We start from the raw sequence: 288,358 nt of genomic DNA, 5'->3' as shown, positions 1-288,358 counted from the left end.
CAAGAAAAAAAATGGAAATATATATTCAAACAAACAACTCATACAAGAATATTAATTGTAGCTTTGTCCATAATAGCTCAAATTGGAAACAACCAAAGTCCCCCTACTGTAGGATGGATAAACATATTGTTTGATATCCATACAATGGAGTACTCCTAAATAATGAAAAGGGACAAATTACTGATCCACACAATATAGAAGAATCTCAAAAACATTATGCTAAGTAAGAGAAGCCAGACAAAAAAGTGTTCCTACTGTATTTAAAATCCACCTTCATGAAATTAGTAGCTGACAAAACTAATTGTTAGAAATTGCAATCAGAATGGTCCCTGGAAATGGGTATGAAAGAACTTTGGAGAGTGTAATGTCTATGCCCCATGTGCTGACCGGGGTGTTGGTTGTAGAGGTGTATATACATTTGGCATATCATTGAACTGCTCATTTAAGTCCTGTGCCTTTCACTGTTTGTAATTAATACCTCAAGTAACACACACACACACACACACACACACACACACACACACACACACACAATGGGGGAGGAATCTCACTCATAAGACAAGGGAAGAAGACCAAACTCAGATGAAAGAAGACCATCCCTCGAAAGCCCACTCTGGGAGTAACATCAAATTCATTAGGAGATAGTTTTCTTTCTCAGTGGAACAGTGTATCTGCCTTAAAACCTGGCATCTTGTTATTTTATTTTGTTCCTTGAGTTCTTCCCTAGTAACAAATCCTATTGTTTCTGAAAAGTTTGGGGAGCACTGATTGCCATGGGTGAATAAGTTTACTCTGGAAATCCCCCAGCCAATTCTCTATTTCAGTGAGTCTGTAAAGAGCAGAGAATGTGTCCCAGTGTATTCCAGTTATGGATTTACTTCAGGGCATCTTTAGTATTCTCAGAGTAATGATATTAGGTTAATGCTAAAACCTGATATAAATCAGATTTTAATTTTCACCACATGAATATTTCACAGGCTACTGGGTAAGATCTCTATTAAGAAATTAATGTAGCTTTATTACTCTCCTCCTGGGCAGTTCCTTTACCTTCAGGCAACAAGAGATGCACCTGAGAAACATAAATGCTCAGTTCCTGCAAGCATTAGACAGGTATGAGCTAAGAATGGTGACCTTGTTAGGGAATAAAATGAGTAGGTCCTCTTTGAAGAAATGCTGCATACTGAACTCAGAGTCCAAAAAAGATGTTTCATAAAACAAATTAAGGGAACACAGCATCATGCCAATCATTAAAAAGACAAAGACATTTTCCCATAGAAACTAGGAGTAAGAAATATTCTAGCAAATTCAGAAATTTAAAAGAACATCCATCCCTGAACATGATTTCTGATTCACTGATAGGTGCCCATAAATATTATTTTACTTTCCTTTGCAAATTATCTTAAACATTGATATCTTTTTTGATATCTTGATAGCTCTTGTTTGAGAAAACATATGAACTGTAATTGCACTAAACCATAAATAGTGACAGACATTAAAAAATAATTGTTTTAACTAAGAAGCAATGATGTTCGGTGTTGGCTAAAAGGGGGAGTTCAGATAATAACTTTCAAAACAGTTCAGTTTTTTTAGAAATATGCATATATGGTTGTGTGAAAGAGAAAAAATATCAGTGGCTCCAGTCAGGTATTAATGAGAAGCTAGGTCCAACATAATTCAAAGCAATGATCAGCCAAGAAAATTAAAGACTGTCGGACACATCCTTCACAAACAGATACCAATCACTGGATGAGATCTCTGCTCCCTGTAGCTGGAAAACATGGGTCAAAAAGAGTCAGGTACTGGTTAATCTGACACAGAAGACTACCCACAAATACTTTACATTTTGCTCTGGTATGTATAATGTAATTTTATGCAGCTTAATTTCTATTTTGTAATGAATAGTATATTCTCATGGTTCAAAGCTTAACAACAAAAAATAGTGAATGGAGAAGAATCTCCTGCTTCATCTGTGCTCAGCTGCAGTGCTTTTTCTCCCCAGAGGCAACCCATGTTATGTATTATGCATCTACCCAGCACTAGTATGTGCACACAGTGTGCACATACATGTTTATATGTGGATATGCAAATATATACAAATGCTCCTTGACTTACAATGGAGTTATGTCCCGGTAAACCCATCATAAGTTGAAAATATCCTAAGTCAAAAATGCACTTAATACACCTAACCTAATGATAATCATAGCTTGGCCTAGCCTACCTTAAACATGCTCAGAACACTTCCATTAGCCTGTAGTTGGGCCAAGTTGCCTAACACAAAGCCTATTTCACAATACAATGTTGACTGTCTCTTGCAATTAATTGAATATTGTACGGAAAGTGAAAAGCAGAATGATTGTATGGATACTCAAAGTACAATTTCTACTGAACACATATATTGTTTTCACACCACCCAAAAGTCAACACTAAGTTGAACCATTGTAAATTGGGGACTGTCTGTCCATGCTCTTCCACCTCTCACTTATTTTTCACATAAGCGGTAGCCTACTTTACCAACTATTCTGGACTTTGCTTTTTTCACTTAATATACCCCTTAGATTGTTTGTAATCATAAGTGAAGCAGTTCCTCATTATTTTTAGAAGTCAAATAGAATTCCATTAATAGTATGTGCCATATCCATTAATTAATGTTTCAATAGATCCTTTTCTATTAAACACTACAATGCAATGTATAATCTTGACAACTCACTTCACAGTTGTAATTTTTTATTTGTATATAGTCAGTGTTATTGATTATGGCTTCTAATTCTTTGTTCACACTTTCTCTGTTACAAAATAATTTTTCAAAAATTCCCCAACAAGCCATTCTATTAGTTTTTTTTTTAATTATTACACTTTATTTGTAGAGCAGTTTTAGGTTCACAATAAAATAGGGTGGAAAGTTCAAACTTCTCATATGCCCTATTCCCCAACACACACATAGCTCCCCTATGATTGACATCTCCCACTAGAGCACTATATTTTTTACACTTGATAAACCTACTTTGACAAATGATTGCCATCCAAAGTCCATTGTTCACCTTAGGATTCACTCTTGGTGTTGTACATTCTATGGATTTGAATAAGTGTATAACGACATGTATCTACCATTAGAGTATTATACACAATAGTTCTACTGTCTTAAAAATTTTCTGTGCCTTACCTATTCATACCTACTGGCTCCTTACTGCCTTGGGAACCACTGATCTTTCAACTGTATCCATAGTTTTGCCTTTTCTAGAATGTTGCATAATTGGAATCATACAATGTGTAGCCTTTTCAGACTGACTTCTTTCACTTAGTAATATGCATTTAAGATTCCTCCATGTCTTTTCATGGCTTGACAGCTTATTTCTTTTTAGTACTTAATAACATTCCATTATCTGGATGTATTACAATGTATTCACTCACCTACTGAAAAACATAATGTTTGCTTCCAATTTGGGGCATTTAAGAATTAAGCTGCCATTAAACATCCATGCATAAGTTTTGCATCAACATAATTTCTTAACTCAGGTAGGTAAATACCAAAAAGTATGACAGCTGGATCATATGGTAAGAGTATATTTAGTTTTGTAAGAAACCACTAAACTGTCTTCCAAAGGGCTGTACAATTTTGCATTCCCACCAGCAATAAATGAGAGTTCCTGTTGCTCCATATCCTCACCAGCATTTAATATTATTAATAGTTTGAGTTTCAGCCATTTTAACTGATATCTCATTGTATTATTTTGCAATTCCCTTCTTTGGTGAGGTGTCTATTAATGTTTTTTCTCATTTTAAAATTTGGTTTTCTTATTGTTGAAAATTAAGAGTTCTTTTTACATTTTGGGTAACAGTCCTTTATCACACATGCCTTTTGCATTTTTTTCTTCCATTCTATGGCTTGTCTTCTCATTCCCTTAATAGTGTCTTTCACAGGATAGAAATTTTTAATTTTAACGAAGTCCAACTTATCAATTATTTCTTTCATGGCTCATGCTTTTGGTGTTGTGTCTAAAAAGTCATCACCAAACGTAAAGTCATCCAGATCTTTTCCTGTGTTATCCATTAATAAATGTTTCAATAGATCCTTTGCTAATAAACACTACAATGCAATGTATAATCTTGACAACTCACTTTATAGTTGTAATTTTTTATTTATGTATCATCAGTGTTATTGTTTTGCATTTTACATTTAGGTCTGTGATACATTCGAGGATTTCTTTTTTTTGTAAAAGGTATAAGATCTATGTTTAGAATCCTCTTTTTTTTTTGCATGTGGATGTCCAATTATTCTCTGACCATTTGTTGAAAACCGTATCCTTTTCCCATTGAGTTATCTTGTTCTTTTGTCAAATATCAGTTGTCTATATTTATGTGGGTCCATTTCTGAACTTTCTATTCTTTTCCATTGTTCTGTTTGTCTACTCTTTCACCAATGCCACACTGTCTTGACTGTTAAAGTTTATGTGAAGATGGATAGTGTTAGTCCTCTATTTGGTTTTTCTTCTTTAATATTGTATTTGATATTCTAGGTCTATTGTCTCTCCAGTAAAACTTGACAATAAGTTTGTTGATATTCACAAAGTAAATGCTGAGATTTTGATTAGGATTGCATTGAATCTACAGATAAAATTGGTAAGAAGTGACATCTTGACAGTGTTGAGCCTCCCTATCTATGAACATGGAGTACCTCTCCATTTATTTAGTTCTTTGATTCCTTTCATCAGAGCTTTGTAGTTTTTCTTATAAAGATCAGTGCACGTTTTGTTAGATTTATACCTGAATATTTCAGATTTTGAGCTAATGTAAGTGGTATTAAAGTGTTCATTTCAAATTCCAATTGTAATTGCTCAAGTATGGGAAAACAATTGGCTTTGTATATAAATCTTGTATCCTGCAAGCTAGCTACAATCACATATTAGTTTCACGAGATTTTTTGTCACTTGTATAGGATTTCATACATAGACGATCATGTCATCTGCAAACAAAAATGGTTTTATTTCTTGCTTCTTCCAATCTGTATACCTTTTATTTACCAAATACCTTTTTTTTTTTTTTTTTTTTTTTTTGGTCTTAGTGTATTAGCAAAGACTTCCAGTATTATGCTGCATAGGAGTGATTAGAGGGGACATCTTTGTCATTCCTGATTTTAGCAGGAAAGCTTCTAGTTTGTCAAGAATAATGCTAGCTGTGGGATCTATTTTGTTTTATTTTGCTAATGTTCTTTATTAAGTTTAAGAAGTTCCTCACTATCCCTAGTTTGCTGAGAATTTTTATCATAAATGGGTGTCGGATTTTGTCAAGTACTTTCTCTACATCTATTGATATGATCATGTGATTTCTCTTCTTTAGCTTGTGGATGTAATGGATTGCACTAATTGATTTTTAAATATTGATCCAGACTTATATACCTGGAATAAATCCAACTTGATTATGTTATGTAGTTCTTTTTATACATTGTTGGGTTCGATTTTCTAACATTTTGTTGAGAATTATTTCATCTATTTCATGAGAGATATTGGTCTATAGTTTACTTTTTCTTGTAATGGCATTATCTGGTTTTGATATTTGGATAATGCTAGTCTCACAGGATGAATTAGAAAGTATTCTCTCTGTTTCTACCTTCTGAGAAAGATTGTAGAGAATCAGTTTTATTTTTTCCCTAACTATTTTGCAAAATCCACCAGTAAACTCATCCAAGTCTGGTACTTTATGTCTTGAAAATTATTAATTATTGATTTAATTTCTTGAATTGATATAGATCTACTTAGATAATGTATTTCTTTTTTTATGGGTTTTGGAAGTGTCTTAGTGGCACTTAGGTGCCAGCAGGTTTGGTGTCTGGGAAGGGCTGTTCTCTACTTCCAAGATGATGCCTTGCACACTGTATATTCCAGACTGAAGGAACACTGTGTTATTTTTATTTTATTTTTTATTTTTATTTTTTGAGACTAAGTCTTGCTCTGTCACCCAGGCTGGAGTGCAGTGGCGCAATCCTGGCTCACTGCAAGCTCCGCCTCCCGGGTTCTCGCCATTCTCCTGACTCAGCCTCCCAAGTAGCTGGGACTACAGAAACCTGCCACCACTCCCGGCTAATTTTTTGTATTTTTAGTAGAGACGGGGTTTCACCGTGTTAGCCAGGATGGTCTCGATCTCCTGACCACACTGTGTTCTTACATGATAGAAGGCAGAAGGACAAAAAGAGACAAACTTCCTCCTCCAAGCCTTTCTATAAGGGCACCTAATCCCATTCACAAGAGGTGACCTCTCATGGCCTAATCATTTCTTAAGAGCCCACCTCCTAATACTATCACGTTGACAGCACCTGAATTTTGGAGGAGACATATTGAAACAATAGCAGGAAGATTATGCCTTTCAAGGAATTGGCCAAATAGGATGGAACTGGTCCATCAAATAGGTCATCAAAGTTATGGGTATAGTTTATAATATTCCTTTAATATCCTTTAATGTCCATGGGATCAGTAGTGATAACCCCTCTTTCATTTGTGATATGAGTTGTTTGTATCTGCTCTCTTTGTTAATTGGTTAGCCTGGCTCGAGGTTTATCAATTTTATTGATCTTTTCAAAGAATAGGTTTTTGGTTTCATTAATTTTTTACTTGATTTCCTGTTTTTAATTTTTAAAATTTCATCGATTTCTGCTTTTATTTTCTGCTTTTCTTCATCTTACTTTGGATTTAACTTGCTCTGCTTTTTCTAATTTTCTAAGGTAAAAGCACTGATTATTTTTAAAACTTTTTCTCCCTTTCCCTTATATGGATTAAATGCCATGAATTTCCCTTGAAACATTGCTTTTGCTGCTTCCCACAAGTTTTTTGTTTGTTTGTTTTTGTTTTGTTTTCTGACAAAGTCCTTTCACCCTGGCTGGAGTGCAGTGGCAGGATCTTGGTTCACTATAATCTCCGCCTCCCAGTTTCAAGAGATTCTCCTGCCTCAGCCTTCTGAGTAACTGGGATCGCAGGCACGCCCCACCATGCCTGGTTAATTTTTGTATTTTTAGTAGAGACAGGGTTTTGCCATGTTAGCCAGGTTGGTCTCCAACTCCTGACCTCAGGTGATCTGCCCAACTCGGTCTTCCAAAGTGCTGGGATTACAGGTGTGAGCCACCGCACCTGGCACACAAATTTTAATTAAGTTGTATTTTCATTTACATTTAATTAAAAAACATTAAAAATTTCTCTTCAGATTTTTTTCTTGGACCCACATGTTATTTAAAACTGTGTTGTTTAATTTCTAAGTATTTTAGGATTTTCAATCTATTTTCTGTTATTAAATTCTACTTTTATTTCATTGTAGTGTGAGAGCAATACATTTTATGATTTCTATTATTTATATTTGTTATGATGTATTAATATTTTATAGCCCAGAATCTGGTTTATCCTGGTGAATGTTCTATGTGAGCTTGAGAAGAATTATATTCTGCTGTTGTTAGATAAGGCATTCTATAAAAGTTTACTGGACTGGGTGCAATGGTTTATACCTATAATCCCAGCACTTTGGGAGGCCGAAGTGGGCACATCGCTTGAGGACAGGAGTTCGAGACCAGCCTGGCCAACATGGCGAAACCCTGTCTCTACTAAAAATACAAAAATTAGCCGCCAGGCGTGATGGCATACACCTGTAATCCCAGCTACTCAGGAGGCTGAGGCACAAGAATCACTTGAACCTGGGAGGCAGAGGTTGTAGTGAGCCAAGATTGCGCCACTGCACTCAGCCTGGGTGACAAAGAGTGAGACTCTGTCTCAGAAAAAAGTTTATTATATCCTGCTGACTAATGGTGCTGTTCACTATATCCTTACTGATTTTCTGCTTGCTGGATCTGTTAGTTACTGATAGGGGGATGTTGAATTCTTCACCTTTAATAGTGGATTTGTCTAATTCTCCTTGCAACTTTATCATTTTTTTGTTCATGTATTTTGACACTCTGTTGTTAGGGACATACACTTTAAGAATTGCTATATCTTCCTAGAAATTTTTATTTAAAACCCTTTTATCCTTGGTAACTTTCCTTGTTCTGAAACCTACTTTGTCTGAAATTAATGTATCTATTCTAGCTTTCTTTTGATTACTGTTAGTGTTGTATATCTTTCTCCATCTCATTACTCTTCTTCTACATGTGTCTTTATTTTTAAAGTGGATGTCCTGTAGATCAGTGGGCCCTAACTTTTTTGGCACCAGGGACCAGTTTTGTGGAACACAATTTTTCCATGGACTTGGGGTGGGGGATAGTTTTGGGCTGAAACTGTTCCACCTCAGAAAATCAGGCATTAGAATCTCACAAGGAGTATGCAGTCTAAATCTCTTGCACATGCAGTTCACAATAGGGTTCTCACTCCTATGAGAATCTGATGCCTCCATTGATCTGACAGGAGGTGGAGCTCAGGCAGTAATGCTTGTTTGCCTGCCCCTTACCTCCTGCTGTACAGCCCAGTTTCTGACAGGCCATAGCCAGGGGGTTGGGGACCCCTGTTGTATGTGATATGGTTCAGTCCTGTTTTTTATCCACTCAGTCTCTGTTTTTTAATTGGTGTATTTAGATCATTGACATTGAATTATTGATATAGTTGGATTTACATTTACCATATTTGTTATTGTTTTCTATTTGTTGCCTTTGTTCTTTGTTTCTATTTTCACCTTCCACTGTTTTTCTGCCTTCTGTAGTTTTGTTTATTTTGTATGATTCCATTTTCTCTCCTTTCTTTGCATATAAATTACACTTTTTACTTATTTTAGTGGTTGTTGTAGAGCCTACAATATACATGTACAACTACTTTATGTCCACTTTTAGATAACACTATACTGCTTCATGGGTAATGTGAGTACCTTTTAAGAGCATATTCCCAACCCTTCTGTCTTAGCTCATATATCATTGCTGTTATTCATTTTACTTATCCACAAGCTAAAATCAGCAAACACATTGTTGCTCTTATTTTGAACAAACTTATCTGTTAGATCCATTAAGAATAAGAAAAATGCACTTTGGGAAGCCAAGGTGGGTGGATCACGAGATCAGGAGATCGAGACCATCCTGGCTAACACGGTGAAACCCCATCTCTACTAAAAATACAAAAAAAAAATTAGCTGGGCGTGGTGGCGGAAGCCTGTAGTCCCAGCTACTCTGGAAGCTGAAGCAGGAGAATGGCGTGAACCCGGGAGGCAGAGCTTGCAGTGAGCAGAGATTGTGCCACTGCACTCCAGCCTGGGAGAGAGAGTGAGACTCCGCCTCAAAAAAAAAAAAATAATAATAATAAAATAAAATAAAAAATAAAAAAAAATTAAAGATCTTAGTTTTACCTTTATTTATGCATTCTCTAGCATGCTTCCCTTTACATAGATCTAAGTTCCTGAACTATATCACTTTCCTTCTCTCTGAATAACTTTAACATTTCTCGCAAGGTAGGTCTACTGCTGACAAATTCTCTTGATTCTTTATTGTCTGAGAAAGTCTATTTCTCCTTCACTTTTGGAGGATAATTTCACAGAATTCTGGGTTGATGGGTTTTATTCTTCCAACACTTTAAATATTTCACTCCACTTTCTTCTTGCTTTACTGGGGTCTGAGAAGTTGGATTTAATTCCTATTACTCCTCTATAGAAAAGATGGTTTACTCTGCCCCTGGCTCCTTTCAAGATCTTTTCTTTGTGTTTATTTTCTGCAGTTTGGATATAATATGCCTATGAGTAGATATTTTGTCATTTTTCATTCTTGATATTCTCCAAGCTTCTGGAATCCGTGGTTTCGTGTCTGTGTTAAGTTTGGAAAATTCTTATTCTTTATTGCTTCAATAATTCTTCTGTTCCTTTCTCTCTTCTCCTTCTGGTGTTCCCATTATCCATATGTTACATCTTTTGTAGCTGTCCCACAGTTTCTGGATATTCTGCTCCATTTTCTAAGTCTCTTCTCTTTGCTTTTCAGCTGTGAAGTTTCTGTTGACATATCCTGAAGCTCAGAGATTCTTTCTTCAGCCATGTCTAGACTACTAATGAGACCATCAAAGGCAATCTTCGTTTCTTTACAGTGCTTTTGATCTCTAGTATTTCTTTTGAATTCTTTCTTAGCATTTTCATCTCTGTTTACATTACCCATCTATTCTTACATTCTCCTTACTTTCTCCATTAAAGCTATCATAATTTATATCACAGTTCTTTTAACCTTTTTTCCATTTGCCTCAAGAATACTTGCTGTTGGCTCTTGTGACTGCAATGTTTACCCTGAGATGACTTTGCCATGAAATATTATTATTTTCTCATTGCTCTAGTATGTAAACTTTGGAAATAAAATACATCATTCCATTTATAGCATTGTTTTTAGTAGTGGCATTTCCATTTACAAAATATGGTAATTCTCAATTGCTGAAAATGTCAAATCTTAGAAAACAGCAATCCTACTTGTGATGTTAACATCATTCTCAAATAGTTGTTGGCTGAAGATTCATTTGATGAATCCGATTTTTCTGAAATAGATGATTCTGATGATTCAGATGATTCTGATGTTAATTCTGTTTAGAAATAATTCCATGAAATTTTTTATATTTTATTTTCACAGTGCAAATCAGTCAGATTTGCTTCAGCTTCAAAGAGTGTGTTTATGTAAAAATTAAGTGAGTGTTGGTAGCGAGCTGTCTTTTTTTTTTCTCTAAATGGGAAAAGGGTTAAGTTCTAGGTCTGATATTTAACCTCTCTACCACATCTGAGTCTGGTTCTGATGCTTGCCTTGTCTCTTCATACTCTGTGTGTGTGCGTGTGTGTGATTTGGGGGTTTGTTTATTTATTTTTAACTTTTAGTATGATTTCTAATATTTCACTGAAAGTCAGACATAATGTACTCGGGGAAAACAATTGTGATAAATAGGCTTTTCGTGATGTAGTACTAAGGTATGTGGAGCAATGGGAAGCATTCTATAATCCCATGATTAGTCTCAGTCTTTTAGAGAGCCTGTGCCCTGGATGGTGACTTTCACAGGTGCTGCTCAGCACCTCCTCTCCCCACTCCCTTTTCCTCTAGTCAGAAAAGCTGGAAGAGGCTTGGTTAGGTGTTTCTCTTTTTCACATGCAGTTTAGAACAGGCTGGAGTGGACCATGACCTTTCCCCAGGGCTGCTTAGCTTCTGGTAAAATACAAGTCAGTTAGGTTCTGGTGAAACAGTCCTCTTGGAGGGTAGGCTTTTTAAAAGGAGAGAAGGATGCCCTGGGAGTATTTCAAAATCGTTACCTTTCCACCTTTCTCTGCTGGAGATATGGGGGGATTTTTCCTATGATCTTCACCCTGAGTACATCCTGGGGTTTTGGGAGACAAAACTTAGGAAAATGTGCCTCCCCACACACAATGTTCAGCCTTTAGGGTTTTTGTTTTTGTTTTTTATTTTTCTTTGTGAGTTAGTTCACACCCAGTCTCCAGCAATTAGTCAATACGTACTTTTACCTGATGCTGGTTTCACTGTAGGTTTCACTCCAGGTAAACGGATTCTCTGTGTCTGTCTGTGTCTCCAGTTTTCAGGGTGGTGGTTTATCCTATGATTTAAATTCTCTGGTGGATCTAAAAAGAGTTGTTAATTTTCAGTTTTTCAACTTTTCTTAAATTGTGAGAATGAATGGAAGTTGTGACTTGTAAGCTCCTTATACTTTCTACTGACTCTTCTAGTGTTTTTAACACTTTTTTTAAAAATTGAAATCTTTTATCCATCTGGAATTTCAGTATAAACTGTGATGTATAAATATAGATTTTTTTTTCCAACTGGCCTCCTATTTGTCCTAAAGCATTTATTGAATGATCCACTTTTGCACTTACAAAATGACAGTTCTGTGATCTAGCAAATTTTCACAAGTCCACAGAGCTATATCTAGACATTTTATTCTATGGCATAGATCTATGTATTCACGCACCAGTACTATGTCATTTTAATTATTGTAGCTTCATAATATGTTTAAACATCTGGCAAGGTTAGTCTTGGTCATCATTTTTATTCTTCACATATTTTCTGCCTATTCTGTCTTATTTATTTTTTCCATAAGAACTTTGCCTAGTTAGAAAAAAGTTTCAGTGATATTTTTATTGGATTCCAAATAATGTTAGAGTTTAATTACTGAGGGAATTAATGTCTTTGTAATATTGAGTTTTCTGGTTGAGTATATAGGCAGTCTTTCCAGTTGTTCAGGTCTTTAAAAAATTATCTTTGGAAGAATTTTACAATTGTACAGTTTTTCTCATAGATTTTCCATACTTTTTGTGCAATTATTGATTTTCTTTATATTTTAATGGACTTTTTTCTTCAATTTAGCTCCTCCAAATAATTCTTGCTTTTTATAAATAAAGTTATAGAATTCTGTATATTGATTGTGTATGAAGTCACAATATTGAATTATCTTATTGTTTGTAATATTTTTTCAGAAGATACCCTCATTTTAAGGTATATAATGAATTAATAAGTAAAATATTTGTATATTATGTATAACTAATTATAATATTTTCACTTTTCCAATTTTTACACTTTGAATTTCTTACTAGTACTTCTCATTGTATTAGTGGGCACTTCAAAACAAATCTAAATAATGATGATGAAAGTGGACATCCTGACCTTATGATTTAATTTATGATAAGTACTTCTAAATAAGAAAGAAGCACTTCCGGTTCCAAGATGGCCAAATAGGAAAAACTCCAGTCTACAGCTCCCAGCATGAATGATTCAGAAGATGGGTGATTTCTGCATTTCCAACTGAGCTTTGAAGAGAGCAATGGTTCTCCCCACATGGAGTTTGAGATCTGAGAATGGACAGACTGCCTCCTCAAGTGGGTCCCTGACCCCCGAGTAGCCTAAATGAGAGACTCCTCCCAGCAGAGGCCTGCTGACACCTCATACAGCTGGCTGCCCCTCTGAGACGAAGCTTCCAGAGGAAGGATCAGGCAGCAACATTTACTGTTCTGCAATATTTGCTGTTCTGCAGCCTCTGCTGGTGATACCAAGGCAAACAGGGTCTGGAGTGGACTTCCAGCAAATTCCAATGGACCTGCAGCAGACGGTCCTGACTGTTAGAAGAAAAACTAACAAACAGAAAGGAATAGCATCAACATCAACAAAAAAGGACATCCACACCAAAACCCCATCTGTAGGTCACCATCATCAAAGACCAAAGGTAGATAAAACCACAAAGATGGGGAGAAACCAGAACAGAAAAGCTGAAAATTCTAAAAACCAGAGCACCTCTGCTCCTCCAGAGGATTGCAGCTCCTCACCAGCAACGGAACAAAGCTGGATGGAGAATGACTTTGATGAGCTGACAGAAGTAGGCTTCAGAAGATTGGTAATAACAAACTTCTCCGAGCTAAAGGAGGATGTTCGAACCCATCACAAGGAAGCTAAAAACCTTGAAAAAAGATTAGAAGAATGGCTAACTAGAATAAACAGCATAGACAAGATGTTAAATGACCTGATGAAACTAAAAACCATGGCAAGAGAACTACATGACACATGCACAAGCTTCAATAGCTGATTCAATCAAGTGGAAAAAAGAGTATCAGTGATTGAAGATCAAATGAATGAAATGAAGTGAGAAGAGAGATTTAGAGAAAAAAGAGTAAAAAGAAACAAACAAAGCCTCCAAGAAATATGGGACTATGTGAAAAGACCAAATCCACATCTGATTGGTGTACCTGAAAGTGACAGGGAGAATGTAACCAAGCTGGAAAACACACTTCAGGATATTATCCAGGAGAACTTCCCCAACCTAGCAAGGCAGGCTAACATTCAAATTCAGGAAATACAGAGAACACCATAAAGATACTCCTTGAGAAGAGCAACCCCAAGACACATAATGATCAGATTCACCAAGGTTGAAATGAAGGAAAAAATGTTAAGGGCAGCCAGAGAGAAAGGTCAGGCTACCCACAAAGGGAAGCCCATCAGACTAACAGTGAAGCTCTTGGCAGAAACTCTATAAGCCAGAAAAGAGTGGGGGCCAGTATTCAACATTCTTAAAGAAAAGAATTTTCAACCCAGAATTTCATATCCAGCCAAACTAAGCTTCATAAGTGAAGGAGAAATAAAATCCTTTACAGACAAGCAAGTGCTGAGAGATTTTGTCACCACCAGGCCCACCTTACAAGAGCTCCTGAAGGAAGCACTAAACATGGAAAGAAACAACCAGTACCAGTCACTGCAAAAACATGCCAAATTGTGAAGCCCATCAATGGTAGGAAGAAACTGCATCAACTAATGAGGAAAATAACCAACTGACATCATAATGACGGGATCAAATTCACACATAACAATATTAACCTTAAATGTAAATGGGCTAAATGTAAATGGGCTAAAGACACAGACTGGCAAATTGGATAAAGAGTCAAGACCCATCAGTGTGCTGTATTCAGGAGATCCATCTCATGTGCAGAGACACACACAGGCTCAAAATAAAGGGATGGAGGAAGATCTACCAAGCAAATAGAAAACAAAAACAAAGCAGGGGTTGCAATTCCTAGCCTCTGATAAAACAGACTTTAAACCAACAAAGATCAAAATTGATCCCTTTACCATTATAATGGCCTTCTTTGTCTCAATTAAACAAGAAGAGTTAACTATCCTAAATATATATGCACCTGATACAAATTCATAAAGCAAGTACTTAGAGATGTACAAAGAGACTTAGATCCCCACACAATAATAATGGGAGACTTTAACACCCCACTATCAACATTAGACAGATCAACGAGACAGAAAGTTAACAAAGATATCCAGGACTTGAACTCAGCTCTGCATCAAGTAGACCTAATAGACATCTACAGAACTCTCCACCGCAAATCAACAGAATACACATTCTTCTCAGCACCACATCACACTTATTCCAAAATTGACCACATAGTTAGAAGTAAAGCACTCCTCAGCAAATGTAAGAGAAATCATAACAAACTGTCTCTCAGAACACAGTACAATCAAACTAGAACTCAGTATTAAGAAACTCGCTCAAAACTGCACAACTACATGGAAACTGAACAACCTGCTCCTGAATGACTACTGGATAAACAATGAAATGAGGCAGAAACAAAGATGTTCTTTGAAACCAGTGAGAACAAAGATACAACATACCAGAATTTCTGGGACACATTGAAAGCAGCGTGTAGAGGGAAATTTATAGCACTAAATGCCCACGAGAGAAAGCAGGAAAGATCTAAAATCGACACCCTAACATCACAATTAAAAGAACTAGAGAAGCAAGAGCAAACACATTCTAAAGCTAGCAGAAGGCAGGAAATAACTAAGATCAAAGCAGAAATGAAGGAGATAGAGACACAAAAAAATCCTTCAAAAAATCAATGAATTCAGGAGCTGGTTTTTTGAAAAGATCAACAAAATAGACTGCTAGCAGACTAATAAAGAAGAAAAGAGAGAAGAATCAAATAGACGCAATAAAAAATGATAAAGGGGATATCATCACCGATCCCACAGAAATACAAACCACCATCAGAGAATACTATAAACACCTCTATGCAAATAAACTAGAAAATCTAGAAGAAATGGATAAATTCCTGGACACATACACCCTCCCAAGACTAAACCAGGAAGAAGTTGAATCCCTGAATAGACCAATAACAGGTTCTGAAATTGAGGCAATAATTAACAGCCTACCAACCAAAAAAAGTCCAAGACCAGACGAATTCACAACAAATTCTACCAGAGGTACAAAGAGGAGGTGGTACCATTCCTTCTGAAACTATTCCAATCAATAGAAAAAGAGGGAATCCTCCCTAACTCATTTTATGAGGTCAGCATCATTCTGATACCAAAGCCTGGCAGAGACACAACAAAAAGAAGATAATTTTAGATCAATATCCCTAATGAACATCGATGTGAAAATCCTCAATAAAATACTGGCAAACCGAATCCAGCAGCACATCCAACACGATCAAGTTGGCTTCATCCCTGGGATGCAAGGCTGGTTCAACATACGAAAATCAATCAACATAAGCCATCATATAAACAGAACCAAAGACAAAAACCACATGATTATCTCAATAGATGCAGAAAAGGCCTTTGACAAAATTCAACAGCCCTCCATGCTAAAAACTCTCAATAAACTAGATATTGATGTGACATATCTCAAAATAATAAGAGCTACTTATGACAAACCCACAGCCAATATCGTACTGAATGGGCAAAACTGGAAGCATTCCTTTTGAAAACTGGCACAAGACAGCAATGCCCTCTCTCACCACTCCTATTCAACATAGTGTTGGAAGTTCTGGCCAGGGCAATCAAGCAGGAGAAAGAAATAAAGGGTATTCAATTAGGGAAAGAGGAAGTCAAATTGTCCCTGTTTGCCGATGACGTGATTGTATATTTAGAAAACCCCATCATCTCAGCCCAAAATCTCCTTAAGCTGATAAGCGACTTCAGCAAAGTCTCAGGATACAAAATAAGTGTGCAAAAATCACAAGCATTCCTATACACCAATAACAGACAACCAAAGAGCCAAATCTTGAGTGAACTCCCATTCACAATTACTTCAGAGGAATAAAATACCTAGGAATCTAACTTACAAGTGATATGAATGACCTCTTCAAGGAGAACTACAAACCACTGCTCAATGAAATAAAAGAGGACACAAACAAATGGAAGAACATTCCATGCTCATGGATAGGAAGAATCAATACTGTGAAAATGGCCATACTGCCCAAGGTAATTTATAGATTCAATGCCATTCCCATCAAGCTACCAATGACTTTCTTCACTGAATTGGAAAAAACTGCTTTAAAGTTCATATGGAACCAAAAAAGAGCCCGCATTGCCAAGATAATCCTAAGCAAAATGAACAAAGCTGGAGGCATCATGCTACCTGACTTCAAACTATACTACAAGGCTACAGTAACCAAAACAGCATGGTACTGGCACCAAAACAGAGATATAGACCAATGAAACAGAACAGAGCCCTCAGAAATAATACCACGTTATCTATAACCATCTGATATTTGGCAAACCTGACAAAAACAAGAAATCAGGAAAGGATTCACTACTTAATAAATGATACTGAGAAAACTAGCTAGCCATATGTAGAAAGCTGAAACTGGATCCCTTCCTTACACCTTGTACAAAAATTAATTCAAGATGGATTAAAGACTTAAATGACAGACCTAACACCATAAAAACCCTAGAAGGAAACCTAGGCAATACCATTCAGGACATAGGCATGGGCAAGGACTTCATGACTAAAACACCAAAAGCAATAGCAACAAAAGCCAAAATAGACAAATGGGATCTAAGTAAACTAAAGAGCTTCTGCACAGCAAAAGAAACTACCATCAGAGTGAAAAGGCAACCTACAGAATGGGAGAAAATTTTTTCAATGTACCCATCTGACAAAGGGCTAATATCCAGAATCTACAAAGAACTTAAACACATTTACAAGAAAAAATCAAACAACCCCATCAAAAAGTGGGTGAAGGATATGTACAGACACTTCTCAAAAGGAGACATTTATGCAGCCAACACACACATGAAAAAATGTTCATCATCACTGGCCATCAGAGAAATGCAAATCAAAATCACAGTGAGATATCATCTCACACCAGTTAGAATGCTGATCATTAAAAAGTCAGGAAACAACAGGTGCTGGAGAGGATGTGGAGAAATAGGAACACTTTTACACTGTTGGTGGGACTGTAAACTAGTTCAACCATTGTAGAAGACAGTGTGGTGATTCCTCAAGGATCTAGAACTAGAAATACCATTTGACCCAGCAATCCCATTACTGGATACATACCCAAAGGATTATAAATCATGCTACTATAAAGACACATGCACACGTATGTTTATTGCAGCACTATTCACAATAGCAAAGATTTGGAACCAACTCCAATGTCTATCAATGAAAAACTGGATTAAGAAAATGTGGCACATATATACCATGGAACACTATGCAGCCATAAAAAAGGATGAGTTCATGTTCTTTGCAGGGACATGGATAAGCTGGAAACCATCATTCTGAGCAAACTATCACAAGACAGAAAACCAGACACCACATGTTCTCACTCACAGGTTGGAATTGAACAGTGGCAACACTTGGACACAGGGTGGGGAACATCACACATGGGCCTGTCATGGGGTGGGGGGTTGGGGAGGCATAGCATTAGGAGAAATGCCTAATGTAAATGATGAGTTAATGGGTGTAGCACACCAACATGGCACATGTATACATATGTAACAAACCTGCACATTGTGCACATGTACCCTAGAACTTAAAGTATAACAAAATATTTTAAAAATAAATAAAATATTAAAAAAGTACTCTACACACACAAAAAATAAGAAATTGTTGTCTTGACATTGAAATAGGTGTATTTTATTTTACTAATGTAGCATATATAGAGTCACATTTTTAAGTGGTTTTTATCATGAATGGATTTTGAATTTTAATGAATGTCTTAGCATCCATGAAAATAAGCACATGCTTTTTCAACTTAGCTTTATTGGCATCATGACATTATTAATAATTTCCAAGCATTAAGTCACTTATATTTCCAGAAGAAAACATATTGGTCATCGTGAATTACTATTTTAATTTGTGGCAAATTTATATTTAGTAATATTTTATTCATGAATTTTGAATCAATATTTATAACTGGCATTTATTTGTTATTTTCTTTTGTGCCATCTTTGTTTAATTACTATGGTCATTTCATAAAATGATTTGGAGGCTTCCCTTCTCTTTCTAAGTTCTAGAAGAGAACTATTTAATAGTGTTGGGATTGTTATTCTATAAAGATTTGATAGAATTCTTTTGTGAAAACATAAAACCTAGTGATTTCTGGAGATTCAACTGGTAACTTTTTCTGTTTCTTTTCTGGAAATTAGTCTCTTTATATTTATCAAGACAGTTTCAGTTACTTATATATTCCTAAGAAATTATCTATTTTATCTAGGTTTTCAAACACAAGTGCAGAGAAGACATAAGCTTCTAGACAAACAAAGTAACTGCCACTGAACCTATCTCTCCCCACACATACGCACAAATGCAAGGACACATGAAACAACAACAACAAACTAACAAAATATATGAAATCACTGTTTTCCAGACACTGGACATCAGGTAACCAATGACAGTGATTCCTAAGAGACAAGAAGCAAAGTGAGCTGAACAATTACCCAAGCTTGCAGCCTCAATAGAGTTTTCATGCTGGGGTACAGGGAAGAACAACCTATGTGGAGCTCAATGAACTCCTAAGTCGAAGAGGTGGAGCTAGGAGTCTTGGGTGGTTAGAGTTCACAGAACAGAGTACTGGAGAGGATAAATGCATAGAGAGAGAAACTTGGAGTTCCATAGAGGGTTTCCCTCCAGTGTTCAGCTGAGTACTAGTCAGTATATATATGTGAAGAAACTACCTGAGGCTGGGGGAAAAACCACCAGAGAGGATAAAGGGAGCAGTGCTAGAAGCACATGCACGTCCAGGAAAAGTGCCTGTTCCTATCAGCTAGACTAGAACGTCGTACTTTTATGAAGAATAAAAGAGACAGAAAAGAATTTTTTTTAATGAACAGATCATCAGTGAACTGTAGGCAATTTTAAGCAGCCTAATAAATGGAATCCTTGAAAGAAAGAGAACAGAAGAAAAAAAATTAATAATAAGATAGCAAAAATTTACAAAATATGAAAAAAACTATAAATCTACAGATTCAAGAATCTCATTGAACCGTAATTACAAAAAAAAACCATGAAACACTAAGACATATTATTATCAAATTGCTCAAAACCAGTGATAAAGAAAAAATATTAAAAATCCACCAGAGGAAGAAAAGAAACATTAGGCACAGAAGAACTAAGATAAGAATGACAGCAGAGTTCTTGCCAGAAATAATGCCAGCAACAAGTCAATATAGCAACATCTTAAAAGAACCGAAAAAGAAAAACTATTAACCTAATATGTATGTTTCATTAAAGTATCTTTTAAAAACTAAGGCAAAGTGAAGACATTGCAGACATATAAAAACTGAAAGAATTAACCCACAGAAGACCTGCAAGAAATGCTCAATAGAGGTTGTCCTTCAAGCAGATATAACATGATACCACAGGAAAATATGGATCTATACAAATCAATGAAAAGTACCAGAATCGGTAACTGTATGGGTAAAGATACAAGGTTTTGTTCTTATTATTTAAATATATTTAAAAGATAATTGACTGTTTAAACAAATAATAACAATGTTCTGTGGTGCCTTTAGTGTATGTAAAAGCAAAATGTATGACAATAATAGAACAAAGTTGGGGAGAAGAAAAATACAAAAGTACTATTTTTAGGTTCTCATATGATATGGAAGTGGTATAATAGCACCTAAAAGATGTATATAAAAATTATAGCAACCACTAGAATAACAAAATAAAACAAAAGCCAACAAGGGAGATAAAATGAACATTTACCAAATAATTATGGTTAAGGAATTATAATAGTCAAAATTAATATATTAATTCAAAAGATGGTTTAAAAAATAAGAGAAAAGGAAAAAAAGAACAAAGGGGGCAAACAGAAAACAAATACCAAGACAATCATGTTCATATCAGCAACCATATTAATAATCACATTAAATGTAAATGGTCTAAATACTTCAAATAAAAAGGCAGAGATTGTCTAATTGGTTGCAAAAGCAAGGCCCAACTATATGCTGGCCATAGAAAATACATAATTAGAAAATACATGTTAACACTAATCAAATAAAGCTGGAGCTACTATATTAATATCAGACAAATTAGATTTTAAACAAAGGAAATAAGCAGAAATAAAGAGATTTCATGATAAAAAGATTAAATTAACAAGAGGAAATAACAATTCGAAATATCAACAAAAAACAAAATAATTGAAGCAAAAACTGATATAACTGCAAGGAAAAATATATAATTGTATAGCTATAGACAGAGAATTTAGTAACCCTCTCTCAATAATTGATAAAACAGGTGAACAAAAACTCAGTAAGGAATAGGTATTTAAACACCATTAACTAATTTGACTTAGTTGATATTTACAGAACACTCCACCCAATAATAATATAGTGTACATTATTTTCAAGTGTACACATAATATTTACCAAGATAGCTCAAATTTGGTGCCATTAAACCAGCCTCAAAAAGTGTACAATATTCCAAGTCATGCAAACTTTGTGTTCTACTCACAATGAAATTACATTAAAAATTGGTAACAGAAAAATCTCTAGAAAATCCCTCAAACATGGAAACTAAACAACACATTTCAAAATAAGTCATTAGTCAAAGAAGAAATTAGAAGGGAAATTAGACACTGTTTTAAAGTGGATGAAAATGAAAACATAACAATTAAAAATTTATTAGATTATCACTAAAGCATTTGGGAGGAATTTGGAGCACAAAACATTGATATTAGAAAATGAACTTCTCAAATGTAAGACCTCAGCTTCCACCTTAACAGTGGAAAAAAAAAAAAAGATCAAGTTAAACACTAAGTAGAAGAATGGAAGTAAAAAAGGTCAGAGTGGAAGTTAATAAAATAGCAGAAAGACAGAAAAAAATCAATAAAACCAAAAGATGTTTCTTTAAGATCAATAAAATTGATAGACATTTAGCAAGATTGATCAGAAAGTAAATCATAAACCACCAAAATCAGAAAAGCAAAGTGACATCAGAATCAAAAGATAATGGTAGGAAAATAAGATAATGTTATGAATGGTTCTATGTTAATTAATTTGACAACACAGATGAAATGTACAAAGCCTTTGAAAAATCACAAACTACCAATGCTTACTGAAGAAGAAATTGATGATCTGAATAACTCTAAAGAAATTGAATTTGTAATTAAAAATGTTCTCACACACACAATCTCCATTCCCAGGTAGCTTCACTAGTATATTCTACCAAACATTTAAGAGAGAATGAATTCTGATTCTACAAAAAATCTTCCAGAAAATTAAAAAGGAGGATATCCTTTCCAACACTTTCTGAGGCCAGCATTACTCAGACCCCAAATCCTGACAAATTTATTAGACAAAAAAGTGGAGACTAATATCTCTCATGAACATAAATGCAAAAAATTCTAAACAAAATTTTCACACTCTAGCTGACAATATATCAAAAGCAGAAGATATTGTGACCAAGTGGCGTTTATCACAAGCATGTAAGGTTGGCTTAACATTCGGAATTTAACCACTATAATTCATCCTATTAAGAAACTAAAAGAGAAGAAAAAATTCTATCATCTCCTTAATAGACACAAACATATATTTGATAATATTCAACATATACTTGACATAAAAGCTCTTATCAAACACAAACCAGAAGGGCCTCTACCAAAAACCCACAGATTACATCATACTCAGTGGTAAATGATAAAATGCTTTCCTCTTGAAGATTAGAAATAACACATTTCTATTCAACCTGCAGGAGGTTCTCACCAGTACAATCAGGCAAAAGAAGGAAATTAAAGGCATTCATATTGGAAAGGAAAAAGTAGAACCTTTCATTTGCATATGACGTGATCATCTTAGTAGAAATGCAATGGAATCTACAAAGAAAGCTAATAGAACTAACAGGTGAGGTTAGCAAGTTTCCAATATATAGGATTAATATACAGAAATCAATTGTATGTCTATGTACTCACAACAAACTATTAGAAATTGAAAATTAAATAACATTTACTTTAGCATAAAAATGAGATACCTAGGAATTGGTCTGCTTCAAAGGAAGTAAAACACCTGTGTACTGAAAACCGTAAAATGGTATTGATAACAAGTAAAGATCTAAATGGAAGAAAAAATATACTATGTTCATAAGTTGGAAGACTCAATATTGTTAAGATGTCAGTTCTCCACAAATTGATCTATAGGATCAATGCAATCTAAATAGAAATTCCAGTAGGCTTTTAAAAAAATTTTATAACTGAATCTAGAATTTACAAAATTCATAAGAAATTCAAAGTGCCTACAATAGTCAAAACAACTTAAAAAAATTAAAATAAGTTTGGAAAATGAATATTACCTTATTACTGGACCTGTAAAAAGCCTACAGTAATCAAGATAGTGTCATTGTGGTGAAAATATAGGCAAAAAAATAATGGAGTGTAGTAGAAAGTCCAGAAATAAAGCCACAATACATGAACAACTAATTTTCGACCAAGTTTCAAAGGCAACCTGATGGAGAAATAATAGCCTTTTCATTAAATGATACTGCAACAATTGTGCATCCATAGGTAAAATGACGACTCCATGCTGTGTGATTCAAACTATAGGATCTTCTGGAAAAGGTGAAACTAGGGAGACAGTAAAAAGGCAGTTGTTGCTAGGCACTGGGGGAAGGGAGGGAGGGGTAAGTAGATGGAGCACAGAGGATTTTTAGGACAGTGAAACTACTCTGTGTGATACTGTAATGGTAGATTCATGTCATTGTACATTTGTCCAAACCCATGGACTATGCAGCGCCAAGAGTGAACCCTAATGTCCACTATGGCCTTGGGTGAATAGTGATGTTTGCATGTTCATCACCTCTAACAGAAGGAGCACTCTGGAGTGGGATGTGGATAGTGGGGGAGGCTGTGCATATGGTGGGGGGAGAGAGTATATGAGAACTCTTTGTGCCTTCCTCTCAATTTTGCTGTGAACCTAAAACTGCTCTAAAAAGTAAAGCCTATTAATAAAAAGAAATTAAAAAGATGCTTAGAAATAAAAAGTACCCCTATACCTGTTACGCCTGCTCTCCAGCTTCCTCTGGTGGAAACAGAGAGGCGGCTTGGTCTGGTGAGGGGTCTGTAGCCTCTGTAGAAACTAACAGCTGCATCTGAGATATTTGCCTCCTCAACTGCTGCCCTCCTCGCACTGTGGAGTGAGTGAGGAGAGGCTGCTCCTTTTCCTGTGGGCATCCAGCTCTGTGAGGGTTCTCAGGCCTTTTTGTTTTTTTCTTCAGCAGGATTTCTACACTTGATGTTTATTTTACAACAGTGTCTTGTTTTTCAGGTTGCCGTGAACAGAAGCAAAATAGTAGGTATAAAAAATGTTTTTAGATCTTCAGAAGAAAGCCACCCTATAAACCCAAGGCATTATTACCAGCAATAAAATGATTCAGGGCATTCATCTCCTATTTGTCCACTTTCCTAAGCAAAAAAAAAAAAAAAAAAAAAAATCCTTTTCTTTCTTTTGCTGACTTCTCTACACCTCTTTCCTCCCACCTCCTCTAGAAAAATAAATATCTGGTTTCAATTATTTATGGGACATAGAGTTATTTTTGTTCCCATGGGGTCTCAGAGATTTCTCACATTTTAAACAATGTTGTAGCTTCCCAGGTAGGAATAAAGGAGGTCTGGGACCTGTTGCCTCACTTTCTCCTTTTCTCAAGATTCAAGACACCACATAGTACTCTGACTTCTGTAATTACTCTATTGGGCTCTCAATCCAATCGGAATGCTTTCCAAGGAAAGAGAACTAGATTTTTCTAATCTAATCTTAGCTATTTTAAAACAACTTTTAACCAGTCTGGCTATGGAATAATTCCTAGTATTTCAGGGTTTATTATGGGAGATAAATCACTGTAGCCTTGGAAACTGTGGTCATGGAGTTGGGGGAGTTGGGGGTCTGGGACTGACACTGTTTTTGGCTGCTACATGTGTGGGAGCTTAGAGATTCCACCTGGCCATCTGCCCAGGGGACACATTCTGGGCTCACCTGGTCTAGGTGGGCTCTGAATTCCACAGAGCTTAGGTCTCAGGCAAATGCCCCTGGACTCAGCACCCTTGGACACTGGCAGAGACCCTGGGCTCTTTTCATTGCAGAAGGGCAGCTGAACTAGCTTTTATCAAAGGAGGATATTTTTGATAGTGTTAAACAGTTTGTTGTAGTATTTACTTCCAAGTTGAGACACCAACAGAGCTGGGAGGCATGAGACATGTTTTCTGGGCAGACCGGTTTCCTCATTAAATTGGGGATAATCATACTTTCTTTTTTGAACTTCACTGGTGAACCTGGCAAATGTTAGAGGTGGGTGGACACTGAGGCCATCTGTGCAATATGATTTCTCTGCAAGGAGTAGGTCAGCTGGCAGAGAATAAGGTAGTCTCCATCACTCCAGACTGTTTTTTTCAGGTTAGGCTGTGTAAACAAATGTGAACCTGAGGGGTCCTTTGGGGTGGATCTGGAGTATCTAATAGGCCTAGATTTAAAATAGTAGCCATTTCCTGATTAGAGGTACTCTGAAGTCTCCCAAAACCCTCACTGCAGTTCAGCTTTGGGACTTTCATGACTCATCTGAACCAACCAATCAGAACTTACCTGCAATCCAAAAATCAAACTCAGCTGCAATCCACCAATCAGAACGAAGCAAGTTTCAATCCTTCACTTGCATAAACAGATCCGATTGGGAACCTGGGTGGGAACTCTTTTTTGCTATGAAAACCAAACCCTTCCCTTGTTCTCTGGAAGGCAGATTTGTTTTACTCTGAAGGCCTACATCTCCCCAGTTTGCAGGGGATAATCTACTTCCTGCTCTTTTGCTTACCCAAGATAGCTTATACTTTAGTATATAAGATCTCTTCTGAGACACACAACAATCTTTTGGGATTGATAAGGCAGATATTGTAATTTCCTATGTAGGGGGGTGGGGAGGTATCACCTTGCAGGTGGTAAAGCTTCTCCCAGGTGCACAGGCTGGTGGATAATGGAAGGAGGGAAGAGCTCTCCCTTTTCCTAAGGCTCTTTGGAAGAGGTTCTCCACATTCTTCTGCGAGCAAAACTTAGTCTCAAGGCTATAGTGATCTCCATTTATCTAAAATAAAATGACATAATAGATTAATACATATTCCTTATAGAAAAGTAACAAAATGTAGATACAAAAACAACATCATATCTCCACATAAGCTTTGCTGTAGGAGTATGTATAATAGTGTACATGTTATTGCTTTTTTGCATATGTATAACTGATTGTAATACAAAAAGCTGTAGCTGACCTTAGCGTTCAATGATTTTCACTAGTTGCGGGGTGCCCAAGGGAGAGAACACGGTCATGGGTTCTTAGTTTCTGTTTCTGATTGGGCCAGTAAAGCCCCTTCCTCATCCCTCTTTTCCACTTATCATTACAGACAGAAACTAAAAACCATGGCTTCAGACTGCTAAAAGCCTAAAACAAAACAGAACAGAACAATGACAAAATAAAGCGAATTGGACAAGCTTGCCTTAAAGAAAGCCTTAAAATCATTGAGGATCTGGAGAAAAAGCCTTGGACATTCAAACTGACTCCACTGGTCAATTAAAATTCAAAGTAATGCCAAATTTTAAACTCAATCTCAAGGTATTTCAACAAGGAAAATCTTGGCACAATGGAGACCCCAAGGGCACCCAAGTCTTTGCCCCAGGAGCCTGGAACCTGATGTATTGAGTAGGAGGCTGAGGGTGGAGGCATACAGTAGCCAGCACTTAACTGTGTGTTTTCTTGTTCTTTCCCCTCTGTGTAGGCACAGAAATCAGGGATCAAAGGTTGCCCAGGGAATGAGTGGCAGAGGCACACTTCCAGCCCAAGCCTGCTGCCACCAGGCCCATGACAGAGCAAGGAGCAAAGCTGCGGAGGCAGGGGAGGCCACAGAGCTTGAGACCCACCACTCCGGAAGGTGAGCTGCAGGTGCCTCTACACAGACAAACCCAGAACCATCTTCTCACATGAACACTGCTAAAAAGAGGCAGTCAGTTTCCAGACCCGCCCACAAACTTTTTTTCTCACATCAGATGTGGGAATGGTAGTACAGCTCTCTAGTGACCATCGGTGTGGCCAGCCTAGGAAAGTAGCCACAGGGACAACTATGTCTTCAATGAGATGTGACTCAAGCTCCAAACAACAAACTTGGAAACAAGCCTTTGAAATCCAGTACATTGGGAGGCTGGGACTGGCACACACACAATGTTAGATTGGTTATGGGTTACTTACCCCTCTCTCCTTCACTGAATGATGCTCACCCTGCTCTGTGTTGACTCCAACAGGGTACAAAGATGGAAGTGAAGATATGAGTAGGGGTAGCCTCCTGTCCCCAGTGGCCAACCCGCTCAGGATCCATGCCTTTGAGTGATCCCCTCTCTTTGAATCTGGGCTGGGCTTGGGATCTGCTTTCAATGGAAGGTGGCAGAAATAATGTAATGCTACTTCCAGAATAAACCCTAGGAAGGCCTGGCAGCCCAAGCCATGTGCTCTTGGGGTCCCTGAACCATGCTGTAAGAGCACGGCTCCCTGATGGAGACACCTGCAGAGACAATGAGGAGAAGCTTCATCTACAGGGAGAAGCCAGGGCTGCACAGAGAGAGGGAGAGACCCACCCAAAATCCAGTGGTTCAGTCAAATCTTAGGTCTCCAAAATAATTTCCTTTGACTCCATGTCTCACATCCAGGTCATGTTGATGCAAGAGGTGGGTTCCCACGGTCTTAGGAAGCTCTGCCCCTGTGACTTTGCAGGGTATATCCCTTCCTCCTGGCTGCTTTCATGTGATGGTGTTGAATGTCTGCAGCTTTTCCAGTTGCACGGTGCAAGCTGTCAGTGGATCTACCATTCTGGGGTCTGAAGGATGGTGGTTGTCTTCTCAAAGCTCCACTAGGCAGTGCCCCAGTAGGAACTCTGTGTGGGGGCTCTGACCCTACATTTCCCTTCTGCACTGCCCTAGCAGAGGTTCTCCATGAGAGCCCCACCCCTGCAGCAAACTTCTGCCAGGGTATCCAGGCGTTTCCATACATCCTCTGAAATCTGGGTGGAGGTTCCCAAACCTCAGTTCTTGACTTCCATGCACTCACGGGCTCAATACCATGTGGAAGCTGCCAAGACTTGGGGCTTGCACCCTCTGAAGCAATGGCCTGAGTTATACCTTGGGCCCTTTTAGCCATGGCTGGAGTGGCTGAGATGCAGGGCACCAAGTCCCTAGGCTGCACAGAGCAAGGGCACCCTGAGCCCAGCCCATGAAATCACTTTTTCCTTCTAGTCCTCTAGGCCTGTGATAGGAGGGGCTGCTCTGAAGCCCTCTGACATGGCCTGGAAACATTTTCCCCATCGTCTTGGGAATTAACATTCAGCCTCTCATTATTTACCCAAATTTCTGCAGCCAGCTTAAAGTTCTCCTCAGAAAATGGGATTTTCTTTTCTATCACATTGTCAGGTTGCAATTTTTCCAAACTTTTATGCTCTGCTTCCCTTATAAAACTGAATGCCTTTAACAACACCCAACTCACCTCTTGAATGCTTTGCTGCTGAGAAATTTCTTCTGCCAGATTCCCTAAATCATCTTTCTCAAGTTCAAAGTTCTGCAAATCTCTAGGGCAAGGGCAAAATGCCTCCAGTCTCTTTGCTAAAATATAACAAGAGTCACCTTTACTCCAGTTCCCAACAAGTTCATTATCTCCATCTGAGACCACCTCAGCCTGGATTTCATTGTCCGCATCATTATCAGCATTTTGGTCAAAACCATTCAACAAGTCTCTAGGAAGTTCCAAACTTTCCCACATTTTCCTGTCTTCTTCTGAGCCCTCCAAATTGTTCCAACCTCTGCCCGTTACCCAGTTCCAAAGTTGCTTCCACATTTTTGGGTATCTTTTCAGCAGTGCCCCACTCTACTGGTACCAATTTACTGTATTAGTCCATTTTCATGCTGCTGATAAAGACATACCTGAGACTGGGCAATTTACAAAGGAAAGAGATTTAATGGACCCACAGTTCCATGTGGCTGGGGAGGCCTCACAATCATGGTGGAAGGCAAGGAGGAGCAAGTCATGTCTTACAGGGATGGCAGCAAGCAAAGAGAGAGAGCTTGTGCAGGGAAATACTCCCTTATAAAACCATCAAATCTCGTGAAACTTACTCACCATCACAAGAACAGTACAGGAAAGACTCACCCCCATGATTCATGGGGTCCCTACTGGGTCCCTCCCACAACATATGGGAATTGTGGAAGCTAAAATTCAAGATGAGATTTGGGCTGGGACACAGCCAAAGCATATCAGTGGCGTGTGGTGGTGCCAAATCATTAAATCCAAATGGTGTTAATATCCCCCTTATATAGAGGAAAAGACTGACACTCAGGAGCTTCATAGATGGCACCCACTGCCAAGTTCTGCAATATTTTATGAATGTGTTTGTACAGAGCAGGCCATCTCCAGAGTACATCTAGTCTTTCAGAAATGGTTGCTTGCATTATTTTTATTTCTAAGCCTTATTTCTTGCATTTTTTTTTTTTATCTCACCAACTGTGCTCTCCTTGTTCTCATGCTGTTAAGAAACCTGTGCAGTCCCGGGCATTCAAAGCTTAACAGATTTCCAGGATTCTATTTGGATCTCTGGGAAATTCTGGGGCCATCCTGGCATAAAGGTGGTGTGTTTTGAAAAGTCCAGACATTTTCATCAGAGTTGTTCTACCAGTTATAAAACCCATGGCAGGTGTGATCATGTGCACCAGTGACTAAGAAACCCGAGTTGGGAAAGGATAAGGGTCTGCCAAAGTCTTATGTGGAGGACAAAGGGCCAATAAGTGTTCTTACCACACTTAAGGTTGTGACTCATGAACAGACCACCCTGACAGGAAGGCATTGCTGAGAAGAGGGCCACTCCTCTCCTAACTGGCAAAGAGAAATCCCATCTTAGAATAGTCCCAAATGCTCCAGTACAGTTAAGAAATTGGTGAGGCTGAACTTCACACCCTTAGTTTCACCTCCTCATGCATTGCTGGAGGCCCCACATCCTGGTATTCCGGTTTCCAAAGAACCAGCCCTGCTTTCCAGCATCTCATTACCTCCACCTGGTGGGGCGTGTCAGTGTACAAGTCCACCTTGATTTCAAGTCCACCTTCTAATGATGAAGTTAAATGTTCTTCCCTGCATTGAAGAAATTTCCAGTGTCTTAGATGGAGGGCTTAGGGAGCAGATGCTCATTTTTGGCATGTGGTGGAAGTGATACCTTGTAGGCAGACTATACACACATAAGCTTGGCCCTTTCAGCCACTGGAAGGTAAGTCCAAACATTCAAGAGGGAAAGGTGGATGGTTGTGTTTGGCAGAAGGAGGGACACAGTGCAATAATTCTGCAAGTGTCACAGGGAGCCAGTCTCTGGGATGGCAGAGATAGGTTAGCTATCACTTTAGTGGGAAGAGAAGCATGTCTTTTCAAAGCTTCAAATGTGCCACATGTTTAAAAAGCATCAATTAACCTTCTACAAACACACACACACAAGCGCACACACACACACACATGAAATGTTTAGAATTTTCGTCATCAGAAAAAGAGGAATGTTATTGGGAAGGTATACATTCCCAGCAAATTCTTAGCAGACGTGCTGGAGCCAGCTTCCCAACTGTAAGGTCTACTCCACTGCAAAGTTTCTTTGTATGAATCAGAAAATGATGATGCAGAGGAGGAGGGTGATAATGTAAGGATCAAATTTTGATAATAGATTTTAATAGGAAAGAAATAGCCTCAAGACTCTAGAGATTCTGTGGAATTCAGTTGCTTTATTAGAGCAAAGAGTTCTCCTTTAGGTGGCATAATAGGAGACTGGTTGCTTAGGAACTTAGTCCCTCACATGGTCTAAAGACAGTGCATGTGAAATACTCCAGCATCTTGTTAAAATGCAGAGTCTCATGCAGTCAGTCTGGAGTGGGACCTAAGATTCTGCACGTCTAAAAGGCTCCTGGGCGATCCCTGTGCTGAGGGTCTGCAGACTGTTTTTTCAGCAGCAAAGTTAACACTGAACCCTCAAAGCAACCATAGACCGATGGCCTCAGATCATCCAGGCCCACCGATGTACTAAGCACAGTGGGCATTGTAACAGCATCTGCCACCTGTTTGAGGGGCCAGCTAGGGATTCGTGGGCATGGGGAGGGCCTAGGAGTGTAAACATTTACAAATATCCAGAAAGTGATACACACACAAGTGAAAGGAAGAAGAGTGTGGATGCAGGTTAGGACTTCAGCCTACGAATTCTGAAAGGACACAATTCAACCCATCAAACCCAAAAGATGGGGCTTGGGGACAGCCTGGAGCTATTGAATGTTGCAAGCTATAAAAAATTCTCGAAAGGATCTGCCCTGTGTGCGCCTGGAGGCTCTGCGGGCACCATTTGCACAATCGAACTCCTTCCTTCTCCACTGCTGCAGCAAAACTAATGAACCACAAGAGCTGACTGGCTGGAGGCAGTAAACAACCTCCAGGCAAACACAATGCCTGAGCCTTGACATTTGAGGTTTAGCTGCAATGTTGTAGGCCAGAAAGTTCACAAGCGACAGCCCTGAAGATGCACAGCATGTGAGACCGCAATAACCACGGCCTCGTTTCCATCTGCAGAGACGTGAGGGTTCGTTGGCCCCACCTGCTTTGAGGTTCTTCTCTTCTCTCTCACACCTATTTGACCATCTCTTAAATAGGAACATTTTAAAACCAAATTAAAAATTCCATTTTCTGATACATTGTCTCATTTGAATCCAATTTACTAAACATGTAATATGCTTTTTCCAATCTTATACTAAAATAATAAAGTGGGACTCTATGAGAATGCATTTCTTTCTTCAGCTCAAAGAAAGAACTGAAAACTAACATTTTATTTCAAGGAAACATGGTTAAATATGGATCATTTTATTATTTTTATGTACACATGATACCTCAAAGTCAGATGCCTCAAATCTCAATGTTCAGATAATCTAAATGAAGATGTCTAAAAAGAGCTCCTTTCTATTTTTAGCTGTGCCAAAAGGATTTTCTTGTCTCTCAGATATTCTCGTTTTCTTTGGTTATTCCCCTCTTTTCTTCTTCTTTCTCCTGTGTGGTTTTGCTTTATGTTGCTAACGTTCTCCGATTTTCAGATTTTTTTTGAGGTTTCTTACTTTTGCCTTTTCTCTCTATTCTTATGTTCAATTTTCACTTTGTTCCAGCAAAACACCCACTAAAATTCAGAGCAGGATGGGTTTTCTCTCTCTCTCTCTCTTTCTTTTCTTTTTTTTTTTTTTTTTTTTTTTTTTTTTTTTTTTTTTTTGGTCTCCTAGTGTGCTCTGCCTCGTTGGATTATAAATGTTTATACACCTGTCTACATGTGGTCCATGCAGTGACAGAATTTTAGGGCATTAGGAAGTATGGGATCTCTGGTCTGAAGGTGGTTTTAAGATACAGTCGTGCACATGGCATCACCCACTGCTGACCAGAGTCACTAATCCCAGGGACCACAGCAGCCTGAGTTCTGAACCCTTGCCTTGTCTGTACTGTAGCTTTCAGGCTCGTTGGTGCCACTCCAGCTTCATAGCACACAGGATGAGAGAGAGCACTTCATCTGCAAGACTCTGGATGATGAAGCCATTTTTCCTCCAGGTGTTTCCAGGCGTGTGTTTAAGTGTGTTCCTCATCTGCTCACACAGAGCTTGAAGCAGGCATGCTTCTTTCCTCTTCTCCTTCAGGTACTTCACCACTTTCTGTTTTTCTCTCCTCAGCTGTCTGCAGAGAACAGACTTCTTCACCCTCAGGAATCTCCTTGCAGCCCTACATCTCTGCGGCTGGACGTCCCTTGATCACGGACCAAGGCCAGGCTGTGCTCCACATGTCTTTCCCTTCCTGCTGTTTTCTGGGCCCGAGGAGTTGACTGTGGGTGTCCTGGCTTATCCATGGTGCAGCGGGGGCTGCAGCGGCTCTGGTGCTGTGGCTTCACTGTGCCTGTGGGTGGCCGACAAAGCCATCATCTTGAGTGCACAGTGTCACCAACGCATGTGGCAATCAGACAGGACATGACATGGCTATATTGAAGGCGAGCCTCTGGCACTGTGGCTTCATTGTGCCTGTGGGTGGCCAATGAAGCCATCGTCTGAGTGCACAGTGTCACCAGTAGATGTGGCAATCAGACAGGAAATGACATGGCTATACCGAGGGTCAGCCGTGTCTATGCTGCCTTCGGACAATTGGATCAACCCTTGCCAGGGTCCAGACTCAGTCTCTGAAAAGGTCCCCCTTCCTCAATGCTCCTGAGGTTGAAGCACCTACCTGGAGCTCACTGGGCCACTCACATGGGTTTCCGTGGCTGTGCTACACGGGAAGCCAAGTCATAGTCACAAGCCACTTGACTGATTGTGAAAAAAAATGGCTTTCAACAAGACCAGGAATAAGCACAGCACATGTTCTCTGTTTAGACAGCCAAGAGTGGTTAATCCACTTGCCCAGGACAGGCCAGCTGGAGCTGCAGAGGGATGAAACCAGAGCCTGTGCTCCAGGCAGGCACACACATGATCTCTGGGGTAGGGATGGGGGTGACTTGGGGCTGGGAGCCACACACACAGCCTCTAGGGGGTCACACCCATGACCTCCAAGGAGCTTTCCATGCTGGTCTTGCCCAAATCCCTAAGAGTTATTCCCAGGGTATCGTATACTGATAACCTGCGAACACATTTTAAAAGCTGATGGTCGTTACTTAGCGGGGTGTCTGGATCTGTTTTGATCAGAAACAAGAATTAGAAAGGACGAATCTGGAATTCAGAGAAAGTGCTGCAGAACAGTGGTCTCCAGAGTTTTTTGGCAGCAGGTACTGCTTTCACGGAAGACATTTTTCCCACAGCTGGTGGGAGTAGTGGGGATGATTTCAGGGTGGAACTGTTCCACCTCGGATCATCGGGCAATAGTTAGATTCTCATAAGGAGCACACAACCTGTATCCCTCTCATGCACAGTTCACAGTAGGGTTCATGCTCCTGTGAGAATCTTTTGCTGCTGCTGATCTGACAGGAGCCAAAGCTCAGGTGGTAATGCTTGCTTGCCCAATGCTCACCTCTTGCTGTGTGGCCTGGTTCCTAACAGGCCCCAGACAATGCTGGTCTGTAGTTGGGGGCTGGGGACTCCTGCTGTAGAATGAGCTGCTGCAACCAGCTCCACGGCTGAGTAGCTGCCGTCACCAGCCTGCAGGGCCAGGCTGCCTCACAGGCCCTTCACTCCATTATTGGGCGAGTGAAAAGGAACCGTTCAGGCTATCTCCTGGGGGAAAGGTCATAACGTGTGGTGCAGGAGCTTGTGTCTCTGATAGGCTGCACATTCCTTCCATGACTGATGGTCACCATGGGGAATGCTCCACGGGATTTTTAAGGGTGAAAGCCCGGAAGTATTTTAGTTTATGAAGAATGTTCATACATGTCATTTCATTCATGGGTGAACTCAAACTCCAAGGACACAGAGGCAGTAAACACCAGGTGGACTCCACATCAGGGCCCAATGAGGGTCCCAAGCCCAGTGCTCTCACGAACCCCCAAGAGCAGGCCTCCTCCCCTGGGCTCTGGTAGATGGCACTGGTAGCATACTCCCCACCCCTTCCTTGCCGGGGGCACCCACAGCCTGCCTTCATGCAGCAGAGAGAACCTCATTCAGGTCTTCAACTAGCCAGCTTTTATTTTTATTTCAGATTTAAGCCAATTCTTGTTAAACCAATAGCATATTGGTCAATAGAATTATTTGAAATCCTTAAGATACATAACTTTAAGTAGCCTTTGGAATAATGCACTTTAGAAACCTTTTCAATGGCATGTGGCTGGGACAGCAAGGGCATTACTCTCACTGGAGCATCCTTTCAGGGAGATGATTCGGCAGTTCAGAGCCATTCGGGCAAGCGATTCATTCTCAGCAGACCACAAACATCCCCTAGCCCTTCCTCCATCTGTGTCCCGAGCCTAACAAGCCTGTTCTTCTCCTGGGAAACATTAATCTGACTAACGGCCTCAATCACCATCTCATACCCTTCCTGGGAAGACTGGATCAATATTAACAAATCCCCAGTCTTCCAGAACCTCCCTCTGACTGACCAACACTCATGTCCCGACATATGGACTACTTCCTCACGTACCCCCCAACTCTGTTTCTCCTGCCCCCAGTAGATCAGTTCTTGCCTTGGCTGGAGGCAAGTGGACTGTGCAGGGCACCAGGAGGCGCTGACTCCTCTACAGAAACTCCCCGGCAGCACCAACCCGCCTGCTGCCCAGATGCCCCTCACACCCTGCAGGGCCACGCTGCCAAAGGCCATGGCCTCCTGGTGACAGCAGTACTCCTGAAAACATCGTAAATCAACCCCACAGCCTTTCCCAGCATCTTCCCTGGGCAGAAGAGGAAAGAGCCCTGCTGTGAACAGTGTGGTCATGGGCCAGGTGTCCAGGAACAAGAGAAATTACTCCCATGCTTGCATTCCACAGAGGGCAGTTTCACTGGCCCTGGGTCTGCTTTCTGTCATGCAGGTGGCACTGGGTTTCAGAGTTTCTGAAGGGCGTTTTCTTTTGTTCTTACCCCTACCAAACACAATCTATGCAGGGTCAAATTCATAGCATCTGTGGATCCCTCCAGTTGAGGATTGCCTAAGCTCATTCTCAAAACAAACAAACAAACAAAATAAAAACCCATCAAGCAGGCCAAGACTATGAAAACCATTGCTTCAGAGTGTGTCTGCCTCGGTCCCGTCTCCTGGGGGACAGGGGTATGTAGAGAGCATGGCCACTGGGCCTGGACAGGAGCTGCGGGGTGGGTCTGCAAGCTGTGTGTCAGCAGTTGAGGTGAGGAAGGGTACAGAATGAAGACTGAGTCCCCTGAAACTCACACCATCATTTCAGGTCTTCATACACACCAAACAACCCATGTGATAACTTTTCCAAATTAACTGCAAGGAGTCTTTAAGAGGTTGTGGGGGAACTTTTTACAGGAGCATATATGGGGAATGCTTTGAGGGCATCTTATTTTCCCCATGACTATCAGAATTTTAAACACACAGGTCTCTCAGCAGGCTGCCTCTGCTCTAAAACGCTGAAAATTCTATAAATTCTCAAGGAGCTGTTATGAAGAGATTGTGCCATAGCTCTTTAAAAGTAGTGTACCTTATTCTGAAGGGCTTAAAATGTTGAGAGGGAGAGCTTAATGAGGAAAGAAAGAGGAATGAGAGAAAAAGAGAAATTGGCTCCTTTAAGAAGTTTCTGGCAGAAAATCAACTTTAAAAACAAGTTGCTCAACTCAAGAAAAAAATTCTCTGCAGAATGAACAACTGTAAGCGGGGAGAGAGAGAGAGGCGGGGGCTAGGCAGAATTCCGGATGGCTCCTGGGGTCTCCCATTGGTGTGCTTCCCCATGTGATTGCCTCCTCCTGAGTGTGGGAAGAACCTGTGACCCTCCTAATGGGATCTGGCGAGGTGATGGGCTGTCCCTTACGAGATGAGGTTGCAGTATGTCTATATACTGTATAAGGTTTTGTCTTGCTGCGTACACAGGGAGACACTGTGGCAGCCCTTGACGAAGCAAATACCATCTTGTAACCCAGGACAGGGCCATGTGGTGTGGCTGGGAAACGCAGAAGGCCTTGGGCTTCAATCCTACTATCATAAGGAGCCACATTCTGCCAGCAGCCAGCGAGCTTGGAAGGGAACCCCAAGTTTCAGATAAGGACATGGCCTGATGGATCGCAACCTTATAAGTCCCTTGGTAGAGGACTCAGGTGAGCCATGCCCAGACTTCTGACTCCTGGAAACCATGAGATAATAGATGGGTAGTTGTGTGTGTGGATGTGTTTAAAAAATAACTATATTTTACACACATACAATTCACCCATTAAAAGTATACAATCCAACATATTATACTGTAATGTATTCACAGGATTATGAAATCATCAACACTATCTAATTTTAGAACACTTTCACTTCTCTTAAAAGAAACCCAGTCCTCATTAGCTGACTCCGTGTTTCGCTTTCTCTCCTGCCCAGCCCTAAGTAACCACAAACCTAGTTTTTGTCACCATAGACTTGTCTATTTTCTACATTTTATGTCAATGGAATCATATAATATGAGGCCTTTCGTGACTACATATTTTCACTTACCATATTGTTTTCAAGGTTCATCCATATTGTAGCACATATTATGGCTTCATTCCTTTTTTATGGATGAATAATATTACATACGTGAACTGTGTTTAGTATAACGCATTTTATTTATTAATTTATAAGTTGGTGAACATTTGTTTATCTCCTTTGGAGAAATATTTGTTCAAATAATTTGCTCATTTTTAAATTGGGTCATTTATCTTTTTAATATTGAGTTGTAAGAACTCTTTATATATTCTAAAAACAAGTTCTTTGTTAGATACATGATTTGCAAATACTTTCACCCATTCTTTTCACTTTCTTGATGCATCTTTGGCAGCACAAAAAGTTTTTAGCTTTGATAAAGTTTAATGTATCTGCTTTTATTTCTTTTGTAACCTATGCTTTTGGTTTCATTGTTAACTATTATTGACAGTTAACTATTGTTAATAGTTAAGAAACTATTGCCTCACCCAACATCATGAAGATTTACTGCTATACTTCTAATAGTTTTATAGACTTAGCATTTACATTTAGATAGATGATCCATTTTCAGTTTGCTTTTGTGTATTGTGTGAGGTAGGAGACCAACTTCATTTTTTTTGCTGTTGATATTCATTTTTCCTAGTACCATTTTCTGAAAAGACAATGGTTTCTCCCATTGAATTGTCTTTGTACCCTTGTAAAAGTAAGTTGACTGTAAATGTAAAGATTTATTTTTTAACTCTCAGTTATATTCCATTGATATATATGTTTATCCTTACACCTGTGCCATACAGTCTTGATTACTGCAGCTTTGTAGTAAGTTTTGAAATTAGGGTGTAAGTTCTTCAACTTAGTTTTTTGCTATCAAGATTGTTTAGGCTATTCTGGGTTCCTTGCATTTCTGTACAACTTATAAGATCAGCTTGTCAATTTCTGCCAAAAAAGTCAACTGGGATTTTGACATAGATTGCATTGAATTTGTAGATGATTTGGAGGAGTATGACAATCTTGCCAATATTAACTCTCATAAACCATGAACATGGAGTAGCTTCCCATGTATTTAGATCTACTGTAATTACTTTCAACAATATTTTATAGTTCCAATATAAAAGTTTGGCACTTTTTATTGAATTTATTCCTATGTCTCTTATTCTTTTGATGCTATTGAAAATTAAGTTGTTTCCTTTAATTTCTTTTTCAAAATATTCATTGCTAATGTATAGAGATATAATGGACTTTGTACATTGATCTTGTATTCTGAGACCTTGCCGAACTTATTTATTAGCTCTCATGGTGGATTTTTATAGTGGATTCCTTAGGACATTTTTTATATACAATGTCATGCCATCTGTGGATGTAGTTTTGCCTCTTCTCCAAACTGACTGCTTTTCATTCTATTTTCTTACCTAATTGCCCTAGCTAGAGCTTCCAGTACAAGGTTGAAGAGAAGTGATAATAACATTTTTGTCTTGTTCCTGATGTTAGGGGAAAAGCATTCAGTGCTCACTATGAAGTATAATATTAGCTGTGGCTTTTTCATTGATGGCCTTTATCAGGTTGGGGAAGTTCCCTTCTTTTTCTTGTTTGTTGGGTGGTTTTATTATGAAAAGGTTTTGGATTTTGTCAAGTGATTTTTTTCTTGCATCTATTGATGTGGTCACATTTTTTTTTATTCCATTACTATATTGCATTACACAAATCGATTTTGAATAGTTAGCCCAACTTTGGATTCTTGGAAGAAATCCCACGTGGTCATGGTATAATACTGTTTAATGTTGCCCAATTCAGTTTGCTTGTGTTTCGTTAAGAAGTTCTACATCTGTATTCATAACGGATACTGCTCTGCAGAATTTTTCTTTGTGTGTCTTTTTATGGTTTTAGTATTTGGATAATGCTGGCCTTTAATTGGCTGTTTAATATGTCTGTCATTTTACTTTTGTTTTCTGGTGTCCTGCTTTTTTGTTTCTCTTCCTTTGCTTTCTTTGCACGTAGCGAACATTTTATAGTGTAACGTTTTAATTTCTTTGATTTTTTTAACTGTTTTTAAAAGTTGTTTTATTAGTTGTTGTTCTGGAGCTTACAATATACATACTAATGTATTATAATATATTTCAGATTAATTCTAAAGTAAATTAATCTGAAATATATTATAAATTATATTTATAATTATAATTTATTAATATAATATTAATTTAATGTTATAATTAAATTAATGCTAAACTTAATTATAGTGGGATTTGTATATTGCCTTTCTTTTTTTATACAAGCATTGTTATATATATCATGTCTGTAGATGTTACAAACCCAATAATATATTGCTATAATTTTTACTTTATAAAATTTTATATCTTTTAAAGAAGTTTGGAGAAAAAAGATTAGTAAATATAGTATTTTAAAAGTTTATTCAACCACCTCATTTTTGTTGTCATTGTCAAATATATTTTATTTCAGGTGTTATAGGCCCCAAAATACACATAGATAGATGAATGATTTTATACAATTGCTTCTCAAATCAGTCAGGAGAAAGAAGGAGAAGATATATGACATTTTACTGTCTTTTAAGTTACCCATATAGTTACCTCTACTGGCACACTTTTTTCATGTGGATTTAAATTACTATCTGGTGCCTTTCAGCCTAAAGAACTTCCTTTAGTATTTCTTATGAGGTTGGTCTTCAACCAATACATTTTCTCAGTTTTTTTTTTTTTTTTTTTTAAATCTGGGCATCTCCTCCTCTCCTAATGAATAGTTTTTGCTGGATATGAGATTCTGGTATGGTAGTTGTTTATCTTTTCTTTCAGCATATCCCACAACTTTTGGACCACCATTATTTCTGCTGAGAAGTCAGATATTAATTTTGTACATCATGATTCATTTTTCTTTTGCTGCTTGAAAGATTTTCTCTTTCCCTTTGTCTTTCAATATATTTACTAAGATGTGTGTGTCTCAGTGTTGATAACTTTGTGTTTATCATACTTGGAGTTTGTTGAGCTTCCTGGATATATGAGAAAATGTTTTTCATCAAATTTGCCATCAAAGTTTTCAGCCATATTTTTCTTTCAAATAGTTTTTTCTACTCCTTTCTCACTCTCCTCTCCTTCTGGTACTCCCTTTATTTGTGTATTTGTATGCTTAGTGGTGCCCTACCTTTTTTATGATTCTGTTCATTTTACTGGGTCTTAGAGCCACCTGCCTCTTACTAATTGCTCCCTACCCACAAACATGTAAACTGTTTTCCCAAACACCCTCAGGCATGGATTCTCTACTTTCTGTTCCAAGTAAAGCCAATCCTCTCCAGCAAGCCTGCAGAGCTACCTTGTGGCTTACCTATACCTCTGGACAAAACCCCTGCATCTCTGCACTGCAACCAAAGGGCTGGGTCCTGCTTCTCCAAGAGTGAACTTTCCACTTTATAAGTGGGCACTGATGGGGCTGGGGGTACCTCCTGATCTTCACTGCCTGACCCTCCCAGCATGACTCTTCTATCCTATAAGTAAGCTGGGACAGGGAGTGATTGGGACACCTGCACAATCGACCTTCACGTCTGGAGCAGAGTTTCTATCGTATGAGTGGGGGTTGGGTAGAGGAAGCAAGTCATAGCCCCTTCAGCTGTGCTGGTCTGAAATAGAGCTTCCGTAACGCAGGGCTGGGGGGATAAGAAATGCTACAGCCTGCCCATCCAAGGATGGAACTGTAACCCCAGACGAAGATCTAGGGGACGGGATACCCCTGACTTCTCGGCTGCATACACCCTGGGTAGAGGTTAACAGAGAAGGCCATAGCGCAAATGCAACAGATTCTCACTGTTCTTACGAGGGATTAGTAGATTTTCTGAAATAAATGTTCTCCATTTGCTGTATGGCCTTAGAACAATTTCCAGAGACTATAAATGATCTTTTAAAATAATATCACCAGGTAAATTGTTTTATTGGAGAGAGGGTTTGTGGAGCTCCCTACTCCATCATTCCAGAAGTCTCACTGTCTGTATTTCTTCACAAAGCTCTTCGATGTGTGGTAATTTGTTTCATGGTAATAGGAAACTAAACAAGTGTAATTTGTGTTCTGGTTGCTATACTATTGATGCGTTGATTGAGAAGCGATCACCCTCTGCAGAGACGTGCTGTAGGAGAAACACCTGTCCAGAAGAGTCTCCCATGTGTGCCCAGAAGCAGGTGGCTGAGGGTGTGCCTCTCTGGAGACCCCCACCTTTTCTGAGTGAGCACACGGGGCCCTGCTCAAAGCACAGGAGCGGCGTGAACCCAGAGTGCTGTAAAGGCCCTCGCTGCTCCCACCTGGCACCCAGGAGTGTTGAGGAACACCCAGCTCCTAAAAAACGGGTACTTGTCACACGACAGGAAAAGTTAGGCATGCAGACACTTTGAAAGGTGAGGGGAACGGAATTCACTTGGCGAAAAGGAAAAATAACTCTCAGCAAAGCAAGAGAGAGTCCTGCTAGCACGTTTTCCACTTCACAGATCGAATCCCAGGTCACCACATAGGAACAGCCAGGTACCTCCCAGCTGCAAACCGCGCGAATTCCCCGTGGCTCCACCTACTTCCCCCAGTGCTCGCGTTGGGCTTCGGTCTGCTGTGAGCATGCTCAGACAAGCCCTGGGCAGGGTCCCTCATCTGCACAAAAGCATCCATGCAAACACTTGTGGGGCTGGCGGGAGATTCTCAGGGGACCCCTTTTTATCTTCCTGGACATTTCGCTGTCTCAACACTACACCGCACCTCCGGCATGTTTTATGGAAATATAGCTACAGAGATGGTTATATATAGATAGATATTTTTAACTGGAATGCTAATAAAAACTGTCATTTATTGTTTTTAAAATATTGAGCTCTATTCAGTGGATATAGAACTGTTTACATTTTCTTTTTTCTTCCTTTCTTTCTTTCCTTCCTCCTTTCTTCCTTCCTTTCCACTTTTCTTTTTTTCTTTTCTTTTCTTTTGAGAGACAGGGTCTTGCTATGTTGCTCAGGCTACCTCAAACTGCTGGGCTCAAGTGATCCTCCCACCTCAGCCTCCCAACTATAGGCGTGAAGTACCACAGCTGGCTAAAGCTGTCTTGTACAGAGTGCCTATTTTATGTCCTGTCATGTACAGTGCTAGGTGCTTTGGAACAAGCATTTCATTTATCTCTGGAAACAACCCTATGAGGAAGGTATATACCGGGTTGAATTAGTGTCCCCAAAATTCATGTCTGTGCAGACCTGTGACTCTGACCTTACTTGGAAATGGGGTCTTTGCAGAAGAAATCAAGTTAAGTTCATGCTGGATCAGGGAATGGGTCCTAACCTGATGACTGGGGTGCTTATAAGAGGGAAATTTGGACACAGGCACATAGAGGACAGGGTTGTGTGAAGATGGAGGCAGAGATTGGGGTGATGATTCACCTTGAAAAACCAGGCATACCAAGGCTTGCTAACAAACACCAGAAGCCAGCAAAAAGGCAAGACAGGATTCTCCCCTAGAGCTGTAAAGCAGGACGAGCAGCAGACAAAACCCCTCAGACACCGAGTTAAAGAAGGAAGGGCTTTATTCGGCCAGGAGCTTTGACAAGACTCACATCTCAGAAACCGAGCTCCCTGAGTGAGCAATTCCTGTCCCTTTTAAGGGCTCACGACTCTAAGGGGGTCTGTGTGAAAGGATCGTGATCAATTGAGCAAGCAGGGAGTAAGGCTGGGGGCTGCATGCACCTGTAATCAGAACGAAACAGAACAGGACAGGGATTTTCGCAATGCTTGTCCAAACAATGTCTGGAATCTATAGATAACATAACCGGTTCGATCAGGGGTCAGTCTTTTACTACCAGGCCCAGGGCACGGCTTTATGAAGGAGGAATGTCCTTCGTATGTCCAGGACTGACTGCCTGTGGATTTCATTTTTGCCTTTTAGTTTTTACTTCTTCTTTCTTTGGAGGCAGAAATTGGGTGTAAGACAATGCGAGGGGTGGCCTCCTCCCTTAGAGCCTTCAAGCTTGTGGACTCTAGAACTGTAAAAAAATGAACTTTGGTTCTTTTAAGCCACCAGTTTGTGCTGCTTTCTTGCAGCAGCTCTAGAAAACTAATACATGGTATATTTATCCCCTTTTGATACATCAAGACAATTAGGATCAGAAAAATTAAGAAAACTACCAAAGGCCACAGAGTTCCTCACTGAAGAAACACAATTCAAACACAGCAAGGTGGTTCCCAGGGACCCCTGGAACCACAGGCCATACTACCTCCCAGTTTTTGGAAAATTCCACAGGAAATTTTTTTTTTTTAATATTTCAGCATTTATTTTGAGTAGTTGAACAATAGATTACTTTTATTTTCTTCATCGTAATTTTTGTTGTTCTTAGTTTTTTACAGTGAACACAAAATCTTAGGGTTATACGGTTTATAACCCAAAGAAAATAGCTGTTATTAAAGAACTATGGCTCCAACAAAGGTGGGACCATGGTCCCAGGTACGGGCAGCCACTACACCTGTCCCTTCCATCAGCTCCCTCAGGACAGTTGGGTTGAGCCTAAATCCAAAAAGCAGTAGTGGCTTTCCCTCCTGTGAAAGAACCTCACAGTGCAGCAGAGTCCGGTAACCAAACCACTAGTTGTTCAATCACCCAAGACAGTTTGGAACGGGCCTGGGTGGAATTTCCAAAAGAGTGGAGACCATCCTTCAAGACCCAGATTCTCGAGGAGCATTCTTTTATCAGGGATTGTCCTGCTTCATCTCACACCATCCTGTGACCCAACACCACTGATGTTGTCTGATTCAAAAAGACAGGGAGCACAGGTACAATTATTTCCACCAAAATTGATAAACATTTCTGTTTACCAGATGAGGGCTTTGGAAATGCCACCCAGATGAGAACTTGGACACAGGTCTGTTGGTCTCTTTCCTCCTAATTCCACTGGAGTAACCACTGGAGGCAATAGCAGGCTTAGCCTCTTCTTTTCTGGCCTTTGCTTTCCTAAAATCTGAGTGTATTAAAGAGGTTATCCTAAAAGCCTTTTTTGGCAACAAGAGGAAAGAGAGAGATTTCTCAGACGCTAAGCAATTAGGTGGAGATAGGGAGAGGGGTGGTTGGGAGTAGAAACAAAGAACCCAGAGGAGGAGTGAGACCAGATAAGGAATAGAGGGTGAACCCAAGCACTGGGGCTCTCAGCCTTGGCTAAAATTCCTGTATCCCTCTCGGGTCATGGGAGCAGAGAACTTCCAGGTCCACTGAGCCACTGCCAGCTAAGACAGTGAGGAAGCCTGCAGCCTCCATGATGAATCTCAGTCTAGCAGCCCTTCCTATCACTTGGATGACCCCCGGGGTGTAATCTGGGAGAGCAAGAGATTGCAAGACTGCCTGAGATCCAATTCTCCACCATCCTGAAAGCATAAAGATTTAGTCATATTTCAGGAAAAATAAAGAAATAGATATGTCTTGCTTAATGGAGGTTGGGGTCTGAAGTGTGCATCTACTACTTATCAACACACTTATGAGTTTTTCTTGTGATTTAGACTTTTCTTGACTTTAGGAAACCAGGTCTGAAACAAAAGAATTTGTGAGAAAAATCATTTGTATGAATATATGTGTGTGTGTATATATATAGCAAATGCTATATATATATATATATATATATATATATCTCACTTCTAAATCTGACTACAATTAAATAGACTGATGATGGAATGAAGTTGAAAACTTTGGTATGAATTCATGCTTATTTTACTATAGATAGGGATAGACAGTTACTGAAAAAAATGTCAGTGTGTGGACATTCAAGGGTGACTGCACACCCACATGAATATATTCACTGGCTCTGTCTGCCAAGAGGATCTGGAAGCACAACATCCCAGGACAACAAGTGCATCCAGCACCCAGATCTTATTATCTAAAAACCATTTTCCAATAAAAGGAAACACAATTCCCCAAAGAACTGGCTGATTCTAGGACAGTGGCAGAGAAACTACAAAATGAGCCTGGAAAATCTTGCAGTGCTGGCAATTATGAAAGTGCTCACCAAAAAAAGGAACAAAAAATAACAAGTTGGAGGCATTTTGAAAGAGTATAAGGGCCAACCTGAAAAAAAAATCCCAATAGCCAAAATCAGAACAAATTAAACAACACAATAAATAAGGAGAGTGTTTTCTTGTGACCCAGAGAGTTAAATAAATATCTGTGAGTACATACTGGTATAAATGATTGAAAAATAAATAAATAAGGAAATAGACAAATCTTCCTTAATAATTTCTAAATAATTAATGTAGAAAGAATGAATGAATAGAAAATCACCATTCGAACAACACAGTGGTAATTGCTGCAGGCAAAATCCACTGATGGATGCTAAAATTAGTGAGTAAAACTTGTAAAAGAAGCAGGTTATTGGCATGGCCTCAAAGTATCTGCCCCAAAATAATTATTAATTATCATGGTGGTTTTAATATGGATCCACAAATGCTTTGATCCACTTCCAGAAGTGAATCTTACTCCCCCTCCCCTGAGTAGGAGCTGGACTTGGTGACTCTCATCTCATCAATCGTGTAATGAAAGAGAAAAATAGCAGCTTCACGGAGGAGGAATCTGGCAGGCACTTCCTCAACCACGTGGTCCAGGTTTCCATCAACAAGGACATCCTCTGGCATCATGCACCCACGGATGAAAGGTAGTGAGGATGCTTGCCTCTGTCTCGTTCTCCCGCAAATCCATAATCCCAGTATAACCAGGAGAAAACATAAGACAGACTCAAATGAAGGGACACTCTTCCAAATATCTGACCCGTGTTCTTCAAAACCATCAAAGTCACGATAAGAAAAGGTTGAAAATTGTCACAGATTGGAGGGGAGTGAGAAGTCATGAAGACTAAGTGCAGGGTGGAAGCCTGGATTGGATTATTGGGCAGAAGGAGGACATTCATAGAAAAAACAGGTCATAGCTAGACAGTCTGTAGTTTAGTTAATAGCGTGGTGCAAAAGCTACTTTCTTGTTTTGTTTTGTTTTATTTTGAGACGGGCTGTCTCTCTGTCGCCCAGGCTGGAGTGCAGTGGCACCATCTCAGGTCACTGTAGCCTCTGTCTACCAGGTTCAAGTGATCCTCCTACCTCAGGCCCCTGAGTAGCTGGGACTACAGGTGCCCACCACCACATCTGACTAATTTTTTATGTTTTGGTGGAGACTGGGTTTTGCCATGTTGCCCAGGCTTGTCTCAAACTCCTGGGCTCAAGTGATCCACCTGCCTCAGCCTCTGAAGGTGCTGAGATTATAAAAGTGAGCCACCACTCCAAGCCACTACTGCTATTTTCTTTTGTTTATTTTATTTTATTTTATTTTATTTTTTTGAGACGGAGGCTCGCTTTGTCACCTAGGCTGGAGTGCAGTGGTATAATCTCAGTTTACTGCAACCTCTGCCTCCTGAGTTCAAGCAATTCTCTTGCCTCAGCCTCCAGAGTAGCTGGGATTACAGGTGCACGCCACCATGCCCAACTAATTCTTTTACTTTTAGGAGAGGCAGGGTTTCACCATGTTGGCCAGGCTGGTCTTGAACTCCTGACTCAAGTGATCCTTCCGCCGTGGCCTCCCAAAGTGTTGGGATTACAGGCGTGAGCCACTGCACCTGTCCACTAATGCTATTTTCTTAGTTTTGACAAATATACTGTGGTTATGCAAGATTTTAACGTTAGTGAACATGATAAATCACTGTACTATCTTTACAACTCATCCATAAATCTAAAATTATCTCAAAATTTAAAAAAATGAATTAGAAGAAGGTGGACCTTCAAATGCTGGAGAATGAGAGGCCAGGGAGGAATAGCCATGAAAAGGCCTGGTAATATATGAAATACTGAAAAAATGTAGGTTCCTCTCCTTTCACAGCCTAAGGCCTCTCCTTTGCTGAGGAAACAGGATGAGAACCCAATTCAATCCAACGTGGTAGCCATTTGGAGGTATTTTTTTTTCCCTAGGAAGGGTTGTGACTATAATTGGAGAGTCATTTTAAGTACGATAAAGAGTTAGAGGTGAAGTTTCAAGTGTCAGAGACCAGCTAGAGCAGGGGCCACCTTGCCAAAGTGAAAGGCTCATGCCCTGTGTGGTGACTATGGGTGTGGCTCCACCATTGGATTTAGCAATTCCACCTCCAGGTAGGAATGTCTTCCATGGGGAAAAAAGAATCACATATACGTGCAAATATTTACATAGGCAGACATCCACTGCTGTGTTGTTTATAATAGTCAAAAATGGAAATCAAGTGATCACCTAAAAATAAAGAGTTAAGTAAATCATAGCTCATCTGCAAAAGACATGCTATGCAGTCATTTCAGAAAGATGTTGAAGTGTGATGTAATATTATTCAGCCTTAAAAAGGCAGGAAATTCTGACATATGTTACAGCATGGGTGAAACCTGAGGACATTAAGCTAAGTGAAATAAGCCAGTCACAAAAAGGCAAATATTGGATGAGTCCACTCATTTCAGACACCTAGACCAGTTCAATCCATAGAGATAAAAAGTAGAATGGTGGTTGCCAGGGGCAGAGCAAGATGGGGAATGGGGAGTTACTTAATGGGTGTAGTTTCAGATTTGAAAGATAAAAAGAGTTCTGGAGATAGATGTTGGTGATAGCTGTATCATATGAATGTGTAACATTTAAAGCAACTGAGCAGTACACTTAAAAATGATTGATGATAAATTTTATGTGTGTTTCACCACAATAAAAAAAAAAGATGTTCAAGAACACAACATCACATGGAAACATGTAATAATATGTTGTTAAGTGGAAAAAGCAAGCTGCAAAAATTACTTAAAATATGCCATTTTGTAAAAACACACACACACACACCCCCTACAGAGAAAAATGTTGGAAAAGGGAAGATGCTAACAAATTCACAAATCTGGGTAGTGGAAACAAAGTGATTGCTATTGCCTTCTTTTTGTTCATCCATATTTTCAAATCTTCCAAGAACTTCCCATTCTTGAAGATGACAGCAAATGTTGTGTTTGCAAGAGTGACACGGAAGGCTCCCTAAGCTATTCTGAGCCTCAGGTTTGAGGGCTTGGATGGAGGAGGCCACCAAGCCCGGGGCCTCCAGGAGTTCTCTTCTTCCTCCCTGACTTCACCTCCTACAGATATTTCTGGAGCTTTTCCCTCCCACTTCCTTAACTTTTTAAAAGAATTTAATTTTTTTCACTTTTTTTCCATAGGTTATTGGGGTACAGGTGGTATTTGGTTACATGAATAAGTTCTCTAGTGGTTATTTGTGAGATTTTGGTGTGCTCATTACCTGAGCAGTATACACTGCACCCTATTTGTTGTCTAGCCCTATTTGTTGTCTAGCCCACCTTTGTTGTCTTTTATCCCTCACCTCTCTCCCACCTTTCCCCTCAAGTCTTCAAAGTCCATTCTTACGCCTTCGCCTCCTCATAGCTTAGCTCCCACATACCAGTGAGAACATATGACCTTTGGTTTTCCATTCCTGAATACCTCACTTAGAATAATAGTCTCCAATCTCATCCAGGTAACTGCAAATGCTGTTAATTCATTCCTTTTTTGGCTGAGTATTATTCTATTGTATATATGTACCACAGTTTCTTTCCTTCTTTCTTTCTTTCTTTTTTTTCAGTTGCAAGATTTCACAGAGTGAAAACAGAGCTCCCATAAAATGGCAGGGGACCCAAAGGGGGTTGCTGTTGCCAGCTCGAATGCCTGGGTATATATCCAGATCATTGTCCCTCCTCCTGTGCTCTCAGGTGATAGATGATTGGCTATTTCTTTACCTCTTGTTTTTCCTAATTAACATTTTAGTGAGCTCTCTTTACTACCTGATTGGTTGGGTGTGAGCTAAGTTGCAAGCCCCATGTTTAAAGGTGGATGTGGTCACCTTCCCAGCTAGGCTTAGGGATTCTTAGTCAGCCTAGGAAATCCAGCTAGTCCTGTCTCTCAGCAGCCCCCCTCAACAGGAAAACCCAAGTGATGTTGGGGAGGTTGGCTGATGACCGCTCTAACTGCTTCCTGCTGAATTGGGGCATAGTAGGGGTTGTGCAGTTGAGATTTCCTCAGGTGGGGTGCCTTCAATGTCATTAATATCAGAGAATGGACTAGTAGGACAGTCCAGGGGTCCGTGGTAGATCTTAGTCATGGACTGCACCTGGGGCTCCATTTGAAGAACCATTTGTAGTTTTACAGCTTCGATTCTGGAAGAGACAAACTTACAAGGAGGTTAAAGATACAGGGATTGAAATGTATGGCCTGCAGTGCAGGGGATTATTTCTTTGGCACACTTCACAGGCCTTGACTATCTGCTTGATAGTCTTGAAAAGGCCTGGTCCAGTAAACAATAATTTGGCCATCCGATGGGTGTTATCAATGCCTAAGTGAAAGGTTTGGTGAAGGGTTTTAAGTAATTTCTATTGGTTAGCTGCAGGCAAAAGTATTTTTCCTTCTTCGGTGGCTAGCCATCCTGAGGGGAGGAAACCATGTCCTTGTAAGGTTCCCCATTCTATTTTTCCTGCTGAGTACTGGGGCTTGGTTTCCCAGAGGGGATTACCCCATACTATGGGGTCTTCTATAAGCATTTCTAATGAAGGCTTTTTTGGCTTCAACATCCGCTTGGCAGTTCCCTTCTATTCTTCTTTCGTTTCCTTTCTGATGACCCTGGTAGTGTAAGACTGCCACCTCTTTAGGTTTCCGTACAGCCAATAATAATCTACTGATGGCTTCCTGATGTTTGATAGGTGTTCCCTCAGAAGTTAGGGATTCCCTTTCTGTCCATATTGCTGCGTGGGCATGGAGGACTAGGTAAACATACTTAGAGTCTGTATATATATTTACCCTTTTTCCTTCTCCTAAGTCTAGTGTATAATGGCACCTGCTTTTGCTAGAATGTCTCTTTCTAACAAGGGAGTGGGGTTTTCAGGCATAATTAGAAAAGCATGTGAAAAGAGTCAAGTTCCCCAGTCACAACCTAGTGGCTGGGAGAAGTATCCAGTGACTGGCAGTCCTCGGACCCCTCGGATAATGACAGCTCTGGAGGTCAGTTGTCTGAGACAAGAGAGTAAGACTGAGAAGGCCGCACCAGCGTCCAGGAGACAGTAAATCTCCTGGCCCTCAATGGTCAAGCATACCCCTGGCTCTGTGAAGGTGATGGAATGGGCTGGCGCTTGCCCCGGGCACCCTCAGTCCTGCTGCTGGATGGTCTGGTTAGTGGCTTCTGACTCAAAGGACCTTCATTCCCTGGGGCAGTAGGCCTTCTAGTGATTCCCTTGACATAAGGTGCATGGACGAGGGGATGGCTTATTTCTATTTGGACTATCTTTTTTAAAGTGTCCTTGTAGGCCGCACTGGAAGCAAGCCCTATTAGGCATTAAATTTGCCCAGCTTTTCATGTTCCAGAGCCTCCAAAGTCTGCTTGCCTGAGAGCCATGACTTAAGCAGTGGCCTTTTACTTATCTCGTTTGTCCCGTTCCACCTGTTCCTCCTGATCTCTATTATAAAAAAAAAACGAGGTTGCCAAGTTCAGTAGGGTTTCTAAGTTTTGCTCCGGGCCTAAGGCAGATTTTTGAAAAAAATTTTTTAATGTCTGCAGCTGACTGAGTGATAAACTTATCCTTTAAGATTAGTTGGCCTTCAGTAGAGTCAGGTGACAGGGAGGTGTGCTTCCCCAGTGCCTCCCTTAGTCTCTCCAGAAAGGCAGTAGGATTTTCTTCCTTTCCCTGTGTTATAGTGGACACCATTGAATAATTCATAGTCTTCTTCCTAGTTTTCCTTAGTCCTTCTAGCACGCAAGTTAGTAAATGTCTGCGGCACCAATCTCCATGTTCTGATTCTGCGTCCCAATGAGGGTCTACACTGGGAACTGCCTGCTGACCTGTGAGAATTGTCCTCTTTCCTCTGTTGTCATCCCATCATTGACCTGACTGAGATACCAGAAATCGCCAAACTCTCGGGCTGCAGTTATGGCGGCACTTCTCTCATTTGGGGTTAGTGTCCGATCTACCAGTAACATTGTATCTCTCCATGTCAGATGAAAAGATTGTCTTAACCCTTGTAAAACATCAATGTAGACATCAGGGTTATCTGAGAATTTACCTAGGTCTAATTTAATTTGCTTGGTGCAAATAGCTCCCACGTTTGAACAGAGCAATTATTAGGCAATTCTCCTTACTTTGCTTCTGCAAGAGTCTCCCTATAAATTACTGAATACCCATTGTGGTTTTTTTCTTAATCACCTGGGAGGAGCCATCGATCCTCCTGTACTGAAAGGAGTTCCTCCTAGGTCTGGTTGGACCTTTGTATGGTAATTAAGATTTAAATCCCCTGTTAGGATATCTGCTGGGTTAAGGGTGTTTTCAGAGGTTAATGTTAAATCAACTTTTTCTAACAGAATAGCCCCATACTTTAAGATTTGAGTTAGTAAGCTACCTTTTTGCTTTTTTGACTTAGGATAGTTGCGAACACGTGGGTGTGCTCACAATGAGGTTTTCTCTAAAGGTTATTTTTCTACTTTTAGCAAAGCAGTTGCCACTACCGATTGAATGCATTTGCACAATCCGCGGGTTACTGGGTTAAGGATTTTTGATAGGAAATCCTTATCTGACAACCTTTGATAGGTTGTCAGTGGTCTCAGTCCTTTCAGGCTACGCCGTTGTTTACACTGACAACAAGTTGGTATTGAAGTGTTATAGGGTCACAGAGAAGACCTTCAATTATCAATTATAGGTTTTAAATTTACCCTGGCTTTTAAAGGAATAGGTCACACTGTTTTTTCTTTATTACTTCTATCTTTCTCTTTCTTTCTTTCTCTCTCTCTCCTTTCTGTCTCTCTCTCTCTCTTCTGTCTCTCTCTCTCCCTTTTCTCTCCTTTCTCTCTCTCTCTTCCTTTTCTCTCTTTCTTTTTCTCCTTTACAAACTTTGGGGCCCTGGCAAGGGTGGTGGGAGGGGAATGGGTCCCACATAACTGCCCATGTCGAGAGCTGTATGCCTAAATTGGGAAGAACACCAGGGACAAGGCTCCCTGGATTCATAACCTAGGTGCCTAAGGACACAGGGTAGAGCTTCCTTAGATCCCTTTGGAGATACGACCTTCTCTAATACTTGGCAGAGGGAGTGAAAGTCTGAAGCACTAGTATCTAGGAGGCAGGGATGGGAGGAAGTAGATTCAGAGGTAAGGAGAATTCTGGGGCTACCCTTTTAAGAAGGTCATGGTTGGGACCCAGAAGGTATGGGTGAGAAGGAGAGGTAGGGGCGCACCCATGGGCCACTGTTGAGTAGAGACTTCTGGCTACACCAAGATCTCAACCGGCTAATGCCGGGAGTCCGGGATGACAGCTTTCTGCCTCTAGTCGGCCCTCAGCTTCCCCAGGAAAATTGAAAGTGGAAGCTGGTTCCAGGCAGACCAACTTTCCCAACCCATAAGGGTTGGGGGTTGTTAGAAACCCCTTACCCAGACAGCCTCACACCTGAGTCTTAAGTCTGGCAGCCACACTAATCATTTCTAACCAGCTGACAGGTGCCCAGTATTTTCCTCCAGTTCTAAGAAAGGATAGGACAGAATAGCAAGTGAAAGTGGTCCAATATTACTCACTGCTTTGGAGGTCCCTTCGTGGTCACCAAAATGTTACTGGGAGGGGGGGTCTTTGTTCTTAGAGCTCCCAAGATGGTAGTGGACTGCTTCCAAGATGGCGGCAAGCCTCTTGTTCTCTGACCTGGGGTTCTTGGCCTCACAGATTCCAAGGAATGGAATCTTGAGACATGCGGTGAGTGTTATAGCACTATTCAGCTCAATTAGGACAAACCCAGGCACTTAGCCATGCAGGAACAATGGCAAGCCTTTAGTCTGATCAGGACTTGCAATGGGCTCCTCACTGGATCAGGAGCACAGCGGACACTCTGCCGGATCTGGAGGGGTGGCCGGATCTGGAGGGGTGGAAGTCAGTGGAGGGTCTACGAAGGCGGCAAACAGCAGTGGTGGATGGTGAGCGAAAGCTCAGCTCAAGCTGTAACAAACACAGACCAGAAGAGTGTGCAGTTGCAAGATTTAATAGAGTGAAAACAGAGCTCCCATAAAATGGGAGGGGATCCAAAGGGGGTTGCCCTATATATACCACAGTTTCTTTATCCACGTGTTCATTGATGGGCTTTGGGTTGGTTCCACAATTTTGTTATTGTGAATTGTGCTGCTATAAACACGCATGTGCAAATATCTTTTTCATATAATGACTTATTTCCCTCTGGGTAGACACCCAGTGGTGGGATTGCTGGATCAAATGGTAGTTGTGCTTTTAGTTCTTTAAGAAATCTCCACACTGTTTTCTATAGTGGCTGCACTAGTTGCCATTCCCATCAGCAGTGTAGAAGTGTTCCCTGATCACCACATTCATGCTAACATCTACTGTTTTTTGATTTTTTGACTATGGCCATTCTTGCAGGAATAAGGTGGTATTGCATTGTGGTTTTGATTTGCATTTCCCTGATCATTAACGATGAGCATTTTTTCATATGTTTGTTGGCCATTTGTATATCTTCCTTTGAGAATTGTCTATCCATGTCCTTAGCCCTCTTTTTGATGGAATTGTTCGTTTTTTCTTATTGATTTGTTTGAGTTCATTGCAGATTCTGGATATTAGTCCTTTGTCAGATGTATAGATTGTGAAGATTTTCTCCAATTCTGTGGGTTGTCTGTTCATTCTGCTGACTGTTCCTTTTACCGTGCAAACGCTCTTTAGTTTAATTAGGTCCTAGCTATTGATCTTCGTTTTTATTGCATTAGCTTTTGGGTTCTTGGTCATGAAATCCTTGCCTAAGTCAGTGTCTAGAAGGGTTTCTCCAATGTTATCTTCCAGAATTTGTATAGTTTCAGGTCTCCACTTCCTTCACTTTTTAACTTACCTTATGAGAATTAATCATTGTACCTCATTGAGCTTCCTTGGCCTCAGGACTTTCATTCAGAAGAAGGGTCATAGTGTGGGATTTAATCCTCAATTATCCCCACTGCCTAAAACTGTATCCCCAGAAGAAAGAGCCCTCAGTACACAAACAAGATATTTGAACTTCTGTTGACATTATTTCCCATCTCATCTTTTTTTATTCCTGTTTTTTGTAATGATTTGATCATGTACATAATATATGTCAGTCATGTAGTCTAGACATTATAAAAAGATAAATAAATGGTATACAGTGAGAAGGTGTACTCAAAATATTGTTCTGATGGGATGCTGGATCAGAATCCACTAGGGACCACTGGCCAACTGGAAGCTACCCCTGCCGCACAAATAAATACTGGAGCCCTCTCCAGTTTGGAGCTCACTGCATATCTCATCCTCTATTCTCTAATCAGCTATAATTATTGATCTATCCATATGTTCCCATTTTTCCCATCTAAGGACTATTGCTGATGGTGGTTCTTCTTACTAGAATTTCTTTTCCCACATTTCTTCCCTTCTTAGACCACAAGTTTCTGGAGAGTGATGTCAGCACCTGCTCCATCATGACTGCCTTCAAGATTTTGCAGAGTAAAGGGGAAGTGGTTTATAAGATGAGTGATTGAATTATTGAACAAATTAGATGTTAGTTATTCCCATAAGCAATTAAACCCACCTGATAACTATTGCAGTCAAGGCAGGAAAATTAAGCATGCAAATCACAAAAATATAGCAAGATAGGAAATATTGGGATGATGGTGAAATGCTTATAGTGTTTTGTTTGAGTCACTGAGAGAAATAAACCAACATATCCTTTGGCTACTACGTGTATATTGTGTCGATCAGTCAAAATCAGCTTTCACTATGAACTGCTCTGAGACTGACATGGATGAGAGCCTCTGCCCTGCCAATACTTGGTCCTGGGGTGGAAGGGGGCTGCTGTGCCTGAACACAGAGGAAGCTGGCACCTGCTCCCCCACAGTGTGGAGTCATGTTGGATCCATCGGAGAGCTTACTGGGGACACAAAGGCACTGAGCATTGGGACAAAAATCTGTCATTAGATTTGATCCTTTATTCTGATATGGGAATCTTTATTTTCTACCAAAACATACTAAACTAAAACAAAATTATGTTTGATGACAGATTGTAGACACAAATAGAAGCCCACCAGACCAAACAAAAATAGTTGATAAATAATAAAATGTTCCCCAAAAAGAACTCTTTGTGTAAACTTTCGATCGTTTGGAGGAGAATAAAACAGGTCAGGGGTCATGCAAAGTTTTACCCATCATAGTCTTCAGGGAGGTTGTGCTTTTTAAAGAAAATGGGGGTGGGGTGTTGACTTAGAGGAAACTTGAAATTGTATGAAACCCTTATTCAAATAGGGGTTGATTGTTCCTTGCAAGTCCAACATAGGTTTCCTGAGAAAATGCTGGATAAACCACATTGATCTCAGCAAATATTTCCTGTTCCTTTCCTTGTGAGAGCCTCCTGGGCAGCTGCTTGCAGTATTCCTTGAAGGACAGGCCCACCCCATGCCCAGGGGCTCCTTGACCCACACTGGAAAGCAGGGAAGCCTGCACCACCAGGCACTCCCAACACACACAGGGGACAGGGACACACGGAGCATTTTCCAAGTAAGTCAGGCCCACTTCATGGTCCGGCTTATCTCTACATTGCCTGGGAATCCTGACTTTGCAGGGGTGACCTAAAGAATGAAAACCAACCAACTGAAAGACAAATTCCCTGGGATTCACTGCCTGGACAGGAAGAGCATAGGTGAGACAAACACCATCCTAATGCCAGCAATCACCTTCCACTCCAGCGGGATGGCTAGTGAGTCTTCTTTTTTTTTTCAGAATATAACATTGTGTTCATTTAACACTCATGACTTGTGTAGAAAAATTAATACTTTTGCCTCTTTTGATTTTTAATTATTTTTTATTTATTCTATTTAGTATTTATGGCCATATGACAATATAATTATACACATTTATCATTATTAAATATTGCAGGTATATGAAAATGAAAAACAGATAATAAAATAAGCATCCTATCTGCCTGGAACACCACCTCCCCAGCAGAATCTCTCTCTGTGCTCCACAGAGGTCACTTGTGAACACATTGTCTGGTCCCTCATTCCCAACCATTTTTTTCATGCTGCATTTCCCATGAAATTTGCTAGAAGGTTCTGCGTGTTTGCTTTGTATGTCTTTAATGCTTTATAAATTGTGTCATAACACATGCATTCTTCAGCAACTTGCTTTTATCGTTGAGCATTTTGTTTGAGAGACTTATCTACATTATTAGAAGTAAATCTAAGACCTTGTGTTTTTACTCCTTTGAAACTATACTACCATGTATTTATTCAATCTCCTGTTGATGGACATTTGGCTTGTTTCTAACTTTCTGCATTTAAAAATTGCTGCTACGAATCTCTTTGTGTGTGTCTCCTGCTTAGTCATAGACTTTCTCTAGGAAACAGACCTGACAGGAGAGTTGCTGAGACAAAGGGTTCACGTGTTAGGTAAGTTTTTTCAAGTTTGTTTATAACAAAAGATTCCCTGGTTGTATCACAGATGAGAAGGCAAAGATGCATTCACAGCTCCCAAACTCACCTGCCCCTGCAGGAATTTTGGCACATGTTCTCAGGAGGAGATGTGAAAACGCATCATATGAAGATTCAATGACTGTTGGGCTCAGAGATTTGGGGACTTTAACAAATGGTAAAAGTCTTACTTGGTTTCAAACAAAATGAGCACCTAATTTAGGCATGGGTCAGCAGAAGTAAGTGAAGGAGGTAGGAGATGGTGGGGATGGCAGGGGAATAGTTTCTCCTGGTCCTGAAATCATTATGAGTAGACATTATGTCCCGTGGGGCCAGAATCCAAACAGGACAAGATGAGAAAAGGTGGCTGTGGGGCTGTTGCCATAAGATATGTGCTCAAGTGTGCCCGTGCGTGTGCCTGGATGTGTGTGTGTGCATGCATGTGCACATGTGTATGTGTCTCTGTATGAGTATGTGTGCATGTGTGCAGACATGTGCATGTGTATATATGCACATACATGTCCATGGGTATGTGTGCATGTGTGTGCCTGGGTATATGTGCATGTGTGCAGACATGTGCATGGGTGTATGTGTGTCTTTGTGTGCATGAGTATGTGTGCAGGTGTGAAGACTTGTACATGTGGGTATGTGTGTTTGTGCATGTGTTTGCGTGTGTGTATGTGTCCATGTGCATGTGCATGCATGTGTGTGCATGCATATACACGTGTGTCTCTGTGTGCAAGTGTCTGTGTCTGTGCCCATGGTGTGGGGGAGGGGCAGAGTGTCACTTACTGCATCTCTTCCTATCAAAATTTACCTTCTATTTGGCTGAATAGATTCTTCTATCTACTTTTTCAACATTAAAAAATTTTTAAATTTTTGTAATATTTTGGGGTGGAGGGGACAGGATCTCACTCTGTCACCCAAATGCAGTGGCACAATAATGGCCCACTGCATCATCAAACTCCTACGCTCAAGCAGTTCTGCCCCCTCAGCCTCCCAAGTGGCTGGGATGACAGGCGCGTGCCACCACACCCTGCTACTTTTAAAAATTTTTGGTAGAGATGGGTTCTTACTATGTTGCCTATGCCTTACCTTGCCTCAAGTGGTCCTCCCGCCTCAGCCTCCCAAAGTGCTGGGATTACAGACGTGAGCCACCACACATAACATCTTTCAACATTTTTAAGTTACTTTTTAAGTTACTTCTTAAGTTACTTCTTCTCCTTTGTAATGGGAGAGAGGTGTTAGTTGATTTCCTCTGACTTTGGCTAATGCCTGCCAGTCTCAATTCATCAGAAGATTCGAATGCTCTCAAAGCCATTCCTACAGAGCCAGCCTCCTCTCTCAGGCTGTGATACTGTCTCTTATGGGTGAAGGCTTGGGTGCGGGAAAATTGAATTAGATGAAGAATATTAGCATATCCATAAAATGAAGTTTGACAGAGAACAATTCTTGAGTTTCTGGAAAGGAAAACAAGAGAAGTTGTAATGGGGTGCTGACACAGTGTTGATGCTGTTCTGAGTGTGTGTGTTCTGCAGTGGAGCTGCGTGCAGAACGCTGAGGGTCCTGACGGCCTGACAGCTGGGAGACATCCCTTCTGGAAACGTGCCAACTCCTCAACCAAGATAGAGCATCACTTCCTAAGGGGCTTTTTTTTTGCAGTCCTCCCCTTGTTGGCCGGTTGTTGTTCAGCATCTGGAATCTGACCCTGGAGACACAGGCACATTTTATTTTGAGACTCAGTTAATCACCAAGGCCCACACCCGCCTGATAGGGAAAGTGCAAAGGTGGGAGAGACTGTTCCCAGAATAGAAGCGTTTGCTGCTAGTCCTTCCAGAAACGTTGCCAAGTACAGAGCCGAATGCAGACTGGATTTCTTCAGTGGCTTCACCTACACTCCACAAATCGCTTGTCACTTCTTTTCCCAGTGCTCATATAAATACACCATGTATTTTATAATGTGTGTATGAATTCCCCAAGAGAAATCTAGTTCAAACTTCATATTCCAAACGTGCCTGGCCAACATTTTGGCACTCTGTGCACTCGAGTGTGCCCATGGTAAAATGCCTACTATTAAGGGATTACTTTGCCTCCTTTCGATTTTATAGATATGCAAACTTGAGTGTGAAGTGGCATATCCAAATTAGTGCCAGCTCATTAGGCCCATAAAAGCTGGGAATCAATCTCATTACTGTGCTTGCCCAGTTCTGAAGAAGCTTCCAGCCACCAACCTGGTGGCTCAACTGGCAACTGAGAATCTTCATGCGTCATCCACACCCAGTGGGGCTGTTTCCACACTCCGGCCTCCACCACAAGGCCCTGCAGTCACACCTTCATCACACTCCAGCAAAACACCCAAATGAAGAGGGTCACAGATCTCTTTGAAACTTTGGTGAAAGCAACCGAGAGCAAAGGCATTTGCTCACAGAAGCATCTGGCAGACTTGCCCTAGAATGGCCAGTGGCATCTTCTCAGCCAAGCTTAGCAGCTGGAGCTGCCCCTTCCTCCCCAGCCAGAGCCGCTCCATGACCTGACTCTGCTCAACAGATGTGCCCTGTTCCCAGAGAGGCTCAGGTTTTCCAGCAAAGTCCTCAGGGCTCCCTGCAGCCCCTGCTTAGGGCTGGGCTGATCCCCTCCTCCACTCACTACTTCATGCACAGCTATAATCCACTGGGCCATGAGAGCTTGTTCACACGTCTTCATTGTTTATGTCTTTCACAATAGCACAGTTGTGAAACAGTCCTATATAAACACATCGCAGACAAAGGCAAACGAGACAAAAACAGTTTCAAAAACTTTCACTTAAATGTGCTCACTGCCATAAGTTTAAAATTATTGAAAACATCATGAATTTAAAGCCCAGGAAAACGAAGACTCTTCTATTACTTTGCCTGCAAGAAGGACACACCAGTGAGATCGTCCAGTGTGAGTCAGACTGTTTAAGGAGTAGCTCTTTGATCACTTCCATTTTTATCCCCATTGTTTTTAAGAATGGAGAGAAAAGGATTGTGGTAAAAATACGTCACTGTCCACTAGAGGTCAAAATACTGCATTTAAACTCTTCACGGCAGGGATGGATTACGTAGAATACTTTTTGTAAGGTAAACACCATGGCAGAAAATTAATGAGTCATACTAGCTAGGAATGGCAAACATGGCTTGATTCGCTGCAGATAGTGAGAATTTCATTCCTTATGCATTAAGGGTTAGTTTCTTAGAGAGGAGGCTCAAACAGAAACCAGTAAACGTCCTTGGGTTGTGAGTTACAGACCTGGCCTCTGGGTGATGAGCTCTGGGCAGATGCAGAATGGCTTTTGACCTGCTTTGTGTTACATAGAAAAATATGTGTTTGGAGGATGGTCAAATCAAGACCTCAGTTTAGTGATTTCACTTCACGGGCACTCTTGGGTGGCCATTGCCACATGCTGTGATCCACACATTTTGTGTGTGTGCATGTGTGTGTATATGTGCATGTGCACATGTGATTGTGAATGCATGTACTTATGTGTGTGTACACGTGCATGTCCTTGAGCAGATACATGCATCCAACGCAGTTTAACAATGTCTGCCACCTAACACTTCTCCAGATAGCTGCACAGCTGTGTTGCTCTCATGGTGTCACTGATGTGATGGTTAAGTTTATGTGGTGGCTTGACTAGACTATGGTGCCCACATATTTGGTGAAACACCTGCTGTATTTTTAAGAGTTGATTAACATTTCAATCAGTAGACTTTGAGTGAAGCAGGTTCCCTTCTGTAACATGGGTGGATCTCATGCAGTCAGGTGAAGGCTTAGGTGAAAAACTGACCTCTCCCGAGGAGGAGGGAATTCTGCCTCCAGACTGCCTTTGCCTTTGGACTCCAGCTGCAGCATCAAGTCTTCCGCTCTTCCTTGGTCTCCAACCTGCTGGCCTGCCCTGCAGATTTTGGTCTTGTCAGGCTTCACGATCGCATGAGCCAGTTCCTTAAAATAAATCAGTATCTCTGTCTGCACACACACACACACACACACACACACACACACACACACACGCATCCTATTGGTTCTGCTCCTCTAGAGGACCCTGAGTAATACTCAGCACCTTTCTAGGCGTGGAAGTCAAGCAATGTTTTGCCGGCAGTGATGTCTGGCCAACTTCATGGTCATCGTGAAGACCATCATGGGAAGGTCATCCCCTTGCTCCCTGGTCTGTGCTATGTACGATGCATGGGGCTTGCTCTCTGGGGTCTGCTAGTGAGAGAAGGAGGCCAAGGGAGCTGAGATGAGGCATTCATCACCCAGCCTTGGAGAAGGAGGTCAGAGAAAGTTTCTGGCAGCAGACAAGACAACTTGGAAAAAGACAGACAGATAGGATGCCTTCTGGTTTCCCTGGAAAATGGGCATCAAAATGATGGTGGAACAAGCCCACCAATTCTGGTGTTGGCGAACATGAGCTGAATTTTCCCTCAGCTGGTCTGTAATGGTGCAAAATGTATTATTCTTTACTGAAATGGTTCCCATACAGCCGAATCCCCTGGAGGACTTTAAAAAATGCCCTACCCCAGAGGCCCTGACTCAGCAGATCTAGGGTGGGATCCAAGAATTTGCAACTCGTAGCTGATGCTGTCCCTGCTGATCCTGGGACCACACTTTGAGAGCCATTGTCCTATCAGGATAGATTTTTAAGGACCCATGATCCTCATAGATTGGGGGTTGGGTGAACTACCACAGGCCATTGGAAGACCAGAGCATCAGCTTGATAGTACCCAGAACCCAAAACAGGGGCACCCAAGAAAAGATCGGGTTGTTAGTGCCAGCCTTTAATAGAAAAGAGCAGGAAGACCCAAGCAAGCTCCTTCTCATTTCCCACTGTCTTTACCACCACACCAGGATGGAGTGGGCATGGAGTGCAAAAGAATCCCTCAGCTCTCCCACCAGGGTGAGGTTGAACAATTAAGCATCCACTCCTTTGTCCCCACAAAAAAACGTAAGAAGCTCTTGCTTCTCAGGGCACTGTGCATACACCACCTGGGAATATTAATGTAAAACACAAATAAAAAGCTACTCCTAAGACCACCAAATGCAAAGTTTGGGAGCCAGAGCCTGAGAACCTGCATTTAACAGCACCCCATCCACATCAAGCAGACTGAAGTTGCGACCCAGTCCTATTCAGCCTCCTCTTTGCGGGTCTGGTGCCCACAGTTCCCCGCCACTCTGCACCAGGCTGCTGCACACGTCCCTTCAATGCACCAGCCACTCTGCTCAGGGCAGCTCTCACCTTACCCGGACTTTCTAAGGGATGCCCTGTAAGCCCACAGTCCTGAGTCAGTGGGATCAGTGGGCATTGGGAGACAGGGACCTGCCGGCAGAGGACAGAGGTGCCCTGGACAGTGTGGTGGGGGCCACACAAGAGCAGCCCTTGAGGGTAGATACACCACCCAATTCCATACTCATAACTAACCATGTTCATCTGGTGAGTCGGGAACAGTGGGACCAAATTGTGTCGCTCAGTGTTCAGCTTCACCACAACATTAGGGACCCACAGTCTGTCATCTGCTAGGCATCAGAGGGAATGAGGGATGTGAGCCCTGCCTCGCGATGTCCCATTCTGACGTCGTGGGATTTCTGGCCTCTGTCGGAACAGGAAACAGGCTTGTGTTGCATTAAGGATGCTGCCTTTGTGGCATGGACTCCTTAGGAAGCAAGGAGAGCAATTTCCCCAGAGGGGGGAAGTTCCAGGTCTGGCCCTCCTTTCTGCCAGGCACAGGGATTGGCCTTTGTGCTTAAGGAAAATGGACACTGGGCCTTGTGCTTGGAGCATCTACTAAACTCATCTGAGAACTAAACTCTGCCCAGAAAGTTGAACGATGGACCTTCTGTGTTAGAGAGTTTGAAAGTGAAAGTGGTCATAGAGTTGAATTTTTGAGACAAGATTCTGGCTCCCTGGAAGACAGGAATTAAAGCCTGGGTGGTGCACAACCCTCAGGGGCCTTGCCAGGGAAGCTGGGTCCCAGGGCTGTCATCTGAGGAGTTGAGCTCTGAGTGGGGAGGGAGAGTTCCCCTGGTCCATCTCCACCAGGGCAGAGAGCTGGCTGCATGGGAGACTCCAGCTCCTGCAGGTACCAGCCATGGAGAGCCAGATCCAGTGGTCCCTAGGAAGCAGCCACAACAGCGGCAACCTGGCTGAGTTGAGAGGGCTTTTCCCGATGAACAAAAGCCTGGTAGACACATCTTCAGGACTGCAAAAGAGATGCTCTTGAGGTAAAAGCATCCTCCATAGGAAGGGACCATAGCCCCTCAAAGTTAGTGATGACGGCTTCCTGCCAAGTTTGGCCAGTAGTGCCTCAAGCCAACTCTAATTAAATCCAAGCAAAGAAAGAAATGTGGCATTACTTTCAGGCTGTCAGGTAGCACACCACGTATTCTGGTGATTCAGCTTCCTCAACCACACACAGGAAGACAAGGCTCTCAAAAGAAATGTGGCATTACTTTCAGGCTGTCAGGTAGCACGCCACATATTCTGGTGATTCAGCTTCCTCAACCACACACAGGAAGACAAGGCTCTCAGAAGAAGTCCAAAGGAGAGAATGCTGCAAGGCAGGTGGGCTCGTGATCTGGAGCTGCTGTAACAAATGACCACAGATCAGGGGTCTAAAACAACAGGACTCTATTCTCATGGCTCAGGAAGCCAAAAGTCCAAAATCAAGGAGTCAGCAATGTTGGTTCCTCCTGGAGGCTCAGAGTGGAATCTGTTCCATGCCTCTCTCCTCCACCCCTGGTGCTGCCAGCAACCCTTGGCTTGGAGGCACCTCGCTCCCATCAGTCCCCGCATTGTCACATGCCTTCTTTCTCTATGTATCTCCTCTTCTCATAAGGACACTGGTCATATGGGATCAGGGTTCACCCTACTCAACTCTAATTAAGCCCGAGAAAAGAAGGAAATATGCCATTACCTCACACGAGCACCCCACACTTCAGGGATGTTTGGGAAGGATGATGTACTTTGAAACTCCTCCAGAAGCTCTACATCAGTACAACTGGAGGTGACTTTTGCCCCCTGGGGTCACATGGAAACCTCTGGAGACGTTTTTGTTTGTCACAACTGGGAGGAGATGCCTCTACTGGCAACTAAAGGGTCCAGGCCAGGGATGCTGCTCAACCTCCTGCCACACCCAGGACAGCCCCACAGGAGAGAATTCTCCAGCCCAAAATGTCAATAGTGCCACGGATAGAGAACTCCACTCTAGATGATTGTTTAAATCTGGGTGTTTTCTTAATTCAATTAAAAAGATTTCCCAAACATGCTGCCGTTCCCCCGTCTCCATGTTTATAGAAGCTCTAGCACACCACAAGCGACACTTCCCTGTTCTAGGCTCTGAAGGCTTGTGTCTTAGCTTGGGATTTTCCAAACACAGACACTGAGACAAAGTTTTGTTGCAGTGGTTTATTTGGAAGATGATTCTAGGAAGCACTTCCAGGGGAGAGAGGAAGTGAACCAGGGAAGGGAGGAGAACCAGGGAAGGGTGTGTTGATGAGGTGCTGTGGACATGTGGAGGTCCTGCTGAGGACCCCGGTAGGTCACCTTCAGTACTAGCCTCTCAAGGAGCAAGGGAGATGGTTGTCACTGTCAGTTCCTCTTTGATAAAAGCTCATCCTGGGCATTGACTCCCCAGCCCTTCTGGGGCCCAGAGATGCCCTGAGGTTAGAGGCTGGGCCCATTCAGGGGCTATTTGGAGGAGGCCACTGGAGAGGCCAAAGGGGTAAAGGCCGGGAGCGGTCGACAGCAGCCACAGCTGACCTACCCGACAAATGTGAGCTGGAAGCCCCCTGAGCACACCTCTACGCCACAGCATCACATCACACTGCAATGATCACTGTTCTCTCTAAACTCCTTAAAAGCAGTGTTTTTGTCATTAAGCTTTGTGTTCCCAGACCCTGACACCTGCTAAGCCTCAAAAAATACCTATAACTGAGAAACGTATCAGTTACTCCGTTTTCACTGCCCCTTGTGGTTTGCCAACATCATGAGAAATGTATCCATGCAAGAGTCAATTAGCCAGTGCACTCAAAAATAGTATTTGAAAATGCCCTCTGTGCTCAGCATTGATCCAGACAGATAGGAAGACAAAAAGGAAAAGAGCTTGATCCCTGCCCAAGAGCCTGGGGGTCGACTGCGAAGACTCAACCCCACAGCTGCCAGCCTGAGAAAGCAGCCAGCCCTGGCCAGAGCAGCAAGTGTTCTCTAGCTCAGTGTCCCCAACTTTTTTGGCACCAGGGACCAATTTTGTGGAAGACAGTTTTTCCACAGAGGGTGCATGGGGTGAGGGGGATTTGCTTTCTGGATGAAACTGCTCCCCCTCAGGTCATCAGGCATTAGATTCTCAGAGGAAGCTCACAACCTAGATCCCTCGCATGCGCAGTTCATAATAGGGTTCATCATCCTGTGAGAATCTAATGCTGCTGCTGAGGTGAAGGAGGTGAAGCTCTGGCGGTAATGCTCCCTCACCCACTGCTCACCTCCTGCTATACAGCCCAGTTCCTAACAGGCCATGGATCAGTACCAGTTTGTGGCCCAGGGGTTGGGGAACCCTGCTGTAGCTGAACTCTGCTGCTCTTTGCACAGAAGTCACTAGCAGGAAATAAAAATCACAAGAATTCTAAAGATCTTGAGCCATCACTCCATCTACCTCTGTCTTCTCCCACAGCTGTAACATTTTATTGTGTTTTCAAACATACAGAAAAGCCAAAATAATTCTACAGTGAGCACCAACAGACTCGACCCCAAGATCCTATCATCCAGATTTTACTCTGGTCACCTTCCCACGGGTGTCTCTGCACACGCACCTGCCATCCACCCAGCTACCCCTCCCTCTGTCTTTAGGTTCAACCACAGATGTCAAAGGCAGTGAATACAGGCAAAGAGACTTGAAAAAAACTGACCTTTTTTGAGAAAACTTCCCTGCAGATCACATGATATGGATGTATAAAGTTATAAATTGCTTAAAACGTTTTCCAGAGCCAACCACAGCCAAGCCATCCTCGTGTCTACCCTCAAAGCCCTTGAAGGTTTGTCCTACCAATGAGAACATTGTAGGCAGCATGGTTCTAGCAGAACCTTGCTTCCTGGCTTTCAGGCTTGTAGAGGTTGGTGGGGAAATGAGGTGCCCCCTGGCTGTGGACTCCTGGCAAAGCCTGCTGTCCCACACATCAGGAGACAGTGCCACAAAAGCTGCACTGAAAACTCACAGTGTGGACTTTAGCTTCTGGGAATTTACTTGCTTGCTATTTTGGAAGTTCAACTTTTCATTTCTATAGGTATTATTAAACATGTTTCACTATTTTGAACACAAGATGAATAAGGCTGTATAAAAATCATGTGCATTTTTGAGCACTTCTTTACTTAGTTTGTGAATTAGCAATTGTTTAGCTAATCAAAGGTGTGAGAGTGAAATGCCTGAAATGCAGTAAAAGATTAAAAAGGAAGGAAATAGTGGAGGACAAATACACAAGACCAACATAACATGTTCACGTGACAAAATTAGATCAACAAATAAATAAAAAGGAAAAGAAATCCATTTAAAACCAGAAAAACATGTATCAAAAGCAAAACAAAACAAAACAAAAATGTAAATCAGCAACAAACTGTCAGTCATGCTAAAGAGCAGAACAAGAGAAATGCATATTAAACTATCAGCGCTGCAAACATAGGAAGGTACCAGGAGAAGAGTAAAGACATTTTATCACTCATCCTTGCAGTCAGCTAGGTGAGACCTCCTCTTCCAGTTTAACAAACAGTAATTCCTATTTGTTTCCATTGTGACAACACAAAACAAAGGCCCTGGGAGGGCTTACTATGAGCGTTGTTGCCAGGGAAAAGTGAGAATCCAAAATCACAGCCCCAAACCTCTCACCTTTTGCACCATCCATGAGGCATCGTGACTGTCTGACACTGTGAGCCCTGCAGGGTGGCCCACCCGCTGCTGGTGTCTGCGGGGAGTCCTGTCCATTGTTGCTCCACTGATCTGCCACCTGGCACATGATCAGAACAAACTTGTCTCCTGAGAGACCAGTCTATTACAATGCTCAAGAAATACACATTAGGCCACATGTGGGGGTCACGACTGTAATCCCAGCACTTTGGGAGGCTGAGGTGGGCAGATCACCTGAGGTCAGGAGTTCGAGACCAGCCTGACCAAAATGATGAAACCCCACCTCTACTAAAATTACAAAAATGAGCCACGTGTGGTGGCGGGCACCTGTAATCCCAGCTACTTGGGAGGCTGAGGCATGAGAACCCCTTGAACCCAGGAGATGGAGGTTGCAGTGAGCTGAGATCACGCCACTGCACTCCAGCCTGGGTGACAAAGCGAGACTCTGTCTAAACAGACAAAGAAAAAAGAAATACATATTAGTCAGTGTTTTCAGCTGTGCCCAAACCAGCAAGCTTATCTTCCACTCCTGAAAACAGTGAAGAGATATGCACTAGGGTCAAAACTCCATCTCACACCCCTGGCCACCTTGGGAAGAGCCCTGCTTTCCCTCACTCTTCCTGGGCCAGGGTTGCTGTCAAGTGCTGTAATCACTTCTGCAGAATCTGACAGTTTTGTAGGTAGCCAGAATGCAAGCTGCTAAAGAGCTAATTTTCAGGCTTTCATGAAGTTCATCCCTGAAACAAAGATTTTCTAATTTCACCAGTTTTACTAACTTGTGCTAATTTACACAGTTTACTATGATTAGAGTCATTTCCTGGCACTTTCTATGCTAGACTATATAAACAGTTAAATAGGATGGCAGCTCTACTTCCTTCTTAAAGTTTATATTATGTCAGAATATTGACCACAGCAAGTAGATCACTTAACATGAATGATTAAATAACTTAGGGATGACACTGAAGATGACTTTTTAAATGAGTGGGAAAGCAAGTGAGGCAGGGTTACTGGAAAAAAAGATGGGAGTTTCAAAACTATCTGTTTCTCTCTTGCGACATGAAGGGGGCCTAACTCCAAATCAATTCTAAGGTATTTTGGTTTTTCTTCTTATTTAAAAATCTCCAAAAGGTGGACATTTCACTACATCACTCTTTTGCTGAACGAATAACTCAGATATGTCTGGAATGCAGGTGAGGCTGAATCAGGGAGAGGCCTTGGCCAGGCGCAGCTGGATGGCAGACAGTAGCCACTCAACTCTTCTTCCCCATGTCAAGGGACACTTTGGGGGCAGCTGTGGCTTGGGATGAGCCCTAGGGAGGGCTGGCAGCCAGGGAGCTGCTCCCATGAGAGAGGCCATGGTAGGCCCTAGGAACATCCTGAGGATTCCCTAAATGGAATACTTCCCAACGTAAATCCCTCCAATGGCATCCTGCCACATGCAGGATTAAAACCTACTCTGCTTATTGGGCTAACAATGACAAAATAATGGCTCCTCGAAGATGTCCACATCCTAACTCCCAGAAGCCATGAAGATGCTATCTTACATAGCAAAGGTTGCAGATGGAATTAAGGTCACTCATCAGCTGACTTTGAAAAAGGACGATCATCCTGGATTATCCATGTGGGACCTCATCCCAGATTATCCATGTGGGCCCTGGGTCCTCACAGAGTCATTGAAAGGGAAGGGAGAACAGAAGAGATGGCAGCCTGAGAAAGGATTGGGCTGACACGGACATCACTGGTTTGGAGTTGGAGGATGGAGGAAGAGGCCATAAGCCCCAGAATGCAGGAGTCCTCCAGAAACTGGGGAAAGCAAGGAAACAAATGCTGCCCTACAGCCTCCAGAAACGAATCAGCCCTGCAGACACCTTGGTCTTAGTCCAGTGAAGTCTGTGTCAGACGTTTGATCTACAGAACTGTAAGGTAATACATTTATATTGTTTTAGTCACTAAGTTTGTGGTCATTTGTTACAGCCACCCTAGGAAGCCAATACAAAGCATGTAGGATCTGATCCTGACCTTGGCTTGAGCCCTTCTCACCCTGGCTTCACATGCTCTAGGCAGACTGATTTTCTCACTCTTCCCCAATATGCCAGGCTGGTTGCTACCTCAGGACCTTTGCACTGGCTGTTCTTTCTCCCTGAACCATTTGGTCATCCCTCATCTTTGCATGGCTCAACCTCCTAGCCAATGCATTAATCATAGGTGAGCACATTCTCAGACATGTCTTCTTTGATCTCCCAGCTAAGGTGCCACCCAGACACTGTCCTCATGCCATGATGATCTGTTCCTCACAGCATTCACAAGCTGGCAGGGTAAGTAGAATGAACGCAGCACCAGCTCAAGGCTCAGTACCTCTCAAGTGCTTTCATCAGCCTCCCTCACCTGGATGTGCTCTTGTTAATTCCATTTTTTATATGGTTGCCATTTTGTCTGTTCCTCCCTGATAGCCTGTAAACCACCTCACCGGCCTTACGTAGGGACTGGTGGAATGGTTTAGATGAGATGAATTTTACTTTCCATACTTTACATAACCATTAATAAATGGTTATGGAATAAATGGATCTTCCTGCTGGAATCAAGTGAAAAGGCAGAATATACTGAGGGTGACTTCTAGCTCTACAGGCGCATGATTCCATGTCATGAGCAGTAATATACTTTAATCTCCCTTTGCTTGTGAAAAAATACCTACCTCGCTTGGGAATCAATGGCTTAAAACAATGTCTCTGCTGAGGCAGGCTGTTGTCCTGCAGGAGTGAGGCAAGGTGTGGAAGAGGGAGGTGGGGAGGGGAGGACCTGGTCTCAGAGCTCCAGTTCTGACTTGATATGACTTGGGGAAAAGGCACCTGCCCAGGCACACCACCCCACATGTCACACAGACGTGCGCATGCACAGATATAAACACTGTCGCTCCTGGTTACTTTTATTTCTATCTGCCATCCTTGTTGCCATAGTCACTATTTTCCTCTTTGTACTTTTCCTTTTTCCTCTGGTGATTTGAAACTCAAACCTAAGCCTAGTTTCATCGGCTCCCTAACACCTGAGCCTGGTAAAGACCAGAGCCCCTCAGCTCCCAACTACACTGTAACATTCCAAGTATTCAGCATGGCTGCAAAATGGGCTGAGATAGAACCTCCAGGACAGCGTCCAGGACAATGGATCCCTGGAGGTCCCTGGTGGTCCCCACAGACCTCACTTTCTCAGAAGCAGAAGAGGGGCAGTTAAAATCTCAAAGGTATAGTTTTAGAAACACAATTGTTTTACCTCCCAGAGATGGTTAATCTTGTAACAACCATATTTGAGATTGCTGCCTTGTAATTAGTGCTATAAAACTCATTTAGCAATATTAATTCTTCCAATTCATTAAGACAGATATCTTCCCATTTATGTGTGTCTTCTTCAATTTCTTTCATCAACGTTTTATAGTTTTTAGTTACAGATCTTTCACCTCCTTGGTTAAATTCATTCCAAAGTATTTTTTTGTTGCTATTGTAAATGGGATTGTTTTCTTGATTTCTTTTTTGAGTAACTTGTTGTTAGCATATAAGAAATGCTACTGATATTTGAAGGTTGATTTTTTTATCCTGCAACTTATTAATTCACAGCTTTTAAGTGGCAACCTTATGGTTTTCTATATGTAAGATCATGTCATCTGTAAACAAAGACAATTTTACTTCTTTATGTTTCTAGTTTGGATGCCTTTTTCCTTGCCTAATTGCTCTGGCTAGGACTACCAGTACTATATTGAATAGAAGTGGTAAGAATGAGCATCCTTGTCTTGTTCCTGATCTTACAAGAGATTCAGTGCAATCCCTATCAAAATTCCAGTAACATTTTTTTCACAGAAATAAAAAAAAAATCATAAAACCTATATGGAACTATAAAACACTTCAAATAGCCAAGGCAATCTGGCGCAAAAAGAATGAAGCTGTAGGCATCATACTACCTGGTTTTAAAATACACTGTAAAGCTGCTGAAGGAGTAAAGAATATGCCACCCCAAAATATGCTGCTCTGGCCTGTTGACCATGAAGAATCAAAGGCACTTTTTAACACAGCAGGTACAAGAAAATCATTCTGACCTTCATTCTGTTTCTGAAAGGCAGGAGACAGAATTTCTGTAGAAAAATGTCCTCCCTATACCACAAGGAAAGTAAAATTCTTCTCATCTAGGACAGGAAGTTGAAGCTGAGGAATTCTGTACAAACAAATCTTGTTAAACTAACCCTTATCTTCCTAGTCACTTCTCTACCCAATTGACTCAGTTTACCACACCTTTGTCTAATTCAGTATATAAGTGTTTGACTCTAACTGCTTCTTTCAGTCTTCATTTCCTTATGAAGTTTCCTCATATACTTGTATGCTTTTCTCCTGTTAATCTGTCTTGTGTCAATTTAATTCTTAGACCTAGCCAAAAATAAAATCCTAAATGGGAAAAAGTAAAGTTTTGTCTCCTCTACACTCTCATAATCAAAGCAGCATGGTACCGACCTAAAGACAGACACACAGACCAATGAAACAGAATACAGAGCCCAGAGATAAACCCACACATTGATAGTTGATTGTATTCAACAAAGGTGCCAAGAACACACAGTGGGAAGGAATAGTCTCTTCTATAAATGGTGTTGGGACAACTGGATATTCACATGCAGAGAGATGAAATTGGACCCTTATCTCACAACATGTGCAAAATCAACTGAAAATGGATTAAAGACTGATATGGCTTGGCTCTGTGTTTCCCCACCTAAATATCATCTCAAATTGTAATCCCTATGTGTTGAGGGAGAGACTCTGTGGGAGGTGATTGGATCATGGGGGCTGTTTCCCCCATGCTGTTCTGATGATAGTGAGGGAGTTCTCACAAGAACTGATGGTTTTAAAGTGTGCCTTTTGCTCACTCTCTCTCCCTTTCCTGCCATCATGTAAGATGTGCCTTGCTTCCCCTTCGCCTTTTGCCACGACTGTAAGTTTCCTGAGGCCTCCTCAGCCATGGGGAACTGTGAGTCAATTAAACCTCTTTTCTTCATAAATTACTCAGTCTCTGATAGTATCTTTATAGCAGTGTGAGAACAGACTAATACAGAGATTTAAACACAAGACCTGAAACCATAAAACTACTAGAAGAAACTACAGGGAAAAAGCTTCTTTACATCTGGGTGGCAATGAGTTTTTGGATATGACTCCAAAAGCACAAAGAGGTATCACCTCACACCTATTAGAATGGCTGTGATCAACCAGACAAGATAGATACCTCACACCAATTAGATGGCTACGATGAAGCAGACAAGGTCAAGATAACAAGTGATCCTTGGGATGTGGAGAATAGTAAGCCCTCGAATACTCTCAATGGGAATGTAAATCAGTGCAACCAGTATGGAAAATAGTCTGGAAGTTCCTCAAAAAATTAAAGCTAGAACTGCCATACGATTCAGCAATTCCAATTCTGAGTGTATATTCAAAGGACATGAAATCAGCACCTCAAAGACATATCTGTTCTTTCATCTTCATTGCAGCTTCATTCACAACAGGCAAGATAAGGAATCAGCTGAAGTGTCCACCGCGAGATGAATGGATAAAGAAATGTGGCACCTACGTAAGATGAAATACTATTTTGTCCCAAAAAAGAAAAACATCTTGTCCTTTTTTACATTAATGAACCTGGAGGGCATTAGGTTAAGTAAAATAAGTCAGGCACAGAAAGGCGAATACTGCATGATTTCACTGACATGTGGAATCTAAAAAAGTTAAACTTATAGAAGTAGAGAGTACAGCGGAGGTACTAGGGTCTGGGGAGTAAGGAAAATGGGGAGATATTGGTCAAAGGGTACAAAGTTTTAGTTAGGAAGAATAAATTGTGAAGATTTATCATTCAGCATGGTGGCTATAGTTCATATTAATGTAGTGTATACTTGAAAATTGCTAAGACATTAAATCTTAAATATTCTCACCACAAAAATGCGATAAGCAGATGAGGTGATGGATATAGTCATTAGCTTGATTTGATCATTTCACAGTGTATAAACACACCAAAACACCATGTTGTACACCATAAATATATACAATTTTTTTTTTTTGCCTGTTATTTCTTAATAAAGCTAGGGGCAAAATACATTTTAAAGTTACCACCAATCCTGGATGTTAGAACTTCTCTGCTGAGCTCAGTCACGCCTGACTGGTGAATACTGTCCCCTTCAGTCCCAGAGATGGGGAGGCCCCAGCTTCAACTCAGGCAAATGAGAGGTCCAGCTTCCCCACCAGACTCTCCAAAGCATTTGGCACTGATGTCTTCTTTTTGGCGGGGGCAGAGTTTTTGCTCTGTTGCCCAGGCTGGAGCACGGTGGCGCGATCTCAGCTCAATGCAACTTTCACCTCCTGGGTTCAAGTGATTCTCCCGCCTCAGCCTCCTGAGTAGCTGGGATTACAGGTACCCGCCGCCACGCCTGACTAATTTTTGTATTTTTAGTAGAGACAAGGTTTCACCATGTTGGCCAGGCTGGTCTCGAACTGTTGACCTCAGGTGATACACCTGCCTCAGCCTCCCAAAGTGCTAGGATTACAGGTGTGAGCCACCACACCCAGCCAGCACTGATGTCTTTAGTCAAAAGCAGAATCAACCTAAAATTAAAATAAAAACCCAAAAAAAGTACAAGGAAAGAAGCCCAAGGCCCTGTAATAATAATGAGAAATGTTCTACAAAATCAAGTTGGATTATACATATGAGTTTCTGGAATACAGGAGGAAATTGGAGAGGACTTTCATAAATATGAGTGATATACTGTACCCCTGGCAGAGATCTTTCAGCTGGCAAGATCGAATTAGACCAAAACTCGTTCCCCTTCAGCAGTAGGGGGTAGGGAGCAGAAAGTCTCAGGACATCTTGTGAGGGGCCCCTCCCACGGATTAAATGTAATGGGATAAACATACAAAGTCACCCCGTACTACCTGCAAAGAGCCTCCCATCTCGGCCCGGCTGACTCCGTGTCTCTCTCGGGTAATACACACAAATCCTGCAAGGTGACTTGTGCCATCACTCTCTGCTGTCTGAATTCTGTCAGGTGTGCTGCCTGCAAGGGCAGACTTTCAGGCCTTCCCTGGCATCCTGTCCCAGCTTTCGGCTTAGAGAGCTGGCAGGAGCCTCTGTGTCCTTAGAGGACCTATATTGCTAATCACTGTGAAGTGTTGAGTGACTTTAGGAAGGCTTCTTTTCTTTTGTATTCCCCTCCCCCGTCCCCTTCCCTTTTTCTTCTTCCCCCTCCTCCTCCCCCTCCCCCTCCCCCTCCCCCTCCCCCTCCCCCTCCCCCTCCCCCTCCTTCTTCTTCTTCTTCTTCTTCTTCTTCTTCTTCTTCTTCTTCTTCTTCTTCTTCTTCTTCTTCTTCTTCTTCAAGACAGAGTCTTACTCTGTTGCCCAGGTTGGAGGCTGGAGTGCAGTGGTGTGATCTTGACTCACTGCAACCTCTGCCTCTCGGGTTCAAGTGATTCTCCTGCCTCAGCCTCCTGAGTAGCTGGGACTACAGGTGCACTCCACCAGGCCTGGCTAATTTTTGTTTTTGTTTTTGTTTTTTTTTTAACTAAAGACGGGGTTTCACCATGTTGGCCAGGCTGGTCTCAAACTCCTGACCTCAGGTGATCTGCCCACTTCGGCCTCCCAAAGCACTGGGATTATAGACGTGAGCCACTGTGCCTAGCCTGTTTTCTCTTACTCTCTTTCCTTTCTTTCTTTTCTCTCTTTTCTCTTTCTTTCCTTCTGCTTTAAGGTCTCACTATTTGCTCAGGCTGGTCTTGAATTCCTGAGATTAAGGAACCCTCCTGCCTCAGCTTCCCAAGTAGGTGGGATTACAGGCGCACATCACCACACCCAGCCAGGAAGCTTTCTTCATTGTTCCGGATTTTTACCTTGAGGAACGCTCTTCACAGTCTACCTTCTGCAAAGGGCTTTAGGAGAGAATGCTACTCAGAAATCCTTCCAGTGCAGAATACATCTCAGAGAGAGCAGGCACTAAAGGGAGGAGAGAGAACCTCATAAACAAATTCACAGATTAACCTGAATGTCAACCTTTCGTTTAACCCTATGCCAAAGCCAAACATCGCTGCTTCAAGAGTCATCATTGAAAAGTGTCCAAAATGAGGCCCACCCTGGTTTCCGGATGGAATTTATTCCCATGGTGTTTGCTTCTCCTGATTGCATTGTCCTCATCTATCATTTCAAAGTACCTTCAAATTTAATTTTTTTTTAAAGGGACGTGTATTCATAGTGTCAGGAGACAGTCCGAGCATTCCTTTGTTATAATTTGTAACGTTAATATGGCATTGTACCAGCCAGCTGGGCAGAGACCTGTCCTCTCTGAGGTCCCAGCTCTGGGTCCTGGGGCAGGACACTGGCCTTGCCCATTGCCCCACGCTTTCATGTCTGGCCATCTTTCCAGAGAGGAACCCCCTCCTGGAAGTATGCCCAACTAGTCACCATAGCTGGCCACATCCTGCCCTGATCAAGGCCATTCTAGCAAGTCTTTGACCTCAGTTCCTGGTATCCCATCCAGTGTGGGAGCTGAACTGCCTTCCCTCTGCCCCAAGGTGGGTTTTGTTTGGGGCCAGGATTCTACCTGCACCTTCCTGGGAGCCATCTACAGTGCTGTTATCAGCTCTCACACAGTCAGGCTACCCTGTGGCAGATTCCCCACCTCTCAACTGGCCAAAATGCTTCACCGTCACCTTGGATCTCATGGTTCATGGTTATGTCCTTCCTGTAACTCACCTCAGAGTTTGTGTTTCACCCTGATTAGGACAGCTGAGTCCTGGTGCATCACATTCCTGCCAATGCATGTGGTTCCTCTAGGGCCAGCCCCTGCTCTGGGCACTCAGTCCCAAATCCTGCAGCAAGCTGACCTCTGCCCATGCCATTGTCCTCTGCTACTGCTGCACCCCAGGGTGTGGTCTGGCCATGTTTTATCTTTGTTCTTCCTGGGTCACATGCCCTCAAGGCTGCTCAGAGTCCTGTACTAGGGGGCTTCCTCCAGGGCTTCTGGCCACCAGCTGTCATTTCCAGCCATCCCCAGGATCCTGCTCAGTGAAATCTTCTTTGGATGTTTGTGTTAAAGATGTAGCTGTAAACACAAATTGTCAGGTTGGGCCAGGTGGCTCATGCCTGTAATCCCAGCACTTTGGGAGGCCAATACAGGCAGATCACCTGAGGTCAGGAGTTTGAGACCAGCCTGTCCAACATGGTGAAACCCCGACTCTACTAAAAATATAAAAATTAGCCAGGCACGGTGGCAGTTTCCTGTAGTCCCAGCTACTAGGGAGGCTGAGGGAGAAGAATCACTTGAACCCGGGAGGTGGTGGTTGCAGTGAGCAGAGATCAGGCCACTGCACTCCAGCCTGGGTGACAGAGTGAGACCCTGTATCAAAAAACAAACAAAAGAGCAAATTGTCCTCTGCAGTCACAGGAGCGCCGAGGGGCCCCTGTTGCCACCACTTTCAGGTAAGAAGCAGAACCCCAGGATGCAGTGGGCTGTTGTGTGGTCTCCCTGATGTCCTGGAATGTCCCGGCCAATGTGACGGTTTTTCTATCCAGTGCATCCTCCCTGACCAGCCAGCTCTTCCCTCCCCAACTCTTGCCCCGCAGGGACTCTGAAAGCTTGTTCCATTTACAGTTTACATTCACTATATTTCATAGAGTAAAAGGTGCTTCTCAAACATAAGTTTATGTTGTTTGCCTTCAGCTCCCCCTGTATTCTCTCAGCATGTCTTTGGCGTGGAGAAGCAGGAAACTAAACATGGGAAGTGTTTTGACTTCCAAAAGAGCCCACAGTGAAGGCTCTGTTTATTTGCTTTGAAAATGATAATCATCAGTCCACACGCCTACAAAGAATCATGGGCAGGAAAAAAATAATAGTTATAAATACAGCTGGATTTTAATAAAATAAGCAAAACAATTCCCACAATCTTTACTCAGCAAGCAAAATTTTTAGGACTGAAATAGACAGATGTATGCACCTATGTATGAAGCTTATGGGCCTAAGTAAATTGGTATATATATTGATTTGAGAGGACTATGTTGAATTCACAAGCATGCACTCATGCATACCTGTGTCATATGTGTGTGTTGAATGCATGTATATATGCTGTTGTCTATTCAGTTTGGGATGTCCATTGGACATGTAGAGTCTGGAGTTCAGGGAGGATTGAGGCTGGGGGTCTCCAGGTAGCATTTGGCAGGACATAGGTGGGGTTTAAAGCCGAGGGATGAAAGTGGAGGACAGAAAAGTGGAGGCTGAGCAGGGGCTGCACGGGTTGAGTAGCCAGATGAGGGAGGGATCCAGCCAAGGAGTCTGGGAGGAGGTGCAGTAAGGCAGGGCAGGTAAGGGAGGGCCACTCCATACATGAAGAGTATTTCCAGAAGCAGGACATGGCCACCTGTGTTAAACCCTCTGACAGGTCAGACAGTCTGGTAGGATGGTGGGAACCAAAGCCTGACCCCAGCGGGTCCCAGGGAGAATGGAGGAGAAGCAGCAGGGGTTTTGGCAGCATCTACTGTCCACAGACAGACGGAGGGCCATCCCCCGCATGCTGAACACTGACAGGATCCAGCCAGGAGAAAGGAGCCGGCGACCATGCCTCAGAGCAGGGGACGTACAGCAGCCAGGCCACTGACCAAGAGTGACAGATGGCTCAGGAGCCCACGGTGAGCCTGGCCAAGGAAGCTTTGGGAGTTTCTCCACTTCAGCAGGGAGGAAGGCGCCATCTGGGACACAGCCAGTGGTTGGTGGACAAGATGTGGGAGCCTGTAACTGGTCCCTTTTGTTATCCCCTATTCTCCCAGTGAAAAAGGAGCCAGGTTCTCAGCTGCAAGTGATGAGAAGGGCGAGGGCAGAGGACATTCGAGTATGAAGGAGAGGCGAAGTGACTGCGTCTGCGCAGGATGAACAAATCGACCAGGGAAGGTCGTCACCTCTCAGGGCTGTGCTGACTCGGGAGTGTAACGTGAGACTAGTTAGCAAGAATTCCGCAGTTCCTCCACCTGCATTGGGCTGCTTGGAGGCAGGAATGAAGTAAGCACAGAGTTTGATTAAACCAAGCTCAAATATTTGCCAAGGACCCCACAGGTGACAGGAGAAGGGAGGGTGAAAGTTGTAGCAGGGACAGGAAATGGGGGTTTATAATAATGCACGAAGGACTCTTACCTGGGGGGATGGCAGGTGAGGATGTGCGGGGAGGTGGATGGCAGCATGTGGGTGGGATGAATGAATTGAAAGACGACACTGCCCGGGCCTGCACCCAGAGGTGCTGGCTAATGGATGCGGAATGGCCCGAGTGTGGTATATGCAGGAGGGTTTCAAGATGCAGTTCTGTTGAGAGTTGGAGAGGCCACGCAGGAGAGTGAGGGTAGAGTGGAAGGTTCTGGATCCACAGGGTCCAGACATGAATGTCAGGCAAGGACCATGATTCACAACTATGCAGGTAGATGGAGATGCAGGCTCAGGTGAGCTAAATCCGGTGGGTGAGCCTGGAGCAGATGCTCAGCCCTGCTTGCCTGGGGAAAAAATTAACAGATGTCCATGCAACCCGCCCTCCCCCACACCCTCAGGCACACTGGTTCCACTGGTCTGGGCTGTGCCCTGGACCTGGGAGTGAATAGCTCCCCAGGTGTTTCTGCACACAGGCTGAGAACAGCTCCAGCTCAGAGCTTGTTCTACCTCAGTGTTCCCAGGAAACTCCTGTGGGGTCTCCTTAAAATGCAGATTCTGGTGCAGGAGGTCCAGGTGGGCGGGGCTGGGGACTCTGCCTTTCTTAGGAGCTCCCAGTGCTCTCTGCTGTGGGTACTTTGAGGAGCAAGGCCTTAGAAAGAGTGTTGTTTTTTGTTTTTTAATTTCAAGCTCTCATTTATTCGTGTCCCTCTCAATCTTTTTTAAAAAAATGGAAAAGAAAAAAAATAAAGCTGCTCCCAAAATGTCTTATAGCATTCTTTTTGTTGTTGTTTGTTTGTTTGTTTTGAGACAGTCTCGCTTTGTCACCCAGGCTGGAATGCAATGGCGTGATCTCAGCTCTCTGCAACTTCTGCCTCCCAGGTTCAATTAATTCTCCTGCCTCAGCCTCCCTCGTAGCTGGGATTACAGGCACCCGCCATCCCGCCCAGCTAATTTTTGTATTTTTTGTAGAGACAGGGTTTCACCATGTTGGCCAGGCTGGTCTTGAACTCCTGACCTCAAGCGATTTGCCCACCTCAGCCTCCCACAGTGCTGGGATTACAGGTGTGAGCCACCACGCTCTGCCTTTTACCATTATTTAAAAAAGGAAAGTGTTTCTTTTAACTTTACACCCACCCCCATCCCAATTTCAAAACACATCATTTAATTGTCTTGTTCACCGACATTTCCATGGTGAGATTTTATATTTTGCTCCCATAACTTCTGGTTATCACAAAACCCAAACTCCTTTATTGAAGGAGTTTGGTCCAGCTGATGTTGGTATATCCCTTCCAGAATTCTTCATCCTCATCTTTGCTTCTGGAAGCATTTCCCCCGGTTCACTCCCTGACCCGAGTGTGATGGCCATGGCTGATGCCTTCTTTGTCCTCTGACTACCTACAGCAAATCCAGTGTGGAGATCTTTGTAGACTCCGTGGGGAGGTCTGCAGCTCCTTCAGCTGACCTTTCTCAGGGCTGCGACTGGAGCTTTCCCTCCATTACTAGAAGAAACGGTCTTCGTTTTCACAGGTTTTTCTGCTTCCTCTTCCGGTCCTCTGGCGGCTCCAGCTCGCTGCGACTTCTCGGGCTTCTCCGCTCTCGCCCTCCCCTCCGCCATTTTCCCCACCGTGGCCTCCCCTTCTGTGTTCTTGACAAAGCTTGTTTCTGCCTGACTGCCTATGCCGGCGCACACAAATAGACCTCCAAGTATGCTTGCCGTTGATGGATAATATAATGTTTATAGAAAGCAAGCTAACAATCTACAGTTTCTAAAACATACCCCAGAGTAAGCGCGGTGTTGTCCACCCACCACAGTCTGCCTCTGTCCCCGGCGCAGGGCTCCGGGCGCCCAGAGGGTGGCGTTTCTTGCAGCCTCAGCGGTCGGCCCAGGCCAGGCCTCCCCGCCTCTGCCTTCCTTCCCTGTGAAGGCCGCGGAGGAAGCACCTCCTCACGGTGGGCACCCCGGGGCCCCAGGGAGAGGCTGCCTGGTCACACCAGAGTGAAGTAACTGACCAAACTCAGCAGGGAAGGGCAACAGGAAACCCAGAACCAACCTGTGCCTGCCATTCCCGGCTCCGCGGCTCTCACACAGCTCCTCCGCCTCGGAGCCCCTGAGGTCAGCTTCTGGGGCATTAGTTTGCTTTGGGAGAAGCTATGGTGGGGACCAGGCTTCCGTGTCGAGGTTGCTAAGAGCCAGAGGTAGCAGCAACAGCTTTTCCCCGGAGCGTCTCTCTGGATGTCGCTGGTGGTTTTAGGGCTGCTTAATTCCTGGCTAGGTAGAGACCAGGCTGGGTCTCTGTTCCACTTAATTATATTAGGTGGGAGCCACCTAATATAATTTACTAAGACCCATCCAGCTTTTTCTTTTTTTTTAAGTGGGTTTTGTTGTCTGCAACCAAGAACTCTGACCAATGTTTCATCCTTCAGGTTCTGAGACATCACTACACTGGGGAGATACCAGCACATACCTTAGTGCCAGGGCCCAACGGCATGAAGCATTTGCACCCAGCATTGCACATGCAGCATTTACACCCTGCCTCATACACGTAGCATTCACACTCTGCATTATGCATGCATCGCCTACTCCCAGGGTATGATACACCCTGCAGCATGCATGTTTTGCTCACATCCTGTATCACACACACAGCATATATACTCTGTGTCATACACGTATCATTTTCACGCTGCACTGCACATGCAGCATTTGCACACTTTATTGTACATGTTAATTAGGCTGTCTGCCTCCCACATGTTTTTGACAACAGAACCTGCTCTTTTCATGGCTGTACCCCCCTAGAGCTCAGGCTTATGCCTGCCACATGTTTGATGCTTAGTGGGGCCACCTGCCTTTTTTGCCAGCCAAGCATCCTTTCTTTACATTTCCCTTGCCCTATGTGGAGCCCAATATGTTTGGTTTGACTGGGGTGTAACTAAAAATAACCTATTAACTGCATTGTCCTACAGGTTTCCAGGCCCACCCCACTGCTTCAGACCCCAAGTCTGTGTTAGGTCTAAGGATCTAGATCAGTAACTTGGACACAGGTGATCCCAGGACCACACTACGAACCAGGCAGATCCTGGTCTTCAACCTTGATCACAAACCTAATTACCTGGGGATCAAAACCACAAAGCCTGAAATTCGTGTTCAGTTGGGCTGGTGTGGTGAAAGTGCTGCTTTAAGTTCCTCTGGATTTAAATGTGCACCATGCTTGTGAACCACTGTGCAGCCTCCAGAGGTCTCACTGCTCCCCGCAGCCCCTCCTCAGCCCCCTGCCCCAGGGTAGTCTCCAAAACCAGCAGTCAGCCTCCAGCCTCTCTTCTCAGCCTCCTCAGACACCTATAGGTCCTGTTTGGCCTTTTCTTGGGCCATGGGCGCTTGGAAAATGAGGACGCTGCAACGGCATCAATGCAGGGACACTGATCCAATATATTCAGAAGTGGAGGTGATTGGGCTTATCCAACAAGTTCCCTGAGCCTGTCTAGGAACCTTAACCACCAGCTGTAAAGAAAATGTCCACTTGGGATCTTCCCGCTTGCTCCTTCTAGGTGCCACTCCTCAGGGTGAGCAGAGTCTCATCCAGCCACCTCAGGAAGCTAAGGTCCCCAGCTCCCTGATTCCATGGGGTCTGGCGCTCCAGCCTCATCATTGCAGCCTTGCTTGTCTAATGCCCCCGGGCCAGGACATCCACCAGCTGTGAAGCCTGCAAAAAGGCCGGGATACCTCCAGGAGCCAGGCGGGGATCCTCAGCATCTCTCCCTTCCCACTGCCGGCCCCTGCAACGCAGACACACACTCACACGTTCACGTGCCACACACACAGTCACACACACCACACAAACACAGACTACACAACACACACTCACATACATCACACACAAACACATGCACAAAACACACAACACACAAACTACACAATGCACACCAAAGCCCCCACACACACTACACAACACAGAACCCACACTTACATACACCACACACAAACACACGCACACAACACACAACACACACTTTCAAACTACATAATGCACACCACACACACCACACACACAAACACACACAGACTACACAGCACACACACAACAAACACATGCAGACTACACAACACACAAAACACACATCACACATATGCAGACTACACAACACACAACACATACATGCACCACAAACACATGCACAAACCACACCCCACAACCACTCAACAACCTACACAACACACACACCACACACAAACACAGATGATGCAACACATGCCACACACAAATACACACAGTCTACACAACATATACACATAAACCACATGCAAACACATGCACACAACACACCATACACAACTCATCAACACATGCAGATTACACAACACACACACCATACAAACACATGCAAACTACACAAAACACACAAAATACACACTACACATACACAGACTACACAACACACAACACATACATATACCACACACAAACACATGCACACACCACACCTCACAACCACCCAACAACCTACACAACACTACAATGCACAATGCACACCACACACAAACACACACAGATGACACAACACACACCACACACACAGACAACACAACACACACCACATATACAGACTACACAACACACCCATACATTACACACAAACACATGCACACAACACACCACATACAATGCACAAACACGTACAGATTACACAACACACAACACACACCACACAAACATTTGCAGACTACACAACACACACTACACAATACACATATCACACACAAACACATGCAGACTACACAGCACACAACACACAAAACACAAATATGTGCAGTCTGTACCACAGACACACCACACAAACACATGCACACAATACAATACACACACCATATACACTACATACCACATACACCACACAGCACACAAGCACATGCACACAACACAATACAAACACGATATACACTACATACCAAATACACACACCACACACCACACAAGCACATGCACACAACACCACACACAACACACTCATGCACCAGACAATACTACACTATACATACACACCACACACACTATATCCCACACGCATACCACATACACACACTACAGAAGCACACACTACACAACAAAAACCACACGCACACCACACACACCATAGAAACACACACACACTACACTACACACAGAACACACACTACACAACACATACTTATATTCATATGCGCACCACACACACAGGCACACACACTACACACCGCACACACATATCACACACACTACACACTGCACAAGACATACACACATTTTACACACATTCTTACATGCCCACACACTCACTTACACATGCACAAACATGCACATATAAATACAGAGAGAGACACACACGTGTATGCACTCTCACACACACACAGAGATGGCAATGCTCAGAGAGCTGGAGCATTCCAGGCTGGCTCCATTTCCCAGCGCCCCTGAGCTAGGGGCTGGGGGCTGTGCCACACGCGTGCACGCGCCTGTGTGTGTGTGTGTGTCCTGCAAGCGGGAGGGCGAGCCCCTCCTCTGTCAGGAGGCCTTTGCCCCACCCTGCAGGCTTGCAGTCTTGCTGCTCCTCCTTGAGAGCAGCTGTCCTACTTGTCACCACTTCTGTCTTCTGTTCTTCGCTCGCTCCTAGATTACAGGCTTTTTGAGGACAGATATTTGGTCCCATTCGTCACTGTGCTCCCAGTGCCAGTTCTGGGCCTGGCATGGCAACATTAGTTAATGGATTAAATACATAAATCAATGAATAATAGATGGGAGGTACAGAGAGAGGGAGGGAAAGCAGAAAGTACTTAGATGCCCAAACCCTGTGTTCTAGTTTCTTTCTACGGGGCACTGGAATTTACTCTCTATATGACAGAGTGTGTGGCAGAAAGAACACTGATGAATGTAGCAAGTTGATGTTGAACAGTTCATTAAAAGTAACAGGAATATAAATAGATGTTGCTTGAATAATGAGTGGATCTAATCTCCCACTTTGTGGGCGCTCACAGCATGGCTACTGTCCTGAAAATTGAGGTGAGCATAAGATAATATCAGCAGCAATGTTTTAAAATTCTAGGTTAACACAGAAAACACCTTGCTTTCTTGACATCTGAATCAAATAAGATTGATAGTGGGAGAAAAAACCAGCATTTTCATCTTAAATTTTCTTCCAACATAGTAGAAAATGGATTGAAAATACCAGTGGCTCACGCCTGTAATCCCAGTGCTTTGGGAGGCTGAGGCGGGCGGGTGGATCACCTGAGGTCAGGAGTTCAAGACCAGCCTGACCAACATGGTGAAACCCTGTCTCTACTAAAAATACAAAAATTAGCTGGGTGTGGTGGTGGGCACCCGTAATCCCAGCTACTTGGGAGGCTGAGGCAGGAGAATCACTTGAACCCGGGAGGCAGAGGTTGCAGTGAGCCGAGATCACACCACTGCACTCCAACCTGGGCAACAGAATGAGACTCCATCTCAAAAAAAAAGAAAAGAAAAGAGAAAATACTAGTAACCAAAGTGGCAATTGGCATAAAACATTCCAGATACATTGTGAGATCCCCAAGGCATCAGAAACAACTGATCAGCAAGGAGTCTGATGGAGATAAACAGGGCAACCACTTCAAATCAGCCTGTCCTGCCTACAGAAAACTGCCTTGTAACATTCTGAGACCCTTGCTGCACACACATACACACACACAAACACACACACACACACAAACACACACACACACAGTCTCTTTCTCCACCCTTTTCTCAGGGTCCTCTTGAGCTTCAGGACCACGGAGTTGCTGAGCCTACATTTCTACTGTCTCGAGGTTTTGGAATCTGTCCAAAGTGGCTGTCTATTCTCCAGGGCCCTGGTCCCTCCTGCCTGCTTATATTAAGCAACCAACTGTCAACCATTTTAATTTGGTGAATAAAAATCTCTTGACCCTGGAAGACTGTAAATTAGATGAAACCTGGTTCTTTCTCTGCACTGTGGCTCTGCTGGGCACATCTGGCCACCTCCGCAGCTCCAGTCCCAACCAGGAGGGTCATCAAGCTGATACTCATCAAGCTGAGACCAGGTAAGCAGGCAGGTCTGGATGCAGGACTCCCCAGGAGATCTTCTGGGGCTCCTGAATGCCAGGTCCTGGCGTGGAGGTGGTTGTGGCATGCCAGGGTGAGACTGAAAATAACTAAATTAAAAAAAAGATAAATCCTCCCCTCCCCTAGAAAGGTCAGGAAATGTCATCATGCCAAAGCAGGCAGCGGTGAATAAAAACTATGTTTCTACCACGTGGGAGGACAGAAACGACCCTCTGCACCATGCCTTGAAACTGGCTTGAATGAAGGAAAAATCTCACAGATGTGTTACTCAAGTGTAACAGAGATCCAAGCCCTCTGGAGAGTGGGGAGCAAGGTCTGAAGGCAGATGCAGAATCCAATTTGGGGTGAGGGAAGGAGAATTAGGGGAGATTTACCTCTTCAATGGCCAGGAGGTAATATGGAGCAAATCAGACATATCACGGAAGGCTTCCTGCAGGAAGGGCCACTTGCCTGGAACATGTGTGGGGTTTCATGTGGTAAGCAAAGAAGCAAACACTTAAGGAGGGAGGACAGCAAAAGCCCTGTGGCAGGAGGCAGCACGACGAGAATGAGCTCTCTGAAGGTGGGGGGGAGACAGCTGAGAGAGTACCGGTGTGACAAGGCAGAGATGGCTGGAGCCAGGATACACAGGGCACGTAGGCCGTGGAAGAGTGTGGACTTCACCCCAGGAGCTGGGGAGCTATAGAGGGGCACTTTGAGAAGACCCCTTTGGCTACAGTGTGAGGCATGAATTGGGAGGAGTGAAGTTGTGAATGATGCATGATTATTACGGAAATTAAAAAGAAAATTAAACACGAGAAGGCCCTAGGTGCAGCCCTGAGTAAAACCAGCCGCATCTGCAAAGTAGAGCAAAGGAGTAGCAGACATGAGAATCAAGAGATGATCTAGGGAAAAACGACTGCCCCAAAGCAGGATCCATACTGGCAGAGTTGGCTGGGCGGTCACAGTGGAGGAGAAGGGCAGTGGGCGTAGGCACCGAGGGCCTAGGCAGCGTTAGCAGGAGGTGCTGTGCTTGCAGTAACGGATTCTAAGCTAAATGGGAGAGAGCTGAAGAGAGAGAGAGGAAATAGTACTTTTCTAGGAAGGAGAGGAAAGAGGTAAGATGGTAGCTGTGGCAGGAGGAAGTTGTCTAATGAAGGGTTGTGCTGTTGTTATTATTGTTTAAAATGAGATTATTTTAAAACCCAATGCATTTTGCACCTGAATATATTGCATTCACCACACTTACCTTCTCACACTCCTGAAACTCCACTCTAGTGGCAATACATTTACCAGATTTGAAGGCCAAAGGGACGAAGAAAGCTGGAGCAGCGACATTAGGGAGAAAGCTCAGCAAGCGTTTGGGAGAGGAGAAGTGGATGAAGGGATGGAAACTGGCTTAGTAAAGTGGAAGAGGCTGTGACTCGGACTTGCTGAGGAGGATGCTGCCAATGAGCTTGCTAGATTGTCCTCCAGAACCAAGAAAGGAACAACACGGGCCCTGGGTATAAGAAACCTGACTCAGGAGCACAGGAAAGCAAATCCCTGGGTGCCTGAGCTGGAAGCTCAGGATGAAGCTGTGCAGAAGGCTCATTCATGGTCATCTCCCCTTCTCCTCCTCCTCCTCCTTTTACTGCCACTGGGAAGCCTGAAGGGTTCACACCAGGAGAATTCTCTCCCATCAGCTCCCTGTTGAGCCCATTCCCATTTGGTCTACAATGCTGATGTTTGCAAACCACATCAAATACTGCTGTCTCCTGGGAACCGGTAAATATTGTGGTTGGTTAGGATGGAAGCACTGGGATGAGAGGAGGCTTGTTGGAAGAGGGTGTCGAGGGACCAAAAGAGGAAAGATGACTGTGTGTTTTCAGTAGGGAAAGGACAGAGGAAGAAAGGCTGTTTCCCTAGAGAATGTGTTACATTGAGCCATGTGAAATGACCACCTGCACCGCCATTTTTAACGATTAAAATGGAATTTTATACAGTCGCCTAATAAGAATTGTACTTAAGAAACATTAAAGCTCTTCTTTATAAATGCCCTCAGTCTTTCATAAACCCAGCAAACAAGCTCATCAACACCATCCCAGCCTCCCTTCCCCCTGACTCTCTTGTCTCTCGCTGTCCCAAACAATAAGGGAAGAAACAAAATGACCAGGGTCCTTCAACCCAAGGAGTCTAAGACAGCTTCTGATCTTTGCTTTAGGACTGCAATCTCTAATTAGGAAAGCCCCCAGATGTAAGATCCTAGTTGTGGCCTTAGGATCTTGCAAAACCAGATAAAAGCAGAGGTAAATGATAAACCCAAAAGCCGCCTGCCTGTCTGAAGCCCCAAAGGTAATTCAGAATCCTTTATAATCACCTGAAAATAGATGCCACTGTGTTAGCAAGAATCATCTGTAATTCATAAAGAATAGAGTTAATTCCATTCAATAAAAGTTGTGGGGACTGTAGGATGTACCAGGGCTTCATTGACTGTAATGGGTACATAGGCATTTAAGGATAAATAAAAGGGAAAAAAGGAAGGAAAAAATGTTGGAGCATTATGATTTTAAGTTTAGATGCTCAGACTAACCAAGAGGAGATAAGTGGATAAATTCTGGGAAAATAAAGACTCCAGCTGGGAGCCATGCGGTCATCTAAAAGTCAGAGTTAAGGGCAATGAGCCACTTGAGAAATGGCAAGAAGTGCTGGTGCCGGCTCAGTTCCACGAAGCAGGAAACGGCCAAGGCAGCCACCAGCACTGAGCATGTCTCTCTGCACGCAGACAGCCTGCAGCCCCCAGCCTTCCTCCAGCTTCCCCAGTCACCACCATGGGATCCTGGGATTTGTGGCTCAAGGTTTTGGAGTTCTGTGTGCTCTATTGCATTGTCTGGAAAGAGAATAGCTTAGAAAAAAGCCAATCGTCATTGAGACCGTAGGCTCCAGGAACAGCAACGTGATTCCAAACAAGTCCACGGTATTTCTATGTGCAGTTTCCTGCCACCCACTTGCCTAATGCGGGGATAACTTGGTTCCTTCTCATTGAGGGTCTACTCTCCATGGTCTTTAGAACACATTTACCCTTTAAACTGCCTAGTGGAACAGAGGGGCATCTCTTGTTAAATTTTTCACACGCACAGACGAAAAGTGGGTTTTCTGATTTTTGATTATTTAAATTTCTAATTCTTTATTGAGAAAGAACTGTAGAATCACAGGAATTTGCAAGTATAAGTAAAGATAGTACAGAGAGTTCCATGTACCCTTCACCCAGTTCCTCCAATGGTTACATCTTACATAACTTAATATCAATACCAGGAAATTGACATCGTACAGCATGTTGTGTGTATGTGTGTGTGATGTGTGTAGTTCTGTGCCATTCATCACATGTGTAGATTCATGTCACCATTACTGCAATCAAGTTACAGAACGATTTCATGGCCCCAGAGATCTCCCTAGTCTCCTTTATGTTTACACCCATTTCTTTCTCACCACCAGCCCCTCAGTCCTGGCCCCTGGCAACCACTAATGTTTCCCATCTCCATGTATATTATGTAAGTGACATTGTTCCCGGACCAAACTGAGCGGGAGGCTGCTATTTCTTGTGGCGCAATAGCAAGATGCAGATGAACTGGGGAGTAAGAGAATTCTTATTTCTGTAACCAGTAATAGGGAGAAGACCTGGAAATTATCACCAGACAAACTCAAAATTACGAAGTTGTTCCGAGTTTATATACCTTCTAAGCTATATATCTATGTGTAAGTGTGCATTCATCTAAAGGCGTAAGTGATTAACTTATTTTAATCTGTAAATTAGGTCTGAGTCTTGAAGACCTTCCTCTGGAGCCTCAGTAAATTTACTTAATCTAAATGGGTCCAGGTGCTGAGGTGATTACCCTTATTTTGTCTCCTGCTGAATCACGGGGTTCCTTCAGACCCCCAATAAACTTGTTTGTGGAGGCCTGGGGAGTTTCTTCAGACCCACAATAAAACTTGTTTAATCTTAAATGGGCCCTGTTAAGAATTCCTTCATTATTCTGTCATGCTTTAAGGCCCAGGAAAGGCCTAGGCCAAACTCCTAATGCGCTTTTGTTACATCCCAGCCTTTGTATAAGGGCACTGGTTTCTAATATTTAACTTAACCACTCAGTCAGAACCGAACCAGTTGTTAGTGAGACCTGGCCTGCCACAAAAATCATACAGATTTTGGGGTTTTTCACTCAGCATAATAATCTGGAGATTCAATCAAGCTGTTGCATGTATCAACAGTGGATTCTTTTTGTCGCTGAGTAAAACTCCTTGGTAGATGTGCCACCATCCATTTAGTGATTCACCTAGCGAGCGTATTTTGGCTGTTTCCAGGTTTTGGCTATTACAAGTAAAGCTGCTGTGGTCAATCATGTGCAGGTTTTCTGTGGACATTCCATGGAATTCCACAGGGATGAATTTATTTTTCATTCTACTGGGATGCATGCCCAGGAGTGCAATTGCTGAATTGTTTGGTATTGTATGTTTAATTTTTTAATAAACTGCCCAATTCTTTTCCACAGTGACTGTACCATGTAACATTCCTGCTAGAGTGATCCAGTTTCTCCACATCCTTACAAAAACATTTGGCATTGGCACTACCTTTTGTTCTAGCTGTTCTCATAGATCTGTAGTGAAATTTCATCATGACCTTATTTGCATTTCCCTAATGGCTGGCATGTGCCATTATCCATGTGTCCTCTTCGTATCTTTAGCCCGTACTCTATTTGAATTGTTTGATTTTCTTACTGTCAAGTTTTAATATAATCTTTACAAATTCTAGTTATGAGCCCTTTTGTCAGATCTGCAGTTTGCAAATGTTTTCTTCCAGTCTATAGCTTGTCTTTTCATCTTTTCACCCTCTTCATAGTGTCTTTTGCAGAGCGAGGCTTCATTTTAATGAGGTCCTCTTTATTGATGTTTTTCTTTTATAGATCACGCCTTGCTATTATTTTAAATTATTTTTCAACAAGCCCTAGGTTCCAAAGATATTCTCTATGTTATCTTGTAAAAGTTTTATTTAAATGTAAAGGGGTATTTCATTTAAATATAAAAACTTCATTTAAATGTAAAGGGGGTATAAACCCCTTACATTTAAATCTATGATCCATTTTGAGTTAGCTTTTGTAATAAGTGTAAGGTTTAGATCAAGGTACATTTTTTTGCTTATGGATATCCAATTGACCCAGCACCATTTGTTGACAAGACTATCATTCTTTCACTGGACTGCTTTTGCACCTTTGTCAAAAATCTGTTGACCACACCTGTGTGGGGCTATTTCTGGGCTCTCTACTCTGTTCTGATGATCAATGTGTCTCTCTCTCTACCAGTATCACAGAGTCTTGAGCAATGTACCTATATATTAAGTATTGGAGTCTGATAAACTGATAGGTCTCATTATGTTTTTTATCTTCAGAATTGTTTTAGCCATTCTAGTTCCTTTGCTTTCCTATGTAGATTTTAGAATAATCTTATTTATGTTCACAAAAAATCTTACTGAAATTGTGATAGTAACTGTGATAAGCCTGTTTACCAATTTGGAAGAATTGACACCTTTATTATGTTGAGTATTCCAATCCATGAACATGGTATGTCTGTCTTTATTTTTATTTTTGATTTTTCTTTTCAGCTTTGTCTTTTTCAGCATACAAATCCTATAAGTGTTTTGTTGGATTTACACCTGAGAATTTTATTTTGTGTTACTGATTGTATGAGATATTGTATTTTTAATTTCAGTTTCTGTATGTTCATTGTGAGTATATAAAAATATTACTGGGTTGGTCTTGTATCTTGCAACTTTCTTAGTTCTAGGAGGTTTTTGTTCGTGTGCTTGTTTGTTTTGTCTTATTTTATTTTGTTTTGTTTTTGCAAATGCCTTGAGATTTTTTCATGCAGACTATCATATCATCTGCAATAGGGACCCTTTGTATCTTTCTTTTAGATCTACATGCCTTCATTTTCTTTTATTTTCTTATTGTGCTGGCTAGAACTTCCAGTCCTAGGTTGAATAGAAGTAGAGAGAGGGGACATCTTGTTTTTTCCCAGATCGCAAAGGAATGCATTCAGTCTTTCACCATTAACTGTGATGATAGCTGTGGCTTTTTGCAGATGCTGTTTATCACATTGAGGAAGGTCCTTTCTATTTCTAATTTCCTGAGAGTTTTATCATAAACGGGCCTTGAATTTTGTCAATTTTTTTGTATAAATTGATATCATCACATAATTTTTCTCATTAAGCCTTTTAGTATTGTAGACTACAGGGCTTGATTTTTAAAATTTTAATCCAGCCTTTTATCTTTGGAATAAACCCAAGTTGATCACAGTACATAATTATTTTTGTATATTGCTGAATTATATTTGCTGTATTTTCTTAAGAATTTTTGTGTCTATATTTATGAGGAATATTGGTCTGTATCATATTTTGGTACTGTCTGTGTTTGGTTTTGGAGTAATATCCTACTTACCTCAAAAAATCAGTTGGGAAGCATCTCTACTTCTTCTGTTTTCTGGAAGAGATTGTGTAGAATTGTTGTTACATTTTTTATATGTTTGGTAGCCTTTTGTAGTGACACAATTTGGGCCTTGAGGATTTTTTTGAGAGTTTATAAATTCTGTTTTCTTAATAGTTAATAGGGTTATTCAAATTGCTTATTTTATATTGTGAGAACTGCGGTAGCTGTGCTTTTCAATGAATTGGTTCATTTCACCTATATCATAAAATGTATCTGTGTTGAATTGTTTACTGTATTCCTTTAGTATCCTTGTGAGGTCTCTGGGGTATGTAGTGATAGCCTCTTCACTCTTTATGTTGGTAATCTCTGCCTTCTCTCTCTCTCTCTTTTTCTTTTTGTCAGTCTTGCTAGAGTGTGCCAATTTATTGATCTTTTCAAAGATGTACCTTTTGTTTCATTGATTTTTTCTGTTTTAATTTAATTTCTGCTTTTATCTTTATTGTGTCCTTCCCTGCTTGCTTGACATTCATTTTGCTCTCCTTTTTCTAGTTTCTTGAAGTGAGAGCTTAGATTACTGAGACATTTTCTCTCTTAAACCTCAGCTTTAGTTTTTTTTTTTAATTAAGAAGTAAGGGTTTACATGGTTTCAATTCAACTAATATGGAATAAAAAACTTTTCACACATGTGTATATTGTGTAAAGTTTTAGAATCCTACTATTCTTTTAAGTGCCCCAATATTTAGCATTGTACTGTTTGCTGGAGTGTACCATTTTCAGATGAGGACAAACCCGGAGGTTAAGTAGTTTCTTTATTACCCAAGAGTTATGGTGAAAGCAAGACAAGAAGCAAGCCCTCTCCCCTCTCCCCACCCCCACACTGTTCTCCCTACAGCAGCACCCAGCCTGTAATGGCTGTCCTCAAGGTCTGCAGCTGGGGTTGTCCAAAAGGGATCTGGGTGGGCTCCATCCAGTCTCACCCAAACCAACCCATGATATTCCAGATTTGAGAGTAGATGTGGGGAGTGGCAAGACTGAAGGTCTGTGATGGCATCTGTCCTCCCCACTCTGTACTTGGGCTCCAGCCAGAACCCCTGGCTGTCCACAGGCACCCTGGATGGTGGTCCCCCACAAAAAAAGTCAGCCCAGTGTCTTTCAGGAGTTGCAGCCTCCAAAGGGCTAAAATACATCAACAAACTTCAACTGGACAAGGCATCCCAGCCGTCTTTACAGTATCCGGGGTCAAACCAGAGCTTGGCCACTTACCAGCTGTGTGACTCTTGGCAAATGTATAAAGTTTCTCTGTATCTTGGTTTTCTCATCTGAACAATGGCATGATATTGATATTGGTCTCACAGGGCTGCTATGAGGAGTAAGTGAGTCTGTGTGTAGAGCTTGCTGAACGGTGCCCAGCATGGCATAAGCACTAGGTCAGCAGTGCTGGCTGGCATTTGCCCTTATTGCCCCATCAAAACTCCTGTCCTCTCTGCTTAAAATCCACTGCCTTTGATGTCAGAAGAGTAAGGAAATTGGCAATTACCCTTTATATTCATTTCCACCCTCTCTCTCCATTCCCACCATAAAGTAAACCTTTTGGTAGCCAAGAAGAAGAAAAGTTGTTCAACAACATTGTCGACACTTGTTCAAAAAGCCAGAGGCAGGGGAGGAATATGCCGAACCAGTCTATGCAGAATGCAAACAGGTTTGTGCATAACCACCGCTTGCCATTGAATGAATGATTCAAACACAACTGGGCACTTCTGTTGACTTACAATTTACAGTGTGTATAAACAGTGTGTAAGCGAAGAACACTCCTCCAGCAAGCCAGCCCCCACCACACCCCCCCGGTGTGGTGTCCACAAACACAAGAAAGGTTTTTGGACTAATTTGACTCAGAGCATCAAGGCTGCTAAAAGTGGCACTGCCTGTTTGTGGAATTCAGATGCAGACTTCACTATGAGCCTCCAGTAAGCCTCCGTCAAAACAGTAGAGAGGGAATCAAGAGTGCCTCCCCCAACAGTGTGTCTTCCAACCTTTCTCCTGGCTCTCAGAATGTTCAGGCTCTTAACAAAAACACATGTGCAGGAACACATTAGACCCTCGTCACCTCTGCCAGCGGAGTTCTTATTTTCCTGTCTGCTCCCACTGCATCTGAAAACCCTACATCCTGCGCAATGTAAGTCCGATTCCTCATGCCAGAATAGTTTGTTAATTTTTCTCCAGATCCTAAAGTGATGCTTCAGGTAACAAACTCTGAGTCTGACCTACGTTCTCCGAGAATGCACTGTAGATAACAATGCTCAAGTCATATGATGGGGCATCTCTGTGCAAATGTCTCCTGCCAGCTGTTTGCTGCAATAGTTTGGATATTTGCTCCTGTGCCTTTCATGTTGTGGTTGAACAGCATGTTTCCCATCACTGGCAAGAGGTTGGAAACAGAATGGAGAGAGGAGACAGGGTGTGGTTCTGTAAGAATCAATGGCTCTCCTACTTACGGGCTGTGTAGACTTGAATGAGCCTCTGTTTGCTCATTGCTGCAAATGACAGCAACCTCTCTGCTTCACAAAGCGGCGCGTGATGCAACCCTAGCATGGCCTCCAACAGGCTCAGAGGGCCTTCCTTCTCTGCCCCACCATTTCCATATGGCCTTTCTACAACTATTTCTATGTTTAAAAGAGCTAAACCTATCTGTTTTCCCATTTATTATAAGTCTTTCATTTTGCACATTTTTCATCTGCACATTGAGTCCTCACAATTCAGATGGATAGAGTGAAGGCTTTTCAGACCCTCAACTGATTAGGCGAGGCCCACCCACACTCAACGGGGCCACCTGCTTTCATCACATGGATATGCTGAAGACAGATTGTTAAAATAGTCTTTGTTTTTAATTTAAACTTGTTGCATAATATTGGTTCTTTTGAGTGATTTTCATCTCACTTTCAGGTCGTTTGAGAGTTTCATCTTATTATATAATGGTTGAAAAAGGAAAGGAGGTCATCACTTGCCCAAGATGGTGGTGAATTCCCATTCTGTTACCAGCCAAGGGAAGGGATTGGGGGGAAATATTTCACCCAGAAAAGTGCTGTGGTTGTTTGAGTTTGCCTTTTTGTTATCAAGGGTACTAATATATTTTTCATCAACAATGACTTAAGGCCCCTAGAAGTTCATGAACCTGGCGTGGGTGTGTGCTTCCCACTCAGATGTGCTGTGTAACTTGCACCTGAGGGTAGCACAAACTCTCCCTGGGCAAGATGTAACCCGGGAAAGGAAGGAGAAGGCAGAGCTCAGAGCAAGCAGAAAGCCAAGCAGGAGACCAAAAGAGGCCTCAGGGACCATGTTTCCGTCTTCCACAGAGGAACAGACACATTCCCTCCCTCTCCAGCAAACACACACATGCAAACATGCTGACACACACATGCACACACAGAGACATGCACACACATATAGACCATACACCCCACACACACACATACCACACACACACGACTAGTTATGTTTCTGAATATTACAAATGTCATCACAAAATATGAAATGTACAAAGAACAATTCCCAGTGCCTCACGCTTGTAATCTCAGAACTTGGGGAGGCCAAGGCAGCTAGATCACCTGAGGTCAGGAGTTCAAAACCAGCCTGACCAACATGGTGAAACCCTGTCTCTACCAAAATAATCCAAAAATTAGCTGGGCATGGTGGCGGGCACCTGTAATCCCAGCTACTCAGGAGGCTGAGGCAGGAGAATCACTTGAACCCGGGAGGTGGAGGTTGCAGTGAGCCGAGATCGCACCATTGCACCCCAGCCTGGGCGACAGAGCGAGACTCCATCTCAAAAAAAAAAAAAAAAAAAAGGAACAATTCCTGAAGCTTCTGATGATTCCTGCTGGCTGACCATGAGGTTGGAGATGGGGACACATTAAGGGTTTAATGATGGGGACACAGTGATGTAACCACCGTGGAGCCACAGTTGAAGTGCTGAGACTCGGCATTGGTAGACATCTCTGTCACCAAATGAACACGCCTCCCTAAAGAGCTCTGGCAGTAAGTCAAAGGCTTCATTTGGGTCAAGACAGGGTTATTGCAAAAAAAAAAAAAAAAAAAAAAGCCAAGTTTCATTCTACAAATCCACATTGGGGTCAATATTTTAAAGCAATTTTCCCCAAGTTCTGCGTAGAGCAAGGCGACAGAGAAGAAATGGCTCTGAGATATCTGGCGAGGCACAGATGGACTGACCACAAGCCGCTTGTCCCCAGTGTAGCCCCGCGCTCCCTTCTACCACAGATATGGCTCCCTTCTGGCCATATCTGTGAGGTTCTGCCCTTTGCCTGGGGCCACTGCATCAGTCAGGGCTTTCCAGAGAAACGGAATCCACCGGAGGTATACCTATAGCATACACAAAGGCTTTGTTATAAGGAATTGGCCCACGCAGTTATGGAGGCTGACACATCCAATGTCTACAGATCCAAGTTTCCAGTTCCAGTTCTAAGAGGATTCTCCTAATGAAAGACTTCTAACAAGGGAGAGTGTTGGCTTTTTGTCTTCAATAACAGGCTACTCAGGCCCTCAACTAATTGGGTGAGGCCCACCCACAGTAGGCAGGGCCATCTGCTTTCCTCAGTCTACTGACTCACATGTCAATCTCATCCAGAAACCCCCTCACAGACACATTCGGAATAATGTCGGACCACATATCTGGGCACCCCATGCCCCAGTCAAGTTGACACATGTAATTAACCATCATAACTATCTATTAGACCCCACCTTGCAGGGGGCACTCCTCCTCTGGAAACCTTCAGGACTCGAGGGGTCAAGCTCATGTGTGCAAACTGTGACCAACACACATTTTCCTGAAAAGAGGGCTCAGACAAACAAAAAAATAGCATGCGTGCACATTGACTCAGATATGGACTGTCTGTTGCAGCCTTTGTGCTAAACAGAGCTAAGAGTAGAGAGAGTGCAGACTAACTCAGACCCAGAAACTTGGGGAGGCACCCTGGGATCCTGGAAGCAGAGGCTGGGAGGGCAGAAGGGAGGGAGAAAGGAGGTGCATTTATTCAGCTCTTCTGAGACAATTCTGCTCTCCTGCAAGGCACTGGTTGTGCTGGAGGAAGCGCTCACTTTGAGTTCAAATCTTAAAACTGCATGTCCTTTGACCATACTGTACCTGCTCACCAGGCTGTGGACACTAATTTTTTGGGAAAGTGAATGTATTTCATTTTTTTAATTAAAAAGCATGTAAGGTTATATTACATAATTATGATATGTAATACCTTTATTCAAATCATATTTAAGTTTGCAGCCACATGATTTTCAAAAGTATACAGATATAACTTATAGTATCTTTTAATTTTATTCCCATAAGCCTAGATTTGATTTAAAGTCTGAGCGCAAAGGTAGAGAAATTTTTTAGTTGTTTAGTACCTGCCATTTTATTTTTCTCCAACTTTTTTCTCACCAACCTTTTGTCATATCAGCTTATGTGCACGTACTGTGCTGAACAATTTAAATTTTAGACATGAAGACATTTTACTCTTTAATACTTCAACAGCACCTCCTAAAATTAAAGCCATTCTCCTAAACATTATACTATTATCACACTTAAAAACATTAACAATAATTCTATAATATCATTCAATATCCCCTCCAATTTGTAATTTCCTGCAAAATGTGTGTGTGTGTGTGTGTGTGTGTGTGTGTGTGTGTGTGCGTCAATCCACATTTGTACTTATTGTTATACTTCTTCTTTTCAGCTGCTCTTATACCAGAAGAATCCCTCACCCTTTTTCTTGACATTGATTGTTTTGGAAGAGATCAGGCCACTGACTGCAGAACGCCCACACTCTGGCAGTCCGGTTGTTTCCCATGGTGCCATTTAACTCATTGCTCAAGCTCTTCCATTTCCTGTAAACTTGCAGTAAAGTCTAGAGGCTTTGCAATTGATTCAATTGAAGCATCTTTGGCAAGCACACAGCAACAGTGATGTTGTGTGTTTCTTTTGCATCACATAATGCCAGGTTGAGCCAGTATTAGTGACAGTGAGTTTGATCTTCCTTTAAGATATAGCCAGATGTCTCCATAAAAAAATGGAAAATGGAAAACCTTTTTTTTTTTTTTCCCAATTAGCACCAGTTCACCTGCACACTTTCACCTAAGGGTTTGACACCCACTAGTGCACACTGCCTGACTTAATTATTTCATTAAGGGTTACAGAATGGGGATTTCCTCATTCTCCCATTTCTACGTTTATCAGCTGGCATTCTTCTGTTAAATTGCTTTCACTTGTGAACCAGGATGCAGAGGGGGAGACTTATTCAACAGAACCGTAGGGAGGGCTGTTTCTCTCGAGAGGAGTGGTGAGAGAAGATGGTTTCTACGGGGGCATGGAGGACTCCTTGTCAGAGTCTAGTGTCTGAGCTTTAAGGCCCAGGAAGAGGACAGCAGATGGAGGTGGGGCAGTGGGTGAGTGAGAGGCCCGTGTGTGGGGAGACCCATTGAGGACAGGGATCTTTAGGGAAATGGAGCCTCACTGAAAGAGGAATTTCAGTGATGCCATGGGTCAGATCCCGGGTCTCTCTTAGGGAAACCCGCCATAAGCACATCACTCCTCAGGGCTTCTGGGCTCCAATTCCGGAGATTAGTTTTGGAGGCCTCACCACACCTCAAGGTTGCTCTATTATATCAGGGTAACTGACTTGCTCTAGGAATGGAGACTTGGGTGCCGGTTAAAACAACCCTCAGCCAGTACCCTAGCAGTAACGTTTTCATCATGGGAAGCAACTAATTGAACAGATGTGTTCATGAACCTATTGACCGTTTTGGTAAGTGTAGACACAGTGGCCACAGTAGGCTGCATTGTTATCCCGGCTGGGACCAACGCCAAAGGACCATGTTCCCTTCTTTTCTTGACTTGATGCTGTAGGAGTCCAACAAAGGGAAGCACATTCAGGCCCACATGAAACTTGGGACAGAAGTGGCTTCTCAGAGCCGTACACCAGACACTCCGAACAAGTTGGAAGGCTGCAGTGCCAGGAGACTCCAGAGTAACACAGGCATAGGCGAAACGCTGGGAAGTCCCCCAGCTCCTGAGGGCCAGAGCCTCTAGGGCCGGCAGCCTCAGCAGGCAGAGTCACTCGCCTGCTTCAGCTCAGTTGCTGAGGGCTTGCGTTTCTCTGCAGGGAACAGGAGTGCCCCCGACTTCCACTCTTAGTGCCCTTCACCGCTCAAACTGCACCCCAAATAAGCATATGCACCCTGCTCCAAGGGAAGGATGCGCTGGGCTCAGCCTCTGGAGGCAAGAGGGCAAAAGACAGAAAGTAACCAGCGGCCTTTGCACAAAGAATCCTCAACTCTCTGCAGCGGCCCCTGCGGCCCCAATCCTGCCGGCCCAGGAATGTGCAGTCGGACCACAGGCCTCTCCTTCCTTTTTCGTCTTTTTCCTCCCGCTTCTCTCCTCTCTCCTTTTCCTCTTCCTCCTTTTTCTTTACTTTTTTCCTTTCTCCCCAAGCTTCTAAGGTTGTTTCTGTATTCGCTCAATCATGGCCTTTGCCATTGATTGAAAATGTGGCAGTTCCTTCTCTGGGAATTCTTCTCTTTGAAGCCTTCATATGGATGTATTATTATTATTATTATTATTATTATTATTATTGCCACACAAAAGGGGCAAATCCGTGTGAGGAGGGGGTCGCGTGGGGGCTGAGATCCGCCGGCTGCCGGTCTAGGAGGGGCGCTGCTCTGTGCCGGAGTGGGCGCTGGTGCACCAGCGGGGCTAGGGGAGAGTGCCGCCCCCGCCTGGAGCCCAGGTCTCTGCGTGCCTGGGGGTAGAGCGCGGAGAGGGACCAGGCAGGCGCCGGAGGGGACCAGTGCGGAGAAGGAGGAAGCCCAAACAAAAACGCTGTCCGGCGCCAGCCGCCCACCTACAAGCCCAAGCCGGTGGTTGGCCAGTTACAAAAGGAAATGGTCAGGATCGGGACCAACGATAATGATAGTACTAATTCTATCAAGAATCGGCCCAAACAAACTCTCGCTGTCAGCGCAGCAGGCGCCCGCCCAAGCCCAGACCTCCGACCCGGTTCCGAGCCTGTTCCCGCCGGGTCGCTGGGCGCCCAGGGTCGGCACCTGGGGCTCGCCCGATGAGGGCAGGGTCTAGAGGCCGGCCTGGGGACAGGGGCCGAAGGGCGAGCAGGAGCCTAGGGGATTGGCGGGGTCGGGGAGAAGGGGTCCAGGCTAGGGGCGGGCTGGGCGCCCGCAGACCAGGCGGCTTGAGCCGGAGGTGGGGAGCTGGAGGAGTGCCGGGTTCGGGGGCGGGGGGCGGGGACGAGGGGCGGGAGTTGGGGGCGGCGAGGGGAGGGGCGGAGCGTGGGTCCCGCCCCGGCGGGCAGCTGGAAAAGTTTGGTGTCTGACTAGCTCGGGCAGAGGCCGAGAAAGCCGGTTCCGGGGACAGGGAACAAGGACTCAGGGACCCGAAGGCGGCGGCAGGACGCGACCGAGCAGGACCCCAGGCCCGGGAACGACGTCGCGAGCCCCGAGACTGCCGGGCTTCCCAGCCCAGCTGGCATTGGAGCGCAGGAGCGGGCGCCCCGGCACCGCCGCTCGCCACCCGCCAGGATGCCGGTGGCCTCAGCGCCCTCAGCCGACCGAGGTGAGCGGCGGGCCCGGGCGGACGCAGAACCCGGGTGGGGGGCTGGGGGCCTAAGGACCCACCTTTCCGACAAAATCCCCACCGATCCCAGGCGCGACGGGAACCTGGGCGCGCCGCGGCGGCCCGAGCGCTCCACATCAGCACCCCTCCCCCAGAGCCGCTGCAGGGACGCGGAGGAGGCCTTTCCACCGCACCCGGAGCGTTTACAACGGGCTGGAAGCTGAATACCTGGATGGAAGTGGAGAGGCTGTTTGTGGAGAAGTTCCATCAGTCGTTTTCCTTGGACAATTAAAAACTTAGGCGCCCGCAGTGCCAGGGCCTGGGGACGCTGGACGTGGGAGAGGGTTGTGGTCGTTAGCCTGCGAAAATCATTCTTTTAAACAATATTCGCCGGAAAATTAGTTTTTTCCTAACATTTCTCAAACAAAGCAATTAGGTCCGTCAGAATCGGTGCTGGAAGACGAAGTCCCCACAATGCAACAATGAGGTTCCCACGGAAAATCAGTACATTGTGTTCATAACTGAGATAACAGCTAGAGAAGGGGCTTTGGGCTTTTTGAGTCTCCCAATAGTCAGTCTTTCTCTCTCTCTCTCTCTCTCTCTCTCTCTCTCTCTCTCTCTCTCTCTCTCTGACTTTCTGGCTTTGGACACTCCCAATGGCACATTTCTTTGTGGTGTTTTTATATTTAGATAGAAGAAAAGAACTTCTTGTTGGATTTTTTAAGGGAACACACCTCATTTTGACCCTTAAAATAAGGAAAGGGGCGCTACAAAAACAGCTCTTCAGAAGGTTATTTTTAAATGGAGGCCCGCCCTGTACATGGTACCCACTCCTACCTGGACCTCTGAGATCTCCAGAATTAGGTGTCATTCTAAAATCTGGACATTAGAAGTCACAGACTTTGTATATGACCACATACTCATCATTTATCTTTTCAATATTGTTTATTCATAGACGACAATTTTGCAGGCATGGTTAAGAAAAATATAATTCCTAGAAAGTATAAGGGAAGGATTATGTTCTGCAGAATATGACTAACAAGGATAGCTGGCCATGCCCAGGGCTGGTGTTGGTTGAGGAGATGGCGATGGTGCGGGGCGTGTGTGTGCGCGCGCGCTTGAGGACTTGTAGAAGTGTTCATATCTGTAAAGTATTATTTCATGGATGCAGACCTCAATGCTAGGTTGAATAACTTTGTTGCCATAGAAGAAGAACCACACATCAGGCTTTTTTCATTAGCAAACCAGTAAATACTCACTTTGGGCCTCTGAAGTCACACCCATCTCCTGATACCTGAGATACAAACTGAAGCTAGCTCTTAAGAGCCTCCCTCTAAGATTTAGAGAGAATGATTTCTCAACCAGTTCTCATCTTTGAAAATGCCGTTTTCCTCTTTATCATTGTGATTTTTATTCAAATGCATGAGTCTCTGATTTTCTACCATATGCAAAGGGTAGAGACTCCAGGTTCCTGTAGAAGAAACTTTACATAGTGGCCTAAGGATCTTATTTCTCAGAATTCAGGGATTGGTTTTCCTCTTTCTGGAACTAATGACACTAACTTGATTTCATGGTATCTCTTTCATCTTCCTCAATACTTGTACTGTCTGTATATTTTTATTATATACTGTGGATATATTTTTATTACCAAAACAAGAATTTGAGCATGCCACAGTTTTGAAAAATCTGAGGTTGCCCTGTTCTAGAACCCTTTAACTGCCAGGATTTTGTACGGTTTCCCCAGTGTTACCAGGGCCAGGCCGCCAGCCTTGTGCAGTCCATTTACCTCAGCTGGAACAGGGTGCTGTGGGTTCTATGAGCTGTTCCGTTCCTTCATATTTGGCTTCCTAATTCCTTTCTTATCAGTTTCAGAGCCATTTCCTATGATTCCTCTGCCATATGTTTTCTGCCAAATTAATTGCCTTAAGATTTTCCTTAAGCTTTTGGAGATAATATAATGTTTGAGAAAAAAGAAAAAGAATAGACTGAGTGGAATCGTATCTAGTTTCAGTTAATAACACGTTTCAGTTGATGTTACTGTTATAGCTACTGGGCATAAAGTCTCCTTCCCTTTTTTGAATCCTATTTTTGAGGAATTGAAGCTGTGTCTCTAACAGACGATAGGCCAGTTGGGTCAAATCAGTGATGAGATTGTCCAGTGCAAATTGGTGCGCAGTGAGTGGTTCTTCACTGCGCCACAGGCTGGGCTGGGGTCAGCTCCCACAGTGAGGCGAGGACCCGCTCCTCAAGCAATGGGTGGTGCTCTTTGGCCTGCAGATGCCGCTCCATTTTCCTGGCTTCAAAATTTTCCAGATATTTCAGTGCCCCTAGAAGGACATTCTAACATTCTGCTGGCATGGAAGCACAAGGCAGTTTGTCTCTAAAACTTGCCAGAGAATCTCTTGTCACCACCTAGGCAAAGAACCAGTGGCAAGGTGGCAGCCTCCCAAAGAGCTCATCCCTAATGTGACATCCTGGAATCAGATGGCACGGACACCAGCCCAGCCCAGCCTCTTCTAAGCTCTGTGACTAAGGACAAGTGAGCCCCCCGCCTCCCACAGCGTTGGTATTCTCTTGTGTACATTCAGAAGGCAGATGCTGCTGTGGGGCCATGTGTGCTATGTCCATGGTGCAAGGTGGCACACATGCCGAGTTACCAGGTGAGACTGCCCCTTTGGGAAGGGATAGGAAGGATCTCAGGTTGACTTCGTGGGCAGGATGGCTCTTATTTGAATGTACCTTCAGCCCTCTCACAGAGCCTATTTCCACATCCCTGTGGATTCATCCCTGTGGAAATCTTGAGAGTCATTTATCCTATGCCGTCATGAAGAAGCAGCAGAAGGGAGAAGGTTTAAAAACACTCATGGACAGGCAAAGGGGTCAGCCACCTCCTGGATCAGATGCACTTGCCTTCCCACACACAAGTCTGGAAGCTTAGGACAGTGTTCACGGAGGCAGAAGCTCAGGGTCGGGGCCTGAGTTTCCTGGGGCACCGCCTCCATATCTGGGGTTCTCTGGACTATGCCCAGATAGCTCATAATGTGCCAGCCTTGTTTGTGATGGAGAAGGACTTGGGGAAAAGCCACCAGGAAGCGGTAAGTCTAACCAGGGAAGTGCACTGACTTGCACGCTTTGAAGAAGAGAAGGGAGAAAAGACACGAAGCCCTCACCTGATTTGTCTGTAAGAGTTGTTATTTCTCAGGGGAGCTGCATTCATGGGCCAAGCGTGTGCAGCTGGGTGTGTGAAGCATGCATTTTGCAATGGACTATCTCCAAAAGCAGAGTGAGGTCACCCAAGAAATCCAGAGCAAGGGAAAATACTCATTAGCAAAGAAATTTTGCTGGAGCTGTGAAACGGCCAACTCATTTCCTTTTTAAGTTATTTTAAATGAAATTTTTAAAAAAATCTTGCTTTCCAAGAAATTTTGTTTATTGGCATATGTTTGGTGTTTTAATTCAGTTTGGAGGATGAGCTAGTTAATTTCCCTGGGAGTACATGTCTATTAAAAATACAGCATCCTGCATCTGACCGAGAGAAATATCTTACTGTCTTATTGTGCTTTTCTTTTATGCAGAGAGAGAAAGGGGGGTGTTGGGAAGGAGATCAGACTGTGGAAATATTTTCTTTATTTTTTCTCTTTTTCTTCCTTTTATAGTTTGCTTATTTTTCAACTTGACATGGGTAGAGAAAGCGAATCGCTAGTATAGAAAGCACATCTGGAATCCATCCGGCCTCCTCTCTCTGGCTCACCCTCCCCCTAGCGATGCTTCTCCTTGAAAATGGGGGGAAGGTAGGCACCTCTGACCTTGGTAGGGTCTAATTTGGGGTCATTCACTGCAGACTCATCTTCTGAAGGCGTCTTATTCCTTCTCTACAAAAAAAAAAAAAGTGTTGGTATTAAAATGCTTTGAGGTAGGCTGGATGATCCCAGCTTAGTGAGGATGACATGAAAACTCTTAGCTAATGAGCTGTTTATTGAGTAGAACTGAGGGAAGCTGAGATGTGAGCAGTGTCTCTCAGTAAACATGGAAAGACTGAAGATGCAGACAATCAAATACTTAAGTATCTTGAAGAGCTGGGTGGTGGGCAGGGTCTGTCCAGTCGGTCAGGGAGATGTGTTAGTGCAGCACTTGGAAAAGAGTGGAACGTCTAGGCAAGGATGTGCCATGGAGGTGGGCAGTGGGAGCAGCCCAGCGTCAGTGTCTGTATCGGTTAGAGACCACCGCTAATGAGGAGGAGCGTCTCTGCTCTGCAGCTGTCTGTACTCCTGTGTCTTCCGTAACGTGCCCAGCTTTCTGAATATATACAAAACTAGTCTGCAAAGAGCCACATGTCTCAGCATCTGGCTTTATTTCTAAGTGTTCAGGTGGAATTTAAGCCGTCATCAAATTTACAACGTCACTGCCAGCTCTGGACACTTGCTTTTGGAATACAGCAAAGAGTGAACACTAATACTGCATCAGTCTTGCCCTCTGTTGGGGGCCACCCCTCCTCCCCACACCAGTTTTGCAAGATGAGCTGGCTGGGGTCTGGGAAGCCCAGTGCCTCCAAGTCATGGTTAAAGCCCATCCCAGACACCAACACACCGCTCACAAATCAACATCGGCCCTGCAGAAACATGGACATGTGTTCGCCAAGAGAACATCCTCAATCAATCCCAGCAGTGCCACCTGATGATAATCAACACATGGGCCACGGAAGAAATTACCCCATGTCCATAAACAGGAATGAATAGAGGGTAGTGTATCTGCCCACACCATGAGAGCAAGAAGGAATATTCAGCATGCAGGTGCATCTATGTGCAGGACTCGTACAAGCATCATGGGGAGAGGAAAGCAATGGACACAATTGTATCCTGCAGGGTCATTCATGTGAAGGTCAGAAGCAGGCTAAACTCACCTAGGGGAGAGTCCTAGCCCAGGTAGTGGTGATGCTTGGGGACAGGTGGTGACTAGGAGGGGCACAAGGAAGGCTGCAGGGTCCAGCCCATCCTCTTGCTGGCCTGGGTACTGGTCTCACTGATCTCTGTGTGGTGGGGCAGGCAGCGTCGCAGGCCTGCCGGTGCCCGCAGTGCCCAGCCCTCCTGCAGTCCCTGGCAGTGTTAGTACCAATCCTCCAGAGTGGCTGTCTCCCCTCTTGCCCTGAGTAGGGCTCGCTGACTCCAGGAGCCTCAGGCCTGGGTGGGCTTCGAGCTTTCTTCCAGCAAACTTGAGGTCTGTGGCTGGTACCCCTCAGGAGCGGAGGGGAACTCTTGTCCATGAGATGCTTTTAACCGTGCACAATAATGTGTAGATACATCCAAAATCAATCTGGCCTTTAGCCCAGCACTTAACTCTTGGGATGAGGCCCGCTTTGTAAATGTTGATAATCCAGAGAAAATGAGCTTTTAGATTCTAAAGACGCCAGATATCTTCCACTTAGGCAAAATGCGGAGAATCATATTTAACAAAAGATGTTCTGGACAAATATGCTTCTTGAGGGATGAATATTTAATTATAAGGGAAATGATAAATCGAACACTAATGGGAAAATATGTTTGCCCTCAAGATTCATAGTTTTGATGGGTCTCTGGCAAATCTTATACTATGTTTATTGGAGTTATTTTATTGCTGGTTATTGTCTTTAATTGTTTGCTTGTTTTCTGCTCTGCTCAATTTTGTATGAGCCTGTGGAGCGGTGGGTCTGCTCAGCCTCTTCTCTCCACTCCTGGGAGCAAGTCCAGATCTGGCTGTTGGATGCATGGCAGAAGCAAAGGTGTGGAGAAGGTTCAGAGGAGACAGGACAAGTAAAAATGGCAGGGTCAGGTTGTCATGGGGGATGCATGGCAAAAGCAAAGGTGTGGAGAAGGTTCAGAGGAGACAGGACAAGTATAAAATGGTAGGGTCAGGTTGTCATGGGGGAAACTGAGGCACAGGAGGCAAGCTGAGGTAGTACAAGAACAGTCTGAATTATAACAATATGCCAGTGTTACCTAAAAGGATGAGGAACATGGAGCTGTGCTTGAATCCCTACCTGAGCTGGGGACAAGGGGCCTCAGGCATCACTGATTGGAACCAAGGTTTGTCTGCAGCTTGTCAGTTTCTGTCTCAGAAGCCCCACATACTGGAGTGGGTATCCCGGTGATGCTGTGGGATAAACCAGGACACTGTGGTGTCATGGACAGCTGTCTGTCTGCCAGGTGAAGGCCCCTCTCGTTGCAGTGTGAGCCGGGCAGGTCATCTGTTTGGCAGCATGGTGACGGCTCTGGCCCCAGCTGCTATGGGAGGGAGGATGCTGGCACAGGGCACTGCCCACAGACTGCCTTTGCTCCATGCCTTTTCCATGAGCATGAGTGACTGTTCATGTGGGAAACGGCAGAGCCCTCGTGGCCCCCCTCAGCACTGTGCAATGGTACTGGAGGTGGCAGGAGACAGCCTGAGGGCCCAGGTTTTCCTCATACCCGGCTTCATGCCAGGGTGCATGCCGGGCACAGCACATGTGTCCCCGAGAGGCCCCTGATCAGGGTGGAAACCCAGCAAAGTGAAAATCAGAAATAGTGATTCTCCAGTCCCTGCTCACAGACAAAGAAAGAAAGAAATCATAAACAATACTAGGCCCGGCGCGGTGGCTCACACCTGTAATCCCAGCACTTTGGGAGGCCAAGGCAGGCAGATCACTAGAGGTCAGGAGTTCAAGACCAGCCTGGCCAACATGGTGAATCGCTTGAACCTGGGAGGCGGAGGGTGTGGTGAGGTGGAGGGTTTGGTGAGCCGGGATCGCGCCACTGCACTCCAGCCTGGGTGACAGAATGAGACTCCATCCCCAAAACAAAACAAAACAAACAAACAACAAACAAACAAAAACTAAAGGGACAGTATCTTTTTAGCACCTGTCATTGTACAGGACGCTGGGGAGGGTACTGTGGACTTACCCTGGGTGGAAGGTCCCTGTGTGAATGGAGAAGCTCGATGCTCAGAAAATGCTGCTGCCTGTGGTATTGTCCCATTTAAAGAGGCAGTTTGCAGTGCTTTTTCAAAAGTGGCATGCAGCATCAGAGAAAAGTCACCAGGGCTGGGATGATTCCAGAAAATGTTACAGAGCAAGTAGAATTTGACTTGAGGTTTGAAGGATGGGCAATATTTAAATAAAAATCAGACAGGGTAGAGAGGGAGGGGCTGGGGGGAAGGCTGCCCACTGGACTGTCCTGTTCACCTCCAGGAGAACCTGCAGGTGAGACATGGTCTCTTCTCAGGTGAATGGGGAGCCAAGTAGCGCTGGCGTGGATGAGCCAGGCTTGGGGCTCAGGGAGGCAGGCCCAGGGCCCTGCACTGCCTGTCATGGCTCATGAGTGATGGGAGAGATCTGGGCAGGCAACCCCCTCTCGTCCTGCATCATCAGCCTGGACTTGGAACTTGGCTGCTTTTTCTTTCTGCAGTGAGCAGAGGGCCTTGACCAACAATAAGCCTTTCTGCCAGCACTTGGCATTCCAGCTGACCTCGACCCAAGGCCTCTGTGACTTCAGGAGGCGGCAGCTGGGAAGGGTCGGGCAGTTCCAGAGCACAGACGTCAGCTCGGACATCCCACCCCCCACCAGCCCTCTACCCCTGTGGTCTCCAGAACAACCAACACCTCCAAGCTCCAGGACACTGGAAAAAATCTTTGCAAAGAAGCAAGGGGCCATCTCAGAAAATCCAGGCCCCCCAAACTGATGTAGAGAGAGGACTTTGACAGCATCCGCCACTCCGGAAGGTCACGAGGATACAGACACCATTTGGAGCCACCTCTGCTTCTCAGCCCCAACCAGGCAAGCCCCAGATCTTCAAGGGACTGATCTGTACCTGGGAATAAACTCATGGGTGGATGAGATTCAGTCTATCACACCCTAAAATGCAGAGCCCATAGTATTGGTGAGTGGTTCATGTGTCTCTGAAGCAAATTTAGGGCTGTGGTTCAAACGTTGTAAAAGTTACAGAAAAAAATTCACTGGATACACACAGTGGGCTCTTTTAAATTAGCCTCATTTGAACTTAATTTGATATTTAAATACTCAAATAATAGATGATGGCCGGGCGCGGTGGCTCACGCTTTAATCCCAGCACTTCGGGAGGCTGAGGCAGGCTGATCCCTTGAGGCCAGGAGTTTGAGACCAGCCTGGCCAACATGGTGAAACCCCGTCTCTACTAAAAATACAAAAATTAGCCAGGCATGGTGGCGGGTGCCTGTAATCCCAGCTACTTAGGAGACTGAGGCAGCAGAATCACTTGAACCCGGAAGGGGGAGGTTGCAGTGAGCCGAGATTGCACCATTGCACTCCAGCCTGGGCGACAGAGCAAGACTCCGTCTCAAAAAAAAATTTTTTTTAATAAAAATAAAAAATAAAATAAAATAAATGAATCCACTGAAAGCGGTTTCTACCTTGATAGTTGGGTATGTGGCGTCATCGACATCACAGAAGGCTGACTGATATTACCTGTTACCAGTGTGGTTGAGTGCAAATGTTTGAGGTCTGGTGGGAGAAGAGTTTGGTATTCAGAACTCATCGAGGCCTTTGCTTACCACTTTCTCTCTCTTGCAGTGCTCCCAAATGTGCCGCTTCTGTCGCTTCACATGCTCCCACGTAGTTCTATCTGATATTCAGGGCTCTGAATTTCAAGGCAGACTCAGTGAGTGTGATTGTCACTGCTTTCCTGTCCTTCCTTTATCCTCTGTAGACTTAGGTCCCGTTTTTGCAGGTTGATATTCCTTCTTCGCTGGGCCCTGGACCCACTGCTCACCAGTGTGGTGTCTGCATGGGCACTGCCCAGACTTGTACTGTTGGTCCCTCGATGACCACATGGTCAGGCCTCAGGGCTCTCTGCCAGGCCAACCTACAGCCCATTCAGACCTGATTTCTGGGCCTGGATCCAGGGGACACCATCTGGGAAGGGAGGGAGCTTCCCACGATACCACTGTGAAACTCACCAGGGAGGTCTTGGAAATTGAGCAGGCATCATTCAGATTCCATCCTGCTTTTAGGTCCTGAGAAAATCCTGCTTTTCCCTGGGTAACTGGGATAATGGGTCACCAGCTCCCGTGCCCTAGATGAGGACTAGTTAGCATTTTCTAGTGCCTGGAGATTTCCAGATGGAAACTGTATTTGGGTCTGTGTATCTTTGTTACAGGATTCAATAATTCATGCACTGAATTTCCCTTCCCGGCAACTCCAGACACCAAATCGCTTCCCATGGTCTCCCCCAATCACTTAGGAACTTAGCCTGTGTCTAAAGACCCTCTGTGCAGCCTGATGTGGCCAGCCATCCCCATACTTCCACATTTTTCATGCCTTTCTCCAACAGCGTTGCCGTGGCCCCTTAGGCGGCGATCGTTTTATCAAGGGTCGCTCCCTCTTTTTATCTGTTGGCAGGAGCCCGTTTTCAACGCCCTCGCTGGAGTCTGGCCTGCACGCTTTGCTGAAAGAAGCCAGAGCCTCAGCCCTGCTTCCCTCTGAAATGAATGTTCCTCGAGCGCCCTCTGGTGGATTTTGGAGCTAACCGTCTGTGAATGCCGAGTGATGGCAACTGCCCTCCCGCCGCGTCTCCAGCCTGCGCGGGGGAATGAGACCCTGCGGGAGCATTACCAGTACGTGGGGAAGCTGGCGGGCAGGCTGAAGGAGGCCTCCGAGGCCGGCACGCTCACCACCGTGCTCTTCTTGGTCATCTGCAGCTTCATCGTCTTAGAGAACCTGATGGTTTTGATTGCCATCTGGAAAAACAATAAATTTCACAACCGCATGTACTTTTTCATTGGCAACCTGGCTCTCTGCGACCTGCTGGCCGGCATCGCCTACAAGGTCAACATTCTGATGTCCGGCAAGAAGACGTTCAGCCTGTCTCCCACGGTCTGGTTCCTCAGAGAGGGCAGTATGTTCGTGGCCCTCGGGGCGTCCACCTGCAGCTTACTGGCCATCGCCATCGAGCGGCACTTGACGATGATCAAAATGAGGCCTTACGACGCCAACAAGAAGCACCGCGTCTTCCTCTTGATCGGGATGTGCTGGCTCATTGCCTTCACGCTGGGCGCCCTGCCCATTCTGGGCTGGAACTGCCTGCACAATCTCCCGGACTGCTCTACCATCCTGCCCCTCTACTCCAAGAAGTACATCGCCTTCTGCATCAGCATCTTCACGGCCATTCTGGTGACCATCGTGATCCTCTACGCACGCATCTACTTCCTGGTGAAGTCCAGCAGCCGTAAGGTGGCCAACCACAACAACTCAGAGCGGTCCATGGCACTGCTGCGGACCGTGGTGATTGTGGTGAGCGTGTTCATTGCCTGCTGGTCTCCACTCTTCATCCTCTTCCTCATCGATGTGGCCTGCAGGGTGCAGGCGTGCCCCGTCCTCTTCAAGGCTCAGTGGTTCATCGTGCTGGCTGTGCTCAACTCGGCCATGAACCCGGTCATCTACACGCTGGCCAGCAAGGAGATGCGGAGGGCCTTCTTCCGTCTGGTCTGCAACTGCCTGGTCAGGGGACGGGGGGCCCGCGCCTCCCCCATCCAGCCTGCGCTCGACCCAAGCAGAAGTAAATCAAGTAGCAGCAACAACAGCACCCACTCTCCGAAGGTCAAGGAAGACCTGCCCCACACAGCCCCCTCATCCTGCATCATGGACAAGAACGCAGCGCTTCAGAATGGGATCTTCTGCAAGTGATCGTCTCTGTGCGCCCTGCTCTGCGGCTGTGTTATTTATTGCATGCATCGCTTCCACAGGGGCCCCTCCAGAGCTGTGCCTCGGGAGAGCTACCGTACTTTGACCAACAGCCTGCCCAGTGTGGACGTCTTTTACAGAGGGGGCCCGAGGAATCACCACCCCATTTCAGTGTAGACAACGTGCCTTGTCCGCTTTGGGCTCCAGAGCCTTTCAGATGTACTAAGCTGCTGACATCATCCACAGCCTTCTGCTGAATCCCAGACACCCTCCCTGTTGTTCACAGAGAGGGAAGGTCGTGGGCCACATAATGCTATGTGACTCTCCATGTGCCTCTGAACGGTGTTTTGATGATTTACACTACATTTCCTATGCATAGAATGGATGCTTGTATATTCGTACATCTCTGTGTTACACAGAATTTGTGTTGCAGGTGTTTGCCATGTGGTACATACATAGAATCTCCATACAACACACAGGTAACAGGTTATACAAGTGGGTTCGGACTGAACCCCCAGTACGAGGACATGGTTGTGAACTAGGTGGACATGCCATCCCTGGTCTCCTTAGACTGACATGAAGTCTCATGTTCACCAAGTTTTTGAAGTTCAAATTCTCCAAAAAGGGCTTGTCCAAGGCTGGCCCCAGATGTGAGGGTCTGACCCACGCCGGCCCTGTGTCCTTTCAGTCATTTGTCCCTGCGTAATTTTAATCATATCCCAAAGTCAAATGATGTGATGGTTTTCAGGTTTCTGCAAATCACAGAAAAGCCAGTCGAGATCACGCAGGAGCTTGTGCCCCCAGGCGGGCCAAAGAGCGAGCCTATGAGGGAGCAGCAGAAGCGGGCGGCTGACCTGGCTCACCTTCCCATGCCACTGGGGCGGGGTCTGCTTCAGGAAACAGAAGGTGTCTAGGAAATGAGCAGAGATTCACAAGACAGCACTTTGATTCTATGTTGAGTTTGTTTCTATATTAGAAAAGCACCAAGTCAGTAATCCCCCGTGGCGTCACAGCTGAGTAGCTGTGACCACCAGCAGTTTCACAGCTTCCTGAAAGCTGGGACTAGCCGTGACTATCAGTAAGAGAAGTTTAATTGTCAGGTTAGAAAATGTGATCTGGCAGTTGGTGCACTCTTCAAAGTGATCTATTGTAATAATACCTACACGATACTGTAATTTTACTTTTCAACATAAGTTGAACCTGTAGCAGTCTGTTTACCTTGTAAAGGGATTTCTTAGAAGACATTTTTGTACATGCTCTTCCCCAAGGATTGTACATGTTATACAAATAGATGGAAAGAAAAGTGAACACGTTTGTAGAACTATCATAAGCACACAGTTGCCGTGTTGAGTTCTCTTTAAAAACAAGGACAAAACCAACCAGCCTTCAAAGGAAGCTCACATCAGAGTTCCCTAAAGTATTTTAGGTTCAGTGAGCATTTGCCTGAATAAAACCTAAGAGCGGTCTTAACACATTAATAACTTTTTCTAAGAGAAATTGATTCCTGTTTTGTCATCTGATGCAAGTTGCTCTTATAAAGAGACATTTTTGTGGGTTCAGGGTAACTCATCTCCATGGGCTGACCAAAGACTTTTCTAATTTTTGTTACTGATGAGATGAAACCTATTTGTAAGGAAATCTTCCCCAGGAGCATTTCTGTTGCCTTCTTGACATCAATGAAGAGTAGCGTATTCTCTTATGAAATAGCATGAGAAAACCCAGGGCATTTCTAGGACAGTAAAACATTGAAGTACTGGATTAAGAAAATGACAGGCCAGGCGCGGTGGCTCACGCTTGTAATCCCAACATATTGGGAGGACGAGGTGGGCGGATCACCTGAGGTCAGAAGTTCAAGACCAGCCTGGCCAACATGGTGAAATCCCATTTCTACTAAAAACACCAAAATTAGCCGGACGCAGTAGTGCATGCCTGTAGTCCCAGCTACTTGGGAGGCCGAGGCTGGAGAATTGCTCAAATCCAGGAGACAGAGATTGCAGTGAGCTGAGATTGCGCCACCGCACTCCAGCCTGGGCGACAGAGGAAGACTCTGTCTCAAAAAATAATAATAATAATGAATAAAATAAAACAACAACAAAATGCATCGGAGAGCCAAAACATTCAGTATTGCATTTTCACATAGGTGATGAAATGACTTTGGAACTTTATCTGTGTTACAGTTATGAATTGCTTTGGGAGCCTTGGAGCTCTCTCTAGCTATTGTTCATAACGCTTTGCTCCATAACCCTGATGTCCCCAGTATCTAAGTATCTCAGCCTTCATCCATTAACTCTACTAGGGAGCCCACAGCCACCATTCCCACTAGGAGGTATCAATGTTTGTGGTACGACATAAGGCTCCCTTGAAATAACAAGACTTTTGAGCCATCTGAATTAAAAATACATCAAAAAAGTAGTTGTGCTCATTTGCTAAATGCAAAACATAATCACCTTTGATACCAATGTGCTCCAATAAGTCTAACTAGCTAGCCAGCTGGAGATAATTTAGCAGCTGAATGTTTCAAAGCCCTAACCTTGAAGTTTGGGAACAGGTGGTCTTCTGTGCTGCAGAGAAACTATGCATTAGATCTCTTTTCAATTAGAAACCTTTACTATTTCCAATGTATGTTAAAAAAAAAAAATAAAATAAAACCAAAAGGCTTCGTGTAAACCCACTCTTGGGAGGCCGTGGGATGGGACTGTTTTGTTGTTTTCACCGGGCGCCCTCCCCACTGCAGGGGTGCTTGCTGTTGCAGGCTTGCTACCCACCTGTGTTTCTCAGCATTTCAGGAATTAAACCACATGCAGAACCCCAAAGAATCGTTCCCCTTTCTTCTTCTTCTCCACTACCATAGGTGGTGTTTTAATGAAACTTCGGTGCATTGGGTGCTATTTACACCAGTTTGGTAGGTCATACTATTTTGAGAATGGTCTTTTGGTAGGGAGAAATTTGTAAGACCCATGGCAGCTCAAAGACATGGGACCTCTCGTCCTGCCCCATTTGCTCTTGTTTATGCAGCAGGAGAGAATAAGTCAGAGCCAACCCTTGCACACTAGCTTTCTCCCATACAAACGGTCCATTTTAGCCTCTCTGACCTGCGTGCTATGTAAAGAGGAGGCCAGTGCTCGGCATAGCTGTTCTGGTAGCGATGCTTGTTACAACTCATGATGAAATGCCCCAACGCAAGTGAGGACGCAGCTGCCCACCCTGGAGCTAGAAGGCAAGGTGAGTCCTCTAGGAGTACATCTGCCAGGATACATCTTCATTCCACAGCCTTGGTGGATGGGACAAGGCTTTGTTGTAACTGTTTTTTTAAAAGTCTCCCAGGGAACCACGGACAATACCTCCTTCCTAGAGAAAAGTTTCAAGCTCCCCTCCTCTCTTTAGTGAGGCAATACAGAATCCATCATCCAAATGAAAGATACTTTTCACAATAGCCTTTATTGCCTGCAGACTTACATGTATAGTCCTTTAAACAATTAACTGTTTAGAAAACGGTTGCTTTTCTCAACCCTTGAGCCAGTTATTCCACGCTGGTAAGACCCTTTCACAGAAATGTAACAAGGTGCATTTTATAGAAAACATCTAATTAAATCACCAATTTCATGCTTTTAAATTGTATCTACAAGTGCAAAACTGCAACACCCAAATGTTTTTAGTATCTAAGTCAGATATCCAAAGGTTAGCTACATAATCAGAAATGCGCACACCACTGTTCTGATAATAAAGGCACATTTTCCAATAACCAATTATAACAAGAAGTGCAGCATTACCTAAATTGGGTGTGTCATCTTCCCCTCGTGGGTCACAGGATGACACTTGGGGATGCGATGCCGTGCCTGCACTTGGCGATCCCAGGAGCACAGAGATGCACCAGACAGATCATGAAGGGGCTCATGCGTGGAAACCACACCATTTCCTGACAGAGTGAAGGAATCGCTGTGGATTCATCGAAAGGGAGGAGGGAATTTAAGCTAATTCTCTTCACCTGCTGTGTTGTCAAATCTCCAAAACACTGACCAGATAACTTAGGTTTTATCCTTTGTCATAGGACAAAGATTAGAGAACTTGAAATTCGTTTGGTATTTCCACTCCTCAGGGACTGTCCAAAAAGCCAGTTCTGTTCCAGTATGAAGTAGAAAGTGGTGAATTGGCAATACGCCAAGACATAGACCGTTACAGTAATTCTTTTTGTTTCACAAAAAGTTAATGGAAACAAAACAACTTTCAAATAATATTCATTTGTCAATATGTATAATTTGCTATCCAAATGCTTTTTAAAAAGTTATTATCTTATTATTACACATTAAATTTACATGGAGTTGTCTCCTAATCCTGGGATTTTAACACCAAATGTTTAATTCTGAATACAAAGAAACATTCACATACTTAATTTTACAATATTCTGGAACAACTTATATTCAAAAGTCAAATGAACAGAGAACATTCCACTTGCAACCAACACATAGTTGTTAACAAAATTAACCCCATTAATATTTAAAGATGGATTTATCCATTAATGCCTGTTTTAATTGCCACTTGAGTTTGGTGGTTAGAAACTTTGGTTATGGTAAAAATGACCACGAGTGGGAATTCATCACCTCAAAGCTCGGGACCATAGCTCCCCGTGCGCGCGTCTTTCCGTCTGCAGTATTTCAAGGTGAGACAATAAAAGAGTCACCTAAAATTGTATGAGATTTTATTCCTGGTGCTTTTTCAGTGAGAACCGTTTTTCCAGCCCTAGGGAAAGAACCTGTGTGTTTTTAGCCGGAGGGATTCATCAATTCAGAACATCTGTGACAGCCAGGAGGCGGAAAGAAGGGAGGCTGGGATCACCTCCCGCCCCTTCTAGCATCCCTACTGAGAGTGGCAACTCTAGCTGTCCCTCCCCATCCTGAGCCTTCCGCGCTCTCCTCCACGCCACTAACACTCAGTATCTGACACCTGCAATGCGAAGCCTCCAGAGTCCCCAGACTGATCTGGGCACTCCGCTCTCGTTGGTTCTAGTTTACTTGGACACACGGGTACCTTAAGGCTTGTCACACTCCACACCTTTGTGTGTGTGTGTCTATTTCTTTCTAGGTTATAAACTCAGGCAGAGACCTCATACATTCACTTCTCTATCCCACGATTCCAGTACAGCGTTGGCCACATATTAACTAATGTGCAAATGAGCCCAAGAAGCTGGCCAGAAATCCCAAGAGACTGTGCCAAGTACATGCAGCTGCACCTGGGAATACACCAAAGCATGACATCACGAGCACAGCCTCCTCCACCACACCTTCCCTTTCTCCTCCTTCCCCGCTGGCCTCAGACAGCTATGCATGGCTGCATGAACAAAGGTCTAAAGCTAGGCTTGTTTTAGCCTCCTCTTCCCTTCTTCTCATCTTTATTCTGCCTCCACCTTCGTCTTTCCATGTCTTCCCCTGCTGGCTTCTCTTTCGTTTCCCACAGTGGGTTCCCCCAACCCCTGTGGTCCTCATGTCCTGTTCTTGTTCCCTTTGTGCTGGATCCCACATTCTACAGCATCCAGGACCATCCTCCATGGCTGATGCCACAGCCTGCCAATTCCCAAATTCTTCATGTTTGTTTGACTTCCTAGCTAGTTGTAAAACCAAAGCCCAGGGAGGAGTCCCAAGGTGCACAGCACAGAGTCAGTCTGCATGTGTACAGAGATGCAGATCCATTTTTAATCAATGTAAGTATATGCATGTACGTATATACATATGCAACTCACATTCACAAGTCCTGGTATAAAGTTGCAATTTTTCTGGCTGCTATAAAATGTGCCAGTTTTAAAACTGTGCATTTGTTGCTTGCAAACTTATAAATATGTATAAACCCCATTATAAATAAATTGTGGCTGGCAGATGGCATTTAAGCTGCCAGCAATGGTTGCATGGAGTTATAAATGCTTATTAATTCTCCACTTTTAAATTCACAGCACGGACCCTGGGATCTGTGACATGAAGTGGTGTGAAAACATAATTATAAATTAGAGGGGGGAAAGCCATCAATAAGAGACAGGTAAGGGCTGGAAACTCTCACTAGTGAGTGATTCTCAAAGTCAAGACTTCAGAGCAGCTGCACCAACATCGCTTCGAGAATTTTTGAAATGCAAATTCTCGGGCCCCACTCCAGACCTAGGGAGTCAGGAGCTTGGCGGGGCCAGGGGGTGGGAGGGCCTGCCATCTTTGTCTGAACCAGCTCGCAGGGTGGTTCTGATGCCTGCCTTCCATCCGAGTCTGCTTGTCATGAGCGCCTGTCTCTCGGCCCAAGGACTTCCCCGGCTTGGGAGGCACGTACAGGTGTGTGCAGGGCCAGTCAGAAACTGTTTCCAGAAACAGCCTTCCATAAGTGATAGACTTGGTGAATAAATACCCCAGCCGTCTCCCCGCTCTGCTGGGTTAACTCTGGGGTGTCAGCTCTGTCTCTCAGGGTTCCCCAGTGGGATTCGGCTCCAGTTGTGCACATGATGGTAACTTACTTGATAATGCATGTCTTCCTCGTCAGCTTCCTTCTCGCCCTACTCCTGGGATCTTCACTCAAATAAACTACATACCCTCAAGTCCTCTCTCAGGGTTTCCCTCTGGAGAAACCCCAACTAAGACAGAGGAAACAGAAACACTGCCTCTCCCGTCTGAATGACTCAGGCTTTTACGCATTTCGAGATGGAGCACAGATGTAGAACCCAGGAGGGAAGCACTGCATGCCATTTCCATGGGGCGGGGGGTGAGCTTTACGCACAGGTCCAGGACTGTGAGTCCTGTGCTCTTTCCTAAATTGATCCCCAGGCCCTTGCATGGCTCCAGTTTCCTCTTCTGAAAAGCGGGGCCCCCAGCTGGGCTGTCTTGCCGAGCTCCCTGCCCTGTGATCCTGTGTGGAGCTGACAGTTCTAGGTTGACACTATGTCCAGGAGTGGGTTTGTCCACTTCATCTGTCTTAGAGCCAACTTTGAAAGTTCCACGGGAGAACCTGAGTATTACTCTAAACCCACTGCAAGGTCTGTCTGGGTCCTGCAATGACCTCTGCGATCTTTCCACAATCCTCCTACTCACTCCCTATACTACTGTCACCGTCCACAGAAAGGGATTTGTGGACAGCACGCAAAGTTGGGCCAGCAAGAGGGAACTGATGGGCACGTTGGGAATGCAGAATTTTAGAAAATCATTGCGCTTTACATGTTTCATGTATTTGTCAATGCCCAGCACTCCCTCAAGCTGGGAACATGTATAGCCCTGCGGTGTAGAGCATACCAAGGCTCAGAGAAATCCAGCAACCCGCCTGAGTCCATGCCGTTTTGGGTGTACCAGGGTGGAGGTATCTACTCGTGGCCAGCACTGCCCCTGCCCCAGGAACGCCCACGGTCCAAGACTTCCGCCCAGCTCAGCCCAACAGAAAAGAAATGTGTGACTGCCCTTCAGGTGGCAGCCAGTTTGGAGGAAATGAGGACCCAGACGTCCATCTTAAAGCATTGCTTATAGAAAGAAGCTACCCAAGTTTTGGATGCTACTGAAAAGGAAAGCTTTATTTCGGGAGCTGGGGCCACTTTCAGAATCCTAGCACCAGGCATGGAGGCTGGGCTGGACACACATGTCCACTGTGCCCCCAGCACATGGGCTCTTTAGGATCCACCCTTCCCTGAGCCTGTCCTTCCTTTTAGGTTAGGCCTTTACCTATACACACGGCTTCTCATTTCCTTTCTTCATTAGAAATTTCCCACGACCTCCTCCTCCTCCAGGAGGCCCTAAAGAAGGCCATATATGGCCCAATCAGGCCTTTGTCCATTATCCCAACATTAGAGATGGCCTGACAAAATAGCCGCTCGCTCGTCAAGGCTGAGCGGACGCCCAGTCTTTGGGCGCTTCTGATATAAAAAGCAGCAACAGTGGTGTCTTAAGCACAGGATTTAAGATTGAGTCATTTGACTGCGGTGTTTTTCACCTCCCCACCTGATTCTCCAGTGAGCTACTCAGTGGCAGCCTTGGAGGTCAAGAATCAAAGCTGAGTTAAACCACAATGAGCACCCCCATGGGAGGCCCAGCCGGCCTCCGCACGACAGAGATGTCATTTGAAGCACAGCTGATTCATTCGTGGGGTTAAGGGAGGTGGGTAGGGGTCTCTAGGGCCACTCAGTAAGGGCAGAGGGGCCGTTTTAGGACTGCTGGCCCCCACCTTGTACTCCCAGAAGACATAGAGTCTGGGGTTAAGTGTTGGGGGTGCCCATTGGAGGGGCAGCAGGGCCCAGGTGCACTCTGCAGGGCCACAGTGGCCCAGCACAGCAGCAGCAACTGTGCCCTAGAAGCCCGAGGCCCTGGAACGCAAGGTATAGTGCCGTTCCCACTGCGTTCACTGTTCAGCTTCCCTGCCCTGCCCAGGCAGAGATGTGGCCTGAGAAAGTGTGGGGAAGAGGGGCCCAGGCAAGACAGGGGGGAGGCTCCACTGCTTTTGCCTTGGAATCCTGAGCTCAAAGCACAGGCTGGCACACAGCAGGGCTCAGGAAATGCTGAGTGAGCAGGGCTCTGCAGCCAGATGATAACATGGCCTCCAGCAAGGTGTGGCACCGGCCCCAGCCTCAGTTTCCCCATGTGTCAGTGAGGCTCACAGGAATGGTCCAGCACACGGTGCTGGAGGGAAGAGTTGGGATAACTAACGTGCGCTCTAATCCGCTTTACAAATGGAAGGGAACAAAGATTAGAAAATCGCTGCCATCTGCTATGTCTGAAGCCTGCTCACTTCACTGGCACTATTCTAGTGTAACCAATATTCTAATCTGAGATTTAAAATGTATATTTTGAATTAATATTAAAAAGAAAAAATTTGACTCCAATACTTTGAATTTTTAAATTGATTCTCATGCAAAAAAAGTATTATATATATTTTCTATCACCATCGAACTAGACACTGACTTCACAGCAGGAGCTACTAAAGCTGCAGATTACCATTCAAGTCCCCCCAAGAGAAAAATAAAGTAAATCAAATGTTACAGCATTCATAGCTCCTAATTTGCATTTCCTACTTTGCTATTGTCCCTGAATGTTATAATAGCATTTTGACCTTTCACAAATGGGGAATGCACGAATGTTGAAAGAAGGTTATTTCGCACATTTTTCTATGTGGTGCACATGCACATACAGGTGGGTCAGAGCTGTGTGTGTCTCTCCAGGGCTCCCAGCCTCCCAGAGGACAGATGTGCAGGGCAGCTCTCAGAGCATCCAAGTTAATACTGTCTCGGGGCAGAAGCCTGATGCAGCTGCTGCCAGCATCCCCATGCAGCCCTCTGCTTCTAGATCACTAAGCAGAGTATCCACATCATGCCTGAAGCCAAAACCATTTCAGGAAACAGTAGCTCAGTCTACATTAGTGCCAGACTCTCCAGAGTGTCAATCCACTGCAGAACATTCTAGAACACTGACTTCACTGTCATCTCAAATTCATTGGACCCTCAAAGGCAAAACCCCCCTAGAAAGCCATGTATGAAGGCTGGGGCCTGCCCTGACTCATCCTCACTGGTTAGCTCTAACCTATCCTTCCATCTGGCCACACGCACACCCCAAGGCAGAAATGGGGCTCACGCCATTGGCATTAGAACTTAGCAGTATTATTATCTGCCAGAGGTTTCAGACTCCTTGTAACTCTCCTTACAGGATCAGATTTATCACTATCCAACTCTAAACATGGTTAGGGTGTCTTTCTGTTCTGCTGACCTGTACCCTACAGGGTGCTGTACCCTGTTGGGGTCTCACCAGAACGAGAGCCAAGCTGCCAACGAGCAAATGGATCCATCTATTCTTTAAAGGGTATCTGTGAAAATCACAGGGCAGTCTCAGCCCAGATAGTATTTGAAAGCCCTAAACATTGCCAGTTTTCTAACACCAAATGACTCCTCAGGAAATGACAGTATTTTACCTGGAAGAAAGGGAGTCGAGACAAAGAGTGGGGGTGGGCACATGCTCTTCCCTGCAGCGACTGGGAAACCTTGTTGGGACAGCAGGCCTTTCCCCCATCCCTCATGCCAGAGGCAGAACCTCAAATGGATTCCAGTGACTCCTGGGTTTCTGGCACATGCAGCCCCAGAAGCCTCAATGCCTGAGTCTCCGGGACTGAGCTCTGGGATGGGTGCCTGCTCTTGCTGTCACACGGGCTTCTCCCCTATTGTATAAGGTGGGAGGGGGACTTTACTAGCAACTACCACAAGCAGCCTATAGTCAACCACTGACTAGAGGGAGATACAAACCAGGAACTTGCCCCGGCCACCCTTTTACAAATACCCATTTTAGCATTAGATGCACAAGAACAGGGAAGCACTCGTCAACCAAGATCTTGGTTGGTGAAGCTTATTTTGTGCCATTTTGGCGTGAAATGAATTCCCAAGTACTCCTTGCACAACTGGGGTCAAGGGTGGCGGGGTCCAGTGCTCAGCAGGACCCGGAGGAGCTGGAGTGCCACCTGTTCTTTAGTGAAGCTGCAGTGAGTCGTCTGGTGCTGGACACCCCAGGCACGTGGAGTGCAGTGCAGGGAGCACAGGAGGTATCCTAGGGAGGCCAAGGGAGGATGTCTGCTCCCACCAGCAAGCACAGTCATGCCTCAAAACAAGTATCTCATAGCTTTCAGTGCAGGGCTAGGCATGCTCTGAGCAGCACGCCTTGCAATTCCATCACAATTCTGTTCTTCTATTCCCCTCCAATTGTGCTTATTAGGTAAAACTGCAGGCTACACCTTCCTAGTGGCATTTCCCGGTGGAATGGGTCAGTTGAATTAAATTTTTGCCTGGACAACTACAGTCAAACTTACTTTTTTTTCATTAAAAACATACAGCACAGAACATTAGTCTTACATCTTTCTTAGTCTTAAAAAATATAAATATAGAGGGATACTTTGTACAGGATGTATAGGTATGTACACCTTTAATATGCATATGAGAAATTCAGAACCAAGTTTATGAAACTTGACCTTAAAGGAAGCCTTCCTTTTGAAGCTTTTGAAGAAGGCTCTGAGCCATAGGCAGCTGTCCCAGTTCCTGCAGCCCCGATTCCAGTCCACTCCAGGTCCTCCTGACCTGGTGCACAGTGCTGGGAGCAGCGCTGGCTGGGTCACTGCTTCCTCTCCACTGGCTGCTGGAGGCACAGCTCACTCCCCGCAGAGACGATGGGCAGGCTGCTCTCTAGGTGGTGGTTGATGAGGTGGCTGATACTGTCAAAGACTCTGTCCTTCGTCCGGATCTATGAATGAAGCAAAGGAACGGTTAAGCATATCCCACAGGCAGTAAAAAGAGAACATGCTTTGCTCAGAATCAGCCAGACCATCTGAACTGGCCCAGAAGGAAAGGAGGAGGGGACAAGGGGCTTCCTCCACTTTAGAGATGCCATCTGCAAAGACCCTGGTCACTAGCAATGGCCAATCCATTTCATTGGTTGGGCTCACCTCCAAACTACCTGAGGACCTTTCAGTAACCATAAGCTCAGGCCCCTGGGACTGAGCTCTGGAATGTCTCAGCCCACTGTCCTATAGGCATGGCCTCCCCATCCTTCACCAACCAGGGCCACCTCACCTGTCTCTCCTGCTCCCTCCCTGGGAGGGAACCCTGCACTGGGCTCTGCAGTCTCCCATGACCCTCCCACCTCTAGGCCTTTGCATGGCCATCTCCCGGCCCAGAATGAGTCTCTTCCATCTGAGCCTGGCCCCACCTCAATGCCAGCACCTCCGGGCAGCCTTCCTTCCTCCCCAGGCATCCTGGGCACCCACCAGGGGCAAGCTCCACAGTTCCCCAGAGGAGCTCCTGTTGCCCCTGCAGTCCCCCACTGGAGAGTGAGCCAGGCTGGGTCAGAGGTACAGGCTCCATGTTCCTGGGCTTTCAATTCTACAGCCTGCCCATCAACTTTTAATGCCATGTTAGGGGAGAGGAAGTTGAACACTCTGCCCTGCTTGCTGGCCTGCACCGTGGTCCCTGGGGTCCATCAGCTGCCTCCACTCTGAGCCGGCACATTCACAGATATGGCTCACACTTGAAAAAGGTGGGGTGGGGCCTGTCAGGAGCTGTCTTTCGAGGAGTTCTGGACACAATGCCCTGGGACTTGCATGTTTGAGAAGTGGGAGATGGAGGCAGAAAGCAGCCACCTGGCTATGTCCATTCACCCTCACAGGCCACCCTCGCGGTTACGCTCAAGGGTCAGTTGAATTCCCTGCTTCGCTCTCCAGCCTTAGTAGGGGTCTCCTCTCCATCAGTGTGTGCAGATGAATTTCCAGGAGCCCATCCTTTCATGGGACACCCAGCTCTCCTCATCCTCCTGCAGGGACTCCCAAGGCTATGTTCATTCTCTGGTTTTCCCCAATATTATCTTTTCCCCAAATTCTCATTGTCACTCCTGCTTCCACCAATGTGGCCACTCTTGCCTCTCCCCCTCCATCAACCTACCAAAGAAACATCAGCCTCTGGACTTTTAACCACCATCCCAAATCTATACTTCAGGTGTGCATATTGGAAGTCCCCACCCAAGGTGCTCTGAGAAGCTTATACCATCTGCTCATGGCTCTACCAACTAGCAGCTGAAGGAACAGAAGAACTTTGAAATTAGAGTGTTTTCCTCCTGCAGGAACCCTCGCCACCCATCTCTGTAAGCACCAGAGGGAGATCTCTCCGGACCAGAGGGTCTCCTGATTTTTGAGCACTAAGCCTCACTAAGGATGTAACCTGTTGGGCAAGTTCAGAAAGGAAGCTTTTGGCAAGACTTCCCAGCATCTTTCTACTGAAGTTGTTTAATTCTCTTGGGGCTCCTCAGCATTCCTGCCCCACAAAGACCCCCTGAGTGACTCAAGCAGCATACTTATTTGGAAGCCGGGGGCACCCAGGAACTCGGCTTGAGACCAGTACTGGGGTGTTGCCTTAACATTGAGTCCTTACTCTCATTCCTTAATGACTGACACGTAAGTTCTGAGCAAACTGGAATGGGTGAAGCATGGTTTAGGGCAGGGAAGTGTCTGAGACAATAGTCTCAACCTGGTCTCACCTCCAAACCTCCTGAGGACCTTTTAGTAACCACAGTCCAGGCCCCAGGCCAGTTCCATAAGGAGCTCAGGGTGTGGCCTGGGCACCAAGTGTCTTAGGCTCCTCCAGTGATTCCAACATGCTGTCAAAGCTGAGAATCACCAGTTAGCATATTTCAGTATATAGGCTGGCCAACATAAACACATATATATGTATTTACTGACTAAGGAAATAGAGAGGCCAGTTCACTTCTTTGCCATAAATACTGAAGTCTGGCTCCTGCCCAAAGAACTTACAGCCAACAGAACTCTCTGTGTGGACCCACCTGTTATGCACTAGAAATGCTGATGGCTGATTAAAACCACTGGGCAGCCAAGACAAACTTAGACTCCAGACACACCTGCAAGGATTCTGCCACAGTGAAGACACATGGAATGTTAACCCCAGACAACTGGTTGAGGCTGTGCATAGTAAAGAGGAAATAAAAATCAAGATGAAAGCCTTCATTCTAGTCAGGCTACAGAAGAGACTAAAATATACATATACTAGAAATTTAGAAAAGTCTAAAATTAATCATCTAAGCTTCCACCTTAGGAAGCTAAAAAAGGAAGAACAAATTAATCTAAAGTAAGCAGGAGGAAAGAAATAATAGATAAAAATTAGGGCAGAAATCAATAAATTGAAAACAGCAAATCAGTAGAAAAAATAAATGAAACCAAAAGCTGGTTCTTTGAAAATATCAATACAATTGATAAACCTTTAGCCGGGCTAAGAAAAAAAGATGATAAAGCCCAAATTATCAATATAAGAAAGAAAAGAGGGGACCCCACAAGAGATCCCATGAACATTAAAAAGACAGTAAAGGAATACAGGAATAACAGAATTCAACCTTGTGGCCAGTTTATCAGGTTCTTATTTGCATTTGATTTACAATATTCCCAACATATGATAGGTTTATTGGGATGTAAGCTCATCCTAGGTTGGGGGGCATCTGTATTATGGATGACTCTATGCTCATAAATTTGATAATCTAAATTTAAAAATTCCTTGAAAGGTACAACCTGCCAAAACTCACACAAGAAGAAATAAACAACTGGAATAGGCATATATATATTAAAGAAATTGAATCAATAATTAATAACCTTCCAAAACAAAAAACACAAGGCCTAGATGGGTTCACTGGTGAATTCTATCAAGCATTTAAGGAATAATTTATTTCAATTCCCTACAATCTTTCTCAGAAGATAGAGTCAGAGAACATACTTCCTCATTCTATGAAGTCAGCATTACCTTAATACCAAATCCAAAGACATTAAAAGAACTCTAACAGAACAGAGCCCTCAGAAATAATACCACACATCTACAGCCATCTGATCTTTGACAAATCTGACAAAAACAAGAAATGGGGAAAGGATTCCCTATTTAATAAATGGTGCTGGGAAAATTGGCTAGTCATAAGTAGAAAGCTGAAACTGGATCCTTTCCTTACTCCTTATACAAAAATTAATGCAAGATAGATTAGAGACTTAAATGTTAGACCTAAAACCATAAAAACCCTAGAAGAAAACCTAGGTAATACCATTCAGGACATAGGCATGGGCAAGGACTTCATGACTAAAACACCAAAAGCAATGGCAACAAAAGCCAAAATTGACAAATGGGATCTAATTAAACTAAAGAACTTCTGCACAGCAAAAGAAACTACCATCAGAGTGAACAGGCAACCTACAGAATGGGAGAAAAATTTTTGCAATCTACCCATCTGACAAAGGGCTAATATCCAGAACCTACAAAGAACTCAATCAAATTTACCAGAAAACAACAAACAACCCCATCAAAAAGTGGGCAAAGGATATGAACAGACATTTCTCAAAAGAAGACATTCATACAGCCAACAGACACATGAAAAAATGCTCATCATCACTGGCCATCAGAGAAATGCAAATCAAAACTACAATGAGATACCATCTCACACCAGTTAGAATGGCAATCATTAAAAAATCATGAAACAACAGGTGCTGGAGAGGATGTGGAGAAATAGGAACACTTTTACACTGTTGGTGGGACTGTAAACTAGTTCAACCATTGTGGAAAACAGTGTGGCGATTCCTCAAGGATCTAGAACTAGAAATACCATTTGACCCAGCCATCCCATTACTGGGGATATACCCAAAGGATTATAAGTCATGCTGCTATAAAGACACATGCACACGTATGTTTACTGCGGCACTATTCACAATAGCAAAGACTTGGAATCAACCCAAATGTCCATGAGTGACAGACTGGATTAAGTAATGTGGCACATATACACCATGGAATACTATGCAACCATAAAAAAGGATGAGTTCGTGTCCTTTGTAGGGACATGGATGCAGCTGGAAACCATCATTCTCAGCAAACTATTGCAAGAACAGAAAACCAAACACTGCATGTTCTCACTTATAGGTAGGAATTGAACAATGAGATCACTTGGACACAGGAAGGGGAGCATCACACACCAGGTCCTATTGTGGGGAGCAGGGAGGGGGGAGGGATAGCATTAGGAGATATATGTAATGTAAATGACGAGTTAATGGGTGCAGCACACCAACATGGCACATGTATACATATGTAACAAACCTGCACGTTGTGCACACGTACCCTAGAACTTAAAGTATAATAAAAAAAAAGAACTCTATAGCACAATACCTCTCATGAACATAGATGCAAAAATGGTCAACAAATATTAACAAATTGAACTCAACAATGTATAAAAATAAGTATACAACACAACCAAGTGGAATTTATTTCAGGTATGCAAAGTTAGTCCAATATTCAGAAATCAATTACTTTTATCCATCATGTTAAAGAAGAAAAATCACATGATCATATCAATGGATGCAGACAAAGCATTTGACAAAATCCAACATCTCTTACCAAGAGATTTTTTTCTTTTTTTTTTTTTTTTTTAAAAAAAAAGGTCTTTTTTTTTTACAAACAAATGGAAATACATTCCATGCTCATGGATAGGAAGAATCGATATCGTGAAAATGGCCATACTGCCCAAACTAATTTATAGATTCAACTCTATCCCCATCAAGCTACTGCTGACTTTCTTCACAGAATTAGAAAAAACTACTTTAAATTTCATATTGAACCAAAAAAGAGCCCACATCACCGAGACAATTGTAAGCAAAAAGAACAAAGCTGGAGGCATCATACTACCTGACTTCAAATTATACTACAAGGCTACAGTAACCAAAACAGTATGGTACTGGTACCAAAACAGAGTTATAGACCAATGGAACAGAACTGAGCCCTCAGAAATAACACCACACATCTACAACCATCTGATCTTTGACAAACCTGACAAAAACATGCAATGGGGAAAGGATTCCCTGTTTAATAAATGGTGTTGGGAAAACTGGCTAGCCCTAAGCAGAAAACAGAAACTGGACCCCCTCCTTACACCTTATACAAAAATTAACTCAAGAAGGATTAAAGACGTAAATGTAAGACCTAAAACCATAAAAACCCTAGAAGAAAACCTAGGCAATACATTTAAGACATAGGCATGCACCAAGACTTCATGACTAAAACACCAAAAGCAATGGCAACAAAAGCCAAAATTGACAAATGGGATCTAATTAAACTAAAGAACTTCTGCACAGCAAAAGAAACTATCATCAGAGTGAACAGGCAACCTACAGAATGGGAGAAAATTTTTACAATCTACCCATCTGACAAAGGGCTAATATCCAGAATCTACCAAAGAACTTAAACACATTTACAACAGAAAAATGACCCCATCAAAAAGTGGGCAAAGGATATGAACAGACACTTCTCAAAAGAAGACATTTATGCAGCCAACAAAGTATGAAAAGAAGCTCATCATCAGTGGTGATTAGAGAAATGCAAATCAAAACCACAATAAGATACCATATCACATCAGTTAGAATGGTGATCATTAAAAAGTCAGGAAACAACAGATGCTGGAGAGGATGTGGAGAAATAGGAACGCTTTTACACTGTTGGCAGGAGTGTAAATTAGTTCAACCATTGTGGAAGACAGTGTGGTGACTCCTCAAGGATCTAGAACCAGAAATACCATTTGACCCAGCAATCTCATTACTGGGTATATACCCAAAGGATTATAAATCATTCTACTAAAAAGACACATGCACATGTATGTTTATTGCAGCACTGTTCACAATAGCAAAGACTTGGAACCAACCCAAATGCCCATCAGTGATACACTGGATAAAGAAAATGTGGACCATCCTGGCTGACACTGTGAAACCCCGTCTCTACTAAAAACTACAAAAAACTAGCCGGGCGAGGTGGCGGGCACCTGTAGTCCCAGCTACTCGGGAGGCTGAGGCAGGAGAATGGCGTGAACCCGGGAGGCGGAGCTTGCAGTGAGCTGAGATCCGGCCACTGCACTCCAGCCTGGGTGGCAGAGCGAGACTCCGTCTCAAAAAAAAAGAAAATGTGGCACATATATACCATGGAATACTATGCAACCATAAAAAAGGATGAGTTCATGTCCTTTGCAGGGACATGGATGAAGCTGGAAATGGTCATTCTCAGCAAACTAACACAGGAACAGAAAACCAAACACCACATGTCCTCACTCATAAGTGGGAGTTGAACAATGAGAACATGTGGACACAGGGAGGGGAACATCACACACCAGGGCCTGTCAGAGGGTGGGGGGCTAGGGATAGCATTAGCAGAAATACCTAATGTAGATGACGGGTTGATGGGCGCAGCAAACCACCATGGCACGTGTATACCTATGTAACAAACCTGCAAGTTCTGCACAGGTATCCCAGAACTTAAACTGTAATTTTAAAAAGGGTCTTTAAAAAAAAAAAAAAAAAAAAAAACTCTCGATAAAGTAGGTTTTTCTTTTCTTTTCTTTTCTTTTTTAAGCCCTCTTGATAAAGTAGGAGAGGAAATTCCTCAACTTGATAAAGAATATCTATGGGTTGGGCATGGTGGCTCATACTTGTAATCCCAGCATTTTGGAAGGCCAAGGCAGGAGGATCACTTGAGGTCAGGAGTTCAAGACCAGCCTGGCCAACACAGTGTAACCCCATCTCTACTGAAAAAAATTCAAAAATTAGCCAGACGTCATGGTTGGTAACTATAATCCCAGCTACTCAGGAGGCTGAGGCAGGAGAATTGCTTGAACCCAGGAGATGGAGGCTGCAGTCAATTGAGATCACGCCACTGCACTCCAGCCTGGGCAACAGAGCAAGACTCTGTCTCAGAAAAAAAAAAAAAAAAAAGAATATCTGCAAAAAAACCCTACAGCTAACATTATATCTGATACTGAGAAACTCAAAGATCAAGAACAAGACAAGGATATTCCCTCTCACTACTCCATTTCAATATTGTACTGGAAGTCCTAATATTCCAAAGAAAACCTATAGAATTTATTTTCTGATTTCATCTTTGTAAACCATTATTGCTAAAACGTGTTGCCATTTTTAGGTAGAAATATCCAAGGTTTCACAGCAGCTTAATTAAAATATGCCTCTTCTCTAGGCTGGGGGAAGAAGTGCACACTTGACTTTGTGTGGCCTGTGGTCAGGAGGCATCACCTACAGTGTCCAAAAGTAAGACAGTAAGACAGAAAAGAAAAAAAAAGGTATACTGATTGGGAAGGAAGAAATGAAACTGCCTTTGTTCACAGATGGCATGATTGTCTAGAAGAAAATCTGAAAAAAAAATCAAAAGAACCTCCTTGAACTAAATGTGATTATAGTAAGGTTGCAGGATATAAGGTAAATATACAAAAGTCAATCACTTTCCTGTATATCAGCAATGAACACATGGAATTTAAAATTTTAAACACAATACCATTTACATTGGCACCCCTGAAAATGAAATAGGTATAAATCTAACAAAATGCCTATGAGATCTATATGAGGAAAACTACAAAAGTCCGATAAAAGAAATCAAAGAACGAAATAAATGAAGAGGTATTTCATATTTATGGATAGGAATCCTCAATATTGTCAAGATGTCAGTTCTTTACAATATTTATTAAATAATATCAAATAAAGTCTATTTAAAAACCAAAAGAATAAATGAATATTCAGTTTGAGAGCACTGGGTGGGACTCGGTTTTCAGGGAGAGAAGCTGGAGGAGGTGAGGTTTTGCAAAGAAACAAAAGCAACATCTCCTACTCCTAAAACAAGAGCACTTTGGAGCCTCTGGAATGATTCACAGTAAGGAATTTCTTCTTGATTTGATTTTTGTAGACTGTTCCTGTTAAAAATGTGTATCGTTTTTAGGTAGAGATCCCCAAGGTTTCACAGCAGCTTAATTAAAACATATTTCTTCCCTAGGCTAGGGCAGAAATGCACACTCAGCTCTGTGTGGCCTGTGGTCAGCAGGAATCACCCCCAGTGTCCAAAAGTAAGGAGAATGGGGGTCAGGTTAAGGGGTGAAAGATGGAGAGGTGACACGGGGTTGGAAGGTGGAAGATAGGAATGGTGGGGGTGAGAGGTGAGGGTGGAGGGTGAGAAGCAGCAGGGCAAGGAGGTGGGGTGCCAGTTGTGGGGCAGGCTCCTTTGTCCCATATTTTGGGTGTGGGGACCTCTGTGGTCTGTGGACAACAGCAGGTCTGGCTTGTCCTTTTCATCCTTCCCTCTGGGCCTCCCTCAGGACTCCCTAGATGTTTGGTAGGAAGGTGAGGGCTCCTCCTCTGGCTGTGACCTATGTCCAAGTCAAAGCAGGAGAAAACACGGATAGTTTCTGGTGCCAGGCTCTAGGGGGACACTAAACTATCACCAGCAACAAAATGAGACAGATAAATCATCCTTAAAGAAGGCCTTGCAGGGGCTGGCACAAAACTGCCCTCACGTACAGTAGGCGATGCAGGCCCAGGAGGAGAGCAAAGTGGGCAGGCCGACCTCAGGACGTGGGTGTTGTGAGTGGAATGTACAGGAGTGGGGCAGGGGACACAGGTGAGTCCCCCCATCAACTCTGCATGTCTCCTCCATCAGCAGTGACTAAGCTGGGCACAAATGTCTGTTTGCAGGATTGTGTGTCTGGGTGGAGCTCTGCCACTGGGTGCTGTACCTTGGTGATCCTCCAAAGTTCCCAGTGGTGGAAGGATGCAGGGGAGAGCCTTCTGCCTATGGTGGCACACATGGGCCTCATGAGGACACTCAGGGCTTGGGAAGGTGCCCAGGGGAGCGGTAGGGATCTGCCGAGCTGCAGCCCCAGTTTGACCTCACAGGGACATTTCGTACTGAGCTTCAGTGCCCACACAGGAGATGCCCACCAGTTGCACCAGCCTTCTGGAACAATAATATTCTAGCAGAATCAGGTTTGTAGCTTTTGTTCTCATTGTATGGAAAGTCCACTCGTTGTTAGTATTGACTATCACTGCCAATTCCACCTTAACAATGATTTTTCAGGAGCTCTGCAGCTGGATAGAGGGGTAGTCTCCTCCTGCCCCAGGGAAAAGCCCAGGCTACCTTGGGAACTGTGCCATCTCCATGAGACCTCCAGGACAGAATTTGATGAATCACTGCTCAAGAAACCACAAAGAAGTCTTCACTCAGCTGCCAGAGTAGGGAGGCCAACACCACCGCACTCAACGTCCCTACAGCCATGACCTCAGTGACCAAAGACAGCACCAGATCTGCTCACAGAGTGGAGGGCCTAGGCCCAGGTCACCTCTGGGAAGGCATAGCTGTCCCACAAAACTAACCCGAAATCCATGTAAAAACCCACAAACCAGAAGCAAAGCAGGCAGAGAGAAGGAAGTACTGTAGGAAGCTGAGCAGTGGCTCTCCTTGAACCCTGCCTGCATGCCGGGGCTACAGGGTGGTCTTTCCCACTCAGAACTTCCACTGTGTGGGTAAGTCACACGACTTGCCCGAGCCAGAGGTGACTGAATGGGCTGCGTAATTTCCATATTTCCTTTGTAGTGAACAAAGGCATGATGTCAATGAGAGAAGTCAGCTGGTCCTCCAGCAAACAGAACAGAGGCCTCAGCTCATTTTGCTGAGCAGGGAACTCCACCCCACCCTACACCCCAGCAGGGCTGGACCACCATCTCAGCCAAGACCCAGGGCAGGAACCTGAAGAGCCTCAGGCAGCACTTAAACACTTTAACTGTCCCCTCGGGGCTCCAGGAGCCTAGAAGGAGATGCAAGGACCCTACAGTGGGGAAAGCTCAGACTGCCCACTTCCTTCTCCAAAGCCTGCTCCACCAGTCTGGCCACCGTCACCTGTGGCTTTGAGGCAGGATAGGTAGTCAAGGAAGTAACCATGTTTTTGGGACCTGGCAACCGTGGGATGTACAGTCAACACAGTAAGCCTCAGCATTCACACTGTAGTCCAGCTAATTCAAGCACAGCTATCTTCAGTAGGGCATCTCCCCCTCTAGAGAGCACTGCGCACTTTACTTGTGCTCAGACTGACCCTTTGCTCATTATAACAGCAAAAACACATCCCTGGGTGGAGATTTACGATGCTAATGAGATGTGACTTATGAACAAGCATGTTCAGCTACTACGCATGTGCCCCCAGAGGACCACCCAGAACATGCTTATAGCAACACCTCCTTATGAATAATCATGAAAGGCGCCCATAAAGGGAGTGTCCCTAGTGCCCGTCTTTGCTGTCTCATCCTTACCCTGCAGCCTGCCCTGAATTATCTCTGTCAGGGTGTACTATCTATTCTGCACCTAACTTTCAAAATTTTCTTTCTCCTTTGTAATAAAGTGCACTGTTTTGCATCTCCCTCGCTGTGTCTCTCTTGCTTAAATTCTTCTAAATCAAGAAGATAAGAACTGAGGTCTCACAACAACCATAAACACCTTGGAAGGTTTTTCCAGGCATGTGACGGGTTTGAGCGAGTCAGCCACTACTGGCCTTGCCTTCTTTGGAAGGGAGGGCAGGCACAGGCTTCCTCTATGAGAAGCGAACACTCAGGGAGAGAGGTCAGCCTGGGGCCTCAGGCCCACCCTGATCTTAGCATGAGAGCTGATTGCCCTTCAGGAGTCAGGAGCCCAGAATAAACTCTGAGGCCAGCTTGATAAGCCTTATCAACAAGGTCTCTTTGAGTTGCTTACAATCTTTTTAATCATCTGAGAAAGTCTAAGAGTAGAAGAAAATCAGATCCCGCAGATCAAAGCTGCCAGCAGCTCAGTGGAAGGAACCAAGCTCTATGCATTCAGAAAGGCTGGGTTTATTTAGGCCCAAGGATGCTTGGGAGCCTGAGAAGCAACTCAAAAGTGTGGGAAATTAAAATCATTAAGAAATATGCAGCAAATTCTGATTTCCCAAAACCGCCATTGAGGCCATAACCAATCTTACCGTTTCTCTTCTCTGCCACAATCTCCAGAAAACCGCTTGGCTTGGGAGAGGTGGAACTTCTTCCTGGCTACTTCTTTTACCGTCTATTCTTACCTACTTTCCAGAAATTCAGCAGAAATTAATTTTTCAAATTTTATTCATCCAAGCATCTAGATGATCCACTTCTGTGTTTAACTGGCCATAGGCAGCAGAACAGAATCAGAAGGTATGACCATGTAGAGGAAAAAAACCACTGGTCAAGATATCACAAGTCATCATTTCAAATCCTGTTTCTATTGCCAATGTGCTGTGTTTGCCTAACAAGTTATCTAACATATCCTTCCTCAGTTTTCAAAGGGTCTGTTGCCTAGACCTGTGGTTCCCAACTCTAGCCCCTGAAGAAGGGCTTGTGAAAGTTCAGACTACTGCCTCACCTCCATCCCACACCCCCAGGCCCCATTCTGAGTTCCTGACTCAGCAGGTCTGGGGTGGGAGCTGGGGATCTCATTTCTGAACAAGCTGAATTTCTAAACAAGCTCATTTCTTCTGATGCTGAAGCTGCTAGACTAACAGCTGGCCTAGAACAGCAGCTCAAGCTGTGGGTGTGATTTGTAAGTTACCTGTAATGCAACAATGCCTTCCCAGTTCACTCAGCCCCCTCTCATTGTCCAATCAGAAACACACAGCCCCTCTCAGGATGCTCCTCTGATGTGTAAAGGGCATGGTCATCCCAAGCCATTACCCTTGAAGGCCTTTCTCTCCTGGGTGCACAAGCAGCATCCTGTGCATCTTATTTATTTATGTATTTGTTTATTTTTATTTATTTATTTAGAAAGAGAGTCTCACTCTGTCACCCAGGCTGGAGTGCAATGGTACGATCATAGCTCACTATAGCCTCAAACTTCTGGGCTCAAGCCACCCTTCTGCCTCAGCCTCCTGAGTAGCTGGGACTACAGGTGCACTCCACCACTCCCTGTGTGCTGTATTAAGTACTGCCTGTCCTGCAGTGCAGTGACAAGTGAGGAGAAGACAGTTTTGAGCACCTGCCACAGCCTGGCCTGCCACCTGCTAATGACACTCCTTATAGCAAGTTACTGACCTCTCTGTAAGATGGCTATCGTGAGTCCTGCTTCACAGGACTGTTTTCAGAATGAAAGGATTAATACAAGTGAAGTAGTTAGTACAGTGCGTGGCATCAAGGACATGCTGGGGAATGTTTGCTATTCCTATTTTCTTACCACACTGCACAGTTTAACCTTACACTGGAGGTGATGACATTCCAGAAGGATTCTGAGCAGGGAATGGACATCAGCAAGCCTCCTGCAGGGTGGGCGGGGGCTGTCACTGGGAGTCCAGGTGGGTCAGGAGGAAGAGGCAGCTTGCAGGGATATTTAGGGGACTTTGTTCAGCATCTGAATGCAGAGTATGAGAAGAGAGGTGTGGTGTGGAGGGGAACCCAGGAGGGGCAGCTGGGGCTGAGGAGATGGGGACAACACCTTCCACTGCAGACGCCATGGGCTTCAATTGCCTGGGAAATGTGTAAGTGGAGCTGCCCTGTGGGCAGTTAGAAATACTAGTTAAAATTTTTCCATTAATGATGACACTCCATCAATGACAAAATGATTACATCTGCCCCTTCTAAAGGGTCACACTCCTGGAAGAGGCAAAGTCATCAGATGGGGACATCTCGTGATTAAAACATGAATTACCCTGGAACAGGTCACACACACACACACACACACACACACACACACAGTAGCTGACCTTTGCCCACTTTCTCACTTCTGCTGGATCCACTGAGAGACCCCACTCCACCCCCAGGCTCATAGGCTCATGCCTGGATCCAGCCTAACCCAGGTGTGATGTAGACCTGCCCCAGGCACAGACATGCCACCCAAGCCTCTCCTACATTTGAAATGAAGATGTGGTCCAGGTCCATCCCAAACCTGAAGGCTGAGCCACAGAGCCGGACCCACATTAGCCCCCCAGGGCTGCATTGTGTAAACTAAAAATAAAATTTGAAGCCCCCCAACCATCAGAATGAACCCATCCTCTTAGCCAAGGCCATTCCAAAGTTAACCTGAAAAACTAGGTCAGGCCATGATGGGAAGTGGGGGTCAGACATGCCTCATTATATCTTCCTCCCTTTGGAATTCAGGCACAACTGACCAGCAGTAACATTTAAACAGAGACCTTAAGACTTTTGTAGCAATAAGACACCCAATTCCAGCCTGACTCTAGCATAGCATCACATGACAGATAGCAGGCCCTGAAACAGATTGAAGTATTTTACCCTAAAATATATGTCTTTGGCAATATCTTTGTCATATTTTGAAATGGCCCTGCAAAGCTGTCTCTTGTGGGGAAAATCTATATTCTGTGGAGAATCCCTTTCCCTTTCCAGGTCTTTTCCTTCATCCAGGAGAGAATTAAGTAAGAGTTTGATACCTTTTTAAGTCTGATGAAAAACATTGGCTGGGCACAGTGGCTCACGCCTGTAATCCTAGCACTTTGGGAGGCCAAGGTGGGTGGACCACCTGAAGTCAGGAGTTCAAGACCAGCCTGGCCAACATGGTGAAACACCGTCTCTACTAAAAATACAGAAAAAAAAAAAAATCAGCTGGGCATGGTGGTGCATGTCTGTAATCCAGCTGCTCTAGAGACTGAAGCTGGAGGATCACTTGAACCCAGGAGGCGGAGGTTGTAGTGAGTTTAGATTGCACCACTGCACTCTCTAGCCTGGGCAACAAGAGTGAAGCTACATCTCAAAAAAATAAAAAATAAAAAAAGAAACATCTACGATCTTTTCTTTCTGAAGCCTGCTACCTGGAGGCTTCATCTGCATAATAAAACCTTGGTCTCCACAACCCCTTATCTTAACCCAGACACTCGCTTCTATTGATTCCAGGTCTTCAGATAAGCTCTTGCAACCAATACTCCCTTGTATTGATTCCAGGTCTTTAGATAAACTCTTTCAACCAATTGCCAATCAGAAAATCTTTGAATCCACCTATGACCTGGAAGCCCCCTACTTCACATTGTCCCGCCTTTCTGGACCAAACCAATGTACATCTTACATGTATGGATTAATATCTTACACATAAAATCAAGCTGTAGCTTGACCACCCCGAGCACGTGTTCTCAGGATCTCCTGGGGCTGTGTCACTGGCATGTCCTTAACCCTGGCTAAATAAACTTCTGAAATGATTGAGATTTGTCTCAGATATTCTTTGGTTTACAAATGCCAAGAGCCCAACTTGGAACCCTGTCCGCCCAGGGCTTACACGCCCACAAGCAACCCCTTTGCCCAGGTGAGCACTCACTTTCCACCCGAGGAGTGAGCCTGACCTTGCATCCCTGCACACCTGGGGCCTTGGACAAGTCCTCCCTTCGCTGCTCCTGTGGTTTTCTGGACCAGCCTTGTCCAGGGGATGGAGGAGACTCCTGGTCTCCCCTGGCCCTATTCCTTCTGGATCTCACTTCCTTTCCTAGTTCTGAGCTACTGAGAAGTCCCTCATCACCTCCAAGGTTGCCCAAGAGTCTGCAAGGTCTGTTCTTGACAATAGAAATGAAAAAATGGTAGAGAACTGACCATGGTGACCAAACAGGAAATATGTAGGAAACTGTTTCCAGTCAGGATTTCTTCAGAGCCTTGTCAGAGAAGAGCAGAGAAGCTATGGATACAGCTCTGAGTTCCCCTGGGGCTAGACTGATTGTCCTGGTCATTTGTGTATTTACACAGAAAAGACAGGAAACTTCCCTACCAATTATTAAGTGAGCATGATGCTAAAATTTACCCATGTGTTTTCATTTGTTTAATTTTGCTTGATTTTGAAGTTTTTGACATTAGACAACCAGAGATGGATGAAATGCTGATTTTTTATAGCAGTTAGGATGAGTATAGGAATTGCCCTATCCTGCCTTCCCCAAACCCAGAAAAAGGACAGTACAGGAATTAACAACTTCTAAAAACAAAAGAGAAGGAGGCAGTGATCTCAACACATTACAGACTAACAGAAACATGGAAGTATGTTGAAGGATAAAAGAGAGTGAGGAGGAGGGCAGCCTAGAATGCATAGCAGGGCAGTCTTACAGTGGAGGAGAGAGACCCTTGCAACAGTGGGAGGGAGGACAGCCGGGCTGCAGAAAGACCACTCCTCGGTAACTGAGACTGCAGCTCCCACTGCTCCCAACTCCTTACAGCCAAACTAGCATTTTGCCTTTAGGGAAGAAGTCTGGGGAATATTTATCCAAAGATATTAAACATGTTGCCTGGGGAGAATTAAGGCAGTAGGAGGAGGATGGTGACCCTAAGTAAAGAACTCTTGGGAGGTACCCAGGCTAAAAGTCCAAGCCTCCTACCCTTCTCAACCTGAAGTCTAACCTTCAGATGACAAAACCCCGCCCACACACGTCATTCCCTCTATCCTCTGCCGATACCACCTCCACACACACAATTCACACATAATCTCAGTCAGTCCTCTGATACTGGGGACAGACTAGAGGGAAAGAGAACTATATGCATTGAAGCAGAAGAGAACAACCCCAGGAAAATCCATCCAGCCTCTTGTTCTGAAATCTCATGGTATAAGAATGCCAGACATCTTAAAAACACCAGCACCATGAAGAGAAAGATCATGATGAGCAAATCAACACCTGCCTCAGAAGATAATTTGGAAAACAGAAAAAAAAAAGTTAAACAACTTACATTAACATCAAAAACTCAAAAAGATACTGACTCCATGTATTAAAAAGAACAACATGTGCGAAAAATAAAACAATTGCAGGACAACAAGAATCTTTTAGATATTAAATATAGAATTTGTAAAATTATATCTATCTATATCTCTATCTATCTCTATACCTTTATCTATATATATCTAATCTATATCCAGATATATAGATTATATCTAGATATATATCTAATATAGATATAGATAAGATATATATTACACACAAATAAGTTTATATACTATATAGATATAGATTATATTTATATATAGATATCTACATCTATATATACATCTAGATTATATCTATATTACACACACAAAAGTTTGTATGATAGTCAAGAAAAGCTCCTGGAACATAGAACATAATTTCAAATAACTGGAAAATTTTTGAAAAGACAAGAGATAGAACGTCAATACAGAAGGTCTACGCCCTCAATCAGGAGTTCTGAGATGAAAAAAATGTAGAAGGCAGGAAATTACAAAAAATATTATATAAGAAAATTGTTCTGATTCAAAGAAAAACAGGTCTTCAGAATGAAAGGGTTCATCAAGTTCCTAGAACAATTAACAGAAAAAGACACACATGTAGATTCTTGCCTATGTCATTACAGAACAGAAAGATAAAAGAAAAAAGAAAAAATTTACAGAAAAATAACCATAAGGGATGAAGAATCACACCAGTCGTACTACAACTAACCATACTTTTAATCAAAAGTGACTGGAAAACATATTTTCAGACACGTAAGGATGAGAAAATTTATGCTCATGCACTTCTTCCGAGAAAGGCACTTAAGGAAGCAGTCCCATAAAAAGTGAGTGAAAGCCAAGATATAGGAAGATAAAGGATACAAGTCCAAGAGTCCAATGAAAATATGTCCCTGGGATGATGAGTTTGCTCTGGAAATTTATTAGTTCACCTCAGAAGAGGAAGTCCATCTGTCCATGTGTCCTAAATAATAGATGGAATGAGCAAGGCACTGGTTAAGGGTAAACACACTGTGAGGAAAACATAGCTGTCTTCTCTTAAGAATAGGGCAATCAGAAACTTCAAGATTAACTGATTTTAAAAGCATTTGTATAAAAAAGCACATATGTAATGTAATGTAATGTTATGCCTAACATATAGAACTATAATATACATATTACATAAAAAACAAAAAGTCAAATGGCAGCTATAAATCATACTACATCATAAATAACATTAAATATGAATGGATTAAAAAATACTATCAAAAGGCAGAGATTTTCAGAGTATCTAAAATAAAACAAATAGACTGAAAATAAAGGAGAGAAAAGAATGTGTCATATACACAGCAACCATGAGAAAGCTGGAGTACATATACTAATACCAGATAAAATAGATTTTAAAACAAAAGAAGCAAAAAATGTTACTAGAGATAAAGAGGGACATTTCACACTAATAAAAGGTATCTCCATCAGGGAGATACAACAGTTATAAATATATATGCACTTAATAACAGAACACCAAAATACATGAAGCAAAATTAATAGAAATAAAGGGAGAAATAGACAATTCAATAATAATAGAGATTTCAATACCTCACTTTTAATAATGGATAGAACAACTAGACAAAAGACCAACAAGGAAACAGAAGACTTGAGTACCACCACAAACGGACTAGACCTAACAGATATCTATAAAGAACTCCACCCAACAACATTATTTATACATGCTAACCAATTTGATACTTAGGTAAAATGGACAAATTCTTAGAAAGACACAAAATATCAACACTGACTTATGAAGAAATAGATAATCTGAATAGACCTATAACAAGTGAAGATAATTCATAATTTAAAAAACTAGAGATAAAGAGGGACATTTCATACTAATAAAGGGTCATTCCATCAGGAAGATACAACAGTTATAAACACATATACGCTTAATAACAGAACACCAAATTTTTCTAATTGTCTCAAGGGCATTCTTTTTATTACCTGTTTGTTGGAATCAGAACCCAAATAGATGTAGTCTGCATTTGCATTTCATTATTTCTCTTGACACTTTTCTATTCTACTTATACTTTCCTTCCATTTTTCCTCCACAACAGTGATTTGTTTGAAAAACTAGATATTTGTCTGTGGAATACCCCACCTTATGATTTGGCGATTGCTTCCTTATGGCATTGTACAGCTTGTTCCTCTGTCATCTGTAATTTTTTTTTTTTTTTTTTTGAGACAGAGTCACCTGTCACCCAGCCTGGAGTGCAGCTGTATGATCATAGCTCACTACAGCCTTGAACTCTGCCTCAGTCTCTCAAGTAGCTGGGATTACAGGTGCATGCCACCATGCCCAGCTAATATTTTATTTTAGAGATGGAGTCTCACTATATTGCCCAGGCTGGTCTTGAACTCCCAGGCTCAAGTGATCCTCTCACCTCAGCCTCTCAAAATGCTAGGATTACAGACGTGGGCCCACACACCTGACCTGTATTTTCTATAAACTTGTAGATACAGAGATTCTTTTTACACAGCTTCATTGAGATATAATCTAGATACCACATTCATTTAAGGTGTACAATTCAATGGGTTTCAGTATATTTGCAGATACATTCATCATCACCACTACCAATCTTAGAACATTTTTATCACCATAAAAAGAAATGCCATACCTTTCAGCTATCACCTCCCTGTTCTCCCATCCCTCTCTCTCACCCAGCCCCTAGGAACCACTCATCTATTTTCTGTCTCTGTAGATTTTCCATCCTGAACTTTACTGTGAATAGAATAACATATGGTCTTTTGTCACTAGCTTCTTTCACTTAGCATAATGTTTTCAAGGTTCATCCAAGTTGTGGCATGTATCAATACTTCATTCTTTTTATAGCTGAATTATGCTCTATTGTATGGATATACCACATTTTACTTTCTTATTTATCTGCTGATGACACTTGAATTGTTTCTACCTTTGGGCTATCATGAATAATGCTACTATAACTAAGTGTGCACAAGTTTTTGCATGGGAATGGGGTGAGAGTGGAAATGGTTTGGGGGAGACCAGTGTTTTCCCTTAAAAGCCTTCTGCTGTATCTCCTTTGTTTATATTTTTCAGTGTTACATTGATAAAAATGTAAAACGCATGTGGCTGAGACAGGCTCTTGGATCAAATGCTCCATGTTTCTCAGCATTTCTCAGTTTTCTTGGAGTGAGGCTGGGACTCATGGACTAGAGGGAGCTGATGTGAGTCCCCTCCACAGCACAGCCATTGACAGCCCACGAGTTTCCTCCAGCCTCTCTTCTCCTTCGAGCTCCCATGTTGAGAAGGTGAGCCCAGGACATGGACAACAGTTCATCTGGATCCCAAGTCACCCAAGGACCTGTGGGACCTGGAGAGCCACACAACACACACAGGACTTGGCACGCAGGGGACTGAGCTATGCTGGGTTAAGCCACTGAGAATACAGATTTTATTTGTTATTGCAGAACAGCCTAGACTGGATGATACAAAGGGAATTTAAAAATAACAACAGGACATTATAAAGTGAGGATTAGGGAACATTTAAAAATTACTCTCAAAAACTAGTGAATGTGGGGGTGTTGGATTGTCATCAATGTTTTCTGATTTTATGAACAAAATTCCCAGCATGTGCTCTTAAATGTGCAATGACCAGACACCATGTGAATCACGCCCACAGGAAACCCACTCACCGGCGGCAGCAACGCATTCAAATGCAAGCACAGTGCCCACCTCACTTAGCTGGTCCTTCAAGACCAAAGAGATGAATCAATGATAAATGACTCAGGGAATAATTTTAGACATAAGAGGGCTGACTAAACAATTCTGAAGATGTTGAAAAGTAAAGTGTTCCAGACTCCATCTCTGAGGCTTCTCTTAGAGACCCAGCTACTGGCACTTTCCAGATACTATTTTAGAGTCAGTATTCTTGACACCTTACGAATAGGGCTCAGAAGATGCCCCAGGCAGCTTCTCATCACGTTTCCAGTGATCTCAGTGAAAGGTGGGAAGGCACAAAGGTTGGTATACTGTGGAGTAAATTTAGATGCAGAACTGTTTTGCATCCTTATTTCTCTGAGTAATCTATTCTCTGCCAAGTTTCCCCCTTTATAGTCAGGGACCAACCAATTACCATGAAAATCAGATGAATAAATATTGAAGAGAATGTGTTCATTGCCTATTTTGGTGTCCCCACAGCAAGAATGCAATGTTACATTTTTAATGAAGTCTTTCATTTCCATTTTCTTTTTCAGCTAAAGCTGTCTTCCATAGGATCAATTTAACTAAAAAATTAGATCCAACAAAAGAGCCCCCCCGCCGAAGAACAGTCATTAGTAGGTATGACTTGACAAAATTTCTCAACAGTACTACAAGTTTCTCCTCCAAAATTAAAATTGTATGGTAAACACAGCTTTGGGCATTGGCTCGCTTGGATACCTGGTTTAATCATATTTCCACAAATTTATACTCTCTTTATCTGCTACATTATGATACCAATTTTTAATGTATAATAAGTATGTTATCAGTAGTACACAGTTCTTTCTTAAGTCATTCCTTGACATATACAGACTAAGTGGACAAACAAATTCAATCATCTTTGTTCTATGACATCTTTAACTAGATTTTAGCTTTTTGTTTTTTTAAATATCTTAAATTTTGAACTGAAATATTTATATTCTCATAGAATTGCTTGGGTATCTTCTCCCCTATTTTCTTTTAGATAATCACAACTGTTAGTTTATGCAAACAGGAAGAAGTCCGAGCTGATTCTACTTCGAAAATTTCATTTCTGATTCTACGTCTGCCAGTAGCATGTGACCCTCAGCACCCCATCACCTCCACAGGCTCTCAACTCTTAACCTATAAAAGCCTAGGCCAATCTTTGTGTTTGCTCATCAAATGCTTGTTGAACACTGCTATGTGCCAGGCACTATTCTACACGTTGGGCGCTATGGCACTAAACAAGTTTGCTACCCTCATGGGGAATACAGTCCAGTAGAAGAAACTAGCCAAATAATGAAGAAATTAACAAAGAAACAAATGTTTTGTGGTAAGTGCTTTAAGGTAAAAACAAATCAGAATGCAGAAACAGGGGGTATAGAGGGGATCCTATTTGGGATAAAAAGGTTAGGGAAGGCTTCTCTGAAAAGACTTCTCTGATGTGTAGGAAGCCTAGCTCATCTTCAGAGGTGAGTAAAATGGCAAAATATTGATATCAAAATCAGATTAGCATATACAGGCAAAGGCAGCAAAGACAAGACAGGTTTTACTTACAACAGAGATTCAACAAAATCCTAAATAAAACATTCGGTGACCAAATCCAATAATATATTTCACGAGAACGATGGCAAGGTGAAGCATAGTTTATGACAGGATTACAACATCAAAAACATCTAGCTGTGTAATTCTCCATATTAACAATTTAAAAAACAATTATTATCTCAAAAGGTGCTGAAGAAATAGTTGATACAGTTCAACACCTATATATAATCAAAGTAATTAAATAATGTGTAAGTTCCATGAGAGCAGATATTTTCTTTTAAAACAGGTTCATAGACATTTTCCAGCTGCCAAAACACAATGTCTGGACATAGCAGACATTCAGTACATATTTGCTGAATGAATGAATAAATGGATGAATGAAATTTTTTAGGACAATCAGTGAAAAGATAATCTCCCCAAAGCCTACTGCAACCAGTGCAATCATTCCTTTTCAAGTTTGGAGTGGACAAGGACACTCTACCCTGGTCAGCCTCTGTAGGTGCCTCTAGTCAGAGCAATGGGGTGAGAATACCATGTAAGGGTGAGCCCTGGAGGGCAGGAGGTGAAACTGTTCAGGTCTGCAATGGCGGGGCCAATGTTCCAGTAAAACTACTGGAAGAAGCAAAGTGTCCAGGCACAAGATCACACAACATTCCTCTCTCTCCAGCAAAAATGGCTGAGAAAAAGAAACTCAAAATAACATGCCACTTACAACAGGAGCTAAATCTAGACACTCTAGGAAATAATCTAATAAAGGAGATAGAAGAATTTGTGGGAAAAATTTTACAACTCTACCAAAAAAAAAAAAAACTGAGTTACTGGAAACTTATGCCATGCTTGTGGCTGTGCTGATCTAATACAGAAAAAGTGTTGGGAAAAAGCTGAATGTTGGGAGGGAAACTGAGGCAGGGCTTGCATAATGTCCTCGGGAATGTGTCTAGACTTGCTGGTTCCTTGCTTCTAGCCCTCCTAGGCTTCTAGATCGATTGTATTCCCATTATCTCAAGTAGCAGAACATGTTCCATATAAAAGCTGTAAATCATGTGCTTAATGCAACGTGTCCTTTTGACCGCCACATTCACACCACCTGTTTCTTTGTTGGATTACCAATAAATACCGTAGGCTCCCAGAGCTCGGGGCCTTTGTAGCCTCCACGATCGCAATGGCCCCCTGGTGTCCCACCTTTCTCTCTCAAACTGTCTTTTTCTCAATCCTTTGACTCTGCTGGACTTTGTCACCCCCATGACCTAGTGTTGGGTCTGATCTCCCCAACAAAAATGTCTGTTCTTCCTCAAATTAATCTATATACATTCAATGCAAGCCCTATTGAAATCCCAGCACATATTGTTGGTGACTTGAAAAACTGATTCTAAAATCAGTGTAAAGAAGAATATATATCTGCAGCTCAGTAGAACGTTTTAGAAAAAGGAGAATCAAGAGGAAGGACTCACACCACCAGATGCTAAGAGAGTTCCAAAGCCATAAGGATGGAAACAGCATGGTACTTATACAAGGACTAAACAGATCAGTAGAATAGAATCCAGCATCCAGAAACAGACCATGGTGCAAAGAACTTAGTATGTTTTCAAAGGAACATCAGGACAGCAGAGAAGAGATGAATGATTTAGCAAATGGTGACAGAAAAACTGGCTTACCCTCTGGAGATTTAAAAACATGTTGAACCTTGGCCAGGCGTGGTGGCTCACACCTCCCAGCACTTTGAGAGGCTAAGGCAGGTTGATCACCTGAGGTCAGGCGTTCAAGACCAGACTGGCCAACATGGAAAAACCTGTCTCTACTAAAAATACAAAAACAAACAAGTAAACAAACAAACAAAAAATATGTGTATATATGTGTATATATGGTGTCTCTATCTCATTTCAAATTCAAAAGTACCTTCAGTTGGAATTAAAGCCCACATGTGAAAGATGAAACTATAAAGCTAATGAAAGAAAATATATATTCAAATCCAGTATATTTGTGATTTGTGGGGGAGAAAAACTTTAAAAGTCAAAACCATCAAGCACAAATGGGGAAACTGACAGATTCAGATGCATCCCATGAAAGACTTCTATTTGATGAAGACTATCACAGACAAAATTATCAGATGGATGACAAAAGCAAGAGAATACATATGAAAATTCTGTTGCCGAAAACCTCAACAAGAAAGCCCAATCAGAAAGTCAAAAGAAAAACATGGAGAAAAGATAAGAACATTAACTTTACAGGAAGAATCTGCTAATTTACTAATGAAGTGCAACCAAAGAATTACAAATCAAACAATGAGATATTCCCTTTCTCCTTACTCCCACAAACTAGCAAACCTAGAGACTCTCTCAAGGAAGAGCAAGGATGTTGCTGGTGCGCGCCTCCGTAGCTCAGCCATTCTGAAAGCAAATCCAAGCCCCAGTGAAATTCAATGTATGTGTACCCTGTGACCAAAACGCCACTCTTGGCTCCTGTCCCAGAGATACCGTGCCCAGGTACAGAGAAAAACATGCATGAGAGTTTGTAGCAGCTTAGTCATCCTTCTCAAGAGAGCTCAGTAAGTGACGTGTGGACTGCACATGTGACCGGCCCCAGGCAGCCCACCACAGTAATGATCTGATAAACAGAAACCACCATGGGCACATCTCAACAACATGTACGGTGGTGGAAAAGGAAGAAACAAAATGGGATTTGTGGAACAATATCATGTTTGCAAACTTTTTTCTTTTTTCTTTGAAACAGGGTCTTGCTCCATCACCCAGGCTGGAGTGCAGTGTTGCGATCACAATTCAGGGCAGCCTTGACCTACTGGGCTCAAGCAATCCTCCCACCTCTGTCTCCTGAGTGGACTACAGGCAGTCGCCACCATGCCTGGCTAATTTGCAAATTTCTAAAAGGCACAAACACAAAATGTTTTCTCAGAAGTACATGTATGTTAAAAAAGAAGATGGACTGGAAGGATATACATATATACGTTACATTCATGAGGAAGGGGCTGTCTCCGTGGAAGGGAAAGAGGAAGTAGCTACTGGCTGGAAGTGGGAAGTGGCTGCTTCCAAAGAAACAGAAAGAGGAACTGTTCAGAGTGCCAGGAGCTGGGGTGTTCAGGCAACTGAGTCTTGGCACCTGAGGTAATCAACCATTTTGGATAATACCCCCACCCCCGACTCACGCAGTTTAATTGTGTTCCAGTCCAGCTGAAGACAAAAGCTCCATCCCTCCCTGTCAATCAGAAAATGCAATGTTCTTAACTCCTATTAAATAACTCTACCCTGCTTTGTTGTTTTCACTGGATAAAAGGTTTTAAACAATCCTGGAATTTCACTCAACGGTTAGGTTGATTTAACTACGTTTATGAAGCTTAGCAATTCTTGGACTATGCCCCAGGTAAAGTCGAATGTGTTTCTTGACAGGAAGATGAAAAATTCAGGGAAACCTACAGGATTATTCAGATACAGCTATAGTGCCAGGGATGGCCAACATCACTAGGAGTTACTTCTCTAAACGGGAAAACTAGAGACTTAGCAAAGGGGGTTTCATTTACTGATCATCACATTTTACAGCCTTAGAACAAAATCCTCAGTGATTCAACTTTTTGACAGAAGCATTCAAGGTAAATATTAAAAGCCTAGACGCCTGTACTTCCTTGTCCACTAGAAACATGTTTGTAAGGAAAATGCTCTCAGTTTCTGTATTTATTTACTTTAAAGGACATAAAAGTCAAGGCTTTCAGCCTAGGCCATAATTCTAAAAGTTTTAAAACTTGTGTGGGACCCTGACCACTGGCTCCTGGCTCCTGGCTCTGGCCTGATGACAGGAGTTGTCTGTCCCTGGGTTCCCCTGAAGGACTCGGTAGGCACTTGTGGATAGAGGTGGGAACGTGGAGGTCATTTGACAAAGTGGAGACTGTTTAAGGCAGGTCTGCGCCCATCAGCAGGTCTGACCCCATCCCCACTGGGTGCTCACCGTGCCTTCCGGGTCCACGAGCAGCAGGTGCTTGGCCTGGCCATTGTGCATGCCCGTGAGGACAAAGGAGCCCGGGTTGGTGGTGCTCTTCCTGACCAGGAAGTCTCCGTCTTTCTCCAGCAGCCCCTCTGCCTCCTTCCTGCTCATCTCTCCTTGGTACCAAGTCTCAGCTTGCAGGTCCTCCAGCATCTTGGCATCCGGGGCTCTGGGTGACACAGGGCTGATGCACTCCACGGAGGCTGCCTTGCTTAACACGGGCCCCAAGGGCTGGTTCTTGAGAGCATCTTCAAAAGGTTCTGTCATCAACAACATTGACCAGCAACAAGTCAATCTCAAGAAGAGCAAATGATTAAAAAAAAAATACAGTGAGAGAGATGGAAATGCAAAGGCAACTCCTCCAGAAGGGGAAAACAAAAACCACTGGAAAAAACTAGCTGGCTGGTAATATAACAAGAGCCATCATAACAAGCATTGAAAAGCACAGCCCAAATTTTGGCATGCCTTTCTGATGAGTCTGCTTTCCCAAGACAGCTGGGAGTTGTGCTATGTGCCAAGGAGTCAAGCACACCCTTTGTCTAGCTAGTTGGAATGACTTCATTTTTGCATGCTGCAGGAGGCCATGAATATCACATGCCATGTACTTTCTCTGGAACTTCAGCCAGCCTCTTTAACAAATTCGGAATAAAAATCTGCCAATACCAAAGGGAAAGATAAGCTACAAAGCTTTGATTTTATGCAAAACAGGAGCCCAATCCACCAAAGATTTATTTCAAAATCTTTGCATCAGGCAAATTTTTAAAAGAGAAAGCTTATGGGTATTGGGTGCCTCTTGTGTGACTTGCCCCAGGCTAGGAGCTCCACCTCCCCTTAACCTTCACTTGTTTCCCTGTGGAACGAGGCTCTCGAATGAGTGCTTGAGACCACACTTGGTTTCATCCCCTTCAGAGCACACTTCTCAGTGCAAGGCATGTGTGAATGGTGAGATGGCTGCTCTAACAATAAATACCAGCAGCAAAAGAAGTAGCCAGGCATGTCTAACTAAATTCCTATGTTCGATTTTCACATAAGGTAGTGTGTATGAAAGAACTCTGAAAACTGCACACAGTGCTATGCAAGTGGAAGGTAGTGTAATGATTATTTCAGCCTACACTGTCTACCCAGCACAACATAAGCAGCACGAGAACAGGAGTAGTTCTTTCCTGAGCATAACTACACCCTCAGAGCCCAGCATTGCTCCTGGGACACAGTTCATTCACTATCGTCAACAAATGCTGTAAAATAAGCCAAACTTGCTCATTGTTAGTACAGGGTGGGCAGAAGTGAGGTGAATAAATGAAACTAAAATTAGCTCTTTTTGACGCTTATTAATCTTTGACAGATTTGGAGATAAAAATAAGTTAGAATCATTGGCAAAAATTATGTTTGTGGATGTTCTTTTTCATCTGACTTTTTTCCTGATTACCTGGAATTATCATTTGTATTATACTGTTTCAACACCATCACCACCTTTGCTATCATCTACATCATCAAAATCGTCAGCATCATCTCCACCATCACCACTATATCCACATTCACTTTTATTGGCACCACCACCATCAGCATCACTACCATCGTCACCATCATCATCATCACCATTATCACCATCATCCCCATTGTTACCAGCATAACCATCATCAATACCATCATTGTCACCACCATCACTGTCACTACCAGCAGCAGCAGCAATAGCATCACCACCATCAACATCATCATCACTATCCCCTCACCATTATCACCACCACCACTACCATCAGCATCATCAGGATCATCACCATTATTACCACCATCTGCACTGTCATCATCACTATCATCACCATCACTGTCACCAGCATAACCATCATCATCACCATCACTGTCACCAGCAGCAACAGCAGCAGCAGCAGTAACAGGTGCAGCAGCAGGATCACCACCATCAGCACTATCATCACTATCACCATCACCATCATCACCACCACCACCACCATCGGCATCACCACCATCATCACCATCATTATCACCATCACCACCACCACCTTCACCACCAGCATCATCACCATCATCATCACCATCACCATCATCATCATCACTGTCACCACCACCACCACCATCATCATCAGCAGCAGCAGCAGCATCACCATCACCATCACCACCATCATCACCATCACCATCAGTGCCACCATCACTATCACTACCATCACCATCTTTCTACCACCACCATCATCATCATCACCATCACCACTACCACCATCACCACCATCATCACCTCACCATTATCACCATCACCATCAGCACTATCATCACTATTACTACCATCACCATCATTATCACCACCACCACCACCATCAAAATCACCATCAGCAGCAGCACCACCATCACCACCATCGTCACATCAGCACCACTATTATGTAGAGCTACTGGTTCAAAATAAAGAACACAGAGTGCTGGCTTTATTTAGTTCCACACTTTTCAACTGGCACCAGCCTTTCTAAGGCTCTTTTTACATGCTGTTTCCCCTCCTTAGGTTTTGAGAGCAAGAGGAGAAATTAACTGATGGGAAAAGGGTAGCTCTGGTTCTCATTTTTTCATCCCAAACACCAGCCAATCTAACTTTCCTTAGGGTCTGAGTCCAGGAGACATTGGTAAATTGACTATATTAAACAGTAAAAATGGTCTAACCAAATATGGAACTATTAAACTGCAGTTTGGAGGTACTAAAACAACTCCAGCAGAAGCTTGGAGAGCTACCACTGTGCTTTGCATCTTGAAAAAGTGGCTTCACATTTCTCAAGCTGTTTTCACATTTTTAAAAATAAAGGCACTGGCGGGACTGAATTAGGTGATCTAGCATTGAAGGTGGCTTCAAGCATTGAGATTCTACAGTTCTGGCTTAGATGATTTTTGTAAGTCAAAATGGGGTTCTAGTGTGTCTGGGAAGTCAAATTTGCTAGGGAGAAACAGTGTTGTTGTGATGAGGTTGCCTAATTATAAAGGCACTTAACCCTGTCCTCACTCATAGAAAACACCACAAATCACAGGTATTGGCCCAGCAAGGCTGCCTTTCACAAATGATAAAGTTAGTTAACTTCTAGGATTCTTCATTTCCTCCTCTGTAAAATAAAGGTAACAGTAGTTATCATAATACTTACCAGTAAAAATTTAAAAATAGGTGTTTAGCACATGGTAGAAACTCATTCAGAACTAGTCTCCATTCCCTCCCTCTTCAGCCTATAAAATTCTCAAGGAATATGAAAAGCAAATTTTAGGATATAAAGCTCTTGTGAGCTTGTGATGCTCTTTCAAAATTCTTTAACAAAAATTTTCACTTTCGTTAATCAGTTCATGAATGATTTAATTTCCTCACTCTATATTACAAACAGAAAGTCCGTGGTACACATCCCACTACATTGCTGTCTGCAATAGATTCCTACTACTCTCCTTATCCTGTTTAGTTTTCATCACTGAGGAGCACTTACCACTACCTGGTAATAGATACAGTTGTTTCTATTTCTACCTCCATGAGGTAGAGACTTTGCTGGTTTTGTTTTCCTGTGTATCTCCATCAAGCAGAATAGTATTTGACAAATGGTAAGTGTTCAGTAAATATTTGGAGAGGGGTAAGAGGTGAGTGAGAGAGAAAAAATGAGAGAAAACAATGAGAGAGCAAGTGGGAGGAGGGGAGAAAGAGAGAAAACCCTCATAAGAGAGGGGTGTGTTGCAGTTTCTTGCCTATCTGTTAAATGTTGGTCTGCTTCATAGACCGAGAGCTCTGTGGAAACACGGGCCATGCCATTTCATCTTTGCATCCTTAGCAACTAATACAGTAGCTGGCACATAATAGCCAATTACTATTTAAATGAATAAATAAACATTTGTGTGTACGTATATTGTCTCAATATATTTGCAGATCTTCAAGAGGAATGTCAATTCCAAAAAGAAGGGGAAATTGCTCTGTCTCTTGACTACAGAGAGGGTTACAATCCTAAACAAATCCAATCATCCCCCAGAAAAGTACAGCTAATCATCACCATTAATCAAAACCCTGCTATCAGAAAATTTAGTAATTACACAGATTTCAAATAAAAGGCAGGGTGAAAAGCAATCTCAAAAGAGAAGAAAACCAGAGACAAACAGAAACCCACTCATGTCAAAGAGGTCTTTCCTCGGGCTGCTCTCAGCGCTGCTGACCACAGTCGGCCAGGCCTGCGGTGGGATCTGCTGGGTGTTGACGTAGGTGGGTGCTTCTCCTGTGGGGGCCACGTGCAGTTTCCCTTCTGGCATGCTGTAGATGTCCAAGGACCCTGCAACAAGAAAGTGAGCCCCTTTTCTTTTATGACAGTGACACTGTTCAAGCCACCCAGCCCTTCACAGAGAAGCTCTTCCGCCTGCAAATGGGAAAACTCCTCCTTTAGATTCCTATCGGTGATATTGTCCTCTTCTGAGCTTGTCACCACACACTGTTGTAACCTGGCCAAGATGTTTTCCAGTCCTTCATATCAACATGGGATCTGCCAGCCAATGTCAGGATGGACACCTTGATGGCTCCACTGCGATGGCCTTAGCAAAGATTTTGGCCCTTGCTGCCCTAAGACGGCAGGAGCCTGGCAGGCAGAACATGCCTGGTCTCCTCCTCTCCTTGACAAATGCTTCAAGATCAGATAACTGAGCAGAAGGACCACAAGCCTTATTTTAATTGATCTCGGTTTTTTTTTTTTTAATGTAAGCAAATGCTTTATAAATTAACTTCATTCAAGCAATACAATAGAAGCTCTGTTCTATTGTAGGAAGGAACTGAGAGACTCCTTCCTTACAAAATAGGGCTGCAGTTACTGCTTCTGGGTCTGTGAAGGAAGCCCAGGGTGGGTGTGCAAGGGAAGAGCCCCCTCTGCTGAGGCAGTGATGCTGCCTCATGGGACTTCACAGCTAGGCAATGGGTTTGCTGAGGCTGGGCCCGGGCTGTTCTGTCACCCAGACCTAGTAGCCCGAGAACGCCTGCTCAGATCCTTCTCGGAGTCTTTTTGCGTGTGCGCCCTGTCTCCAATCTTCTTACATAAACATGTTCACAAGAACACGCTGTGGCGTTCACATTTCTGGAAAGAGGGTGTCTTTCACACCCTATGGGCGGTGCTGTGTTGAAGCCAGCTCAATCCAGCTGGCAAGAGTTGGTTCAGGGCTTTTTAAAAAGCGTTCCCAAGAGCCTGTGGCTGGACGTTCGCCAGCACACCACTGTCTCCCAGCCTGTAGGTGTGAGAATGAAGTGTCGTGCTAACATTCCCTCACTGGGGAGCACCACCTGCACGGACTGTGTTTCTACTCTCCTAGTTCTCAACATGCTTTCTATATTGAAGAGTCTAGTCAGATTACGCGTCCTTGCTTAGTAACAGCTATTTGCAGTTTACACTTTTGTGTACATTGCAAACCAATCAGCCTTTAGAAAAGAATTTCACAAACAATATGTTAAAAGGAGAAGATCAGGAGCCCAAATGTATAATCTTCCTGACTACCCTTTCCCACCGGAGATGACAGCAGATGCTGAGCCGGGGCAGGAGAACATGTGCCATGGTAATACCTGAAGTTCACGTCCATTGGGGATAATATCTGCCAGCAAATTAATAAATGACATTCTAATTTGTTCTGTGAGAAAATATATTTATTGTTTTCTTTTCTTTTTTTTTTTTTGGCAGAGTCTCACTCTGTCACAGAGGCTGGAGTGCAGTGGCACGATATCGGCCCACTGCAGCCTCCACCTCCCAGGTTCAAGTGATTCTCCTGCCTCAGCCTCCCGAGTAGCTAGGATTACAGGTACGCACCACCATACCTGCCTAATTTTTTGTATTTTTAGTAGAGACGGGGTTTCACCATGTTGGCCAGGCTGACCTGGAACTCCTGACCTCATGTAATCCTCCTGACTCGGCTTCCCAAAGTGCTGGAATTACAGGCCTGAGATACCACACCCCACCTATTTATTGTTTTCAAAGAAGAGTTGGAAATTTATTGAGAGCTCTGAGTCTCAAGTTCCAGGCCAGGAGCTCATTCTGCTACATCATCTGTTCTCGATCCGGCTGGAATAACTTGAATATATCAAAAACAAGACCTATTTTAAAATAAACCTGACATATTTTGCAATAAAGTAAATATATAACAGAAATAATGTGTCTCCTTTATTCTTTAGCAGTTATTATATGTCTATGCACACACATGTTATGGAAATACATTTTAAATGCATATAGAACAAGGATAAATAGCCATAGTGAAAATGCCCCTCTGGCAAAGTTATGACTCTGATTTGCTATTTCCAGCCTATTCTGAGGCAGAACATGTGGTGGCTTCTGCCAGGCCTTATGTTTTATTGACTGGGCCAGCACTGTGGGTCTTCCTGCATCTGGGGCAGGCAAGACATGAAATTCTCTTACACAGAGGACATTTAAAAAATGTATTGTCATTTGCTTCCTGGCATAAATAGCTATAATGAAGGAATAAGCCTCAATATTAAACCAATATGTTTAAATTTAGATACACAGAAGCATCAGTTGCCCCCATCCCCTTCAGATCTTACGGACTTAGTAGCCAGGATCCCAGAGCTATTGAAAGAGTTATAAATTTTTTTGAGAAGGGAAAAAGGTTAAAATTAAAAGACATTCTTAAAGGATTAGACTGAGATATAAACACATTCATACATATTTGTATGTGTATATATAACTGTCTAGAGAATAAAGACTTACGTGAGCAATTAGCAGTTACTTCTTAGATAGTTGTATCTAAATTATTATGGCTGTATCTAAATATATTTGAATCATTTGCAGATATGTGACTTATAGACACTTATATCAACATTAGTTATAAGGTACGATGTAGGTGCATGTTATTACGACTGTAAGATGCAGCAGTGTTCTCTAAGAGTATCCAGGGCCTGTGAGAGATGCATATCCCTGGTACCACATCTGCCTCAATCCCCAGCTTAGAGTAGGGGGCTTCACATTCCCCAAAAAGCGGACCCTGAGTAAAGGGAAGGCGAATGAGACAAGGAAGGAAAGGCAACAATTTGTTGTGGGAGTCACTGGGGCTCAACCTCAACCTTAGAGTTGCCTCACGAGTTCCCATCAGAAACTGGGGTGAAGGTGTGCCTGAGATGTCAACTTCTCAGCACCCCTGGGCACGGAAGCTTTCCCAGCATGGAGGTGTACAGTCTCAGGGGCATGAGGCAGTGCGCGCCCACGAGGTGTGAATGGTCCTGGAGCTGCAGGAAGGCACCACATAATTGGTGCCAGGAGATGTCTACAACACTGTTGTTTTGTTTTTTTTTCTTTTTTGAGATAGGGTTTTGCTGGAGTGCAATGGCGTGATCTCGGCTCACTGCAACCCCCACCTCCTGGGATCAAGTGATTCTCCTGCCTCAGCCTCCCAAGTAGCTGGGATTACAGGCACCTGCCACCGCGCTCGGCTAATTTTTTTTTTATTTAGTAGAGTTGGGGTTTCACTGTGTTAGTCAGGCTGGTCTCGAACTCCTGACCTCAGGTGATCCTCCCGCCTCAGCCTCCCAAAGTGCTGGGATTACAGGCGTGCACCACTGCGCGTTGTGCCACATTGTTGCCTCTGTTTCTATGGTCTAGTCAGGATTCTATAGCAACACACACAGCAAATATATCCAGGGGTCATTTTGTCAGTCCACAGAAAATAGGCGATCCAGTGGTGAGCATGTTACTTTTGAAAAGTGTCTTTTGTGTTTCTCACCCATCTCACCTTGTCTCTCATTTTGCCTGAAAGGTGCTTGCTGCCAGTCTTCACCAAAGGTGTCTCCTAAGTGTCTTCCCTGGTAATAAGTCTGCTCTTTTCCTGCAAACTAGAGACACATGTAAATAACACAGAACGAAAAAATTATTTTCTTCTCATTTCCCCACTTTTGAAAGCCACAAGACAGTTAGCAAATTGATGCTTAAGGTGGATCAAATCCTCTGATACACCCAATTTTCCCTTCATGCCTCACGGTTGGCATTAAGATTTGGGAAATAAGTTTGTGTGAGTGTGAGGAAAAGGCTGCATCTCCATCAAAATTACACATGCCCCCCCTTGTTTTCATTACCCCCACCACCCCTCCCGAAGTGTGACTGTAAATCAAGCTCTTCCATATGTATGTCCTAAAATAAATTTCAATTACAGAGTATCTATGTGTCAGAACACACTTCCCACATAACACATACGCCCATGATTGTTCACACTTGGGCAAGTCCACTCTGTAAACCCGGAAACTTCCTTCAAAAAATCAGGAAATTCCCTCTCAGTGTCAGATCCCTGAGCTCGATGTTATTTTGCCATTTTTAGTGGTGCCATTATCATTCACAAAAGGTAGTAATGTTAAAAATTTCCTATAACAAAATAGAAATATCATAACTCTAGAAAGCAATTGCCTTACTAGAATTTTGAGTTGGACATAAAGCAAGGGAATGAATAAAATAGAAAACTCATAAAATTCTCATCCTTTTAAGGGTCTATATTCACTCCTTTTCAGAGAACCCAATGCCTCCCAAGCCTTTTTAAAATCTTAAATTCTCTCTTTCCCTCACTGAGATCACAGTATGATGGAATACATCTGAGGGTACAGAGGACACCCCCAGACTCATATCCCAGGAATCACAACACAGTTCCAAAGCATTTGGCTAATGCTTTATGATGTTAACACACACAAAGCCTCTCCTCATCTGCATGCCTCATGAAATCCAGTGAGAGAAAGTTCATGATTTACCGTGTTAAAAATGGAATAGAACATCAGCCTGAAATAAAACAAACAAACAAAAAAACAAAACAAAAGGAAATAAAGTTGAGTTAGCCTCCATTCCTTATACAGAGAAAAAAATATAAGACTTACCTGTGCAGTGTCAGGAGCATGGGGTCTGGGTTTCAGTCGAGCATCAAGAAAGCCCCCTGGAGGAGGCATCTTGCTTGGGATGCTGTTGTAGTACGGGTGGTCTGAGCCTTCTCCCTCCTCTTCTGTCCATGGCTCATCCAGACTCTGCATTCTGTTAAAGGAAGATTTCCAAGGGCTTTAGCCAAAAGTTGAGCTTGCAGCCAAAACCAACAAATCTAATGTTAGCGCCTGTTATCAAGAAAAGAGAGTTTAGTCAGTGCCTCTTCAGCCATCCAGGTCTCACGCATAGATGAAAAGCAGACGAGTGGTTTAGCAAAAGATCTCTGCCATATTCAGAGTTTCACTCACTGGAACATTTCAGTCATGTTTGAATGAGGTCCTTTTGTAAAAGGACATTTTAATTAAGAAAGAAATTATGCCTAAGGATAGCCAGCTCCTCAAGGGACAGCACACATTTTTGTAAGCCATGAAATTGATCCCAAACAAAACCAACTACAAAATGGAAATTTAGTGATAAGAGGGAAAATGGTAGAATATGAACCTCTCAAAATTCTCCCTTCTGCTATTTGAAAAAACTGTTGTGCTTCAAAGGACAATGTCAAGAAAGTAAAAATACAAACCGCAAAATGGGAGAAAATATTTGCTAACATGTATCTTAAAAGAGACATGTATCTAGAATATATAAAGTACTCCTACAACTCAACAATGAAAAGACAGCCCGATCTTAAAAGGGAGCTAAGGTTTTGAGCAGACTTTTCTCCAGAGATACACAAAAGGCCAATAAGCACAAGAAAAGAAGCTCGACATCGTTAGTCATCAGGAAAATGCACATCAAAACCACAACCAGAGACCAATTCATCCCCACTAGGGTAGCTATAATCAAAGAGATAGACAAGAAAAAGTATTGATAAGAACATGGGGATATTAGAACCCTCACACATTGCTGATGAGACTGTAAAATGGTGCAGCCACTTTGGAAAATAGCTTTGCAGTTTCAGCATAACCATATGACCACAGAATTTCACTCCCAGTTATATACATAAGAATATTGCAATATATGTCCACAAAGAAACTTGTATACATCTTCACAGCAGCCATGTTCATAAGAGCTAAAAGGTAGGGCTGGGCGCAGTGGCTCACACCTGTAATCCCAGCATTTTGAGAGGCCAAGGCTGGCAGATCATGAGGTCAGGAGTTCAAGACCAACCTGGCCAACATGGTGAAACCCCATCTCTACTAAAGATACAAAAATTAGCCGGGCGTGGTAGCACGTGTCTGTAATCCCAGCCACTCGGGAGGCTGAGACAGGAGAATTGCTTGAACCTGGGAGGCGGAGGTTGCAGTGAGCCGAGATCGCGCCACTGCACACCAGCCTGGGTGACAGAGCAAGACTCCATCTCAAAAAAAAAAAAAGGTAGAAGCACCCAACTGTCCACAAACTAATGACTGGATGAACAAAAGGTGACATATCTATACATTCAAATATTACTAAGAACTCTAAAATGAAAGAAATACTGACAGATCTTACATAGTGAATCTTGAAAATATTCTTCTAAGTGAAAGAAGCCAGATACATACAGTATGATTCCATTTATATGAAATGTCCAGAATGGGCAAATCCATAGAGACAGAAAGTAGTTTAGTGGTTGGCAGGAGAGGAGGGAGTGAAGAATGGGGAGTAATTGCTGATGAGTATAGAGTTTCTTTGGGGGGATAATGAAAATGTTCTGGAATTAATGGTGATAACTGTACAACTTTTGAATATAACAAATCAACTGAATTGTAAACTTTAAAAGGGCGATTTGATTATATATGAATTATCAATTTTAAAAATAATAATAAATGGAGTCTTAGTGGCATCTGATTTGTTTTTCAAAGTCTTCTTCGGTTTTGGGTTGAAATACCCTTGGATTTCTGCAAGGAAAATCCTCCAAGAAAAATCAGACCATACCAAAAAATCCACTGATGGATTGAGTGATTGATTTTTTTGAGACAGGGTCTCGCTCTGTCACCCAGGTTGGAGTGCAGTGGTGTGATCACGGCTCACTGCAACTTCTGCCTCCCAGGCAAGCCATCCTCCCGCTTCAGCCTCCTGAGTAGCTGGAACTACAGGCACGCACCCTTGCACCTGGCTAATTTTTGTATTTTTAGTAGAGATGGGGTTTTGCCATGTTGCCCGGGCTGGTCTCACAGTCCTGGGATCAAACGATCCACCCGCCTCAGCCTCCCAAAGTACTGGGATTACAGGCATAATCCTGCAATCCATACCTGGCCAAAAATCCATTTATACAAAAGCTATTTTTTCTGGGTGCGGTGGCTCAAGCCTGTAATCCTAACACTTTTATGAGGCTGAGATGGGCGGATCACCTGAGGTCAGGAGTTTGAGACCAGCCTGACCAACATGGAGAAACCCTGTCTCTACTAAAAATACAAAATTAGCTGGCCATGGTGGTGCACGCCTGTAATCCCAGCTACTCGGGAGGCAGGAGAATCGCTTGAACCCAGGAGGCAGAGGTTGCAGTGAGTTGAGATCGCACCACGCCACTCTAGCCTGGGCAACAAGAGAGAAATTTTGTTTCAAAAAAAAAAAAAAGTACTATTTTTTATTTCCAGTTGAAGATGTGCAATGAATCCAGATATCCAGATCAGAGTCTCTTCCCCAGTAATAACATAATGAACAACAACAACAAAAATTCACAAATAGTAAATCTATACACTCACCTGCAGCGAGAGAAGGACCGGAGAAGCCTGACTCCCCGACGCTGAACGCACAGCTTGGTCGGCCTCACACTGCCACACTCCCTCTACCCTCACCTGTCCTCATCTCTACCCCAAAGAAACTAAGCTGAATGTAGCAAATCCTAATACCTCCAGGAAATATTTCCCTGTATGGAGACACATGGCCTGAGGGATTGAGTAGAAAATCCAAGAACTTCTCCAAAACAGAAGCTCCCGTCTTGCTGGCCCCTAAGATCTCGGCATCCCAGAAGGAAAACCTGCCAGTACGGCCACAGGTCAGGTCCCCAGAGAATGGGGCTGGAACAGCTGGATGCAGTGGGGTTCTCTCATGCTCCCAGGCTGCTTCCAGTTGGAGGAATGGAGCTGGAACGGAAGGCAGGGCTTCCCCTCGCCCCTCTCTCAGACAGTACCCTGCAGACACCAGCAGCCTCTGCAGGATGAGGTGAGGCGGGTGTCAGGTCACCGACAGTATGAAGCTACAGGCAGGGCCCTTTGTCGCTATTCTGCTTTAGAAATGATAGGCCGGCTGGGGGCGGTGGCTCACGCCTGTAGTCCCAGCACTTTGGGAGGCTGAGGCGGGCGGATCACAAGGGATCGAGACCTTTCTGGCTAACACAGTGACACCCTGTCTCTACTAAAAATACAAAAAATTAGCCAAGCATGGTGGCAGGCGCCTGTAGTCCCAGCTACTCGGGAGGCTGAGGCAGGATAACTGCACGAACCCAGGAGGCGGAGCTTGCAGAGAGCCGAGATCGCGCCACTGCACTCCAGCCTGGGTGAAAGAGTGAGACTCCGTCAAAAAAAAAAAGAAAAAAAAAAAACAACCAAAAACGGAAATGATATGCCAATACTTGCATTTGGAGGTGACATTTTTCTCAGTGGATAAGATCCTGTCTACTATATTTTCTTTCCCCAAAAGTCCTTCAAACTTCACCATATACAAACATGTACAGAACTTCATACTTTAGGTACACTGCCAAAGGAGTATGTATGGTAGTTAAACTAACTCCTTCCATTCATTTTTGTATGTATTATCTTAAGAGCATTTATTTGGCTCTTATTCAACATTTCAGAAACAAAGGCTAGCATAATAATTAACATGAAATATACTTATGCATCCCCCATGGAGATTAAATGTTAACTTTTTGATTTATCATGTTAAATCAAGTTTAGCCTAAAGCTACCTCCTTACATATTTAAATATGGCCTAAAGGTTTCTCTGTACATCCTGAACTATCCAAGTGGAGGTGTAAACAGACCGTAGCCTACTCTTGTGCCAATCACCAAGTTTTGGCCAATCAAATTCAGCCAACTGTTTGAACTGTGTTCAAATAAGGCAAACGCAACCAATCCAGCTGTTTCTGAACCTCACTTCCATTTTCTGTAGGTCATTTTCCTTTTTCTGTCCATAAATCTTCTTCCACCACGTGGCTGCCCTGGAGTCCCCTAGTCTATCCTGGCTGGGAGGCTGCTCTGTGCGTGAATTGTTCATCGCTCAATTAAACTCCTTTAAATTTAATCTCGCTGAAATTTTTCTTTTATCAATTACATGCTTCCCTTTTTAATAAAATTTGGCAAACTTATGTTGGATGGATACACAGATATATTATAAGTAAAATGTTAATGGTAGAAGCTAGATGGTGTCTATACAGTTCTTTGTGTATATTGGAACATTTTTATTATAAAATGGTGTAGGGGGATATGCTTGACAAATACAGTCAAACACAACCCATCCACCCACACCCCTGCCATGTCCTCACATATCCTGGAGTTATGTATAGTATTTTTGCATTATTTTGTTGTTGTTTGTGTGTCTGATTTTTTGAGATGGAGTCTTGCTCGTTGCCCAGGTTGAAGTGCAGTGGCACAATCTCAGCTTACTGCAACTGCCACCTCCCTAGTTCAAGTGATTCTCTTGCCTCAGCTTCCCAAGTATCTGGGACTACAGATGTGCATCGCCATGCCCAGCTAATTTTTGTATTTTTAGTAGAGATGGGATTTCACTGAGTTGACCAGGCTTGTCTCAAACTCCTGACCTCAGGTGATCCGCCCACCTCGGCCTCCCAAAGTGCTGGGATTACAGGCACAAGCCACTGTGCCTGGCCTTGTGTATTTATGTATTCCACATATTTATTTATCCATATACTATAGATGCAATCATGCATATTTTCAAAATTTTCATAAATGGTTCATATCCTTTTGTAACTTGCTCTTTTTTATTTCACTATAAATTTTGAGATTTATGCTGGTAGTACATGTATATTGGTGAATTCTTATTAACTATTATGTCCTATTATATACAAAATAAAAAATGTTTCCTCACTCTCCTACCTACATTTGGGTTGCTGTCACTGTTTGCCTCTAACTCTTCTATACACGTCTTCCTGTCCCAATTTGTTGAAGTTTCTTTCTTTCTTATTATTTTTTTTAATGTGATGGCCATAAGGGAGAATTGAATTCTAGCATTTTCAACCTCTGGAGTGAAGTTTTTAGCAACGTGGAAACGGTGGGTCCTGCAGAGGCACCTCCAAAATGAATGTCTTAAACAGAATTCTCCAGGGAAAGAGGAAAAGAAATGAAAAGTCTCTTTGAAGAAAGGCAAAGACTGAGAAGGGAGATGAAAGAAGGCTTCACAATCATAAAAGCAAAGGTAGAGTCTGACTCTAGAACTAAGGCATAGAAGAATGTGGCTTTAGAAGTTTGAAAAAAGTACAGAGTAAATTTAGGAATAGTAAAGTTTTGTTTATGGTGAACACACCATTAGAATAGATTTTCATTATGCAAGTTCAATCAAGGACAGAATATTGAACGACCGAAATGCCCCATATTACTTTTCTTTTAATGCTTGATGCTGTATGGAATATTCTTACATCCTAAGGAAACTCAGTGATAGAACCTGAACATTTTTTATAATAAACTAAACATCTCCCAACTCCTCTTCACACTCACTATTTTGTTGAACATTAAAAAAAACCTATGGTGCCACTCTTATTCGTACTTCACAGATAAAGCTGCTGAGACTCAAGGAGTTTACAGAACTTGCTCAGGGCCGCCTGGAAGGTAAACAAACTACCAAGTCATTAAGCTGCAAAGGCCAGTGAAGCAGAAACTATGCTGGTAGCCAGCACAGTGCCTCACGGAGGGGACCTCTTGCAGCACGACTTTGGCTAATCGTAATGACAAGGACAATGGGACACACAGAACCGGTGGTGACATAGACCCGAAGAGGTGACATATGGAAGCATCACATGGCTGCAGAGGAAACAGAACAAAAAAATTTATAATGAAGTCGCTTTTCTGTAACCTTGGCGACCGTCACTATAGTTTCAAGAAAATGTTTTTCTACACATTCAAAGCATCATCCATATGTTGGCTTCCATCTGTTGGTTTTCTGTGCCATATCCCGGCACCAACCAGGTGTCTCAGAGCCCAGGAAGCCCTGTGATTAATTGTGCCTGTCCAGAGCACAGCTCAGGGACGTGGTTTCAAGAGGAAAGGTCATGAAACCCACATAGGCTATTGCAAATGGTGTCACAGCACTACTCACCGATCATGGAGAGCGGGAATCTTGGTAGGACACTGTAAATATTGCTTAAACCGGAGCTCAAAGGCTTGTCCTATGGAGCCGATGACATCCTGGGCCAGCCCATCACAGCATTCCAAAATGTGACAAGCTGGGAAAGCAAGTGACATGGGCCTATTAGAGACAGACACTGGTGCTACCTGGGCTCCTCTACAAAGAGCCCTTGCTGAGGTCAGAGGGACAGAGAAGTGCATGCTTCTTCCATAATATGTCCTAGCAGATCCAACCGCAGCTTCATCTCTGGGTAGGGAATCCTACGGCTACAACATTTCACAGTAGGCACGCATTTCTTAATAGCCTATTGTCTACAAAATTATAGGTTTCATTTTTAAATAAATTAAATAATTTTCAAGTTCAGTTTGATGGTCTTCAATTTCTTTAGAGTCTATAAAGCATCAGTTCTGATGTCAATAGGGAAAAATTGTTTAGAAGGAGACTTCAGCATGACAAAGAGCCTGATCTCGACGTGAACTAGGCCCCTTTAAACCCATGAGGCCTTAAAAAAACGGACTGGAACCAGCACCTGATGAATGAATCTTGATTTATTCAGTGGACTTACAGCAAGTTGTTCACTTACTTCTTAGTGGGGGTAAAGTGTTGACCACCCTATGTGGCCACTCAAAACAATAAGGAAACCTTCGAAGATGAATATAAAGGGATATTAATTATCAGTGTGACATGCCATTAACATGACACATGCATCTACATAAATTTGAGACTGGATATTCATGCAGATTCTCAGAAAAGCAGCTTGTGTAGAGTAGATAAAAGTTAGGGGTGGCGGTAGGCCAAAATGAGGCCACTCCAAGGCTGGTGGTGAGGCCTGGAGCAGTCCTTATGCTCGAAGCAGGCACCAGCTGTTACACAAGGACATGCTGTCCTAGTGGCAAGGCTGTGGGATTATCTATGTGAAACTTTCAGAGAAAAGAGGGCCAGCCTCTGCCTCATAAGGAAATAGTACTTTTTCTCCAGGGTCCTGGAAAATACCTCTAGTCTCCAGACCCATTTCCACCCTGCCCTACCACAAGCGTCCACATGTCCCTCCTGAAAGAGCCACAGGGCTGTCGCCATGAGGAGCCTAGCATGATCTTTTTACCAATGGGAGAAAGGAATTCTTGGGAATTCCTGGGAAGGATGACAGCTGCCTTTATCACACCCCACCTTTCTCCTGCAGACAATCGCATGCCAAGGAGGGTTCCTCCAAAAGCCGCATTGGTCCCTGCAGTGAGGAGGACGCATTTCCTCATGAGTTGTTCCCCAGCCCTGGCAGTGATTAGGGAGACACGGAACTGTGCCCTGCCTATAGGAGAAGCCAGTACATACTGGAAAGACGAAAGCTGTCAGGGAGGGGACAGAGAGACAGACACCGCTGCCTCTGCACAGTGGGGAGCCTCTCAGCATAACGCAGCACTGGGACTTTACCCCGGAGGCAGCCAGCCAGGCCCTGGGGCCTCAGCTACTTCTCCCCCAGAATCCAGGGCAGGGTGACTTCTGTGGACACAGGAAATGTATTTCCTCGGAAGAGCAAGTGCGAATGTATTGCTGCTTTGGGTGGCAATGCAACCCCTTGGATACCGCAGTCTTATTTTAGATATCGCCAAGAGATTTGTCTACAAAGTTTCAGGCATCCTGGTTGCCTTTTGATGATCGATTATTGATATTATTTTAGTATTGACATTATTTACTAAGTATTGCCCCCAGGTCATCACAAAGCAATACCAAGCAGCTGTTACAGTTGTGCAGGTCATTGACAGGTACACATGCAACCATCTTTCCAGCTAAGAAGGAAGTAGGAGTCCAGGCCTGAGCGAGGGAAAGCCAGTGAGACACCTCGTTCCCCTGACCTGTCCTGTGCCACGCCCCCCCGGCCCTGCCATCCAGCATCAGCACCAGCCAACAGGACTGGCTGGTCGGTGTTTTGGAGAACCAGAAAAAAGACTGGAAAAGGCTCAGAAAGGGTAGCTTATTTTTTTAAGGAGAAAATAGGTACCCTAGCCTTTAAGATGAAGAATGAAGAATACGATCTATTGAGAGTGGGCTGTACAATCTCATCCACACGCCACTAACCTTCTACACATCTGAGAGCACGAAGCCTGGGAAGGGGCCTCTGTGGGAAAGGTCCAGGACATTTGGAGCAGATCTGGGCTTGAGGTAAAAGCACTCTACATGCTGAGAAATGGGCCATGTTGCTCTAAGTGACTAGTAGGGCGGCAGGCCCTGCAGATAGTGAGCAGACCCATGGACTCTCGGGAGTTAACACATGCCTGCAGCTCCTGGCACCTGGCAGAGTCCTCAATGAACAGAGAAAACAAGTCACCTGTTGCTTTGGTCTGAGGATTCCTTCTACAAAATGGCCTCTACACGTTCCAGAAACTCACTCCAAATCCAAAGTTAAACCTGGACTTTGTCTCCCTGGGCCTGGTATTTCTCCTGAGAGTGTTGACACTTAGCCAAAAGTCACTGTCTTCTAGCCTGCCTTGTGTGATTTGATGTGTGCACCAAATAATGAGGCCTTCCCCAAAGGCAGTCATCAAGCCTGCTGGGCTTCACCTCTCCCTGAGGAAACAACAAAACCAAAGATGTCGTTCAGAAGCAACGGAGAAGAAACCGAGAGAGATGTGCGGCGCGTTCATGCACAGAATCGAGATTCCAAATGACACAAAATCTAAAACAGCTCAATGCAAAGGTCAGCTAAACAGGGAATTCCACAGTCCTTCTCATTTGGGGAAACTGCCCATTGGTGAAACTCGTACCAACGGCCTGCAATAGTTCATTTACTTAGAAGCAAGGATCCTTTGCCAACAATCGTTTCTCTCTTGCTTAGCCCCGACCAATAAAAAAAGCTGAAGCCACTCTCTAAGAGGACTAGCCCAAGCTGCCCCAGAGCAGCCAACTGAGCAACGACATCAGCAAGGGGACTCTCAGCAGGTCACACCACAAGGACTACTCCATACCTGAGATGGGCAACTTGAGAGCAAACCACTCCCTTAGGAATGTGTTGTGGCCCTGTAGACACACTGTAGGAGCTGGGAACATGGTGGCTTTCTGCCATATGGTAGCTCCTGGCATGTCAACTCTCATCTCCTGCTCCCTGAAGAATGGTTAACAGTGGCGGATGAGAAGGCAGTGCCCAGATGCATCCCAATCCATGAGACTGCCAGTTCTCAGCTTCATCTCCCCAAATAAGTCCAGAGGCTAGTAGCTGCTCCCAGCTTGGTGCTCAGGGCTGCCCCTGGCCATCTGCCTGCCACAACAGGGCCTCCAGTAAACTGGTGCGAGGCTTGTTCATCTGAGCGCACACTCAACACCCTCCCTGTGACACCTATTCTGTGAGTCAGGGTGTGCAAGTTACGCCACAGTAAGAAACAATCCCAATGTCTCTGGCTGAAAGCAACCATTTCATTCTTGCTCACTCATTTCTGGGCACCTCTCTAAGGCAGCCATCCTCTTGTGGTGACTCAGTGGCCCAGGCTGGTTTGATCTTTTGATCCTGGAACTCAACGCAAGGCCTTTCCCACAACCTGCAGAAGAAACAGACAGCAGGGCCTTGCACCAGTACCAAATGCACCTTCTGTTCTGCTCCCAAACTGTCACACAGAACCGTCATGGGCGTCTCCCAAGCAGGAGAGGGCTGGCAGATGCCATCTTCTGCAAGTTTGGAAGGATAGGAGTGCAGGATATTAGGAATGCCCGTCACACCCACTGAACCCCTTCTCTAAGTCACAGGTATCCATGCTGCTTCTCACTCATGCCTACCACAAAGAACTTTCCAACCATGCATCCCCAATAAGTGTCTATTTATAAATTATTAACATGCGTTCCTGTATTAATATTATGTGTATTATAAAAATATATTTTAAAAGATATCTTTTGTCTTCAAGAAGGTTAAAATAAAGAGAAAAATAAAAGTTTAAGCTGTCTTGTTAGCCGTGAAAGCATTACACTGTCAGTTAGTATCTCAAGACACAACCACATTAGGTTATTATGATGGATAAAAATTCATCTTTCCATCCTGGAAATACATTTCTTAATCACTTTGAATGTGGAAGGACTGATTTCTTACTTTACATGAGTAGATGATCAGTGTTTTTACTGTGAAATGCAGCCTGTGAAGTTTTCAAAATGGAAGTAAATGTTACCAGCTCTTCCATTTCTTTTTGTTTGTTTTTTGAGATGGAGTTTCGCTCTTATCGCCCAGGTTGGAGTGCAATGGCGTGATCTTGGCTCACTGCAACCTCAGCCTCCCGGGTTCAAGCCATTCTCCTGCCTCAGCCTCCCTAGTAGGCGGGATTACTGGTGCCCACCACCACGCCCAGCTAATTTTTAGTAGAGACAGGTTTCACCATGTTGGCCAAGCTGGTCTCGAACTCCTGGCCTCAAGTGATAATGTGCTGGGATTACAGGCATGAGCCACCATGCCCAGCCAGCTCTTCCATTTCTTTCTTATTTGTTTGAGCTGCCATGATGAGCATAATCCCTAATGTACAGTTTCTCTCCGAGGTTTAGTTTAGTTAAAACTAGTTCACACAAGCTGAGAACCCACTTCACTTCGCTGCTGCACCCCACGTCCCAGTACGTGGGCTGGCAGCAGAGAGCCCTGCCTGCTGTGCAGGCATCGTGTCCTTCCTCTGCTATTATGGACTAAGACCATCCTCAGTTTCCACATTAGAACTGTGAGCCAATGCTCCAGCCTTCATGTCCCACACAGTGAGCTGTTTGCACACTTCTGGCATAGGCCACTGCCTTGGCAAGCTTTGCATGAACAGCGAGACCCTGCCCGAGCCGAGGCAAAAAACTTCTCGGGATCCATGCCCCACTTTCAGGAAACCACACCCCAGCCCCACGGTTCACAGGTCCCAGGTGCTGTCTATCAGCCTCTCCAGGGTGGCTTGGCTCCCACAGTCCATCTGGGGTTCTCCAGTGGCCACTCATCCAGACACCGGTAGCCTCTGATCCAGCCACATTGCAGAGCAGCTGTCCAGGGAATGCGGACCCTTGAAGACACTCGAAGTCACTGCTCAAATGAGGAAAAGTCCTGCTAAATAAGATTGGCTGTCTTTTCATCTTAGTGAGCTGATAACCCACACTCCTTAAAAGGAATATCAAAAACTAATGAATTCTACCAGAGAGATGAGGGCTCCTCAATCTCAGACTGGTCAGACAACCTTAGTTTGTTTATTCAATGTAGCCATGCACTCTGAATTTGATCCAGTTTTCTTTCCTTTTTTTTTTTTTTTTTTTTTTTAATCAGAGAAGAATAAGAAATCCAACATTCAGCCACTCTGCTATGATGAGTTTCTTAGTACATGTCCTAGCCCTGGATAGGGCAAATTAAAGTAATAAGGATATAGCATTTTGCACCCATCAGATTTGTGGGAATTTAAAAGTCTAAAACTGTCAATTGTTGAACAAAAGGAGACCTCGTATACTACCCGTGGAATTATAAAGTAAAATGACCATTTCAGAAAAGTTGAAGATGTCCAAAACAGTGATTTGACCTCCAGGTACATACCCTAGGGAAATTCTTGGACAAGAGCACACACACAAAAAATGTGCAAAATATTTACTGAAGACTCTACTTAGCAGACATTTTTTGAGCATCTACTGTGCACAAGGCCCTGCCCTAGGATCTAGGGACAGTTTCAGTGGACACTGAAAATAAATAAATAAATAAAAATACACCTCTGTAGTGGATTGAAGGGTGCCCCCCACAAAAGTCATGCCCCCTGACCATCTGGAGCCTGTGGAAAAGAGTTTTTACAGGTGTGGTTAAGTTAAGGATCTTGAGATGAGATTATCCTGGATTGGGGAGGGCTCTAAATCCAAGGACAAGTGTCCTTATAATAGACAAGAAGAGTGGCCCAAACACATAGGAAGGGGAGGCAGAGAGAGGAGGGATGCTACCACAAGCCAAGAAATGGCTGGGCCACCAGAAGCTGGAAGGAATCTCCCCTAGAGTATGGATGGCTCTGCTGTTGCCTGACTTCAGACTCCTGGCTTCTGGAATGGTGAAAGAATCAGTTTCTGTTGCTTCAGGCCACCTAGTTTTTGACATTTTGTTATAACAGCCCTAGGAAATGAACACAGCAAGGAAGACAATGTAAAACAAAGAAGATGGAGGATGGCAGTGGAGGACATGATAGAGGGTGGTGGTAGAGGATGGTGGCATAGAACGTGGTGGAGGATGGTGGTGGAGGATGGTGGCATAGGACATGGTGGAGGACAGTGGTGGAGGATGGTGGTGGAAGACGTGGTATAGGATGTGGTGGAGGACAGTGGTGGAGGATGGTGGTGTAGGACGTGGTGGAGGATGGTGGTGGAGGATGGTGGTGGAGGGCGGTGGTGGAGGATGTGGTAGAGGACGTGGTAGAGGACATGGTGTAGAATGTGGTGGAGGACGGTGGTAGAGGACATGGTGTAGGATGTGGTGGAGGATGGTGGTGGAGGACATGGTGTAGGATGTGGTGGACGATGGTGTAGAACATGGTGGAGGACAGTAGTAGAGGATGACGGTGTTAGGAGGTGGTGGAGGACAGTGGTATGGGATGTGGTGGAGGATGGTGGTGGAGGACATGGTGGAGGACAGTGGTAGAGGACAGTGATGGAGGACATGGTAGAGGATGTGGTGGAGGACATGGTGGAGGGCGGTGGTGGAGGATGGTGGTGTAGGACGTGGTAGAGGACGTGGTGTAGGACAGTGGTAGAGGATGTGGTAGAGGATGTGGTGGAGGATGGTGGTGGAGAATGTGGTAGAGGACGTGGTGGAGGATGGTGGTGTTAGGACATGGTGGAGGACAGTAGTGGAGGATGATGGTGTTAGGAGGTGGTGGAGGAGAGTGGTATAGGATGTGGTGGAGGATGTGGTAGAGGACGGTGGTGGAGGATGGTGGTGGAGGACGGTGATGGAGGACATGGTAGAGGATGTGGTGGAGAACATGGTGGAGGACAGTGGCAGAGGACAGTGGTGTAGGACGTGGTAGAGGACGTGGTGTAGGACAGGGGTGTAGGATGTGGTAGAGGATGTGGTGGAGGATGGTGGTGGAGAATGTGGTAGAGGACGTGGTGGAGGATGGTGGTGGAGAATGTGGTAGAGGACGTGGTGGAGGATGGTGGTGGAGAATGTGGTAGAGGACGTGGTGGAGGATGGTGGTGGAGAACGTGGTAGAAGATATGGTGGAAGATGGTGGTGGAAGACATGCTGGAAGATGGTTGGTGTAGGATGGTAAACAGGATGATCAAGGGAGGCAGCCCCAGAGGTGGCACTGGAGAAGATGCCTGAAGGGAGTCAGGGAGAGAAGTCCAGGAAGGCCAGTGGTAGAAGGCCAGGCACAGGGACCACGAGGCAAGAACTTGCTTGGCACTGTCAGGGTCAAGGAAGACCTGGAAGCCAGTGTAGCTGGAGTGGCAGGGAGAGGGGATCATAGGAAGTGAGACGGGATGGAGTGGAGTGAGCTCACAGAGGGTCCTGTGGGGGATGGGGGAATGGGACATTTTATTTGGAGTGAGCAGAGGAGGAACAAGATTGCACCATTTTAAAAGGATCCTTCTGGCTGCCATGTGGACAAAAAAACTTTAGAGAGGAAGAGCGGGCACAGAGTGACCTTATGATTAATTATGAAGCCTGTTAGGGGGCAGCAGGGCAGTGGCAAGAACTGGTAAGACGGAAGGCTTTGCCAGCAGGTGCAGGTGAAGGAAAGAAGGCAGAGAAGTGGGGAAGGCGGGGAGGGGTTGCTGCTGATAGAGACCAGCAGGTGCTCTGCAGGATGCAAGTGCTGGACCTGCCTGTGACTGCCTATGTTTGGGAGGCCTGTGAGACACCCAAGTGGAGCTGGCTTTCAGACAGAGGCCAGGGCTGGAAAAATATGTTCAGCATTCTCAGCCCAGGCTGGTATGTAAAGCACAGAGTCTGGCTTTGTTTGTAAAAACACTGCTCATAATAGCCAAATGTAGGAAACATCCATCCCTCAGAAAATTCACCTCCTGCCATAGTGTCATTCGATGGCATATTTAACCACTTGGTTAAAAAAAATAATAAGCCATTGCTTTCACCCATTACACACTTAAGGCCTTGCTGCCAAGGGAAAGAAAAGCTAGAAGCAGTGCTGTGTTACTTCCACCAATGAGTTCAAAATATTTAAGGCCTCTTTTGGAAAGTCACCTCTTGGGGCCTACAGCAGTTCTGGGCCAAAGAAAACAGAAACTCGTTTTGTTGAAACCACCATATTCAAGAAGCCCAGAAGAGGCAAGCTTGGCTGTGTGAAGCATCGTCTTCCCCATGTGGGCTTCCCACTCAAGCCCTCTCACTCCTAAGACCTCCTGTTCTTCAGAAAATCTTGGGAAAAGAGCAGCAAGATGTCTTAGGAGCCGCTGTTCAGGCTGGACACGTAGGCTTCTCTCCCATTGGGTCAGCACCACCTAAGCATAGTCATCACCGTTTATCCGAGGTTTTTGCCTTCCACAGTTTCAGTTACCCATGGTCAACCTCAGTCCAAAAACACTAAATGGAAAATTTCTGAAATTTACAATTCATGTTTTAAATTGCACGCCATTCTGAGTGAGTAGTGTGATGGAATCTCATGCCATCCTGTCCAGTCCCTCTCGAGATGTGAATCCTCGCTCTGTCCCGAGTATTTGCACTGCATATGCTACCTGCCTGGTACTCACTTAGCAGCTGACTCAGTTATCAGATCAAAAAAAAACATAGTATGTGTAGGATTTGGTGCTATCTGTGGTTCCAGGCATCCACTGGGGGACTTGGATGGAACATACCCCTGCAGATAAGGGGGAACTACTATATAGGAAACAACTTTCCACGTCTTGGCCCAGGGAGTACCAGAGGGCACCTGATCAGGGCACCTGTTATAAATTATACGAAGTATATGCCTTCTGTAGGCAGTCATATGCCTAATTTGAGCATCATTTGGTAGCTACTTTTGTGACCCAAACAGTCCATTTGGAACTGTCTAATATACACATAAGGTTGCAGGGCATGGGAGTCACCTGGTAGTAATGAAAGTTCCAGTGTAAAAAGAAAATGGTATGTTAGAATTCAGCAAAGTCTGACTTGTTGGGAATTGCATCCCTACAGGTGCCAGTAGTCATCGCCTAAGGCCTCCTACTCGTCCTGACTTTTAGCTATAATTTACCAACCTTGTGAAACATGGCTCATTTTCCACCCTTATCTCTTTGAGGTGGTGGTGGTGGTGGTGATGGTGGTGGTGGTGGTGGTGGTGGTGGTGGTGGTGGTGGTCGTGGTGGTGATGGTGGTGGCGGTGGTGGCAGTGCTGGTGGCGCTGGTGGCGGTGCTGGTGGCAGTGGTGGTGGCAGTGCTGGTGGTGGTGGTGGTGGTGCTGGTGGTGGTGGTGCTGGTGGTGCTGCTGGTGGTGGTGGTGGTGGTGGTTACCATCCAACTTAATGACTTGGGTCAGAGACCTTTTGTCCTTTCATTGAATTAACTATAGAAGCCATGGATTCTTGATACCAGAGAAACAAATATAGATTCTCATTAGAATTATTCTAGATTAACCACAAACACATGCAAGAATGTAGAAGCAAGAATCAGCACGGAAAAAGACAAGCAGTAACAGCATCGAGGGACTTGAACCCGTAACTGTAAAATTTTACAGAAGACTTTCCGGGGTGCGTTCTGTCCCTGATGGTCTTTAGAGGCTGTGCCTGTAGCCACAACACTACAAGGTCAGCTCATACACACAGGCCTAGGAGCCCCTGTGTGGGAACTTGGACCTTTAAGAGCCCAAATAAGGACATTCACACCCAGAATTTCTTGCTACTCTGCCCAGTGGTAGAGGCCAATCTTCCTAAATTAACCCCTCTCTACATGGCTTAGGGGAGGAAGAAAGAAAATAGAGCAGTTGGGAGAAAGCCCTGCCACTTGCTCCTTCATGGAGGAAGTCATCCTGGTAAGAACACTGATGAGATGGAGCAGAACGTACTCACAGCTGGGCTGCTGGAGGGATGCAGCTAGACCCACCCTGCCTGCCCACACTGTCATCTAGTAGGCTGGGCCTCTTCATACGTGGTGAAAGGAGGGTTGAGGGATAAAGATGGCTACAAATTCCTTGACACTCTTTCCTTGAAGAGTACATGTGGCTTCCTTCCCCTTGAGTCTGAGCTGGCTGTGACAGCTTTTTTTTTTTTCTTTTTGAGATGGAGTCTCACTCTGTCACCAGGCTGGAGTGCAGTGGCATGATCTCGGCTCACTGCAACCTCTGCATCCCAGGTTTAAGTGATTCTCCTGCCTCCACCTCCCAAGTAGCTAGGACTACAGGTGCATGCCACCACACCTGGCTTATTTTTGTATTTTTAGTAGAGATGGGGTTTCACCACGTTGGCCAGGCTGGTCTCGATCTCCTGACCTCATGATCTGCCCGCCTCAGCCTCCCAAAGTGTTGGGATTACAGGCATGAGCCACCGCACCTGGCCAACAGTTGTGACTGGTAAATCTATGGCAGAAGTGAAGCTGAGCCTGGCCTTTCCCAGCACTGGAAGCATCTACTCTGGGTCTCATGGAACCTAGAGCTGCCACATAGAAAGCCCTGCTTCCCAGAGGGCTGAAGGGGCCACTTGGAGAGTCTCTGAGACGCCATGGAGGGGGCTGAGCCTCTAGTCATCTTTGCCAAGGTCCCAGGTGTGGAAGCAAAGCCAATTCGGACCTTCTAGAGCAGCCCAGACTCTCTGGCTAAAGACCACTCGGTGACCCCTGTCGATGCCACTTGGGCAGATGAACTGACCAGCTGACACTTGCCTGAATTCCTGACCCACGTTCTATTATAATAAAATGGTGGTTGTGAAGCCACTAAGCTTGAATAGTTTGTTACACACAATAGATAGGTGGAAGTACAGAGTGAGGATCTCCCACTAACTGTCTCAAACAAAGGGCCTTAGTCAGCCGGGACTGCTGTAACACCACACGCTGGGTGACTTCAACAACAGACATTTGTTTCTCACAGTTCTGGAGGCTGGAAGGTGCCAGCAGACTTGGTGTCTAGTGAGGGCCCTCTTCCTGGTTTGCAGACGGCGCTTTCTTGCTGTGTCCTCGCACGGGTGGAAAGAGGGTGAGGGAGTTCTCTGAGGTCTCTTTGACGGGAGCACCAAACCCATTCATAAGGCTTCCCCCTCATGACCTAATGACTTCCCAAAGACACCACCTTCAATTGGGGCCTTTAATTAATGCAATACCATCATATTGGGGGGCTCTATTTTAACATGTAAATTTGGGGGTGACATGAACGTTCAGTCCATAAGAGGGACCCTGTGTTGGTGGTGCCCTCAAGCACCAAAAATGGTGGAGATCCTTTTCTGCATCACAGGTCTGGCACTTGTCTTCACAATATCACCGCATACAAACCTGAGAGAGTCTGATGAGGCAGCCACGGGACATGTGGAATCGATCCTGATTCCCATGTCGCTGGACGGAAACTGTATTGTGGGCAGAAAGTACTCTTGGTTTGCCCCCGAGAAACCCAGTCAATGACTCAGGGCTAAACTCCTTCAGGATCTGGACCTAAGCCTTATTTCCCAGCCGTGGCGGTAGCTTGGAAACACCTGAAGAGCTTTTAGAAAATGTTGTCCGGGCCCCGCTCTCTGAGGCCTGAGCATTGAGATTTCTTTAAGCTCCCCAGGCGGTGGCGTGGGGGAAGGTTCTCCATAGAGCCACATCAGGGATCAGTTCATCTGTTCTGTGTGAACTACCTTAAAAATATGTCCAACATACAGCATTGGAGGGTAAGGCAGCAAAACAGAATATCAGGATCTCATTTGTATGAAAATGTTAAAAAGAGAGTGTATGTATATGGATAAAAATTATGCAAAGCAAACTAGAAAATCTTAGTTGGTACCTGGGGTAGGGGGGTTGTGGAAGGAAGTGCTGTTTTGTGCTGTTATTAATTCCATTTGTTATTTCATCAGTGAGTTTTAAATTGCAGCTGTGGTGTGGTGCATCAGTAGCTTCCTGGAATCCCAGGGTAGTGCACCTTGGTCAGTCCCACCCACCCCAGCCATGCTACCATCCAATGGGCTTTGTCTTTATAAATGACTTCCCCCATCTAGCCTGTGCCTAAGGACTTAGAAGCTGAAAGGGGTATAAGCAGACAGCACCTGAGCTCGGACACTGGCCTCTAGGGCTGGCAGGGCAGAGTGAAGTAGCTCTGCGTGGCTTACTGGGCACTGGGCACACCCCGGGAGCTGAAGCTCGGCAGGAGGACGGGCAGCAGGTGGTCTTCCAGGTGTAACCGAGGCCACTGTCAGAATATGGGCAGGGGCTGTTTGTGTGTAAATCAATTGTACCAAACCAGCTATCTGGATACAGGTGTGTGTTTGGTGGTCAGAGAGGTCCAGTACCTCCTAACTCAGCCAGGCGATCTACAATCCTTGCAAACCTCATTCATCCTTAGTAATACAAGATGGCACTGCTCATTGGTCGGGAGGGGGCTGAGATAATGAGGACCAGCTCATATAGAATGTGAAGGCTGGCTATACACAAATGAGAGATTATAGGGGTCAAGCACTGCTTACCTCTGCGATTAACAGGGTCCTTAGCCACATATGCAACATAGTCAGTTGTGTCCTGTTAAAGAAAAAAGATGTCTATATCACTAATCACAAGTGACAGAACACACAGTGAGGGACACAGAGCACAAACCAGTGAGCTTAGAAGGACTCAACCACCAAAAGTATCAAATGCTGCCTAAGAAACAGCCCACAGAAGACTCAAACTATATAATGTGGGTAGCAACCACCCAGAGGGCTCACATTGTAGACTCTGACTCAGCAAGTCTGGGGTAGGGTCTGAGGTCCTGCACTTCTAACCAGTTTCCATGTATACTGAGGCCGCAGTGTCTCAGTATCCCACGGGAGCTGGTTAGAAGTCCATTCACACTTTGAGCAGCAAGGAGAAAAGGCATGTTGGATCGCTCGAGAAGCTTTAAAAACATTGATACCTGCGTTCCAACGTGCACACAATCCGATTTAATTGGTTTGGATGTGAGGCCTGCGCGTTAGTTTTTAGATGCTCCCTAGGTGACTGTAACATGAACCACAAGTTAAGAACCACTACTCTCAGCTTTGTCTACACCAGTGGTTGTCCAATTTGAGCTGGTATCAGAATCCCCTGCAGGGCTTGTTAAAATAGAACGCTGAGCCATACCCCTGAGTTTCCAATTCAGTAGTAGTTCTGGGGTAAGGACTCAAAATTTGCATTTCTGACAAGTTTCTAGCTGCTGTGGCTCTGGGAGCCACACTTTGAGAACTGCTAGGCTAGAAGAAAACCAGAGTGGATGTTCAAAGGCTGACTGCAAATGCTGCCTTCATGGTGGATGAGACATAATGGTTATTTTCTTCTTGGATATAAATAATGATCTTAATACTTTAATATGTTTTAAAAATATGAGCGCTACTGAGAAGACTCATCCTTCTGTATGAAATGTGAGTTTCTTTGCCTGCCTTCTCACGTAATCAGTGCACAGGGGAAATGATAACCTCAAAAGTAGACCAAGGCAACCATGTGCATTTTAATTCATAAACAAATAAGCAGAGGAACCAGTAATTATCTTAACTCTTGAAAGCAGAAAAGACTCCTCTGCAAAGCTGATATTTTCAACATTCAACACTCTGTGGGGCAACTGGTAAAAGTCTACCCCACTTTGGCAGACATTTCCCATATGTTACTGCTTTGAAGGGCTTCACCAGCTTATTGGTGACTCCCGATGTTGCCAGTACCTAAAGGCTCTGTTGTGACTTTCTCCACTGTTTTCTCTATGGGCAAAGGAGACATCTCCTTCTCTCTCAACAGTGCCCTACAAAAGCTCTCCAAGGAGAGAGGGATGAGGGAGAGAGTGAGTATGGGGCGGCCATGTCACTGTTGTGGGACATCTGCTGTAGGATCAGGTGGGTGGTGCTGGGCACTTCTCCACACCCCATCCCGCTGGATCTTACACAGCCCAACAAGACCACACCAGTGCAGAATTCTTCCAGCAGCTCTTGAGATAATGGTGCTGTTTCCCCCGTCATTCCGCAGGGTGTGGCTCAGCTAAGTTGTTTTCTTTTCTGCTCAGGACACCGTTCCCTGGTGTATTCACAGGCTGACTAGGGAAGGGAAGTGAAAGATTGTCCACCTGGTCAAACTGGCTTCTGGTCATTTCCATCAAGGGGGATGTGGTCAGAATCTGAAGTTATTGGCAAAAACAAGGATGACAGCTTGTAATCACAGACACTTCCTGAACTCACGAGACGTGAATGTCAGAAGGATCCTTAGAGAGCATCTAAGAGAGCACCAGGGTTTTTCAAGCTGAAATCCACAGAACCCTAGGGTTGGACAGGTGCCTTCTCCAGTGTTTGAGATGTCACCAGCATTTAAAAAAAAATTTTATTTTCATTTCCATGATTATCTTAAAAATTAATACAAGAGTATCTGGGATCATTTAGATGACCACTGTGTTATCAAGGTCTGCATACGATCTCAATGCCAGGATTTGCATCTGGGTTTCCAACATTATGAGTGCTAGGTTTTCAAAGAATTAGAAAGAAAAGGACACAGGGTAGATTCCTCTGCCCACATAAAGCAAATTGACATTACATTTGTACATGATGTACAACTGAAGTTTTTCCTTGAATAGAAGAAATTAGTGGAAGAATTGAGTCATCCAGGTGCCTATGGTAATGGAGAGACATTGAACTGAAAAAATTCTGCCCCATGGTGGCCAGGCCAGCATCACATTGAGAATGGAGATTTAGTTTCAGTGAACTTTGTCCATCATAGCAAAGCAGTATTACATTGAATGTCATTGGTCCTACAATGTTTACTTGTATTTGACTTTCAAATTTAAGTAGGGGTTAGAGTTAACTAAAAAGTATAAACATAAGAAGTTTATTTTTAATTTATTTTTGCACATATTCAGGTAACAAAATTAGAGTCAGCATTAGTAATGAATACAAGGAATTTCTTTTGCATTGTTACTCTGGCTCAAAGTTGGGTAAAGAGGGAGAATAGAGAGACATAATATGTCCCTGTCTCTCAGATGGTCAATGGCCAAGCTTTTCTGATGCCAGTATTGATCCTTTTCTGGCAGAGCAGGAAAATATATTACCATTCAAAACAATGTTCTTGTCATCAGGAAGCACACTAAGTTCCAAAGACAGAGCTGCAAAGTGCTGTTCTGCATTTATTCTATCCCTGTTCCCACTCCCCAAGAACCCCTGAGCCTGGCCATTGTTCTGCCATTCTTGGGGTGGTCTTTTAACACTGCTAATTACAGTAGATTATAATTACAGCATACCCTTTTTAGAGGGGAATTAATGAAGTTTTCTAGTCTATCTTGCTTGCTAGTTCAAAATACCATTTTCCTAATGGGTAAACTGAGGCACTAAGTCATAAGTGACATGTACACTTAGCAGGAGAACAAGGACTAGAACATAGAATTGTCAGCTTTATTAAAAATGTCTAACAATTATAACGTGCTAAATTCATGGTTACAAATCAGTTTGGAATGTAATCTCATGCACAATATAAAATGCATTTGGATTGGTTACAATGGAAAGTAACTAGGCTTCCTGTTCTGTGTTATGACATATTATAAACCAGAAAAAAGAAATCACAGAAAATATAACAGGTTGTGGATTACTTTAAGGATTACTAAATGTTTCTAATTTTTTAAAAAAAAATAAGAGATGATAAGGAAATCTGAAAAAAAAAAAAGTATAGTCCTATGTGCATCCTGAAAATAAAATAGTTTTGAAACAAGCCAATGTAATTGGCTCCCAACGATCTAGATATGTGTGTTTTCACTTATAATATCAACATTAAGACAGGTTTAAGACGAGTTCTTGAAGGAAGCTATTAATGCAGATGTACAAGACATCTGCCTTTTATATGTCAAAACTGGGTTATCCTCCAAATTTAAGAAACTATGGTTCCAAACATCACAAGGGGCAAGGAATTAGAAAACCACTGCAAATTAGGTTGGAAATAGGTGGACATATACATATAGACAGCATCTGAAGAAATGCACCTTAGGCCAGGTGCAGTGGCTCATGCCTGTAATCCCAGCACTTTGGGAGGCCAAGACAGGTGGATTACTTAAGCCCAGGGTTTGAGACCAGCCTGGGCAACATGGTGAAATCCTGTCTCTACTAAGAATACAAAAAAACTAGCCAGGCATGGTGGTGCATGCCTGTAGTCTCAGCTACCTATGAGGCTGAAGTGGGAGGATCACTTGGACCCGGGACGTCAAGACTGCAGTAAGCTGTGATGGCGCCACTGCATTCCAGCCTGGGCGACAGAGTGAGACCCTATTGGATGAGTTCAATTGGGGAAGACTTCCACTTTCTGAATATGCATCTCAATGAGGACTTTCATCTTACAATAAAATGTAAGAAATGATAAGGATTAGAGAGAAAGGAAGTGTGTGTGTGGATTCCACTCTGTCCCGGGAGCGGGAGGTGGTTTTCTGAGTTCACCTTCATGACGGTACAGTTTAGATGACATGGCCACTCTGAAGCTGAATGCTGACATCCTTTGTAGCATTCCTGCCCAAATGTGGGAAGCAAATTCCCTTGTTATTCCGCCTTCTTCATTAAAGATGTGAAGCAAAAATAGAACATTCTCATTCTGTTCTCAAGTCTCCCTCTTACTCTCTCTGTCTCTGCAACTCCTTCCTTGTTGGCAAAGCAAACTATTAAAGGCTGCAGTATTACACTAGGAGAGAAAAACGCTGATTTTAAATGCTTATGAACAGAGCAGACTAAGTAAATTTACATTCTTCAGGCAGACTTAAAATATTAATATGGAGGTCAGATAAAAAAAACAAAAAGTAGGGCAAGAGCAGAGTGACAGCGTGAGAAGCCCACGGCAACTCTGGGGCCGGGGGAACTATTTCATCACCTCGTAAGAATGCCAGTGCTTCCAGGATTTTTGACAGCTTTTGGGCTAACGAAATGAAAACTAATGGTGGGGTTCTTGTCACAGGTTTTCCCTAAAAAGAAAATGATGGCCAAGAAGACCTTTTAGGGAAATCAGGAGGGGGAAATCTGTTGGCATCACAATTCACTTTTTTTACGGTGTCTTGCAAGGCGTATTTTTGAAGCAGGGGTCCCTTCTCAGAAATTCCCAACAAGAGCAAGAGACCAACCCCAAGGGCACTTACCGGGTCTCCCCCAGAGGCGAAGGAGATGGACCGCATGTGGTGATTCGCTATGATCTGCCAGGCCCAAAACAAGAAACGAGATGTGCTGTTATTGCGCTTTCCACATTTCGGAAAAGCAACTGTCTGTTGGCAGGCATTACAAATTGACATGTTTTCCTGAAAATTGGTACCTATATAAAAATAATGATTATAAAAGTAATAGTAATAGATCACCTTTCACAATCTGATGACTGCTGTCCAGCTGCTTTGCCAGAATAGCGTCCGTGAAGCCTCGCTGCAGCCTGTGGTGTGGGAACTATCACCGTCCCACTTTACAGGTGAGGAGCCAGAACCCAGAGGGGTCAAGTGGCTTGCTCAAATTAAGACAGCTGGTGATTAGCAGAGCTGTGATCTAACACAGGGCGTGTATGGAGCACCCTTAACATAAGTGACTCCATCTTAGAAAAAGACTCCATCTTACATTTCAAGAAGCAACATGCCAACAGGTACCAGATGTTTGCCTAATGAATAAAGATAGCACCCAACAAGATGAGGACATAAAAAGGTATATTCTTTTACTATCAGTGCTTACCAGAGGACTCTGGTCAGAAAAAGCAGGACTTCACCAGCTTGAAACAGCCTTCTTAACAGACTCCGTCTTGCTGTCACTGGTGATGAGCAGCCAGCATCTGCCAATGAAGGCTCTGCCCACATCAAAGACTCTTCCTTGCAAGACATGTTGTCCATCTGGATCAAGCCAGGACACTCTCTTTGTCCACATCACTTGCCCCAGAATGGTTTATTAACCCCTACTCCTATCTCTTTTTCTCTTGATGTTAAATGTTACTTGGTTTGCTGTGGAATGTCAATCTGTAACATTTATATACCGATTAAGTATACTCTTAAGTATGGTTTGCAACGTTGACTGACCTGGGGAGTGGCTTCAGCCTATGTGCCCACAGCTCTGATACGGAATGAACTCCATGTAGCTCATGGTTTCTATTACTAAAATAGCTTCAGTGAAAGTCTGACCTTGTGGAAAGACACAAATGTGTGTGGGTCTGGTTATGTCTGACCTTGAGTCGCTTATGACAGGGAGGCCCACCCCGAGGCTAGGGTCTTAACAACCATGCCTCTTCCAGAAGGAACCTGTCTCACCCACACACCAAAATATCTCAACTTACACATTATGTTTCCAAAAACACACTGGGGTCTCCGATACAGAACCCACAGCTAGAATGGGGGGACATGTGGCCCGTCTTCCATTTTATCCCATTTGTATCATGTGCATATAAATTAGAAAGCCAGCGTCCGAGATTTCACCTCGGCACTGTCCAAAGCACTCTTGTAATTTATCAATGTGAAATCCAGAGCAGACAATCCGTGTTAATTTTAAAATGGGAAATTTCCATTAGCTTTATAAACTGCAGCGTACAGTGGAATTTAGTAGACACTGAGTAAATTAGAAGCTGCCCTAAATTTAAAAAGTGACATAAGTCTTCCACGCTAATTTTATCTTTTAAAAGACAATGTAATGACATTGAAGTAAATTTCTGGGGATGGGAACAGAGCTCATCTCTATCCCAACATAACCAAGCTCAGTTCTGCAGAGTCCCCTTGGGCCCCTGTCCTCGGGCAGGCAGTCAGAATTTACATGGCTATAATCACACTTCCCAGGGATTTGTCTAAACATGCTCCTGTGAAACTTGAAATAAAATATAATTGAATTATAATAGAAAATAAGACAGTTTTAAATGCCTACTTTGGTTATTGGCACTTACAACACCTCAGGATCTAGAAACCCCTGAGTACATAAGTGAATAGAAAATGAAGCTGGCTACATAGGCTGCACCCAAGCCCCAGCTGAGTTAAACTAAAAATAGTGGCCTTTGCAGCTCTCTGGAATCTTCCCTCTGGCGCAAAGGTAGAGGGCTCCTAAGAAAACAGTGACAAAATAGCAATCACCAGAAAATGATAAACTATGGCTCCCAAAGTTTTACATTTTTGCTTATTTAATTTTTGCTTATAAGGCAGGTCTAAAACTGAAGTTTGGAAATTAAATTGGAAGCTATGATTTGGGAAAAAAAATGAAAGTCATGTTTGATCGACATGATGCATGAGCCTTATTCTGTGGTTGTATGTTATGTCTTTGAGTAAGACAGAAATTGAAAACCAGGGTAAGAAAATTAGAGCTAATTGACCTAAATCACATGTTTCACCCTGAGGGTGTTGCGTCTCATTTCCACCTGGAACTCTGTAGAGGGGAGCGGCTGTTGTCTTGCTGCTGTCTCATCGGATGGAGAAAGGAGTGTCTAGCCAGGCTGTTCTCAGTTTGCTACAGCTGGGCTCAGAAGTCAGCTGGAAGGGAGAGTGAGAACCCAGTGTGCTTGCCCCCCACCCAAGCTTCACACACTCATCAACCAAACTACCAGTCCCCTGGGTGTCCAGAACCTGCCACTTTGCCCCATCCGCCCAAACCAAGGGCAGGAAAACATGAACTGGATACCCGCTTCAGCTGCCATGTTCCAGGACAGAGAGGGCCAGCCCAGTCTCATTCCACTGCTTGTAGTTTGTTTTCTGTTTTACTGAGGTGGGAGGGGAGTTCAGGGAGAAGTTCCCACAGATTTAAGGAGTCTGAGGACCAAACAAAAGGTCCAGGAGACATAGGAAAGGAACAGCTCTGGGCATGAAGGAGAGTGCAGAGGTGAGCCCAGCCCACAAGCCTTCATGAACAGCTCAGCCTTGGGCCGTGCCAGAGAAAGGCTGAGCCTGATGAATATTCAGAATCCACAATCTCCAGTGCTAGTGAACTAGTCCCTTAGACAAGTTAAGATAAAAAGACACAAGGAATTATCTATCAGTCCTGTGAGGACAACAGGAGGCAGTGAGAAGTGGTATCTAGTTATGTCAACACAAAGCCTGGGTTTTGCTTCCCATTTCTGTGCTAGATCTAGGATTTATTTCAACATCTTAGGTAGCAGGTGGAGGAATAAACGAAGCTGGAGATGCTGCTCACTAACCTGGGGAATATGGAAGTCAATCAATAGAAATATGTATAGCAACATAAAGGTCACTGCGGCATCCCTGGTGACAATGTCGGAATCAGGTATAGTATTATATAGAGAGGTCCCATCCGAGCTCCAGCTCCTACTGCCAGCCCCAAAAGCTGAGCCACAGCAGAGCAAGGAAGGGGAGTCCACACTCCACACCCTCTGGATACTGGTCAAACATTTCACCTGTGCCTCATTTGACCTTCAGAAGTGCCTTGTTGGTAGCTAAAATAGCTACTCAAACACCCATTTTTCCAGCTAAACAAATTAATGATGACTAGATCAGAGAAATCTAAAAGATAGACACTGTGCAGGAATGCAACCATCCTCAATAAAATTAGCCTTAATTAACACTGTGGCTGTGGTGTCTCAGTCAGCTCCAAATTCATTCCACACTGGCTATTCCATAGACAACACCACTTCTCATTACCCCTACAACAGTATGTACTACAGGATGCTCCAAAACAATGAGCCACTAAAGGAAAAAAAAAAAAAATCACCAATTAGACCATTACATGCCATCCACTTCAAAGGTAATAAAATAAAATATAGCCTGTAAAACCAATTAAATATGGTGTAAAAGAAAAAATAAGGATAAGGACATAAAGAAGAGACTTTGCACACACATCTGTTTTTTTGTCTGTTTGTTTTTTACATTGCATGTAAACAAATTATTTCATGCATTATCCTCCAAAGAAATAAAAAGCAGAATTAAAGAGAGCCGATTTCATTTATCATTCTCTTGGTGATCCTTCAAAGTGGCCAAAGTTCATACTCTAGTAAAACTTTGACACAAACATATGCTATGTGGGCTCAGTAAAGCTGCAAGGAAGACGCCTGCAAACACTCATCAGCTGGGGCTGTGGGCAGGAACAGGGGATCTGAGCACCCATGTACCTGTTTGGAGTCCGGAGTTCGCAGGTTCAGACTGGCCGTGGAGATGGTCAGAGAGATGCTCATTCCCGCAAACTGGAGGTTGCTCTTTCCCAAGATGCTGGACAGCATTTTGCTCGGAGGCTGTGAAATTGAAGAGCATTATTTTAGCTGTTTCATTTCCATCTCAAAGGGTGGGGAAGTAGATGCTTGCCATACCCCCAAACTCTCACTGATTGTTCCTTCCTCCTTAGGCATAGGAAGACAAAATGTGAAATGAATAAGCTGGGAGTCGGGGGTCCAAAGTTAATATGCAGATTTTAGAACATGCAACATGCAAATTATAAACCATGTAATATGCAAATGCTGAGGTGAGAACTCCTGCAGGCAGGCAGAGGCATCAGTCTTCCAGGCCTTTTCCCTGGCCCTGTTGGGAAGTGTCTCATGGGAAAGCCCTTGTGTATAAACCTGGGGAAAGCCCATTGCATTTTGCAGGCTCAGCAACCTGGTATCATCACACCTACTTCAGAGGAAGAGTCAAACTAACTTAGAGGAAGACTAAAGCAGGCCAGCTTTAGGGGATTACAAGAATCCCAGAGAGCTGCAAGGATGTTTGTGGCCGAAGGGAATGGACCACAAATTTTTTGGCGTACTCTCTCTGGTCAAGGTTCTCATGAACTGCCCTGTTAGAAACCCATGGGCCTAGAACCAGCACAAGGATAGACAGACATGGCCTGGCTGTAACTGGTGCATCCATTACCCTGTCAGAAATGTCCTTACAGGGGACTGACAGCTGTATTTTGGGGCCAGGGACCTTTTTCCTGGGTACCTGGGTGGGCAAGGCCCTTTGGTACCAACCCATCCTTTCTTTTTGGATTAGAACACTTTATCTTTTGATATGCTAATTAGTTCCTAACCAGGTGCACACCCTTTTTAATCTCCTGAAGGAGCTATTTAAAAACAGAGATGCTGAGGCCCCACCCATGAGATTCTGGGTAGAGCCAAAAAATGGGCATTGTTTCCACCAAGAGAACCATGAGGGTGCCCCAGGATGAGCTGGGACCTGGAAGATGAGATTCCCACTTCTCCGTTCTCAGTCGCTGTCCTAGTTCCTGTAGTGGAGACTCTGGAGCCTTGCTTGGTTCCCCATGGACTGGCCAGAACACAGGCTGGCACATCTGAATCTTCATTCAGAGTTCTCTGCCGGAAACCCAGCTGCCCTGTGGATGCATGAAAGTCCCCAAGACCTGAAGACAGAAACAAGCTTGAGCCTGGGATCAGCAGAGCCACACACGCAGCTGTCCAGATGATCTGGATCAGGAACGGGCAGCCTCGGGGCAGATTCAGAGGTTCTTTGAAGGACATTTTCGCCACAATTCAGGTTAGGCATAGAAAAGCCTTGATTGTGGATTTTGCTGGGTCTTCACTAGACACTTAAATGAAGAGGTTTTCATGGTTTCTCCTAATCCAGGCTTTTTTTTTTCCTTCTGGCTCAAATATCTTCAGGATGAAAAGTCCTAGTGCAGTGTTTGAACACGCAGCCTGTGGAGCCCAGACCTCTGAGCTTGCTCTCAGACAACATCTACTCACACTGCGGCCTTTCCCCTCCGTGCCACAGTTGTGGTTGTCTGTAATATGGGGGTATCCAGTGGTATTCTAGTGCTGGCTTGGCTCAGCTGATGGGAGCCAATTATTAATTTTTCAGAATTTTATAATCTGACGATTAATCACAGTTGTATTAAAAATGAATGTATGTAAACTTACAGTTAAATAAATTACCTTTAAAAAAAAAAACAGATGACAGGGCCGGGCATGGTGGCTCACGCCTGTAATCCCAACACTTTGGGAGGCCGAGGCAGGTGGATCACAAGGTCAAGAGATTGAGACCATCCTGGCCAATATGGTGAAACCCCATCTCTACTAAAAACACAAAAATTAGCTGGGCATGGTGGCGTGCACCTGTAATCCCAGCTATTTGGGAGGCTGAGCCAGGAGAATCGCTTGACCCAGGAGGCAGAGATTTCAGTGAGCCAAGATCATGCCACTGCACTCCAGCCTGGGGGATAGAGCGAGACTCTGTCTCAAAAACAAACAAAAAAACAAAAAAAAAAACAATAAATGCTCAACACACATCACTTCCTAATTCTTTTGCTGCATTAACTACTAACTGCTTTCCAAGTTATTGATGCCCACGGTACTTGTATGGTGGAAACATTATGTAACCATGAGCTACCACATATCTCTTCCCGACTCTGTCTTTGAGGGATATCATTTGGAGAAATTGAAATCAGCCACAGTAGAAGTACTGGCATCACAGAAATCAGAAAATGCTACAAACTCTACTTTTCATTCCCCTGCCCAACCTGGAGAGCTGGTTGTTAAACACTTACCAGCACACCACTGGGGATATCTACCTCAGTTGTTGTAATTAAGTGAATTGATGTATTCAAAGTGCTTAAAGGAAAGCCTGACCCTGTTTTAAGTGTCTGTTGTTATCACTGTCTTCAGTTTATGCCACAGTGAGTGAGTAGCCAGGGTGTCTACTTCCGAGACAGGGACAGCTAACCGTCCTCAAGCACATGAGACAGAAAGCAATCTAAGCCCTTTCTGCTTTTAGAAGTAGCAAGCGCCAGGCCACAGAAAGAGGACACTGAATAATTCTGTGTGACTGAAGATACCGAGTGGCGAAAAAGAGGAAGCAAAGGAGGAGACACAGTTAGACACAGAGCATTGAGGACAGTACCTTTCTCTTCTTGAAGGCTCCCTTGGCACCAGGGACAGCTTCACAGACACGGCTGATGGCTTCCCTTAGGACAGGAAGAAAAAGCCATTTTATCATGTGTTGGTCAGGATTATGGAACCCAGAGATGCTACACTTGCACATCCAAAGAAAATAACTGCCCGTTTATTTCAGTATAGAAAAGAGACCTGCCAATTTGGAAGTCATCCAACTCTTCTTCTAAAACACAAAACTAAACAAAATGCAAACAGGTCATCATAAAACCTCTCCTGGCAATATTCTAGTTCTCTTTGTTGTAGTGGCTGGATGCTAACAGTGTCATCTGTGTCAATGCTACACTTTTTTTTTTTTTTTTTTTTTTTTTTTTACATTTTGCTAAGATTCTATTTTTGTAAGTCAGCACCCTAAAACACACTCTTCCCGACACCGTGATGCTGTCGGTCTCCATGACTTTGGTCAGGACATCAGGCCCAAACCTAATCAACCACCTCGGTTGATCAAGATCCTTCTTAAGTGAGTTAGAATGTAATCAAAAGAAACGTGGTCATCTGAGTTTTATTCACAGTTTCTGTGGTTAGTGAATCTCACAAAATCAAGAGGGGTTGGAAGGAGAAGAGGAACTGCAGGGTGTATAAAGGAGCCAGCAGTGAGGTGATGTGCAGGGCAGTTCCATGGAACAGCACTGGTGAGGCTGCTGGGACGTGCAGGCATGGTCCTGGTGGAGGAGGCAGAGTGCCTTGGTACTGAGTGGCCAGGGGGCATGAGTCCAACACATGGTTCTGCATGGGGGCAGGAGGGTCCCAGAGGGAGAGGAAGCAAGACAGGATTGTTGCAGCTGAGGGCTAGGGTGGCAGGAAGGGGATGCTGGAGAGGAAACACAGCGCAATCTCATGACCCAGCCTAAGTGAGAAATGCCTGGGAGGTGGGCAAAGATGGCTCCAAGTTAGGGGTCCAGAAAAGAGCTGGTGACCCTTCCCACTCACACATGGAAGGGAAAATACTAGTACATAGAAAAAATCACAGGGACTTGGAGACACGGTGAATGACAGAAGATAACAGGTCCTCAGAAACATTCTATAAACTTTCTAGGTTCAATACTTCTTCAAATTAATTTCTACCATGTGGACGAAAAATAATCACCATAACAACACAGTGCTTTTAACAGAAATATGTCCATATCAGTTAGGTGACTGACTGTTAGGACAAGCTTCCCATTTGCCATTCAATTCATTGTAGAGAGCAGGGAAGGAAACATTTTTCCTAAAACTCAGATGCCAGGAAAACCGTAGGCAATGAATCATCATGACGTGGAAAAAGTGAAGCAAGAAACAAATGTTTTTGATGTTTATGCTTACTTCTATTCATTTTATAATAATATTCTAACTGTGTTTCTATCAAAGTGACCAATCACGTATCATCTAAAGTACTTTCTAAAAGCTAACTTCTTATTAAAGAAGGTCAAATTGTCTCTTTAAGACCTATATAAACCTATTATGTATATTTTATCTGTTGAATTTTTAGAAAACCAGTTCAGTGAATCTCTGCATTGTATTTCTTACATTAAAGAGACATACTTAGTTGAGCAAGGCAGCTAAACCTCTGATGGTTCCAGCAGGGTAGAAAGATATTATATGGGGAAGTGTCTCCCTTTAATCACTCCATAAATATTCCTAATAAGCACCGTATTTATTTTACCATCCACCGACATGGAGTCTAAAAGAAAAAAATCAGACTCTAAGGATAGTTATCCAAAAAGACACACGGTTCCAAATGTCTCATTTAGTCAGCCCCTGGAGCTTGCAACAGGACTCTGCTGCTTCTGTGCTACTTTGGGGGATGGGAGGTAGAAACTATTCATCACCAGTTAGAAGGAATTACAAAGCTCTGAAAATAGTTAACATTTCTTTCCAATACCTTTTCACACAGAACGGAGTGCACAGGTCTCAGCGCACATTTGCAGATAGAAGAAGTTCCAAACATTTCTCAGAGCTCGTGTCCTCAGGGAAAATCCTAAGGATCCCACTTGTGAGCCTTTAGAATCCCCAAAGGAGTTTTCAAATGAAACTGCTTTTTAGAAAAATGTTCTCTTTTCATCACTGGCATAAATTCCTTCCTAATGCTCATACGATAACACGCGTGTGTGAATTCTCATTTCAACCACGCTGATGGTATCTATTTCTGTTTGAAATAGAAATGCAGCATAACTATTAATAACTGCAATATTTAGATGCCTGGAATGAGTTACTTTAACTCCAAAATCTAATTTTAAATGTAACTATTCTCAATTCCCCTTCTCGCTGTTTAAGTGCAGTACATTTTGGTAAGCAGTACTGTTTCAATTTGTTCGTTTAGCAATCATTATTTAGCTTTATGTAATTCCACTTAATCCCCATTTGAGTCTCAGGTACCAATTTTGCCCTGTTTTTAATCATAGGGATTGCTTCTTAACATTCTGTTCAGTATGACCTTGTTTCTGTGAGCCAAATAATGACCTCAGAACTCGGCTAATATGAAAATGGGACATTTGGCAACCTCCGTGGTCATCTGAAAGTCTCGGAAGCCAGCCCAACCGCCAGATGTGAAACCTCGTTGTCGTCATGATTTCACCATCTTCCCTTCAGAACTGGACTCTTTGAAATCATGTAGTAGCATCTTTCTCCCTCCTCATCCATCTCACTACAGCCCATCCCAAGGCCCCACAAAGAATGGTCTATGTGACTGGCATGGATCAACGCACATCCGCAGAGAAAGAGTTACCCAAGAAGCAGCATTTCAGTGAGTGGACAGCTACCCAGAAAAAAATTATGTTGGGCTCCTATCTCTTGCCTTATATGCAAATAAATTATAGCTGGGTCACAAATTGAATTCATTTGTAATGAAACGATGATAGTAGTAAAAGAAAACTGGGAAGAATATTTTAAAATTATCTTTTAGTGGACAGATGTTACAAAATCCAGACGCCATAAAAGAAAAATATTGACACACTCAATAGTGTAAAAAAAATTATGGACAAGAAAATATGTTACATTTCACAGTCAACAAAGTAATTGTCTTAATAAAAGTCAGCAAGGACACTATCAAAAGCCCAATAGAGGGCAGAGCAAAGGATATGGATAAAGAGTTCTCAGGAAAGGCAATATGCATGGCTCCGAAAAACACAAAAATATACTCAACTTTAATCATAACCAGAATGTAGATTAAAGCCTGGACTGAAATTCTATTTTCATAGCCAAAGATTGAAGCTTTACAGTCCTTTGCAGGGAAGCAGGCACTCTTCTCAGTGCTCTGTAATATCCTCCCACCTCCATACCCTGTGTGAGCTTCTTGCCTCCTCTAAGAACCCTGAAACTCTAAAGTTCCAGCCTCTAAACCTCCCCCTGCTCATCTCCTCTTCTGGCCACTGTGTGACCAGGACCCTGAGTGAGTGTGTGCTGGTACAATAAGACTATCCCACTCCCTTAGTCCTTTCTAATTCAGTGCACTCAGTGGGCCCTGCTCCTTGTTGAGCTGGACGGAGGCTTGAATCTAATCCACTCGCCTCCACACAAGAAAAAGTCTTCCATCACTTAGTGTAACCCCATTTATCTATTTTTAGTAATAAACACGTCCAGGCCCAGCAGAACAGTAAAAACCCTGACCTTCATTTAAACCTCTCTTCCTCCCTCCCTAAGGCCTACCTAGGGAACCTCCAGGTGGCCACGGAAGAAAAGGCCTCCTAACCTTCCAGCTGCAGCTCCTGACCCCTTGGTGAGGTAGGGATGACTGCAGGGGGTGGATACAGAGAGGTCAGGGATGGAGAGGTGACACTGACAGCCCCAGTGCTGAGCCCTCTGGCCAGGCTGGTAGTACCTTGCAGGGAAACAGGCGACCCCCTTGGTGCTCCTGGATGTCCTCCCGCCCCCATGCCCTGTGTAAGTTACTTGTCTCCTTTGAGACTAAATCTCCAGGCTCTAAGCCATGGTGCGCACCTCCCCTCCAGGGCTCCACACAACCCCTCTCCTCTCAGGGACACTTTCCTTTTTTTATTTGAAGACTCCTCCCCAGGAGCAGGGAGGTGCCCATGGGTGAGATGGACAGTGTCTGATCTTCACCCCACATACCCACTCCCTCCCAGCATCCACACCAGTGGGGAGCTCCAGCTTCTTGCTGGTGACATTGCTCCTGTCATCAGCAGAAAGCCGACTGGGCTACATGGGTACCCGTCCCTGGAACCAGCACCTTTGCTGGGCTATAGCAGGAGGGCAGTTTCTCCTCAAACACAGCCACTCCTGCTGCATGCTTCTCTGTGTGAGTCAGACATCAGTCCATGGGGCCACCCAGGCCCTGGTGACACGTGTCAAAGTCTTGGTCATCTCCTAAGCCCCTCATTGACTCTGAAGCCAGAAGAACCACTGCCCCTCCTCCATGGGAGGACTGACAGGGCACTAAGGACTTGCTCTTTTTGCTGTATAACTTTGGGGTGAGGGTTGGGCAAAGTACAGCAAAATAGATTATCACTCCTCTTTCCAAGCCCTTTGTAGGAGGGCCAGCCCTCCCTTGAACAGTTGGAGTCATCCTATGCCCCATGGACTCCAGGCAAACTTAACCAGAGTCCCATTTTACCCTGCGGTTGCCTCCCACCCTCCTGTGTGAAGGAGCCTCAGGGTCTCTGGGCTCTGAAAGCTTCAGCGGCCGGCAGCTCACCCACCTTCCCCACTGGCCACTCATCTCCGAGTACCAGAATTTTACAGATAGATACCACACCCAATTGCTAGCTCCGCTTCAGTGTCTTAAAATCATCACAAACTTGATGTTTTCAAACCCAGCCTTAATTTTCCCCAACAAAAATATTTCTCTCCTGTCTTCCCAGGGCAGAAAACAGCACCGTGGTCCACCCGGCAGCTCTCACCCCACCCTTACCAGCCACACACCAAACCTATCACAGTCCTGCCTCCATGGGGAAGGTGAGCCAGGCTGTGCTCCCCAGAAACCTTCAGAGTAGTGGAGGAGACAGGATAACACAGTCACATGTGTACTATGAAGGACTGGAATGTGCGATTCTACCTTTCAGAGTAGCAAGAGGTCAGTTACCTGGTCAGCAAATAAGGCTCAACGCCAAAGAAGCAGGTGCTGAAAGAGGCAGTTGAGGAAGATCCTATAAAAATACAAACCAGACCAGGAAGGAGCACAGCAGGATGGTGGATGTGCAGGAGCGCCAGCTGGCTGGGGCCAGGTGTGCAGAATCCTGGGAGACAGGCAGAGTCATGGAGGTTTCTGATTCAGGTCTTAGAGGCATTTCAGGATATGCAAGGAGCAGGAAACAACCAATGCCTTTTTAGAAGACCCTGATATGATAGAAATAGCCGCAGTGTGCAGACAGGGAGATGAGCTGGGAAGTTACTGATGTTGTGATGGCCAGACTGGGATTTTGAGAGTGAAAACGAAAAGAAGACCATTTGGAGAAGAAGCCCACAGACCTGCTTCATTACGGAGACTGATGCTGAGGGCGGGCCCACAGATGACTCACTCTTTCATCGTGGGAACGGACTCTCTCTTTTGCCGGAGGGTCATTTTCTCCATCCTGAAGCTATTGACACCAGGTAGACTATATCTGAGAGCTGGATTTGCAGCGGGGACAGAGCTGGGAGGCTGCCAGGCCAGGTCGAGGGCACGTAGGAGCCCAGGCACCAGGAGTGAGAGTTCAAGGGCAGAGGGACACAGAACCAATGGTTTCTTCCCAGTTTCATCCATAGCCAAGCAGATTAATTTCCCAGTTCCTGCACGCTAAGCATCTAGCCATAACCAAACCATTCAGAGAAACTGAGAGTCAGAAATAAAAGGCATCAAAAATACCATAAACCTGATTTTTAAAAAAGTCATTTGACCAAGATGTGTTGAAATCACTTCAATCTTGTATGTTGCAGACATAACGAAAGAGCCATGGATTTCAGAATCTGCACACCGTTGGAGAAATTGACTTCCCTTACACCTTAGCAGTTCACTGGTGCCATTATAATCCCAGCATTCTCCTGAGACCTCATTCTGTGCCTCAGCCTTTGGTTTACTCCAAAAAGGTGTTTAAATATACACATAGGTGTAAATAAATACTGTTTGGTAATTATTAAACAGATGCCAAAAAGAGTATCCTATATATTCACATAAAAGCCCAAATAATGAAACTAGGAAAGAGATTCCTAAGCCATGCTGAAAGAGATCTCACAAAGTGAAAGATAAGCTCTTGGGATTACTAAGAATGTATTAACCAAAAAAGTAAAGCCCAACAGAGACAAAAATTGAGGCTAATTTTCCTTCTATGGTCTAAGTAATTAATAAAGTTCACTTGAGGTCACAAGTCATGTCACAGGCATCCTCACTGGACAGATCAGAGACTTACTTTATTCTTACAAAACTTTCATTGAGTTTGTTTTCTCCTTTAGAATTCTAACAGTTGGGTTAGAATAAGCCTTCTGCTCTCAAATTGACTGCTTCCTGATGCTGATATGCCAATCAAGGGGAGAAATCCACACTCAGTTTTCCCACAATTTCGTAAATGAGCAAGTTCTCAGGCAATGAGGAAGGAACCTCCAATCTGTGCTGCACCCTGAGGGAGATGGTGCCATGTCCCTCAGATGAGCCATTGAGAAGCTGGACCACCAAGGTGCTGGACCCGTGAGCAGCTGGACTGGGCTGGACGGGGCTGCCCAACACAGTGTGGAATCCAGAGACCCATGGAAACCCTGCACACACCTGTCTTCACTGCCAGCTTTTAGGAATTACTTATCTTTTGGGAAAGATGCATTTTGTGAGATCAAATGCCACAGGTTTTAAAGATCTCAGTTCCACTGAAATCTGCTTCCTTAGTCGTAAAGCATGAATACAGGTGAAGTGAGCAATCTTGGCCCCAAAGGGGACCACTGTGGGGCCTGACACCAGGCTGGGACTTGTTCTAAGTGCTCTGAAGGCATTCTGTGTGCGTCCCATGAAGTTCAGGGCAAGTCTCCATCACGGCGTCTCCCTTTTGCACCAGTCTTGACTGAACCACGTAAACCTGGGCTGAATCCCTGGTGTCTTCCCTCAGCCTTCTTTTCACTCTTCCTTGTAAAATGGCAGCTAAATCATTTCAGGTGCTTTCCTCAGCCAAGGCAGTCAGATGGCTCTAAGATGGAGAGGCCAGTCTGTCTCCCATGCTCTCGCAGTTCCCCATGCCAGATCCCTGAGGCAGTGAAGAAATGTGCCAATAAAATCTTCCCAATAACGTCTTTTTCCTTAGGATTCTGCAGGTGGACAGATACAGGTCTCAGAGGCCACTAAAAATAGGCTGAGACAACAGGATTCCGAATGTAGCCCTGATGGGCAGTCCTGATCCACGCAGACATGTTGTCCATAGTTGTTCCACTCAGGGACCTAATGGTTTCCATCCAGTTTCTGTTTAATTCAGCTTCATACAAGGCTTTCCTGGGGCACAAACCTGCAGAAGGTAACACTGAACCCACCTCCCAAAGACACACATTGGCTCTCCAAAATAAGGACACAGGGCTCATCAACCCTCAAGGCATTAGAGTCGTAGAAATGCTTTCCAAACGCCTCCTCATCAACCTGGCGAGGACTGCCCAGTGAGCAACCACACAAGTTCCTTCCTCAATAAAACCCTCGGGATACCACATTTCCAGACTTACAGCAAGGGCTTCCATACAGCCCTGGATCTGTATAAATGATTAACAATCAAACCTGCACTGGGGGCTTTCTGTGAGGGTTAAATGACATATCTATGAATCTATAAAACTTAGCATTAACAGACCCTGGCATGGGGCACATGCAAATTAACCATTCATGTTACCATCATCAATATCTCCACGGAAGAAACAAAACTATTTTCCTTTGCTGTCACATCACTGCTTGAACAAGCCATCAGTTCTACAGTAGATGCCAGCTGGGTGTCCTCCAATTCAGATCCCCAGGCTGAGGGCTCAGTGTCCCCAGGACTGTGCCCCACTTCCGATGCCAATCTCAATCCTACTGGGGTAAAACAAAGTCCCAGTTTATTCTACCTCTCCTTCTGACTGACTGGCTACAAATCAGGGTTCCCACCACCCCCAGCTTGGGTTCAATTAATTTGTTAGAATGGCTCACAGAACTCAGAGAAACACATTTACTGGTTTATTCAAAGGATGCAGATGAAGAGATGCATAGGATGAAGTATGGGGGAAGGAGCGTGGAGCTTCCATGCCCTCCCAGGATGTGACGCCCTAGAGAGGATCCTCTGCATGTTCAGCTGTCTGACAGCTCACTGAATCCAGTCTTATTGGGTTTTTATAGAGGCTTTGATCATATAGGCATGATTCATTAAATCATTAACCATTGGTGATCACTTAGTCTTCAGCCCTTCTCCCCTCTCCAGAGATTGGGGATGGGGCTGGAAGTCCCAACCCTCTAACCCTGCCTTGATTTTTCCTGTGACAAGCCCCCAGCCACCAGTCACCTCATTAGCATACAAAAAGACACATTACTCTGAAGATTCCAAAGATGTCAGAATCTTTTAGTGTATGCCAGCAAACAGGACAAAGACCAAACATATTTCACAGTACACAGTATCCATATCAAAGCTGCTTGTGCATGTTATCTTTCAGTTGTTGGGGGCACATGCATTGATCCTAAGAAAATTTTATATGCAAATAAATATATACACATATACACAATAAATATATACACATACACATACGTGGCCCATGGGGTGATTGCGCATCCTCCTCACCACCATGGGTTCCACCATACATGCACACACCCATCCACCCACATGACACATATGTGTGCATCAAGGGGCTCCAGATGTTCTTGGCTACGAGGTACAAACCCTCAGGAAGTCCACAGGAGAACTGGAATTAAAACTAATTTTCCTATTTTCCAATCAAGGAAACTGATGGCAACAAAGTCAAACACATAATAGTAAATGTCGTCAATCAGCAAATACCAGAAGTTCTTTCATCCAAGAAGCCTAACATGTTTCTCTGATTCCTAGGGTGAAGACCACCTCATCATAGCATAATTTCTCCAGCACTGGCCCCTACATTGGGAGGAACTAATATACTCTGTGAGACTAACCAGAGCAAATCAGAAAAAATCAGAACTTTCCCCTCCCTTCACCAAGCAGTGCTTAGAGGAAAACAGAAGTGTGATGTCAGATGGCCTCCCTGCAGCTTGGAGGCCCTTTTAAGGAGCTCCTCCTCTTGCTCTTGCGGTGCCTGTAGGGGGACCAGGTCCATCACAGAGCTCAGGCAATCAGTGTGGGAGGGAGGGCCAGGGGATCCCACATGCCTGCTTCTTGTGGTGGTCCACTTTGCTCATTCAAAAAGTTCCTCCCTTGTTGACATTTTATTTTAGGCATTTGTAAGGCAATGATAAAATATTATTATTATATACTAATTCTAGACGATGTAAACCGAAAATAAAATTCTAAGTCCACCAACCAACTGAATTGACCTTTCCTCTTAGTCAAGAGTATTCCAAAGTAAACCTGAAAAACTAGTTCAGGTCCTGATGGGAAGGGGGGCCAGACATGCTTCTTTATACACTCCTCCCTTAGAATTCAGGCACAGCAGACCAGTATTAAGATGAGAACAGAGACCTTAAGACTGATAGATCAGACTCTTTGTAGCAATAAAATACCAAATGACAGATAGCAGGCCTTGAAGGAAATCAATGTATTTTACCTCAAATTACATTTCTATGACATATTTTGAAATGGCCCTGCAAAGCTGTCTCTTGTAGGGAAAATCTACACTCTGTAGAAAATCTTCTTCCCTTTCCAGGTCTTTTCCTGACCCAGGGGAGATTTAATTACGATTCTGGCACCTTTTAGCGTTGGATAAGAGACTTTTATCATCCATTTTCTCTGAAGCCTGCTACCTGGAGGCTTCATCTACATACTAAGAACCTTGGTTTCCACAACCCCTTATCTTAACCCAGACACTCCTTTCAATTGATTCCAGGTCTTTAGATAATAACTCTTTCAACCAGTTGCCAATCAGGAAAATCTTTGAAGCCACCTATGGTCTAGAAGCTTCAAGTTGTCCTGCCTTTCTGGACTGAACCAATGTACACCTTACTTGTATTGATTGATGTTTGCCTATAACTTCTGTTCCCCTAAAATGTATAAAATCAAGCTATAACCCAATCATCTTGAACACATATTCTCAGGACCTCTGGAAACTGTGTCTCTGGCCTTGGTCACTCATATTTGGCTCAGGAAAAAACCTCTTTAAATGTTTTACAGAGTTTGACTGTTTTTGTCAAGAAGATGAAAAACACAGAATACGAGAAATCAACATAAAGCTTCTAGAAATAAAAACTCCATGGACATAATGGGTCTGTTGTTTTTAAAAACATCTTTAATATCAGGGAAGGAGGTACAATGCAATCAGTAGAAAGGCCATCAGAAAAGAGGAAGGAGGAACAACGAGCTATGGAGAAATGCTGATGGGACAACCAGAGGGAGAGGGGCCTGCACGGACAGCAGACAGAGGAGGGTAGAGGGGAGAGGCATAGCATCATCGTCATAGCAAAGGGATGGGAACAGAGAGCACAGAAATTCCAGCAGGCAGGATGCATCCACAGCACCCAGGGGAGGACCCAGCAGAGGCCGTGAGAAAAGCCTGGGCACCGCAGAAGCAGCAGGAACCATTCTGGGTGAGACCACACCTGCAAGGCAAGAGAGAAGATGCTGGTTTATTCTTCATGAACTGTGAATGGTGTTCCTCATCTGCAAAGCTTCCTGCGGGAGGTGCACTTTCCACAAGTATTTATTTAGACGGTGCTATCGACTCAGTGGCACTGTTCTGTGGCAGAATCTGCCTCCAAGAGGCATTTCCCCTTTCTGATCACTGGACAGAGCCTGTCCATTCCAGGGCAGTTCTACTGGAGGGTGCACCAGAAGCTGTCTGTCCCATCTTAGTCCTTATCTCTGACCTCTTTCTATCAATATTTGTGTATTTCCATGTGCATGTGAAAAGAAGCCCCACTGATAGAATTGGAGGAGGAGAGAAAGCAAGAGGGAACCTTAGAAAGGGCCTGAGTGAGACAGAATAAAGTTTCTAGGAAGTGTATCTTGGAGGTGCCATGTGCAACGCTGATCTTGGAGTTAGGAGACGGAACCTTGGGGGGTGGGGCAGGAGGGAACTGGGACCTAGGGCAGAGTATCCAGCTTTTAGAGAACCAGCCCCAGACCTTAAAGCTCACACACCACCAGAAGCCAGCACTGCCCTTAGGCAAGGGAGCAGCTGCTGGGTTTTATGTCCCCTGACACACTGAACCACCATACCATAGACAAAGGAGTGATCCTTCCCATTTGGGAAAAATAAACCAAAATAAAAGGAAATAAACTCAGAGGAGGTTCTTAACTCTTCCCAAAATCACACAATATTAGTGGAGTCAAAATCTGAATTGAGTTCTTCCAGGCTTCAGAGCCACTTTTTCCCAGGTCCCAAGTCTTCTTGGGGGCATGAGGATGGGGAGGGGTCAGAGCTCACAGGAGCCCCTGACTGCTTTGACTTCAGCAGTCCACATGGTGACCCAGGAGGTCACACCACAGCCAGCCCCTTCTTGGAGTGAGGAGTAGGAAGCCCCCAAGGGCCACGGCTCAGGCGAGGCAGAGCACGTCACCCAGAGGCCTGCCGGGCAGGGCCCCCAGCTCTTGAGGAAAAGCACTAAACTAAACATACCTGCCCTGCTTTTAAAAATCACCCATGCACATCCTCAGGCCCACGAACAAATACATGGAGCCCCGTGCATCAGCATGGATAAATCACGGTCAGCGAAGCCCTGCAGACAGCATCTTATTTGATTTCTATGACAGTAGGAGATGTGGACGTTGCCCTTACTCCAAGGTGGAGATAAAATATATCTCCACCCATATATTATATATAAAATTTTATCTCCACCCATTTCTCTCTCCTCCAGAGGCAAAGAGAGTCTGGGACATTGGCCAAGACCACAGTGCTCTTGAACTGGGCTCTCTGTGACACGAGAACATGAGACTAGATGCACAGGGTGGAGAGAAATGACAAAAATTATCTAGTCAAAGATCATGCCACCTGATGTGGCAACGGCTTTGGAGAAAGGCAAGACCATGGCCTCCCAGTGTCAGGTTATGGTTGGGAAGTAATTCTGCACCTGAATGCAAGCTGACCCCCACCCCAGTAATTTTGGCCGGCTGCTCTGTTAAGTAGAATGCTGAGGTCAGTGTGATCGGTAACTGTCACTTTTCTGTCACTCTGGGGGACTTGGGGGTATGGGAGGCTTCCCCCAGGAGGTGAGGCTGCACAGGACCTTGGAGGCTAAGGAGGTTTCAGAGAGGAGAGTGTGAGCTGAGCACACAGAAATGATGAAGAGAGAGGTCAACTGAGCCCATGCGGATTGGGGGTACACCAGGGTGCAGCCACAGAGAAGGGGAAGTGAGTGGCCTGCAGAAAGACCCACAACAGTGAACCCAAGAAAACAGGCAAGAAACCAACATGGGTGGTATCCTGAATGCCGGGTGAGATGACCTTCCTAAAGATTTAAGGAGTGGAAACTATAAGGAAATGAATATGAGGGTTTGCTGATGCAGAGCGAAATGAGGAAGAATCTTTTCCCTCTAATAGAAATGGAAATGACGAGGGGAGGGTGGGGATCCCCCAGGCACATCTAGGACAAAACTGTGCAAGACATAGCATAACAAGTCAGATATAGCCTGCGTGAAGAAAAGTACAGCATTGTATTGAGAGACATAAAGCAAGATCCGAATACATGAAAACTCATGCTATGTTCCCAGAGATAAGGATGAAACATTATTACAAAGTAAATTCTCCCCCAATTAATTTAGCAATTTAATTCAATTATAATTGTCAACCTAATTGAGATCTTTTTGCACTGAAGAATATGTTAGAGTGCATAAGAAATTTCAAAAATTGTGAAGAAAAATTTTAAAACAACAAGGAAGAATAGCAAGGAGAAATACGTTCCGCCAGATGAAAATCATGACTATAACACAACCAAAATCAGAACCAGAAGTTAATGGCACACAAACAAATGCCTCAGCAGAAAACAAATGTTAGCAGTGGACTGAAATTAAGTGTTTAGAAACAAAGTATGTGGCAATTTAAAATACAGTCCAATGGCATTTCAACACAGTGGGGAGATTTGGGCCAGGCTATCTTATTACAGGTAAACTAAAAATCCATATATAAAAGGTAAAGTAAATGAAAATATTAAAATATTAGTTTGATCTACAGTGAAGCAGATTGTCAAAACAGGAGAACTACAAGCCATAAAAGAATGACTGGTGGATGCACTCTAATAAACATTTTTAATATAAAATTTACCATTTTAACCATTTTAAGTGTGCAGTTCAGTGGCATTAAGTACATTCACATTGCTGTGCAACCATTACCATTATCTGCTTCCAGAACTTTTTCATCTTCCCCAACTGAACTCTGTACCCATTAAATAATAATTCCACATAACTCCCCACTGCCTCATCTGGCCAGCCCCGGAGACCCCTATTCTACTTTCTGTCTTCATGAATTTGGCTACTATCTAATAAACCTTTTTAAAATGATATGGCAAGATATTTCCTGCACATACAAAATATGCAAAACCTCCCTCAAATTGATAAGAAAGTAAAGAGACTCCAATAAAAAAAATGGGTAAGTGATGTGAACAGGTAATTCATAAGAAAGAAAATGAAACCAATCAGCATAGAGATGTGAAAAAGTGTTCACATTTCTGATATGCAAAAACACTCAAAGGAAAACAATAGCAACTATTGTTTTGATGATAAGACTAGTAAAAAGTGATAGCATTATTAGCACTCAGTGCTGCAAAGTTGTGGAGAAAGGGCCACTTTCCTAAACTGCATGTGATATGTGAATGTCAGGAGTCATCTGCAGCAGCCCACCTGTTGGAGTGTGGTTCAGCACAGAAGGGTGGAGGGACATCGAGGGCCCTCACAGCATTGTTTTGCCTAGCAAAACAAAGCAAAACCAGGAATTGTTGACTATATTATCATATAGCCACACGATTTGCAACTATAAAAAAGTCAGGTTTTAGACCCCAATCTACTGATCCATTCAAGGCAAAAGTAGATTGTGGAATGATGAAGATGGTATGATTCCCATTTCTACCACAAAAGAAGGAAGGGGTGTGTATATGTGTGTGTGTACCAAAAATTCTGGAAAGCTATTAACACTGATTATCTTTATCTTTTCTTTCTATACCTTTATCCTGTTTGACTCATTATGAAAAGCATCTATTGTTTTAATTTAAAAAAATTAGTTCATGTTGTTGCATGCATTGGTAGTTCATTGTAATTCATTCCTTTTTATTGCTGGGTAGTGTTTGTAGCATGCACATATCAAATGTGTTTATCTGTTCACTAGTTGATGGATAATTGGGCTGTAGTTTGAGTCTATTACAAAGAATGCTGCTATGAACATGGACATACTATGGACATATATTTTTATTCCTGAATAGCATGGTAGATTCATCTTTAACCTTATAATAATCTGTCCACCTGTTTTCATAAGCACCTGTACCATTCTGCATTCCTACCAGCAATAACACACAACACGGGTAGCCCTCAAAGCCTTAAGCTAAGTGAAAGAAGCTAGACACAAAAAACCTTGTACAGAATGATTCCATTTGTATTGCATAGAATTGCATAGAATGGTTCCATTTATAGGAAATTATGGAAAAGGCAGAATAATAGTGCTAGAAAAGTGGTTGCCTTGGGCAGGTGTTGGAAAATGCTACTGACTGAAAAAGGGCACAAGAGATTTTTGGGAGTGGAAGAAATGTTCTTGACTGCATGGATTAAGTAATCAAGAATCAATAATTCAGTTACTGTCTAATAAACATCTTTAAAATGATAAGGCAAGATATTTCCAGCACATATAAAATATGCAAAAAGCTCCCACAAATTGATAAGAAAGTAAAGAGACTCCAATAAAAAAAATGGGTAAGTGATGTGAACAGATAATTCATAAGAAAGGAAATGAAACCAGCCAGCACATAGATGTGAAAAGGTGTTCACATTTCTGGTACACAAAAGCACTCAAAGGAAAGGACAGGGGCCTGGGAGAGGGGTGTGTTACTGATGGAGTGGGGAACAGGGGTTTTCTTCGGTCTGGAATATTCTGATCTGGGTGACTATTACTTAGTGAATGCATACATAAAACTCCAATAAACAACACACTTAAGATTCGTGCACTGGTCGGGCACGATAGCTCATGCCTGTAATCTCAGCACTTTGGGAGGCCAAGGTGGGTAGATCACCTGAGGTCAGGAGTTTGAGACCAGCCTGGCCAATATGGTGAAACCCCGTCTCTACTAAAAGTACGAAAGTTAGCTGGGCGTGGTGGCAGGCACCTGTAATCCCAGCTACTTGGGAGGCTGAAGCAGGAGAATTGCTTGAACCTGCGAAGCAGAGGTTGCAGTGAGCCGAGATTGTATCATTGCACTCTAGCCTGGGGGACAGAGTAAGACGCCATCTCAAAAAAAAAAAAAAAAAAAAAAATAGATTTGTGCACTCTATGACACCTCAACAAATTCATATTTAAATCCCAAAATTAAAACAAAAACACCAGGCAGCAGGCTTGGGATGTAATTTGCTATGTCATTAGGAGCCATTGTAGTTTCTGAAGCTAGGGAAAAATATGTCGAAAGTGATTTCAGAACAGGAATTGGCCATGTTTTCAGGAAGCCCTGGTCAGGGAAGAAGAGTTGACCACACTCTCAGGGGATGAATATGAGCATCAGCCACTGGGTGAAGTGACAAGGCCTGGGAAGGCCTAAGGTGGGGTGGAAGGAAGGCAGGGGCCCAAAAAGCATTTCAAAGAAGAGCACATACAATTTGAAGATGATAACTCAATGACATGCAAAAGGTAGGAAGATTGTAGAAGTAATAACAGCCACAATTGACATGTACAGAGTGTTTACTAAGTGGCCCTTTTCTACAACTTTGCACATGTTAATCTTTTAATATTGTAGGGATCATTATGATTTCCTTTTCATTAGTGGAATCTGAGACCAGAGAGGGTAAGTAGCCTGTTTGAGGTCACACAGTAGGGAGGCAGAGGTGAGAGTGTTTGCAACAGAAGCCCTGCATACTGGAAGGAAGATGGTGAGGTCAGTTTGGGACACCTGGCATTACAGTCATGAGCAAACACCCACCACTTGACATCGGCAAGAGCCAATGTCAACTTGCATGCCCAGAGACTTCAGGATATAAAGCAAAACATGATTCAAGTGCAAAAGATCATTCCTGATAAAGCCACGATGTGATACCCATCAGAATGGCCACTAACAACAACAACAACAACAAACAAACAAACAAAAAACAGAAAACAAGTGTTGGTGAGAATGTGGAGAAATATGAACTGGTTGGAGTATAAAATTGTGCAGCTACTGTGGAAAACGGCATGGCAGTTCCTCAAAACATTAAACATATAATCACCATATGATCCAGCAACCCCACTTCTGAGTACATACCCATAATAAGTGATAGCAGGGACTCAAACACATATATGCACACCGTGTTCATGGAAGCATTATTCGCACTGGTTAAAAGGTAGAAACAACCCAAATATCCTCAACTGATGAATGGACAAACAAAATGTGGTCCATGCAGACAATGAAATATTATTCAGGCTTAAAAAGGAAGGAAATTCTGACACATGCTACAAGATGGATAAACCTTGAGGATATTATGCTAATGGAAATAAGTCAGTCACAAAAGGACAAATACTATATGACTCCACTTAGATGAGGATGCTAGAGTAGTCGAATTCATCGAGACAGAAAGCAGAATGGGAGTTGCTAGACTGGGCGGGGGGAGGGGGAAGTGGGGAGTTGTTGTCTAACAGGGACAGAGTTTCAGTTTTGCAAAATGAAAAGTTCTGGTGATGGAGGGTGGTGATGGTTGCACAACAATGTGAATGTTCCTAATGCCACTGTGAAAAATGGTTTCAATGGTAAACTTTATGTGATATATATTTTACCACAACTTAAAAATAAGTAGCAACTAAGTAAAAGCCAAAAAAAACTGTTCCCAGAAAAATCACACACCGAGAACTGTGGGCACAGTCACAGGGCTCAGTTGCAGCCTGACACCCCCAACTCCAGGGCAAAGACAGACAGACTGACTTTCATAATGATTTTTCTCTCTTTCTTCATTCTGAGCAAAATTAGACCTCCAGTATTCCAAATTCATCATCACTTTGCGATGCATTTTCATGCCTGTAATGATAGAATTCCTGCCTGAGGCTATAAATAATTGAGCTAAGACACTTCCAAACCTGGATGATAACATGTTCCTCGTGGGACACCGAGGCAGCATCCCTCAGCACTCCCTGTCCTCCGCAGCTATTAAAAGGCTCTGTGGGTGTCTGGCCACATGTCAGAAAGTGCTGCCTCAGAGGTAAACAAACCACAGCTAAAAAATAATAAATAACACATAGAAAGCTATGCACATAGATTTCCAAGGAGCCAGTTCTCTTCAACTACCCGCACAAACGGTGAATACGCATGAGAGGCTTGTTCAGATAAAAACAAGAATTCAACCAAACATGTAAAAATGTTGCCTGCTACTAAGTAGGCATGAGATGATTGGAGATTCCTAGAAAACCGGGAAATCCTTACTTGCTTTGGTCCCTGGGGTTCCAGGAGCCCAGAGACGTGAGGCAGGCTCCATCCAGTGCACCCCCAAGGGAGATCTGTGCTTTGACTCCGCTCCTACTAAATGTACAAGGGCTTACAAGCTAATTTCCATGAACACTAAGCAAATGGATTGGAGGGGTAGACAGTGATAATATTAATATATGCATATAACGTACAATTAAATTAATGTATTGACATGATTACTTAATATTACTCATAAGAGGAAAATGAGGGGCATGAGATTCTGTATAAAGTGTGACTGAAAAGAAAATACGTGGAAAATTAACTGAAAACCCCAAGCTCTCTTTTTGTATATTTCTTTGTTTTCTAAAATTTCTCTAGTGCATATGTATGTACTACTTTTATAATACAATACAATTTATTTCTAAAGAATGTAAGTTAGTGTGGTGCAGCTATTTTAACCCCCAGCGGACATTTGGCAAAGTCTGAAGGTTGTCACAATGTTAGGGGGAGATGTGCTACTGGCATCTAGAGAGTGAAGGTCAGAGGGGCTGCTAATTGTCCTAAAATGCACAGGACAGCTGGTCCCAAAGATCGACCATGTCAAGATGGGGAAGTGAAGATTGCTTTGTTGAAACAGAAGAGAACAAGACAGAATGGCCAGAACCTCATAAAAGTACCAGAGAGAATGCGTGATGGTGACAGGAAGGCACTCAATCCTTGCAGGTGTTCAACTGCGTGGACCAGCCAGGGTCCACCAGACAGGGCGCTACAGGACCGCTGGGTCAGGAGAGGATCTCAGCAGCAAGGAGGCCACCAACCAGCCCTGGACACCAGCAGGCAGCGCCCAGAAGGTGCTTGCTCTCTTGTAAAAAAAAGAAAGGCCACAAGCCATCTCATCAGAGGAGGCAGGATCAGATCCAACATCCAACAAAGTACATCTCTCTTAGCAGTTATTTTAAGTATTAAATTGCATTTAACTAAATTATAGGAAATTACAGATTGGCCAATTTAATTTAATTTTCAGTGCTCAAAGGCTTTACTTCAAAAGGAACTATAGGTTCCTAATCTTTATATAACAAGTCTTCATTTCTCAAGGTTATAAGCAGTAAAATGAAAACATGAAGAGAAAGGACTTTATATCAAAGCACTATGCCAAACAAAAGAAGCTGTGTTTTCTAAAATAAGTGACTTCCATCCTGCTAAGCAGATGCAGATGTACTAATCTTCATTTTTAAAAGGCCCTGGGGGCAGAAAGGAAGGAAGAATTATGGAATATAACTTTTTCACATGGAGTTTGTCTCATGAGTCACATCTTCTGAGCTGGTGCTCTAAGCAGCTTGCTTCATTTTTAGTCATTCCCCTGGATTCCTGAAAATGTAAGATTTTGACAAATAATGATTGAGCACCTACTATGTGCTGGGCCAGGAGCTCCTACAGGCCTTTTCTGAGGGCTGCCTGTCACCTCTGTGGGTCACCAGAGGACGCCTCCCCATGGGTTCATCAAGGAATCTCAGACCCAAGTTTGCAAAGTAATGGGGTTCAATCTCCATTGCTTTTAGACACTTTAGACTTTGTGCTTTTCCAATAATAAACAAAAAATATTAATAGCATTTAACGATGAGAAAATGCTTATGATTGATTCTAAAGGAGGAAAGATGAATCTGACATTTTCTATACAGTTGGAACACTATTATATCAAAAATGCATATAAAAATATACCATCTTAATTAAATCATCAAAGCTGGCATCATCAATATTGGGCCACATCAATATTGGAGGTAATGAGGACATCAAGTACCTCCATGATAATGCACTGGGGAAGGACACAACAATTTCTATTGTCTCCTGCCAGGAATGCATAACCCGACGCTAATCATGAGACAGCAATAGGCAAATTAAAATTGAGGGAAATTCTATAAAATAACTGGCATGCACCCTCAGAAAATGTCAATGTCAAGAAAGACAAAGAAAGGCTAAAGAACTATTCCAGATTCAAGGAAACGAAAGAGATGTGACAACAAAATGCAATGTGTGATTCTAAACAATCCTGGAATGAAGGAATAAAATCATCAATGAAGGACATTATGGAACAATTGATGAAATTTGGATTTAGACTATTAAATTAGGTAATTGTGTTCTGTCAGTGTTAAAATTCCTGACTTGATCATTGTGCTGTGAGTATGTAGGAAAATAATATTGTCCTCAGGAAACGTGCACTTAACTAGTTAGGGTTGAAGAGGTATGACATCTCCAACTTATTCTGAAATAGTTCAGAAAAAAATTTGGGCTGGGCACAGTGACTCACGCCTGTAATCCCAGCACTTTGGGAGGCCAAGGTGGGCAGATCAGTTGAGGTCAGGAGTTTGAGACCAGCCTGACCAACATGGTGAAATCCCATCTTTACTAAAAATACAAAAATTAACCAGGCATGGTGGTGGGCACCTGTAATCTCAGCTATTCAGGAGGCTGAGGCAGAAGAATTGCTTAAATCCGGGAGGCGGAGGTTGCAGTGAGCCGAGATTGCACCACTGCACTCTAGCTTGGGCAACAAAGCAAGACTCTGTCTCAAAAAAAAAAAAAAAAAAAAAGGAAATATGCAGGATTCCTTTGTTGTACTCTTATATCTCTTTTATAAGTTTAAAATCATATAGAAAGTTTGAAAATGCACAGAAAAAATGAAGAAATTACAAGCTATATTTAGTAGAATCGAAGGAGCAAGTGATTGTAAAATAGATCATATTTTATGTTTCACAAGTAAAGAAAAACTATAGTCAATAAGATTATGACACAACACTTTCCTATCACTTAGGCTTTTTCTTTACACTTTTAGAGAACTCTTTTAGACTTGCTAATGGATCAATTTTTATTCTATATCACTCTTTTGTATATATAAAAACAAATAGGTAAGTGAAATAAGTTAAAGTTATCCTCCAACTTCTCCACATGCCAATTTCAACACTTCTGAACCCTTTGATTCAGAATTGTTCACGTTTGTGTTTTTCTATGCAATATCATCCTCTGAGCCACCAAGAATGTAGATGATACAGCAGTTTTTCAAAAGAATATTCATGGTTATTTCCAGTATTTTCTTCCAAGCCACTGAAGTCTATCCTGTAAGCTTTAATGCTTGACCTTTCCAGAAGGGATCAGGGAAAGGACTTTGGCCCACAGTGAGGACTGTCATTCCCTGAAATGATGTTGTACTGATCACTGAGCTAATTCTGTCAACACAAACAGCTCCAAGTGTGCCCATGCTCAAGACCAACAGCAACTATACAACTGCCATGGGCCTGGCAGAAGCAGCTGTGAAGACACCATGAATATAAACTGCATCGATTTCAGAGATATTAACAAGTGAAAAGGGTGCATCTTGGAATTAAAATGTGATATTTAAAAATCTTAACAGTGTTGAGTTTGTGGATGGGAGGTCATTCCAATTTTGTATCAATAAGCACACATTAATTTGTTGGTATTTCTGTAATCAGAAAAAATGAATGCATTTTGATCCACAAGACATAGTTATTTTCTCTAAATCATGCCTGATTTTTATCTGTGCATTTCCTATGTTTCCCATCGCACAACCTTATCCATTAGCTCAGGTCTAAGGAGCTTTTCTGCTGTAGAATTCATTAATTGACCCAATAAATGTTCATTAAAAGCCCATGAGATATAAGCAAAGGCCAAACTCAGATGGTGCCTTCAAGGGTCTTAAAGTCTGGTTGCAAAGAGAAGGTACCACTTAGAACTGATTCAAGATGCGTATTTTTTTTTTCATATTTCTGAAATCGCTGTGGGCCAGGCAGCAGTCATGAGGTAGTTACCATTTCCTGCACATATGCATCAAAGCTTGCAGAACGGGTATCGTTAGTTTGAAAGAGAATTCCAAAAAAGTTGAGAACATTTTAAGAGTCAGGTTTATTAGGTATAAAAAACCTTTTTTAGATGTTCAGTTATGTGGGTTTTATTGTTGCTGTTGTTAATTTTTTGCAGAGATGGGGTCTCACTATGTTGCCCAGGTTGGTCTCAGACTCCTGGCCTCAAGTGATCCTGCCTCAGCCTCCCAAAGTGCTGGGAGCTACCATGCCCATCCTCAGTTCTATGAATTTTGAAAAACCCATATAGTCACGTAACTATCATCAAATCAAGAGATAGGATAGTTCTTTTATCCCCAAAAGGTTTCTCCATGCTCCTTTTGTAATCAATATCTCTTTTCCCCACTTCCAGATCCTAGTAACCAGTGATCTAATTTCTTTCTCTACAGTTTTACCTTTTCTCGAATGTCATATAAAGGGAATCACATAGTATGAAGCTTTTTGTATCTGGCTTCTTTTACTTAGCATAGTGTTTTTGAGATCCATCCACATTGTTGTACATATTACTTGTTTTTTATTACTTAGAATTACTTCATTTAAGTCTGTTCTTATGCTGATTCTACACTGTATTGATGACTTCAAACTGTGAATTCTCTTTGAACTGATTTTCAAAATTATTTTGGTTATTCTAGATTTAAGAATTAGCTTATCAATTTCTACCAAAAAACCGACTGGTACTTTTATTGGAATTGCGTTAAATCTATAAATCAATTTGGAAAGGTTTTCACTTTTTTTTCTTTTTTGAGATGGAGTCTTGCTTTGTCATCCAGGTTGAAGTGCAGTGGTGCGATCTCAGCTCGCTGCAAGCTCCGCCTCCTGGGTTCATGCCATTCTCCTGCCTCAGCCTCCCGAGTAGCTGGGACTACAGGTGCCCACCACCATACCCGGATAATTTTTTTGTATTTTTAGTAGAGACGGGGTTTCACCGTGTTAGCCAGGATGGTCTTGATCTCCTGACCTCGTGATCTTCCCACCTCGGTCTCCCAAAGTGCTGGGATTACAGGTGTGAGCCACCATGCCTGGCCAGGTTTTGACATTTTAACAACACTGAGTCTTTAGTCTATGAACACAGTATATCTGTCCATTTATTTAGATCTTTAATTTTTCTCATCAACGTTCAATAGTACTTAGCATATAACTCTTACACATATTTTGTTAAATGTAACACTAAAATATTTTATGTTTTTATGCTATTGTAAATGGTCGGTTTTCAATTTTATTTTCCAATTGACCTTTGTTAGTCTATAGAAATGCAATTGATATTTGTATTTTGACATTGTATCCTAAAACCTTGCTAAACTCACTTATTAGTTCTAATAGCTTTCATGTAGATTTGTCAGGATTTTCTATGTAGATGCCCATGTTATGTGCAGAAAAAAGATGTTTTTACTTTTTGTCTAATTTGAATGGATTTTATTTTTTTCTTGCCTTACTGCATTGACTTGCCTTGTTCTTGATCTTAGAGGGAAAGTATTCAGTTTTCACCATTAACTATGATATTGGCTGTAGATTTTTAGTGGATGCCCTGTTATCAGATTGAGGAACTTTCCTTCTATTCCTAGTGTGTTGACAGTTTTTATGATGAATGTATGTTGAATTTTGTCAAAGGCTTTTCTGTATCTGCTGGGATTTTCATATACATATATATATATATATATATTTAATTTGCCAATATGGGGAATTACACTGATTTTTTAAAATGTTGACTTGAACTTACAATCCTTGGAGAACCCCAACAGGGTATAATGCATTATTTTCTTTTTGACATATTGCTTGATCCAATTTGTTTATATATTGTTAGCATTTGTGTCTAGGTTCATAAGTTTTCTTTTCTTGTAATGCCTTTGTCTGGTTTGGGTATCAGGATAATACTGCCTCAAAAATAAACTGGAAAGTGTTTCCTCCTATGTCCTGGAAAAGATTGTGGAGAATTGATGTTATTTTTTCCTTAAATGTTTGGTAGCATTCACCAGTGGTACTGGTCCTGGAGTTTTCTCTCTGAAAAATTTTATACAATCATTTAATTTATTTAACAGATATAGGCCTATTCAGATTATCTATTTTTTCTTTAGCAAACATTGGTAATCGTATCTTTCAAAGAATTTGTTCCTTTCATCTAAGTTGTCAAATTCATTAGCATCAAGTTTTCCCTTATTATTCTCTCAGTGTCTACAGCATCTGTAAGGATGACGGCCTCTCCTTTGTTCCTGATATTGGTCATTTGAATTTCTCTCTTTTTAATCTGTCTAACTAGCAGTTTATCAGTGGCATTGATCTTTTTAAAAACCATCTTTGGTTTTCAATATTTCCTCAATCTTTTTTCAGATTCCAAATTTATTCATTTCCAATGCTCTTCAAATGACCTAAGGGACAATAAAACTTAGGAAAAAAATAGATGGTAATGACTCTGGATCAAGAAATGATTCTGTATATTCAGACTCTGAATTTGAAGAAAATTTTAGCAATACCTTTTTTATATTGCTTATATTTTCCTTTTAAGAGATGTACAAGTGATGGCCGGGCACGGTGGCTCACACCTGTAACCCCAGCACTTTGGGAGGTCCAGGTGGGTGGATCACGAGGTTAGGAGATCGAGACCATCCTGGCTAATATGGTGAAACCCTGTCTCTACTTAAAATTACAAAAAATTAGCCGGGCGTGGTGGCGGGTGCCTGTAGTCCCAGCTACTCGGGAGGCTGAGGCAGGAGAATGGCATGAACCTGAGAGGCAGAGCTTGCAGTGAGCCAAGATTGCACCACTGCACTCCAGCCTGGGCGACAGAGCGAGACTCTGTCTCAAAAAAAAAAAAAAAAAAAAAAGAAAAAAAGAAAAAAAAGAAAAAAGTAAGTGATGTACAAGTGTTATAATGATATGTCTATGTCTGTAATAACCCCAAATAGCATTTTCAATATATATAGACTGATTCTAAGTGATATGAAAGTGTTGTGTCATATTTTAATTGGCAGTGTTTCTTTTTTTAGTGGTTATAAAATAATGAAGTATTTAACAGCAGATGATACAGTACGTCCTCACTTAATGTCATGTATAGGTTTTTGGAAACTTTGGCTTGAAGCAAAACTATGCACAGCAAAGTCACTTCATTATACCATTGGTGAGAAAAAAATATTGGTTTTGTTATACGCCATTTCACTTAAGGTTGTGGTTTCTAAAAACCCATTGATAATGTTAAGTGAGGACTTCCTGTCTTTAAAAGTAGATGAAAAATGGTCTGTGTCTTTAAAAATTCAATATGATGTGCAATGAAATCAAAGTCTAGATGAATACGGACATAGTGGCCTTGTAGCTCAGGACAAAGGTAAATCCATCTGTGGCTGAATATTTAGCCTGGAAGGTGATGGTAGGGCATGGACTGTGGACCAAGAGAATGGACAGCAGGCATTCAGTGTGGAGGATACACTGAATGGGAGTTGGGAGGAATGTTTGGAAAGGTGTGCTGCAGCCAGGCAAGTGGAACTTAACATTGAATGCTAAGTTAAGAATATTTTCATTGTGTTCGGCAAAGAATAGATAAGCAACAATGTTTAATAGGGAGTCATATGTTTGAGGTACATTAACCTATTGGCAGGAACAAAGGAAACTGAAGGAGAGAGTGACAGGAAAAAGAGAGAAATGACAAGGGAGCTTCTGAGGGAGAATCAACAGGTATTCGTAATAGAACAGGGAGAAAGATGAGATGAAACCAACTCCAAGCTTTTGAGTTTGGGAGACCATGTGGATTGCAGTTACAAGAAGAATTCAGAGATGGGAGCCAAGCCTGACTCTAGTAATAGAAGAGAATCGGGGAAGTTACGAGAAGTAATGTTGCAGAGCCAGGACTCAGGACTCAGCAGCTGCTTGGCTGTCTCCAAAAAGACATGTCCAGCAGGCTAGGCTACTATAACCCAGGCCTGGACCTCGAGAGAAAATTCGGATGTGAAGATAGAGATCTGTGACTTACATACCTGGAAGTGTTGTTGGAAGCAATGAGATTATCAATATGGAGAGGATAAAATAAAAATGAGAATATCAGTATTTGTCAACATGTTTGAGCCCTTGCATTTCCTAGGCAGCATGTTAAATGCTTTTCAGACATTAGCTCAATTAATTCTCAGCCCTATGATGGAGGTGCCATTGTGATTTCCATTTTAAAGATGGGGGGACTGAAAAACAGAGGACTTAAGTTACATGCACAAGGTCATATTGCTGGAAAGCTGTGGACCCTAGAGGAAAACCCAGACAGTCAGACTCTAAACCTACTACCAGAGGCTGCCTCTGTCAGGAACAAAGGGATCCCTATGGAATGATATGTTTGGGAGATAAGTGAACTCAGAGGAAGAGACAGAAAAGGAGCAGTCAGAGAGGTACATTGTGACACAAATGTGCTTCTGGCATGAGGATTATAAAAATGCTCCATGCCAGATGGTTCTCAAGGAGAGTAGGGGAATGAACACCACGGATGCATTTTATGGATTCTATTTAAACCGTTCTCAGTCACCAAGTCATCTATGTTCTCCATTTTTAAAATTTCTGGATGAGTGGGATCAATTGAAAAAAAATAAATAGAATCGTTTTCAAAGCTGTGGTTTCATAGACGGTAGTTGCAAATGGTTCTAAAGTTAAAAATAGAACTCTAAAACACCGGTTCTCAAACTGGGGTATCTGGATGGGCAGCATGAACAACCCCTGAAAACTTGCTGGAAATTCACCTTCTCACACCTCTGACCTACTGAATCACAAAACTCTGTGGGGTCGGCTCAACAATCTGTGTTGTAACTAACTCTGCAGGTGATTTTGATGTACGTATGCTCCAGTCTGAGAACCACTATTCTAGAAAATGAAATGATTTAAGTATGTGTAGCAAATCTTTGAGGGCCCTGTCCCAAGTCAAAGTGCCCACAGAACACAGCCCAGCCCCGTGGCCCCTCTGCAACCAACCTGACGGATTCTTAAAGGAATTTGTGCCGCAGTGGAGCCCACATTAGGTGAGGAGTACTTTCCCTCTGCTGTGATGACAGAGACCTTCTGTAGTTTGCTGTCACCACCTCGAGCTAGGTAGCACCTTGGGGGTCTCCCATTTCCTCCTCACACCAAGCCCATCCTTCCTCAGGTTATCTATTCTCTCACCCACCAATCCCACCTTTCCCCACTCCATCCCACCCTTCATTTGCTATTTGAGGTAGTGAGTGCCTTATCTTTTCTATAAATTATTCATATTCAATTTTGAAAGAAGATTTCCATGTTGTTACATATCCTTTTACTATTTGGGGAAATTCAACTAAGAGTTTCTGAAGCACAGAAAGGAGGGGCGTCACCGTGCCTGGGATGAGCACAGTCAGGTGAACGCAGGCAGTACAGTCTTCACAGAGGCCACACTGCCCCCACAGCTGACCCTTCTTCTTACATGCACTTGCCCGCTGCATCGCAGCCGACTGCAACTGCCTCTCACAGACTCTACCCTTACACTCGTTTTCTTTGTACCCTGCTCAAGACCATCTCACCATGGAGGTCAGCAAATGCATCTTGATGGTCTTGTAATTAGCGTGTAATTTCCGTCCTCCAAATGATGCCCCTCTGTACTTGTGGGGTTTGCCAGTCCTCCTGCCATTCTGAAGGATGCAAGCCCCCTTACTCAAGCAGCAATATAACTGCTACTCCTGACTTTAGTCTCTGGGTTCAGACTGTTCTAGCTCAAATCTTGACTTTGCCTTTTCCTAGCTATCTGGTCTTAGACAATTTGCATAAACTTTCTGATCCTGTATCCTCATCCCCCAAATACATACAATCTGCCTCCCAAGGTTACTGAGAAAAGACCACACATACCCTCATCGCTATCTGAAATTACTGTGCTGAACTATATAAAATTGCTGATATTTGGATCATTTCATCTATAAAAATGGCATGTTCACGTGGTTCACCTTGATATCCTACTTAGGTATATGTTTGTGTATTTCCCTCTCCCCACAACAGAAGGTAAGCACTTACTTAGTGTTTTATCTTCAATATCTAAACAGTGACTAGACACGGTAAGTGCTTGCTGTTGAATGTATGAATGACACTTTAGTGCAGTGTCTGGAGCAGGGTAAGTATTCCATTCTAGTGTCATCCTCATCCTCATCATTAGAATTAGTAAAGCAGGAACACAGAATGAAATATAGATAATATGAGCTCAAGTGAAAATTAATGCCACATCACCACATATTTTCAATAACTTCAGCTTGTTGCATCAAACCAATCTTTCTCTTCAGTTAGAGAAAACACCCCGGATTGAATTGGTTGATATTAATAATAGCAATACCAATCAGCAATTGAAATTATTATACACAGAATTTTATCAGGAGTGAGTAGCAAAAGGAGATTCATGGTAATAACCCCGTGCAGATTTATTGAACATCTACTATGTGCCAGGTGCGGCCCCAGCACTTTCAGGTCTCATTTCTATGTCTCTCAACAAGCCTTGAAGCGCAGGTGTCATCCCTATTCTCTGGATGAGGACCCCAGCCCTAGAGAGGTCAATCTCATTGGTGGAATGAGTGTCTCTGCCGAGTGTCAGTGTGGGCTAGTACCCAGGAACCCTTTCCTCACCCCCTAGAGTAGGAAGCTTACCCTACATCAACAGGCTCTGCTCCAAGTGGTCAGGAGTTTGCTGTCCAAAGACTGGACCAGGCAGCTGTTCAGAGGTGCCTCAACCAAAAAATCTGATTTAGAGAGTCAGACATGGGAGCCGAATGCTCTGACACTGCATGGCTCCAGCCAGTGCTGTCGCCTGGCAGGCCGTGACACTCTGAGCTGCATGGACAGTCCCGTAAATGCTGCCATGCTCCCGGGAGTGCCTGCACCTGGTCTCTGCCACTCCAGTGGTGGCTTCTCCAGCTTTCTCAGCCCACACAGGGCAGCCTACAGGAGCAGGGGACTGTCCTTCAATAGTGAGTGGAGGCAGTGGGTGAGCAGACATCCCAGCTTCCCCAGTTCCTACACACTTCCCCAAAGGGCCCAGCGCCCACAGCAGGACCCTGCTCCAAATGGTCCTGGGGGCGGTTCTCCCCTCCCACTGGCTGTGCCCACCCCTGCCACTGCTCCCTAGGTATCCTCCCAAATAGGCTCCTCCCACCAAGTCTCAGGGGCTGCTGGGGGAATGCAACAGAAGATACCTTTGGTCTAACCAAGAAAACGGCTTGTGGGGCCCTTCCCTGCACCACAGCTGGATCAGACATTTCCACAGTGATGTCTGTTTAACGTCACAAATGAAAATAAACCTACTAGATGCATTATGTTTGAAGGACTGAACATGAAAATAGAGCAGAATGAGGCCTGGAGGAAGCAGAGCTCCAATCCTTGTGTTTCAGGGCTCTGCTGGTGTTCTAACAGCAGGGAGCCTCGAGCCTAATGGATGCAGACTGTCTCCATGGTCCTTCGCTGAGCCTGACTCAGGTTCCTACTCTTTGGCAAGCATTAGAAATGCTGCACAGAGTTGGACCGGCTAAGGGACTGTCAGGAGTGACCACCTACAGTCCAGTCACCCTGATGGGCTGGCTGGAGAACTCGGCCCAAGTCATACATCTGCCATATTGTTGGGGGAGAAATTCACTCTGGCTTAAATGTTCCCTCCCTCCTCTGGGAAATCTCCCAGACTGGCAGGGACCCTATTCCATGTTTCTGGGGTAGTATCCCATGCCTGTGGTGAGTTTGTGGCCCCTTGCCCTGTGACTCTGGGCTTCTTTCCTGGGTTGTGGTCCCTGAGGATTCGTAATCCCTGCGCCCCTATGTCTAATGCATTTTTGCACACAAACGCCCATGAAGGCGACACAAGGGTATGATATTATTCTAGCTGGTGTTAAAATCAGAGTAACAGTGCAGAAGTGAAGTGGAGGCATCCAGCCTGCTTTATTCCAAAGGCAGGATGCACATGCACACAGGCAAGCTGGTGTTTTCAAAAAGGACTCTAAACCGAGACAGCACCAACCTCTTCCTGCCAGGCTTCACCCCTCTGCAGGTGCAGGCTGAGAGAGGCTTGACCATGAAACATGCTTAGAATAAGCACATTTAGTAAGAGCCTGTAAGGCTAAAATCCAAAAGCTAGCCATTCTGCACCACCCAAATGCACAGGGATCAGGGTTGGGGGTGGGGTGGGGTGGTGGGTAATTCACATGACTGCTCTCTGTTCTAATTCCTAGATTCAACCAGCCTCAGAGAATCTACAAAAATAGATTCACTCCTTTCCCTTTCCCTGGCACGTTTAACTTAAATCAACATTAAAGGTGTTTATTTTGCAGTGAACAAAGAATTCTGAAATATCATAATCAAGTACATGTACCACATAAATATTTCAGTCAATGATGAGCCGAATAGATCAAGGTGGTCCCATAAGATTATAATAGTGTATTTTTACTTTACCTTTTCTATGCTTAGATATGACAGATACACAAATACTTACCATTGTGTTCCAACTGCCTACAGAATTCGGCACAGTCACATGCAGTGCAGGTTTGTAGTCGAGGAGCAACAGGCTGTGCCCAGAGCCCAGGTGTGCAGTAGGTTAGAGCATCTAGCCTAAGTGCACTCTATGATGTTCGCACAATGACAACATTGTCTAATGACGCATCTCTCAGAACCTATCCCTGGCCAGACACGGTGGCTCATGCCTGTAATCCCAGCACTTTGGGAGGCTGAGGCGAATGGATCACTTGAGCTCAGGAGGCCCAGCCTGGCCAACCCCACTCTACCAAAAAAAAAAAAAAATACAAAAATTAACTGGACATGGTGGCATGCACCTGTGGTCCCAGCTACTCAGGAGGCTGACGTGGGAGGATCACTTGAGCCTGGGAGGCAGAAGTTGCAGTGAGCCAAGATTGCACCATTGCATTCAAGGCTGGACGACAGGAGTGAAACACTGTCTCAAAAAATATATATACATATACATACATACATACACACACACACACACACACACACACACACCCCATCCCTGATGCATAACTGAAGTCTAATTAAAGATTAATGGAAATCTAATCTACGGGTAAGATTTCTTATCAGATCCAAGGAAGCCCATGAGTTAAAGTCCACTTTGTTTTCTATACCATGTGCCAGTTGTAAAAATACCTTAGCATGGTTTATATAATGGATTTCCAAATATGCGACCCTCAGAGTTACATCCTAGTGTTTGCAAAAATGAGAAAGTCACTCTAACACTAACAGACTGCCCTTCCTTAGCACAGAACAGCTACAGCCAATTCATGCCCACTTAGTAGAGTTCATGGTACCCACTCTCAAAGAAGAAATTATTACCACAAAATCTGAACAAAAAAATATTCAGATCCCACTGCCCTGCATATGGGAATACACATCATTCAACTGGGCAGGTGTAATGGAACCTTCAAAGCATTCCTCAACTTCTGACATTCTCTGTGGTTCCAAGGACGCCTGACCTTACCTGCCCTTCTTCCTCAATGTCCATCTTCCACTCTACACAGCTTCTCTCAGCCTAGGCCAGGTCCTGGGGATAGGAAATTCTCTACAAACAACACAAATATCTTGTTAGTAAATGCAGTCTGTCTTAATACTACACAATATGCATTGTTTCCATCCCCAAATGAACTTGTGATTAAATGTCCATGCAACACAGAAATGTCTGAAGAGAGAGGTAGAGGGGTCGCAGAGGATGCATGGGTGAAGGAGGTCCCTCCCTCGGGTTATGATAGCCAGCATGCAGTCTGGTTGGCCCGTCCCTTTCAGGAAGTTCAACGAGGATGCATACCCAGGCTCATGCACACAGAATACATACATAGAGTTGGGATGGAATGCACATGGATAAGGATGCTCAGAGACATGATGGAATGGAAGGATTGTGTGGAGAAAGTTTTTACCTTGGGCTTCTGTTTTCTGAGAGTATTTATAGAATGTTGGAAGCCAGAAGTGACTTGAGAGCTGAGTTTTGCCAAGCCTTCCAAGCGAACTCTTAGAAGAGAAGACAGGGTGGACAGAGTTGCAAAGCTGTGCTGAGGTCTTGTCTGGCCTGCTGTCCTTCAAGGTGAAGATGAAACCCACTGTGCAGAGGGCTGGCAAGCAGACCACCACCACGCATGCCAGGTTATGATTCTCACCAACATCTTCAGGCATCTCCAGGCTCCTGCTCCCTTCTTCATCTCCCAGGGCTTGTTTGCCCTTTTGTTCAGACTCAAAGCTCTACTGAATGCTTAACACTTTCATACCAAGATCACATGGTTACTCAGCCAACTTCTAAGCAAAGTCTCTCCCATGAAACATCCAACAGAAAAATATGTAATTTCATAGCATTCAGTCCACTCATGTACTGATGGCTGATCCGCATGTTCCTTCATTTATACCTATGCCTCATTGTTTTTTTAAGATAAGCAGGCAACACTCTGAACTGCAATACACACACACTGACATCAGTGATAAATGTCTCCTCAGAACCCAGCCAGTACACTGAAAAAGAACCAAAAGGAAATACCTTTCCAAAAGAAAGACATTTTCCTTTCACAAGTTTAATTTGGCTTTCAAACTAAGAAGATTTTATGCATATTCCTGGGGAGTTTTCAAAACACCTCAATTCTGAAGTAGAGTCCTCACATTTTTGTATACAAAGTAAAATATTGGGAGTGAAGTTCAGCTGCAGGGACAAAATTTTAAATTAAACAGATAAATAGGGACTAATTATCTGCTTATAAAATATTTTTTAATAAAAGTTGTGACTGGAGTGCCTTTGGAAACCAGTTTTCCTGGTGCCTGTATAATATAACCTAATTAGGACATTAGATTTCCCTATAAACTATAAACTTCCAAGAATTTCTTTAGTATATAAAGTAAACCATGGCAGTGGAGTTTAATCACAGGTACGTTTAACACTTACTTACTATGGAGACCTTAAAAGCTCCACAGTGTGCTACATTTACAAGACATTGCTGTGTATTCTTCAACTGGATGCAAAGGGTTTCATTCTGAAGTTGATTTGTCAAATTGTTTCCTTTGAGTGACCTCTAGCTATTAGCTAAAGTAAGAAACATGTCACCTGCTAAAAATGATGAAAGAGACAGAAAGCATCATGGAGACAAGCAAATGTAGCTTTCAAGAAGTCTAATAAAACCCAAGACAATTCTGGCACAACTAGAATTCAACACCAAGTTTCTTAAGTACAAGAATCATGCTTCATTTGCCCCATTATGCTGCTTCACCTTCCCAAAAATCTAAATGGAATGGGATTGAAGAAAGACATCAAAACCTCCAAACCCAACAATGTCTGTTCCAACTGCTTTTTTCTACAATGTTATTATTACTTCTGCCCATTTGGGTTGTACCCCAGAGAGTCCCAGGAGTTGTATCCTCATCAACGAGCAAACTGAATTATTCACTTGTTCCCCTACCCCACGACTACCTCAAGGAGCAGGGCTTGTTCTGTGCCCCTCAAATGCCCCTCAATCATTTATGAATACACCTTTCTCCAACACTGAGAGGCCTAGCAAAGCAGGACAGCCACATTGTCCAGTGTGTTGTGTGTGCACAATCAGTAGTAGATGCTTAATAATTACATTAGGAGAACTAAAATGGCATGAAATCACCTCAGAAATCCTAGCGTCTAGAAAGGGAACCCGGTAGGAATGGTTGACAGTTCTCTCCCAATTAACTGTCATTCCTTTAAAAACAACCACCACACAGGAAAACATGACCAATTTCACACAGTTCCCATATTCCTCCAGTCACTGGCACAGTGCTCTGCCCACCATGATGCCACTGGCATGCCTTTTCATGGGTAAGATGAATAAATGACTAAGAAAACACTCAGGCTTCTCTTTTAACCACAGTGCTCTCTATTCAAAATACCACTCCATTGTCTTTGAAATTTTCATAAACTATTTTCTACAAATATGTGGAAGTGGCTTTCTTCCTTCATATAGATTACTTCCTTCATATAGATTACTGATGTTGGTACATGCATAACCTGTGTGTCTCAAGGCACTTAGGAAAGAGAGAAAAAAAAACAACATTAACTCTTTGACCATGAATTTCTTCAGTGAGGAGAAAGAGGTATTATTATGGTACAACAGAATTGAGGTGTGTATGTTTCTCAGCAGCTAATGACTACAACCAGTTGCTTTCTGAAGCTCAATCTTTAGACTCGGCTTGCTAATCCAAACGTATACAATAGAATGATTTGAATAAAGTAAATATGAGGCATTTTTCTGAGGTCACTATTTAAATTAAGCTACTGCATAAGTGCCAAAGCAACCTAAGTTCCTTGACCACAGAAATGTAGCAGTTTCACAGACTCTGTCCTAGCTTTCCAGTTCTCCTCTTCAAGCTGGCTTGAAACTGGCATTTTTCTAAAGGTGTAAGCTCTACTAGAAGCTATACTAGAGTATAAAATTTTATTTTTAAAAATGCTTAAATATTGCCCCCCAAGAAGCTTTCATTCTACTTGGTGGTGGAGAATATATAAAACCTGTTCAAAGTCACAGACACCTTAAAGAATTGGTCTGCTTACTGAATGACCTACTCCCATGGCTGTTTCTGCTTCCAATTCTATGCATCTTACTCTCTGTGTATACTGTTGGAAAGTCTTTCTTGACATCTTGATTTTCTTATTTAAAAAGTACATGGTTCAGTACATTTTAAAATACCAATCTTGTGTTACAGTTTCACACATTAAAGAAACAAACATAAATACTCAGCTGCTCCATATGTCTGCAGCTAAATTATAAAAAGAGCGTGCAAGGGCAGAGTGTCCTTCAAGGTACTGTGGTTGAGAGATATACATCACAAACATGGACGAACAAGCCCATGTCTTGAGATGAGAACAGTCCTGACTCACTGTCACCAGTAACCAACCCTCCAAGGGCTGGTCTTTTCCTCTAAAAATGTTTCAGCTGTTAACCTCTGAAATCCTTCCTTCTGAAGTAAAATCACAGGAGTCCATTTTCAAGAGAGCTTACCTGGTAATTTGTGTTCTTGTACTGAAGTCAAGAGACCTCATTGAGCGCAGAACTTCAATGCACCCCAAGTACTGCAAGGGGAAAAAATGTAAATCGTGAGCCCTGAGAGCTGAGATAAAGAGACAACTCCTAACTACACAAGGGCATTTTGGGGAGCCATATATATTTCTTAAATCACATTTTAACTTTAAACTCTAGGGTGAGGCTTTGTTTTTGTTTCTATAAAAGCAATAACTCACAGCCACAAGAAAATATCGTGAGTGGTTAGATTGGCACTACACTGGATTTTTCTAAAATTAGTATTAGTATTTTCATCTTATTTGGATGTACACTTTTTAAAGCTTTTATGGAAGTATAACTTATATGCTGTGAAATCCAAGGATCTTAAATGTTTAATTCAATGATTGTTTAAACATACATTTGCCATGAAACTACCACCCAGACCTCAACATTGCATTTCTAGTCTTTTATGAGGCTTCTACAGGTTTACAATTTTTAGAGAAAGAATGAAAACATGATATGACCAACATTTTCATCAACATTAAATGTCATTATCTAATAAACATATTTTGGGTTCTATGAACTATAGATTACCCTCAAAGGTGATTTACTTTGGTTTATCAGAAGGCCCTCTTCTGCATGATCATAAATTTTTAGAAGCTCAGATTTATACATCTAAATGTATAGCTAAATTTTGATCAGTTTCACACATGAAAATGTACATGTGTAAGTATATGGACATAACTAAAGTTATGGATAAAGAACTAGATCCAATATTTATGTTCCAAAGCCCTTGGGGAGTTGTACAGATGTTTTAGATAAATGCCTTAGATTTAGCAGGAGGAGATTTCATGGTATGGTACAGAAAAAACTGCATTTGAATTATTTAGAAAATGTGAATTGGAGGCTGGCTTTGTCATATCTTCTTATAAAATTTTAAAAAATATCTGAGCCTGTCTGCACACCCATAAATGTGATTATTACTCCCACCATTGCACCAGTACCAATATCACTAGTCACTAAGATATGTGAAGACCACAACAAACTTTGCAGACTCAGGGGATTACCATACCTAACACCATTAGAGTTATATGACTACCACAACAAACATTATCATGGAATTACTTGAATACCTCAACCACTGTGGCTGCATTAAGAGAATACCACTACCAAGGCAGATATTTGAATAGCACCACCACCATCACAGTTATGTGAATTCCATGACCAATGTCATAGAGAAATATGAATTAGGCTACCATCAACATTGCAGAGTTATGTGATTACAACAACCAACATCACGAGTTCATGTGAATAATAGGACCAATGTCACAGAGTTATGTGAATACTACCAGCATCAAAGCCACAGAATTATCCAAATACCAGAGCCACCATTGCAGAGTTACGTGAAAACCATGACCTATGTCACAAAGTTATATGAATACCACAACTGACAACAGAGTTATCTGAATACCATGAACATCAATATCATAGAATTATGGGAATACCACCACCACCATGCTGCTCCAGAATTATGAGAATTATGAAAATACCACAAAAAAAAAACCAACGTGGCAGAGTTACACGAATACCACCACTATCATTGTGGAATTATGTAAATATGCCAATGCCATAGAGTTATTTGAGAACTATGAACAATTCAGAGTTATGTTAACACTATCATCACCATTACAGAGTTGTGTAAATACCTGCCCCACCACGGATGTATACAGTCAGCCCTACATGTGTGCAGGTCCCACATTCACAGATTCAACAAACTGTGGATTGAAAATAGAAAGAAAAACAATAAAAGCAATGCAAATAAACAATATAGTAACAACTATTTACATAGCATTTATATTAGGTATCATAAATAATCTAGAGAGGATTCAAAGTATAAAGGAGGCTATGCACAGGCTACATGTAAATACTATAACATATTATATAAGGGATCTGAGCATCTATGGATTTTGGTATCCTACAGGGTCCTGAAACCACTCCATGGATGCTAGGGGATGAGAATATTTATATAAATAACATGACTAGAGTCACATAATTATGCAAACACTCCATCCATTATCACAGAGTTAAGTGAAAACTATGACCAATGTTGCAGAGTTATATAAATACCACCACCATTGTTGCAGTTATGATTTGCAACCTCATCCAACATTACATGTTTATAAGAATACCACCAGCAGTAACACCGCAGTTACGTGCATATAATCCCCACCACTATCATAAAATTAGGTGAATACCACTACCACTGATGTTGCAGCATGATGTGAATGCCACATTCAACATGACAGAGCTATGCGAATAGGCAACCAATGATACAGTTATGGGAATATCACCCACACTACCATCACAGGATTATGGGAATAGCACAACCAAGTTGCAGGGCTATTTGAATACCATGACTAACATGACAGTTATATGAATATCATGACCACCAGAGTAGAGTACCACCTGCATCAACTTCACATAATATATGAATAACATGACTGACATCTCAGAGTTAGATGAGTATTGCCTCCTCTGTCATTGCAGAGTCATGTCAATGTCACCACTAATAACCTCACAGATTTATTAGAATGACACAGCCAATTTTGCAGAGTTATCCATATACGACCATGACCGATACCACAGAATACTGTGAATACCACCATGACCAACACCACAGAGCTACATGAATACCACCAATGAAAATGATGCAAAATTATGTGAATCCCATAACCTGCAATGGAGTTATATTGACACCATGTTCACTGTCAGAGATATTATAAATACCACAACCGCCAATGCTGCAAAATTGCATGACTATCATGGCAAATGTCATGGGTTCATGTGAATACCACTGCCACCAATAGAGAATTATGTATATACCATCATCAGCAATGTCACAGTGACATGTGAATATCACCAGCAGCACCAATGCATAATTATGTTAACACCATGATCATCTCAGAGTTGCATGCACATCATTGTGAACTGCACAATGCACGTCAACCCTACTACTACCAACATTGCAGAGTCACGCAAATACCAGGACCACTTTCAAAAGATTGTGTGAACACCATGAGTAATGTCATTGAGTTATATGACCACCAGCAACAACACTGTAGTGTCACATGAACAGCAATGACAATGTCACAGATTTACCTGAATACAACCGCCACTCTTGCACTTAGAGTAACACAACCACCACCATCATCACAGAACCATGTGAAGACAATGACCAGTATCACAGTTATGTGAACAGCACCATAAATATTGCAGAAATATGTAAATACTACCAACACCAACGTCACAGTGTTAGGCAAGTACCACAATTAATTTCACAATTATGTGACTATCAGCAGCAGAACCATAGCACAGTTATGTGTGTACCACCATCAATGTTGCAAAATTACATGATACTGTGGTGAAGGTTGCAATATGGGACTATTAGGACAAATTTCACAGTTATGTGAATCCCACCATCAACTCCAATATTGCAGTCATGTAAATACCACAACCATGAGTGCAGAATTACATAAACATCACCAACAACAATGTCACCATGTTATGAGACTAACACTACCACAGTGTTGCACAATCATGTCAATGCCACAGCAAATGTTGCAGAGTTATGTGAACACCATGACAAACTTTGCAGTCTGTGACCAACATCATTGTGTTATGTGAATACAACCAACATCACAGAGTGACGTGGATACACCTCCACCACTATCACAGAGTTACGTGAATACAACCACCACCACCACCACCACCACCACAGAGTTTATGGATACTGTGGCTATTGCCACAGAGTTGTGTGGATACCACAACCAAAGCTGCAGAAATATGTGAATACCACCAACACCAACACCACAACATCAACAGACATAAAAACCACAACTGGCATCACAGTTATGTGAATACCATAAAAAATGATGCAAAACCGTCAATATCAACACTCAGAGTTATATGAATACCATGACCTCCCATGTCACAGTTATGTTAGTACCATAAACAATGATGCAAAACTATGTCAATACCAACACTCAGAGTTATATGAATACCATGACTTCCATGTCACAGTTATGTGAATACCGTGAGCAGTATCACTGAATTATGTAAATACCACCACAAACATCACAGAATTATGTGAATACCTCCATCAACGTCACAAAGTGAAATGAATACCATCAACAACATGGCAGAATTATGTGGATACCATGACAATACTGCAGTTATATAAGTGCCACCGACACCGTAACAGAGAGATGTTTGTACCACATCCACCAGCACAGAATCATGGGAATGCCACTGTCACCACTAATCACATCAATAACAATAAGCATTGCAGAGTTATGTAAATATGACCATAATCAGCATCACAGATTTTTGGGATAATGCCCTGCTCCTCTGTCATAAGGTCATGTTAGGATCACAACTGAGGTTGCAGATTTATGTAAATATCACAATGTAGATATTGAAAAGTGATGTGGTTACCACCCACTAACACATAGTCAGAGAATTATGTAAAGACCACCACTTCTTTTACAGAGTTATGTATAGCCTGGGCCTAATTTCTTGGAGTTATATTACCACCAGCACCACCTTTGCAGTGAATGTGAATACTAGCACCAATGTCACAGACCTGAATTGCCCTCTCAAGGGTGTGCAGCAATTTGTCCTCTCAGCACCCGTGCATAAGCAAGCACAGTGGTCTCTGTCCTTCCCAGACTGCAGTGTCAATCTTTTGAATCTTTGCCAAGGATAAGCAAAAGTAACTCATTCTGTTTTAGTTTGCATTTCCCTCAAATCTAATAAGGTGATTTTTCTCACATGCTTGTTAGCCATTTGCATTTCTTTTTCTGTTATTTGATTGTTCATATCTTTCTGCCCAGTTTTCAATTCAGTTATTTATGTTTTTCTTTTAGATTAATTGATGTTAACTTCTTATTCAATCATTTTTCTTTTGGTGGCATCTACATTTTATCTGACAAAAATTACTGCTTTCAGTTGTTAGAGGTATTTCGGGAAAAAAGAAAATTATGACTGTAGGTAATTACTATAATCATAGACGTTGGTTGTTTTCTAGATGGCTTCTGAGAGTCTTGTTTTGCTTAAGAAGGTCTTCCTGACCTTAAGTTCTTACTAATATTCTTTTCACCTTTATTTTAATAATATTTATCATTTATGCATTCGTTTGTTTATTTAATGTTTTTCATTTAGCTTTTCAATTCATTTGAAATGCATTGGTCTACATAGGATACGGGAAGAGTTATGATATTTAGCTGCCAGATGGACTGTCACTCATGTTCATACCACTTATATAATAAGTCATCCATTTCTTCCTGAACTAAGGTACCAACTTGGCAGTATATTAAATTCCTATTTCTGTGTAGATGTTTACCTGAATTCTATTCTGTTTGTCAACTGCTGTCCCCTGTATGTATTTTTTCTTAAGAGATTTAAAATCATTTTGTGAAGTTTCCTTACTCCTCAAAAATGATTTAGATTCTTATTGAAATGTCATATTATAGCCTATACTTTTCTTCTACAGTGTATTCCAAAGCACTTTTTTTTTCAAGCATTGGTCACCACTGGGAGTGAGAGTTTAATTTTTTTCCATTCCATCTCTACCTACTCTTTTTTTTTTTTTTTTTTTTTTGCTAACAGAGACAAAAATCTATTGACTTAGGGTAAAAAGAGAAAACTCAAGCAGTGGGCTCCCAAGATGTACAAAACTAGATTATGAAAGCTGAACAATGGAGCCCAGAAAATCTCCTAGTGCCAAAACGACTGAAACACAAATGGAAATGTAAAGTGTTAGAGTTTAGATCCATCTGCCTCATAGGAATTCCAGAAAAAGAAAATTTTAAAAAGAAGAAAAGAAATATTAAAATATCAGAAAACAGAATGTTTAGAGACAGGGGTGGTCACATTTTCATGGTTCCCAGGAGAAATGTGAAGAAAGATGCACTCATAGAACACAGTAGCCTCATTTCAGGACACACAGATAAAGAGAGAAACATTCTAAAAGTTTTCCAGGAGTAGGAAAAAAAAAAGACAGGTTACTTAAAAAGGTAGGAGGCGTGGAATAATGTTAGTGTTCTATTTCAGCACCAAATACATGAAGACAAATAACATAATCAAAAGTCTGAAGAATAGAAATATTGAGCCAAGAATCTTATATGCACCCAAACTAGCATCCCAGTAGGAGGGCAAGGCGAGGACTCAGAAAGTTAACCACCCACAGACACTCTGAAGGAATTATTCCAGAAAAACAATGAATACAAAGAAGAGGAGGATGTGGGCTGCAAGTAACAATGACGATAAAAGAATCAGTAAAAGTTGCAGATACACCTTATGCCTTAATAATTATTGATGCGTAACTTTAAATATGTATTTTTTACAATGATCAGAAACTAGTATCTCAGGAGATCTAAATATGGTAGGTGAGGGAATGACGGCAAGGATAGGTAGGAGAAGAAAAGGTAAAGCATGCCAAGGGCTGTTCAGTTTTGCAGAGGCAGATCCAGAACTGATTAGTTCTAGGTAGCAGTAAAAAATTATGTTTATATATGTGTGTAAAAATTTATATACCACTGTAAAAATAAGAATAGAATAAGAGATCTTCAAACTACTACAAAACAAAAGAAAAAATAGCCCAGCCAGTAAAAAGAAGGGATACAAATAGAATATGCACAGATGAAAGGCAAAGATAAAATATAAACGTCAGCAATAGTTCCCAATACCTCAGTAATCACAATAACCATAAATGCATCAAACCTGTCAATTAAAAGTCAAAGCCCTTATTTAACGTATGGGTTAAATAAAGTGATGAAAAAAAGACAAAGGAAATACTAAATACATAAAACATTCTATATCAGACAAATGCTAGCAAAAGAAAACGGGTTTAATGTGGGGAAATACCTTGTTTACAATAGCAAGAAAGAAAAAACATAAAATGAATTTAATGAGAAATGTACAAAATCAAATAGAAGAAAACTTTAATGAAAGATGAATAAATAAAAGAAAACACGCTTATGTGGAAAGACATGCCATGCTTCCTGGATTGGAAGATTCAATTGGAAACATGCCAATTCTTCCCCAGATTAATCTACAATTTAACTATGATAACAATTAAGTTCCAACAGCACTTTTCCCCCAGAACTTGGGAAAATAATTCTAAAGTATATGTAATGAAAGATGATCCTTAAGAACACAAAGAAATTTCTGAAGAAGATAAAAAGGAACTTGTGAAAATAATGTGGGAACAGGTAAGTCATATAAGGAATTAGAAGACAGTCTAGGAGAAAGAGCACACAGGTCCAGGGGAACCATTGAAAAAAAGATAAGCCATAAGGCGATGCTGTGATTAGCTAGTACATTAAGAAGAGAATCCATGGAGCAGCCCAGCCTAGCCCAGCGCCACTGTGCAAGGTTGTGTAAGGCGTGTGTTACTGTGGTGCAGAATGGGACATTCTCCCCGCATGTCCAGCATACCCCATACACAAATATAAAGGCTAAAATGGTTAAAGAGCCAAACCTAAGAAACAAGATATAAAAGCGTTATAAGAAACTAGAGAATAATATTTTTATAACAAGACCCAAAACTCAAAGGCCATAAGTGAACTCATGAAAATCAATAGTTTTTGTAAAACAAAACAAATGACATAGGTAGCATGAAAAGGCAAGTAAAAGATTGAGAAAAATGCAATAAATTGAACAAAAACTTTAATATCCAGGGTACTCAAAGAGTTTCTGTGAGTCATTAAGTCAGTCCATCAACTCCATAGAAAAAAATAGGCAAAGGGTACAAAAAGGAAATTCACAGAAGAAAGGCAATTGGCCAATATACATCTGTAAAGACTAGTAATCTGAGAAATTAAAATTAACACTGAAAAAGATACAATTTTTCACCCAGCAGAATGGTCAAATTTGGTGAGAACACAGGAAAATGTGCCTTCTCACATATTCTTCGAGCAAATGTACTTTGATGAGGCCTTCTTGGAAGACTATTTGGAAGTATCTATGGATATACAAGAGATGCACTTGCCCTTTGACCCACTAACTTTATTTGTAGAACTCTATTCATGTGTACATGCATAAAACTGTAAAGATATTTGTTACTTTCTTTCCTATACAGAGTGAGATTTTAGAATCTGGGCCACAATTCCGAGAGACACAATCTGGAATGCCATAACCCCAAATGCTGAAATCCCAGAAAGATAAAAATCCCAAAGATACAATTTTGGAAAAAAATTAATTACTTAAAATAAAATAAACATAACATTTATTAAAAACTAAAAATTATTTAAAATAAATTTATTTACATTTTAAAAGAGGATTTAGTTGAGAAACATAAAAACACCACTGAACACTTCATAGGCCACTAGGCCTATTGCCTATAAACTAGGCAATAATAACATACATATTTTTTGCAAGCATAAACACTTAGGTATGCTAACAGTTACATGGGTGTAAGTTATGGGCCTACAAATCATATTCATATTCTTGAAGCTTATATAACTGCTGTCATCTGAACTATTGTGATGGACAATCTAAGACTTTTAATGAGATCAATCAAAAACTGTGATGGGTCACTACCACATATGCAGTCACCCAAAGAACCGAGATCAAGAAATTCTTTCACCAGTGCAAATGCACAAAAAGAAGGAAGTTTCAATTTTTTTTTTTTTTCTTGAGATGGAGTTTCACTCTTGTTGCCCTGGCTGGAGTGCAATGGTGCGATCTCAGCTCACCACAACCTCCGCCTCCCGGGTTCAAGCGATTCTCCTGCCTAAAGCTCCCCAGTAGCTGGGATTACAGGTAATGCGCCACCATGCCCAGCTAATTTTGTATTTTTAGTAGAGATGGGGTTTCTCCATGTTGGTCAGGCTGGTCTCGAACTCCCAATCTCAGGGGATCTGCCCACCTTGGCCTCCCAAAGTGCTGGGATTACAAATGTAAGCCACTGCGCCGCCTGGAAGTTTCAATGTTTTTAAGCACACACACAATGCTTACACACAAAGTCAATGTTGTGATACGGCACTTGTGTAGAGTCAAATTTGCATGAAAATGCATAAAACGAATTCGAACTCTCTAAAAGTCTTTACACAATTTATACTTCCAGTATTGGAAATGATGCAAAGATGAAATGCATAGCATGGTGAATTATAAACAAATAATGCTAACAATTTAAAGTAGTGGGGGAAAAGATTTTAAATACTTTATAAACCTAGAAAGAAAATTTGATATGAAGAAGTATATTATAAGGATAAATTATAGCAATTGCACAGAGTTAGTCCATAAGAGCTGGCCAACTTTCACTATCATTAACTATATTTGGAAGTCTTGCATCATGATAAACTACTGCTTTTTTCTTTTAGGTCATGGCTCTCCTTGGAGAATAAATTCACATTCATTTTCTCCATGGTGATGCTCTTGAAATTCTTCCATAATTCTATATACTCCAACACAAGAATTCCCTATTAAATTTTTTCATCTTCTGAGCCATGCTTCTATGTTGTTTTGGACACCTGGAAATCCATTTCACATGCACTCATATACAGACCACACATTTGGTGAAAATAATACCAGTGATAAACAGCCACACCATTGCATAAAAGTCCTCTTGTCCTATCATGCACATAATTACTTCTGAAGCAGTCAGTAACTTTGCAACCCTCTTCAGGCAAATGAAGCTTTAATTCACTAAAAGCTCCTGGAATGTCACTAGTTGGCAGGAATGCCAATGCAGAAAAATGATGCCTTTTTAAAATTTTCATCATTGCCATATCATGTGGCCAATCCACTCATCTGAATTGTCTACCAAATGCATTGGGCTGAATTGAAAAGAACAACCTTTATTAGTAATAACTTGAAATTCACTTTTAGAAGGCTTGACAACACCTATTTCCAAATCTACCATTATGGCTTAGGGATTTAATTAAATGTTGGGGATTTTAGACCAAATGCAACAATTTTTAAAACGATGCACACTTAGATTCTCCAAAAGACACCAGTACTTCCTCCACATTCTATTAGTTAAAGCAAGTCACGAGGTTAGCCAGATTCATGGGGAGGGGGGCCACCTAAGGGTATGAACCTGAGAAGACTTGGCTCACTGAGTCAACCTTTGGAGACAAGTGGGCAGAGAGGAGACTTGGAGGGAGCAGGTACTGCTAGGGTGGGGAGTCAGGCAGGGGAGTAGGAATTGTGGGAAGGAGGACTTTTACCTCTAAATCTTCTGTTACCAAGGGATGGGCTTGCTTCCCGATCAGCATAGAAACCAATACTATGGCACCAGCTTTTGTGAAAAGAAAGGCTTTATGGCAAGTCAACTGGCAAGGAGACAGGAGGCAAGGCTCAAATCTGACTCTCCAAACTGGGAGTGGTCATGCTTTTATGGCATTGCTAACTAGTCCCAGGTGATGCCAATGAAGCCGATCTGCCAGGTGGGTGATGTTACCAATTAGGAGTTTGAAGCTTTTCCCCATTGCACATGCCTGGGCTACGTGATACAATTTTGGCTCTGCACCGTCGCTAACAACTTAAGCAATGGTTAATCAGCTTCAGCTGGTTCTGTGGTTACACTTCTGTTTTGTTTAAACACGTTGTAACAAGAATATGTTTACTAATTACTTGCACAACTTCAAATAGTAAAAAAATTAAAAATATTTCCCACCAAAAAAGACCATGCTTAATAAAATTAGACCTCCATAGTGTGATCAGAATTGCTCACAAAGCAACCAATGGATATCTGGTGACTACAATTTGAAGCCATCTGGAACCTCCCTCCTCAATGATCCTCTTGAGGGTCATCTCATTCTGATGAAGGATGGAAGAGGGAAGGGGAGGCAGTGAGACCAGCCAGCTTTCTTCCTCTGACAAGTCTCAGGTGGGCTTGTCCATGTTCATCATTTAAATTCTTCCTCCTGGCTTCAGGAATTGGTCAGGGATGGGTGTGTGATCCCAGCCAAGCCAGTGTGTCAAGATCTGGGGGTGTCGCTAGAACTGCCTGGAGCACCGACTGCTTTTTGTTTTTGACAAAGTCAAACCCAGCTTCAGAGAGCTACACATCATTCCATCCCCCTGTTTCTCAGCCACCAAACTTTCCTGACTAGAGGAGGTTAGAAGAATTCATGGATCATTAACCCTGGTGACTTCTACCTTCAGTGACTATTAGAGCCATCTTCTGAAGTCCATTTGGAATTATGGTGTGCCCAGACCTGTTGTTTCCAAGCAGGGCCCATAAATGGGAATGTTATCCATGCTAGATCTGATGGAAAATCTATTATAATATGAACATTTTATTGTTATTATGCTGACTAATTTGCCTTTTAGGCATCTGGTACTGGGCAAAAAGGGGTCTCTTAAATGACTTTAAAATATTTAAGCAATCATTCAATTGTAGCTAATAATAATAGAAGCATTTGTTTCCTAATTACATATAAAAACTCCTGCATTGCCAACAAACATATGAAAAAAAAAAGCTCATTGTCACTGGTCATCAGAGAAATGCAAATCAAAACCACAATGAAATACCATCTCATGCCAGTTAGAGTGGTGATCATTTAAAAGTCTGGAAACAACAGATGCTGGCAAGAGTGTGGAGAAATAGGAACACTTTTACACTGTTGGTGGGAGTGTAAATTAATTCAACCATTGTGGAAGAGTGTGGCGATTCCTCAAGGCTCTAGAACCAGAAATACAATTTGACCTAGCAATCCCATTACTAGGTATATACCCAAAGAATTATGAATCATTCTACTATAAAGACACATTAACACATATGTTTATTGCAGCAATATTTACAATAGCAAAGACTTGGAACCAACACAAATGCCCATCAATGATACACTGGATAAAGAAAATGTGGCATATGTACACCATGGAATACCATGCAGCCATAAAAAAGAATGAGCTTATGTCCTTTACATGGACATGGATGAAGCTGGAAACCACCATCCTCAGCAAACTAACACAGGAACAAACCAAACACCACATGTTCTCACTCATAAGTGGGAGTTGAACAATGAGAACACATAGACATAGGGAGGGGAACATCACACACCGGGGCCTTCAGCGGGTGAGGGGAAGGGGAGCGAGAGCATTAGGATAAATACCTGATGCATGTGGGGCTTAAAACCTAGATGACAGGTAGATAGGTGCAGCAAACCACCATGGCACATGTCTACTTATGTAACAAAACCTGCACATTCAGCACATGTATCGCAGAACTTAAATTAAAATAAATAAGAAATCTGAAAAAAGGACAAAAATGTCTCCCGCATCACTCAATTAAACGTGCATCTGCACCTGTTAGGATGTTCTGGTAGGGAGGAACTAAATCTTGCATTGTATTCAAAGACCTTAGAATTTACTAGTCATGCCCGAAAAAGTCATCATGTGGGGCAGCAAAAGAAATACACAGAAGCCAGAATTAGAGATTAACTGCTGGGATTCAAGAAAGGGTACCATGGAACAACACACATGGGAGCTGTGGGTCTGCAGCAGTGGGTCTCCAAGTGCTCAAGCCAGCAGCATCAACATCAAACAGAGCTTGTTAGGAACACAAATCCCAAACCTCCTGCAAGCTTTCCAGGAAATTCTGATGTCCAGTCAAGTGTGAGATCTATCTGTATGAGACATCTAAATTTCTGAGCTTGCTTTGTCTTGTCAGTGTTGTGTTCAGGCCAGATAAGTTCAAATCTTGGTTCTTTAATTGTTTAATATTAGTTTTTTTTTTCAATTAAGTCTCCTTGAACCTCATTTTTCTTAAATAAGAATAGTAATGACGGTATCTGCTTTCTGGATTTATTGTAAGTCTAAGGATCTCACACAGCTCCTGGCACACCATATTGTCAGAGGCGTTTGAACCAGAGCAACTCCATCTTGAATAGAAGCTGGGTAAAATGAGGCTGAGACCTAAAGGGCTGTGTTCCCAGAAGGTTAAGGCATTCTTAGTCACAAGATGAGATAGGAAGTCAGCACAAGATACAAGTCATAAAGACCTTGCTAATAAAACAGGTTGCAGTAAAGAAGACCCACCAAAACCAAGATGGTGATGAGAGTGACCTCTGGTTGTCCTCACTGCTACACTCCCACCAGCGCCATGACAGTTTACAAAGGCCAGACAATGTCAGGAGCTTACTTTACATGGTCTTAAAAGGGAAGGAACCCTCAGTTCCAGGAATTGCCCACCCGCTTCCCAGAAAACTCATGAATTATCTACCCCTTGTTTAGCAAATGATCAAAAAATAACCATAAAAATGGGCAACCAGTAGCTCTTGGGGCTGCTCTGCCTATGTAATAGCCATTCTTTTATTCCTTTACTTTCTTAATAAACTTGCTTTCATTTTACTCTATGGATTGCTTCATATTATTTCTTGTGCAAGATCCAAGAACCCTTTCTTGGGGTCTGGATCGGGACCACTTTCAGGCAACATCTTTCCTGTGAACCATGGAAGGGACTATACTAAAGAGACCCCTGACCCAAAGGAAAATCATCTGCACACAACACCAATTGTCTGACTTTGGGTAAACAGAGTGCCTATACCCAGGTAAAGGATGAGATAGGGTTAGAGACCCAACTTAGAGGAGCTAGAGACTCTCCTAAGACAAAGTGGGTTAAAGGCCCCGCTTAATAAAAGGCAAGGATGAGTGACTGAACTTGGGTTCAAGGCCCAACTTAGGAAGGTTAGAGTCCTTCCTAACATTTAGTGGGTTAGAGGCCCCATTCAGTAAAGTCTCTCTCTGCTAAGAATGGATTTGGCACCACAGGATATTAACTGCTATTCTCTTCCAATTAATCTGCCTTGCTACTCTTTGCTAATGGCTTGGGTGATGGGATTAAGCATGTACAAGATCATGGGACATGGGGAGCTTTTTTTTTCCCCAAAAGGGGAAACTTGAGAACTGATGGAACTGCTGGAAAAGACCCCTTCACTATGGACAAGTTGCCTCCTGAACGCTTGATTCAGCATTTCTGAGATGGGTGAGTCTTTCTCTGGTCTCCCTGGGGTCCTCACTTTCCCCACTCTGGATGCAGGCAATGTTTTTCTCCCTTCCCTTTTTTTCTTTCTGTGCAAACCAGCTGAATGAATGATAAAAATCACCATTTATCTCTTCTATAAAGTTTTGATTTATTGGAAAAAGGATTTGTGAGGTTAGTCTTAAGCTGTCGTGAATCTGTTGTAGTTTGTGCTATGAAAGAGGGGTACCTTAGTATAGAACATGGCTTAGGACCCTATCAGCCTGCTGTTCAAGATGACCCAAGAAACTGATCAGTTATGTCCTTGGGAGCTTGACCTTGTAACCATGTGGTGGTACTTTCTCTTAGTCTCTGCCACCCAGGGAACAGGAATTTTGGAATTCATGTCATAGTTAGCCCTAAAAATTGTCTTAGGCAGTTAAAAGCCTTACAGGCTCAAAATTGACTGCTTTAGGCTCCTTCTGGAAAAAGCAATGGAGACTGCCCAGTGCTGTAGCTCAATAGCTAAAGGCTTTCTTTTCAAAATGGTGGCCTGGGTTCAGGGTTCAATTTCTGGCTTAAGAAATGAGTCCTTTCTAGTTGGATATCTGTGTGACCTTTGTCATTTTTTAATTCTTTTCCCCTCCATGATGAACAACTTCTGGTTCTTTTCCCCTCCATGATGAACAACTTCTGGTTCTTTTCCCCTCCATGATGAACAACTTCTGGCTTCCCTTCTTGAATTTTTCCTTTCTCTAAGCACCTGGGAGGTTACCTTTGGTACAGTTCAAAAACCAGAAATATTGGCAGTTTGGCATGGCTAAAGTCTGGTAATAAGAGATTTAAAAGAATTTTTTTGAAACAGTACTACAGTTAAGTCAGTTTAATTAAAAGTGGATATTCAAGCTCTAACAGCCTGGGGTTCCTTGAGAAAAACAGGAGGTGCCCCACAGACCCTGTTTTGGAAAAAAACCTCTGTTTTCCTCATGAAACCCCAGGAATTAAAAGTGGATAGATCCTTCTCAAAATCTGAGGCTCTGTTCTGTTTTGCATTGTGTTATCTGACGTGTTTGACTTTGGGAGGTGTCAGAAATTACTTTCCATTATGAAAGGGCTTTGGTATGCAATAACTAGGTAGGAAATATACTTTGGGGGATAGCTAATGGCAGTCATGGGGGGATACTTGCCTCTTCACATGTTTGTATCAGAGAAGTATGTTCTTGGTCACCTAGAAGGTATGGCAATGTCCCCACTCCACCCCCACATTGAGAAATAAAACTCCCACAGGAGATGGGCTGAGTACCTCTTTTTGGAATATAGGACCTAGTATAAAAATGGGACCCTTAATTTTTGAGATCTGTTTTGCCTTCCCGCTGTGCCTGCTTATTAGGCTGTAGAAATTGCAAGCTTTCCTGGCCCTGTTCCTCCAAGGGCTCCACCCTGAAACAAGTAATCCAATTAAGAAACTGGTAAATGAAAAATCATACAACTACTGGATCTTCTTCTGTCTGTCAGTGTATTTATATGTGTTGTGTGTGTGATGTCTACATATGAAAGGAATTTGATTAATTGGTTTAAAAATAATAAGAGCTTAAATAAAATATTTTATCAGATAAGAAAAAAATATAATGCCTTTTGGTTCATGTGACCTTAGTAAGCTTTGAGAAATAAAGGCAGTTTTAAAGATTATTAGTAAAATTAAAATGTCTTCAAAATTTAGACATTTGGTCTAAATGACTCAGGTCAGATATTAGGTTTGCTTAATGCTTTTAAAGTCATAAACTGCTACTTTGACTTTTAAAAATTGTTCAGAACAAAAGTCAGCAGAAACTTCTGCAGACTTAAACGTCCCTGTTTGACAGCTTTGAAGAGAGTAGTGGTTCTCCCAGCATGGAGTTTGAGATCTGAGAATGGACAGACTACCTCCTCAAGTGGGTCCCTGACCCATGAGTAGCCTAACTGGGAGAAATCTCCCAGTAGGGGCCAACTGACACCTCATACAGCTGGCTGCCCCTCTGAGACTAAGCTTCCAGAGGAAGGATCAGGCAGCAACATTTGCCGTTCTGCAATATTTGCTGTTCTGCAGCCTTCCCTGGTGATACTCATGCAAACAAGGTCTGGAGTGGACCTCCAGCAAATTCCAACATACCTGCAGCTGAGGGTCCTGACTGTTAGAAGGAAAACTAACAAACAGAAAGGACATCCACTCCAAAACCCCATCTGTACATCACCATCATCAAAGAAAGACCAAAGGTAGATAAAAACCACAAAGATGGGGAGAAAACAGAGCAGAAAAGCTGAAAATTATAAAAATCAGAGCACCTCTTCTCCTCCAAAGGAACGCAGCTCCTCACCAGCAATGGAACAAAGCTGGATGGAGAATGACTTTGACAAGTTGAGAGAAGAAGGCTTCGGACAATCGGTAATAACAAACTTCTCTGAGCTAAAGGATGATGTTCGAACCCATTGCAAAGAAGCTAAAAACCTTGAAAAAACATTAGATGAATGGCTAACTAGAATAAACAGTGTAGAGAAGACCTTAAATGACCTGATGGAGCTGAAAACCATGGCACGAGAACTACATGATGCATGCACAAGCCTCAGTAGCTGATTTGATCAAGTGAAAGAAAGGGTATCAGTGACTGAAGATTAAAGTAATGAAATGAAGTGAGAAGAGAAGTTTAGAGAAAAAAGAGTAAGTAAAAATAAATGAACAAAGCCTCCAAGAAATACAGGACTATGTGAAAAGACCAAATCCACGTCTGATTGGTGTACCTGAAAGTAATGGGGAGAATGGAACCAAGTTGGAAAACACTCTGCAGGATATTATCCAGGAGAACTTCCCCAACCTAGCAAGGCAGGCCAACATTCAAACTCAGGAAATACAGAGAACACCACAAAGATACTCCTCGAGAAGAGCAACTCAAAGACACGTAATTGTCAGATTCACCAAAGTTGAAATGAAGGAAAAAACGTTAAGGGCAGCCAGAGAGAGAAAGGTCAGGTTACCCACAAAGGGAAGCCCATCAGACTAACAGTGGCTCTCTCAGCAGAAACTCTACAAGCCAGAAGAGAGCCAATATTCGACATTCCCAAAGAAAAGAATTTTCAACCCAGAATTTCATATTCTGCCAAACTAAGCTTCATAAGTGAAGGAGAAACAAAATCTTTTACAGACAAACAAATACTGAGAGATTTTGTCACCACCAGACCTGCCTTAGAAGAACTCCTGAAGGAAGCACTAAACACGGAAAGGAACAACCGGTACCAGTCACTGCAAAAACATGCCAAATTGTAAAGACCACCGACGCTAGGAAGAAACTGCATCAACTAAAAAGCAAAATAACCAGCTACCATCATAATGACAGTATCAGACTCACACATAACAATATTAACCTTGGTTGGAGGGTTGGTGGTAGCGGCTTGGGGAGGTGCTCGCTCTGTCGGTCTCGCTCTCTCGCACGCTTCCCCCGGCTCCCTTCGTTCCCCCCCCCCCCCCCCCCCCCCCCCCCCCCCGTCGCCTGCGTGCCGGAGTGTGTGCGAGGGAGGGGGAGGGCGTCGGGGGAGGCGTTCCGGTCCCCGAGAGACCCGCGGAGGGAGGCGGAGGCTGTGAGGGACTCCAGGAAGCCATGGACGTCGAGAGGCTCCAGGAGGCGCTGAAAGATTTTGAGAAGAGGGGGAAAAAGGAAGTTTGTCCTGTCCTGGATCAGTTTCTTTGTCATGTAGCCAAGACTGGAGAAACAATGATTCAGTGGTCCCAATTTAAAGGCTATTTTATTTTCAAACTGGAGAAAGTGATGGATGATTTCAGAACTTCAGCTCCTGAGCCAAGAGGTCCTCCCAACCCTAATGTCGAATATATTCCCTTTGATGAAATGAAGGAAAGAATACTGAAAATTGTCACTGGATTTAATGGTATCCCTTTTACTATTCAGCGACTATGTGAATTGTTAACGGATCCAAGGAGAAACTATACAGGAACAGACAAATTTCTCAGAGGAGTAGAAAAGAATGTGATGGTTGTTAGCTGTGTTTATCCTTCTTCAGAGTCTAATATAAATGGGCCTGGGACACCTAGGCCACTTAATCAACCAAAGGTTTCTTTGTCAGCCCCCATGACAACAAATGGGTTGCCTGAGAGCACAGACAGCAAAGAGACAAATTTGCAGCAAAATGAAGAGAAAAATCACAGAGTATTTTATGACATCAAGAGAAATGATCCCAGAAAGAAAAAATCAAGAAAAAGAATCTGATGATGCCTTAACTGTGAATGAAGAGACTTCTGAGGAAAATAATCAAATGGAGGAATCTGATGTGTCTCAAGCTGAGAAAGATTTACTACATTCTGAAGGTGGTGAAAACGAACGCCCTGTAAGTAGTGGTTCTTCTGACTGCCGTGAAACAGAAGAATTAGTAGGATCCAATTCCAGTAAAACTGGAGAGATTCTTTCAGAATCATCCATGGAAAATGATGATGAAGCCACAGAAGTCACCGATGAACCAATGGAACAAGACTTAACTATTTAGAAACATTTAGATGCAGTATTTTACATACAGTTTTGGTTTTAACACTGTATAAAACTTTTATGTAATAAAGTGGACCTTTAGTTTTACAAGAGAAGCAGGTTGTAAAATAAAGTACTTTATGGATAATTCCTGAAAGAGTTGTACATGTAAGAACTGTGAATATCAGCTCCTCTGGGTCCTGCTTACCTTACCGCTGACTTTTCTTTCTTTCTTTTTTTCTTTCTTTTTTTTGGTCTGGGCAAATCAGTGGTTTGTGTATAGATTTTTTTTTTTTTAATTTAGGATTAAAGTTTTTAAACTGGAAGGTAATTATAATTTTGAAAAGTTTTTTGAGATTATCACTTTTAGTTATACATATGCAAGAAGCTTTTTGTCTTGTCTCTTTCTGATAGCTCTAGCAGTTTTCATATTTTGGTCATAGTTTCAACATTTTAACATGTGAATTATAGGGTTTCATGCTGGTTTCCAGATTTTATTGTTTGGCTACGTACTATGGAACTTTAAGTCATATATACATACATATATATATATTATTCTAAGGGGGGAAATGTTATATTTTTCTGTTTCTATAAGAGATGAATACAGTGGATACTTTTTCTATTGGTAATGATTGAGTTCACCTCTTTCAGAAGACATTTTCTTTCTCTTCTGAGTAATTGAAATAAAATCTGGCCCTTGTGAAACCCTGGAAATCTTAAGTCTGTTGAAATACCAGGTTAAACACATTCCAAGAGATCTGTTCAAACTCAAATTCTTTTGTATACTTCTGAGGTGCCTGAGAAAAAGACTTCATTATTTATGAGAAAATATGCTTTATCTTGGAAATTGTGTTCAAATGTTAGCTTACTATTTTGTAGAATGAATGTTTATGAAGCTGATATGAGACCATCTCAGAAGAACCAAGCAGGTTCCTTGACCTTTTGCTTGCTTTTCTGAACATTGTGAATATTACACGTGTCTTTCTAAATTATTCTAGAGTATGCAAATGTCAATGGTATGAAACACCACTGTACTGGAAGAATTAATATATTACTTTAGTATGTACCTGAGCTAAATGACTGAAGCTTTAGGGGTGCATGGAAACCACCATAATTTGTATGACATTTTGGAGTGAATTAAATATTTTTGAACATGCTTCTTCGACAGCCAGTGTTATATTTTTCAGATCAACACAAAGCACAATGATTACTCTAAATTCAATATTTTCAAATTTACATATTTAAAGTCATGCAAACTGCAACTTCCCTGTCAAAATTACTGGCTGCCAAATTTACACCTGTTTCTTCAATTGTACCTTTTGATATTTAGAGTTTTTAAATTTCTGTAAAGTAGATTTTGTAGAATGTAATGTGTTCACTGCCTTTGTGAAGCGGTATATAATTGTATAATTTCTGTGTGTAAACTGAATGCTTGGGCTTTCAATACAGTATTCATATAAAGCAATAAATATTAATGTTATAAAAAAAAAACAACAATATTAACCTTAAATGTAAATGGACTAAATGCCCCAGTTAAAAGACACAGACTGGCAAATTGGATAAAGAGTCAAGACCTATCAGTGTGCTGTATTTAGGAGACCCATTTCATGTGCAGGGACATACATAGACTCAAAATAAAGGGATGGAGGAAGATCTACCAAGCTAATGGAAAACGAAAAAAGCAGGGGTTGCAATCCTAGTCTCTGACAAAACACACTTTAAACCAACAAAGATCAAAAGAGATAAAGAAGGCCATTACATAATAGTAAAGGGATCAATTCAACAAGAAAAGCTAACTATCCTAAATATATATGCACCCAATACAGGAGCACCCAGATTCATAAAGCAAGTCCTTAGAGACTTACAAAGAGACTTAGACTCTCACACAATAATAATGGGAGACTTTAGCACCCCACTGTCAACATTAGACAGATCAATGAGACAGAAAGTTAACAAGGATATCCAGGAATTGAACTCAGCTCTGCACCAAGCGGACCTAACAGACATCTACAGAACTCTCCACCCCAAATCAACAGAATATACATTCTTCTCGGTACCACATCACACTTATTCCAAAATTGACCACATACTTGGAAGTAAAGCACTCCTCAGCAAATGTAAAAGAACAGAAATTATAACAAACTCTCTCTCTCTCAGACCACAGTGCAATCAAACTAGAACTCAGGACTAGGAAACTCATTCAAAACTGCTCAACTATATGGAAACTGAGCAACCTGCTCCTGAATGACTACTGGGTAAATAACAAAATGAAAGCAGAAATAAAAATGTTCTTTGAAATCAATGAGAACAAAGACACAACATACCAGAATCTCTGGCATACATTTAAGGCAGTATGTAAGGGAAATTTATAGCACTAAATGCCCACAAGAGAAAGCAGGAAAGATCTAAAATTGACACCCTAACATCACAATTAAAATAATTAGAGAAGCAAGAGCAAACACATTCAAAAGCTAGCAGAAGGCAAGAAATAACTAAGATCAGAGCAGGACTGAAGGAGATAGAGACACAAAAGGCCCTTCAAAAAAATCAATGAATTCAGGAGCTGGTTTTTTGAAAGGATCAACAACATTGATAGACTAGCAAGACCAATAAAGAAGAAAAGAGAGAAGAATCAAATAGATGCAATAAAAAATGATAAAGGGGATATCACCACTGACCCCACAGAAATAAAAGCTACCATCAGAGACTACTATAATCACCTCTATGCAACTAAAATAAAAAATCTAGAAGAAATGGACAAATTCCTGAACACATAATGCCCTCCCAAGACTAAACCAGGAAGAAGTTGAATCCCTGAATAGATCAATATCAGGATCTGAAATTGAGGCAATAACTAATAGCCTACCAACCAAAAAAAGTCCAGGACCAGATGGATTCACAGCTGAATTCTACCAGAGATACAAAGAGGACCTGGTACCATTCCTTCTGAAACTATTCCAATCAAATGGAAAACGAGAGAATTCTCCCTAACATCATCCTGATACCAAAGCCTGGCAGAGACACAACAAAGAAAGAGAATTTTAGACCAATATCCCTGATGAACATCGATGCAAAAATCCTCAATAAAATACTGGAAAACCAAATCCAGCAGCACATCAAAAAGCTTATCCATCACAATCAAGTTGGCTTCATCCCTGGGATGCAAGGCTGGTTCAACATATACAAATCAATAAACGTAATCCATCATATAAACAGAACCAAAGACAAAAACCATATGATTATCTCAATAGATGCAGAAAAGGCCTTCGACAAAATTCAACAGCCCTTCATGCTAAAAACTCTCAATAAACTAGGTATTGATGGGACATATCTCAAAATAATAAGAGCTATTTATGACAAACCCACAGCCAATATCATACTGAATGGGCAAAAACTGGAAGCATTTTCTTTGAAAACTGGCACGAGACAGGGATGCCCTCTCTCACCACTCCTATTCAACATAGTGTTGGAAGTTCTGACCAGGGCAATCAGGCAGGAGAAAGAAATAAAGGGTATTCAATTAGGAAAAGAGGAAGTCAAATCCTCTCTGTTTGCAGATGACATGATTGTATACTTAGAAAACCCCATCATCTCAGCCCAAAATCGTCTTAAGCTGATAAGCAGCTTCAGCAAAGTCTCAGGATACAAAATCAATGTGCAAAAATAACAAGCATTCCTATACATAATTAACAGACAAACAGAGAGCCAAATCATGAGTGAAGTCCCATTCACAATTGCTTCAAAGAGAATAAAATACCTAGGAATCCAACTTACAAGGGATGTGAAGGACCTCTTCAAGAAGAACTACAAACCACTGCTCAACAAAACAGAAGAGAACACAAACAAATGGAAGAACGTTCCATGCTCATGGATAGGAATAATCAATATTGTGAAAATGGCCATAGGTAATTTATAGATTCAATGTCATCCCCATCAAGCTACCAATGACTTTCTTCACGGAATTGGAAAAAACTACTTTAAAGTTCATATGGAACCAAAAAAGAGCCCGTATTGCCAAGACAATCCTAAGCAAACAGAACAAAGCTGGAGGCATCACGCTACCTGACTTCAAACTATACTACAAGGCTATAGTAACCAAAACAGCATGGTACTGGTACCAAAACAGAGATATAGACCAATGGAACAGAACAGAGCTCTCAGAAATAATACCACACATCTGCAACCATCTGATCTTTGACAAACCTGACAAAAACAAGAAATGGGAAAGGATTCCCTATTTAATAAACGGTGTTGGAAAAACTGGCTAGCCATATGTAGAAAGCTGAAACTGGATCCTTCCTTACACTTTATACAAAAATTAATTCAAGATGGATTAAAAACTTAAATGTTAGACCTAAAACCATAAAAACCCTAGAAGAAAACCTAGGCAATACCATTCAGGACATAGGCATGGGCAAAGACTTCATGACTAAAACACCAAAATCTATAGCAACAAAAGCCAAAATAGACAAATGGTATCTAATTAAACTAAAGAACTTCTGCACAGCAAAAGAAACCACCATCAGAGTGAACAGGCAACCTACAGAATGGGAGAAAAATTTTGCAATGTACCCATCTGACAAAGGGCTAATATCCAGAATGTACAAAGAACTTAAACAAATTTACAAGAAAAAAATCAAACAACCCCATCAAAAAGTGGGCAAAGGATATGAACAGACACTTCTCAAAAGAAGACATTTATGCAGCCAACAAGCACATGAAAAAATGCTCATCATCACTGGCCATCAGAGAAATGCAAATCAAAACCACAATGAGATACCATCTCACACCAGTTAGAATGGCAATCATTAAAAAGTCAGGAAACAATAGGTGCTGGAGAGGATGTGGACAAACAGGAACACTTTTACACTGTTGGTGGCACTGTAAACTAGTTCAACCATTGTGGAAGACAGTGTGGCAATTCCTCAAGGATCTAGAACTAGAAATACCATTTGACCCAGTGATCCCATTACTAGGTATTTACCCAAAGGATTATAAATCATGCTGCTATAAAGACACATGCACACGTATGTTTACTGTGGCACTATTCACAATAGCAAAGACTTGGAACCAGCCCAAATGTCCAACAATGATAGACTGGATTAAGAAAATGTGGCATATATACACCATGGAATACTAGGCAGCCATAAAGAAGGATGAGTTCATGTCCTTTGTAGGGACATGGATGAAGCTGAAAACCATCATTCTGAGCAAACTATTGCAAGGACAGAAAAGCAAATACCACATGTTTTCACTCATAGGTGGGAATTGAACAATGAGAATACTTGGACACAGGGTGGGGAACACCACAAAGCCTGTCGTGGGGTGGGGCGGGGGGAGGGATAGCATTAGGAGATACACCTAATGTAAATGGTGAGTTAATGGGTGCATCACACCAACATGGCACATGTATACTTATGTAACAAACCTCCATGTTGTGCACATGTACCCTAGAACTTAAAGTATAATAAAAAATATTGTTCAGAATATCTACTTTGAAGCATTAGATTCTAGAGAAGGCCTGGGGACATGTGAAGCCCCATGCCCCTTAGCCATGCTGGAAAGAGTCAACTCTTATTCGCACTTCTGTCTGGTGTCCTAGGCTCCACACCTGACACATAATTACAATCACTTATGAACCAGGTTTTTCAACAAAAGTAAAAGTTGCTAGAAGTTAACAGTGCAATATATGTTTGAGACTACTAAAGAAACAGTTCTACAGGCAAGGAGTGTAAGGAAAGTAGAATATACTTTTGGTAAAATATTATAAGAAAGCCTGGGAATGTGGATTTCTTGCCTAAGTTTAAAGGGTAAGAGGATTCTTTTAAAGTGAGATAGAAAAAATTTAAAGGTTTGAACAAATTGTGGAAAGTTTATAAAAATATTAATTGTTAAAAAGATTCTCTGTGTGAACGTATTATCTAGAGTGAAAGGGGGTATTATTCAGTTTTTCTGAAAGTTGAACATTAAAATAAAAGCACAACAGGATTTTCTAAGAGCACTGATCTGCTCTTTACTGAAAATTGTAAGGGATTATAAAAAGTTTGAAAGAATCTTACCTTACAGTTAAACTGATTAAGATTGAATAGATTTGTCTAATAATTATAGTTATGTTAAATTATTGTGTGCCATAGATGTAACCAAAATTTCCTTGTCAATTGTGACTTTAATAGTGACTGTCCTAAGACTTTTTGCCATCCACAGACAATTGTTTTCTTGTTTTGATCCTCTTCAAAAGGTGGTTTATAGTCAGCTATAAAATTTGACAGGTACTATTGAATGCAAATTTCTGATAACTTTGGAGATTGTAACATTAGAATAGAGGAAAAAACTTTAAGGGCTCTCATGGAGAGCTGAAATGTTTGTTAATATCAAGCAGAACAGAAATTAACTGCATGGGCTGAACTAATAGAAGACTGAAGTAATCTTTCTGACTTATGCTTAAAATGTAGCTGATCTTTTATTTTGTTTTTCAGAGTTAATGAAACTTTTCTTTTGAGCTATTTACAGCCTTTAGCAATTGAGTAAAGTATTATCCTGTAAACAAAATTCAGAACATGTTTCTCTTTACATGATTTCTCCAGAATTTAGAAATTATTTGTGAGTAATCCTAATTTATGGTGATATAAATATTTGCATAAGTAAAACAATAATGTTTTCTTTTGCAACAGGAGACAATTAGAGAAACTGGTTATTTTACCAAGGCTTTGACTGGAATGGTGTGCTTTCCTCTAAGAAATCAAAGTTGACTTGTAGAGCCAATAAAAGCCCCTTGGGAAAACTGGCCTCATACCCTGTCTACAACAGTCCCTGTGCAGGGTTCCTGACCTGTGGTAAGTAAAGAATGTCACTTTCTGACAGGCCAAGAAGCCCCATGTTGTCTTCAGACCTCAGGAGGAGAAGAATTTATTTAATTCAGGTATTTGAGGATACAAACCCATGGCTGGGTTTGGCTTTTTAAAAAGTCTTATCTAAGATTCCTTTTATAGAAAAGGAATTCCATCAAAGCCAATTTAAAAAGCCTGTTTAAAAAGGAATTATTTTTGATGCACCTTATACAAATAATCTGGTCAAGTATAAGACTAAGGTTTATTTTTGCAAACAAATCAGTCTGTTATGATTTGTCTTTAGTAAAAATGGGACACTAGAGAGAGAAAAAAAATTATGTTTCAAGTACTATGCTTTACCTGTTATAAAATTCTGGTCTCATCAGTTGTTTTTCAGGGTTTTTTTCTGCAATTTAGACTGACTCTGCTTATTCCTGTGAATCAATCAGTGATCTCTGGCTACAGCTTAGAAGAATTGAGATGGATGGGTAATATAGAAACAATCTGGATCAGTATTCTAATTCTCGGCACATATTGGAATCAGTCAGCAACCCCACATCAGCTTGGTTTCAACAATTTCCCAGTTCATAGAAAGCCTTCTTATTTAGCTTACTTGGGATAATTTTGCTTATTTTGCTTTACTGTTGTGGAATATATTGCTGTCGTATTCCTTGTGTAGGAATGCAGGATAAGCTTACTCAATATTGTCTTAAATTGAACACTTATTAATCTTCCAGATATCAACTTTTGTCAGAGCTCAAGAGTCATGAATGACCCTCACCAAACTGATGCTTTCTGAGCTCCTCTCTACCCTGAAGAGCCCCAATAGTTAGGCAGGAGTATCATTACCCCTATTCAGTCTGAAGAAATTAAAGAGATGGATCTTTGTCCCTCTGCAACCCTTAGGATTAAGGGTTCTCTTAGAAAAAGGAGAGGAAAAACATGTCAGAGGCATTTGAACCAGATCAACTTCATCTTGAATAGGGACTGGATAAAACGAGGCTGAGACCTACTGGGTGGCATTCCCAGGAAGTTAAGCCATTCTAAGTCATAGGATAAGATAGGAGGTCAGCACAAAATACAGGTCATAAAGACCTTGCTGATAAAACAGCTTATAGCAAAGAAGCTGGCTAAAACCCACCAAAACCAAGACAGCAACGAGAGTGACTTCTGATCCTCCTCACTGCTACATTCCCACCAGCACCATGACAGTTTATAAATGTCAGGAAATGTCAGGAAGTTATCTATATGGTCTAAAAAGGGAAGGAATGCTCAGTTCCTGGAACTGCCTACCCCTTTCCCAGAAAAACTCATGAATAATCTATGCCTTGTTCAGCATATTATCAAGAAATAACCACAGAAATGGGCAACCAGAAGCCGTTGGAGCTGCTCTGCCTGTGGAGTAGCCACTCTTTTATTTTTTCACTTTCTTAATAAACTTACTTTCATTTTACTCTATGGATTTGTCTTGAGTTCTTCCTTGTGTGAGATCCAAGAACACTCCCTTGGGGTCTGGATTGGGACCCCTTTCAGGTAACAATATGGCTGGAGTGTATTAGACCATTCTGCACTGCTATAAAGAACTACCTGAGGCTGGGTAATTTATGAAGAAAGAAGGTTTAATTGACTCACGGTTCCACAGGTTGTACAGGAAGCATGGTTGGGGAGTCCTCAGGAAACTTATAATCATGGCAGAAGGGTAAAGGGGAGGCAGGAAAATCTTACATGGTTGGAGCATGATGGAGAGAGAGTGAAGGGGGAGGTGCTATATACTTTTAAACAACCAGATCTTGTGAGAATGTACTCACTATCACGAGAACAGCAAAGGGAAAACCCACCTCCATGATCCAATTACCTTGCACCAGGTCCCTCCCCCAGAATTGGGGATTACAATTCAACATGAGATTTAGGGGAGGAGGGACACAAAGCTAAACCATGTCATGGAGATACCATTGTTATTTTTCCACTTTAGTCCAGGTTCTCAGGAGCATCTTTATACACATGGCTGAGGGTTCAGCAACAGTTCACACTTAGCTAAAAATGGCTTAAGTTTCAGTGTGTTTTATTTCTCAAACTCAAGATTACCTTGAGGATCTCAACACATTATGGCTTTTTGGCACCTCCAGTCTCCTGCAATAAGCCTTAGATACACAGCTTCCAGTTAGGGCATCCAAAAAATTCCAAATCTTACGAAATTGATGGTACAATTGTGGCAGACAGACTTTGTGAAAACTCAAGTTCATGATAAAAAAAAAAAATTCCAATCGAGTTTCTGAAACTTTTTTACTGGGAAGCAGGAATATTAGAAAACTGCACTATTATTAAAAATAATAACTCAAGGGTACAGAATAAAATTAGCTTTCTGAATGAGAAATGTTAAAAGCAAAAACATCTAGGGGTGGAGACAGAGTTCCTGTAACAGAAATGAGAATGTCACTGATAGAATAAACTGAGCTAGCTTGCTAAAGAATTCAAAGAAATAATGAGAGTGTGTAGGCAAGAAATCAGAGCTATCAGAAGAGCTGCAACTTACAAAGACCCCAAAAGCAAACTCAATTCATCAGCAGAAAGAGGAAAATAAATGAAACACGTTGCTCCTTCAATCCATAAGAAAAGAGCAGTAACAGCCCATAGTACAAAGACAAAGCCATTATTTTGTAAAAGAGAGTCTTGACAAAGACCTTGCTCTGCAACTATGAGTCTGAGCAGGCTGCAAACGCACTGAAAGGGCAGGAAGCCAAACTAGAGTTGGGAAAGATTAGTCATAGATGTCACCCTTTGTAGATTCTGATGCCTCTCGCCTTGCCCTGGGAAGCCGTGAGCTGCCAGCTACAGAGACCTGGGGGACAAAGAACATGCATCTGAGGGCAAGGGTGACAGCAGATCTGTCCTATTGATGGAGAGAGGTCCCAATCCAGACCCTGAAGAGAAGGTTCTTGAATCTGCACAAGAAAGAATTTGAGGCGAGTCCATGGAACTACGTGAAAGCAAATTTATTAAGAAAGTAAAGGAATCAGAGAATGGCTACTCCATAGGCAGACCAGCCCCAACGGCTGCTGGTTGCCCATTTTATAGCTATTACTCAATTATATGCTAAATAAGGATGGGTTATTCATGCCTCCCCTTTTAAGACCATATAGGGTAACTTCCTGACATTGCCATGGCATTTGTAAACTGTCATGGAGCTGATGGGAGTGTAGCAGTGAGGACAACCAGAGGTCACTCTCATTGCCATCTTGGTTTTGGTGGGATTTAACCAGCTTCTTCACTGCAATCTGTTTTATCAGCAAGGTCTTTATGACCTGTATCTTGTGCCAACCTCCTATCTCATCCTGTGACTTAGAATGCCTAACAATCTGGGAATCAAGTCCAGCAGGTTTCAGCCTCATTTTATCCAGCCCCTATTCAAGATGGAGTTGCTCTGCTTCAAATGCCTCTGACATTTCCCCCCTCCCTTTTCTAAGAGAACCCTTAATCCTAAGGGTTGCAGAGGGACAAAGATCCATCTTCTGTAACTTCTTCAGGATGATTAAAGGTGATGATATTCCTGCCTATTAGGGTCTCTTAGATTAGGGGTAGAAAGGAGCTCTGTCAGGACGTATCCATATAGTAAGGGTCATTCATGACTCTTGAGTTCCGAGAAAAGGTGGTATCTGGAAGATTAATAAGTATTCAATTTAAGAAAATATTGAGTAAGCTTATCCTGCATTTCTACACAAAGAGTACAACAGTAATATATTACACAACAGTAAAGCAAAATAAATACAATTATTTCAAGTAAACTAAACTAGAAGTCTTTCCATGAATTGGGAAACTGTTGGAACCAAGCTGATATGGGGTTGTTAGCTGATTCTAACGCCCCTAAAATTAGAATACTGATTTTATCCAGACGTTTTTGAAATTACCCATCCCTCTTATTTCTTCTGAGCAGCAGTCAGAGATTACCGTTTGGTTCACAGGAATGAGCCAGATCAGCCTAAGTTGAAGAAAAAACTCAAAGCAACCAATGAGACTAGAATCTAATAACGCAGGTATACCTAGTTCTTGAAACATAATCTTTCTTTATCCAGTTTACCACTGTTACTAAGGACAAATCATGGTAAGACTGATTTGCTTTATTTTACTTGGCCTGATTATTTGCATAAAGTGCAGCAAGAATAATTATTTTTCACATAAGCTGTTTTTAAATTGGCTTTGAGGAAACTCTGTTCCATAGAAGGAATTTCAGATAAGATTTTTTTAAAGCTGAGCCCTGCCATAGGTTTGTACCCTCAAATACCTATGAGTTGTGTCAATTCCTTTCCTTTTGAGATCCCAAGATAACTTGAGGCTCCTGGACTTATCAGAAAGTGACTTTTTTTACTTATCACACAGGTCAGGAATTCTGTACAGAGACTGCTGTAGACTAGACATGAGGCCAGTTTTTTCAAGGGGCTTTTATTAGCTTTACAAATCAAGTCCGATTCCTTAAAGGAAAGCACACCATTCCAGTCAAAGCCTTGGTAAAATTACCAGTTTCTCCAATTCTGTCCTATTGCAAAAGGGCTGATAAGGGCTGACTTTTGAGCCTAGCTAGGGAGCACAGCTCTCCACATGTCCCTAGGCCTTATTTAGAATCTAATGCTCTAAAGTAGGTAAACTGAACAATTTTCAAATCTTAAAGAAGCAGTTTATTACCTTAAAGCTTTAGTAAACCTAATATCTGACCTGAGTAATTTAAACCAAATGTTTAAATTTTGAAGACATTTTAATTTTACCAATAATCTTTAAAAATGTCATTTCTTGAAGAGTACTAAAGTCACATGAACTAAAAGGCATTAGACTTTTTACCTTTCTGACAAAATGCTTGATTTAAGCAGTCATTATTTTTAAACCAATGAAAGCTTTTTAAATATATATATCACACACACAACACACATAAATACACAGACAGAAGAAGACCCAATAGTTATAAGATTTTTCATTTACCAGTTTCTTAATTGGATTACTGGCTTTGGGGTGGAGCCCAGAGCCAGGAAAGCATGCATTTTCTAGGGCTAATAAGCAGGCACAGCTGGAAGGCAAATAGATCCCCCCAAATTAAGGGTCCTGCTTTTATACCAGATCTTGGATCCCAAAAAGAAGGAATCAACCCCTCCCCATGGAAGTCTTATCTCTCAGTGGTGGTGGCGGTGGGGGGACATCTCCATACTTCCTAGGTGGCCAAGAGCATGCATTTCTGATCCAAGTGTGCATAGCTGAGTATTTCCCAATAACTGCCATTAGCCATCCCCAAAAGTATATTTCCTACCTAGTTATTACACACAAAACTCTCTCATAATGCAAAGCAATTTCTGATACCTGCAAAAGTCAAAAACATCAGATAAGGCAATGCAAAACAGAACAAAGCCTTAGATTTTGAGAGGAAACTAACTCCTTTTAATTCCTGGGGTTTCATGAGGAAAAAAGAGAATTTTCCCAAAACAGGGTCCATGACACTTCCTCTGTTTTTCTCCAGGAGTTCCAGGCTGTTAGTAATTATCTTAGATTCTTAGGCATTAACAGTGGCAAGAAGAGAAAATGAAGAAAAACAGTTCAGTCAACTGAGAGGAACAACTTTTTTTCAGAAAAAACAAGATTCAAGAAGGGGAAAAAGATAAAGCCCTTTTAAATACACATAGTTTGGATATCCATATTTTAAATTAATTAAGCTGATTTTTAACCATAGTGCTCTTTTAAAAAGTCATTTTAAATTTCTTATTACCAGACTTTAGCCAGGCCAAACAGCCAATATTTCTGGCTCAGAGAAAGGAAAATACAAGATGGTTTTTGGAGGGGAAGAGAATCAACAAAATGGTAATGGTCATGCAGATATCAAACAAGAAAGAACTCATTCCCTAAGTCGAGAATTGAACCCTGAAGTCAGGATGCCATTGTAATGGCAGAGACCAAGAGAAAGTACTGCCACGTGTTTACAAGGTCAAGCTCCCAAGGACATAACTGACCAGTTTGCTGGGCTGTCTTGAACAGCAGGCTTATGGAGTCCTAGGGCTGTGTTCTATCCTAAGGTACCCTTCCTTATGACAGAAGAATACAGAAAGACACACAAAGCGCACCAGATTTACCACAGCTTAAGACTAGCCTCACAAATCTTCTCTCTGTTAATCAAAACTTTACACAGGAGATAAACAGTGATTTTTACCATTCATTCAACTGGTTTGCACAGAGAGAGAGGCCAGAAGTCTGACTGGTAAGAAAGTTTTACCCTTTTGCCAGTATGCCAGGCTTCTGGGTTCCCTTTCCCTAGTGAGCAGCCCTAGTGACCTGTTGGCTGTGCCACAGCCCTGGGGGCCAAGCCACATCATAAAGGAAAATTATCTTTTTCTGTTCTGGCCAGAGAAAAATACATGTGACAAAGCAGACACTAGCTGCCCTGCTTAGCACCCAATATCAAACTGCTATGGCTCAAATTTGCTCCTGATTGGGCCCTGTCATCGTTAATCCAACCTCTGATGAGGAGTTTCAACTTGTGGTCTCAGGGCAAGATGATCACCCTGAGTAATAAAAAATATAGGAAAGGAAAAGGAGAGAGAGAAATGCATTTCCTGCAGCAGGGTGGGGAAGGCGAAGAGCTCAGGGAGGCCACAGAAAGACCCATCTATAGCAGCAACACTGAAAAGTTCAGGTGGCCATTTGTCAGTCATGAGGGGATCTTTTCCAGCAGCTCCATCAGCTCTCATGTTTCCCCTTTAGGGAGAAAAAAAGGTCCCCATGTCTCTTCATCCTGTACATGCCTAATTCTGCCACCCACAGCCATCAGCAAAGAGTGTAAGGCAGATTGATTCAAACAGAGTAGCAGTTAACATTCTGTGGTGCCAAATCCGTTCTTAGCCCAGAAGGACTTTACTGAATGGGGTCTCCAACCCCCTAAATCTTAGGAATGACTCTAACCTTCTTAAGTTGGGCCTTGAACTCAAGTTCAGTTGAATGTCCTTGCCTTTTATTAAGAGGGGCCTTTAAGGCTGGGTGCGATGGCTCACACTTGTAATAACAGCACTTTGGGAGGCCAAGGTGGCTGGATCACTTGAGGTCCAGGAGTTCAAAATCAGCCTGGCCAACATGGTGAAACTCCATCTCTATTAAAGATACAAAAATTAGCCAGATGTGGTGGTGGGTGCCTGTAATCCCACAAGGCAGGTGGATTGCTTGAGATCCAGGAGTTCAAAACCAGCCTGGCCAACATGGTGAAACTCCATCTCTATTAAAGATACAAAAATTAGCCAGATGTGGTGGTGGGTGCCTGTAATCCCACAAGGCAGGTGGATTGCTTGAGATCCAGGAGTTCAAAACCAGCCTGGCCAACATGGTGAAACCCCATCTCTATTAAAAATACAAAAATTAGCCAGGTATGGTCGTGGGCACCTGTAATCCCAGTTACTCGGGAGGCTGAGGCAGGAGAATCACTTGAACCCAGGAGGATGAGGTTGCAGTGAGATTGCACCACTGTGCTCCAGCCTGGGTGACAGACTGAGACTCTGTCCCTAAAAAAAAAAAAAAGGCGGGGGATGCCTTTTACCCACTCTGTCTTAGGAGAGATTCTAACTCCCCTAAGTTGGCCTCTAACCCAATCCCATCCTTTACTCATGTATATGCACACCACTTACCCAAAGTCAGCCAACTGGTGTGTGTGCAGATAATTTTCCTTCGGCCCGAGGGTCTCCTCAGTATCCTACCTTTGGAGTTCACCAGAAAGATGTTACCGGACCCCACCACTTACCCCAAATTAGCCTTTGGGTCGGAGGTTTCCTCAGTATTGTCCCTTCCATGGTCGCCGGAAAGATGTTACCAGAAACGGGTCCTGATCCAGACCCAAGAGAGGGATCTTGGATCTCGCACAAGAAAGAATTCGAGGTGAGTCCATAGGGAAAAGTGAAAGCAAGTTTGTCAAGAAAGTAGAGGAATAAGAGAATGGCTGCTCTGTAGACAGAGCAGCTCCAAAGGCTGTAGGTTGCCCATTTTTATGGTTATTTCTTGATGATATGCTAAACAAGGGGTGGATTATTAATACCTCCCCTTTTTAGACCACATAGGGTAACTCCCTGATGTTGCCATGGCATTTGTAAACTGTCAAGGCACTGGCGGGAGTGTAGCAGTGAGGACGACCAGAGGTCACTCTCGTTGCCATCTTGGTTTTGGTGGGAATTAGCCGGCTTCTTGACTGCAACCTGTTTTATCAGCAAAGTCTTTATGACCTGTATCTTGTGCCGACCTCCTATCTCATCCTGTGACTTAGAATGCCTAACCATCCGGGGATGCAGCCCACTACGTTTCAGGCTCCTTTTATCCAACCCCTATTCAAGATGGAGTTGCTCTGCTTCAAACGCCTCTGACACTTCCACCCAGGAGTTTCAGAAAGTGAAGGGAGTTGGGAAACACATCTTTGGAGGCAGAATTGCAGAAGCTTCCATAGAATCTGAAAAGTTAGAGACAGAGGGACGGGGGTCCAAGTATAACAGGAATTTTTTCATGTTCATGAATCACAGGAGAACTGGTTGATCAGAGATGGCTTTTAGGGCTGAATGAATGCTACCGCTCTGAAATTGATCTTGCTATTGCCTGTTGCTTGGAACCTCCAGGGACCCAAGGGGCAGATTGGCCTTTTTCAGGGTTAGTGTGTCAGTGTGCTTTGTAAACCGGAAGGTCATACTCAAAATATATACCCCTCATTTTCAGGCGAGAGGGAAGTACTACTAAACCCTTAGGCCACTGATATATGTCTGGACTCCATCAAAGGGTCCTGCACCCTTCTTGGGGGGCTTTAGGGTGGTGGTGTGGTTTGTCTCTTGAGCCCTAGTGTTCACTCTTCAATATCAGGGCCTGATTCTGAGTTTTCACAAGGATCCATCCATAAACGGTCTTATTTAAAGAAAGAAAAAGTATGGCTTGAGGTTCCATGAACCTGAGAAATGGTAGGGTAAGTCATAATAAAATACGTGTGCATATGCACAGAAAAGTCTACAAGGACAGACACCAGGCTAGGAACTGCACTGACCATCAGAAGGATTCATGCCTGGTGTGGGGAAGAGTGACTTTTGCTTCTTTGCTCTATGTATGTCTTACAGTGTTAAATTTTTCCAACAGGAATGTATTAATGTGTTACTTATGCAATTAGAAAGAACAAGTAAAAGAAACTGATGCCTAACAGGATGGCTCTCAAACTGGAGCATGCACTGGCACCCCAGGAGGGCTTGTCAAATGCAGGCTGCTGGGCCCCACCCCAGAATTTCTAACTCAATAGTTCTGGGTGGGGCCTAAGCCTAATGAATGATCTGGTCAGAGGCCACACAGTGTCTTAGAATGGTGGAATTCTGAGCTTCAGGTTTCACTGGAGAAGCCAGGATTTGAGCCCAGACTACATCACATTAGACCTAACTCTTGACCTCACCTATCTGCTGACCAAGGCTACTTCTGTGTGATGGAATTAAAGGGAATTTGGTTTTTGATCATTTTCTTAAAGTATATTTTTAATGTATTTATTGGATTTTTAAATATAACATCAACTTATCCTGAAAGTCCTACAACTGTGCTTTCTGTAGTTTTTCAAAGTTGTTAAGCATTTATTGCTTTGGTAATTTTTGTTAATTATGTCATAAGCCTTTTTTTGGGTCTCAATGCAGTGTATCTCCAAGATGACAGCTCTGGTGTGAATCTGAACAGGACTCTAGGACGTGGGGATGCCCTCTCACTCCACACTACACAGGGCTGGCAAGGATATATCCTTTCTCTAACAAAAGACAGCATCCTAAAATACAAACAGGTTTCACCAACCCAAGGAAATCAAGAAGGAAATACATGTACATCATGATGGAGATAATTTTTTTTTTCCATTTAAAAATCAGCTGAAGGTTCTGGATGACGTTGGCAGTCTGCATGCACACAGCAGCCTCTCCCTCCACCCACATCCCCAGGAGTACAGAAGAATTGTAAAGAATAAGCAAATTCCTAAAACAGAAGAAGGGGCATGTTGGTGGACCAGCTATATTAAGGCATCCCTGAAAAAGGGAAAGCCAGTCAGGATAGGACTGAAGAGGAAATTCACAAACACCATGCTTCCATCAGAGGACTGACGCATTAGCACAGACAGCACCAAGAGACTGAAAGTAAAAGTTGCCAAGAGAATGACTTGTATAGATGGACTTCATTCTGCTTCCTGAACCAATGATTTACAAGGGGAAAGTGATTACAATGATTTGTTAAACTAATCAAGACCACCCCTAGAGACAGTGCACAACTCCAAAAATATATTACTGCTACACAATGGGAAAGGACCTTGAGGAATCAACCACAGTGAACACTAAACAGCACAAATAGACAAAAACGACAAGAGGAGTAAAAGAAAATGTAAGAGATATGAAGATAGATTTGCTGTTCCGACTTCCATCAAATACAAGGTACAGAAGTAAGAATACATAGGAGGAGTAATAGGACAAACTTTCCCAGAACTGAAGATCCAAGTCCTCTTTTGAAAAGTTGCACTAAGTGCCTAACTAGAGTTTTTAAATAAATGAAAATGATCTCCATTCTTGGTGCAATGTTAGAGCAACACTGATAAAGAGAACATTCTAAAGTGCTCGGGCATAGGGGATTAGTATTAGATAAAATAAGAAAGAACAAGACAACAATGTGAATGAACTTAACGCCCCTGAACTTACATTTAATATGGTTAAACTGGTAAAATTTATATGTATATTTTACCACGTTTAAAAAATATATCTTTTTTTTTTTAAAAGAATGAGCACATGGACAACAAACTTCTCATCAGCAACTTTAAACATGAAACACAATAAAGCAACATCCTTAAAATTCTGAGGGAAAATGAATTTTGAACTTGGACTTCAGCATGCAGCTACAATATGCTGCAGGGATGAGGGGGAAGTAGTGAACATTTTCAGATTCAAAAAGGTGACCTTGGGAGGCTGAGGCGGGTGGATCACAAGGTCAGGAGTTCGAGACCAGCCTGGTCAACATGGTGAAACCCCCGTCTCTACTAAAAAGGCAAAAATTAGCTGGGTGTGGTGGCGGGCACCTATAGTCCCAGCTACTCAGGGGGCTGAGGCAGGAGAATCTCTTGAACCCGGGAGGTGGAGGCTGCAGTGAGCTGAGATCGCACCACTGCACTCCAGCCTGGGTGACAGAGTGAGACTTCCTCTCCAAAAAAAAAAAAAAAAGAAACCCTGACCACCCAGAAACAGTCCCTGAAAACATTAACTGAGGCTGTACTCAAGCAAGAATTAACATAAATCCAAGAAAAAGAAATGGAAAGCAAGAAGCAATGGTGAATAATCAATTAGGTCTAAATAAGTGCTGTGATTATGTTTTAACATGGGAATAGTCTGGAAGTAAAATCCCATGTTAACCTAGAAGGTGGGGTGAACATGGGACAGGGAGAATGGCAATGAGGGGAAGGGAAAGGAGGAGGCTCTCATCTCCTTTGGGCTGGAGTCCTACCTATCTTCAGATGTCAGAACTAATGTCAGAAAAATACTAGTTTAAATGCGTGCATTAAAATGTAAGGTCATTTGAAGTGGCAAAAATACACATGAATGGTAAAGTGAAATAGACACTATCAAGTGTGGGTGAGGACGTGGAGTAATAGGAACTTTCATTCACTGCTGGCGTGGGTATAAATTGGGGTAAACACTTTGGAAAGCATTTTCCGAACATTTGGCATTTTTTTCCAAAGCTGAACATGTGCATGTCCTATGACCCAGCAGCTCCACTCCAAAAGAAATGAACCCTTATGTCCACCAAAACAAATGTACAAAAATATTCCTAGTAGCATTATTCGTAAGAGCCTCAAACTGGAAAAGAAGCAAATATCCATCAACAGTGTAACGAATGAACAAATTGTGGTATGTTCATGAAATATAATATCACATAGAAATGAGAACAGAAGAGCCTCAACTGCATGCAACAGCCTTTCTGTAACTGGCAAAAAAAAAAAAAAGCTCTTCAACCCTCATCATTCATTCAGTAAATGTTGTGTTGACCGAGCCCCACTCTGTGCCACATTCATCTTGGTGCTGGGTAGGCAACCAGTGAACAAAATTAGTGAGGTTCTACACTCACTGAGAATTCACTCTGCTCAGGAAAGTAGGTAATAAACATGAATAAATAATCAGCCTGGCTTCATCCACTTTCTGCCCTTCTCGTGCCAACTCCCCACCCATCCTCCTGCCAAACCGAATTTTCAGCAACATTGTGCGCCTTCACACATTCCATTTCTGCATATGCAATTCCTCCTTCCTGGAATCCCTTTTTTCCTTCCTTTCCTTCCTCCCTACTTCCCCTTCTCCACTTCTCAGATCTCCTCAATCCTTAATGATCCGTATCAAATATCATGTGGCCAAGAAAGCCCTCCTCACTCCTCGAGTAAAAACCTTTCTGATCTCGAAAGAGAACGCTCTGTGTCCTGTTAACACTGACTTCTTTGTCAGTTTGCACGACACCTTTTTCCCCTTTTATAACGCCAGAAAGCTAGGCACAGAGAATATAAGAAAATCATGCTGCTGAAACTCAAAATAAAGGAAATCTAAAGCTTTAAGGCTCGCTGGTGTTGACATCCCCTTTCTCCCTGATGATACCCTGACGCCCCAGCTCACCTCCTAAATGCTGAGTCAGTGTCAGCCTTGCCTCATCACCCAGACACCATGCACAGGCTCCAGAACCCAGGTGTGCATTTTGTTACTCACATGGGCAGGCTGTGCATTCACTCCTCTGCCTATGACTAAGGCCTCACATGTAATGGGCACAAAATAAATGTTGTTGAATGTATTCACTAAGGGCTAATGAAGTTAAAGATGCTTTTGATAAACCCCCAGTGAGTAGGACTGGAAAGCTGATAGTACTTCATTTGATAATGCAGGAATCTCATGAATCATAATTTCTTCATTAACTTTTTATTTCACTTATTAGCACCAATTTGTATTGGTTTGCAATTTGTAAAGAACTTGAACATTGTCTGATTGTGTTTCTGTAAAATTAGTCTGGAATTTCGATATTTCACGATTAAATAGGCCTTTCCCCTCAGCTATATGAATTCAGGTGGATGTTTGAGAACTTGTACATTGTAGTTCAAGAACAATGAGGGTTAAAAAAATGGAATCTGATCTTAGCAAAGAAAGAAAGGAGTAAAAAGTGCATTCTATTTATAACCTCCTGTGAGTCTGTAATTGTTTCAAAAGACATTGTTGAAAAAACTGCACAGATTTTGGGGGAGAAAAGACTACTATAGCACTATTGCTATAAATTTCAACTTTTCTCTCAGTTTACCTGGGTGCCCATTTTGTCCTGTATAGAGCAATACGCTGAAAAGGATACAGGTACATTCAATTGGGGCTCAGGTATAGAGTGATATGCTGAAAAGGATACAGGTACATTCAATTGGGGCTCAGGCGTATTTCTTGAAAGGTCAATAAGTTGACATTTTCCAAACTGAATCACAGGTTACGTAAGATGAATGTATATTCTATGAGTTAATTACCTAATCTCTAAGTCTAAATATTACCTGGTAGTACACTTTTAAGCTGAATTTACCACAATTACACCATTCAAAATTGATTAACTGTTTCAATGTGCCACGCACTCACATAGAAGAAGAAAAAGTCACTGACTCCAAATTTCACTCTATTCTTCTGTTTTTTTAAAAGCCTGAGACCACAGATTTATGAAAGGCATACGTCACTTTCCCTGGTCTGGCAAGGGAAAGAAAAGCCCTATATAAAACTTGCATGTATTTCTGTTTCTGCTTTTTAGCAAGAAAAGAATAGAATCTGGAGTTGTACAGCCCTCAGTTGAAGGCCCACTTCATGGAATGTTATGTGTGAACATTCAGCAAATTACTTGAGCTTGTGGAGTCTCTGTTTACTCGCCTGAAGAATGGAGTATGGTGAGAATTACATGAGAAGGCATGGATTTTGGACAAGCGGCATCACTCTGTGCATAATCAAAGCAAGTTAGACATGCTGCATTTTGGATAATGACTAGTCTCCACCGCACACTGGTGTGGTAAGGATTTTCAATTCGCTTTTCCTAAAACTTGCATCAATTTACACATCCACTCATAGTGCACTAGGGCTCCTTCTCCTTCTGCCAGCTCTGCAGGATGTGACTACAAGATGACTTCTTTTCATTTTGTTACTTCTCTGAATATTATAATTTTTACAATGAACTTCATTGTAAAATAAAGCATTATAAAATGCTTCAGAAATTAGATTTTATTTAAATTTTAATGTCCCATCCTTTTCATTTAATCTAGGGAAATAATAAAAAATGCAAGGAGAAGAGGCATGATTGATCTCTCTGCACTCCACTTCCTAAGACCTTTTCACACTAGGATCCCGTCACCTAAAGTCTTTTCCCTCCCCTCTTCTTCTAGATAACTGCTACCTACCTTTAGACCCTAGAACACTAAAGAAGTCAAATCCCCACGTACCTCTGGTTCAAATTACTTAACATGACTGTACTTTTTATAAGTATTTTATATTGAGGTATAATTCACATGCCATAAATATTCACCTTTTAAGAGTGTACAATTCAGTGATTTTGAGTATACAGTAGTTCACCCTTATTTGTAGTTTCACTTTCTGTGGTTTCAGTTCCCCAAAATCAGCTGTGGTCCAGAAATATTAAATGGAAAATTACAGAAATAAACAATAAGTTTTCCACTGCACACTGTTCTGATCAGCGTGATGAAGCCCCGCCCGCAGCGTGAATCATCCCTTTGTCCAGCATCTCCAGGCTGCCTATACTACCCATCCCTTAGTCCCTTAGTAACAATTCCAGTTATCAGGCTGACTGTCATGGTACTGCAGTGCTGGTGTTCGAGGAACCCTTATTTTACTGAATAATGGCCCTAAAGTGCAAGAGTAGGGATGCCGACTTGTTGTCATAATTGTTCCAATGTATGATTAGTTATTGATGTTAATCTCTTACTGTGACTAATTTATAAATTAAATTTTATCAAAGGTATGTACATATAGGAAAAATCATAGCACATATGGGGTTCAGTATTATCCATGATTACAGGCATCCACTGGGGGTCTTGGAACATCGCCACCAGGGTAAGAGAAGACTACTGGATTCACAATGCTGTACAACTGTCACCATTTCATTCTATAGCCTTTTTTCATAATCCCAAAAAGAAACCCCATACCCATTAACAACCACTCCCCATCCTCTCCCACGCCCAGTTCCTGGTAATCACTAATGTACTTTCTGTCTCTACAAGTTTACCAAATCTGTACAGTCCATGTAAATGGAATAGTACAATATGTGCCCTTTTGTGTCTGCCTCCTTTGCTTGGCATAATGTTTTCAAGATTCGCCATGTTGTAGCATGGTCAGTCCTTCACTCCTTTTTACGGCTGAATACTATTCCGTTGTATGTATATACCACCTTCTGTTCATCTATTCAGCAATTGATGGGCATTTGGGTTGTTTCTATTTAGGGACTATTGTAAATAAAGCTGCTATGAACATTTGTGTACAAGTTTTTATGTAAATATACATTGTCAGTTCTCTTGGATATACACCTGTGAATGGAATTGCTGGGTCTTATGGTAATTCTGTATTTAACTTGAGGAGCTGCCAAAATGTTTTCCAAAGCAGCTGCATTATTTTACATTCCCACCAGCTGTGTATTTTAAGCTGAGTTTTAATTTCTCAATTCCACCAATACTTGTTATTGTCCATTTTTAAATTATAGCTATTTTTTTTATTATACCCTGAGGGGTATAAATAAAGTGGCATTTCATTATGGTTTTGATTCACATTTCCCTAATGAGTAAAGATGTTGAGCATCTTTTCATGTGATTATTGGCCATCTGCATGTCTTTTTTTTTTTTTTTTTTCTTTTTGAGACATGGTCTTATTCTGTTTCCCAGGCTGGAGTGCAGTGCTGTGGTCACTGCTCACTGCAGCCTCGACCTCTTGGGATCAAGTGATCCTCCTACCTCAGCCTCCTGAGTATCTGGGACTACAGGCATGTGACACCGTGCCTGGCTATTTTTAAAAATGTTTTGTAGACATGAAGTTTCACTATGTTGCCCAGGCTGGTGTATGTCTATTCAAATCCTCATATGATCTGAATGTTAGTGTCATCCCAAAATTCATACATTGAGACCTGCTGCTGAATGTGATAATATAAAGAGGTTGGGCCTTTTGGTAACTGATAAAGTCATGAGGGCTCTGTCCTCATTAATGAGATTAATGGCCTCATAAAAGAGGTTGAAGGGAGCACTTGCCCCTTCTGCCATTTGTGAATGCCATGAGGAGCCATTCATGAAGCAGAAAGCCCTCATCAGACATTGAGTCTGCTGGTGTTTTGATCTTGGACTTCAGGCCTCTGTTGTTTGTAAATTACCCTGTGTAAGGTATTTTTGTTATAGCAGCAGTAACAGACTAAGACAAATTTGGAGCTGTTTTTAAATTCTGTTATTTTTCTTTTTATTCTTGAGTTGTAAGTATTATTTACATATTCTAGGATAGAATATTATGCAGCTATTAAAAATTATGTCTGCCAATAATATTTAACTATTTGGGGAATGATTGAGCCTGATCTCAAGTTTGCATAAATAAAAATAAGGGTTAAAATAATTCATGGAAATTTTAAGACGTCATCATGGAGGATTATGATTATAGGTGATTTTAATTTTCTTCTCTATGTTTTTCTCTATGTCCTACTTTTTCTGCAATTAGCATGTATTGCCCTAATAAAAGAAAACTAAATATTATTAACTAAAAGTATTCAGATTCAGTAAGGTTGTGCACAGATTTCTGAATTTGCAATAATGTTTGATGATTCTCTTTCTAGGATTATATTGTTAGCAGAGCCAACCCCTTTGGGTAGCTTCAGATTATATCAGGGGAAGTGGCCATATGTTACAGATTGCTCTCTGGAAAATTAGAATTAAAGATATGGGATGTAAACTAATACTGCAATCAAGCTCCTAAGTCTTAACTCTGACTTAGTGAATTGTCACTTAATAAAACCGGGAGAATCCACAGCCCTGGAAATTGGGCATCTCTTTAAGCCAGATCCTACGAGTTGTTCTTCCTCTCCCCAGTGGTGGCCAGTTGGCCTGGGCATAGATCAATTACCATGCACTGTAAAAAAACAAGAGGTCAAATGAAATCAATTGACAGGACCATTTGAAATTTAAGCAAAATTCTGCTCCAGAATATTTACGTTTTTAAAATCCTTCAGAATTGCTCAAGTTAGTTGTGGCTTGGCCGTCTTAGTGGGTCCACCATAGACATCCTCAACATCTATGTCCAACTGTCTTAGCAAGTCCACCACACATGTTCTAGACGCCTGTGTGCAATCGCACCTTCTCACAATTCTTTAAAGTCAACCACTGCCCACTCTCCAGCTTACATAACATGGCACATCCGTCTGATATTGGCATTGGAATAATGTGAAGTTCCAAAATGACTTGATTTAGTAATGTTAAAATTAGGATGATTTATTACCAGCATTTATATGTATTTGAGCAAAGGGAAACTCTACTTTTCATAAATTAATTTGTCTAATGTACTTTATACAGGATTTTGCACCATCAAAGTTATATATTTATGAACTCCCTCCTAAATAATACCTTGAATTGATTTAAAATATACAATCCATACTTAGAAAAAATGGGCTATACTTAATAGTGCTAATTTGACCAAATATTATTAGTATTATTTAATTTAAAAGATAATTGCCATAAACTAATCAGTGGTGACAGAAGTCAGAACAGTGGATACCCCTGGGAGGTATCAAATACAAAAGAACTCAGGGGGTGGGACTGGAAATTTGCTTTAGATCTTAGTCTGCTGGTGTTTGCATGGGTGTGATGTGTGTATAAATATGTGTTCATTGAGCTGATTATTTAAGATTTTGTGGTTTACTATGTATGTCATGCTCAATATAAAAAACTTAAAAATCGTTTATTTTAAGGGATCCCTTGAAATTATTTTCTTTCTAACGCTCACCTTTTTCTGATAAATAATGTATGTTCATTGCAGAAAATTTTGGAAAATACAAACAAGTATCAAAAAATTAAAATCATTCATAATCAATCCCCCCAGAATAACTTGGTATTACGAGAATGTTGTCTGATGCCCTACTTATAAGGCAGCAGCCGCTGGGAGCTTTTTTGAACATCGCCTACTTCAACACTAACACCACAAACATCACCTACCCCAACATCCACGCTGCTCTCACTCAAAATGTTTCATCCACGCTGCTCTCACTTAAAGCATTTCAAAACTCCTCCCTGGTTATCACCTTGTCCTTTGCTCTCTGTGATTGGCTCATGCTGTTACTGCTGTGGCCCCAAAAGTCATTTCCCAAAGCTGTAAAGCTGAGAACCCTTATTCGGGCCAGGGAGGGCCCTCAGTCATCCAGCTTTCACCCCAGCAAGTCTCAACCTCCTGTCCACCTCGGGGGTGGCAAGAACGGTGCTGCGACATCACCTTCAGCAGAACAAATTTCATATGAGCTAAGAAGCTAAGCTGACACTCGGCTGGAGTTACTATCATGTGATATCACACTACTCTCTCTTGAATAAAGGAAATATGACTAAAGGCGAGGTTGGCCCTGACTCATGGGACTTTGGAGAAGTGAGCTCTGGGTTTAACAATAGGACCGGGGATGGCTCAGACTACAGACCCTCAGTGAGCCTCTGCCACCTGCCAGGCACTCTGCAGAGCCTTTCACAGACATTCCCTTCATTCCTCCTGATGACCTCATAGAGTGCTGCCATTACACCCATTTTACAGATAGAGAACTTGAGACGCAGGTGCACCTCCATATGACAGGCATCATCCAAGGGAAGTGGAAGGCTTAAAGCAAGCTGGTCCAACCCTTGGCCCATGGGCTACATGCGGCCCAGGATGGCTTTGAATAGTGGTTACCCCTGGGAGGTTACCAACTGGTTAGAAGCCGTTCTGTTTCTTAAAACATTATGAGGTTTTTTGTGTGTGTGATTTTTTTTTTTAGCTCATCAGCTTTCATCAGTGTTAATGTATTTCATGTGTGGCCCAAGACAATTCTTCTTCCAATGTGGCCCAGGGAAGCCAAAAGATTGGACACTCTGATTCAGAGTTAAGTAAAGTTGTCCATGTGTCCAGAGTCCCAGTACCCGCTGCTAAGGGTGAAGTCAACTCTGAGCCGGAATGCATGTCAGCAGCCCGGCACACAGGTCCTGTGAGGAGGGGATGCCCCATGGTGTTTTGGGCATGGAAAGAGGGTTGGGTGTGAAAAGTGGTGCCCCCCTACTTTTGGTTTCCCAACCTCCTTTTCCAGGCTTTTCTCAGCTTCCATATGTTACGTCAGGCAAAAAATTAGCTATTCCCCTGATGATGTATCTGTTTCCTCAGCTACTAAGACAACTCTCATTTAAATATCTCCCCTCACAGAGAAAATTATACTAATATAAATGCCATATAGGTGTTCATCAAAAGACCTAGGATGCCTTTGTAAATGTGAGCTGGTGGCGTGTGTCATCGGTCTCATGTACGACAAGGAAGCTGAGTCAGAGAGAGGAAGTATGACTGGGGTGTGGTTAAAAGTAAACCACTGTGCTTGATTTCATCTGAAAATCACATCAATGCAATAGACCACATCTGCTATCCAAAGTCAAAGGAAAAGAGCAAAGGAATATTCCAAAAATACATATTGGTATTATGGCTAATGCCACGTTCTAGCTGGTGGGTGAGGCAGATAAAACTAAGCAGCCATCTTCATTCCACTGTACTTCCACTTCTATTCTCATTTTCACTCTGCCACTAAGCTGGCTGCTTAGCCTTAGAAAATTCGTTATCTCCCCTTGAGCACTGCTTTTCTTCACCACACCCCGCAAAAAAGACTGCTGGTCAGGATGACCCTGTGTGGCCTGCTGACCCCTCTCTGTGCAGCTGAAGCCAGTGCTACCAGCCAGGTTCTCAGTGCTGTTGCTGGTTCGACGGAGCCAGCCCTGGGCCCCAGTCTCAATACAAACCTCCATTTCACTGAGTCGGACCATTTCTGAATGCTTGGCTTGCGTTCTACCCAATGCCACAGGCCCTTAATTCTTGGAGCCGGCTTCTCTCTCTTTGATCTTAGGGAACAACCATTTAGCCATGTCCAGTCTGGTGTGAATGACCAAGAAGAAGTCCAGTTGTCTCTGAAGCCTGGGCAAGAATGATGGTCCTGGGGGTCTCCTCAGTTCCCTAGTCCATTGCTTCTCCATCCTTACAGGATGTACAAGTGCCACCCAGACCTCATAGGACTGCTTCCAGCTCCATTCCTAATGGAATGTCAGTAAGGTCCTTCTATCACCAGCCAATATGCTGGACTTGTTCTTGAGTGCCATTGAGCCCAAAAGGCCACCCTAAGTAGCCCATTAGAGAAGAAATACCAGCTGCTGACTCTGGCATCAGCTCAGCCCCTGAACATGTAGTTGGCAAATCATCATCTACCTGCTTCTCCACCTGGTCACATTCACAAGGACTTTCCCTGCCTTGGGTTTTTCCCTCCTAAATCCCTACTGATTGTCAACCCAGCTCTGGTTAACTGACTTGGCACCTGAGGGTTCATCTGTTAAAAATGTCTCTAGCACAAGAAATTCATGCCACCCCATCTACCTCTTTGCAGAAGAAAATTGTTCCTATTAAGCTTTTAAATTCCATATTTTCTCATCAATGGATCTGATTCTTACTGTCATCCAGGGTATTTCTGTGGTTTCTTCCAGCCTAAAACCCATGAATCTATACCCATAGCAAAAATATTTATGTTTCTGAGGCCTCCTGGCATTTGTGCCCTTATAGAGTACCCTCTCCCACTGAATGTGGCTGACCCATGTGACCAATAAAATACTGTGAAGGTGACAGTGTGTACTTCCCAATGCTAGGTCATAAAGATATTACTGCCTTGATTGCTGCACACTCTGGCAGAAGCCATCCACCATGTTATATCAACACTCAAGCATTCCTATGGGAAGAATATATAGTGGGCCATGTAGAAAGGAACGGAGCCCTCCTGCATATAGCCAGATACCACCTGCCAGTCCTGGGAGTTCACCATCCTGAAGTGGATCCTCCAGCCCCGGTCAAGTCTTCGGACGATTACAGTCCTAGCTGACATCTAGTAACTTCATGGAAGACCCTGGACTGAAACTGAACTGAAACATCATAGATATGATTAAGCTAAGGATCCTTAAAACAGGGCAGGAATGCCTCTTAGGAGCCTGTGGTCCCCCCACCGACATAATTTTTTTTAAATCTTAAGTGCATTCAAAAAATTCCAGACACCTAACTAGTCCTAAAAAAGTAAATAAAAATTTAACAAACCACAACAATAACAACAACAACAAAAACGTAATAGCCAAACAAAGTCACAAGATGTTTGGTTCCCTGTAAAAACCAAAGACAGCATCTTAAAATATGTCCCTGAGTTGTGTTCCAGAAACTAGACTCCCACCAAATGGAGCCACTGGCACATAGATCTCAGATAAGGAGAAGCTGAGGACTCAACTCTGATTGCTATTCTTTGTTCTAAATTTCTTCCTAAAGGGCCTGGAGAAGATCATGCCCATGAACCAGAGCTCACCTTCTTTTCTGCTGATCATACATTCTGAGACAAAGCTTTGCCTCCTTAATCACAAATCAGAAAATTTTGGAATCCACCTATGACCTGTGGGCCTCTGCTTGCAGATGTCCTGTCTTTTTAAGTCAAACCAATGTATAGCCTCCCTGTGTTGATTTATGACCTTGACTATAACTTTTGCCTCCCTGCCTCCATAAACCCTTACCTTTAAGCCATCTGGGAGGTTGGGTCTCAAGCATAAGCTACCCAATTCTCCTTACTTGGCACCCTACAAGTAAGGGTTAGACTTAAATATCCTCCCACTAACACCCTCCTTTCTCCCACTACAAAACTCAATAAATATTTGGCCCTACTGCACCGGGTGAGTGGACCCCAGTTCAGTTCAGTAGCATCCTGAGATAGAAAGATCATTCTGGATTATTGGGTGACCCATACATGTAACTACAGGGTCATTATAAGAGATAAGCAAAGGAAAATCCAATCACAGATGAGAAAAAGACAACATGACAGTGGAAGCAGAGATTAATGTGGCCACAAGCCAAGGAATTCTCACAGCTAGAAGCCTTAGAAGCTGCTGGAGACAAGATGCAGACTCTCCCCTGGAGCCTCCAGAACAAATGAGCCCTGCAGATACACTGATTGTGGTCCTGTAAATCTTAGGGCAGACTTCTGACCTCCAGAACTGTAAGATAAATTTCTGTTGTTTTAAGTCACTAAATTTGTGGTCATTTGTTAGATTAGCAACAAGAAACTAATATATTGCCAAAATGTTTTTTTAATTTTTGTCAATCTTCCTAAGTTTAACAATTTTTTTTTTATTCAGGATCTCTCTCTGTTACCCAGGATAGAGTGCAGTGGTGCAATCATAGCTCACTACAACCCCCAACTCCTAAGTTCAAGTGCTCCTCCTGCCTCAGCCTCCTGAGTAGCTGGGATTACAGGCATTCTGCCACCAGGCCAAGCTAATAAAAAAAATTTTTTTTTGCAGAAATAGGATCTGGCTATGTTGCCCAGGCTGGCCTCAAACTCCCAGCCTCAAGTGATCCTCCCACCTTGGCCTACCAAAGTGCGTGGGATATGTATAGGTGTGAGCCACCATGCCCAGGCTGGTGTATCAATTTTAATTTTTTTTTTCAAAAAATCTGATTGTGGTTTCGTTGATTTTTTTCAATTGATTTCCTATATTTAATTTTATTGATTTCTCCTTTTATCTTTGTTATTGCCTTCCTTCTGCTTGCTTTCATCCTTTTTTTAGTTTCTTGAGGTAGACAGTTGGATTATCGATTGAAGAACTTTTCTGTTTTCTAAGGTAAGCATTTGGTGCTATAAATTTTCCTCTTTGCACTGGTGCCATGTCTCATATATTTTGACATGTTGTAGCTTCATTTTCATTCAATTCTATGTATTTTTTTTATTTCCTTTGAAGCTTCTCCTTTGTCTCATTAATTATTTGCAGTCATGTTGTTTAATTTCAAAGTTTGGAGATTTTCTTACTGTTTTTCTATTACCAATTATTAATTTAGTTCCATTTTAAATTGAATTTCATTGTGATCAGAGAACATGCTTTGTATGACTTTAATTCTTTTAAACTTGGTTAGATTTGTTTTATGACCTAAGACATGGTATATCTTGGTGAAGGTTTCACGGACACTTGAAAAGAATGTTTATTGTGCTGTGATTTTGTGGAAGGCTCTATGTATGTCTATTAGATCCTGTTGGTTCGTTATTTTGTTCAGCTTTTGTCCATCCTTGTTTATTTTCTGTCTAGTACTTCCATCAATTGCGAGTAGTATCAGTTACTAGATTATTCTGTCTAGTGGGCTGCTGAAGTCTCCAACTGTAATTGCGGATATATACATGTCTTTCTTGTGATTGCTTCTGTTACAAGGACGGGTTCATATACACGTTTTGTTTCACCAGGCTCTTCTCACTCAACAATCCCTTGTAAAAATCTTTTCAAATCAACCGTAATACGACTCTAGTTCACTTTTAGAAATGGCTACATAGTACTATTTCATAGTGTAAATGTACCAGAATTTACCCTACCACTCTATAGTGCGACCTTTGCTTTGTTGGGTGGGCAACATAATCCCCAGTGAAAATTCCACTGGCTTTCTCAGTCACAAGCCTGAATTTTGATGACAGAGGCTGATAGTTGAAAACTCATAGTAGTTAAGTGGACCACAGCGTATAGTAGGGGCTAGAAGGGTGCGGGGTAGACATGAGTCTGTATTGAGCCTTTTGAGAAAAGAATTGTGACATTGAAAACCATCAGTAATTCTGCTTGTAGGTCATAATAAGCCCTAAAGAAAACTCTACCATCTTTTCTTTTAAAAAGAGTAGTGGTATCTTAGGCAAAGATTAAATTATCTCTTAGTCATGTAGGCATATGAACTAAAGACCCAAATTATTCTTAGGATAGGAAAAAATTCTACAGATAGAATATAGGCCAAATCTGGCCAACACAGTAATTCAACCTTATTCCTTACTATGAGCAGGGTCTCTTTAATTTACAAACCAGAATGTAAACAATAAGATAATCTAGATATAATGGGATCACAACTGTTGAGGAAGTAAGAAATGTTTGGCTTGGAGAAGAGAAGGCTAAGGAAAAACACCTGTTTAGCTACTTCAAGGACTGTCATCTGGTAAGGAAGGAGCTCCATTCTGCCGGGTTTGAGAGGGCAAATGTCACCCAGATGGAGGGGGGTTGTATTAGTCAGCGTTCTCTAGAGGGACAGAACTAATGGAATAGATACATATATATAAAGGGGAGTTTATTAAGTATTAACTCGCACAATCATAAGGTCCCACAATAGGCCGCCTGCAAACTGAGGAGAAAGAAGAGCCAGTCCAAGTCCCAAAACTGAAGAACTTGGAGCCGGATGTTCATGGGCAGGAAGCATCCAGCACGGGAGAAAGATGTAGGCTTGGAGGCTAGGCCAGTCAGTCTTTTCACGTTTTTCTGCCTGCTTTATATTCTAGCCATGCTAGCAGCTGATTAGATGGTGCCCACCCAGATTAAGGTCTGCCTTTCCCAGCCCACTGACACAAATGTTCATCTCCTTGGGCAACACCCTCACGGACACACCCAGGATCAATACTCTGCATCCTTCAATCCAATCAAGTTGACAGTATTAACCATCACAGAGGTCATGGAGTGCAAGGCACAATGGCCAGCAACACACTGGTCACTTGGTTCAATAGGGAAATCCTGGCCATGGGAGGACTTCACACAGAGTCTGCTTCCCAAGGATTTTAACCTTGACTGAGTGCATTCCAACTCTAAGGGGCTACAGCCCATGTTACAGGCAAATGACAGCTGATATGTAGTGTCAGGTGTCCCTGACTACAGCCATTCTTCAGTGGCACATCTTCCCCATCCCCTTGGCAAACACTGTGCACCCTCCCACCTCCAAGGAGCTTCTCACTCTGATTCTCCTGCTGTGAACACGCTCCACTCCTCCACCTACCCAGATCTGGATAGTCCTTCCAGATCCAGAATAAATCCCACCTCCTCAGTGAGGCCTTTTCTGATAACCCCAGCCCACCACTGATCTCTTACCACGTAATTAACACCTTTTTAGAACATAGATTTTTTTTCCCCATTCAACTGAATTAAAAGTTCCTTTTAGGCAATCACCCTGCACCTCTTCAACAACCTACAATACCTTCCATAGAACAAGACGTGTAAATGAGCTTTCAAAAAATACTTGTTGATCCATTCATTTCCCCCTTTCTTTTTCATAAATCCATGTAATTTTAATTAGAGGTGGGGGCAAGTGAAAGTGTTAAGGAGTTTAGCTTTCTGTTAGGAAATGTGCTGGTAAAATTTGGCTATACAATGTTTTAACTTAATAATGATCTCTCCTGGCTGTCATTAAAGTTGACTCTCTTACCGAAACCCTTCTGTAATTAGCTGTCAAGAGAAAGGACAGGAGAACACAGAATTCAAGGGTCTGCTAACAGTGCTTTCCAACTACCAAACAGCCTTTAAAGATTTTGGGTGGGCTGTGGCATACATAGTTCATGGAAGGAACAATTACCAAGGAATTTACTAATTGAACAGAATTCAAAATGTGCCTCCGTGGAATTATGTTCTTAATCCCCAGCAGTATACAAATAGGCCCCAGGTCACCTTCTGGACCAGTCGCTGTTGATCAGGCACATCCTCCAGTGCCCTGCAGCCGGCTCCCATTCCTCTGTCGTCAGTCGCATATTAAGTATTCATCACAGGCTCCTTCTCCAGGGAAGCCTTGGGAGAGGCTGGCTGATAGAGTTTGGATCTGGCCCCCACCCAAATCTCACGTTGAAATATAATCCCCAGTTTTGGAGGTGGGTGCTGGTGGGACCCGACAGGATCACAGGAGCGGGTTTCTCATGAATGGTTTAGCACCACCCACTTCGTGCATCCCCACCATGCTGTTCTCGCGATAGTGAGTGAATTCTGGTGAGAGCTGGTCATTTAAAAGGTAGGCGCTCTACTTCTTTCTCTCTCTCACTCCTGCTTCTGCCATGTGCCTGCTCCCTGCTTCACCTTCTGCTGTGCAGTCTCCCCAGAAGCTGAGCAGATGTCCACATCATGCTTCCTGTACAGCCTACAGAGCCAGTTAAACCTCTTTTGTTTATAAATTACCCAGTCTTGAGTATTTCTTCACAGCAATGCAAGAATAGGCTAATACATTGGCTGAACACCTGTCCCACAATCCATGGCCTTACATCATGTCGTTGTCAGCTCAGGCTCCCATAACAAATATATCACAGACTAGGTGGCTTAAACTACGAACATTTATTTTTCATTCTGGAGTCTGGATATCTGAGATCAAGGTATTGACAGATTCAGTGTCTGGTGAGGGCTCGCTCACTGGTTGCAGAAGACTGTCTTCTTGCTGCATCCTTAACATGGTAGAAAGAGGGCAAGCAAGCTCTCTGGGACCTCTTTTATAAGGGCACTAATCCCATTCATGAGAGCTCCACCCCTATGACCTAATCACTTCCCAAAGGCCTCACCTCCTAACACCATCGAATTAGGGGTTAGGATTTCAACAGATGAATTCCGGGAGGACACAGACACTCAGTTCATAACACACCACATATCAAAACTCATGGTCTGATGCTACACACATGTAAGCCCATCTAGATTATGGTTTCCCTGAGAGTGGGAACTATTCATCCAATTCATCTTAGATTATCCAGGGCTCCGGCATTGGGCATCTGGTAGAGCCTTGCTTCATATGGACTGACTTGAAGGCTACAGAGCTCTGGAGACCCTGAGCAGAGAACACCAGCTGCCCCAATGGCAGAGGCAGGAGAGAACAGTTTGCTTATGTGAGCTTAGTCTTGAAGGCCAAAGAGGATTATTTTAGGCCAAGATGAGAAGGGGCCCAGAGGGGAAGAGTTTGAGCTAAGCCCAGAAGTGCAACTGGTTTGGGAGAAAACAAGTTTCTCCTTATGGTTGGAGTATCGGGGTAGGGGTGCAGGAGATGAAGCTCCAGAAGTAAAATGAAGCCAAACTGAAAGTTTTTACACTCATAATAAGGAATTTGGATTGAATTCTGTAAGCAAGGCAAGCGAGCAGCAGACAGCTTTTAATTAGGCAGATGAGATGACAGACATGTATTTTAGAAAGATAAATAATTCACCACAATTACAGAAAAAGGTGAAAAATGCATATTTACCTTACTAGATGCTGAAAAAAACCTGATTTAATTCAGCAACCATTTCAGATTTCTAAAAAACTAGGATCATAGGAAAATTTTCTTAACTTGTAAAAATGTATGTAATCGTAAATGTTCTTGATATTTGAATACAGAAGAGCTCGCTTTGTAGCCAGGAGCAAGAAAGTAGCCTTCACCAATAGAATTGTTGACTGTACTCAAAACCCCAGCCAAGGCAATAAGAGAAGGAAAGGAATAAACTTATTATACACACAGTGAAAAATGTCTGTCCAAGTGGAAAGATGAATATAGAAGAATATTCGCTATTTTATAATTTGTGAGAAATTAGAAACTGTCTACCTGTCTAACAATAGGGAACTGTTGGAATAAATTTTAGTTCACCCATAATTTGAGTGCCAAGTGAATGCCAAAAAAAGAGAGAGAATTATAGGTACTAATATTGAAAGATCTCGAAAGCATATGAAGTTAGAAGAGCAAGTCACAGATCAATATATGTAGAATGTTTTGTGTTGTGTAAACAAAAAGAAGAAAAGATGAAAGAAAGAAAAGAAAAAGACGTGTGTGTGTGTGTGTGTATGTGTGTGTGTGTTTTCACACACCCTGGAAATACAAGTAGCAGATAATTGTTGTGGATTATCTCTGAGAAGAATAAAATTAGTAAGTGTCAGGAAGAGAGCTGAGAGGAAACTTTCACTCTTCACCCCAAATAGTTGTGTATTGTTTGAAACATTTCAGAGAGGCAATATCATTTTTTTCTCTTATTTAATAAGAAAAGTCTTTCCCAAAGCAATTTTCTGGAAAGATCAGTAGTTTATTGCCATCATCAAGGCAAAGAAAAGAAAAATGGTGAGGGCATGAATCAGAATAAAAGGAAGGAAAAGAAGAAAAATGTGAAGCCCTTTAGAGGTGGAAATGAGAGGCTGGTGACTGAACAGATGGAAGAGGCTTAGAAAAAGGACGTGTTCAGCAATGACTTGGGGGTCTCAGATTTGGGGAGAGGATGCACAGTGACACATGAACAAGAAACAGATGCCAGAGGGAAAAACCGTGAATTCATTTTGAGACATGCTACACTTAAGAGGCCTCCGAAATGGGAGATGGGCAGGTTGCACCACCAGTTAGCGACACAGACCTGGGTAGATGTCTCAGTAGCCTTGAGCCCATGATGCTTGTCTCTGCTTCCATCATCACTCCTCATTGTCTTCTAATTGCCTCTACTTTAATTCTTACTTTTCCAATCATTTCTCCACACAGAAGATAGAATAACCTTTGGGAAGTTGCCAGTGGCTTCCCACCACACTTGCCAAAGTTCAGTGAGCTGTAGATCTGACCCCACACCCTGTCTGGTTCCACACACTCCAGCCAAGCAGGCGCACTCTGCTTCTGTCACCTCCTCTAGATGGGCCCACGCAATCAGGCACTGACACCTACACACACATGTCCCACCTGCCTGCCAGATAATCCCACCCGTTATTTCGGCTCCATTTCAGTATCATCTCCTGGGAGAAGCCATCCTTGATTTCCACATCACCACCACTAGCGTGGCTCCTGGTATTTTCTCTCATCCGTCTCCCCCACTGGCACTGAAGGAGCAGGAAGCAAACAATTCACCACTCTATCGCCAATCCTAGCACAGGCCTAGCACAGAATAGGGGTTCAATAGATACTCGTTGAATGAAACAATTGATTTTAAAATTGATGAAGGAATACACTAGTCAATGGGTGAATGGGGAGGGCAAGACTGGAAAAAAATCCAGAAACAAAGATGGAAAGATAAGAGGACTGCACAAGAACCAAAGGACAAAACACTTCAAGGCCGAGACTGGGAGTCCTCCAGGGAGAGGACAACAGTATCGGGGTCTGCGGGGAAGGAGGTCAGGCTGCAAAAGAATCGAAAAGGGGTTTAGATTTCATATGAGGGGGCACTGATGGACCTTTTCCAGATCACTATCCACGGACCGAGAGAAGCCGATCACTGCATATTGATGTGAATAAGAAGAGAGGAAGTGAAGTGGGAAGGAAAGGATGCACAAGGGAAGAGAGAGGGCTTCGAGTGGAGGCACGATGGAAGGAAGGCTGATTTAGCGGGGAACAGACCTAAGGAGTGTGTCCCTCTCCCTGTATATGTAATTATAAGACAAGCAAAGATAGTAAGTACTAAAAACACAGAACCTCCTAATGACTGTATTACACATTGCTGCTGTCTGCACCTTAAGGTTGAATTCACTGTACCGTGTGGTGTAGACGCTACCAGCTGAGCTACTGCATTCCTCTTCCTGCCTCCCAGTGGCAGCAGGGCAGTGGTTCTTCACAGCACAAAAACTGGCAAAACTTCAAATCATGACTTTTTTGTCCCAACAGCCAGAGATGTTAACCATTGGCCAGCACACCCCTGCCCTGGGGGTCCAGCAGGAGGGAGGGAAGGAGGGCAATGAGGGGGACGGGGTTGTGGTCAACACCTGGACATCAGAATTCTCCCCTCTGGCTGTTAAGTTGTGAGTCTTATTTTCTCCTCTCACCTGAGTTAATAAGTCATTCTGCAAATGAGGTTCTTATCTATTACAGGAGTTGCTACTTCCAGTGAAAAAAGTCACAGCTCAGTTCTCTACATAGTGCAGCCATCACCTCCTTACAAATAACAATCCTTTAAAAAGCAGTTTCTCTATCCAGAGACCAGAGGAGACCCTGGAGGACTCAGCCCTAAGAAGGGGTGAGGCGGGCTGACCAAGCAAGGGGTATCATGATCCCATCAGTCATATGGACGTGGAAAGTCAGAGGACGAAAGGAGGCTTCTCAGCATGTGGGAAGCAGGAGGGACTCAGGGGCACCTGCCAGGCCCTGGGCCCTGCCAGCTCACCCACTTACCAGTGACCTTCTGTTCTCAGCCCAGCTTCCCGAAAGAGGTGCCACCCTGCCTGGTTCCCTTTTCTGAGAGTACTTATTTGCTATTTGTTCTTTAATTTGGTCAAACCCAAATAGAAACATGCACCAATATACTTTTTAGAACTTCCATGATAGCAAACCTTAAATTGAGAAAATCACATCTGTAAATTATTATTATTGTTATTATCATTTGCAGATTAGGGGGAAAACCCCATGGCTTTTCCATTTTACTGGTGAAACACCTTGACACAGAAGCGTGTTTCCCCTCCTGGGTGCCTCTGCCTCCTGTGACTCAAAAGCATCAATGTAAGGTGGCTACATGTCCTGCTGCTGGGCTTGCCCCCACCTCGAGGGACCATATCAGGTGTGATGCTGCCAGGGGCAGGCAGCCACCCGGGTCCCCACACCCTGAACCAGCTTGTGAACCACAGCCATGGGCCCTTGCCACTTAGCCCCATAAAGACCTACTCACAGCTCCCCTTGTGGACAGTCACAGTTTATCTGTCTTATAGCTCAGACCCCTACTCTAGCATCCATCTATAGTAAACCCTGAACAAACATTTGAGGAATTTAAAAATGTTTCTCTATTTGGGTCAGGCACGGTGGCTCATGCCTGTAATCCCAGCACTTTGGGAGGCTGAGGCAGGCGGATCACCTGAGGTCGGGAGTTCGAGACCAGCAGACCAACATGGAGAAACTCTGTCTCTATTAAAAATACAAAATTAGCTGAGTGTGGTGGCGCATGCCTGTAATCCCAGCTACTTAGGAGGCTAAGGCAGGATAATTGCTTGAACCCGGCAGGCAGAGGTTTCTGTGAGCCAGGATCGCACCATTGTACTCCAGCCTGGGCAACAAGAGCAAAACTCCGTCTCAAAAAAAAAAAAAAAAAAGTTTCTCTATTTGATACCCAAAGGAACAGTAATAAAATCTGAGACTCTTTCAGACAAGTTTATCTGATCATTCCTTATCCCGTATTTCCATATTGTTAGGAAACAGAAATCCCTACAAGTGGTTCAGGTCAGTTAGTGGCTACTGTAGAAAATACTTCTAGAGTTTACGTGTATTTCGGAGGGTGAATTGTATATGTCCACTTGACTGAGCCATGAGATGCCCAGATATTTGGTTAAACATTATTCTGGTGTGTCTGTGAGAGTTTTTTCCTTTTTGATAACATTAACATTTGAATCAGTAGTAGACTGAACAAACAGATGGCCCTCCCCAGTTTGTGTGGCTCTTCTCCAATCCGTTGAGGGCCTGAATAAAACAAAAAGCCTGACCCCTCCCCTGGATAACAGAGAATTCCTCTTGTTGGTCTTCCAGCTGGGACACTCTTTTGTCCCGCCTTCAGATCAAACTGAAACATTGGCTCTTCCTGGGTCTCAAGAGGCCAGCATCAGAACTGGAACTGACACTATCAGCTTTCCTGGGTCTGGCCCACCCTGCAGACCTTGGGACTTGCCTGCCTCCAAAATTATGCAACCCAATTCCTTATAATAAATCCCTTTTATTATAAGAAACTCTTGGTTCTGTTTTTTTCTGAAGAACCCTGACTAATACTATTAAAAACAACTTGGGAGAACACCCATTTCCAGAAGGCTCCTCAGATACTGGAAGAGGCCCTGCCGGACACTGAGCAGAGGAGGTTGGGAGGTGCGCCTCCCACCTCCCCACCTGAAGGCTAGGAGGCCTGCTCCTCCTCACAGCTCACAGTGCTTCCTGGGGACCACAGAGTCAAATCTAGGACGTCTGAGCACACTTGGGACCCTGAACCACTTGGCCATATTTCATATCACTGTTAAGCCCAAGGCTGCAACTTATTCGTCAAGAACATGGTGTGTTCTCCAAGCACTGAGGCGGAGGCGCCATCCAGACCTGCACAATTCTAGGGCCCCACTAACACACTTGTAAGTTCATTCCTGAAGGACAGTCACCATGGACCAACTTGAGGTCCTCATTCCCACTGCGTGAGGAGTGCCTTCATGTCTAGAAGGAATGTGGACATCCAGGCCACTGCTTGACCCACACCAGAGCAAAGACAGGCCCACACAAGTCCACAGAGGAGCAGCAGGCAAAACCTGGAAGTCTGGAAACTGCTCCTAAACAGTGCAGGGTGGGGTGGCGTGCAGATGGCACTGAACCGATGGCTGTTGAAGTTGGGTGGTGGGTGATGTGTCCTGGGGCCTCATTTTACCATTCTCTTTATTTTGTTGTGTTTATATGTTTCGTATGTTGATGTATGTTTTAAAATCCTCATAATAAATGTTTGAATTTTGTAAAAGGGTGTTTTACAAGCCATGTTACAAGGTTGGCAGGTGACCTTGCAAGACAGGCAGGGCTGCAAGCAGAGGAGGTAGAGATCAGTGTGAGGTGGGTTAGGCTCCCTCACCCTTCATGTCATGTCAGGGATGGGCAGGACGAATGGGCTCAAAGCTATCTTTCTCCTGCTGCCAGTTTTTAGGGGCCTCTCCTGCTGAGTGGGTTGTGGAGGTCTTTTTGTTAAGAAGACCCGAGGCATCCAAACCAAGACTCAAGGAGGGAGAGGCAGCAAGGAGGGATGCGCTAAACCCTGGGTGGTGAGGGAGCTCTTTGGTATTTGACATGGTACAGCCCACGGGCACATCTAGGAACTAAACCATGTGCCTGGCAGGGGCCAACCTGTATTTTTGCCAGCCTGAAGCACAGCTCATGCAGTCAAAATCAGCAGGGAGGGCCCACCATGGCCAGAAGAGAAACCTGCACTACTCACTTTAATCTTAGAAAGACGCCTGTGCACGCCGGGCACAGTGGCTCATGCCTGTAATCCCAGCACCTTGGGAGGCTGAGGCAGGCAGATCACTTGAGGCCAGGAGTTCAAGACCAGTCTGGGCAACACAGGGAAGCCCCATCTCTACAAAAAGTAAAACAATTAGCCAAGCATGGTGGTGTGTGCCTTTGTCCCAGCTATTCGGGAGACTGAGGTGGGAAGATAGCTTGAGCCTGGGAGGTCGAGGCTACAGTGAGCCATAATCATGCCACTGGATTCCAGTCTGGGTGATAGAGTGAGACTCCATCTCCAAAATAAAAAAAAATGCATATGCTAGGGAATAATGGAATACAGTTGGCCCTCCAAATTCATGAAAATATTTTTTAAATAAATGATAAAAATAACAATACAAAAATAAAAAATAACACAAATCAAACAATGCAGTATAACAAATATTTGTGTAGCATTTACATTATAATAAGTATTAGTAATCTAGAGATATTACAATTATAGTAGACGGTATATGGAAGATGTGCCTAAGTTATTTGCAAATACTGCATCAGTTTATATCAGGGACTTGAATATGCTCAGATTTTGGTATCCATGGGGTTCCTGGAACCAATCCCCCTTAGATCTCAAGGGATGATTGTACACAAATCCCTCATAATTCACTTACATTTTGTCCATCTTCTGGAGGGGCAATAAGTCATTGTGAAGGGCTGGGTCTTCCAGGCAAAGAACGCTCAAAACAACTACGTTTTCATTGTTTTATCTTAAGAAATAGAAGCCTTCTGTGACTCCTGCTTTGGTAAAAACTGTAAGAGGCCCAGAGTATACAGTACCTCTACTAAATACCACCTTGGGGGTAAATTCTTTGTCAACAGAGCTAGAACCACATTTGGATTTTTTTTTTAAACAGAAAGTTTCTATTTGGGCAGGTGGCAGTGGAAATTTTTAATGTTTGCAAAGCAAAAAGCACTATTGTCAGTAGATTGCCAAGCAATTATATTTAATGGAATTTGATAAAATGAAGTTTGTCAGAATGACCTCAGAGTAGAGAGCATTTCTGATGTGAGGCTGGGTGAAGGCCAAGTTCCAGAGTTTGAAGGGTTCATACAAGTTTAAATTCTTGAAATTTGGAATGGACTCTTTGCTTCTTTTTCTGCCTATTCAATAGACAAACATGAGGAAAGCCTTTTTTGAGGGGTTCTCCACTTTGGGAAAACCATGCATTTCAGATAATATCTGAGGATGGCTTCAAGTCGGAAGTAAGCAGCACTATAACAATGAGCTCTTTGAACATTTTTCTTCTTGGTTTTGAGGAGCTTCAGATATCCAGACAGCTGCTGGGGCATCAGGCACCTGCAAGCACCAATGGACCGGGTAAGGCACCTGTTCGAGCTGTCTCCTCAACTTCTCTTTTCTGCAGCTTCTTCCAGCATCCAGGCTTCAATGCAGATCCTCACAGGCACCTGGGCTCATGGCTAGAAACCCAAATCTTCACTAAATGGCAGTGGTATTTGCCAGACCAGCTGTGGTGCAGAGTAAGGTGTGTCTGAACCCAGAATCCATAGATCATAGAATCCATGAATCTAACTAAACTGCTGCCACCTGCCTTAGAAAAAGACCCCAGCCAGAGGTGCCATCCAGTGTTGAGAAGATGCTCGCCAGCCAAGAAGAGCAGTGGTGGTCCCCTCTTCCAGACATGTCAGATGTACAGGAGGGCTGAGGTATATCCGGCACCTTCTCACCAATTCTCCTCACAAAGATGAAGAAGACTAGCATGGCCTGTAACCATGGAAACATGGCCTTTGGCCCCTGGTATCTCACTGGGGGTCAAGTGGTCCAAACAGGGATGCCTAATCCCTCTCACCCCAGTGTAACTGGTGCCACTCTGCTTATTTATAACCATGACTGCTCTGCAACTGTGAAGTGGCCACTCAGGGAAAATTCACCAATTCTAGCACTGGGAGACATGGACTAATGACTCCCAGTGGACCCTCACATTGTCACACTGTTGTTGTTTTGGTGGGGAGGGGAGAGGCGAAATCACAATGGGGTCAAAATATTTTGTTTTGTTTTTTAACTCACAGAACATAAGTAATTATGAATTTGTAAGACCAAAACCAACTTGTAAGGCATATCGTGCAGCTGCACATCCCCACACCCCTGTGACACACACACACAGACACAGAAACACACACACACGATGGTCAACATCCACCCACTCAGTAGGCTGTTCCTATGCTCACTGCCTCCCACCTTAAAGATATTATTTATCCACCACATATTGTAGAACTCTTATGATAAACTGCAAAATTGCCCTTTACCCAGGAAACACACATAACTGGTCACTTCTTTCCACTGCATCTGCAACCATTTTTTTTTTGTGAATTAAATAATTCACTACCTCTATTACCCTTGGGTATTTTCATTGAACATGCTGGCTCCTCCTTGTTGCTTTCCTCTGAGCCCCACCATGGACTTGGGTCCTTGCACTGCAAGGTCTGGCCCTGGTCCCCGTGATCCAGCAGGTGTCCACCAGGTGAGCACACTCCTGATACTGCAGTGTGTTTCCCTGGGCCCATCTCTTCCAATTACATTAGATGCTGGAGCAAAAAACGATACCGATCCTGATGCCACCATTTCTGCCTCGGCCAGGCCCCCAACCCATAGAGACCAACCCCAGCACAACCCTGCCTTCAACTTACTGCAGCCTGGGACAGCCAGGTCCAGAGAGGTGAGCTGACTGCTCTAGCCCCACACTAAGGTGGTGGTGGAGCTGCAGCCCAGGTGTCCTGCCTTTCACCAGTCCAGGACCTTCACCAGCCCAGGTGTCTGCTCTAATCTCCCCTACCCTAAGCCAGGCACTGCAGGCCAGCAGCACCAGCACATCCTGCAGGGCCAGCCTATTGGCTGGAAAGCCAGTCTTCCAAGTGGGTTCACGTGTTTGCTGCCCAGGCTTTCTGTTCCCAGGACTCTGCTTTAGTGACAGTAATCATATATTCCTCAAAACTATAACATATACTCAAAGGTAAGACACCATGCGGAGGCAGAGGAGCAGCCATCTGTTCCTTATAGGATGGAAGTTTTGTCGTAGCTTATCTTTTTCTTAAACATGAATATAAAAGAAATGACTGAGATAATTGGGTATTTCTAGAAATACGACATTTCCTATTTTCTAACAAGAAAGAAAACCCCATCCAAAGTCATCACAAGTCATCTACCTGTGGCCTGTGGGGTGTGTGTGTGTGTTGTGTGTGTGTGTGGTGTCTGTATGGTCATGTGTGGGCGTGTGGTGTGTCTGTGCATATGTGTGTGTATGTGTGAGGTGTATGTGTGGTTTGTGTGTATGTGTGGAGCGTGTATGTGGCTTTAACACATCTGTGCTTGTGTCACATAAAAAGAGATAACTCACTATTCAGATCAAATTAATAACTTTATCTATTAATTTCAAAAGAAATTCTTAAGCTATTTTTCAAACCATTTAGATATTTACATGTAAGCCATCCATATTATAAGATTTTTAAACAATTTTGAGAAAAAAATCAACTTTAAAGTTCAACCACACATCAAAAAACAACTTTTCAGTCTAGAAGTAAAATAAAATTCTACAATATTACAGTAGAATTGATACAGTTATTTTAATATAATTAAAATAACTTTTGTATGATCTTTGCTCACAGTTACCAAAAGAATACAGCTCTGAGAAAATGAAAATTTAAGATATTTTTATACACTTTGTCAAGTGAAAAAAAATTAAGAATAAATTTTTGAGTAAATGTAACTTACGAAGACCACCTATAAAAGGCAGCAGAGCATTTACAAATAAAGCAAATGATTTATACCACCCCAATCATTTGATGCACAAATGGGAGAGAGAAAATAATTTTTAAAGAGTCCTTGTAAAAACAGAGCTTTGTTCCAAAAGGGAAGCATATCAGGAAGTGTCCAGCATATCAGGAAATAATGCCGTACTTTTCTGATCATTCAATCTCCTATAAATAGCTTGCCATTTTCACTGTCAGTAAATGTACAACACTCCACAAGCTGAAACCTATATAACTTCGCTGGAGCCTTCACAGGTGTTTATGAATAACATAATCTGCTGGCTCACTGAATGCTGACGCTGTTGGAATAGCTCTGAGCAGCGGGCACCTAAAACCATTGCTTTTACATTGAGCCTCCTGATTCTTGCCCTTGGCACTTGGGTCAGTTCTAAATATGGTCACTTCTTATCCTTTTGAAGTCTGTGCTGTGATGTGCTCTAAGAAGGAGCCCGTCTTTTGGGGACCACGCTGGGGCCAAAGGCAAACCCAGTGCAGCCCACACAGCATTGCCTCCTGCTCCAGCCTCGCCCCCTCCAGCAGGCAGTTTCAGAGCTGAATGCCAAGGCTGTGCTTGTCTTCAGATGGCCCAGTGGCTCTTTAAAAACTGAACCCCTGCCTCCTGTCCCCTGCACTGTTCATATTCCGTCCTACAGTCTCCCCACCGTGGATCTGAGGACGGAGAAGGTGGAGGACCAGGATATTGCCTTTTGAACCTGCTTAAAGACCAGCAGCCTCCTTGAGTGATGGGGGTCCTACCCAGCTTTTACTTTAGGATAAGATAGTTTAAAGGAGAGCAGCACCGTAATCAATACTCATTTGTATTTCTTTTAGGTCAAAATATCAAACACTTTTAAAATGGAAATTTAATGAAACTATTCATTGTTCTTTGCTGTTGGATTTTTCTTTTCTGTCAAGAGCATAGTTTCTTGTTCTTTCTTTTACGTCACCAAAAGAAAAAAAGGAAATGTCAAGTACACTTAGGGGAGTAAAAAGGTGCTGCCAATGAGGCCCAGCTGAAAAGAATATAAACCTCCAGGCAGAGTAAGCTGCAGCCTTCCTGTGTGCATAGCCCCGTTCTGTTATTTAGCAGCAAACTCAATGATGGACCAATTAGACATGCTTAGAGCTTTGAATTCTCCTGTTGCTCAGGAACTTCTTCCATGTTTAAATTTTAAGTCCATCATTAATTCACATTCTAAGCTGTTGCTCAAATAGTTTAATGTTTCCTAGATGATCAAAATTCACCAGACTTCTGTACTTTACAGTCCCTGTTCTCAGATTAAGTCAAAATATTTTTGAATTATAATTCATGTGTGCAATATCCTAATATCACCTGGTATTTCTTTGAGGGGAAAATCTATAATACAGTATATAAATTTTCCAGGAAACTAGAAAACATTTGGGGGCTTTATTTTTAATTTAGAAAAAAATTACATCAAAGAGAATAATGCATCCTTTCCCAAACCCTAAACCCTTAGTTTTTACGATTGGTATCTAGTCATATGATAAAGATGGCCCATTTCTATCTACCAGAAATCTTTTAAAGTAAGGATACCAGTAGAACTATTCAAAAATTCTAAATAATGCCAAATTAAGATTGTTTTCGGTTAATAATTTTTCAATAAAATAAGTTCACAGTTTTAAACTCAACATAGGCAATGCGGGAGTTTGCACATGTGCGCCAACAGAGGGCCATGTGATAATTTGAATCAAACATGCACACACACTTTAGCATCTGGTTTTCTTTCTGCGTGATTTCAAACTTCTCCAGGAAAGCAGAGGACAATGCCCGCGTTTATGTTCACATCACATCACTACTCACGGCTGCTAATGAACAAGGAACCAAACCATGGATGGTACAGAGCCCTAATTAGTCATGCCATGCACCCCTCAACCCGTCACTGCAACCCCTTAAATTTGAGGCATCACAAAGTAACCCCAAGACACAGACAAGCTCTGTGCAGATCCAGTCCTTTGACTATGAATACTACTGCTGATGCTGCCAGTAAGTTACAAACCTTACAGCAACAGATTGTCGATGCAGAGCCATTTTATTTTAGTACATTCATCATTATTTTGCCACATTTGACCTTTCAAACTGGATGATGGCCTTCCTTCTTTAAAAAGCAAAAGCAAAGTTCTAAGCAAAGTGATTCAAACAAAAATTTAAAGCCATAAGTTTGAGAATTCTCCCTCAATTTGAAAACTACTCTGTTAAATATGACAGGTAGAAAAAGCTTTGCCAAGGTCTATTTGTCTATTTGAAATGTAGGCTTTTTAAAACAGCAATTATACTAACAACCCAGAAGTAAACACAACCTCAAAGCTGTCAGGGATTTTTGGTTTGGTTTTTTTTTTTTTTCTTTTTGTTTTTGGCCCCTGGTTATATAATTTAAATAAGCAAAACAAGAAGAATATTCTGTTTCTCTTAAAATAAACTAACCCAAATATGCATATATTATGCTCATCTATATCCCTTTGGTAAAATATAATAAAACATACTTAGAAGCTAAAATGAAGGTTAAATTCAAAAGCAGACTGAAAAGGTGAAGAGGCCCTCTTTTAACAACAATGGCCACATTCATCTTCAAGCACTTTTTATATAGTTAAAGGTAATCCACAAAGTTAAGTATCTCTGTTAATATTTTAGTTCCGACCAGATACTGCATTTTACCTGAGGATGCGTTCTGCTAAATTTTTACACTGGAATCTGCAGCCAATATTTACGAACAGACATCCTGGGGGTTTCTCAGTGTTACTGAGGACACTGTGGGGATAGAGTTTGTGTCTCATTTCTTTCTCAATACAAAGCCATGCCTTGGAGTGGCAGGATTGAAATACTGCAACTTCCATCCTTAACCCCTTATGTAGGGGGTGTCTGCTCGGCTGTGGAGGCTGGTAAAGCTCTGAGCTGCCCAACGGGCAGAAGGAAATAATCGCGTGGCAGATTACTTGAACTGTGCTGAGGCTTTTTCCTTAAATATCATAACACGCTTGCATAAGGGTGGAATTTTATTGACTACATCGTGCTTTTATCATCTTTGTGTTGGAGGAAAAAACTCCTTTCCAGCCTGTGGCTCCAAGCGCAGCGCCCTAGTTCCCTTTTAGCACATTTAAATGGAAGACTACAGTCACCAGAAAAATAGTCCCAGAATTCTCATTCCGCTGCTGTAAAGGAGAACCTCTCCTTAGGGAATGAAAGACAAACCCCAAGAAAACCTGGCCTGGGTGAGAAAGTAAAGCCCGTCGAACAGAAAGCAACACAACATTTGGCCTGCTCTGCAAGGAGCTGGGAATTCTTGCTGCGGGGTCAACAAGATGCCTACCCTCCCTCCAGGGAAGACACAGCAGGAGTAGGGCCGCCACTCAGTGCATCTCTCCTCCCGGGGGCTGCCCTGGGCTCCCCAGCGCGTTTCCTAGATACTAGGCAGGCCGGACCCCCGCTGTCCAGGGCTGGGCTCCCATGACACTGACCAGACATCTGGTAAGCCAGGTGGCAAAGGCGTGCCAAAAAAGTGGAGCCCAGGGAAAACCGGGACGGAGCGGTCATCCGAGTGGTAAACCTTCTCCCAATGGATGCGGGAAAACCGCATTTGTAGTTCCCTCCTCACCGCTGTCAAGCGAGCTGATTGCTAAGGAGTGCGCATTTCCTTGCCTCTAACGTGACAGTCGCGGGTGCGCCCCGCACCCCGGACTTCAGGGAATGAAGGAATCTGTCCCGAACTGGCCCCCACCCTGGCCCCAGAATCCCCAACCCTCAGGGCGGCCGGCGCCCGCACCCACCTTGACCACGTAGGTGACTCCAGGCCCCAGCACCTGGTCGCTGGCGTGCGGCGCCCCCCGAGGGGGTCTGGGCAGCGGCTCGTCGCCCGGCCGGCCCTTCCTGGCGGTGCTCATGGCCGGGGCGCGGGGCGCCGGGGGCGCGCTGCCGTCCGGGGCGGCCAGGCTGGGCGCGCTGCAGCTGCCCGAGAGCCGCGCGCCCGCCCGCTCCCGGGCGGCCGACGACAGGCCGCGGAGGCCCGAGCTGGAGAGTTTCAGGTGGGACACCTTGTGGAGCAGGTGGCCCAGGCTGCCGGGCCCATCGTCGGGCGCCTTGCGCAGCGCCTCTCCGGACACCAAGTAGGGAGCCGCCGCCGGGGTCGCGCGCGCCGCTGAAACCTTGCCTCCGCCGCCGCTCACCGACAGGCTGTGGAGAAGGTCATCGACCGATGTCACCGAGTCATTCCTGAAGCGGTTGTACTTGGTGCGTGGAAGCATGCCCCTCCGTGGGCTCGCTGCATCCGCCCGGGCGCTGCTGGTGCCGGCCCTGGCGCGGGCTGCCGCGCATAGCAGGCGAGCCACTGTCCCCGGAGCGGGACGGAGAGTGGGGGCCCCGGGACAGCCTTCTGGAGAGCGAGAACAGAGCAAGAGGATGGTGCTCTCCCACCATTAAAAGCCAGCACAGCAGCGGCCGCGCAGCCCCGGCCCTGGAGACCGCTGCTTGGGGTTGCACGTTTGCTTTGCAAAAGTCATAGTTGCCTCTGATGGAGCGCCCAGCTGCTTGGGGCTGCTAACAGCAAAAGCATGACTCACTCTGAGAGGAGACCCTTCTCAACAAAGGCTCGGTGAGCACTGCAAATCACTTCCTGTAGCAGAAAAAAAAAAAAAAGAAAAGAAAAAAAAGGAAAAAAAGAAGAAAAAAACGACATCCACCCGCTGACAGCACACTAGAGCCAATCAATTCTCAAATTTCCTTTTTCTACCTTCCCAGATATTTCCTTCCAACCTTTGATTTTTCACCTTCCCATCCCCCACAATCTGCATTTGTGCCAAAGGTAAATCCAATCCAGTTCCTTCAAATCGTCAAATGAACTTTCTGAAACCCATTATTCTGTTAGGTTTTGCTCGTCCCTGCTCAGCCCATCTGTGTGAGCCTGTAAAAGTGTCTAACAGCGATGCGTTAAAATGTGACGAAGGCTTTTTAAGAATCAGATCTTCAGCGAATCCTGATGAATCCTGACTTGGAAGGCAGCATGAATTTTTAAATAGAAAAAACAAAAAGGATATTCACCCTCAGGTGAACATAAAATACCAATTTCCTAAATTTTTCTTTTTCTTTTCAAATTAACAGAGCAGCGATGACAAGTGTCTTTGTAGCAATGCAGTTCCTCAAAAAAAAAAAAAATCTGCATATGAACTTCTGCACAGTGCCAATCAAGGGGTCTTCCCTGCTAATTTACAGCAGTCTTTCTCAGCCAGGGTTAAGTTGAATATCCACTTCCAAAAAAGAAGAGTGCGTCTTTGACGAGTGGCAACAGGCTCCAGAAATCCATTCCAAAAAAAGGGCTGCATTTGAAGCTTTATTCCTACTGAATGTGTTTAAGCTCTGGAAAAACGCCTAAGAAATGCTACAAATACATTTCAATGTTCCTTCAGTTGCTGCTTGCAACCCTGCAGTCAGGAAGGAAAAAAATGCAGCTGTTCTCATTGCACATCAAATCCACAGGGGGGAAAATATGCCTTCTTTTCAGGAGTCAGGCTCGGGCTTGCAAGTAAAATGCACAGGCCTTCTTTCTCTCAGTTAGGAGAGCAAGACTTTCACTGTCCCCAAAGGTCTGCCCGAGACTGAAGCCCTCTGACTCTTGACCTCAGTGGGCTCTGCCAGGCTTCCTCATGCATTAGGATCACCTGCTCCACAGTGAAACACTCACTATCAAAGTTTCCCCGCAACTTCTGAGCAAGCGAATAAATTCAGTTCTAGCACACTCTCAGGTCACCCTGACCTCTCACGCCCATGATCGAACATGTGGGGCACGTGAGGTCCTGAGTCTTGAACCCTGCTCTACGGAGCAGGGTTTAATGAGCGCCACTCATGGCGGGCGAGCGGGTGAGGCCAACCCCTAGGACGCAAGAGCGCAGAGGAGCCGCGGCGTCCCCGGTACAGGAAACGCGTCCCCACGGCTCGCCTCCTGTGCGCAGCCCTAGCAGAACAGCCACACGGCACTCATTTGTTCCCGTTCCCTGGCTTGCATAGCAACAGCAATTGCACACCCCATAGATGATTTTGATGGTTATCAGAGTCCTCCCCAGATCTGTAGCGAAACAGCCCTATCATTCCCAAAGCGAGATCTTCATTAGATGCAGACAAAAACAGCAAAATGTGAATGAAATGCTGTTTGTGTGAATGAAAAGGCTAGCGAGCGAGCCAGCGTTTCTGTGAATGAAGCAGGGCCTTGCAGCCGGTGCCAGGCAATCCCCTGGGCTCCAGCGGCCTCAGCCAATGAGCGGCCGCCCCGATGACTCATTCAACAAAGGCTTGCTCAATAGTGGAAGATTCCATTTCAATCAAAGGCGGGATCTTTTATCCAACGGCAGTGTGGGAAAAAAAAAAAGGAAAAAAAAAAAAAAGAAAAAAAAACACCCAGCCGGACTGCAAAGATACCGGGAGGAAGAGGCCAGCTGCTGTGGAGAGGAAAAGCTGTTTTACAAGGGAATTTGAGATCCCTTGGTCAGGTCTGAGTGTGAAGAGGGTCTCTCTTGGAGGTGAGCTGTGCCC

The 288,358-nt window shown here is 42.9% G+C and overlaps 3 protein-coding genes, 1 long non-coding RNA gene and 2 pseudogenes across 5 annotated transcripts; 3 read left to right on the top strand and 3 right to left on the bottom strand.

Moving 5' to 3' along the window:
- Window positions 1-78,557: 78,557 nt before the first annotated feature.
- Window positions 78,558-78,983, bottom strand: LOC105498797 (PEST proteolytic signal-containing nuclear protein pseudogene; annotated as a pseudogene).
- A 20,201-nt stretch (window positions 78,984-99,184) lies between these two features.
- On the top strand, window positions 99,185-115,220 carry LOC105498805 (sphingosine-1-phosphate receptor 3). Of its 2 annotated transcripts, none has more exons than XM_011771151.3 (2): window positions 99,185-99,455; window positions 108,839-115,220. In XM_011771151.3, exon 2 carries the CDS (start codon window positions 108,986-108,988, stop codon window positions 110,120-110,122), a length of 1,137 nt encoding a protein of 378 aa, XP_011769453.1. In that variant the 5' UTR covers window positions 99,185-99,455; window positions 108,839-108,985; the 3' UTR covers window positions 110,123-115,220. The 2 variants fall into 2 exon arrangements, with proteins under 2 accessions (XP_011769453.1, XP_070933679.1); XM_071077578.1 differs by lacking the exon at window positions 99,185-99,455 and adding an exon at window positions 108,014-108,098.
- A 66-nt stretch (window positions 115,221-115,286) lies between these two features.
- On the top strand, window positions 115,287-115,946 carry LOC139358087 (uncharacterized). The gene is given in 1 exon segment (XM_071077579.1): window positions 115,287-115,946. A coding segment is annotated over 1 exon segment (660 nt).
- A 4,997-nt stretch (window positions 115,947-120,943) lies between these two features.
- On the bottom strand, window positions 120,944-288,029 carry LOC105498803 (SHC adaptor protein 3). The gene is made up of 12 exons (XM_011771150.2): window positions 285,607-288,029; window positions 219,780-219,850; window positions 185,336-185,399; window positions 182,617-182,736; window positions 178,691-178,744; window positions 174,066-174,117; window positions 161,496-161,622; window positions 155,210-155,360; window positions 154,087-154,186; window positions 150,489-150,647; window positions 146,332-146,627; window positions 120,944-121,338 (listed from the first exon to the last, which is right to left on the bottom strand). Exons 1-12 carry the CDS (start codon window positions 286,078-286,080, stop codon window positions 121,210-121,212), a joined length of 1,797 nt encoding a protein of 598 aa, XP_011769452.1. The 5' UTR covers window positions 286,081-288,029; the 3' UTR covers window positions 120,944-121,209.
- On the bottom strand, window positions 195,677-216,255 carry LOC105498801 (uncharacterized). The gene is made up of 2 exons (XR_011612346.1): window positions 197,026-216,255; window positions 195,677-196,006 (listed from the first exon to the last, which is right to left on the bottom strand). It is a non-coding gene; the product is annotated as an uncharacterized lncRNA (long non-coding RNA).
- LOC139358088 (serine/threonine-protein phosphatase 4 regulatory subunit 2 pseudogene) lies at window positions 237,308-239,732 on the top strand (annotated as a pseudogene).
- Window positions 288,030-288,358: the final 329 nt, after the last annotated feature.

This window comes from Macaca nemestrina, chromosome 14 (genome assembly GCF_043159975.1).
Source record: "Macaca nemestrina isolate mMacNem1 chromosome 14, mMacNem.hap1, whole genome shotgun sequence".
In the NCBI taxonomy this organism is placed as follows: Eukaryota; Metazoa; Chordata; class Mammalia; order Primates; family Cercopithecidae; genus Macaca; species Macaca nemestrina.
The sequence above is the reverse complement of the archived record's forward strand: the minus strand, read 5'-3'. Positions and strand labels throughout refer to the sequence as shown.

Coding starts and splice junctions, on each gene's coding strand:
- LOC105498805 (XM_011771151.3), top strand. CDS start 108,986: ATGGCAACTGCCCTCCCGCCGCGTCTCCAGCCTGCGCGGGGGAATGAG.
- LOC105498803 (XM_011771150.2), bottom strand. CDS start 286,080: ATGCTTCCACGCACCAAGTACAACCGCTTCAGGAATGACTCGGTGACA. Junction 219,851..285,606: donor GAGTCACCTACGTGGTCAAG/GTGGGTGCGGGC, acceptor TTCCCCTTGCAG/TACTTGGGGTGCATTGAAGT. Junction 185,400..219,779: donor ACAAGAACACAAATTACCAG/GTAAGCTCTCTT, acceptor TCCTGTCCTAAG/GGAAGCCATCAGCCGTGTCT.